Raw genomic sequence first — 211,525 nt, 5'->3', positions numbered from 1 at the left:
ATCAACAGGACAGCACTAAAGACATTTGTAGTGATATTCATTGCTTTACATAACCTCACAGTCTTAGTTACTCACAGTCTTAGCCCAGTAGCGTGAGTTTTCACAATTCTGTCGTATGAAAGTCTCTCCAAATTGTTTTTAATCACTCTCTACTTGACTTTTTCTGTGATTGCAGTATCCTTACTGAGATGTGAATTTGAACAAGGGAAAATGGTCCGTTTCCAGACTTCCATATAAAGGGGAAATGAATTTAAGACCTTGTCGTGAGTCAGTGGCAGCCTCTCTAAGCTGCATTACTGGTAAGGCCAAGAGAGATCATTACTCCAGCTTCAACCACTCCTCTCAGATTTAAACAATGGTATTCACAGGTATAGGAAGAGACATTAAGCTCTTTGAACAGCTATTTCTGTTCACTTCTGAAGAGTGTTAAATCAGGTGCAGTCATGCCTACTGGCTAGGTGGTATAACAACCACTTAGCCACACAAGCCATAGTTATCATCACACCTTCACATTGCATACTTCCTTGTAAAGGCACGAACAAATTTAATTCCGTTGCTCTTCTAAACCACACTAGTTAATAGAGTAATCTCATTCAGTATGAATTATTTTGTATTCAGTTGGACTCAAATTCATCTGCTTTTATAGGTTCTTTGTGACCTTCCCAAATCTTGTTGCCGCTTGTCAGGAACTTCTTCCATGAATGTAGTCCCCGTCAGCAGTTAGCACACTAAAATTTGCCGGCAGGTAAATTTGTTATGAATGCAGCCTTGTTAGGATGGCATCTGAGCTTGTGTCAAACTTATGTAGGCAGAATTACTCAGATACTTGAAGCTACTGATACTATTCCTGCATAAGGACCTTCGTGAAATGGGCCTCTATCACCAGTAAGGATGAGCAGCTGCTGAGCTGAAAAAAATGTAGACAAATCCTCTAGCATAAAAATCTGTTTTACATTTCCTACTCAATGTCTAACATTCAACTAATTCTACCTATACTGCATTCACACATTCCGATTTTAATTCCTGTTAAATATGGTGTCTGAAAACTCAGTCGGGATTAGTATGAAAGTATATGAAGCAAATATATTTGAGAAAGATATATTTAAAATTATAATGTTGTGCTTGAGAGTTTGTGATTACATTAAGCATGAAATCTGTGTGATTCATGATTATTCCTGCTATTTCTGATTTTTGCTTCAAATGGAATTGGACCAGTTGTGAATAATGTTACTGGATTATTCTGTTTCTTTAAAAAGGAAGTGGGAATTTTTGAGGGAGGTAGAGTGCTATCACTGTCATAGTATTTGAGGGCAGGCAGCTAAATTGCCTGAGAGATGCTCTTCCATAAATACAGTGTTCTTCAGGCACAAAGACTTGGGAAGGAAACAATTCCTTCTAATTAGGAAAGTAATTTTAAGCAGAAAAAGATGTAAAAGCTTAAGGACTATTCTTGTCAGAGAGAGATGCTTCTGAGAAGAATTAGGGCAATAGAGGATTATTGTTTTGTTAAGCCTTTGATTGAGATCTCAGACTTTCATCAGTTTCGTAGCAATGCAAGCAAGAGATCTAAGGCTCAAACACATCTCCAGAAAAGAGATCTTGGAGAAATAAAATAAAAAAAATATTAAAAACACTAAAACAACCAGACTAGGATTTAGCTATTGAGTATTTATGACTCCCAGTTGAGAGCCAAGAGGAAGTTTTTCTGTCATCACCCTGTTACTTTTAAAAACAGAGGGGGAAAAATTTGCTTTTGATTTCTCAAAAAAATGGTGTTAGTTATTTGAAAAATTCCAGACCAAAGCATGAAAGATCCTATAGAGGAAAATTCTAGAGTTGTTGTTCAGAGGCTGCCCTGAGTATAATCAAGATTAAAGCCTTTAATGAAGGCAAAGCTTACTTATCTGATCAGATCCTAGCATAATGGTCTAGCATGTGATATTATTGTGTATAAGTTATATAACTTTTTAAAAAGCGCATACTTTACCTTCGGCAGCACAAACAACAGTTTTAACCTGTTCATATCCTTGAAAAATGCAAACAGATTTGAAGAAAAAAGAAAAAAAAAAAAAGAAGAATATTTGCTAACAAAAGAAAATCGAACCTTTTTGTGACTTGGTTAAGATGAAAGCAAGACGGGAAACTAATAAAGAGGATCAGAGAACCTGGAAATACATGTTGACAGGCTTGTGCGCTGGCAGTTTAAAAATCACATACTATTAAGCATTAGCTTTCTGCTTAAGTGTTTGCCCACAAGATTGCCTTTCCCTAGTAAAGGCTAGGGATTACCCACAATTCAGTTGTGTTTGCAGGTTTTCTTTGAGTATGTGTGAGTACATCCTACCATTTATCAGCCACAATGCGCTGAGGTCACAAGTCCCCTGCCTCATTAAAAGACAGTGAGCCAATTGAAAAACAACTCCCTCCTCCCTTGGCGCATCTGAACATATGGTGCAGGAGCAGTATGCTTAATTTTGAAAAAGTCAGATCTGGGAAGAAGCTAAGCAGTTAGGCAAAAAGTAGGTAATAAAACATTGGGTATACAGAGTTACAGAGTTTTCCTGTTTTGACAGTGTAATTAGTGGACTACAGCTTAAAGCTGACACACTGAGAAATAAAGTTTAAAAAAATTCCAAACAAACAAAACCACCAACCAATCAAACAAACAAAACCAACAAAAAATCCCACAGCAGCATGACCCAACTTCAATGTGGAAATGTCTCAGAGCTTCACAAAATCATTAACTGAATACAGAGTGCTGGCATACTCAGCATACCATGATGTAGGAGCATTGTATCATTAGGATGTTTGTTACTGTCCGAATACCTAATGACAGAAGAGAAGGTGGTTGCTTGACTCCTTATATGTCTGATATAATGCAGACCTTACGAGTTTTGTTCAAAATAGCCCTCCAGAGACAACAGTGAAAACAGTATCTCTTGAGACAGCAATGGATAAGTTTTCATCAGCATTGAGGATGCAAATATTTGTTGCTTCTGTAGGCAAGTAAATGCTCGCTATTCTGTGGCACAATATATTTGGTCAAAATAAAATTACTTTATCTCCCCAACTGCCCCCCAAGTTGTCACATTCACTGCTGAATATTAAATGGATTCTGGTTAATCAGAAAACAGTAAAGTTAACCAACATGGAACACGACTTCATTGCCAAATAAAAGCACACTCTTCTAGTGCATCATGATATGGTCTCATACTGATATAAATAATGTAGTAGATTAGATAGCTGCACTCTTCTGTCTGTGTAATGCTACGAGTTCAAACTTTTGTATGAGGAAAAGGTGAAAAGAGAATGTTTAAACAGTCCTTAAAACTAACTTTCCTTTCTGTGTCAGATATAGAAGCTTTTTTTTTTTCTTTTTTTTTTAATAGACTAACGAGCTGGAATGAGGCTTTGGAAAGCTTTTCCTACCATAGTTGCACACTGAAAGTAAAATAAGCAACAAGAAAGTGTTTCTGTAATGGAAGAAAAAAGGGGAAAAAATAAAAAAGACAAGACAACATTTAGGTAGAATAAATGGAACAGATATTTCTATCTTTTTCTCCTTCACCAGCTGTACAGAGTGCTGGGATAAGAGAGTACCACATTCAGTTACTTCCTTCCACAACACAGCAAGAAGCAGAGTAGCCAATTTTTTTGTCCAGCTCCAGAAACAGATGTGGTTTGAATTTCTACACACATGGGCACAAGTGCATATGCAGACATACGTATATGTACCATGCTTATTTTCACGTGCTCACACTTGATTGAGAAGTTCCACCTGTAACTTTTTCAATCACCCACAGCCTGTAAGCAGTTCAAGCACAGCTCCAGAGCCAGGGTTATGCACTGTCACCAGGAGAAGGGCTGTGACAATGCATGATTAGTCCAAATCCCTGAGAAGAAGCAAGACAGCTGGGACTACTAAACCTGGCATCACTGGATTGTAGTGACAGAGTTGTGCACTGGCGTAGGGAGACACCTGGAAGCCATTTCCTGCTTGCGAAATGATCTCCCTCCCCCTTCCTTTCAAAGATAAATACATGCAATGTGGCTTTTGGCCACAATGAGGTTTTTTTTGTTTTGTAATGTCAGGAAGGTTTGCTTTAAAGGCACAAATCCAGGTCTTTCCTTACATACAAAACTTCAAAAGACCAGTTTTCCCTCTCTGATGCCTTTTTTTTTTTTCTTCCAATCTCTTCTGACTTCAAATTTTTCTAACTTCGAAAAAGCCTCTGCAATTTCGTCTTGAAACTGGCAAATGAACTTTAAGAGGCTAGAGGTGGTGAACGTACTGGCTTGAGCTTTCATGCTGCCAATGCCAAAGCCCCTGATTGTTGCTTTCTAGCTGTGCCTCACTAACATACAACAGGTTAATATTTCCACCCTACCCCACTCTTAAATACATGAAGTTTCCTTGGCTGTGCAAAGTAAGCACATATTTTGTCCATGAGCATGCCTTTGAGCAGTATCTCTTTTGTAAGTTTGGTTTCTCTTGAGCATTGTAATTCTTGCCAGGAGACATCTCCTGACTGTTTTTTTGTTTCTGGAAACATTTCATTTGGCAGGATAGTTGCTCTGTTTTAGCTATTGGGTAAGGTGTTTGTCCCCCTGAAATCAACAGGATCCACCAAATTCTAAGATGCCAGAATTTTTCACCTCTTATCTTTAAAACCACTCAAGATGAGAAGCATGCAATGCTTTGTCAGTTTGAAAATGCTTCAGCCTTTTCTTGATATTTTTCAATTAAACTGTTGGTCTCAGAAAACCTAATAGAAGAGGTGGAACAGGTTTATAATCAACCTCCAAATAATTCATTTTCCTTTTGTTAGAAGAAATCTCAGTTTTCACAACTGAAATCTAGAAATTTTTGAAAACTAATTAAAATTAAAAAAAAAAAAAAGCTGAATGTTAGGAGACCAGTAAAAAGGGTTTTGTGAAGTCTCATACAAAATGCCACTCATAAATATTTTTCAAGGTTTTGAGAAAGTTAATTTTTACCTAAAGGCATTTGTTTTAATGTTCAATTCATTAGTATTACATTATCATACTGTTGCAGTAGTTGTAAGATTTTAATTATTTATTTTCATCTCTTAAGCAGGGATCTGTAACAGCAAAATCTGAAAGGAAGCTTAGCCTCCAAGTCTTGCTGGGGAAGGTAGGACTTTATAGGAAAGTCACACTCTCCCTCTTCAGAAATATAAATGATAACATAAAGTATAAGTGGTCAGAATACTGCAAGGGCTGTTTCCTGCCAAGGGAGCCAAACACACTACATACTACAGCCAGCTTGGCCGAGGCCTCACCAGCCAGGGCCCTGTCCCACAATACCAGCACAAGAGAGCAGGGAAGGCTCAGTGGAGGGAGCAGGTGTTAATCAAAAGTCCAAATACCAGGGAAGTTTGAAGTGGCAAGACAGGTCCAACATCAAGGGGAGCAGGCAGCCTGCAGGTCAGGGTCAGCCCAGGAATCATCAGGCAGGACAAAAGCAGCAGCCAGAGGTGCGATGAAGCCGGGAAGCCAGCCCAGCTCATGATCTGATCAGCAGGAATCCACAGCCAAGCACAGGCACACATAAAACATGGCTCAAGTGGGGCCTGGAGGCAGGGCTGTGGGTGGAGGCCCCAGGTGAGGCTGGTCAGGGCCATTAAGTCCTATTGGTGCACTCAGCCCTTTACATAAGTTAGTAGAACATCCAACCTTGTATTTCTATGCATAAGCAAGAGAGGGGAGAATTATGATTGTGGTTTGACCTGTGCTACATTTTCTGACCCCTGAGTGCCTGATTTCTCAGTGATGATATTACACTAATGCTATGTCTACTCATAGTTTATATAAACACAGAGTATGTTAAACAACTGACTTATGATGTGTTACTTTTGTTTCCACTGAATTCTAGACCATCTGTGTATCAAAAAATTTTCAGTCTTGGAGAGAAAAGCTGATCTATTCAGTTGTTTCACTAAGTAGTTACAGATACTCCTAGAGTCTTCTTCTGTATTTGACATTTATATTTCATTCCTTTTTTCATTGCAGTTAAGCATCTGTTGGATCCCAAGTCTTGGTTGATACTACTATACTTTTGAAATGTCTCCTTTGCTCATCTTAACCCTTTAATATCCTCTATTTATGTGTTGTTCAAATTATGAAAATTAATACAAGCTTTTTTCCCAAGGCTTAGAGTTACTGTAGCACAGTTTCAGATTACCTGATTTCTGAGAAACATTTTGGTCCATATCTGTTGATAAGCAATGTTTTCTTTTTCATCTTTCCTAGCTAAGGTAATATATATTGCTATCTCATATTCTGGCAGACAGAGCAGGGTGTCAGCAGAATTGCAAGATACAATTATAACAGGCACTCTGTACTTTGAGTAACTCCTGATCAGTGTGTAAAGTGTCCACCTGGCTAACTGTATCCCCTTCTCTATAATTAACAAAATATAGGATTCTCCTGTTGGCAGAGAGGAGATTCAAAACATACCAACTTCACCAAGTTCTAATGAGGGAAATTCAGACAGAAAGGATCCATTGCGGTGCCTCACATAAAGGGATCTGATCCCAGCAGATGTTTCAGTAGTTACTGCAGCACAGTCTTTTGCTTCCCTAGTTTGGCCTGGCCGGGACTAGAAGCAAAAAGAGAAACAGTGGGTTTTGTTCCAGGTGAGAAGAGTGAATACGTAAGAAGTTAAGAGCACCTGTGCTGGGTCAAACCAAAAGCCCATCCAGCTCATTATCATATTTTGGACAGTGGTTAAGGGTGGGTGACTTGCAAGATGGAAATGCTTTTCAACTTTTCCTTGCAAAAATTATTTCCTCCACGCCTCTTCTTCAGAGAATGACAGTGGGCAGGACAACTGCATAAAAGCCAGTAATTCATGTTTTGTGCAAGATAAAAGAGACCCTGATCTTGTTGATATAACAGTGCTGTTGGCTTAAGTGCCAGTTATTTCTGCTGAGGATATTACCTAAAAATTTTACACAAAAAGAACAGTCTAAATTTAGACATTGTTCCAGTAACCCTATCAGACTTCATAATCTGTCTACTTTTGATGTCTTCTAGCAGACCACAGCACTGCTTTGTTTCTAGTCTGACACTTTGTTTTGATTTTAAAAACCTAATATGAATTAAAATAGCAGGTGCATAGCAACACCTCTTTAGAATGAGGAGTGTTTGATGCTACTAAGCATGTTTAGACAAGACTTTGCTGAGCCATGGCTTTCATCTATCCCCATACAATACGTATATGATAAAAAACAACCCTTTAGCTTCTGGCTAAAGGATTGTGAAAAGCATGTATAAAATATCAACACAAAAATTATAGATCAGTGAAGTTATGGGAAATCACTAGGAAAAGAGGGAAGATTCAGTGTGGTCACTTGAATAATATCACTGTAGCCTGTATTTTTAATAATAATGATATCAACATTGGAAAAGCTGGACATGGTCTGATGATAGACTGATGCATCTAAAAGGAACCAAATACTAAAGAGAAGGACTCCAGTACAACATAGAAATGAAAGAAAAATGTGAGCACAGACACAAGCATACTGCTATTCGCATCTAGTGGAAAACTGAAGGCTCTCTGAACGCAAGGGTTAATGAAGGGATTACAAGAATGAAGTCCAGGCAGCCAGTGGATTCAATTCCCCTAGATTGTTGGGACAACCAAAAGCTGCATATCTTTGTCTCTTGTAATTGCTTTGTTCATTACCCTCCTAAATCCCCAAAACAAACAAACAAGCAGCTAAACCCTCCCCTCACACAGACCTAGTCTTGCTATTACAAAGGTTCCGCTTGTAAAAACTGCTCTTGACTATTTCTGTGCTTTTAAACGTTTTATCCTCTTACCAGGTTGAAGGTCAACAGAACTCACAAAGAAATTATTGTAATTTGTTTCACTAGCAAAGTAGTACTTTACTGGAGACATATACTGTACCAGACTATTATAGTGAGTGCTTCATATTTAACCTGAGTCCAATTTAGAATTCTATAAAGACAGCTTGGTTGGACTTAATGATCTTAAGGGTCTTTTCCAAACGAAATGATTCTATGATTCTATTATGTATTTCTGCTACAACAGGTTCAATGTATCATCTGGTTTTTCTTCCAGCTTCTGGAGTAAACCCTACACAGTAAAAATTTCTCTCATATGTTATCAAATAGTGCAAATCTTTTTGCATTCTTCTCCAGAAGTTTAGCAGTGCATTTTTGTCTCCCAGGCCTGCTGTGTAACTTTTTTCCCTACTCCAAAGCCAGTAATTCACCAGTTGCCATCCTCATGAAGCCGCAGCTTTAGCTGAGGGAAAGTCAATAGGCTAAGTACCATTTAAGGCCTGGTAAGCTGCCTCTCACCCCACCTTTTCTTCATTTTACTCTTTTTTTTATATGATGCCTGAAGTGCAGCTACCCACCAGTACCAGCTACCAGCCATTTCAGAGATTAGTAGTCAAGCTCCTAATTTGTTCTTCAGTTTGTTCCCTTTTGCAGCCCTGTGACTCTGTGGTCCTCCCACAGAACCATTACAGTTAGACAAGGAAAGCAGACTGATGACCAGGACAGGAAGTGGAGCACAAGGAAAAAACTGTGTGAGTTTTAGTCACAGACCTCTTTCTGGAGAGGAAGTCCAGCATGGGAAGTTGTGCTGTACAGATTGGGTCCAGCAGTGCGGACATCTTGCTTATAGTGCCAAGACTGCAAATGGCAAGCTGTTGAACTACTGCATCAGCAGAAGTGTCCTAGGTCCTCTATGATGGAGAAATTTTCTGGAGATTAGTCAAATGTCTGGTGACTTCAATGCCTCTCAGAAAACCAGCTCAGTAAAGGAAGAAATGATTTAATGTCTAGAAATGGAGAAGGCAAGAGTGTTAATTATACTTGACAAAGTCTAATTCTACCACAAGAAGAATATAGAGAAGTGTTTCTGTTATTATCTTAACCAACACATAATGTAAATTCCGTGCATCACTGGAGTTTCCAGTCTTCTCATGGCTTCAGTACTTGAACAACATTTCACATCTCTCATTCTGAATCATCAGAGTCTGCACCTTCTAATAGAAAACACCAGCAAAATGGCAGATCTTAAAGAGAAATCCAACCCACGTGACAAATGAGAAGAATTTCTAGAAGTGGCTTATTAGTTTCTGTTTTTTAGATGTTGTTGGTCTCAGACATGACTTAGTGTTAGAAGTATAATTACATTCATTCTCAGCAAGGAAACAGAATTGCTTATGTGAACACTTCCCCCAGAGTTTTCTTCTTTGGCAATAAGATGTCTTGATTTAGTTTCCATTTGGATGAAACTGTTAACAGGCTGCATTTTGCACAAGTTTCTACTAATCTGGTAAATTTAGATGCACTGCATGCATGGTTTACATGTGTAAGCTTATGTATTTGAAGCCAGTGAGCTTAAACTGTGCAGCTTAATTAGAGGAATGAGCCTCAGGTTGCTTTGTTGAAACATTCTTTAATTGCTGGATTTTAGGATTATTGGATTAGAAGATTAGATGGGATGCCTGGAAATCTTAATTTGCAGCATCTATTATAGTAAGTAAGACTTCTAATGAATCAGAGTTACAATGTATCTATAAACCTCATAGTTTGTATAAGTTGCTGCAGTATTTGTTCAAAGACATTTTCCTGCTAGGACAGTAGGATACTAACTGTATTTTCTCTGACCTCCATTCTTTTCTAACACCTCTTTTAATTTTAAGGAACTTACTAACTTTTCTCCATGAGAATCAATTGCCAACTTTTATGTAGCCATGGGTGTTACAGTCACTCTGAGCACAGTCTGTGAATCACTAAGCTTCCTTATCCATATGTTCCTAAAGGAATCCTGCTATTGACCAGCCATTGCATGGCATTCACCTTGTAGTGTATGTTTATTACTTAACTATATTATGATCAGTAAGCATAGCTACATTTTTTTATGGTATTCTTGCCTTTACAAGACATACTCTGTTGTCAAAGTGTTTTGCTTTGATTAAACAGTGTCTCTGAGTCTCAAAGAACACGGTAGAATACAGGCTCTCTTTTTTTCTCAGTGCAATAGAAGATTAGAAACAAGTGCAGAGTCTTCACACAAAGCACATAGAAAGTTGTTCTGTCATTCTATCTTATCTCACTTCCAAGGGGATTTAGTACTTCACTCCTAAAAGTTTCTGTGATAAAGATTTCTTCAGCTGCTGGTGCTCTCCCTGCTTTGTCCGACATGTTGCATACTGCACATATAGGTGTGAAAAAAACAGGAGAGACTGTCTGTATGCTGTATATATGTGTGTGTATGAGTAGAGAAGTAATGCCACAATGATAGTTTGCAAAATAGTGAGGGAAACTTTGGGCTCTGGTTCAAATCCCTCTTAAGGACAATACTATGAAGTTTGACACATCAATATTGAGCAGAAATGTCTGGTGAATTCTGCTGGGGGTTCTCCACCTATAGGTTTAGAGTCCAGATGTTTCAAATGGGACAGTTAATGTAATAGTACTGTCTTGCTCTTTCCTGAGATGGTTTTGTAAGTATTAGGAAGATTACTTTAAATTAGTATATTAAAGAGTTTCAAAGTTGTTACTAATACTTTGTTATCGAGTTTTATGAAGCAAACAGAAGAGGACTTCTGTTCACAAGCAATGTGGAGAATGCTGTGCTAGCCCTATTCCCGCACTGTTAACAGAATTGTCATCAGCACTTCAAAGCACCATATTCCCGTGTCACTTAGTATTTGCACTGCTAAAATGACAGTATCCAAAATAAAAGCCAAAACACCGAAGTGTCCCAGTATGATAAAGATCATATCTGAACTATCTGAACAGAGAATCAATACAGGAAGGTATAAATAATATTTTTATTTTCTGGAGTTAAAAACCAAACTAACAATCAAAACAAAACCATCTTTTAAAATCAACTGGTATTTTTGTCACTGATTTCCACAAGAACAGAACTGTGGGGTTTGTGAGCTGACAGTCTTGTCAGGATTTAACATACCTGAATTAGCAGAATTATATGTAATCATAGCTTTCCTATTTTCAAATTGAAACTGTAGGAATAAAAAGATAACACTTTATAACTTTCTTCTTTGGTGACAGAGCTCTATCAGAAATAAATGTTTTCACTAAATTCCCACTAGTTCAAAAATTTGTGTCTGAAGTAGCACAGAATTCTCCAGCTTCCTTTAAAATAGTGATTTGTGTTTCTGTTTAACTCAGGCACTGCTACAAAATGGTTGTACTACTGGGTAGAATAAAATAAGGAAATAAATAGCTTAGCAGATGTTCAGTGGGATTGGGGGCCTTGAAATCAGGAGAAATCTCTGGCCTGTTCTGAATTGCTCTTACAGGTAAATATTATCCCCAAAGAGCATGATACCAACCACACATGATTTGCAGATCAGTAGAACCACTGCTAACTTTATGTCAATCAATCCTTTCTGTGTACCACTGGCCCTAAAAAGCCAGTTGGCTTTTTTGGCTTCTTTGTCTCTTACAAGATATACAAAATATAGTTCTAAAGGTTTTTGTATTCTTAGAGATTTACAGAAAGAAAGAAAATTGCAGAGGTTAGCGTGTGTGAATCCTGCCATTTAGATTATAGAAAGATTTTTGTAATCAAAAATATCCTTGCCAGAAACAGTTTCAGGTTTCTTTGGTATTTATAAATCCTTTGCTAAACAAAGTAAAAATGAATGATAAACAAAATCAAGTTTCCTTTCAGCCTGATGTTCTTACAGCTGCACTCCACTTCTAAGAGTAACCCTTAGCAATTAATTTAGAATGACACTGGCAAGCAGTCCCCACACTTTAATTAACATCTTTCTGACAAGCTCATAATCTTTCTAGTTAATAAAGTCTCCCTTAAATTAGTGTAACTCTGATTTCACTTACCATTGTAAGCAATCAGCATCAAATCTAGGGTACTTTACTGTACTTTCTCATTAAAAATGCTTTTAAAAAGAGAATTTACAGTTACATTTTACAGAGCAGAAACAGCACTTGATGAAGGTCACCCTCAATCCAGTGGCAGACCTAGGAAGAAAATGTAGGTTCCTGAATCCCCTTCTGTTGTTCAATTGATTAAGAAATGGTGCTGTCTCCTGTCTCAGTATCTTACAAGGAAAAGGTTAAATTCTGATTCCAAGTTACATAATTGATTCTTTTTCTTTATGCCAATGTCAAGATCTTAGAAAATTATAGTAAAATAATGTAACCATAATACAGAGAATTATTGTCTGTAAAAGTTACTTAAATAATAAGTATAGGACAACTTAGGGGTCAGCTTAAATTTGTGGTCTTAATGTATGTGTCTACTTTTGAAAAATTTTGACTTAAAATTCTCTGTCATTTTTACCCATATGTCTCAAATACAGAACCAATCTACATAAGGATGTTATCCAGCCCCATTATTGTGTCCTGTGGAATAGGAGATAATACTGTGAATTGGAAAAGATGCTGAGATAAAATCTTCTTTGACCTCTTGGTAAGTCAACAACTTTTATATAAATGTTCTGAAACGTGCTATACATGTGCCTGTTGCATATGTGTATTATGAGGAAAAAAAATCATTTACTCACTTGAACCCATTTTCTTACGTAGACACTGTAATAAGGCAATCTTTTATATGTAAGATCACCTCAACCTTTCTTTCTACTTTGCCTACAAAATAAACCAAGAGTTGCACAAGTTACTGTCAGTCTTTCAGTTTGATAGGCGTTTTTTCAATATTTAGAAAACTCCGACTATCAGAGTGTAAAGTCTTAAACTGATTACACCTACAAAGAAAGGAGATCTTATCGGTTTAAAGCTAATCAGTGGTTTGTATCTAACAGACAACTGTAAGAAATATCTGTCTAAGCACTGGATGACTCTACTGTAACTTACTCTCATGGGAGACTGAAGTAGGATTGTCTTTGAATGTAAGTTTTGCCAAGTGAGGATATAACAGTTTTAATTTGGTGACTGACCGGGATGGCTTGTTCTAATTTTTACTTTTCATGTAAGATGAAGAATGAGTTGAAAATGGGGTATGAAAAAAAAACAAGTTCCACTTCTTAGTCTCCTCCATCTTAAATAAATGTAAAAGCCTAATTTAAAAATCTGTCTCATTAACAAGAACTAAGATAATGGAGGTGGCTGAGAAAGGTCAGTGGTGCTATGAGACTTAATTGGGATCCCAAGACATCTGGCCGCCTCCAGAAGTCATGTGCAGTCTGTTTGTGCACTCCAAAGCTATTTGTCTAGGACATGTAACACTGAAAATAACATGTCCCAAACACCCTCTAGAACAGTAGTAGCAACAGGCATCAGCTTGTACCATGACTTTAGGATACTAACTTTGCACAAAGGAGTTATTTTAGTTTGCTTCTTTGTTCTTTGTCTTTTCTTCAGTCAACAGTGGGGGAAAAAAAACTAAAAAAATACATAAGACAGATACTAGCTAGTGAGGAAAAGTGCAAAAAATGTTTTCAATCAGCAGAGTATTCCTCAGCTGAATTTCTACAATTTTTCCTTAATTGCTTGCTGCTTATGTCAGTATCAGCCGAAGTGGAGGCCTTGGTGCTATGGCAATTCCTATGTTTCTGTGGCAATGATAATTCCATCCAGAAGCCACAAATTAGAAAATGGTTTCTTACAATGAAACACCAAATGAAACACAACATGATCTTCCTCCTTTCTCATGCATGTTAACTGTAAAAAGTTTCTTTGTCTGGAATGTGGCTCTGATTACATTTCTCTATCCAAAAATAAACATGGTGCAAAAGAAAAGGATATAGGGAGGGGGGAAAGCCTGTCAATGGGCCACCCTCAGGAAAACCTCACAAGATCTACTGTCTGTCTGTGCAAGCCAGGGAAGAGCTAAGGAAGTGATCCCAGCTTGGTGGTCTTATTTTTAATTAAAACAAATGAGGCACTTTCGGCTGCTGCAGATAAATATTTGATGAAAAGAGACAGGGACAGATGTCAAAAAACTGTAGTAAATAAAGAATAAGACCAGAAGAGCAAATGTTACAGCAGCATTTTATATACAAAAAAAAAAAAAAAAAAAAAAAAACAACCAAACCCCAAACCAACAAAAAACTAAGCCCCCTTACTTTACTGATTTCTGTCAAATATCTAATTTTATAAGATCATTCCAAAAGTGGGAAGACTATTTCTTCATATTTGTTTTGACAAAGCAGGATAAAAATACAAATGCATATAGATAAAGAAAACTTTTAAGGTAAATTTGTTATACATTATATGCTTATACAAAAGGGTTACTTGTTCGGCCATTGATGAGAGAGAAGACTTCAAAGTCATTTGTATACTTCCATGAGAGTTTATGTTGATTTTAGATTGACTAATAGAGTTTTGTTCCAAAATATATGTTAAGGATGTGCGGCGAGAAGGTGCCTGCCAGAATATAATAGAAACATCCATATTGCAATAATCTGTTGTAACATTCGTAAGTCATATCCTTTATGAATGGTTAATTTTAAAAGGTGAATGTGGTACCATTCAACCTTTTCCTGTAGTAGCAGTTTTATTTACGAGTACACTTGGATCTATCTTCAAACTTCACCTTTTTCTTAGTGGGGATTTACACAAGATGACCTCAAAGAGTCCCTTCCCACTTCAGTTACTCTATGACTTGATAGTATTGGGTCCAGATTTAGTTTACCTTTCAGCAAACTTATTTATACCAGTTTATGAAAAAAACTATTTAATGGAATTAACTTAAAAACAGACCATAAAAGAAAGCCGAGTAATGAAATAGAGGAAAAATCTCAGTAGCTGGCTCTTTCAAGATCCAGGTCTTCATTGTTAGCATTATATTGGTATTGCCTGCTACTTCAAGGTCTGATCTTGCCATTCCTGGGTAACTTGGATATTTCCATTGAGTCCAACATGCATTATGCATCTGAGTGTGAAAGAACTGATTTTATAAGTAGATCTTAAAAACTGTAGAGGGAGTGTGAACCACAGGAATTTAAATGGAAATAGAATGTGACAACAACATTTAAAAATAGCATGGTGATTCAGGACATCAGGAGCTGGATAAATTGGCATAATCCAAATTCCAAAAATATAAATACTAGAGTTATGAATGAATGGAGTTCTGAAACATATACCTGATTCTGAAGATGGTTAAGAAGAAAACTTAAAAAGCTGATTTACTGCAGTGTGTAAGGGTCTACATTTGGATACTACAGAGCTGTAGAATCCAACAATAGGCACAGGTAAAAGCAGAGCAACATCTGGTAACATAAACCAAAACTGAAACAAATTCAGATGAAAGATAAGGAACAAATTCTAAACACTGAGGAAAAGTAACCCTAGATTGCAGTGAACTTTCCATAATTGGAGGTAATTAAATCAATATAGAATTCTAATGACTATGTATTGGTTAAATTGAGAAGTATGGACCTCTTTAAAAACAACAGGAGGTACTTCTTAGCTTGCAAAAGGTCAAAATAAATTATCATAATTGTCTCTTCTGGCCACAGCACCTGTGAATTTGTAGTGTTCAGCGTAATGTTGTATCCCAAGCCTCTTGAGGTTTTATGAAGCTGACAAGAAACTCCTAGTACGTGGGTAACACAAAATACCTGCCCTTTCCAGTGTTGTGAATTTCAGACAAAAACATGGAGTGATAGTTTCAAGTGCAAAACAATCAGACAGGTAAATTTTAATTTGAGGATCCAACATAAAGAACTCAATAGCAACCTTGCTTGCCACAAATTTACTTGTGATCTGGTGGAACCAACCTGAACCCAACAAGCTCCCGGAGATAACAGTTTGTCAATAGCTCATTTCAAAGGCAGTGTGATAATTGGAAGCTGCCAGATATATCACATGAAAATCAAACTTGCAGCAAACAGCAAACTTTCAGATAAAGGCCTGAGCCTAGTTCCATTGAAGTCAATGACAAACCCCAGCAGCTTTCAATAGAAGTTGAGTGTGGCTCAAAGTGAAAAACAACTCCAAGAACAGTTATAATCAACTCAGTTCCCAGTTAGGGCAGAAAAAAAAATGTGAGAGGATTCTTTATGAGTGCTGCCTGGGTTGAGAATTCACAAAGAGTGAGTTGTAAGGGTCTCTGACACTGTGCACTTTAAGGGACCCCCTGCAGAAGCCAATAGCATTTGGCAAGGTCAGCTTGTCCGCAGCTGGCATGGCATTACCATGCCTAGCTGAGAACTTGCAAGGAACATGACAGCAGTTACCCTCTTTATTTAGCCTCAGGCTATCTACAGGCTGTCAACACAAGCTGCAGCCAAACTGTTGTACTGGAGTGTAAGCACGCAGAGTGTGGCCGATGAAGAGATAAATAAAATAAGGTGTGGGGGGGAGGGAGGGCAACAACTTTGCCTCTGTTTGCTAAACAAGTGTAAGGACTACAAAATGTACAATGCCAGATCTATGGCATGTCTACTGCAAGACATGAGAGAGGCAGGGAATTGATATATGTTGATATATATGCTTCCTCTGTATGTCTCTTGAAGCTGGCTGCAGCTAGAATGTTTTTCAGCCTCAGACCAAAAAGGTAATGACTACACTGGATTCACATGCACCAGTTGCAGATATGAACACTTGAAATACCTGTACACCAGTTCTATGCTATGTCCAAGCAGTATTGTCATTTATACAGGCAGAAAATGAGCAACTTTTCTAAGGAACTTCCCTTTTATTTTTCAGAGTGCAATGGAAACGGACAGAAGACATGTTTGGCGTTCCTAATCATCAGTGATGTGTTTTATAGAGATCCACTTCTGTAAAGACATCTATACTGGGTGACATACAAGCAAAGAGGAAAAAAACAATTTTTTTCCAATTCCTTGTTTAAAAGGTAAGAAGGCTCCATATAATAATCACTCCTTCCTCTCATTTACGGATGAAGGCAGACAGAAATGTAAAGACTCACCAAAGTTATTCCACACAGGATTTAAACTCAGAACTTCTGAATCCAATGACAGTGCCTCAACCACACAAACATTTTCTTCTCTGTATCTCCCCCCCTCCCCGTCTTAGGCCATGTGACCACTATTGGTGGAATGAAAAACAGGTGCAGATCGATAAACAGATGGGAGAGCAGTCCTGGCTGATCTCTGGAGGATAATACAGGGTTGTTTTCCAGCAAAGAGGATTCCGAAGAACCACAGAGGCAGCACCCCTGCCCTAAAACTGAAGCTGCTCTGCTTCACACTGAGTGTTATCTCCACCAGCCCAGTAAGTGGGGGTTTTGAGGCATGGTCTGTTGTCTGTCAGCAAAAGACACTGCCTTACTGACCTCTCAGACTTGCGATATTGACATCTCTGTTTTTCAGGCATGCCTATAAAGATCGTGGAAAGCTAATTGCAATTCCATTCTTTGCAGTAACTACAGCCAATGTTTCTAAGTTGCTGAAACATGAAATTTCTTCCCTTGAGTAGACAACTTTGGAATGTCTAACCTTCAAAAAATGCCATTAGTCATATGCAGAATCTTTCTCTGGGAAAATCACTAGTGGTATGGGACAAATCAGCCAGGTAAGATGAATAATATATTTGTTTTCAATGCATAAGGACAGATTTACTTTTGATTTCTAGTTCACAGGGAGCTGAAGGCTTATTCCACAATACGTGGTTAAACAAAGAACTTGGACTGCTTTCTCAGTGGGAGAGTGATGGTAGATAACTAACAGGGCAATTGCCCGGTCCTAAGCACAGGATGGAGCGCTAGGCTGCAAAGTACTTCTCTGCTTTGTGTGACCCCTGCATATGTCACCTGACACATCAGCCAAAAGTATTAGAACAGGCATGTCAATCCTCAGTTTCCATAGATCTGCAGTACACACATCAAACCTGAGGACAGCACGTACAGGAGGATGAGGTATGTTTCATCTTAGATACTACTGGTTTCAGCCTTCTTATAGGTCTCTTTTGCTTCTTCCAAAACTATTCTTTTAGTGCTGTGTCTGAGAGAGATTAGTTGTACTTGCTAAAGCTGCTTTTACAGCAAAAATGCCTGTCCACTTGTGCCAAGGAACTTGATTAAGACCTGACCATTTCCTTAGGCTCAAACTGGGTACGCAAAACCTGATTTGCAACAGTAGGCCAAAACCACACTGTTAACATACATGTGTTCTTCTCATGCTAAACTGTAGATCAAGTTGGTTGGGAAAATCTATCTTATCCCAATTTTAGTCAGGTTTTAAAGGAAAACATTATCTGCGGATGACACTAGTACAATTTAACAGCAAAGACCACCCAAGACACTGAGAATCTCATACTGCTTGGCTTCAGGTTCTCCGATTTGTTCTTCTCAGCTTCGTGCGTGTTCTTTGAGAGACAAGAAAGTCCATTTCCTTCATTTTGAACTTGGATTGCTCCTCCAGCTGAACATTCACAAAAGCAGCTGGTCCCAGAGGTGGAATGTTCCAAAACGCAATTTGGAGCCAAGGACGTACGTTACGGAGTCAGATGTGACACCACTTTATAGAGAACAGACAATGAATTTTGGATCTCATAAGTACCTTTACTCCCTGCAGACACGTTCCCTTCCCCCATTTTTTGGAAACATCTCAGTCTGTATTGGAAACAGAGGATGTAATTTATTTTTATCACCTTCCCTGTCAAACTGGCCAACTGCCACAGGGCTCTGCTTTCAGATGTAGCAAGACACAGGAGAATCACAATGAAAAACCATTCATTTCAGTGGCTCCTTCTCTGTTCCCTTATCTTATTTTGAGGCTACCTACTGTGCTATCTTATCACTCTTTCTAATCCTGCAAAATGTCTCTGCAACTTGACCCCTCTGCAGAAAGAGCTGACCTGCTTAGACCTCCCTGCTTCTCTAGTCCTGCTCCCTTCCTTCTCAGAGCAAGTTGCTCCTTCCTTCATTACTTTTGGACTCCTTTTCACTGCCTATCTTACCCCCTCACTCTTCCTTTTCCTAGCTCATTACATTGCATTACATTTCCTGGCTGAATGTACATTCAGCTGTGTGGCCTCCTTGGGGTATGCTTCATTTCTCACTGTCCGGCCTGCCCTTTGATGTCTGCTGAAGAAGGATACATCTTCTTTTGCCTCTCTTCACATGTGCCTATTAATTACTCTCTTCAGAGAGACTGTTTACTGACTATCACTCTGTTTACAGTTGAATACAGCTAAACATTTGGTCTTCACAGATCCCCCCTTCTACACCACCCACCCAGCTTCTTCCCAATTGTTGCAAAATAGATGTCCCCAAATCACTTTATAAAGTCACAGATGCAACGTACTTGCATTCCCACACCCAGCCTCCTGCTCTCAAACACTGTTTTTCTTCACTTACAGAGAAGTAAAGAAGGTATTTTTGTCTCCAGTTCTGCAGCAAAAAAAGAAGCAGTGATGCTTAACCATTTGACCTTTCTGTTGCACATATTCCTACCTTGGGTATTGTACAAACCCCAGAAAGATCCGTGAGCATCAGACTTCTGACCTGTGAAGAAATAATACAAACTAAGTATGAAGTATAGAAGTATTCCCACTGAAATAAGAAGGGCTATCTGTGCATAAACAGTACATTTGCCTTCATGGCATCAAGGGCCTTTGGACAGAGGGAATTAGAGTGCGGAGGGAATAAAAATTACTCTAGCAAATGTGTAGAAGAGAAGGATAATATGGTTATAATGCAGCAGTTCTGATCTAAGAAGAAAATTCCTCAGATGTCCTTCTCATTCCATATGGAGCTTTAAATATTACAAAATAATATGAAATAAATTTAAAACAAACGTGGGGTAAACAATGTTTTTTCCAATGAACAGATTTTTGTCAATCTTGCCTTAAAATAGTATTTATGAAAAGGAAGGAAGCACCTCAAATTGTTTAGGAATTGATTTATGACAAGGTGTATGAAGCTCATGGAGTGCAAGAATGAGCAGGAGAGAGTGACAGGAAGGCTGGCAGTAGGAGGGTCATGCACTTGCACAGTTCAGCAGTGGAACGACCTAAACACCCCAGACCATTTCGTTTCTGTTTTGGCACTGCACCTTTGTCTGTACAGTTCGAGATGGTTACGTTTCTCATGGGTCAGGTTGCCTGCTACTTTCCAATTTCAGCTCCTGTTTTTAGTGCCTGTTACTTTGCAGCTTTTAACCATTGGAACAAGTTTTCCAACCTGAGAATCTGGGCTGAAATCTTCTAAGATTTTTCAGCAGAAATAATCTAGCCTTTTTAATAATTTGATTAAGAACTGCTGGTTTGTGCATATTCCTTTTTTGTAACTGAGGAAGTTTACTGCCTGTAAATTCACTGCTCACAAATTAGAACGCTAACAGAGTCTGATACATGTTTGTAGGTCCTTGTGTCAGGAATGTTCCTTTCCACTGAAAACTGACTAAAAAAGCTACTGGTTTAATAAGCATATGTTCAGTATAGGCTTATTAGATTTGGGTTGAATGAGACTCCTCCCAGCCCTCAAGGTGAGCGTACCACTGCGTGCTGGAACTGAGGAAAAGCACTCGCGCTCTATTCTGTCCCTGTTGCTCCGTTCTGCGTGCTGAGGGGAGGGCCAGCTGCTGCTTTACCTAAATGAGGCTGCTCCAGCTCTGAGCCTGGAAGGAGCAGAAGCCAGCGTGCATCTGGTTGGAAGGAAAGAGAAAGACCAGACCTGGAGGTGTGAGCCTGAAGGGACAAATCCTCAGGGGTGGGCAAGTGGCCAGGCAAGAAATGGGGCAGGTAAGGGAGGCAGAAGTGTCTTTGATGCTGAGCTGTGGATGCAGAAGTGACCTAGCATTGTTGAATCTCACCAGCGTTCTTCATGCTCGAGCAGTAAACCTGCACCATGCTAATCATTCCATTAGTTAGTTGGCAGAGGTATGTACCTGGAAATAAAGAGTTCTAAGCTTGCTTATAACCAATACAATCTCAAGACCATATATCATGCAATGGAAACAGGAGGGTGTAGCAGGGCAGGGAAGAGGGAGAAAAAAGGTCCAGGAGGCCTGTGGAAGCATGTACAGACAGCTCAGTTTACACGGCCTTCCAGGTGAAAGGTCAACAGCTACAGAATCTGAGGAATTAACCAGCCTGTGGTTGTGGTTATTTTTCATCAGTTAATTTGGATCTGCAAAATAAGCCCCCCAGAAAAATGGATAGCAAAGTCTAGTAGACACATCATTTTTGGTTTAATTCACACTCTTCTCCCTGATACTGCTGATACTTCTGTAAATGCAGAATCTGTATTTATATTAAAAAAAACTTTATAATGAGAGCTTTATTAACACATTAATTATATTTCTATATAACAGGACCATGATGACCAGCTGGCTACAGATAATGACAGGCACTAATTTATATTGGGTTAGTACCTTCATAGTCTGCAGTCTGTCACTTTTTTTTCCTTTCCCATTTTTAGCATTCTTGCCCTCTTGTGCTTGAATTTTGTGATGCTCACATTTACTATTCTCACACACTAGGAAAGGAATGAACATTTTAAAAGCCTTATGTTTAATTATACTTTCAGCTGTTCATTAGTTACATAAACAAATTAAATGGACATTTAATTAAATGTTACCCTTTTAAAAGGGTAAACTGGAATCAGAACACATAGACTTAAAACCGATATTGCATGCATTTATCTTAAATAGTCAGGTAGGCTTAGGGATTAATGTACTTTAGCTGTTATGTTCATAATCAGATACATTAGCACTTATGTCTTTGTAGCGTACAGAAGATGAGTTAAGATGTGAGCTCTCTTCTGCTAGGTACTGTACAAACAGAGCTTAAAGTGTATCTGCAAGACTTCCTTTCTTTCTTTCTCACCTTGAACAGAAAATATTGTGATACCCTCTTCAGCTTTTGCAGGTGTGAACTGACCTTTATGATGACAGATATAAACATGATCCAAAAATTTCCCCTACCTCATTATTTTATATTTATAGATAGGATATTTCTCTCCTATAAGTGCAAGTTTTCAGTATTTTGAGATGAGAACTTCTAGCACATTGAGGTTGTAGTGTACGTCAATGAGGCTGATACATTAAATATCAAGCCCACAAATGCCCCAAAGAACTCATCTGACTTTGAAAGCAGCTATTTCAGTGGTCAGAGAAAAAGTCATTTTGGATTAGTCTGGAGCACCTAAGCTGGATATGCAGCAAACAATTGGCTATTTAGTGTTTTTCCAACAAACACACAAACTAGAGCTACTGATTAATTCTGCTTCTGTGATAAGCTAATGCTTCTGATACTGTGCATCTCTGCATGTTTATGCATGCTGGGGAGTAAAATGTGGAGCGATATTCAAGACGTTTCACTCTACAGATGAGTTTGTAACCTTGTGTTTGGAGAACTTATTTTTATAATGATTGCTACAGACACATTAACATTAATAAAATTTCTTTAGTTGTATTTGAATGTAAAAGACTAATCTACAATTCCACCATAAGTATATTTTTTTCCTTTTTTGCATCTTGGATAGAGAGGATGTGCATTTAATGCAACATCGTGTGTCAGAACTTCCATAAACATAAGAAACCACCTAATTTACTTGTATATAAATAAGTAATCTACCAAACTAGTATATCGGTCTGTTTTGGCATTTCCAGGAGTCTTCCTTAGCCATTACGATACAATGAAATAGGACAGAAAAAGACTCAGTACAAAACTAAGAAAGTAGCGCCAAACACCCGTGTTACCAAGTTGGCAAGACACTTGTGTTTGTTTTGTACAAGAATTCAGTGTTATGTCTGTTTACTTTGAATAATTTCCTCCTGGATTATTTTTTTAAAGAGCTGAATTGTTGAGTTTTCCAAAACAAATGTAACTTGGTATGTAATTCAGAGCTTTGACACAGAAAGCTCCAGCTATAGGATCTGCATAGGTTTCTCATGCTTTAGTTCTAAAGTCCAGGACTAGCGGAGGTCTACGTCTAACACAGACTTGATTTTGAGTTATTGTGAAGAGGATGAAGGGCTTCTGATCAGGAAGTATATGCAACCAAGACAGCAGTATAGTAAAGATGAAGAAGGGGAAAATGCCATTTTTCTCTCTCTGAAAGAAGTGACAAACTTGTAGTAGGCCTCATTCAGACAAGGGGAGAAGAGCAATGATAGAAGCTCAAAGGCTGGATTTAGAATTATTACTGGAGTATGTTAGAATTGAGAGTGTGTGCTGGGGAAGGTCAGCTCTTCCACAGCTACTACTCAAGAGATACTAAAAGACAGATAGATGGCTGACTCTCACTTCTCATGTTTGGCTAGACCACGTTAGAGATTTGCCTGTGGTAGGAGTGCTGGCATATTAGAAGAACTTGTCTATATATGCACACTGAAAGGTCTTTTATGATGTAAACTAGATCTCAACATATAATCCTTAGCCTAAGGTTGCAAAGGACATTTTCAAGAGTTGAACACTATGCAGGACACAGCAGCCATACTGACTGACATACATCACATTCAGGTAAATACCCTAAGTTCATATATATAGTATCTCTATTTGCTTTAGTCTCGGATGTGCTTTTCCTGAGGGCATTTATTTAGAGTTGAAAAAATTAAAGCTTCTACGGAGTCTGCTTGTTACTGGAGGTTTTTGGCTTCAATAGTTGTGGATTAGGAATTGCATGAAGGTTTCACCACTGTCTGTGTATGCCTTGGAGATGGTACACTTCCATTTTCTTCTGTTTGCATTTGCAGACAGAAAAACTGTAGAAAATGTGAAATTTTAATTCCAAACTTAACCTACAGACTTCCCCCCCCTTTCTTTTTCCATAGAACCTACATAGATGCATCAATCAATTCAGCAGTAACTCAGCACTGAACTTCAATGCGCAAAAGGGGCTTAGATCTTGGAAGCCTCTCTCAAGGAGAGGCAAGGTAAAGGGCCAAGGTGTAGCAGGAATACACTGCGGGATGAGCTCCTGCTCCTGCCGTGCTGCTGGCCTGTGCAGTCCCATCTCTAGGGGGCAGGCACTGCTCCCCCTCAGCTCGCTGGGCATTTCTGGGTTGGCTTCCTGTGGAGCAGCAGCAACACTCCTTGTACCTGCAACTTACGCTGTGTAGCTTGAGAATCTGTGTTAGGTTTTATTCACATAAAGGCGGAAGCTGTTTTTGCTGGTGTTTTTCAAACAACACATGACCTATGAGGAGAGAGAAATGTAAAAAACTCACTGATTTACCATGTTAAAAAAAGATGGCACATTTATTGCTACATAAATGTTATATACATAGTGTTTTCTGTTACATTGACAGAAATTTTTTTGAACTTCTTGCTGCTGGTTGGAAAGGTTTATCAGCAATACCTTGAAATTTGACACAGGGTACAAATCTGCAATAAACCAACAATGGAAACTGGAGAACAAGATGAGAAGCAATTCATCTCGGACAATTAGCTCTTACAATACTCCATAGGTACTACACGGTATGCTAGAACCCTACTATGGTCTTACAATGCTATTGTAAATTTCTGATATTAATGAACAGGTTATGGTAAATAACCCTACATTTTTACTACCTAATATAGTAAAATAAAGTAAGAAACTTTTTACTGAAAACTTTTTCGATTTCAAAAATCTAGAAAGAGTAATATTTAGAATTCAAGAAATTTTCTTACAAGATTATTGTATAAAAGACTAGCTACAGTGAAAAATAAGCCAAATGTTTTTTCTTTCTATTTTATGAAGGAAAGCTTCTGGGCATACTGCAAAGTCTAATATAGCCAAAAAGACAACAAGCTTAGAAGGAAAAGGCCAGGCAGTGGCACGTGATCACTTTCACACGTCATAAGCAACAAATTTGTTTAGCTGATAAACACTGAAATGAAGAACAAGGCCACAGATATAATCAGGTGTTATTTGATTATATATGCAAATTAAAGTAACAGAAATGAGTCCACTAATTCCACAAACTGTTTTGTTAGGAACCATCCAAAACATGAGCTTAAATTCATTAGTTTAACAATCCATCTTTTGTTCTTTCAAATTAAATGACTTCATAAAAATTACTGGTTTGTTCCTGTTTTGTGTGTGAACCAATTGCCAGTGATGAAAGATGTGCTATAGAAACAATCGCTCAGACAACCTTGGCTTAGGAAATTTCCTCCCATGGTCATTGCAGTGGAAGACACTTTCCATGGAAGTTCAAAGGGATTTTAACCATTTCAACACACCTGTGACAAAGGAATACTTACGGACACTGTTCTGGTGGAGAAACATTTAAAGGTTTAATGCTAATATGGCTTGGGAGGGGGGGCATTTGTTTGCATTTGATTCACGCTATTTTTTTCTCCACTGACAAGCCATACAAAAATGACAAGATAATTAATGTATACAGTAAGGAAAAATTGGTGACCATTGCTCTTATATTCCATTACATAAGTAAGCCCACCTTACTGGTGTTTATATCATCACACTACCTGCCACGGTGAATTTAGGATTTTAATATTCACCAAAATTACAGCCTGAAAAAAATCTCGTTTGTATTTTAATGCATTTTGTGCTTACGTACAGCTAACACTTTACATGTACTATATGTAGTACTTACTGCTCGGAAAACAAAGCAACTCTAACAAAGTAGATTCTCCCCACCCAATTTACACTTCACGTTACAAGCTTTACTATGAAGCCTAGAAGCCTAAAAAGGTTTTGTTTATAATTAGGAAAAAAAAAAGTTTGAGGAAAGTCTGAGGGAAAATAAAAATAACTTTTTAAATCCAAGAAACGTTATGGTCACAGTACTGCTGCTCCTGCCTGCAGCCTTTCTGAGGCCTCTTAGCGGCTGGCAGCGCGGAGCTCAGTGTGGAAGGGTAACTATGGCCATAACTGTTCAGGTTACCAGAGATCAAAAAGAACATAAAAAAAAGCTATACCAAGGAATAGTTTCCTATTGCATGGAAAACACTAGTCATATGGCAAAAGGAGAGGAAAGGACAACAAAAGACTTTTCCCTTCCTTTTTTAAGACACTAATAGGTATGCTGGGAATGCTACGGGTCGACGGTTGTCACTGCTTTGTTCTCTGAATGTGAACAGCTTTAGTAAATGCTGGCATCCAGCTGAAATTTTATCAGCTTTTAACATGTTAACTTTTCCCTTTATATGTAGACCTTTACAGTTCCATAACAATAAATAAAATTTGTAGTTACAATGCATTTGTCAATTCAGTTTAGGCACAAGGCAACTTCCACAATGAGTGGAGAGATCACAACAGTCTCTGATTGTGCAGAAGCGACACACTGCTTGCAACAGAATGATATGTTCAGAGTATGTCATGGGCTGAAATTCTGTCTGAAGATCTTGTATCTTCAATCCTGATGCAGGTGTTGACCAGTAGCTTTGATCATAAGATTGCATTTGGGTTTCTTGCTTCAAGTGTTTTCTCCTGTCAGGTTTGTGTCTTCATATAATGTTAGTTGTCTGTGTCCTTGTGAAGAAAGGTCACCTTCTGTGTATCCTACCAATAATTCTGGAATTCTGGAAAGAAATTTGGCAGAAGAGAGGGGTGGTAGGAAAATAACTGGTAAGAAGCATATCAACACTAAAGAACTAATTTTACCTCTATCTTAAGGCATTTTCAGTCAGCTAAGTGCAAGAGAGAATCACATTGAGGGGCCCTGAAATCCTCCTTCCCAGAGATACCTATATCGAGTACGGTCTATCAAATAGTTTATTCTCAGAAACATTCTCTGGATGTGAGAGAAAGAACAATCTACAAATGTCAGACCTTTGATTTGTGTTTGACTTTATTCTCTAGGCAAGGGATAGTTTCTAATTTAATTGCTACTGCTGCAGGTCTGCATTGCCATGCAGCTCAGGAGCCTGTACAGCCTTTCCATGTCTACATCACACTTCAGTCATCTTAGAGTTACTGCTATCAAAAAAGCAAAGATATAAGAAACCTTTTGAAAGGTGTTCATTGTATTAATATGGCAAGAACAGCAAATCAATAATTATCTGGCAATTTAGAAGTAGCCTATTGCTCTCGTATGGCATAAAACAAATTAAAGAAATTCAAAGCATCTTGTTTTCCTAAAAAGAACACCCATTTCTTTTATGAAGAAAGAAAAGCTACCTATAAGGGATGGGGAAAAAGTACTAGCTTGAATAAGGCTTAGCTTAAATGCCATTTTGCTGCTTTCTAAGGAACACCAGGAATAATAAACTTCCATGGGATATATTCTGGCAAGATACATGCCTTTTCCTTCAGCTAAAATGGAAGTGAAAGAGTCTATATATGCAACAACAACTCCGAATATAACATTTAGTAAGTTTGTGGATTAAGGGCATCAAGCCCAACCTCTTACTCTTTTTGAAAGCAGCAACAGTTCTACTGTTTTAAAAGACATCGAATACCCAAAATTTTTTCTTCTCAAAATCAAGTTTTTCCCAATTACTTAAAAAACCCAACCAACATCACATAAAAAACCCAGAAGTCTAGTGTTCCTGTAAGGCCTCCCCATCTGCGTGTTTTAAATGACCTATCACGTGTTGAATACACGGAGCTTTTGGAAACACTGATTTATCTTGTAAAGCTGAAAATGTTACTCTTAAAATATTAACTATCTTCACTAATACAGATTGTGAATTAAGGTAGTTGGCAGTCTCTGTCGGGCAAATGATACGAGTTAGAATGACTGGCCTTAAGCCAGGCAGCAAAGCTCTGAGATGAGAAGTCCCTCTGACTGTTTGTACCAGCACTAGGATTTTTAAACAAACTAATGTGATATTTAGACCATTTAAAGATGTATAATTCATTTCTATTGTGCTTGGCTCATCCAGCAAGCTGTTAACTATTCCTCTGATGCCATGCCAAGAAGGCCACCTGAGCCAAGAGATGGAGCCACTGGCAACAATGCAGGGAAATGACGGGACTTCAACAACAATTTCTTGGGGTTTTGTTTTATTATAAAACTACACAAATCTGTGTGCTTTTGCTTATGCTCAGAGATAACAAAGCACTGAGCAGCATAAGGAAGTTTGGTGCTAGTGGCAGCTCAGTAACTAAGAATAAATGTATTGAGATCTCCCAAATTTTAGCCAATAAAAGCAACGAGGGCCGAGAGACATACCTGGCTGGTGTTCACATATGACCCATAGGGTTGGTAGCTTCACTCAGGCCAGGGTGGCTTCCTGGGTGTGGTGTTGGCGGCTCTGCCGATACGGCAGAAACTTTTTCTTCTTCCCTTCTCTTAAGGCAGGCTGCTTTAGGGTTTAGGTTTCGTTCTGTAACAGAAAAATGATTCTTAACATCACATACACTGACAGCAAGGGGAATATCGGCACATTTAACTGCTGTAGTAAAAGTAACTATGCAGCTTCCCTCTTCTGACTACTTCTGTGCCTGTGTTACAATGCAAGTGTTTAAAGCTGCAAACAAGCACTACCGAAAATTCTACCAGGCATCCCCTAAACTGGTAATTAAAAAAACCCAACCAACCAACTTTGCCAGCTGCCTGCATACACCTTCAACAAACTATAAGAAAGTGCCTCTTTGTCACCAGGAATTGCTAAAGTGCAAAATGAGAACTGTCTGTAATTTACGACGTAATAAACCAGACATTTATGTGTTTTGTTGGTATGCTGAAGTCATACCAACCCTACTGACGTCACACTGGTTTTAGCAACACCACTGCTTCTTTCTTCACCTTAAGTATTATCCTGCTGTTAGAAGAGGGGAGGTAGAATACCCTAAGTCTATAGTTCTCTTCATAGCCTCAAGTCTCTGAAATCATCTTGTGCCCATCTTGCTTAAATCAAAAGACCATGATGACAGTCACACAGAGCAGAAGAGTTATTTTTTTTTTTAAAAAAAAGGTATTTCCTCTCACATTAAAGTCTACTTTTAAAAAGCCAGTTCTGCACTAGCTATCAAGATATTTCCACCAGTATGTTTCTGCTTCCCCAATGAGCTTCAACAGATGTAGATTTGGATCTAGTTTTCAACCAATGACACATCTGCAAAAAGTCAACTGCTTCTGTTCTTCCAAATGGCTTTTCATAAATCAAAACCCAAGAGATGTAGACTGCAACGGCCAGAGACAAAAGCTATACAGTATATTCTACCAGCGCACACTGAGCTTAATCAACATTTTGCGGTATTTTTCTTCTCTTGCACTGCGCAGGTGCCCCTCTAGTAACTGCAGTTTGTGAGCCCTGCACATTTTACAAGGGGTAGAACCTCGCTAATCTGACAGAAGTAATTTTGGACAGATTTGCTAATTCTGCTTTCACCCAAGGCACAATCAACAGCCTCCTACTGCATTTCCTAAGGATGAGTACTCCCCAAGAGCCTACTGGGAGAAAAACATGCTAACGTTAAACACGGCTTGCCTTGAAGTTTTAAAGATGATTTAATTATGTGGGAACTTTGAAAGGAAGTTAATTTACAGTGATTTAAGAAACGGAGATCAAAATGCCAGCCTACAGTCAGAGCTTAAAATCCAAAATGTTCATTTTGAATAGCACCAATCACAAAATGAGACGCTTCATTCCCGGCAGAAGGAGGACATGGTTTATGCAATTCTGTACCGCACTGGTGAGAGCTCCTCTGGGCACTCCTGTCACTCACTTCAGGAGCAGGTGCAAAGAAAAGAGGGCTGAGGTGAACCAGGGCACACAGGCACAGTGTGCTTGGGACGGGCTGGGCCTGCGCACACACACCCAGCAGGAGCCGAGATGCAAATGTGAGAAGGAAAAGCTCCTTTTGCACTGCCTGGAGAACAGGTCCCATTTAACTGTAAATACATTCAGATAAAGATTCCCGGAGACATAAGGTTTGGAAGCAACCTCAAACCAAGGCAAAACCACGGGGTTTTCTGTGCTTTACAGAATCCCCCAGAGCAGGGAGATGGACTTGATGGTTTTTAAACACTTAAAACCATGCTTGGTTCATGTTATTCTGACTTCTTCATATTATTCAACCTTATCTTCCAGATATCTTTTTCTAAAGAACTCCAACATTGTTACACAACAGCAAACACACTGTTAGTAACCTGTGCATCTAGTTGTGCAGACGTGAGGAGACCAACGCTGTTCCCTGAACGAAGGCCCCCTGCACACTGCCAGGGCACCGCAGGCGACTGACCTCTCACTTGCTGCTCCAGGCTGAGGATGACGGCCACGGCCTGGTGAAGAATAAGCAGTTTCGTCTGTGGTTTTTCACTCTTCAGATGAAGCTGACACATACGGCCAAGTTCTTTAAATGCCTCATTAATATCTCGTACACGCAAACGTTCTCTAGCGTTATTTGCCATTCTCCGCTCCTTTTCTCTTTCTATTTTCTGCTCGGGGTTTAAATCCTCATCTTCATTAGTACTGCTGCAAGAAATTATAAATAAAAGTATATTGAAATATCACTAGTATTTCAAACAAGTAATCCTGCTGCTGGTTCAAAATTTTCAGTTGTTAAAATTAAACCTTCTTCCCACTTAATTTACTTCCTTTAGATAACTAAGAAAGCATTGGATATCAGTGCTTAAGTATTCAAGGTAATTCTTGCTGTTCCTGCCTCTTCCTAAAAATCATTGTTAAATGGTTTCTGCCTGAAGAACGTCCACAGAATATCGCCAGCACACAGCAAGCGCCTGTGGGCAGAGCAGTGGCAACGCGCTGCCCCTGGAAGCAAAAGCTGCACCCAAAATGCCACTTAATTACTGACCAATGTTCCAATAGCTAAAAGAGAACTCAGCCATCTTGTCAGCTGAAGAGTACATCTTTTTCAACAAATAGTTTTGCTAGTTTCCAATAGATCAGCTTATATGAAAAGGCATTCAAGTAATTTTCAATCTTATGTGCTTATTGAAAAGTTTTAGTTCTGTTAAAGACCCTCCTAGCCGATTTCAGAATTACTTTGTGCTCTAATAGCCAGTGTAGAGCTAAAAAGTTATAATTAGAGCTCTGGCATGACTTAAAATGATTATATTAATTTGCATAGCCTTTATTTAAAATACAGGACTGTCCAATTAAGTCTAAAACTACAAAACCTCTGCTCTACTATAATGTTGTTAGACACATGTGATGGTAAAGACTCTGCTGCCTCTGGCTGTAAAATTCTGATTTTACTGTTATCTCAAATGTCAATGCTTGTGTCAGGCCTAGCAGGCAGATGCAGAAGCATTTAACCTGGTATCAGCTCCAGGTTTTTTGTCTGTGGCTTGGGAGGGGAAATGTTTACAAAAGATATTTACCCATCGTATTCAGCCCAGCCTGCTGCTCCCCATCACTACCGGCTCACATTTAGAAGCACAGCCCTGGCCCAGGTACAAAGCATCACAAATTCCCACCATCCTTACAACTATGCTGGGCAGGGCCCTATAAAACTGCTCCTAATCTGCACAGGCAGGTATTAGGTAAGGTACTAATGTAGGAGAATGCATACGTCAGGTGATTTTCCCAGAAAATACTTTATCTTATACTTAAATAGATATAAATAAACTGTCTATTTCAGCTGCCTATTTATACACACACTGAGGTAAGACAAAAGCCTTGAAAAAAATTCATCCAGCTGAAGGACAACACGCTACAGAGCTTCTCTAGGTCCTGTCAGCAACCCACCTTGTTCTGCCTCTTGATGAGACCTTGATATCCTTCTGGGAGGACTCATCATCTGATTTCATGTCATCCGATGAGGGGGGTTCATGTATATTTTCATCTTTCTCCTTATGTTCAGACTTGATTTCTGTTGGACCTATAGCCACAGACTGGCTCTGTAGGCCACCGGACAATGCTGCAAACAACCAGAGATCAGTGTGAGCATCACAGGGCGACACATTCAAGAGAATCTCAAGCAGGTACTGGGGATGGGAGGCCAGTGCTGAGCGGAAGTCTGGGAAGATACCAGGGGGAACTACACTCTGGCAACGGGAGCAAGAGAAATCCTGGGGACACTGCTGAACTTGGACACGTGTAACGGGTTGTAAAGGGATCGTATTTCATAGAGCAGCCTCACCTAAGAAAGACACTGCTAAAGACAAAAGGACATTTAGCAAAGTAAGGAAATTTGCACCTTGTGTCTGGGCTGCAAAATGAGGGGTAGAGCTGCACCAACACTGCGGCTTGGGCTTAGGCCAAATGTGCACCACACACCTCCCTAAATGCTGCAAGCATGCTAACGAATAAGCTCACTTCTGTTTTCTATAGCTCACTTCTTTGGGCTAAAAACTGAGGGAACTGTAAACACTTGTGTGGAACGACTTCCTTTGACTGGCCAGACTGAAATGTGGCCTCAGCTCGCGCCGCAGCCCCCACGGCCCTTTGGAAACGGCTGCGGTGCTGCAAACGGCATCGCGGCTCATGAGAACAGAAGAACGCGGCTGCGATGCGCAGTCGTCTGCTTAAACCGTACTGGGACGAGTCTGACGCCAGGATGCTCTCAAAATTATTGCAGGAATCCCTAACAGTGGTGTTTTATAGGAATTATCATTAACTTTTATTTCTCAACATTATCTATGTCCCTGGCCCCTGTGTTGATGCAAGTTTACCAAGATCGACAGCCTTGTTTGCTCTGGATTATTGCAGACCCTGTTTGGCGTTTAACACTGCCGGAAAGTTACCTCTGTAGCCTTCTTGTGTTTTATGATTCAGTTCTGTGCTCTGAGCAGACACTGTATTGGGAAGAACTGAATGGTTGCTGTTGAGGCTGACGCCTTCTTCCCGATGAGTCCCAACCTAAAGCAAAGCAAACATTTTTATTAAAGATATGATTCAAAGAAACAGTCCAAAAATAGAAGTTTAAAAGATTTAAAGTATTTGCTGGATTAGAGACTGGAGTTAAAGTTCCAGCTCAGTAAGGGAAAGATTTAGTTGCAAGATGCTGTTACACTAAACCACTTGACCACACCAGACCGCCTCAAGCTCTGTTCCAAGCAGCGACCAACACCTGTTTGGAATAACGCAGCAACCCAGCAAAAATTTCATTCCGTGTTTTCCCACAGAACACCACAGAATTTTCTCCTTGATTTATACCTGAGGGGCATAAGATTTTATTAACCTTTCATTGCTTTACACTAATACAACTGTCATCTCTAGCACTTATTTTGATCTTCAAAAGAAAATCATGGGGAATACTGGACTTCACGGCGTGTGACAGGTCTGTATAGTGCCCTGTGCTCATGCACGCACATACATACACACCTGTGTTTATAAACCCTATCAGTAACATCTCACTTCCTCACAACTGGATCTAATAAAAAAATATTATTTTACTCAATTCAATAATTCTCATTTTCCTCCTTTCGCAGCTAAATATTTAGTTTAGACCCATTACAGAATCTCATCACACAAAAATAACCCAGGCATCTAACTATTCTTACCACCGCTCTCAGTATTTTCTAGTCTACTTCTTAATAATCTATCACAATTCCATTTCTAAGCAGCGAGCACTGAGATGAAGAATCTTTAAAAAAATTCCAATTTTCCATAAACTTGAATTAATGATACTTATGTAAAATAGCGATGAGTGCACATATCTAGCTTGAAGGGGCGAATTTGTTAACAAACTGCTGCTCTGTACAGAATTACTGTTACCCACGCAAACCTTTGAAACAAGAAAAGGTAAAGATACACTGCCTGCATTTGAATGCTCTGCAATGCAAATAATTTAAAGCTTTTCATTCCTAAAGACACAATAGTCTTCTAAATATTTATAATATAGCCAACATAATACAATTAAACTGTTTAAAAACTGAACAAAGATGAGGGATTCTACTATTGGTATAGTTACAAAAATTGGCTACAGATGAAGCTTTTTATTGGAACAGTAGCAAACATGTCAACTAGAAGATTAAGCCTTTAATTAAATAGGTTTATTGCCTGGAGTTACACATGAGAACCACTGTTTTTCAATAAATCCTTCAATCCTAGTAAACTGCTGAGCTTTGAATCCCTCTAGAGTAATTAATGCAGCTTTTACCTTTCATGTCTTACTATGGGTTTTACCCAGAGAGAGATAAATACCCTTATGCAAGTTTATCCTTTGTTTAATATACACTCGCTCCTGTAAGCCAACACGCAGGAACAAGAAAGGAAAGGGGGGGAACCCCCGACAACCCACAACTCTTATTAGGTCATTCCGGGCTGCTATTTGTATCTATTGTTCTGCAGAAAATCCCCTCTTGTACACTGTGGAATATCCGTTGCTATTTGAAGTATATTTTATCTTCCTTTGTGTCTAACAGGCTTTGTTGGTGAGAAGTTCTACCACAGGCACAGCCACCTCGGCTCTTGCGAGCGTTGTGGATTTGCCGGGGCCTTTCAGTCTACAAGACAAAACTCTTCACAAAGGGAACGTGAAACTCATTCTCCACACTGCACTTCCAAAAACAAGCCCTTCCCTAATTCTGCCCCGCTGGTTGTGTGTTTTATTTGATTCTTCTGGTCATGCTTACTCCTGACACACGAGGGTGCTTTTATTCAAGCTACAGACTATTAATCACTTCAGGACCAGGTTTGTTCCAAAACCCACTTCTTAAAAAAGGCAAAAATTTCTTAAAGCTGTGTAAAAACGGAGCAGCTGCCAGAACCCTGGCGACTTCTAAACCTAGAACTAATCTAAAAGTGACAGATCAGCAAATCAGTTCTGATAAAGGTAGAAAACAGATTAGAAATAAAAACTAAGTTCAAGTCCATGTTCCAGTCCTTTGAAACAGGCTTAAAAATTCGAAGCATGTAATTTAGATTAACAAGATTTATACAGAAATCCTAAGAGCTAATACGTTACAACACTGACCACAACATGAATTTTTATCTCTGATCTACGATGTCCTAGAGAATCCAAAAAAGGCAAACAAAAAAAACCCCAAACCAGAAGACTTGCTGCAATTCATTGTATCCCACACTAAGGCCAGGAGCTCTGTTTCCTTTAAACACAACTTATCATCGGTGACTGGTTCAAGGGACCAAATTGGATCTTTAGTATCTTAAAACACTGAGCTCAGAAAACTTAGTTTGCTTTTCTTTCCCTCCACTCCCACTTCCCAGAGAAAGAGGCTCTCCCCATCTGCATTTCAATGGAGCACAACCTTGGGATTCCTTTTAGATCTTCTGAAAGGCATTTTACACCATCAGCTCTGGCGCCTTCGGAACAAACAAGCTTGTGACATGTTTTATTACTTTTATTTATAAGTAACTCTCTCTCAGCCAAATGCCTTCCCAGCGCCGAGGGCGGCGGGGCGGTGCGTGTCCAGCTCCGGGGCACAGACCTCCGTGCAGCCCCACAGCTTCTCCTCGGGCGCTCTCAGCTGCCGGGACACTCCACCCCGCGGGTGCTACGAACACTCCGCTATGAACACCCGTGAGACACCTGCAGCAAACCCGCGGGAGCGGCGCGGAACGCGCCCCGCGCCGGGCCCGCTTCACCCGCACCGCGCCGCGCAAACCCCTTTGTCCCCCGCCCGGGACACCCGCGGGGGCGGGGCGGGGCGCGCCTCATTTGCATACAGCTGGGCGCCCCGCCCCCCGGGCGCGGGCCCGCCCCGCCCCCGGCGCTCAGCACCGGCCGCCCCGGAGCCAGCGCCCCCGGCACCAGCCGGGAGACAAAGGGAGCGGCGGGGCCCGCGGCACCAAACTGCAGCGCCCACCGCACCGGCCGCGCGGGCTACGAAATCAGAGGGGCCATCCGCACGGACACCGGGGTTGTTTTGAAAACGTTCAGATCACTCACCTTTGTGTGTTTTCTCTACACAACGGCAATCTAATATTTATTCAGGATTCTCAGCAAATCAAAGTGATAAATCAGTAAATTCACAGTTTGAGGAGAACAGCAGTCCTGTATATAAGACTTGTTGTATGTAAGATGTTGTAATTTACCAGGTGAACTGCACTTATTTCTATACGTTTCATGAAAGGTTTGCACATAGGACAGTCTGCAGCCACACTCAGACTCAGAAGTTCACAAAAAATGAGTACAGAGCCTATTTCAGTTGATTTAAGTGACAACATTTGGGATCTGAAAACAGAAAACCAGTCAAATATTTTTGGCAACTAAATAAAAACTGGACAAAACGTGGCAAGCGCTGAGACGCCAGCGCAGGTGGGAGAGCGAGCGACCCGCGGGGCCGGGGCCGGGGCCAGGGCCAGGGCCAGCGCCGTCCCGCTAACGCTGCGGCTGCGGCTCACGCTGCAGCTTTGTTATGCGTTTTGAACTCTTTGCAATAAAAGCTTTTGAGAACTTGGGGATAAAAAAGTAATCAGTCTTTGTTCATATTTGCTATAGGACTTATCTAAGCATATTAAAAACACAGGCACGTTTCAAGCCATACTAGCCGGTCAATTTGGCAGTGGCCATTAACATCATTTTAACTAGGGCGAGCATAATTAAGACAATGAAAAGAGCTTTAGAAGCAAGAACTGTGCAGTGTGGGCAGCTCAAAGTCACTCGGTGGGAGCACAATCTCTGCAGAGAAAGGCGCTGACCGGCCGGGCTGGGAGCGGGAGCTCAGGCTGGTGCTGGCGCAGCAGCTTCACCGCGCAGGCACCGCCGGGCAGGTGGGGATCACCCGCTCGCTTTGGTTCCTGTTATACCTGCGAGAAACCCTGGGACTTAAGGATTGAGTTTCACCCTTAACTGAGTTTCCAGGCCTTTTATTTATTTATTTTTAATCAATTCAGGCTGTTCTTTTTTCCATTGTATTATAATGACAAATAAAAAGCAGCTTGAATAAGAACAAAAAGAGTATTACTTCTTAACTTTTCAATAATACATGAAATAAAATACAAATCAACTTCAAAGGCCACTTAGCAGATATTCGGTGAGTTTGAGATATTAAAAAATCTATTTGAGTAAGTCTAATGGCCAGCCCAGCTAAAAAGAAAACAAGACCATTTGGAGAGAGCAGGAAATGAAGTCAACTAGAGTTTTAAAATAAATCTGGCTCAAAAATTAAGCAAATGTTAAAATGAAACCATGTCTGGTTACACTAATTACATAAAAAGGAGTTAAATTACTCATTTCCTAGCTCCTTCTGCCAATATCATCTTCTTCAAGAGAAATTCAATTTATTTCTTTTCTATTTTTTTCCCCAAAGAACAGAAATGTTTGGTATAAAGATCCTGCTGCCCTTGACAAGGAAGTTTCATTTAGTGCTGAATCCCAGTGAACATTTCCTGACCAAAAACCCCTACGATCACGTTAAACAAAAACAGGCAAACAGCCTTATCAATGCTGACATTGCTCACTATGTTAGCCAATACTAATTATTTTCTCAAAATTGATCAGGGGTCCTCTAAAGTAAAGTATTTTTCATTTCTGAACAACATCTAGATCCTATAGTTCAGATTGTGTGTCAAATTCTCTGCTCTCCTGCACTTGGTATTTCCAGAAAAACAAATAGTAAGTAAGTACCATTTGAAATTAATTGATCATTGAATACTGTAAGATTTACAGCTCATCCTTGGGTTACTGCAACGCATCGTCACTACCAAAGCCCTCAGCTCCCACTGGAGCCAGATGTGCCAACCTCTGCCCTGTGCCTATTTCAGGACCCCAGCCTAAGCCACGCTGAGTTCCTGCAATCGCAAGCGATGTCAAAGGGCGCCCGGTGGGACCGGCCGGGCCGCGGCAGGACGCCTGCGGGGGGGCCAATTATTCTGATGTAACAAAATTAAGGTTAATCCAAGAAATTCTTTAGCTGACTCACTTTTCAAGCCAAAACTGACCTGCAGGCTCGTTTTCACCCACCAAGGATGACATATATAAGCAAATACTTTTTTCATTTTCCTGATCTAAGTTTAGTTCTAACAGACAGCAAGTATCCTGCGATCAAAACTGCAGATCAATCATTAGATGACAAATCAAGTCTATTCTACGTTTAAGTTTCACAACTACATTAAACTACAGCAGATCAAGGAACCTTCATTCATTTTGGAGAGAAATTTTCCACTGTCGCCGATTTTAATAAAAACTGAGTTGATCCAATATTTATCATAGCTTCGAGATTTTTGTGTACATTTTGGCACTATCTGGCTTGGCAGTATTGGAAAGCTCCCCAAGTCATCTAGAGAACAACACTGTCACTGCAACTTCAGTCACTCACTTGGCCCCACAACATTAAGACCTAGGAAAAAAGCTTTATTTTGTATGACTAAATTTCAGGCTGCCCCAGACCACTGTAAAACGTTCCCTTTAACCACATTCTTTAAATATGAAATATGAGGCAGTATTAAAAAAATTCTAAAGTATTTTTGCATCACTTCCTTCATTACTAAAAGTAACTGTGAACTTGTGTAGAAACCTGAAGCTGGATCTGCATTTGGAAAGCCCCCCTCCCCAAGAGCCCCCAGACACACGCAGCCTGTAGAAAGTAACCAGGTCTTTTTGATGTTTACTGCAGTGGTTCTGAAATTAATAAAAATGGATGTGTGACGTGCAAATGGGAGAGCCTGGAACTAATTCTGCTTTATAGAATACAAACCCTTCAGCAATTGGGGTACCTAATTATTTTGATGATAGGTGAAATTTTGCCTTGATCACACAGTGCCCAGCTGTGAATCTGTTTTATAACAGAAAATTTCACAGCGTGTAACTGGTCTTTAAAATTATGCTGTAAACATGCAAACACATGGCACCACTAAAATAAGCATGTTTTAAAAAGCACTTTTTCCTTTAAGCTCTTTTGAGAACAGAGGAATGAAAAGGAAGAAAAAGGGAAGTGAGCAGTGCTACAAATAGACTTCGTTTACTGGATAATGCTTTTAACATATTTCTGAGCTATGAAAAGCCTGACTAAATTTTTTCAGAACAGTCCACATTTTTGAAGGAACTAGAAGAGATGGACTGAATTATTTCACTCTTCTTGGGGATTAATGTAAAAGTTGTTTCCTCTTCATTGTTACTCGCACTACAGCTGTGCTCAAACTCCTTTTCATTTAGAAAAAAAGTTTAAATGTTGAGCCTGCGCACACTATGGTTCCACATTCCAACAGCTTCCTCCCAGTCCTCTGCCAGCATCTGCTATTGAAGACTAGTTCCAATTTACAATAAACAGCTTTTCCAGACCAGAACACTTGAAATTCAGTCCTTCTTGACTGCTTTTCCCATTCAATCTCCCTATTCACCATTTCAAGGAGAAAACTGTTCTGCCAATTATTACACATCTGGAAAAAATGCATGTATAAGCTGAAATGCTCTCAGCAGAAAGTTTCAGCTTTCTGCATATGGTCACAGCAGGATTTTATGGGCCACTGACCAGGCCAAAGTCTAAGTTTTCCCATCTTCCTCCTCCCCCTCATTTCTGCCACCCCCACCCCAACCCTCTAATTGGAAACCCATAGCAGGTGCAAGTTCTCTGCCATCTTTTCCTCTGCAAGAATCTCGAGCAGTTTCTCCCTGATTAATATTAATCTTACAGTCCAGTTTTAACTCCCTGGGCTCTACGATATTTTAAACACATCAGCTGTAATTGCTTTGCATAAATGTACACAAGTCTGAAAAATATCCTTACCATTGATGCTTGTCTGGTGGTTGTTACAAGGCTGGATGCTCCATAATTTGAGTTCAGGCTTCCAATTGGCCCATTGTGGGATGGTCCCAGTAAACTGTGTATGTCTCCGTGGCCACCGGAGAGGCTCGTTGAAGGCCCCACGGCGTGATTCCGTAGTACATGGATGGCGTCATCGAGTCTGTCCAGGCGATCCTCCATCCGAGACTGCTGTCGGGGTTAAGCGGGACAGGAACAGCCGTTACTCAGCACATCTGCAGCCTCATCCTACCGTAACAGCTTCTACCTCCGAGATATTAAAGATAGAAGGTGAAATGCGGTATCGAAAGACTTTGAGAGCACCTACCAGCACTACAAACAAACAGGAAAAAGAAGGTATCTGGAGATTTTGCTTGAGATAGCACTCATTCCACAAATAGGTGGCAGCTTTTGAAGTGAAGCTTATTATAAGGTTAATGTTACTTAGCTTCTATTACATGGCATGAACAAGAAAAAAGGAAGTGCTACAAAATAAGCCCTCTAACACAGGACAAGAAAGAATGATGAGAAAGTCGGCCTCACCACATTGGTAACAATTAAGAGAGGCAGAGGCTTTTTGAGAACCTGTATTACAAAAAAACGGGCCAAAACGTTACCATTTTCTAAAATGGATCTGTAAACAGACTAGATATTTCAGAAATAAAAGCGAGTTCTGTATGCTACTGCAGAAAAGTCTTTAAATTACTCTTCTTTAAAAAAGGACCAAAAAACCCCAAAGCAAAACCAATTCTGATGCTGCAGCTCTCTAGAAAATGAAATAGCAGAATGTCGGGAGTCAGAAGATGGGTCATACACTACACTACATTTTTAATGGGAAATCTGAAGGAAGCATTAATTGAAACACAAAAAGGCACCATCTAAAGTGAAATAGTACCTCACAGACATCCTTTAAGAAGGACATTGCATCTTGCAAATGCTCGTGAAGTTGCTGTTCAACTCGATTTTTCTGGCAAAGTCAAGACAGAACAGGAAGCAAAGCACAGGTTAAGATTAATTCAAAAAAGAGGTGAGGAAACAGCTGATGTGCATGTCAGCAATAAATTGTTAGTGAAGTTAATGCAACAGAGATCTGATTATATTAAGATAAGAAAAGGCCAATATTTAACACTGCAGTTAGGACTCTAAGATGTACATATCAATCATATTTAATTGCAAAAATACTGAAGAAAACTGATTTAACTTAAATTCATTCTTGTTAGACAGAAAAAATGAAATCACATCTGTGGAAACTAGAAATATTAACGGGTAATCAAAACCTTCCCACAATTTTTTCCCCTTCTTGATGCTGTATCAGGAATTTAAGAAAGAAGTCAGTAAATTAAATGCTCTGCTGAATATCCAAAAGAAGAAAATTTACAGTGCTGTAGATTATTTCCTATGTGTTTTTATGTAAAACGTTTCATTAATTAATAAATGAACATTCCCCAGTGACAAATAATAACTACAAATAAAAAATATTAATACTTCACTGACAGTGTAATGCGAACAGGCCCAAGAGACTATAGCACTGCGGGGAGAGAGGGGGAAGGACAAGCAAATGCGAAGGCATGAAGTCTTTATCTTTTCTCCAGACTGAACTTTAGATAAGAATTAGCTATGGATTTGTGAAAAGGTACCAGAATCTCATAACAGCGCTTTAGCACCAGCTGTCCTCAGCACAGAAGCCTGATGCCCGAGGAACAGATGGTGAAAGACACACCCTGCACGTCTTATATTGTTCCGCTGAACAGGCCATTTGTTAGCGAAGAATTCATTTGTAATGCTATCCTACTGTTCGCTTTAATGAGATGCAGGATTTACACAAAACCAAGCCTTCAACCCTGAAGTAAAAAGCACTGTGTTGCTTTCAACAGTTCTTACCAAGGAGTGCAGAGAGTTTTCATAGTTGGGAGATGAGGGGGCTTGTCCTCCACTCCTAGACCACTGACTGGCACCTGTCAAAATCGTCCAGGTTAACGCACAGATTTATGCAGCGTAAGTGGGAAGCAGAGACACAGTATTTCTCAACATAATTAAACCAACACATTCTGCACACAGGTAAGCTAACATGGGTACACAAAGGAGGACAAATTCCTTCATTCTGCCTTACTGAGGGATGATTTTGATATCCTGGCATCTGTTGGGTTAGACACATTATCAATGACAAAGCAGCAACATCCTCAAAGTGCTTCAACATCAAAAAAGTGGCCTAAACACACACGCACCGTATCTGAAATACCTCCCTTCTGCCAGCGTCACCGTAACAAGATTGCGGAATTCTTTCTTCCTCAGATTACGTTCAGTATATGTAGGTATATCTTTAATAGTGTTAAAATATACAACAAACATATTTAAAGAAATCAGACACTGAAACAAGGGTAACTGGACAACAATTCTTATGACACCTCTCTTCCAAGTAAGATCTAGGTTTTAAGTCTTCTAAAACCTTTCTTCATCTTGTCTAGTTCTACGCTGTATCATTTTAGATTATAATGCGTTCCAAGTTTAGAAGAGTAAAGACGAGTTATTCCCATTTGGTTTTTTTCAGATATATTTAAGGTAAACTGGCAGATAAAGAATCATTGACTATGCAAGAAATCGACAATTATATCCATATTACTTATATACTGCAAATTCAAATACATATCCATTCTAATGACATAAATACACCTAATTACTATGTAAAATTTAGAAATAATTAGATGTGAAATGCAATAACTAATAAAGCAGTACTTAAAAAAAAAAAGCCTGAAGTACTACAACATGTATTTTTCTCACCAACTAATAATGCATTTTTTATAAAGATACTACATGAATTCTATGTCCATTAGAGACAGCTTCCTTTCAGCCATACAAATGTAATAATAAAGCAATTACATTAATAAATTATGGACATACAATCCAAAGCAGCTCATTAAAGGAAGAGCCTGTGGGCTTGTTCCTTCAATAAGAGCCAGAGCTGTATGTCTGGAAAACTGGGAAAAGGTTTAATAACATTACAGAGCCTTTGTTCAGAGAGCTGCAAGTAGTTATCTTTTAAAGAAAGGGTTTTATTTAACAAAAAGAGTACAGCTTGCATAGCTATTAAAATACCTAAATATTTCCTTTCTAATTAAAAAAAACAATAAACCATTTCAAATTTCATAAAAGCCCAGAGCTGCCGTAACTGTGCTGCATTTCTCTTTAAAAATATAACGACATTACCGAGTAAGTTCATAATTACCAGTTCTCACTTCACACAGCTAGTCCGGGTCTGGGTCTGTAGTCTCCCTCCACATTATTCTCATTCCTGAATCTGGGAATAATGCTTGGAGTTCCACTTATTTTTGCAAAGAATTAATGCAACAACTTCAGAATATTTTGGCTCAGTGTAATGTTCTAATTTTGAGCTGGTCAAACCTCAATTTGTAGAGACAAGACCATATTCAAGGGCTTAACGAGCGCTCACTACTAACAGGACTGAGTGTACTACTTCCTACAGCAAAGCATCAGCTGAATATTAAGCAGAGAGGAACCGGTTACAGAAAAGTGGGGAGAGAAAACTCAACTCCTTCTCTCAGCCGAGCAACCCGACTGCAATCTGCAGTTTTTGATCACACCTCTGGTAACGCTCGTGCTCCTTCCGAGCGGTGCCTGCGCAGGTTGCCAGATGGCACCGATTCCCTGCTCGCCTCCTCCCGCTCCCCCTCCTCCAAGTTCGCGCATGAAATCCACCCATTATGTTAAAAAGCATCCTGGCACCACAAGCCCTGCAATTAACAACTGCAGCTTTTAGTGCAGCACCAACACAGCGGCATGAAAAAACAAATAAGCCAGGCAAGTGTCAGGATTTACAGGGGTCACCGGCAGTAATCACTGGAGTATTGTTCTTCCTCTCGGAGTCTCCCCAGCACTAATCCCCCGGCTGCCCGCCCAAGCACGCACCCGTACCGCGCTCAGCAGAGGCTGCTGCTGCATCCTCAGAACCCACCCAACCCCCTGAACCACGCTGATCCTGGAGGAGGATTCTTAAAATACCAGGGCTCCCGCCATTCGGATCTGTAGATAAACTTCACATACGTATACACAATCATTAGCACCAAGCTAAGCTCTGGGCTTGTTTATGTACAATTAGAAATTAAGTGAGGGCAGGGAGGATGAGACACACTATTGTCTCATGATACTTGGGGGTTTTCATCATGTTGTTCTCAAAGCTTTTACTTAATTTAATAAAAATATTTCCTTAGTCCTTATGCAGTAACAGAACAGCCAAACACGAGCTCATATACTAAGCGTCTCCTGAAGTGACTCTCTCTCAATGCTTTAAATGACAAATAGAGTGCTCCTACTGTAATTTACAATTAAAGGATAGGTAAATTATGACTTAGTTCTTTGTTTATTTAGCATTCGCACTATTCTATATTTAACTAACTGCCAACAAGGAAAATCACAATGAAGGCTAAAAGTCTCCAAAATATATTATTTTAGTATACATAAAACATTTGTTTTATCTGCAATAACTTTTTGGGTCAGGACAGAAAATGGCTACCAGGAGTATAAAATAGCAATAAATATACTAGTAACTACTTTACATTGTGCTTCACTGTGTTCTTAGTGACTCATCTGGGAATAAAGATAAAAGTCCAGATTCATAAATGAAGGTAATTAACTACTGGAGCAATTTACCAAAGGCTTGATAAATTCTGTATCACTGGAATTAAAGGAGGTGAGGTGGGAGGGTATAATTGTAAAGCAGATGCCAAGTTTGTGCCTGAGAAGGATTTCCACATCACTTGCTTGTATGTACTACTGTCTCAGCCATCAGAATCCAGGATAAAGAACACAAAGAGCAAATTCTGCAGAGTTTCACATTTGATATAGGTTTCAACAGACAAAGGCATCAACAGCAAAGAGAAAAGCCAAATTTTAGGGACTTGAAATTTGTATTTTAAAACTAGAAATTATCTGGCGCTTTCATGCTGTGCTGGTCTTGGCTGGGATAAAGTTAATTTTCTTTGTAACAGCAAGCATGGGGCTGTGTTTTGGATGTGTGGTGCAAACAGCCTTGCTAACACAGGGATGTTTTAGTTACTGCTGAGCAGGGCTCACACACAGTCAAGGCCTCCTCTGCTCCTCGGTCCCACCAGCCAGGGGGCTGGGGGTGCACTAACAGTTGGGAGGGGACACAGTGGGACCCCACAGCTGACCCCAACCGACCCCAGGGATATTCCACACCATCCGATGTCATGCTCAGCAACACAAATCTGGGGGAAGGAGGAGAAAGGGGGGACATTCGGAGTGATGGTGTTTGACTTCCCAAGTAATCGCTACATGTGATGGAGCCCGGCTGTCCTGGAGATGGCTGAACACCTGCCTGCCCATGGGAAGCGGTGAATGAATCCCTTGATTTGCTTTGCTTGTGTGAGCGGCTTTTGCTTTACCTATGAAACAGCCTTTATCTCACTTTTACTCTTTTGAGTCTCTCCCCCATCCCAGTGTGGGGAGGGAGCAAGTGTCCAGTAAACATGAGTGAAGTACAGATGATGGAAGTTTTTGAAGTGACACACTATATACAGATATGCATGTTCACACACATATACGAATGCATTTTACATGTAATAACTTTACTAATTTGTTCATCTAGATTACAAAAGTGTTCAGCTAAGCTCGTTCTGTACACCTTTCAATATAAGTTAATCATTTTATAAAAAGCAAAACACCCTTGCAAAAAAGTGACCAACAGCCAGAAGTCTGCAAGAATGTATTAATCAACAGAGAATGGGAGACCAGACTGCTGTATAAACGTTAAATAATTTAACAAATTGCACTATCGGAAAGAACAGGGTTAAAGTTACATCATCTTGCTTGTAATTCCAGTTCTTTGTTAAACAACAAATTTAAGTCAATGGAGCTTTCACAGTCCCCTCTATATGGAGAACAGCTGTTCAACTTTTACTAGACAGCTGAGGCCACAGTGTCTGCGAAAGCTGCACTACCCACTAATAGCTGCAGGCAGCTGCCCACAGCTCATCTCCACGCTGGAATGCTGCTCCCACAGCCACACTACAAACACACAAAGCACAGGTGACAGAGGTGGCTCCAATACAGCGCATTCAGTTTGAAAAATGCCAGAAATTCTTCTGCCATAGAATGAAAGCATTCATGAAAGATATGAATGAAAAGCTATCCTCTGTAAAAATTGGACAGTCTCATAGTCTACTATATTTTCATTAGAGGGAACACACATCTGCTGTGTTTGTCACTGAAAGCTGCTGCAGAGTTCTAACATATAGCTTTAAAAAAACCAAACAAATCGCTCTTATTTCTCTCCAACGGTACAGATCTTTATAGCTGTGATAGTATATGGTCATTCAATGTTTTCAAAGATTATTTTAATAAGCTAATTTTCAACGCCAGTTGCCAGGATTTAAGTGAATGCTCATGACAAAATATTTAACAATCTGGATTTATACATCTGGGTTTAGTACAATGGAAAAATAAACAAAATATAGAAGTAATTATGCAAGCAAGCTACTGCTGATTTCACTGTGATTCCAAACAGGATGTTTTCAAAACAACAAACAAGTTATTGACAAATGGCTGGGCCTGTACCTGTAAGAGGCGATGGTGATCCAACTGGTGTTGATGGATTCGATGGAAAACTACTGCTGGTATGATCAGGAGAATAAATCTACCAACAGACAAAAGAGATCGTGTATCAATAAACATCATAACACACAGTAAAAAATAGCTATTGGGAATCCCTTTAATCCTTTTAAGTGTCCCTCTTGGTGCTGGATTGATTAAAAAAATACACAACAATTTGATCCTTCAATCACAGCCCTGATTTATTACACTCAATGCTCTAAAATGTCCAGAGAACTTTCATTTTCCAGCCACTGTCAAAATAAGCACAGCCTGTATTTGATAGTGACACAAGTTCAAACCGATCTCCCCTTAGCAGCAGAAATTACAGCCTTTTTTACCATTGAAGGGGAGTGCTATATGCAAGAGTTAACAGTACACCGATAATTATAATAAACAAAACTTCAGGAAAACGCAGAGGAATAACTACTTCCCAAACTTCAGAGACAGAAAAGATTTTAGCACTCAACGTATGTTATCTTCTAAAAATTAATCCTTCACAAGAGAAAAATATCAAGAAAGCAGTCAGCTCTAGTTACTATTGGTACCTATTAAACAAAAACCATTTGAGATTTTGTTGCTCTTGCTATGTATTGCAGCACATACCATTTTTCTTCCTCCTCCTTACACCAATTGCTCCCATAAGATATTAAACCTCAACTTGCAACAATTCACTCCTTGCTATTAATCTAATTAAAAAGTATTGACGAACAACACAAGAAATAATGCTTAAAGCTTTAATTAAAACTTAAAATTTCAAGATTCTTGGAAAAACTCATTTTGTGAAGGGAACTGAATAGGTTTAGAGGCTGACTATGGACTTTAGAACGTATTTTCACAGGTCACCAATTCAAACCTGTTTTACTTGAGCAGAGACCAGGGTTTGTCAGTCATCAGATGGTGGTTGAACACCCTTCACCGGCAGTGTGCGGCGCCGGTGTCTGTCTCACACAGACAATATGCCATCTCAGCACTTACACTGACAATAAACTGGGACTTGGTAAAGCTGCCTACTCTGTTTTTTGAACGGACAAAACCAGGACCCCACAGACCACATGCTCCTTCCTGGCCTATCACACTTTTTCACTAGAAAAGCCCATCAGTTCCCTAATGGAAATACCTCCTCCTTTTCATACATGCTAGAAAGAAAATATATTTAAAAGAACAAGCCATCTCAGAGCATTGTAGGAAATTCATGCATTGTACACAAGTATCAAAATAAATCTTGGGTGTCTGTAGAGACACTGTAGAGAGTTCCAGACAGAGAAGATACTGAAAACTAAAATGATGTCAGAACAAAGGCCACGAAGTTTCCTTTGAAACTGGTTGTCTACCACCACTCTACCTGCTGGCTTTATTTGCTGTATTTTATAAGAGAGAAAACCTACGTTACACCAAAGCCCCAACTGAAAGACGAGGTCAGAATTGATTCTGCATGCAGTCCCTGGCCGCTGTGCTGTTAAATGACCAATGATGAACAACCCTGACACCTTCTGCCAGGCTTAAACGGTAACATGACTCATTTTACTGCAACAAATGAGGCTCCTCCTCCTATCAGTCATGGTCCATTCCAATCAGCGGGGTGCCAATATGCCAGGGTCTAATGAAAAGGCTCTTAGACAAAAGCTGCACAATTGAGAGCCTGCAGAGCCAAACCTCGGAGCTGTTAGTCCAATTTTTTAAACACTACAGTGTACATTTCAGTTAGGCTTTGTTATGTTAATGTTATTGAGTCTAAAGCAACAAAGAAACTTAATTCATGAATTACTTTTAGAAGTCAACTTCCCTACATTTTCTCTTCTTTTGTGAGCGGACCAGTGGCTATTTAACTACGAGACCGTACAAAGGCCTTTACCCTGGTTCTGAGGTAGGAATCAAAACATAAGTTATCACAAAGAGGTCTGATATAATCAACAAAGTTAAACAGTCCTCCTGTTTGATCTCCTCTAAATTAAAGACCAAGTGTTTTGATTTGGCATTAGGCAATGAAATAAACCAGATGTTTCTCCTGCCATATAACCCTCCATGGGCACAATCTTAAAGGGTTATTGTTTGGCAAATGTTCAGGGAAACACATTAGAAATGGCACGAATACCCAGATTTTCTATTCTTTCTATCTATACTAGTTCATTATCCAAACTAATGCATAATCCACAGGGCTTTGGGAACTTTGTGTAAATACTTTCATGTACAATTCTCTTTCTTGCCTACCCTGAGATTAAGACCACAATTATCCAGGCTTAAACCTAAAATAAAAGAACCTTTGCAAATGTATTATCTGGCCTTACATGTTTAATCACATACTATTCTGTATGGTCCTTAATACCTAAACTGAAGAACAAATGTCGTATCCTCTGATGTTTCGCACATGAAAGGCCTATTGTGAGATGTACATCAACAGAATTCTAGAACTAGAAATTCCTCTCAACAGTTGCAGTGCTAGCATTTAAAACCCAAGCAGAAAGGCATACAGCGTTGTCCTTGGTGGGGGGAGGAGGGAGAAGTCAAGACAATCGCAGTATTTAAATAAAACTTTGTTCAAACAGAAAAATATTGCTGTTTTACTGGCCATCGGAAGCAGCGTGCAGCAGCTTCACCTGCCGGAGAGCCGGCTCCCTCCTCCCCGCGCCCTGCGAGCGCGAGAAGGGTGCGCGGGGGAAGCAGATGGATGAGGCGAGGGATCTGAAGTGTGCAGACTATGGCATGCACTGATAGAGCAGATGGAATGCATCACCATCAGCTATGACAGAAATGATTTATGGAATGACCTGGCTGCTCCTGCCAAGCAACAACACGGGATGACAGAAACAAGTTTCTATGACAACCAGAGCCCACCCACCAGTTAGATTAAACATTTCTGCCCTGACTTCCACTCGCAATATATTTAGAGTTTTTCCTCAAAACATCAGCCTGGTTTTCTCAGCTATTGACTTGGGCAAAATTACCTGAATGGATGAGAAAATACTTTAAAAAAAAAAAAGCGTACTGGAAAACACACCAAGTCCCACAAAAGTCCAACTGGTCCGTGTGTCAGTCTTAACACCAGAAATTTTGGTCAGGCTGCGGAAGTGCAGACATCCCAGTACATCTGCGGAGTAGCGAACCCCCTGAAGTACGTAAGCACTGCTATTTCTAGGAGTCAAAATGATCCCAGTTCTTCTCCGACAGGTCTCAAACAGACAAAAAGAGTGTTAACTGCCCTCTGGACTCATGAATTGTTATCTACTTGCTGAATCCCCCAAACCAGCAGGGACAGCATTTTTCTCCTCAAAGCCAGTAGGTCAGAGTTCTCCTACCCAATATGGACATTACAGACATTATCAGATCTGGTAATCTTTTAACATATGACCCTCTGAGGGATGCAAGGGTAACAGGATCTGCACAATATACACATTTGCCTCCCCTGGTATGAGGCGAAGGATGCAGAAACCAACCCACGAACGGTCTTTCAGGGTTGCAAAGCAGTCATTTCTATCTTTTAAATCAGACTTAGTCTCCTTATTTGCTATGTACAAGAAATAAAAAGCGCTCCCTCAGGCACCACTCCTAACGCTGAAATTTCTGCTATACAGTATAAATTACTGTTTTATGAAAAAGTACATCTGACTGTATTAATGCAAAAACTAATTGGTGGATGAGCACATATGCAAACAGAGCTTTCAGCAGACTGAAAATAATTCCAACATTTTACATTATCTACATTATTCCAGCAAGAGTTAAGAGTTTAAACTTCATGCATATACAACATGTTAATGGCTGTTCCATAAATTACAGCTACACAACACAACATTCAAAACCACTGTTTTATAAGGCCACTGAGAAAACATTTTAGGCCTTGAGGCAGGATCTGCTCTAAGAGTAATGTTAAAAATATTTAACTAGAACACTACAGGAAAAAAAATCAAAACCTAAACTTTTTATGACTATCTTTTACTTTGTTTAAAAAACTTCCTAAACTATATCTTCCCTAAATCTTTGCATCACCTGAAGGAAAAAAAGGAAGTCAGAACAAATCATCTACGAATAAAAGCATTTTCCACTTGCTTTCTATAGGCATTCATCTAGTATATGATGTTGTATAATAGTACATCATTTTAGTGTCATACATGAAAACTCCTGATTTGATACTGTAAAATGAGTGAACACATAAATAATGGATGCAATGATCAAAACACATCTTTCAGATGTGAATATTCTAACTGCTACTTACAGATGCCAATGCCTTTCCAAGCGCATCACCTGTCTGTGAGCTTCCAGCACCATTTCCTCTGTTTCCTGTAATGTGGAAAGCAAACCCAACACTTATTTTTAAAGCTGAAATTTTATTTACTTTTATTATTTTATTCATCACGTACAGCTGAGCAGCCACTTTTAAAATGGATATTCTAAGGAAGCCAGTGTCAACAGAATCAGTTCTCATTATACTTAATAATTTAATTAAAACAATTAGATTTAAAATTAAGATGCTCTCCTCTTTGAAGTCAAACACAGTATCACCATGATAACCTAAAGACCAGCAAGTGAAAGCAGTTAGAAAAAAGACTGAAATTATTTTCTAGGATCACAGGGAAACTTCAATGGATTGTGAAAAGAAAATCAAAATCAGAAAATTATATTATTGGTAACAGTTTACAAATAAGATGCTATAAATAAGATGCATTTCATTAATTCTTGAAACCAAAGTCACTGAATAGTTCCTTGTGTGTCTCCTTGCTCCCCCAGCTCTAATTCCCTGTGTTGTACTCTCATCTTTATTGTACAAAATCCCTGAAAAGCTCTTATCCACCAAGCTGTCACCCCTGCTCTTAGCTGCATGTCAGCAGCTTTGCAAGCCCTTTTGCTCCATACGCCATCAAGCCAAGAGGAGGTCTGCAGCCCTGCCAATCGGAAACACAGAAAGGACCTGAATCCTCTGAAATATCTGCTTTACTGTAGAAGACAGACCCTTTAAAAGTGAATCTCCTTTCTCAAAACATTTTATTTAATATGAATGTAAGCCATTCACATCAGAAATCCAAATCCTGCAACACTCGTCGTTTCAAGTTTGTGGCAAATGTGGGTTTTCCAGCCTGAATTTCCCATTCTTAAAGATCTGAGTGCAAAACTTGTTCCTATATCAAAGGTAATGTACTCAGTCTAACTAAATTCTGCTTACTTAAAGCTAAGTGTAAATCATATCAAACCGACAGGGGGTGTCTACAAGCATTTAATTTCTATGGCTGTATCTTAAGATGTGCAAATACATGCAAGGAACAGACGATTAACCTGTATTTCCAGCTTTCTAGGTAAGCACAGAAAAAACTAAACCAGCCACCCTACTGGCTACTCCGTAATCTCTAAATCAGTTAAGAGAGGAATTTACGATGCAGTTTATCAAGCTCCCCAAAGAAACAGTCTTCCTTTCTCCTGCACAGTACTTTGGTGATACAGCAGCTCTGAAAACGGCAACACCAGAACTACCTATATGAACATGTACATATACTAAACAGGATAACTGCCGTGAAGTTAAACGGATACAGTCTCCTGAGCATAGGACTGGCTGTGAAAGCAAATAAACCAGTAAGTCTTAGGCTGACTGCAAAACCATTTGCCTCATCTCAGCCATAATGAGGACAGAAGTGTCACAGTGGTACAGTATCCCTGATCTATAAGCATCCCATAAATTAAATCTTACTAATTGCATGCATCATGCAGCCCTACATTTAATTTTCCTATAAAATTTTTTAAAAGTAGGAAGAACTTTTTACCCAGAATATTATCTGATCCATTGACGGGTGGAGTGTGCGAGGCAGCTACATAAGGTGAACTGCTGGTACTGCCGCGATGGAAGCTGGACATCGGAGGAAGACTGGCATTTATATCTGTAGGCGAGACCGAATGTGGGGGATAGCTCTAGAGAGAAGAAAAACAGACATAAGACATTAAGTAGTCTTTAAATAAATGTTGATATTTTAAGGTACCAAATATACAACACTCAGATCTTTATTAAAGAGACTCATCTATCCTCTGAAGAGACCACCATACAGCCACAGATTTTTTATTTATACAACAGACATAAATGAGAGGACACAGAAATCTAACACAGTAAGTTTTTGACTTCTGACAACAGGGTTTTTAAATGACACACACGAGCAGCAGACAAGAAATGAATTCTTGTCAGTCAGATCTCCGTATCCAAGTACAAATACAGTAACCTGTGCTGCACATCTTACCAAACGGTCGTGGGCGTGCAGGCTGCCGTAACTGCCAGACTGGGACATGTGGGAAGAGGAGCCTCCCAGCATCCCACCATAGCCAGGCTGGCTCATGCCATTGGATGAACTCCAGAGGTCAGAAGAATTGTGGGTCCCATCTTTTTTTGGTCGTTTTGTTGTTTTTTAATAAAACAGAAAACAAGAAAAATACATTCAAAAAAGAACAATACAGCGTTCTACTTTCATTTACAAAATACTCTTAAAATACAGAATTCAGCTATTCGGGCTAACATCAGCAGGGAAACTGACAAGTTTATGCTGTGTCTTCTATTTTCATGCCACCACACTATTGCTATATTTAAGAAATAAATATATATTAAAAAAAAACAGCAAAAAGAAGACACAAAAAACACCACCCCACTCCCCAATCAAAACCCAACAGAGGTTTTATAGCTGAAATCCAATCCAACCACAGCTGAGAAAATACCAAGTACTTCTGCTAATTACACAGACCTTCAGTAAGGCCAGATTTATATCAAGAGGGTTGATAAAAATTCCAAACTGAATGACACGATAAAAAAAGGGGGTGGAGGGGAGAGAAGTTTGGCTAAGTAGAGCTCATCATAAACATACAGTGCAAAACAGCTAATTATCTAAAATAAGCAATTTATAGTCTAAAAGACCTTAGTACCATAGAAATACAAAACCATTTCATAATAGCAGGTTTAAGTAACTGAAATGACTGACATAACTGAATGACATAAGGCTTAAACCCGTGTGTCAGTGCAATTTTCCTTCTGTAGCACAAACTGAAGCATTCTGTCAATTCCCATACCATGACTATGCTTTCAATATGCTCCAAAACCTCATCAGACTACAGTACGAGCTAATTGAATGACGTGAAGCCGAGTAAATGAATTCTGCTCTCGTTTTGCTCAATGCAAACCCCTTTCTTTTGGCATGCTGGAGATACAAGCATTTGAGAACTTAAGACTGTTAGCTGATATTGTACAGTCAAATTCCAGAACAGTCAAGAAGCCCTCACCTCATTTTTCTCTATCACTTCAGTGTGCTGCTCTGAAGCCTCTACAAATCAAAGGATGGGGGATTCTGTCCATCTGGCCTGGTGTATAATCCCCTTAAATTTCAGTCAGCAATTAATGTCATGAGAAAAACTTCAAATCAACAGACAGCTCCCTTCATCTCACTGTTTTAAAAGTATATAAAACTTAATCATAGGCTCTAGGACAATACGTTACCTTTATACTTCCTCATTCAGTGCAACACTGGCTGACCGCAGATTTCTGCCTAAAGGACACGTGACACCTACCCATATACTTCAAAGTCATTTTACCCACCTTGCATAAAGAAAGTGCTAGCAAACATACTGCTCGGTGGCTTGGGAGACGGGTAACTTGGAGATTCTCTGTTGAAATCATCAGAACTCGGGGATGGTGCATACACCTAAATATTGGAGAGCAATAAAAGCAGGTTAGTAATATTTGGGTGTCACTCATTAAAAAAAAAAAAAAAAACAACCCATAACAGCATACAGACACAGATAAAAAGCACAAATAAAAAAAGAACAGTGTAGCAAGCTGCAGCATTTGTTGCCCTTGTTTTATTTGCTTTTTAGCAAGTTGCCACAGTACAGAGGAACTTCAGCAGAATGATCCTAACAACACACTTTCTGGTGTGCCAACTCAGCCAGGTGGCCTGATAAAAGCCTGAATGCTGATTTTGCTTTCTGAGTGCATGGCTCGCACAGACTTGTTGCTCAAGATAAAAAAAAAAAAAAAAAAAAAAAAGAAGAGCAAGATAAAACAACTGGGCCCCAAACAAATTTTATTTTAAAACAACTGTATGCCTGTTTGAATATTTAATTAGCTGGCATCCCAACAATCAGAAAGAAAAAGAACATCCAGTGACAAATGGAAAGATTTTAATGCAACCATTGTATCACCCATTCAGAGACCTGCACGCCTTTGTACAGTCATCAAAAATAGATGTAATGCAAGTCCTGAAGAATAATCTTAAAACTGCCAACATCAAGGAAATTATTTTCGCGCTGGCCTAGCATTAAAGAAAACCAGCTTCATTCTTTTTCCAGTGTAACACCACATTAGAATGACCATTCTCAACTTGCAAACAACAAATTTTCTTAAGTTAAAAACTGTAAGAGCCAAATAAACACAATGATTAGAAGTCTTTTACTGCAGTGACTCTAAGAAGAAATATAAAGTATATTCAGGAATAAATAAGTCAAATCAATGAAGGCAGTATGCACAGACTCAAGGACTCTCCCATAACATTAGCTGCTACTTCATAGCAGTATTTTGGTCCATATACTGAATGTTGCAGTATGACTAGTGTATGTTAAAAATATTTTTTTTAAAGTGCAAATTTAACTAATATAGCAGCAAAGCATATGAAAAGGTAACACTGAAACCAGAGCATCCTTTTGCTACAAAATAAAATATGCAGTATTTTTATTTTTTAACCATTCACCTTACTTGTAAATGCATAAGGCTTCATAAACGCATATATTAAGAATAATTTTAAAACTTTAAAGCCTGCATAATGCAACTTACAAAGCGTACTATGCGCTAAAATTCAGCAGTTAATGTTTTTATCCCTTCCTCTGCAAACAGAGGCACTCGCACGTTTCTGCCACATTCACGGCTCCCCTGTCTTTTTGCGATGCTGTTTACCAAGCAAGAGAAGGGCCACAAAACCAAGCCGGCCAACAAAAAAGCCCAAGTTCGCACAAAGCGAGAGCCATTGTTCTTTGGGGCGACTGTTCTGACACGGATATTTAGCAAGTGAAGTGGGCAAGTCCCGCTCCATTTGCATCCATCCCACCAGCCCTCCTCCCTCTGCCCGACGCTGCGTCAGAGCAAATGGCCGGGCATGTGTCTGCAGACGCTGCCGCGCTGTCAGAGCCGCCATCCGCCGCTCCCGGGCCCCGCTCACACCACCCATTTCAGCAACATCTACCAAACTGCGCTACGACGGAACCAGGACACGGGCACAAGCGGTGAAGCCAGGCCACAGCGGCCCATACGAGCCGTGCAAGGCCAACGGCAGCAGGTCAAGAGACACCTGGTAAAAAGGGGTCCAGCGGAAAACTTGCAACTTCCGGCTGCATACTTGTTTTAACATTATTTTTTACATCAAAATATATATATATATATATATATTTTTTTTTTTTTGAGCACAGAAAGCCTTTTGAGGAGCTTTTGTTCAATATTTTACTTGCAAATTTTCAGTTTATGGAATAAATGTGCTTACCAAACCTGAGTGACAGAATGACAATACGTTATAAGCAATGTTAACAGTACATATGTATTTACTATATGCGATGAATGCACGTATATTCCATGCCTCAGACATATTTTAACAGAAATGTCACTCTGTCAAATGGTAAATACTTGCACTCATAAGACTGCAAACATATTAGGCAAAACTGGGCTTAATTTACAAGTTCTCTGTTGTGCGGAATAACGCGGCATATGCTATAGCTGATGGATAATCTATCACTGTCACAGGACAGCAGCGGAAACAAAGCTTTATGACATTTAGCACTGCCACAGAGATGTACACTGATTAATGCAGAATCACCTACAATGACGAATTATAGTTCTTTTAAACTGTAACGTTACCAATAAGATTTGTAAACACAAGCTCCAGTATGAAATTTTAACATTTTACATAATTGGGCGATTTATGAAAACTGATTAAACACTATAAGGGAAATTAAACGGAAAAAGTCCTACAAATGTATCATTTACAGATACACATGTACAAGCCATTAACATAATAAAAATGTTATGAATTATATTAATGTAAAAGAGGCCCTTCCAAACAGCTACATGAAAGTCCTAGCACAGACACATAACTTTATATAGTTTCTGCTTGTTTTGGTATCTTAACTATAGCTTGCAAAAACATAGCTGCGATGTTATGAAGCTGCACTTGCACCAGTCTAGATTTTTCAGATCAAAGGGTTCTTGCGGCAAAACACAACTGATGTGGTCTCAAAGACTTCATTAACTCCAGATGTGGGGAAATAGCCAGCCAATTCCACAAAAGGAGCAAGTCTCTTTTAGTTACAATCAGAACTACCCACAAATTAAAACCAGGCCTCTGATGTCATCTGATCACCTGCAGATGAGTGCCAGGCTTTTTTTCTGGTTAAAGACCTAATCATAATTTTTATGTTGCGTTGCTACAAACAAAATTTAAAAGCAAAAGAGAAAATTTATTAAGATTAACCTAACGTCCATGAGATGCAAAATACAAAGGTTTTAAATGACTTCTTTAAAGGATGAAATTCTATTTTTAGGTTGGGAAGACCAGCGTGTTGGCTCTGAACGCCCCGCACGCCCGGGGAGCCCATCCAGCAGAGCGGAGCCGCGCCGGCTGCGCTGCAGCTCCTGCTCCACGTCCCGGCTCAAGGGCTTTCTCTGCTGCAACAGCTGAGTAACGCAGTTATAAATATGACGTGGCTGCTCAAGGCGGCCTCTTTTAGCTATTAAACTGATAACAGTGACATCCAGGAGGCATCAAACCAGTTCTTCCTGGCTGACATTCCCACCAAGACACGGAATACTGTTAAAAGGTCAGTCTGTCTGCAGTCTCCTTGAAGAGGGTTGTCTCCAGCAGGTAGACACGAGCCCATCTTCTAATCCCCTGAAAGCACCGCGCCCCAAGGCATCGGATTTGTCTCCACCCTGACAAGCAAAACACTCTCCGATTATGAATGGGAAATTCCCTTCTGATAAATGCACGCCAAAACCATTTTTTTTAACATGGCTTATCAAGTGGATGACTCGACTTTTTTGGAGCTGTGCTGGAATATCCATCAACCCTAACGCTACAGCTTCTGAAGGGTCGATGGCCCCTGTGGAGGGAAGCAGGACAAATGAGTTGCAGAGGACACCAAGTCAGAGACCCGCGTCAGTCTCTTCCACACCCTGACCTGGTTTATGTCTCTCCAGAGGGAAAGGCACAGTGACAACCGAGACATTTTTTTGAGGGGTAGTGATGGGAGCTGACTTCAGAACAGAGCTGAGAAGATATTATCTGTACTACATCAGGTTTAAGCAAAAGAAAGGCATCACCCAGTTCTCAAATCTGCCCTTGTGATTAACATGCATAACGAACACTATCATGAAAGTTACCCAGACCTAATTTATCTAGAACACATCAGAAGATTACACAGTGTCCTTCTGTTTACTAACACAAGTGCCAATAACATGAACATTACTTTGAAGATCTGGGTTTACCAAATTTTATCCTAAGTGAAATTTCCAAGTCTCATTCTATAAATGCATTTAATAAACAACACCGAGAGTCCTCCTGTTGGCATACTTCCTCCTAGGCAACTTTCCTGTAATCTGTTTCGAATTCTTAAATATTTATCAATGTTTATATCAATGTTAAAATTAGATTAAAAAAAAAAAAATCAACAAAGGAACCAAACCTTACATCTGATAAGCTCATGCTGTCTCGAGACCAAGGAGCCCATCAAACACACTGTTTATGGAATCATTAATTCTGTTACTCATTTAAGCCTAGTTATTAACAATTCTTGGAAATTCATGAAAATGCTTATCAAGCTTCTGGAGACAGAGAATTTTCTGAAACCAGTAGAGATGGATAACCTATTCTGTAGCTTGTACACTCTAACTAGCCCATCTACATTCCATCAGCATCAGTCATGCACCAAGCAAGTGCACATTGATGAATGATTTGTACATGTGGCAAAATTTCACTGTGTATTATCTTCAGGTTCTGTGGCAAAAGCTCATTCTGCTGAAAGGCAGCTCTGGCAAAAGGAAACTTGTTTTCATGTTTATTATACTTCTAACACAATCACATGCTAAAACTTGAGGAATGTAGAACAGTAACTATGGTTTTCCATGTTCCTCTTTACAGCAAGACAGAATCTGTCAAAACAACAAAAAAAACCCACCTCCCCCAAATTTTTGTTTAGTTGATATTTAAGCAAGATGATAAAATGAAGACCCCTAGTATCCTCAATTATATTGTTTCCAATACAAGGTGTAAAGGCTCATATGTTCTAAAAACTCTTCTCACAACCCAGAATGAAAATAGAGCACTCCTTTAAGAGAACAGAGAGCATCAGTCTTGTCTGCAAACCCAACTATAATTTTTAAGGATGGTATAAACTTCAAACTCCTTGAAGTCACTAAACTACATCTCGAAAAAATGTTTTTGCAGTTTAGGCATGCCATACATGCCTATTTGGGTATTTCTGAAATGCAGAATCCCACTGCAATGATCCATAGCAGAAATATTTACTAGCTTCTTACCCATCAAATGACAATTTCCAAGACACATTAAAAGCAATAGGCCAACTCACCAAAAACCCCAAATTCAGTATATGGAAAATTTTTGGTCTGCTCTTATGACTTTATTCTTTTTTTTACTGTAGCATTATGCAGAGAGAAGAAGAAATAGAAGGTAAGGCATCAGGAACAACACCAGAAATACATATATGTATATAGTGCTTGAAGATTCTTTTTCTATTTTATTTGCTAAGCAAAGTCTCTTCCCCACACTCTTCAAACTACACTGTTACTAAACAATGCACACAACTAAGTCTTCAAAAATTCCTAATTAAATTTTTAAGAAAACAAAAATGGAAAAGTTTAAACTAATCAGCCTGTTTCTTAACCAGTTCCTCGTATTTCAGAAGGCTGCTCTGGCTGTGGTGGGAATCCCTGCCAGCAGCATCGACCACGGGAAGATGCAGCAGTACACAGAACACTGTCTCTTGCATTTGTTCATCTCTTCTCTGAATTCAGTACTACTCTCAGTTTCTCTATCTCCAGCACAGACTATTATATTTCTACAAACAGACTTCAAGACGCACGTGATCCTGAAAGCAAACACGCTGAGCAAACGGGGGTGTGTTACTCTTTGGTGCTCACATTTTGAGAAATATAGATCGGTCCAATACAGCACCTGATCCCCTCCGTAGCTGCTTTCATTTGCCCAAAGAAATGGACGTAACCTTCACTTTAAAGCATCAATAAAGCTTGCTGCAGACAAGCCACCCTTCTGGCAGGGGACCACCGCTCAGCAGATTGGCAGCTCAGCCCAGCGAGCGGAGCAGGGAAAACTCTCCTGGGCTGGGCCTTTGTAACTCGGGGTGTTTTACTGGGGTGGGGAGGGGAAGGAAAAGCGTGAGGAATGAGGGGGGAAATGCAGCCGACCAATGTTTCCTACCTCTCTTTATTCAATGTCCACAGCCGTGCACCCCTAGAGATTTTCCACATGATCTTATATTTGTCCTGACTTACAAATGTTAGCTTTGACCTTGCCTAAGTTGCTGTGGGCAGCATATGGTACGGAACAGCTTTAATTGTATTTTCCTCCCTGTATACTAACTGGCCCAATACTAATAAAAACAGAATTGAATCTTTCTCTGTAGCACTTGATTGCTCCAAAATTTACAAACTGAAAACATTTCACATTGATGTTAAAAGACTCAGCACATTATTTACTGCTTAGCAGCTACAGAAAGGTGTGCTGTCCTGTCACCAGAGCACCGGGCAGTATTATTGAAGTGTTTCTCTGTGCCGCAACTCAGAGCGATGGCTGCAAGACAGGCATTTTCTCCGCTAAAAATACGCAAATATACGCATGTATACTCATAACTGTGTGCATTTAGTCATCTACAGACACGTACCCATACACATCTGTACACGGATGCACGCACAGGGCCACATTTAGAACTAGCCTTTTACACTCTCCAAATTCTCAAGAAAATAAACAACACAAACCAAACACCAAACCCCAACACTTTATAAAAAAATCCCAGTATAAGCTAGCTTACACAAAAACAAATCACAAAGTACTACATATATACAAAATACCTATATATGGTGGGTTTTTTTCCCCTTTTTAAAACAGGCATTCTAGAAATCTACTGTGAAAAAAATGAGTAACTTCACCTTGCAAAAGGGCTCAATAAAATCCCAGACTATGCTGAGAAAAACAAATATTTATTCAATAATAAAAAATATTCATACACAGAGTGATATACCAAATTAACCCATATAATGCGCAGAATACAAGAATAATGTGTAATATATTCACGAATATATTCTCTTATGAAATAGCAGTCATAGGCAATATAAAATCAAATATAATCAATCTTGTTCCTTAAAATTATTTACCTTGGTGATAACTGACATATTACAATACTATATATATATATATATATAAAAGGAATTCTATAGTATATTTAGAAAATAAGCAATTTCTTTCTAAACTTGCAGGTGAACTGAAAATCTTTCAAGTCTATATTTTATTCTTTATGCAGAAACAAGATATTAAACTTGTATTACTTATATATTATTTTGGTGCTACTGCATGTAAGACAATTTACATGAAAAGGCCCTGCTGAATGAAGCAGTTTGCTTAATTGTTTGTTAAAAAAAATCAAAATGTTTAAAAAGTGTAATTTAAATTTGTGCTATTTTTTCTATCAGAACATTTTTGAAGGTTTTTTTAATGAGGGTTGGGTGCTTTCATTTTGGGGGTCTGCAGCATAGTTAATGAAAGAGAAGAAAAGGTAAAACTTAGAGGATAGATGCAATTTTAAACATTTATTTCACAAAGTTCTGTATTAAAATTTCCTAAGCCTTCCATAAACTGGGACTAATTTCTATAGAGCAACAGGTAAAGGACAAAAAAAAAAAAAAAAAAAAGAAATCAGGAAAAATGTGCCAGTTCAGTGCAAGTACTTTGTCTTCTTCATGAAACAGATTAAGGTTATTTTTTCTTTTTTATTTGGTGAGGCTTCTTGAAATATATATTTTTAAATAAAACCTATTACACATAATGTTAACATTTTACTCCTTAGCAAGGGATTTGCATTAAACCATTACTTTTCACTTTCATGTGACCCTCCTAAAACGTACAGAAATTATATAAATTGAACTTCTTCCATTAGTAAAGTCCCCTGACTTAATTTTAAAACTTTTAATTTACGTGCCAGCGCACAATGACCATCTATTGGGGTGCTTAGATACCTGCTTTTCAGCTTAACATTAAGCTTTCTTCTGGTTTACAAATTTAAGAAGTTGAACAAAACATATTTCATAAAAAGTTTAAAACACATGTTTTCTACGTATCATTTCCTGCTTGCTTTGTGTGTAAATAAATCAGATTTCATATACATCAGCAGGTACCACTGAATGTCAATATCCAAAATCTAAATAAATTCTCGAACTCAAACAATAAGGTACATACTATCAAATACTAATTGGCCAAACAATACAAACAAAACCAGCAAGACATCAAAATGAGTGTATGTACTGGTCTCTCATTATGGAAAGGTTCATACAAAGATTTGGCACAGTCACCAAGATGTGGGCTTCAAAAACTGTAACGCAAACCCCACCCCCCCAACTTCACAAATCCTCCTTCTGCGTATTTAAACTAGTAATTTAGTACAACTTGCAGAATTCCTAGGACAGAAAATGCTAAAAGATATTAAGATGTTAAAAAAAAAAATGCATAAAACCTTGGGCAACATGATATAGGATCATCATATGATTTGTCATCTATTTACTAACTCTTCGAGCTCATAAAGGTCACCTCTGACCCGTAACAGGCACATGCTATCAATTTTCAAGCCATGCTCTCCTACAGTACCAGCACTTCCATCTACTATATGCCTGGAAATACTTAATAAGATCAAAGCCTTTTTTCCTGCTACAAGAACAAAGAGAAATGTTGTAATAGAGTGATCTGTGCTCTAGAAAGAATAAAATCAAAACTCCACGCAAGTTATATTCCCTTTGCTTCAGGGGTATTGTATAGTTAATTTTACTTAAGTCTTATATATATCTTCACATAAAACTTCAAACAGATTGTTTTAGCCTAGGAGCAGAGATGAAAGAAAAATAATTTCATATTTGAAAGACAGCTGGCATTTATACCAAAGGAAATGAAATAGAGACCAAGCAATTTTACTCATTCCACTAACCTCTCCTCTAGTATCTTTTGTTGCTCAAGCAGCTCATACACAGTGTCTTTAATGAACATAAAGATCCATAGTTTAATTATCACTTAAAAAAAAAATCTTGGCAAAAAAGTTTACTAATGAAGGCAAAGCTCACACAGGCCCACGAGAATAGAAACAGCAGTAAAACAAACCAAACAGGAAAAAAAAAACCAATATCGCTATCTCCTGTTTTCCCATTTAACGTTATTTTTATAACGGAAGCCAAAACCACATAAAGAGACTGAAAAATATACACTGTTAAATTTACCGTTATATGCTAATTTTTACACATAAAAATCAGAACTGTTGTCATATGAGCTTATAACTTTTAAGTATCAACCACGAAACAGAAATATCCCATTCAATTTCCAGAAAGTTAACCTACAGAGAGGTGATTAGATTCTGACTTCCCCCCCCACAATGGTCGTAGCAATATTTTGATTATTTCAAAGTCCCACAAGTGAAACGAGCAGCTCTGGGCAGGACGCGGTCCCCGGCCGGCCCCGCTGGGGAAGGCCGCTCCGCAGGCTTTGGGAGAGCAGTGTACGGAACCCCACAAACCCCGCACCGCAGCGCGCAGCCCGCGGGCCGGGCGGGAGCGGCCCCGGCCCCTCCGGGAGCGCCGCCTGGCTGCGGGCTGCCGGACGCGGCCCTTCCGCACCCAACCGCGGACACTTTCCTCGGCCCCCGCTGCACAAGGCGGCCCGCGGGCTCCCGGGCAGTTTCTTTTAAATATCGCTGTTCCCCCGCTCGCTCCGGCACCGCCGGGAACGAACCGGCCGCCGCCCGGGAGGCGCCCCCGCCTCACAGGAGCCGCGCCGGGCTCGCGGGGGACACCCCCGCGCTGCCAACTTCTCTCGGCCCGGCGCTCCGCCGCCCCCGAACAAAGCCGGCCGCGCTTACCGTCTTCCCGTTGTAGTAGTACATGAGGGAGTTGCTGCCCACCCCGGGGACGGGGTACGCGCAGTACATGGCGCGGCTGGCGGCGGGCCGGGCTGCGCTGCGCCGCCTCTCGCCACCGCATCCACCCGCCCGCGCGCCGCCCGCGCACATGGAGCGCCCCAAAGGCGGCTTATGCAAAGCAGGACTGAACCATCTCCGGGCGGGCGCGGGGGTCGGGCCGCGCGCGGGCCCCCCCGCTCCTCCGCCTCTGCCCGCGCCCCGCCGGGCGGCACGGGGGGAGCAGCACGGGGGCGCGCAAACCGGGGCTGGCGCACCGGGAAACCGGCATGCCCGCCCGGGAAACCGCCCGCCACACGCCAACCGCGAATGGACGCGTCCGCAGCGAGTTAATCTCCTACTTTTTGGTGTAATTAAATTAGAGCACTTGTGGCGGTGGAGACGCTGCTCGGTGCGGCTCCAGCCCCGCGGCCATCTGCCTCTGCCCAGAGCTGCTTCCAACTTCGGCAAACGCCTCCCAAAGCCACGGGGAGCTGCCGGGCGCGAGTCCCACGGGAAAGCGGGAGCACCCCGGCAGCCGAACCCCCGGGCAGCCGAACCCCCCCCGGGGCCTGGCCCGGGCCCCAGCGCAGCGAGCAGGGCACAGGCTGCCTGCCCAACAGGGGGGCTGGGTGATGATACGGCCATAAAACAAAGACAACACACAACCGTGGTGCTTGGCTTTAAAAACAAAACAAAAACACAACAAAACACCACCACCACGGAACACGTCAATATTTTCCTCTGATGGAACCATCCAAAATCAGTCTTCAACATACAATATACCATTATGGTGCTTCAGAAACATGGGCCCTGGCTTCCTTTACATTGTGTAATACATTTTTGTATGAAAAAAGTAATTCTGTGCCCCTATAAGAGAAGGGACAGAGGAAGGGGGGAAACCCCAACAACCTTGGCACATTACAAAAACATGAATGATACAATACAGTAAATGGACTGTAACTTCTAGCACAAAAATCCCCCAGTGTTTGCATATTATCTATGCCTGGCAAGTCTTTTTGCTTCTTCAGTGAACAGCGACATTTTAACTAACGTTCACTCTTAATGAGGTGTACTTTTTTTTACTTTCTACATATGAACACAGCTGGTGAGTAACTGAGCTCCTGATAAGCCAGATACAGATTTTGATCCAGGAAAAAAAAAAAACTTAAAGCCAAACTGCATTTCTCCACCTCTAACTGCATCAGCTGCCAATGCTGTGAATTCTCCCTGCCTCCTCCTGACAAAAGCAGGAAAATACTTCAGGATAAGGAAAAAAAAAATGGGCAAAGTTCAAATCAGCAATTTACAGGGAAAGCAAGTCGCAGAAATTTGGTTCATTCTGCCAAGCAGCTTGTATGTCTGGGAAATCTGGACTACAAAGATCTTAGAGGGTGACAAATTGGCTGCAGTGGGATACTATTGTCAGATAAAAATCTCGGTGGATCTGTATATAACGTCTTATCTCAGGACATAACTACTGTAGTGTTTGTAAAATAGACAGAATATACACGTACTGACAAAAAATATTCACACCTCCAGCTTCAAATGCTTTTTCAGTTAACTCTTCCAATCAATCAGGATACTACTGTGCTCAGAGTACGTTGGCAAATACATCCTGACATTTCCACTGGCTTAAGAACACTTGCATTTGTACTGCAAATCAAACTACATCTGCAGAACTACAGGGTGTTTCATAAAGGTGGACCCAGTTTCACGTGCTAAGTTTCAAATTGGGTCCCTCTGTTTGAAACAACAGTATTTAGCTATGCAACTAAGCTAATGATACCTGAACTGAACTCCAATACAAAAGGCGCAGCAGCAGCTGCAAAAAAGAACATCACTGTACTTCAGACTATTAAACCACCAGGCCCGCAGAGTGACTTGCGGCTTCCTTCTTCCCCCAGGGACCACAAAGACCCGTTTCAGTCCCGGGAGAGTCGGTAAGCAGCTTTGATTTGCAGCTAACAATGCCATTCCTTAAAGCGTCTCACTAGCGTTCGGGACTCTACAGATGAGATATGCTAAAAGATCTGAAGATCTTTGCATGTGCTACTTCTCATAGTGCACTAGATTAAAATCACTAATTCAGACTAATGCACAACTTAGGAAAAAACCTTAACACTGGAAAAGGCGCTTTCAGCTTGCAAGATTTGAAGAAGTATGAGAATCCTTTCTGAAATAATTCAAGCACAAGCACACAAACTCTTAAATAATTAAAAATACTTTGAGTAACTGGAGTCAGTTCTTTGAAGTAAAGGCTATCAACCTAGTTGTAATTGCTACTGTATGTCCACTCACATGCTCAATTTTCAAAAGAGTTGTATTTGAGGTGAAGAGCATGATAAAGCCCCCTCTCAAATAATGAACATTTTCCACCTGTATTACACAAGCAACTGGAAAAATGTTAAAACATACAGCAGAAAATCCCCCTAACTTTACTATGTAGCCTTGGCAGAGGGGCTGCTTCGCATTTCAACTGCCCTAAATTTGCACAGAGCAATATATAGGTGATATTAACTGGTAATATTTTACTAACACAATTAACATTTATCAGTACAAGGAAATTATTGACATAATTCACCATCACATGGATAAGACAACAGCAACAATATGATCCATAAAACTGAGTAATGCCACTGCAAATGCTGTCTGTTTGTAGACAAACTAATTTAAAGACTGGTACCTCCATGGTGAGTCAATAAGTGAATTTGCTCCTGAGTTACTTCCCCACAAATCGAAAGGATGACAATTTCATTTTACAGAAAAAGGAATTAGTTGTCCTACCCTCAGTTACATCAGCAGGAATACAATTTTAGTGTACAAGACTTGAAATTTATCACTGTACCTGCTGTACATTTACTGTATGAAAACATTGTTTCTCACAGGACATTTGCTACATAGATTCACATCACAGGATCCAGCCATAATTCCACCAAGCATATAAAACTTTAACTCACATAAGTTTGCTTTCACCAGAATAGATGAAAAATAAACCTAAAATGGAAGAATTTGAAAGACTGCACAAAAAATTGTGATGCTGTTACCAGTAACTATTTGCAGAACTGCTACCAGACAACTATTCCAAAAGCTCCTGAAGTCTAAAGTAAGTTTTTGTTTTGTGGTTGCAATTTTTATAATCCCCATTTAAGCCAAGCAACAGCTGCTCTGAAATTTGTTTTCTTAAGAGAATCATGTTACAGTGAAATGAATCATAGCTGGATCAGCGATACTGTACTGGGTACAGTTGTTTGCTCCATTTTTCCTTGGTGACAAGTCAAGGGTTAATCTTATGACTCAGCCTGACAAAACAAGGCAGCTGGAGACAGGGCCAATTTTTTAAACTTGATTTCAGACAGACATGCCGTCAGCAGAGGAGCACTGAACTGACATGCACTTTGTAGCCCGAATTGTTTCCACTCATGACCCTGTACTGTGTGTCAAAAACAATAAACTGCCTGTTTCTAAAGTATGTAAAGAGATTATGAAAGCCAATGCAGAGTGAAATACTGACCTAATAATAAACCGAGCTACCTGTAGAAGAATGTTCTCAAAAATCGCTTTAACACTAAGAGATTTTATGAATGAACCACATGTTCTCCCTGAAAAGAAACTTCTATGTGAAATACATTTTTATACCACATGAAAGATAATTATGTAACTGTCTCAGACAAGGGCCATCCTCTGGTCAAACATATTCCACAACAAGACTGAAATATCAAAATACTTTTAAAAAGCTGTTGCTTTTTGTCACTGTTTTATTATTTTAAGTGGTTCTATTGAAACACAAGTAACAGCAAAACCTTTTACCATTATTTATATGCCACTAGAATTTTAAGTTCCTTTTCCACCAACAAAAGTAACTGTGATGTGTAAACCCCAGTATCACGAGTTACCTGGTGAAGAGCTGCCTTCTATCCTTCTGGAAAAAATGCTAACTTGGTAAAAACCCAAACCTGTTTTCAATGGGGAAACCAATTCTGTTGTTCTAACTATTTCAATTTAATTTCTTAGGAGCTAAGTTAACCTGCTATCTTTGTAACGAACGCAAAGGCAACTGCCCTAGACGTCTCCCCTTTCATCCCCACTCTGTCCAAGGCTGGAACTTATTATCAATTCCAACCATATTTGACAGAGGAACAGAAGTTCCACAAGTGATTAAATTCTTACCAGTTCTAAGAAAACTGGAACCTGAACACGGGAGACAGATCTCAACTGCTGCCCCACTGAAATAAAGGCAGAGAATGGGGAACAGAGGATAAAAGACAAATTCATAGAAAATTAACCCAATTCGGAACAACCTGCTACTAATTTAATTACACACAGAACTTTAAGCTGCTTCTCTTGCAATAATTCAGAACGACAACAACTGTAGAGCTCCAGTATAACTTATTTTAAACCCAAATATTTATAATGATTAACTAGAGCAAGGGCAGAGTTGTTTTGAGTTTTGTTTGTTTGGGGTTTGTTGTTTGTTTGTGTTTTTAATTGGAAACCACAGCTCGGTAGTTCCTCTTTCTGGCGTTTTCCAAATAATATTGAATTTCAGATGTTTAAGTTTTTACATAAATATTTTACTAGAATGGAATCGGGAAGAAAGTGCTATATATCACATTCTTCATAAACAAACACAAAACGATTTATTTGGGAAGGTTTTAAAACTTGTTCCAGAATCTTTCAAATACAACTTTGATAGGATATTACTCAAATTCAGAAAGTTTTGTAAATTTGCTGAAAATATTAAGCACTTAAGGTTTGAAAGCCTCTTTACAAACGGCTTAACTACCCATATCTGCATTAAAAAGGAAATAAACATGTTTATTATCCTGAGGTGATAAGTTATCCCATCAGAATCCAGATAGTCCCAAAATGTGATAAAAACCTACCCAATCTGAAAATGTGTACAGACCTTCAAAGAATTTTAAAACCTGAAATGAATTAGCAAGGCTGTGTTACTGAAACTTGCAGAAGACTACCCGAATTACAAATACTTTTACATCAACTCAATATGGCCAAGAAAATTTATTTGAAAAATTAAAAGTGATTAAGGGGTCCCTCTGCTGGTCCAACCTTAGTAGCATTTAACTTTTATTTCATTACTGAAGTTGAGCGTATTTTTCACTTTCTCCCCTCTCCAAACCAGGCAGCTCCACCTGCACTTGCGTGAGCTCCCTGTAGGTGGCTCCATAGTCAAAACCTGAGCCCAGCCTAATGTATCAATACACACACACACTGCTGAATTTATTAAACATTTCAGTGTCAGAGAAGCTTTAGAAGATCGCGCATCAAAATGCAGAGTGCTGGTTGTGCCTCAGCATACATTTCCTTGCATCTCCCCACTTCTTCTGTACTCCAGCTTGCTGCTCAGAAAAACTATTTTGCCAATGAAGCCAAGTGAGCTATCAAAAGCCAAAGTGCAATCCTTCTGTCATACGCAGTTCGGAATCCACCTACTACTTCCTTACAGAAAGAAAAAACGCTCACATCTAATCCTTGCTACCACTGCAAATGGTATGCAATCCCGTAACCAGATCTCCAAGACTGTACAACTTGCTTTAAGTCTTGACATCACAAGAAACTGTGGCACTAAAACAAGATAATTTAATTAAATTTCTCCACTTCAGTGTGCAAATACTTATCGTCAGCTGAAATTTCATTTAAAGATTACACAGGGCTTTAATTTTAGTACCATTCTTTTGAGAAAGCAAGCACTTGTGTCTTGCCGATTCCTGACAAACAGCACGGGCACAGGCAAAGCAGCCGGCCCAGAACGTGGGCTGAGCAAGTGACTGAAGGGACGTATCTCTGGTTAACAGCACACTCAAGTCCAGCAACACAACCCTGCTCACTGTTTTCGCAGCTGACTTCAGGTATTCTAAAAGCCTTCCCACCATAACCATGAGTATTTTATCAAGCAAAAGATATTAGAAAGAGCCTTCAAGAAAGCTTTTATCCTTATCTATTGTTATAAAACATCAACTAATTTATGGTAGTGGACACATTAATCTTTGAGGTACAGCAGAAGATGCAGCACTTCCATATAACTTCTCCCTAAATTACATGAGCTGCACTTCAGTCATGTTATTTTTTCAGGTATTTTTAGAACTATGTGCAAATGTAAGGTTCTTTTATGCAGATCTACACTCTAATTTAAGGGCATCTAATATGCTCAATATATTGTGAAAACTTCAAAAATGAAGTATATCCAATAAATACAAACACAGAAATAATTTGACATCATTATATATCCCTGATATATATATGGGATTTTCACAGAGAAGATCTCTCAGTTAAGCAGCCTCACAAGAGGACAGTTCATTTGGAAAAATGATCTGATTGCCATAAAAAGGTGCTATTAAGAGAGAGTTACTGAAGTGTTTCACCCTAATTCAGTAAGAACTCGATCTGAACTCTCACAGCAGGACTTTGCAATGGACTGCTTAGTTGTTTAATGACACCTAAACGTTCTCGTATAGCAAAGAGCAGGTGCGATGCTATAATCTGAGGTTACTGCTGTTTTCATAGAGATTTAAAATAAAGGCCATGTTGAAAAAAAAAAACCAAACAATAATCTAACCAGAAAACCAGGTCTTTTTCCTAATGAACATAAAATCTCAAAGAAACACTTTTACTTGTTTTGCAACATAATTTAGGGGTTGGATGTTTTCTATTTTTGTTCAAGGTCAGAGATGAACGTGTGCTTTAAAGAAGTATAGAGCAAGTCTCTATAAACTTTATCCTTTGAATCGTGTGACCGAAGAATGAGCATAAAGCAGAAGGGAAGATGGAAGACTGAGTCATAAGGAAGAAATGCCAAGTTCTGTGATACATTACCCATAAGGATTTACTTGCTTAGTTTCGTTATTTAACATTGCCTTCTAAAACACAGCACAGCATCAGACGCAAGGGTCAGGCCAGTTGCTGCTGCCTTTAGAGCGTTAGATACTAAAGATGAGAATGACAGTTGAACATATCACTTGACTGCGCAAGGCAATTCAGAACAACTCTGAACAAACTAAATGCTGCTTTTTACATTCTGACACCATTTCTGGCCAGTGGGAACAAATCTTACCAGAAAAGAGTCCCACTAGAAAGTCACTTAAACACAGCATCACAGTCAGTTAATCATCACACAAAACACCCACCCAGGATGCTCCAAAGTTTTCATTTAGAGCCACAGACTTCATAAAAGTATTCCAAGGATGTTGCTTTACACCAGGCTACTTCAATACATGTTGAACTTGCTAATATTGAGGGTAATTCTCTGCAAGTCCACTCAGCACAGTGAATGTTGTATTATTTTTAATACAATCTAAACATTAAAGTCTCAAAAACTAGGTTTCAGGTAAACAGAGGACTGGATCCTTTCCACGCCAGCATTTCAAATAATCTCCTTTCACCCTTCAGGAGGGAGGGAGGAAAGAGGGAGCAAAGAAAGGAGTAAGATCTATTATTTTTCTTTTCATACCACTGATATCTTTGAGACATCTCTTGAACTGCATTTCTCAAGCTCAGTCTTAAAAGACTAGCGTGAAAAGTGCCTTAAATGTCTGGGAGGTAGTTCTACGCATGCAAAGCAAGTTTTCTATAGCCTTGCTTCATAAAGAATTCTTGCAATATATTAGAACCAGTGAACTACATGCAAACTATAGAGGCGATGTATGAGGAACTCCTACATAATCAAGCTATAAATTGTCTTAAATATATTGAAAAACATAATGAGTTTCAATTTAGAATGAGCTCTCTGGCATTATAAAATATTCATTTAACAATCTATCATTAAATAAGTGGTAATCTGAAGCTTAATATTAACTGATAGTCTCAGGTACTGTGGAAAGTCTAGAATACTCAAAATAAGTTACTAGAAATGTCACTACACAGAAAACAATCAGATATTTATGCCTGTATCACAGCTGATTTTCTGACACAAAAATTAACAGACATTATGTATTTCAGGTTATTTTTCTGATATGAGACTAATTAAATGGCAGAAGAATGATGACAGATGTTCACGCTATTTTTTCTTAGAATTATGACCTCATGATAGCTACTGATTATGGTACTAATAAAGAATAGTTTAAATATTTTCTGACTACACATGTAAATCATACGTTTTTGCTCACAGCTCATCCACAATCAGAGGGAACTGCCCCGTCCATTTCCCAGTGAGCCCCCTCTTCTTGTCCTCCTCCTGCAGACCGAGCCGCTCTTTGAAATCCTGACACTCTGCTCTGCCCCTCCGCTTAGTTAGAACTGGTTTCTAGTCACATGATGTTATTGGTTTCTTGGCTTAAAGTAACTCCTCGAATCAGAAAAATTCTCAGAAATACAACAGTCTTGAATCTCTGAGGATAATTTAACTTGCTGAACAGTATTTCCCCCCTGATATAACACAAACAGCACATCATAATCTTTCTGTTCACTCAAGCATGGCTTGAGCTAATAGTGAGGAAAAAATAAACCACTCATTTTTTAGTTTCTGTCCTCCCCACGAGGCTTTAAATTTAGTAGTTGTAGTTCAACATGAACGCTTGCATGGCAACATTCAAAGTGTTTTGGGCACTGACTCACCACTTAGCAACATGACAGGAAAACTTAAAAATGCATTTGCCTGGTGCATTTAATTTTTACAGTAAAAGGATAAGTTCAGATGGAGTTGCATTCCAGAAAGTAACTAAACAACTCATTAGCACTTTTCTCTGTAACTATTTTTACTTTAGGCCCTGAGAAGAGCACATGAAGACAGATAAACCTCAAAACAAGTAATTTCAGAATATACCGTACAAATCCAAGAGAAAAAGAAACAAACTAGAGGAATATTTTTTAAATAATTTCTTGAAAGATTGTTATTAAATTACAGTTATCTAGGAAATCAAATTACTGTTGAGTATCTGTTGACATGGTAGCCCTATACTAACACAAAAACATCACAGAAAAGTCTTAGAAAATGAAAAATTAAAAAATACACGTTTGCAGACAACATTTACATAATTATCTACTCAATTTAAATTTCCTATGATATTCTCTGAAATTTAGTTTGTATCATCTTCTGAACACGTAATACCTCATATAACTTTTTTGTTTTTCTTCAAGGCTCTATTCAGCACTGAAAGCACTGAAATAGAGACAAACGGTACTTAACAATTGCAGCATCACAATCATTGATCCTTCACAGGAGCTGCACTTTATCGATACAAATAAAATCTATCAGCATTTTGTTGTCTCCACTCTTCTTCACAGAACAAGAATTAGATGAAAACCATTTGAAAAATACCGCTTCTTAAAATTAAAGCCTGGTAAGATATATGAGAGAAATTTTTCATTTGCTAAATATGATGCCTTTACCTGGCTGACACTACTAAATATTAAACATGTAATGTAAGCTTTATTACTCACATAGAATTACAGTAATAAATGACATGAAAATTGCACCGCTATGTGTTTTAGCTTCTCTGACATGTTAAATATATTTTTGTTAATCTAGCAGAAATCATCTGCTAGACTGTAAAGCCACCCTACATAACACGGAACTGTTAAAATGTAAATTGCCAAACTATTTTTAGCTGCTGCTGAAGGGGAAAAAAAGGGGGGGGTGGGAGGAGGGAAGGAAGAAGAAGAATATTCCTGGCCTCGGAAATAATGATTTGAGGCATTGTGTTCATTTTGTTTATCAAGCAGCTATTCAGCCTCTAGTGGGGCCCAAGTGCTTATGCAAGCGAAAGCTTTGAGGAGGGCGCGCAGCTGCAGGCCTGGCTCCCAGGTAGGCTGCAGGTTGCGGCACAGCTGCCCCGGCCCGCGCTCCGCTCCAGCTGGAGGCGGCTGAACGGCCCTGCAGATCCTGCAGATCCTGCAGAGCCCGGCCTGCGCCGGAGCACCCCGAGCTGGGGGGAGAAGGGGGACAGAGGGAGGAGAGAGCGGGGCAGACGCAAGGACTAGAAGACACCACCCGTACTTCAGACTTCATAGGAAATAAAAAGCTCGGGCCCATTTTGCTCCCGCTGTATTAGTGCTGCCTGTGCAGCGTGTTCCATTCAGGCTCCCCAGCTCCGAGTTATGACTCATCCGAGTGCACCTGCGCCCATGTGTTAAGCGCTGCCAAAGAAAAGCCCAACAGCCATTTCCACAACAAAGAGCGGGGCCCCCCCGCCTGCTCCGGGCAGGGAGCATCATCCTGCCCTCCTCTTCGCTGGGGATTTTTCACTGCACGCGGATGTTTAAATGCAATACATTTATAAACAATTTTCTTCCTTTTAAGAATAAAGCATGTTTAATACCACAAAACACCCCTATAGCATTAGATTATCACAGCCATTAATGATTTTTCCACCAAAACCCTTCCAACCTTTTTCATCAAAGCCCTTTATTCTCGAAGGATAAATTTTCAAGCAAAGAGGGATCAACAAACTAGTTGCTTGAAAGCTTTCCTGATGCTAGGCTGAAGTTAGGAAAGGCTTAATGAAGGCTTTAAAATCCACCAGGGCTTCACAATGAACATCTGACTCGGTGATTTATGCATATTAATAACCTCAGTCCTACTGAGGCAAGCTGAGCTGTACATGTCCTCCGAATCTTAATGTCTTCAGCTCCACTGGGATTATTACAAATGTAAATTTCTAAGATTCTCAGCTATTAATCTCTGTCTGTCCTCCTGTTCAGCAACATAATGACTAATTAAACATCAAAAGACCTGTACAGGAGATCTTCTTTGACAGCTCCTGGCCCAGCTCTCTTCCCAAGAGAGGAATTCAAATGACAGGGACAAGTGGGTAGGAGCATATGAGCAAGCTACAAATCACTGCTGTGAAATCTAACAATTCCACATCAAATGTCTGTTTAGCCCTCCAGAACCACTCCCAGCTCCCTAGCCTAGCTGCTCGAGTCCAGCAGATAGCCCAATGCTGAAGTTAAGTCATTCGTATGTGTCAGGGAAAGAGAGTGCAATCTGAGCCCAGTTTGTTTAGGATAAGTAAAATATGTAGTACTTACAGAAGAAGGCAAACCAGGGGGCACCTTTCTTACTTTCTTTGTCTGTAGAGGATCTGTATGCAGAAAAACATCATTTAATCAAGTATCTACCTTACAGATGAAAAAGAATAAATAGCTATGCTATTCAGTTCTTTCTTTCCATGATGGAATTCTTATTTTCCAATTACATGCATTTTTTATTCTGTCCCAATGAAATTTGTCTTTCACATCAATACAAGGAAGCGTTAAAACACGTAACATACTCATGTTCTTCTCTAAAATAAAGCTTTACTAAATAACTCCATCCAATACTTTCCATAAGGAAAGCAGCTATTCCTAAGCACACCAACACTGAAGAGTACACTGATGCCCTTACACACTTGCTAAGAAACAAAGTGAGATTTTGAGATACATAAGCAAGAAAATGGGACTTAGTAGCAGGAGCAATGCTTTCCCTTTTCGTACTTCAGAGTAAGAACAGAACAATCAAAAAGGAATTTATGACATGTTGAAGTATGACATACTCTTAAAACACTAACACGATGTAAATTTCTACAGCTTTTAGACTATACCAAGGTTGTAAATAAACAGCAAATCTAATGGCCTAGTTACTTTTCTTAAGTAATAAAGGCAATACAATGCAAATTTGCACTTGGAGGTATGATACCTGCTTCCTTCTACCAATAATTATTGTCACATCACAAAAGTACCCAGCAATTTAATTACCGAAGTCAAGAATCTGCACCAGTTTAGTCAGCTGCTAATAAAATTAACCTGAACACCATGCAAATTATAAGTTAGTGGATGTTCTGAAGATGAGTATCTGGCAAGATTACCAGTCCTACAGATGACCGATTGAATCATCAATTAAAATACAAAATTCGTATTCTTCTGTTTTAATCACAGTTTTATTATACCATATGACAAGATAGAGGTGAGAATATCTGCTGGATATCTTTACTCTGATCATTCCCCACAGCAGACATTTGAAAAGAAAAGGACTTCTGGAAGAGATATTGACACTGCACTCCAAGTGTCACCTGGAAGGGAACACTGCTTGGTTTCAATGAACTTTAGTAGCACATTTAGAGAGTTTGTTAAAATCCTGGTCAGGCAAGTACTTTTGGGGGATAAAACAGCCACAATTTGACTTTGCTTTAAATTCTTAGGCAGCAGTTTTGTAGCATTTAACCAGTAAATTTCAAAAATAATAATAATAAAAAAAATCAGACAAGCTTTCTCAAGCCATTGAAAAGAAGACTCAAGATAAAGGTGCGTTTCCTTTTCCTGGAATTTCTGGAAAAACATTTCCGTAAGTCTGTAACCATCACCCGCCGTGTCCCCAGTTACAGTCCCCCAGATTCAGCCATGACAAAGAGGAATGTCACACTGTTACTAGTTTAAACAGGTTTATACCCCTTGAGCTTCTCTTTCAAGGAAAAAAAATAAATAGGAACACTACTTTAATAACACTACACTTAGCTTGATTTTGTTGAGTTTAATAGTATCTGGAGCTTACCAAACTCTATGTAGTTTGCACAAGAAACTAAATCACATATTCAAGTATCTTATAGAAATCAGACAGTCTCCCCGAGGACTCTCCCTCCCTGACTGCTTCTACCCCAGCGGCACCCTCCGCCCAGCACCCACAGCCATGGTCTGACAGCCCCAGTACCCAAAACTGTCGCAGGTTACTATTATAGTCGTTTCTCACTAAAACCAATTCCATGGAGGCTAAAACTTAATGATGACAATAATTTAAAACCCCAACTGTTTTCTATTAAAGCTCAAACACCCTTCCAAGTGGCAACAATTTCACTGAACTCTGCTCAGACTGTTCCTGTTCTGAACGAGAGCTCAACAACTGCTGCATTCGATTCTTGCACTCTGAGGAACATGAGGACTTACAAAAATATTTGTAAAGAGGGACAAACCCAGATTAAACAGCGGATGTCTTGACAACAAGTAAAGTTAAACAATAATATTATTATAATTAAAGATTTTAAAACAATTTCAAGCATGTTCGGGACTATTTTAATGCCTACAGAGTTTGTAGTTCTAGTTAATACTAAAATTACTTCAAGAAACAATTTGCATTTGATGAAATCTTATTTTGGGTTAAGTATGGTTTACGTTATATGGTTCCAACAAACAAGATTCTATTATGGAATAGAAGTGCAATACAGAATGAAGGGCATTAAAACCCCAAATATATAGCCAGAGTAATCCTAATGACATAACATGCTAACATTGAAATATGGTAGCTTTTAAACTAGAATATCAGGTTACAGTCTCCCTTTTTATACCAAAAGCATTTTTTTAAACCTGCACACCCAATTATTTGCAGTATCCTTATAGCAGAAACGATGGAACAGCTGGCTCATTCTGGATTTCCTAATTCAGCAGACAGTCTTCAGAGCTATGAAATATTACCACTGACTATGACCAACTAGGAAAATTCCATTTATCTCTAAGTATCTCCAGAATAAAATATTAATACTGTCACAGGATTATAACAATTTTTAAGCAAGTTCCTGCCTGGCTATTTTGCAAGGTAGTTTGATTTTAGGATAAACTACTAGTCTCCAATTGCTAGGAAATTTCAAGGCATGTTGAAGCAATTACAATGAACTATATATTGCCCTGAATAAAGTTACTTTTAGCATATAAAAGGATAATTGTTTCCCCTTTATGTCTTTCCCCTACTAAATAATGGTAATGACCTCGAGGTCATGCATTTCCAGGAGTTAATGATGGCATGGGTTAAGGGCACTCAGCTGGTCATCAGCTCCTATCCATCTGTCATTATTGCTTTTGCAATTAAGGGTTTTATTGGAGTTTCTTGTTTGTTTTATAAGCAATGCTGACCAGTGTTGAATCCAAACTAGCATCTCAAAGAAAACATTACTAATTCTGGTTTATCTCTTACATAGCAGTTTGCTGTGATTTGAATTGCTCAGTACAGAGCAATCTCCAGTACATAAAATGAACTGTCAAACAAAATAATAAAGTCTGCAGAAATGCATCATGAACAAAGGTTTAAAAACTGTCTGTATTACTCACCAAGAGCTGGTGAATCATGAAGTGGTCTCCGGCGTTGATTTGTGCCAGAAAATGGGTAGTAGGGTGTTCCAGGTTTTCCCGAGGATGACAGCTGACCTGGACTTCCAAGCCCCATATCTGACCGAAGCAGACTAGACTGCAAAATGTACAGAGAAAAGTAAAGTTAAGCTCTATAATAACTCAGCTGTTAATATACCAGGCTAACAAACTACTAACCACACATAGGGCTCTTGGCATTTATAGTTTATTGAGCTTTCAGTTAAAGTCTTAGAGTTCAAAAAAAAAATGTTGACTTTTAAAGATTGGTATTCAGAGAATATACTATAGCATAAATCAGAAAAGCAGAGGAAGTTTGGCTGTGAGCCTTGGAAAACCATAACCGTTTTGGTTTAAAACATCTTAAAGAATCAATTTAGACTCAAATTCTAAACAAAAATCATAATACTTTGTTTAGTTTGCAATGTAACACCTCTTCATTACACAATATAAACATAATTGATAAAAGAGCTAAGAGTTTATAGTGTGACATTAGGTTTTAGCACATACTTAGAAATCTAGACTTATATTACATTGATAAAAACATGGAATAAATATCAAAAAAAAATCAAACAGACAAAAGAGAGAATAGATTAGATTAATGCACAAAACATAAAAATTATGACATTTTAAAACCTTCAAACTAACCATGTAGTTGAACCTTACCCTTTTTGTTCCCTTTTCATGCAGGAAATATAAAAACATTCTAACCACTTAACAAGTGCATTATATATTGTTTGGCCTCACGTTAGTTGGATTTCTTCTGTGAAACTAAATGAATATTGGTGATTTATGAGAACATAGTTTTTCCATGGTTGATACTATGCTTAGCTTTGCTTTAGTCTGAAAATACCCAGACTTGGAGTGAAACCCACAGAACTGCTTGTACAGAAAACATAATGCTACCAGGCAGTAAAAATGCATTTACTGCCACTTCACTCCTGGCTGCTGCATACAGCTTTCCTCACTCTGCAGCGGCCATTCTGTGTCACACACGGCTAAAGACACTTTGCTTTTAACATCTGCAAAATCAGACTGGTTTAAGGTCACCATGGAACCAGCAGCCTTCCGAAACAAGTGATTTGATTCTTCATACTGGGTCATTACGTAGTGCACTCTTCTCGTTTCAAGGGGGAAAGCACAGCTGCGGGATGGCAGGACCAAAGTTATGCTTTGCCAGCCTTCAAACTGCACCAACATTTCCTTTGTCAGGTGATGCTAAGGCAGGAACTGCTGACTGGATCAACTTTTATACCAAACCAAAACTGAGGTGCCACCTCGTTAAGGTTTCTCCTTCAGCCCCATTGCTCCCAAGCCAACTTTCCTCCTTCCCTCAAAGACGTGGCCCCGGGTCCCAGCGGCTGCTGCCAAACAGCAGGAGTCGCCTTCTCAGGCTGCGGCAGCCCAGCAGAGCCCATTGCTCCCGGCCCCCTCACCCTCCTCTAAGGCCCAAACACCCTCACTCATAAACAAATATATTTTTTGGATTACATTACATCATTCAAGCTGGTTCTTCCGCTGTGATGACTTGTGAAAGGTGATGCTAACTCACATGGCTCTCTCAGCAAGGTCCTAAATCCCTGCTAACTTGCAATGCACACGGATTAGCAGAAAATCCAGAGTTTATCTAAAATTACGGACTACACATAAAATAAGCAATAATGTCAAGTGTGTTTTTCCAGATAATTGGTTTGCATCATATCAGTATTGAAATTTGTATCTTTTACTTGTCTGATGACTAATTTGAGCATGAAAATGTTACATTTTTATTGGAAAGAGTGGGATGTGAAAGTCACCCTGTTACAAACTAAAGGAGGGCCCAGAAGTGTTAACTATTTCTTACAAATCTATCACACAGTTTGAAGAACAAAGTTAACAATGATGAAACACGTTAAGGCATAAAAATAAAGCTTCCCCCTCAACTCAATTTCTTCCTTCTTATTCTTACAATAAAACAGTCTTTAAATCAGAACTGTTAATATAAAACTCATATTGAAATGAGATACCCTTGTAAGGAGTGAGGTGATCTTTACACAAACTATACAGAAAACACAGGGGGACATAGAAAGCTGCTTGTAGATTTCAATATTTGCTAATTTTGCCTTTGACAAACAGTTAAGGGTTTATTGTTTTGCAGAAAACATGACGTTTACCAGAATTTCTGGCTGACATAATACAAGTCTGAATTTGGCAAAGGCGCTTTCTAAACATTTATTAGCGTTTTAGTGGTGAACGTCATGCAGGCAAACTGGCAATGTTCTGTGAAAAACAGTTCCCCAAACCAACACTGTCCAAGAGAAGAAGGGAAATGAGTTCTGCACTTAGCCCAGGACTTGACCTTCCGCCCAAGAATATCCAGGACTGAAGGGAAACTTCTTTACGCAGCACGTGGGGAAGGGGAGGAGGTATTGTGATACTTGTCGTTTCAAGCAGCCCAAGCTGGGTCCCCCTCACACAATCCCAGAACCACTGAGGCTTGGAGGGAACCTCTGGAGGTCGTCTGGTCCGGCCTCGGCTCACTCAGAGCAGCTGTCAAACACAATTACCAACTACTTCATGTTCACATTACAGACAACCTTCCCTGCTCCCCTCCAGCATCTCCTTCTGGTCACTGGCAGGGATTCTGGAAATACAATGGGATCCATACAGACACCTCCAAAAAAAGAGGCAGGAGAGTTCTTAGTTCCCCTCTTCCTCTGTTCTTTAAGGGCAGCGGTGAGATAATCAAAAAACAAACCAAATACCACCAAACAGTAAACACTCTTAAATTCACTTTTACCAAGCCATTCCAAAAGGCATGTGTCTATATCTTTTCCAAATCTAACCTCCAACCTTCACCTCATGATATTTGCCACTCTTACTTTTGTCATAAGCATTCCAGTTCTTGACACTTTCATCAGACCCCAAATTTCAAAGCATCACGTCTACTACATTACTTACATAGTAGCAGAAATATAGTAATGTAATACATGCCCAGTAAATCTCAAGCTGTGCACCATACTCCGAAAGAAGTTTTCTGATCTATATTGTGTTTGGGTAAGAATTTTTAATTAAACAAAGACAAGACCTTTCCCCACCCCTCTTCTACCATTTCCACAATCAAATGAAGCATCTGTTTAAAATTTTATAATTGTTCCTCAGTCTTCTAAAATATAAAAAAATAGATGTCATTAGTTCGGCTTATTGATTTTTCTGCCTGTCTGAACCAATTGAGAAGCAATATTGATTAGGACTGATCCTTTCCTAAGGGCATCTGATAAAGAAAGGAATACAAAAATACCACTGAGGATAGCAAAAAAAGCTTTGTATTATCAGCACCAAGCTTCTCCTGACTAAGTGCCTGGGGTCCCTGCACAGAGGCGGATCACTTACACACAGAGTTCGCAGCATTCTCCGCAGAGAACGTTCACGCTCACTCCAAACCTCATCTGCCAAGCATGGACCCAATTACTAAAGAATAATCAATGACTGGTTATTCTCCTGAACGCTTCTGAGTCCTGCCTGCATTATCTTTATATATAAATTATAAATTGCCTCTTTGGATTTTATAAGGCATATCTCCAGCTTCAAAATAAGCAAGATTTTATTTAAAGCAATATTTTACCTGATAAATGTGTATTTGAAAAACCAACCCCAAAAAATTATATATTTTTTTAAAAAAGGCTTTTATTACAATCAACTAAGAAGACAGCCAGTCTGATTCCAAAGAGAACAGAGGAAAGCAAGTCAACACGACTGCTTTACTTTTCAAATTTATCCCTTTCAGCAAAGCCAAGAAACAATTTTGGCAGCCCCAGGGGAAATGGCATGGCCTGACCCAACACCTAAGGGCTTTTACAACGGCCACTATCTAGACAAATGCTTTAAAGAGGTCCTTTTCCTAAAAAGTATTCTCATAAAAATGAAATGCAGGGGAGTCATCTATTCAAACATCGCCAGGGTGAGGGGGTTGAAAAGAAGCATATCTCCATATGGCGGTGTTTGTATTTATTCACCTTTGTCACAGAAAACAAGTAGCTTTGTATTGCAGCTGCACTTCCGTGCACACCAAGTTCGCTTCTGTTCAAACTCACCAGCTCATCAACCACACGCTTACATCTAAATGGTTTGCCTGAGATGAAACAAGCTCCTTACTCAACATATTTTAAAATGGTTTTAAAATTGATTGTTTCAATGAATTTGAGTATCAAATAAGAAAGACTTTGACTACTTTGGAAGTTTTCTTTTTTTCTTTAGAATCCTGAAGACACAATTTGATGCCAAAATACTGCTCTGCCTTCAATGAACTTCTAGGACACTGGCCAGCAGAATTTTAATATGTTGGTAAACACTTCTTTGATTTTCTTACTTTGATATAAAAAAAGAAATGAGGACAAGTAAAGGCCTACAGATGTCCTTATGCAATATTCCTTGCCGCTCTCTAACATTTATGCTACATGTAGATAGGAAAGCCAAACTATCCTGAAAAATACACAAACGTCTTTAACAAACACACTCTGTATGCTACACTACTGTATAAAAGGTTTTACCTTTTCAAAAACGTATTTGTTATAGGCAGTTAGGCTTGTGTTTCTTGGCCTAAATCTCATCCACGTTCATTTTTTAAATGCAAATGTATTAGCAAACACTTTAAGAACTCAGATTTTCTGGTGTAGCCATAGCCAAACTATGCAATAGTTCCATCCAAATACAACCGCGTGCCTCTATATTATTCATTATTTGCTATCAAAATATTAACATGGTTGAGAATAAAAGCATTAGCCCATTATATGCAACTGATTATGACAGGGCCAGCAGAATAAGGCAGAGCTGCTGCGGCAGTGAGATGAAATGCTTAGTTAAAAGTTGAGAGCTTGGATACATTATTTTGTAAAAGTAATATAACAGCACTCATGTCAGTCAAATCCCCCCATCATCCTGCCACACAGTTGCAGACAAACTCACTTTGCATTTCTCTATTTCTCAGAATTATGCAGAGCAGATAGTAACTACATTCCTTGCCTTACTATAAACTTGAAAGGTTGCACTGAGTAGAGCTAAGTTTCACATACATGCCCTTTTATTCATTGGGCCATTTGGATGACTTAAAGCATGTATATAACGAGTCTTAGTATTTCACATCTTGCCTTGTAGACGAACCTGATGATTTGCATGAGCTAGTTCAAAAGCATGTAACAAAATGGAGACACCTGCAAAATCCCCCAGCTAAGCTGTGTACATTGCTACAGTGATTCCAAAAGAAAACTTAGCACAAAATTAAAACCTTAACAAATAATTGCTCTGTGAGGTACTGGTACAGTACAGAGGTTTGGGCTGCAAAAAGACAATTCACCCGAGTTCCACGTCATGCAGTTCAAGCCAAAAATATAACCAAGATATCAAGTGCTGAATTTCACTTTACTCAAGTCTCCAATCTTTGGAAACTGTAGTGAATATGCACTCCAAAATATGAGCTGAATTTGGAAAAACACTGACACATGATGTAAATTCATTTTAAATTTAAATTCTGAAGATATGTTTGCAATTATCAGCATGTTGTTAAAGAATCCCATCCTGAGAATATCAAACAGTAATGTGAAATACAGTGTTACCATTTTGAGAACAAAGGGACCCTGAATGAGTAATCAATAGCAACTGGCAGAAAATGAGGCATTAATTATGATCCTCTCTAGTGTTTTGTCTCAAACAAGGTTTCATTAAATATATTGTGCTAACCTGTACATCTTCAAGCCATTACCAATAGATTTGATCAGATCCATTTTTGGTCTGTTTCAGGAGGAACATATCAGAATTTAAAAAACCAAAAACAACGAACAAACAACATCTAAAGTGTTATATGATAACTTGGATATTTTTTTGTGATCAATTTAAAGGAAATCAGGGGTTGCTAATAAAACATCTCAGGAGAGGATCCTCTAACAACATGCTGATAATTGCAAACATATTCCTCATTTTCAAAAAATACTCAGATCTTATAATCTCAATGTAGTCTCTTGAAAATTTAATTATCATCTCCTATACCTAAAGTATCATGCAGTTTTGAAAAGATAATGACAGTCATCCATCAACTGCATCCTGCCAGCGTAATCAGGCTAATCTAGCTCACTGGAGTAAAAACCAGCTACCTAGGGTACTAAATACTGAAGTGATGCAACATCATAAACAAATTAACAAACATTTAGTTTCACTGTCTTCCCAATTAATGTTAACACTGAAAAATACCGAGGTATCAGTATATTTTATTTTTACACCAAAGCTTTTCTGGATCACCATGAGCTGCTTATTTGATGTGTATACCTAAGCAAAATCTGCTAGTGTGGCTAATTCTGTTTATGTGTCAATACAATGAAACCGAGCACAGGGACAAAGGAAGGAGAAGAAAGAATTTTATTCAGAATTCCAGATATGGTTTTTTGAGCAGTGGGAGGAGTAAAGATTAAATGCAAAGGGAAGGAAACATTTTGTATTCCTTCTGCATCAAAATGGCTTTAAAACACCCGATTAAGACAAATATTTTGAATGAGTCTTTTCCTTCTCTTTTGCAACAGTGGCTTTCCTGCACTGATACCGCATATTGGCAAGACTACAAATTCTGCCTTAGCTTCTGAAAGCGGCACCCTGCTGATGTTGGTGTCCAATCCCTGAGGTTATGCTGGCTCAGCTTGTCTTCGCTCATCCCCCCGGGCAAGGTATTTTTGCGCTGACTGAATTCTAGGAAGGCATTACTAAGCATTGTGATTACAGGTCAGGCTCCCCTCCCTTTGCCTTTGAATCTTTTCGCTACATTATGAAAACAGTAATTTGAACAGCTTCTTTACCGTGATTATACAAAAGCAGAAGGTTTATGGAGAACTGCAAAATGTCAGAAGAGAAGCAGCTGAGGGGTTATTCATCTACGTTTTAATTTTTTGGTACCAGCCTTCCTGCTTTTCTCTACAATTACAAGCATGAGAAGTCACATTATAATAAAACATTTTATGCTGAATCTTATTTACAGAAGTCAGACTATAAAGGATATTATGAACCTCAAACTATCCTTGCATCTGTTTCTCCCTCTGCATCTTCAGCAAAATGATTTCCAAATATTTCAGACCATTAGTAGAGTGTTTCATGTATATGGTATGGAAGCTGTGCATCTCCTCTCCCACGCAGCCAAGAGAAAAATCTCACTCACTTTAAGCACCAAGTAAGAAAATGCATAACATAATGAGCGTTCAAAAACTATCATTAATGTAGCAACCAGATATTTGTTAGGACTTAACATGGAGGACCCACGTATTTTCACATATGATCAAGTGAAAGCCAAGTCCTGTACTAGGGTGCTAGTAAACACATAGATACGCCCATTGAATATCCTAGGCTACAATACCCTCCACTTAATAATTTTATCCTTCTCTCCCTGCTCTTTACAAATCAGTGCCACCAGAAGCGCTTGCATCTTGAAGAGCACTCCACAACATGACTTAAACCAATGGGCAGTTGGATGGTTTTGTTGCACGGAAGAGGAAGCAAAACGGCAAATCTGTCTTTCGCTCCTTTCCATCCACTATCTGCTCAAGCCAGTGTCTCTCCCAGCCCACCCCAGGCAGCAAACGCCAAGGAACAGGTTGCTTACACCACTCTTATCTCCCCCTTCCCAGTTCTACTCAGTGCCTGTATTCATCCTGAGAGCAGGAATCTGTGCAGATGCAAAGTCTGCGAAGGGACTTTATCTCCCTGTGAAGTAAAAGAGGAACGTAAAAGGGGGCTCAACATATTAGAGTACTTATAGATGAAAGGAATAAACACACCTAGAAAATCCAAAGGGCCATCTCATTCAAACAGACAGGTATGGCTGAGAGAACTGAGCTGATCTTTTCCCCTTCCTCCAGTTACACCATCCATTTGTAATTGAGAAGCACCCAGCTTTGAGGCAGTAAGATTAGCTGGAGACAAATAGTAATTGGCCCAAGAAATTGTATCTGTGCTCCATGGTGTAACATGCTTTTTGATTCCTTATGCAGCTATGTGTAAGATATCACATATATATTGATTCACAGGATATTCATTACCTTAAATACAATCAAACACAACCAAAAATCATAAGGAGGCAAGAAAATTTGCCAACCCTATAGAGTGTGAGAAAAAGAAGGGCAAAGACAAGTAACAGTTTGTCTGCTTAAGACATTCAAAATGCTCCCCTTTTATAAATAGCATCCCTCCCCCAACTCTAACTAATTCCTAACACCTGCTACCCGCTCCATTCGGGGGATGTCTTCCCTGATTAACTTCAGGTGGTCACCTCCAGCTCTGGAAAAAGAAATCTAGCCTGTGCACAGTACATTTTTACTTTCTAAAACAGTTCTGCAGGCTCCTTATCTGCTGAGAGACAGGAGATATTTCCCCAATAGCACAATAAGTAATTCACTTCTAATCAATCACAATCAAGAGAAAGTTAATATTGCTTGATTTTACTTGAGAAGTAAAATGGAGCAAAATAAACTCAAGTTTGGACGTTCCATCTGCCCTTAAACTATATATCCCTGTCCCCATCTCGTCCTTTTAAGACGGTATCAGCTGGCAGAATCCAGAGTCGCTGCTCCTGTTAACATTGTGTCAGCCTTTCCTTCAGAAGCCGCGTTTCTTAAAGATTGATAGCTCAGCTGTAAAAATCTGCTTTAGGGAGACACCTGATATCAAAGCTGTCAGAGGAGAGGAGATTAAAAAGAGAAAATTTACAAAAATAAAATCAGTTTGTCAGCTTTAAAGTTATACTGGTATTAAAAACCCCACACATACAAGCCTTACATTTTTTATACTTCCATAACTCAGTATTACTGGGATTTAAATAGACAATATGTTCTCCACTGTTTCTAAAACTATGTGAGGATGGAAGAAAAGCAACTAGTGCCACTACTTGTAGTCTTTCTAAGGCTCCACAGATAAGAAAGGTCCAGAATATCATGTATTTTTCTGTCTCATTGAAAAGATCCATCTAAAGCATCTTCAAACATACCACCAGAAACCCGCAGGAAGAGCTTTCTTGGTGCTGTTTAATAGATATGTTAAAAAAAAAGGAAAAGACCTTGTGGGTCCGTAGCTGATGCAATAGCTGACCTCTTTCATTAGCAAAGTAAATTCTAATTATTTTTTTTTTTTAAAACCACAAAATGGTAGCTCCTCTCTAGCACCTATGCATTTTTATAATTAGCATGTTTAAAGTATGCATAATTTTCCTTATTGTACAAAATTACATTGAAGTGTATATTCTTGAAGGGCTCTGAGATGCACTAGATGGTTTAGCCTGACGTCCTCCAGAGTTATCCACACTCTAGCATCCCTTTTGCCACAGTATTACTACTTCTACTGTCTGCCACTTGGGCGTGACCTAAATATGCCTATTTCCAACTATTCCTGAGACAAGCTATCTACATTTTTCTATTAATTTAAACCCTTTCATTAGTTTCCTATTTTGTTTTAAACCTTTTCAATAACACCACAATATCATAGGAACAGATGGCACATCCTCAACACAGAATAACTATCTAATTATTTCTCTCAAGGATGCCAAGTAGGGATAGAAGTCTTAGAGACAAGCAATAAAGAAGTTTCAGGATATGAACAGAATTCCTGCAGGAAGAAATTAAAACTGCAGAGATCTGAACGTGTGCGAGTGAGCTTCAACATGCAAACTGCAGACACACATCAGGCTGCACAAGAAGAAACTATGAAGTTCTCACTGGCCCTACAAAGAAACACCCAATATATTTGTTCTACACAGCTACCCATTACTTCATTCATCTTCCAGCAAGACATCCTGTATCAAAAATAGCGTGGTCAGCAGGACAAGGGCAGTGATCCTTCCCCTGTACTCTGCATTGGGGAGGCCACACCTGGAGTATTGTGTTCAGTTCTGGTAGCCCCTCAGTTCAGGAAAGACATTGAAGTGCTGGAGCGGGTCCAGAGAAGAGCAACAAGACTGGTGAAGGGACTTGAACACAAGCCCTATGGGGAGAGGCTGGGGGAGCTGGGCTTGTTTAGTCTGGAGAAGAGGAGGCTCAGAGGTGAGCTCAGCACTCTCTGGAACTACCTGAAGGGAAGTTATAGCCAGGTGGGGATTGGTCTCTTCTCCCAGGCATCAGCAATAGGACAAGGGGGCATGGGCTTCAACTCTGCCAGCAGAAATTTAGGCTGGATATTAGAAAGAAATTCTTTGCAGAGAGAGTGGTCAGGCATTGGAATGGCTGCCCAGGGAGGTGGTGGACTCGCCGTCCCTGGAGGTTTTTAAACTGAGATTGGACATGGCACTTAGTGCCATGATCTAGTCAATGGACTGGACTTGGACCAAGGGTTGGACTTGATGATCTCTGAGGGCTTTTCCAACCCGGTGGATTCTGTGATTGTGTGACATCTAGTGCTCACTATTCTGTGACACATAATGCCACAGTAAAGCGTGATAGTGGTGCTCTAGTACAGTGGCCCTTGCACTGAAGGAATGACTTGTTAAAAACATGGCCAAGCACCCACAGAGCAACCGCAGAGTTGTGCTGCTGTTTGGGGCTACACCTGCAGGTCGAGAAAGATTTGTTTGGAAGCTTCCATACACATTCAAAGAACAGCCATGTTTTAAAATGCAATGTGCTACAAATACCTTTTTCTTCTTTGACTCACACATTTAGTGACATCTCAGCTGTCAGATACCACTAAAACACTGCTCTATTCCACTACCGGCAGTCACTCATTTCTTTCAGTCCTGCCACGTCCAAGTTTTTTGTTCTTACAAAACATATTTCAAATTACATTTTTCATACTGTTCTTTGCTTTTCTATTTTTGCCGGTAAACCTCACTTCTGCTTCCCACACACATTTTTACACACTCTTACCTCCTCACATTTGCATTTTTGTCTGTATTCTTATTCTTCCAGCTGTTTAATGTTACCTGATGCTTTACTAAAAAAATCAAATCAGTTAATCCTCTCCATTTTACTATTTACACATCTTACAATTATATGGTTTATGAACAAATTAAAAACGCTTTTAGGTTGGTGCTATTCAGTTCTATTAATTTTGCTCTGTGCAGCAAGCTGGTATCTATGTCCTACTATGAATACTTGTCTTCACTCTTGCTTGCATATTCCTCACCACCTTACCAGTAATGCAAACAGCTTGCCATTTTTGCCTGTGCACAATATGAGCACAAGCTTCTATGTTTTCCCTACACAACTCAAATTTCTGGAGTTCTACCCTTATTACACTTCCTCAAGCTGTGAGATGAGCTGTTCGAGAGCACGTGCTCTGAGACACTTACTCTCACCAGCATCACAGGACAGTTCTTCACATTTGCGTTCAGCTCATACTTTAAAGTCTTTTTAAGTTTGAAATAGGCAAATTACTGACTATGCAAAGGCAAAGTAACATACACTTGCAAACATTTCTTTTGTCAAAGTGATCATCTGTTAAATTGCCCAAGAAATTGCTCATAAAGGCATTTTGTGTTCTTACAGTGTTAGTTGACTTAGATGTTTTGGGTTTTTTTTGCACAAAAATGAAACAAACTTTTCAGTTTATAAAGGATGTAACAGCTAATAAATATAGTTTTCACGCTTGTAAATTTGTTCTTTAATACATTACTGATTTTGCAGACAACAAGATGCAGCTTAGCCAGGTAAAGTTGTTTTTAAGTCAATAAACAAAGAAAGGTCACAAATTTTTGCTAAAAAGCCAACAGTATGAATTGCAGTTGCTCAATAGCTATCCAGTGTTAAGTTCTGTAATATTTTTCAGCACAAGTGAGGCATACACAGATCTGGCTTTCTCTGACTTGCACTCAGATGAGGAGAACGTTTCTATGTTGAATCGTCGCAAAGGTGGAAGATGGATGAGTTTGTCCCAACTTTAACAATCAGTGAGAAGTCAGCTATTTTTTTTATCCAAGGCACTACACAACTAACAGTATACATTCCAAGTAGTTTAAGAAACACCAAACGCGCTCTGAAAATGCACAAAGGTCACTACATCTGTCTTAATATCCCAGTGAAGTTTTTTTTTCCTGATAAAGAAGAAATCGGTAAATCCTGAAAAGTTGTCTGAAATTACGTTTTAATATGTTTACTTGAAGTATATTCCCATAAGGAGCACTAAGTGTGGTGCTAATGTGCATAAAATGTTACTGTCATACTGCAAAATTCAGGGTAATTTAATAATGCCTGATGTGCCTTACATCATGTTGCAATGATGCAATAATATGCTCCTAAATGAGTCACCTCGCATTAGCTTCAGAGCAACAGCAGAGCTGATGGCTATTGAAGGGAAAACGCTGTAGCAATATTACTGGAAACATTGATGGACCAGCTTTCTATTGGATTTTTTCTCTTAATCCAAAAAATAAAGATTCTGAAGCAGCCTTATTTATTGCCAATAGGCACAAAACTTATATCGTAATAGTACCAGAAATTAGTTTAAAATTCATCTGCCACTACTAAATAATATATATATAAAATACATAGCATATACATTCTTCATATTCTCTCTACGCAGCACTATTTCATACTGCCTGAAATATATAGTAGCATATGTATATATATCTCATGTACTGTACAGAGTAGTAGGTATTTTATGCAGTGTTATATATATAATTTTACATAGACCAAGAGAAATGTATTTAGTAAATATAATTTATAGCTCCTCACAGTACTCCTGTATTCTACAGATTTATCAAACTTTTAAAAAATTACTTTCATAACATTTAAAGTGTCTCATCATCATATAGAACATACAAATTAGTTAGAAAAATAAATTAAGATATGTGTCTTTATAGGAAGGAGGTTACACCCTAAGCAAAAACTAGTGAATGTATTTTTAGTTCTTGCCTAATCTCCACTACATTTAGCACTTGATTTTATCTCCTTTCTTGCACATAAGATAGTATGTGGACTTGAAATGATTATGAAGGCAGGGTAAATGTGTTATCTTCACATGTCAAAAAATCCATGATGTCTATTTTCTGTGCGTGATTATTTAGAATTAAACCAGAACATAAAGGGGACAGTCAGAAATCATTTACTATCTTCAGCGCGGTGATGGCAGCGGGCAGAGCCGGCCTCGGCCAGGCACAGGAGAACAGGCTGGGCTCCCCGAGCGGCCCCCGCACTGCTGCCAATTACCGGGGCGCTTCCCGGCTCATGGGGATACAGTCAGCTTCTGTGAAGACCCACAGAAACAATTAGAAGAATTAGTCTAACGGCTACACATTCATTGCACATTTATCTCAATTTCACTTTGAAAATAGTGCCGATTCCTGGCTTTCTTAGAGCTCAGACCTGTCAAAGCAATGTGCAGTGACAGCTGGGTACCTTTTTGATGATATTGGAAACGGGAGCCATTTATTCAATATCTGATGTCTAATCTCATTTCTTTTACATAAGCTACAGTTTTCAGTATTAAATTACACAAATGTAAAGAAAGCCCTTGTAATACAAGAATCTCTCTGAAAACTTAATCTCTATCTGATTTAACATTTGTGAAGAGATGTCCTTCCCAAATCTGCAATGACACAGCCAACACGAAGGGTGGACTCCCCCTCAAAAAAATCACAATCAACCCCTACTACTCCCATTCAAAGACACAAATAGAGACGTTGTGTCAAGCCCCATAGCATTGCATTTCATTCTGATAGCAAAGTGTAGTTTTTACATTTCTTCAAAAATCTGTCAATTCCTTGTCCAGGTAAAAGTTTTGACATTTATCTAAACCAGCTCTGCATAAGCCTTTATTTGTCATCTTACCCATCCACTTAGAGTCTATATACTCTGTGTAAAGATTGGAGAGAAAAAAAGGCAGTAAGAGTTGGAAGGATGCAGAACATAGTGAAGACCTATCAGAAGAAGAGTATGCAGTAAAGTACAAAGCCAAAAAAAGGAAGAGGATTCAGAATTTGATTGTGAAGAGCTAGACAAGCACAGGTTTTAATGTAGCACACAAACATACACCATTAACCTTGTTAACACTAAACCACATAAAAAAACACAGCGTAAGACAAATGCAACTACCTTACTCAACACTTATTTGAATGAATGGGCCCAGTGCAAGACACATACTCTAGGATGCTCCTTCTTTTTGGCTTGCTTGAAACACCTGATGGAATTAAACCCTGAAAGTATGCACTTCTTGTTTAGTAAAATATTCATCAATTAGCCATATTTACATTATTGTGACTAAATGTTATACCCGAATCCAATTCTTTTACCTAAGTTCCTTTGATTTTTAAGCTACGCTGAGAAATCAATCACACAAACTCCTACAGCCTGTAGGTAGCTGACAGTCCACACAAATCACTGATTAGATAATTTTTAGTGGTGGGTAAGAAGTGATAGTAAGAGTCTTAAGCATTTCGGTTTACAGCAATCTTGAACATTTTCATTCCATCCCTCTGTAAACTTAATAGGAGGTAAAAATTACACACCAACACCAAGTTAGTAATACCATTTACACTAATGACATATGGAAAGAAGTTTAGTAAGAGAAGAACAGATTAGAGAGTATTTGAAGAAGTATTTTCAGTTCATTTGTATCCAATAAAATACTGCAGAGACTGTCTCTTGCCATCTCTGCCATTTCGGAAACCTTAGTCTTTGAAAACTCATGATTTGGAGGGAGTGCAGAGATTGGGGTTGGTTGGTTTGTCTGTTTTTCCAGGGAGGAACAAAAGCAGTGGCTTGTAATTCCTCAACTATTTAAATTTCATTTTTTGGAAGAATATTGGAAGAAATAGACTGCAAATGCCAGATTGCAATGAAGAAGTGATATGGATTCAGCTGAAATAAACTACATAAAAACAACCTCATTTCCCCCTCAGCATAAGAGGTGTTTTAACAAGGCTTAACTACTTTCAGATTTCACAGACGAACTGAGGAACCAAGGACAACTAATAGTACTGCTGAATACAGAGCGTAGCTGTGTAAAAAACAGTAGCTAGGAGTTCATGATCAACACTGGGTGAATGTATTAATTGAGACTTTACAGGCATCTGTTTTGGACATCATTCAACCTCTTAATTAGTGACTGGAATGAAAAATGAAGGCCACATTTACTGAACTCACAAAGCAGATAACCCAGAAGCATCTACAAATGCAGTACAAGCCTGGAATTCAAAATTGTACTGACAAATTTAGAGAAGGTAGAAGCAATGTGTTAAGAAGTAAATACATTTTGGCATATGGAACCTGTAAAGTGAAAAATATAGGCTGAGGAATGACAAACTGGCCAGCATCACCACAAGAAGGTATAGGGAAATTTGAGACCATCACCAATCAAACCAGTATCACAGATTGCATACTGGTTATGAAAAAGGCACATGACATATGGCAAAAAATTAACAGTATTGTCAGAAAGATCCAGGAAGTTTCTTTTTGCCATAATGGTAAGGCCTTTTCAAGTGCATTTCAGTAACAGAAAAGAAAACCCAGTGTGGTCATGCAGTCTCCTCCGTCTCTAGAGGTTTGTAAGAACTGACTATACGAGCATCCGTCAGGAACAATGCAGCTGGTTCTTCATTTGGATTGTCAAAATGACCTCTCAAGATTTCTTTCAACCTTCTTTTCTACGATTGCTTTCAAACACTGTAGCTACAATGAGAGCTGTATTTCAGGCACTGCCATAGATTTATGAAAAATATAAAACAAAACAAAACCAAACCCCAAAAGATCCAGAAATCCCACCAGGTTCCAAGTTAGCAAATGGTTTCAAACACTCTCAGATTTAACTGATAAGACCAAACTGAAGTGCAAACTGTAACTTATCACATAAATTTGGATAAAATGAGGATTTAACTGAAAGTTAACGCTATGATAATTTTCTATTATCCTGAATATAAAACCAGAAAAATATATACCTACAAAAACATTTTCCCATATACTAACAACATTTAAGAAAGAAGAAACTATGGGAGAAGAAATAGTAGGAAGCATATCAGAGGAATAAACAGAATTAGAAGTGATGTTAAATAGAAACAAATATGTATAAGAGTCTGGCTTTAAAACAGCTACATGTAAAAAATTAATATTAAATGGTACTATATAAAAACAATTAGGAGACATAAAAGCATCTTCCTCAGTGAGAAGCCAAACAACAGAAATTACATTCATTACTGCAAAGCTAAACAGAATTTTATGCAAAGTTAACATAAACCCATTTTCCAATATAGAACATTAACTTAATGAAAGTAACATGGAAATTAATTTGCTCCCAAACTAATATCAAGTTTAAGTTATCATATTAAAATACGGTACATACAGAGTTATTTGAACAATACTAATAACATTAATACAATATTTTACTGTCTAAACTGGCAATAATGTGAAGTCCCTAACTTGAACTTAAAAAGCTATACTGCTTTTTTGTGAGAATGTTACTGAAAGCTCAGCAGTAGTTACAAGTAAGTCTTTGTTCACAGAATCCCAGAATGTCAGGGGTTGGAAGGGACCTGGAAAGCTCATCCAGTTCAATCCCCCCGCCGGAGCAGGAGCACCCAGATGAGGTTGCACAGGAAGGTGTCCAGGCGGGTTGGAATGTCTGCAGAGAAGGAGACTCCACAAGCGCCCTGGGCAGCCTGTTCCAGTGTCTGTCACCCTCACTGAGAAGTTGTTGCTTCTCAAATTTAAGTGGAACCTCTTGTGTTCCAGTTTGAACCTATTACCCCTTGTCCTACCATTGGTTGTCACAGAGAAGAGCCTGGCTCCATCCTCCTGACACTCACCCTTTATATATTTGTAAACATTAATGATGTCACCCCTCAGTCTCCTCCAAGCTAAAGAGACCCAGCTCACTCACATTTGTGTTGCAGAGAAGCAATAAAGGCTGTGAGAATAAGCCTTTCTTAATAGGGGAAGCAATATTAAGTCTGCATTGCCACATGGTGCTGCCCATTTACACTTTCCAAACTACTAGTTAAAAGACTCAAAACCAAACTCATATGCTAAGTTTTATCCCCTAGAAGAAGGATATTCCTGAACATATCAGTTCAAAGCAAATAGTCTACTTACAGTAAAATTAAAGAAAAAAATAATCCTCTTTGAGAAAACAACCATAACAAATTAATTTCTTAGAATTAAAAACATATTATTTAAATCTTTGTCAACAAAACCAGAGCGTAATCAAATGCTGATTATACTTCTTAAACTTTCAAACTTCCTGTACATTCAAAACAGACTTTTAAACAGTGATCAAGAGTATCCTTAATGTGTCTCATTAGAAATAATATGGAAGAAATCTTCACTCCACAATGAAGATTTAGAGACAAAAGAAGAAAGTTTTCTTAATTAGAAAAAACATAATCAAAACCACAAAATAACACAGTATTACACTGGATAACCCAATTTTTACAAATTGAAAGCCTAGTAACACCGTTTTTCTTAAAAAAATGCACATGATCTCCACTAGGAGACAAATTCTATGTGAAAAATCAGTATGACACACTAATCACGATATGCAGTCAGCACTGGTCTGCAGTTCTGTTTAAAAGACTTGGAGAGAGGAACAAATAACTACAAAGGGTAGGAAAACTCATTTCACAATTATTTGTAGGAAAGTTGTGATACTCACAACTGAAGCACATTGCCCAGTGCGCTCAGACTAGTAACAATCTCCCTTTTACTACAACATAGGACTTTATGTTCCTGAGCTACAGAAGCAGTTCCATGTGCACATGGCAAAAGTGCCTCCTCTAAGTGGGTGTATGTACATGAATACAAGGCGATTTGACCACACACAACCCAGAAAATTTGTTCTTCAAATTGTAGAACACATTCTTGTTTATGATGTTTGGTAGCCTCACATATTCAACTAACTTAACCTAAATTTTAGTTCAGATTATTACATTTGCTTTCAATCATCACTACACTTACTTGACAGCCTGGTAACCCCGTATCTCTGCCATACAAGGGAAACGGACCTCTATCGGAGGCTTTTCCTATAAAAGAAAGACATTTGAAATTAGGTTCTTTTAAAATCTGCAAGACATCTGCATCAGTTGTCCTTATATATGCAATTCAGAAAATCTGTCAGCATCACAGTAAATTTACAAAAATTAAGTTGCATTAGTAGAAGTAGGTTTCTATACATCTATGTTTAACACACTAAACCAGCACTACTGCAATAGATGACATACTCGCCTATTTCCATTTCTTATGTAACTGATCAGTAAAAAAAAAAACTACTGCAATTTTTATTGTTATAAAATATCACTTAAATAAAAAGGCAAAGGTCCATTTTCACTTCCATTATCAATGAGCAATAGGGACACATTTAGACATTTCTCCAACCTACATGAAATAACATATAGCTGGCATCATCTTGGGTGATGAATATACTAAGCAGTAAAATAAATCCAACAAAACCACATGAGAAGTGAACAAAAACTTCAGAAGAAAAACAGAACAAGAACACCTACACCAAACTTAAACCATGGCTGAATCATGCAGCTCTTGACACTCACCCCTTAAATCCTTAAAAATCCCTTCATTTCATGTACATTCCAATTGGGTACAAAACTCAAGCAACACAACTGGTCAAGAGAGACTCTTCTGCCCCACAAGCAATATTTGTCTGTAGGCAGCACACAGGATGGCTGCCCTCTGATATTGCTTGTGTCTCACGACCTCAGATCACAACGTATTTGTCAGTTCCAGAAAAACTACTCTGTGCTGTGTTTGTTGGTTATGCCACCAAACTGGCAGGTTTGTACGTTAAAACTCAGGGTGAAAGTTCTACAGTAGGGCTCAAAAGTTTATCAATAAACATGTAAAAAACAATCTTGAATAGAAGTCTCTGCTGAACAATGGCAAGAATCAGACAGTCATCAAGTATGTGCATAACAGAAAACACCATGTGCATACAACTGCCCTAATTATGACAGAGACTAAGAAATGCCCCATAACACCAATCCAAAGGTAAGCACTAACCAACCATGATACCTATCTATTTGAAAAGGAGTGTCATCTTACCCCACCAGGCATTCCCTTTCCTAAGCAATTCGTATGGCATCCAGTCCTCATAGGAAGAAAAAGCAGCCTTTCTGACACATTCCCATTTCAGTGCTAAATAGCTCCATGCTACTGCAATTGCACTTCTAGAAAGGGACTTCCTTTGCTTTTGCTGATTTTTTTATCTCTTTACCAAAAATCCCTAAACGTCATTCTGTAAGAGGAAAAACTAAAGTTTGCTTATTGTTCATTTTAAAAAGTACATGTTGTATAAGCAGAGAGGAAGAGGAAGTCTGACTCTCTTGGAACAACATCCCTGCCAGATTATAATCTTGATAACTGCAAGTAGCCTGGTCAACAATAGTTTGCTTGAAAAATGGCAGCTCTGCTGTAACAAAGGGAGGAAAAAAAGTTAACATTTTTCTGCTGAAGCAATTTGCCTCTCACAACTATCGGGCATGAAGCAAATAAAATACCTAGCATGCAAAATTATATGAAGTAGGATGAATCATGCTGTTCATATTAAACCAGACTCAGCATTTTCCTTCCAGAAAATGAGAATCTTATACTACATGATAAACAACTTTGACTGAAGTATGCAGTATTTCAGGCAAGCTTTAAAACAAATATTTGTACAAGAGTCAATTACAGAGGCTAGAAAAATTATGATGTAAATTATGGTTTGTGTAGCAAGCAAGAAATCGTCAGATAAGAATGCATAAAATCATGTCATTTAAATGTTATAATTTTAAAAGTTTGGCAGGTTCATACTAAAAGAAAAAAGCTGACTAGAACAGCCCAATCTATGGTATTAATCAATTTGGTTCTAAGAAATGACTGAGAAAAGTCAAGGCTGCCTGAGACGGTGCTGCCTAAATATTTATCAAGAATTAGAGCTGCAGGAAATGAACATTTAAGCTGTGTTCAAATGGCTAAGCTTTTCAACCCAGGGTTGGGAAAGTGACCTAGGATCAAGTTCAAGATGGTGTCTTTCATAGAGTCTCTAAACACATCTCCAGGGCAAGCACTGAGATATGCCTCTCAAACCTGCCATAGCATCCCGCTGTTAAAGGTACCCACTTTTAAACAACAACAATCAACAGGCACACACTCAGAAGCACACGCTGAGCCCACACTCACGTCCCATTCCCGGTTCTCTCGTGTACTGCGGAACCGCAGCCTGTTGCCGTTTGGCAGGACCGGAGCGCTGTGCTGCAGCACATCCTCCACCTGCGCACAGCGCGGGGCTGGCAGCGAGCAGGTGAGCTGGCCCGGACAAGAGGCAGCACTCCAGCAGCAGCCCCTGGAGCTTCACTGATACTACAGCAAGAAAGGTTTCCCAGCATCGTGCTCTCTGGCAGTATCGCAGCACGGTTTCACTAGCAACGCAACAGAAAAGTGAAAGAGCATTGACGACAAATCACCTGTTGTCATTTCATCACACTTCAGCTGCTCCAGTCTAGGCACTATGTTCACTATTGAAAGCCTTAAGCAAGCTTTCACAGATACTGTTTATGTATCCATAGAAAGAGAAAACACTTAGCAACTACTCCACGTAGTGACTCAAGTACTTGAAAGGTGGGTAATATCAAGTTTGAGAAGATGACACTTCCACACTGGTTTAACTGGTAGGTCTCATACGTAATGTCTTATCAATGTGTGGGCAGTCTCCGGCATCTACTGATGTTCAAACACACAGCCAGATATATCAAAGCAGAATCCCTTGGCTTCTTTTAGTTTATCAAATACTTTTCTTAATTATTCAGACTCTCTACAGATTGACGGAAGAGCATAAAATTGTGGAGGCTACTGTAAAAACCAGACCAGACTACCGGTGTTTATGAGCACGCAAACTTTAAAAATACAGTGACACTGAAAGCCAAAGCAGACCCTAACATGTCTTGCAGGTTTACTCCACCAGATTTGCTGTTGAGCATGTTATACCTGCCATCTGATCATATCCTCTCTACCCTCTCTCAAAAGGGTCTTGTTTCAGTGCTCACTACACAGATGGCAATAGTATCTTTTTTATTATAGCCGGCAATTCAGAAATATTGATGCTCAGCACTAAGGAGACATGAGGAAACTCACTACAGCACCTGACATGAACTGGAAGAAGGAGAGGGGTACGCAACAGCACTATTAAAAGACAAAAACCCTTACTGAACGTTTAAATTTGCACGGCCTTGTGTAAACGTGGCTGTAAGTTAGTGTGTAGACATACCAGCTGGGAAGGTAAAGTAATGCCCAACTGAAATTTATGTCATCCTCAGATCCTATATTTTTCCACAAAATACTTATGAGAATTAAAGCAACTTGGGCCAGTTTTCTCAACGCCAGCATCTCCCAGAGCTGCGCACTAGGGCTTCCTATACAAGGCTATTGTGAATCATCAGCTCCTTGAGCACCTTTTATCACAGGCCTCCTAACTCAAATGTTTCAAAAGTTGTATGCAGTCATTTTAGAAGCAAAATCTATGCCTTGCTTACAAAGAAAGTAGCATCATGGTAAACTGCTCTTCAGGTTACATATCCATGGCTCTATATCCCACAGTTTTGTCATCTAACCAGATTCAAACTAAAGCAATGGACATTTAAAAAATAGAGTTGTTTATATACAGGAATCTTCAATCTGCACAGATCAACTCACAAGGCATTCGAATCTTTTAATAATGTGGAATGAGTTTGTATTTTATTTTGTTTTAATAAGTTTCACGTGTTTTCATCAACAAAAACTTCAACGACCTCATCGCTACCTAACAGGTTTAAATCCCAAGGACTATGGAGTTAAAAGAAACTAAACCAACAAAATCTCACTCAGCATTTTGAACCACAAGTATTTCCTAACTTCATAAACTTAAAACCTTGACACATTCTGTACCAATTCAAACATTAATAGGCATTTAGTAAATAATTACCTTTCTCTTGCATTCGCTTGTCTAAATGTGATATGCTCACCACTTAATATAGCTTTTGAATACTGCACAAGGAATTGTATTCCATGATAAATCTATCTGTGTAACAGCTGTGCAGCCTAAATACTCTTAACACAGAATGAACTGAAACAGCAAGATGCAAAGTGATAGCGAGCTGAAAACAGCAGCACATTAACTTGGATGAGGACTACTTCAGAGAATGTGCTATAAATGCCTGCCAGTAGTAAACCAGCCTTTTCCCACTGCTCCTAGATAATGCTTGGTTTATAAGAGGATGATAGAACATAACTCTGCAAAAAATTACTTAAAGTCCCACAGAATTAACTCTTCACAGACTAAAGATCTTTCTATCTACTGCTAAGAACTTATTTGGTCGGCAATGTGGAAAGTACCGGGATTTTTTAATGGAGCAATGTTTATCATCCAGCATGAATACTACAGTGACCACAGCTGGCAGCTGCTCTGCTTGTCAGCCATGAAGTATGTCTGCCCCACTTGGACAGAGAATCATCTTTCAGTCCCTCTTCAAGGAGTTTTCATTGATAACACTGTTAACCCATCACAACTGACCTACCCAAAAGTCAGTTTTTAACAAAACCTTGTGGACAACTTTAAGGGTTGGTTGGTTGGTTGTTTTTTAAGTTATTAAACTGGTGTTGGTAGATGTGGCTAGAAATCAGTTTTCATACCGTGTTCTCCCCATCCACATCCAGTAACAAAGTTTCCAGCAACAAAATATGTGTCTCTGCTACCCACAGAAATAATACATTTGAATAGTTTTGCATATGCAGATCCAATCTAACAAGGAACAAGGTGCAAAAGCTATACTCACAGGCACATACGGATGATGCAAGGAAAACATTCGTCAAAGTAAATATTTTTTACAACTTTTAATATCAGTTTCCAACTTAGCACAAAGTAGAAAGAAAGTATGCAAAATGTGTAGAACAACATCCTTGCTGCCTCCAGTACAGGCTCGTTCTTTATTTTTTTAAAATTTTGTTGGTGTTAAAAATTCTTACTCAGTCTGGTGAAAAAATTTAAGTTAGATTAAAACACAAAGCCAGCCCTGCTCCTACGATTTGGTGTGCTGCCTTCTTCTGAGAGGCATGACCAGCTGACACACACAGCCCTAAAAGTTTTACTACATATCTAGACATTTCCCACAGCACCTGAGGAATCATTTCTTCCTCTTCTACTGCTACACAGCCCTAGTCAGTAATAGAGGCCATCACAGTTCTAATATGTCTTATGCCAACAATCTCATGTCTAATATTTTGAAAGTACATAATACATACGTATATACCACGAATACATAGAAGAAAATTGCACACCGTTTTCCTTATAATACTTGTGAGTAAAACTCATGGACAGGAAACAGAGATCTGAAGCAACACAACTTGAAGAAAGTGCTTAAAACAAATGACCTCCTGTCCTCTTCAGACCAGAGCAGCGCCCCTGGGCTGGGCAACAAGGCAGCGCCAGCGAGCGCAGCTGCCGGACTCGCACCCTCCTGCTCAGCCCAAGCCAAATTACTCACTCAGCTACAAACAATGAAGCAGCAACACAGGAAAATGCCAAGTGCAAGTGAGATTAGTGATGAACTACAGGACTCCTACAAAGGTGAGTGATTAGCAGGTCCCCAGACATAATCACTTTCCTAACCCAGCCTTTATCTCATCGCACACTCCATCTTGGTTCAGTCCCTTCTGACTGCAAGCAGCTTCCCAATCAATAACCCCTCAAGTCTCGCAAACTCATCCGCGCTGTCTTACCTTTTAGTAAAGCAGTCAAACCTACATCATTTTAATTGTCTGCAAACTCCTAATACAAATTTTGAACCTTAAGACTAATAACTAACTCACACATAACAAATCATGCTATTGGAAAAATTTGTAATACCGTAACAGAAGAAGAAATACAAACATTTAACCAGGAATGCCACGTCCAAGTGAGGACCCGCAATGCAGTCTGTACAGGTAATCATAAGAATGTTGGCCTATATGTTCTTGAAGAATGGATAAGGAAATGGCATGTACAGACTGTGACTAGTAGAAAAAAAATTGCATTATTTTAGATGGGGGGGCTGGGGGTGGGGGGGTGTGTCAAACTGTGACATCTTCTAAAACAAATTTACCCAGACAGAGAAGAAAAGGTTTAGCAAAGCTTGATTTTAATACCAAAGATTTGCCTCCTACTCCTTTCTTTGGTCAAAATTTTGAAAGATCATGATCCTACAGAACAACTCTAACAATCTACAAGAACTAAAATATTATGATTTTGAATGAGATCTATGGGATTTAAGTGTCCAGTCTCAGATCTGCCAGAAACCTGCTAGGATTCTCCATGCCATAAATTCTCATTTGGAAGGTAGCGTTATACTTCTATCCAGTCCAATTATTTACTTGTCTCTCTTGGAGCAAGAACTGTTTTTCATATCTAAATGATGCAAAACGTGGAAATTCTGAAGCTGGAATTACCTGGAATTCCCACTTTTAACTGCTCCAATTTAGGAACAATGCTTAAGGCAGCAAATGCTAAATTCTTGCTCTGTTGACATTTGGACGGGATCATCCAGAAAAAAAAAAAAATCATTGTGCTTTTCAAAGATTAGAAAAGTTCAGAAGTTCTTTTATACTTAGAGCTGTGTGGGCATTGCAGATGTCTTTAGCTGTAAGAATTCTACCGATTCAACTGACCAGGCAATAAATCTCAGCATACATCTTTAAAAGATGTTAAACACAGAAGTCAAGGGATTTCTCACAACTTCTTTAACGCAATATTTTAAAAAGAAATAATGTCAGTGTGTGAAGTGGTATTAAAGAACCTGCTTCCCAAAGACATGCTTTTGACACTTTCATACCATTGATTTGTACATACTTCTAAGAAAATATGGAATATTTTGTCAGTTTGCAGAGCGCTGCACAGATCTTGTGCTATAAAAACAATTTATTAATGTTCTTACATACTTCACATACACAGGAGGTAAGAGTGGACTGAATTCCACATTATATTTGGATTGACTCTGTGAACTTGTAATTTATATGCTCATGTCAAACGAACATTTCTGTTCCATAGTGGCTGATCCATGATGGCTCCTTCCTCAGTGCTATTCCTGTCCCTCCACTTCCCAGGCTTAAACCATGTGAAATAACAAATCTAATGTTCGCAAGGCTAAAAGGGACTGAAGTATCTGGCAGGAAGATGCACTTCAGTAACTGAAGGCAAGAAGAAAAGAGGGAGTACAAACCTCTTAAATGAACAAAGAACTTGTTTCTCCTCCTCCCCCAAGCCTATGTGGGCAAGTATTTGTGAACCAAATAATTTTTGAATAGTTGTTTAGTGTACTTAGTTTCCATCCTCCACTACATGTCCCCATGGCTAACCTTACCATAAATAATATTACTGCTCTATTAACCTGTTAATGTGTGCTATGCATAGACAGATTATCCAGTGGGAGAAACAGGCTAAAAATTACCACACTAAAAATTAACTCAGGATGAGGGAAATCAGGGATATACAATATCCAGAAGACAATAACCAAATTGAGTATGCACACGAATACACACACATACCACACAGGTGACAAAAAGGCATTTTATCCCATGCAGTTACCCACCTCACCTATCCACCTCCTGTATTTCTAGAGTATCCAAGTGTTTTCACTTTGTCTATTATAATATTTCTCCCTTTACCGTCTTCCTCAGCTCATCCCCAAGGGATTTAGTTAAAATTTTTAAGCAGCTAACAAAGTTGCTACTTACAACTAACTTGAAAAGCATCCTTTGCTCTCCTGGTGTGGAATTTGTCCCAGATCTAAGGACAAAAATTACTCATCTTCTATCAGTGACTTTAAACATCAAGTACATTCTTAAGTCTAAAGTCAAGAGGATTTTATAATTGGAAATGAATAGAGAATCCACACTTTACAACAAAATGCTACACCTGTTTCTGATTAAAAGATTATTTTGGTGACACTACTTGCTACAAATTGCTAAATTATATATATATGAAATTATATAAAATTTTTAGAAGTTGCTTATGTAGGCATCTACAGCTCTTCTCACCATCCAAGACCTATTCATTCTCATTAAACTTGAAAAGCCAGCTTTGTCAAAAGAGAAAGATTGTCCTCTCACCCTTTCTCTATATAAACACAGGTACCAACACAGCAACCATTTATAACCATCCTCCATAAGGCAACTGGCATACAACAGTTGCTGTACAAAAGTTGTGACAGCTCTTCTCTGGCTGAGTTGCATAACTTCCTCAAGCTTCACCCCTGGCAGACAATACAGGCGTCCCAAGAGCACAGAGACACAAGGCTGTAAATCAGGTATTCCCAGAGCGTGGGCTGCAGCCGGGCTGCTAGGCTAGGGGGAAACAAACCAAACCAACACAAACACACACACAAAACCCCAACCAACACAAAACAAAGAAAACCAAAGCCCAAATACCTATTAGATGCTAAAACAGATTTCAGAACAACACAAAACATGTTAAGTGAGTGTTTTCCCAATATTATTGCTTCAAGAGAACAATTTCTGCAGGCACCACAAAGTAACCAAATTATCTGTTAAAACAAGCGGGAAATTCTCACAAGACAGAGCCTGAAAGCAAAGCAGCCACCTCCTGTTTGGGGGCTGGAAACTCCTCGCTACTCACATGCACTATATGCAAGCACACCGAGCCAAAAGAAGACGAAACAAAAACCCCATAAAGAATAGTTAGACAGTCTAAATTAATACAAAGCACGTAAAATGCTAAGACCTTAAACAGGTGCTCTTATTTCAGTACAAAACCGGTATTTACAGTAAGGGACTTCAGAATGTCCAGAGATGGAAAGCAATCCTACCAAGCCGCAAAGCACTGACAGAACTGCACAAGAGAACAGCACGGTGTGGCAGAGGCAAACTGGCACCGGAGCTGCCCAGAGAGCCAACTGCTAACTATCTGCTGAAAGACACTCCAAAAATACAGATCTCCTAAACAAGGAAAACATGCACGTGTTTACTGTGGGAAGTGAGACAAGGGGCATTCTTGATAAGGAAAAAAAAGTCTTCAAAAGAGATCACAGCAGTCGTGGGAATGTGACTGAAGAAACATTAACAATAATATCACAGGTCCAGACACAGTCAAGGTGAATGTATATCTTGGATTTAAAAACATCAAGGAACATGGTGTGCCGTTCAATGAATTAAGGTTTTCTCTGCTTGGCTACCCATGCTGGCCAGAGGTATCACTGTGCTGCTTTTAATGACCTAGAGCAGATAAGGAAAACACTCCTCAGCATGTTAAGAACAACAGGAACACTCATGGCAATATTGGTATTTATTTTATATAAATGAGTAAATAAATAAATAAATAAAAGGGGGTTCTCTCAGATATAAACACTGGTTTTTACTTAGTCTCAGAATATTCAGGAAGTACAAGATCTCTGGAAGAAAATTCATTTTGTACAATATTTTAAAAAAGCAAACGGGATTACCCAAATAAATTATTTCTCGGATAGCAAATCATAAATAATGAAAAAACCAAAATGGAATTTTATTAATAAAGGATTAGGTAGTCAATGACTATGCTTGTCAACCTGAATTTGTGGGCAAGGAGTCTTTTTACACTAAGCTGGAAGAATACACTATCACTGCAGCTGATTTTTTTAAGGTATATGATAAAATATTTTGACCAAAAAAATTAATTACATTTAAATGAATAATTTAAAGGAACAATCTAAATATTGTTTTAAAATAACAATGCATTAAGGAAGTAAAAGCCAGGCACCAAAAGGTTTTAAAATGCAACTGTAAACAGACAGTCACCACTCAATATTTTTCAATGACACCAACATGACTCATACCTTGCCCCCAGATTTAGTCTCTTGGTTGTTTTTTAATTTTAAAATCATCAACTTGACAATCTAAATGTGTAACTGGAAATGCAGAGCTTGCTGGCAGATTGAAACAACTGAAGAGAGGTCACTGATGTGGAGCGCTCCGAGCGGCGTGCAAGGAAGCAAAATTCCCTTTTCCGTCAGCCAAGTGCAAGAAGATGCCTTCAGAACGGAGACACGGCCCCACAGCCCCCTGTTCTTTAACCACATTTATCCTGGGGAGGAGGGTGGTGGCTCTGGAAGATTTCCATGGGTCACCATTGTTCTGACCCTTCGTGCCCTGCAAGAGGCCCCGGGCTTTGCAAACCCACAGGGATCTCCCCAGGCACGGAACAGGAAAGCCCAAATGTCTGCCTTGGGGTTAGGAATGTGGTTACAGTACCTGAAAGTGTTGCAAAGTGAAAACCTTCCTTATAAGCCTAAACAGTATTAAAGAGTGAAAGTGAAAACCACGTGGGGTTTATTTCTTTTTATCTATTTTACTTGCTTGTACTTCAATTCCTTGCTCTAGAGAACGGGAACTGTGGAGCTTGCATATTATTATAGAAGCCTTTTATACATAAACTAGGATTAATTTCAAAGACACTTTCCCATTTCATATCTAGCCCTTATCTCTGCTGTAAGCTCTCAACTACACATTACTCCTTGATATTAAATAGTCATAAACACTTATAAAAAAGGCTTTTCTTGATCCTGCCCTCTCTTGATTTACTCATCCAAGTCTCAGCATCTCAAGCACTTATTTTACTTCTTACACATTTGATTTGCAACCTAAATTTGTTTTTACCAATCTCCTTGCATCTATAATTTTGTCTTTACCAACTATACAGCACGTATGGAACCTGTCCTGCTTAATGTCCTTACCAGTAGCCTGCAGGAGAAGACAGAGCACATCCTAAAAGAATTTGCAGAAGACCCCAATCTGGGAGATGCAGTTAGGATGCTTGAAGGCAGGACCCACCATTCAGAAGGATGCAGAGATGACTGAGGCCAACAGGAACCTCACATGTTTGCTCATGCATTAAAAACAAAACAAAACACCACCACCACACAAAAAACAACGAACACACACCACCACCACCACCAACAACAAACCCAAATCCAGCCCTGCACCACACACTCTTTATTCCAGATCATCTTTCCTCTTTGCCTGTGAAAGCACTCTCTCGGATATCCAGGCTCTGCAATTTTTGTCATGCTGTAAGAAACAGTAAACAATACTGAATGATGACCACAACTATTCTGCTTCGAGCAAACTATTTGAAGAAAGGTAATAAAAAGAATTAAGACTGCTATTGAAATGTCTGGACCTCTCCATTTTTAGATTAAAAACTGCACAGTTAAGTAAAACATCGAATCATCATAACAGTTCCATGCTACAGCTGTATCTTAAAACTCTCGCTACTTCTATGTTGATTTAATTCACATGTATATTCTAACGGAAAAACGAAGTAGTACTGAGGTGATTTAAACAGTTGCATTTTCAGGGTTATATTCACAAAGTCTATTTTAAGAACTGCTTTGGAAGCATCTGGTGTTTTATGCAGTGAACTGCTATTTTCCCAGATGAATAGAATATCCATTCTTTGGCTCACAGTTTCCACGACACTAAAAACAAAACATTCATCGGCACCAGCTCGGTGTTTGATGGTAAATGCAGCTGCAGCTCGCACCAGCTCGCCGTGTACCTCAGCCCCAGCACAGGCTCTGGATTTCCCCAACGCAATTTCACTGGTTTACAGACAAGCCCTTTCTTGCCAGACTCAAACATTTCAAACCCTGCTGGTGTTCTGTTTTGAAATGAGAAGTTATTCAATTCCGCAAGTAATGATACTAATGCGAAGTCTTTCAAATTACCGAACAAGACTTTGGTAACAGTAGCATTTGCCCCACAAAGAAATTTTTGGCCAAAGAATGTCAAACTTCGCTCCCTGTTACAATTCCAACCCACTTCCTTGAAGAAAAATATTATGAGGACCATTTTAAAACTGGTAAATGGAGAAAGTCATGTGGCAATTCAGAGACAGGGAACAGCATTCAGCTTTGGGTGCTGCTGCCTGTGCCAAAAGGAGCATTAAGGCACACACCTCTCCTCAGAATGAAAGATATCATGAGAAACAGTCTTCTGCTTTAGGAGAAGACACAAGACTCCTATTAGCTGACAATTTAATCCTGACCCTTATTAGGTAGCTTTTCATCTGTTTGGGAATCAGTTTAAGTACATAGCCACTCACCTTCCCACAGTGGTCCACACACCTTGACTTAAACACACTTCTCTGAGTTTAAAAGCCACATCGAAAACAGGACCTAAACAATACTGCACATTTATTAGAAGGATTTTTAGGCTGCAATTCAATAAAGCAACTAAGCACATATGTACTTACAAGTGTAAGAACTAAATTCAGTAGGGACTGTTCATAGAATTTAAACTACACATTAAGGGGCATATTGGTGGGCTGCAGACTGGTTAGAGAAATCTGACAAAGAAGGATGCATCATCTCAGTCTAAGTGTAGTTTTTAAGGAATTCAGTCAAAATTTCTGAAAATATTGAAAATGTAACAGGTCAATAATAAGCAATTTGCAACTTAAGTGAAGTGCTACTTTAAGCTAGAAACTGATTTCTTTAAATTGTACAGACTGAAATCCATTTCTGGTTTTGCAATAAAATTTAGTAACAGTATACCCTCTCCAAGCAAAGAAACGAAGTCCTGGCTCACAGCATGCACATATTTAAGGACAAGAATGGAGACAAGCATCCACATTCAATTACTGAAATATTACTAAAGTAACTTTCCAAGAAGAGTTGGAAACGGACGGGAGCCGGTCGCTCATTTCCAGCTCTCTCAGGGTGCCCCCGGAGCCCCTCCTGGCTCTGAGCCCCCCTGCCCAGCTGCTGCTGTGCTCAGAGCTCCCCCTCCTGTTGGCACGGGCTCCCATCACCCTGCACATGGAGCCACCCACACACACAGCAAGCAAACATCTATAGGCCTTCTAAGAAATATCTACATCACTACAAAAATGATCAGATGGGAATATAACCTAAAGGCATTTCCTTACACCAAAATGGAACAAGACTCCCCTTCCAACCAAGTGCCTTTAAAGTACAGCTCAATCAAGAAAAACATTAGTCCAAAGACCGCAGCAATACTTATTAATAAATCATTAGCAAAACAAAAATTAAAAAATTGCTCTCTGCACCCAAACCACTGACTTCAAGTTGAGATTCAGCAGACCCTCCAGGATCAAAGAGTGCTACAGCAGTTTACTGTCAGAGGCCACTGGAATTCACTTCCAAGCATTACTCTTAATAAATTTTTATTGATGGCCTTTCTACTGACAACCTACTGGACTTTTACAACATCCTTACACTAAGCCATTAACAAGACTGGATCATCGGTGTGCTCCCCACAGGCCACTACAGATTACAAGATCAGAAAAAAGTGAAGCCTGCATTTGTAGCTTTTCCAGGAGCTGAATAAAAACCACATACACACACACACAAAAGCAGCTTTCTTATTGCCAACACAGCATTTACACATTTGCGGAATACTAGTAATGGGAGCGTAATGTATGTTGCAGGTAGTCATCACTGTAACCTAGGAGAACATTCATGTTATTGTGCAAATATCATCCTGCAGAAGTTCCTTGGTGGGTCGGTAAATGCTGATACAGGACAAATGCTATCTTCAAAATTTCAATTTTATTAAGTGTTTGCTGAGGTTTTGACTCTTTATTTTCCTTCTGAAGCCAAAAAGGAGACAAGAAGTCCAGAAGCTGGTAGCAATAGTCAACTCCCCTTACAGTTCCTGGAAAGAATTTTCTTATCTACAGATTTAAGTTCTTCAAGTATATTGCAACACTGGTGCACATTTCCCTATCCTGGTGTTTCCCAAACAGCGGGCAATAAATCAGAGAGATCTGCCAGCTGCCTGGCATACTAGATATGACATCGTTCTTCCTCTGCTTCGAATACAGTGCAAGTTTTATTACAAATATTAATGATAAATCATGCGTTTTCCTAAGACTGTCCTTATGCAACTGCAGTGGCAAATAGGGGACGTCATAGTAAGAATACAAGCAACAATATCCTTAAGCCCATAGTAAATTTCCACCTGGCTGTGATTATCATACATACAGCCTGGTATGCAGAGGAAAGATGAATGAACCCAGAGAAGCTTTTTAAAGTGTAATTTGCAGCATGGAAACCTGAAAGAAACCCCATATCTGAAGCTAATACAGATTCTTCATTGCTCAATAGTTAGTGATATTTTTTTCAACCCCCTTCTCAAAAGCAGATTCTTTCTAGCTGTTTACTTTCTGAAACTTTGGATAATGATTACAGACACTAAATTGGGATGTCAGCCTATGAAGTCAGCAATGGGGGAGGGAAACTGGACAGACAAACAGTGTCTATTACAATCACAACCAGTATCCCTCTTCCCCAGCCATGAGCCATGTTCTTCTCCATCTGCTCCAGTACGTACCTCAAGAGCTAACAAACAAACAAACAAACAAAATCAAGGAATTCATACTCATGTGACAGTGGTTCAAATAAAAAGAAAATGACAGCAGCTGTTTGGAGTATGGAAAGTCAAGATTTCCAGAGTCTCAAAAAACCCCAGTGTTTTAAAAGAATCTCTGAAACTGATACCTGAAAGATGTCTGCTTTTCAAACAGCAAAGCACCCAGTTTTATTTGGGAGTGTAACTCAATCACAAGTGCACAGGAATGCCGAAGCCATCTCATGTAGCTCTGTTTAAAAGCCTAAATATGGATTTATGGCCCTGATCCTTCAAACAGCTACATACGTGCTTAACGGGATTATGCGTGCTTAAAGTCTCTTAGATGTAGAAGTATTTGTAAAATTAGGACTTACCTTGGGCACGCAGATCATTCAGTAGGGTGCATTAGATTTATACTGACTGCTGTTACACTCTAAGCCATTTGGACGCTTCCCATTGCATCAGGCAACCACAGAAGTAAACAAACTAAACTATTCCACCAGCATTTTGTTTCCTTTATTACAGAAAGCTTATAAGGGTTATTTTTTTTTCCTAAAAGAAAACACGGCACCATGAAAGCATTACCGAAGCACGAGAATGCTAACTATGTGGTCATTTTCCTTATGATAGATTTAAAAAATCATATAATTAAATAAAAATCAGAGATTTGTTTCAAATAGCTTTTTTCACACTATCCTAGAACATTATGTATTTCTAGAACTGGAGCTGTACTGAAATCTTCGGAAAAGTGAAACCACTTGGGATATTATTTGAACAACCTTGTATGTGTATGTAAGTAACACTTCACCTGTGCTTCAGTGTTTCCAAAACAGCTCAGCCACATATATACACAGTTGCACTGAGATTTTTCTTCCCCGAATAGGACCTGTTCTTTGTTTACTACTTTTTCATTCTTTTTTAAAAGTCTTTCCCCCCCCAATTACAGGCAGGAAATAAAAAGAAATGCAACTCTTTTATGTAAAGTAAATCCATCTGGATGTTTGCTGCATCCTATATTATAAACTTGTGATCCCCAACCAGAATGAGTTATAGTGAAGCTGCAGGCAAAATTGTCTCCATATACCACAATCCATTATCCCTGTCAAGTTAATGTTCCATGTTGAGCCATATGGCGTGGGTACACACTCAACAAAGGAAATTCCTTAAACTTGTTATAATCAGCACTTACAGTCATCCAAAAAAACTGACATAAACAGCTTTATTGTGTTTTGTGCATTTCAGTTGATATCCATGACAAAAAGAGGAAGCTTCAGGAAAAAAAAAGGAGGGGGACTAAAGTTGCAATAATAAAAAGGGAGGGGAGAGACAGAGAGAGACTGTACATTTCATAATTACACAACATTTTCCTTAGCAAGCAATTTTCAATTACAATAAAGCTCAAGCCTCCTGACACTGATACACTGTGCCAGAATACCAAGAAACAAACAAACAAAAAGCAGCAAAAAACCCCCTACATCAATACCTCATTTTCAATGCAAATAAGAAATCCTATAGTTTCAAAGTGTCTGACTCATGTAAAAGATTCTCAATTTAAAAAAAAAAAAAAAAAAGAATTTTTCATTTTTCTGACTTGGAGAGAAGATTTGCCTTCAGTTGTAGTATAATTACCAGAATATAACAGTCCTTCATTACCAATACAGTCATTTAAGTAAAATATCTTTCTATGCATTAAGTGTAGGTCACAGCTGAATTAAGGACTCCCAGAAGCCTCTGCTACCTGGCACAACCCATCACATCAAGCCTAAGTCAAGGTACAAGTAGAGCAGAACTTCATTCCAGCCCCCGCAGTGACAACAATAAAACGCTGCGAAAACACACTATCAAATACTGAACTCAGCATCAATTTCTGTTAATTACAGCCTTGTCAGCAACGTGATTATTCAAACAGCTCATGCAAATGTTAATGAGTCCTTATTTGCATATTTATTTTTTCCTTTGTTGAAATGTCATTGATTATTACATTCTACAATGATGAATGCTGCTGATGATGTGCTCTGATATGTAATTAGTCATTAAGTGGAATGAATAGATCAATTATGAAAAAGGAGTGAGATTAAGAAATATCAAACAAGACCGCCCAATGTAACTATAGAATTTTTTTTAAAGGAACTAAAATAATTTCTTGGCATTTAAAGTGCAACATCAGTAGTTTTCAATAAATAAACTACTACTTTTCTGAGGTTAAATAAGATCTTCCACATGCACTGCTACTTGGGTAATCTAATTACAATAGCAGAGCGCTTTTGTAAAAACAGTAAGAAATCTGCAGAGTAACACGTAAGTTTCGGGGTTTGGTTGTTGTATCCTGTCCCTCCCTCAGTTTTGTTAGAAAAGTTATAGAAGTCCCGAAGCTGCTCACGAGCACAGACGATCAGATCTCTGAGCAGAAATGAAAGCAGCACTTGCTGCGCTTGCAGCAGCCCCACTTTGTTCTCGAGGCAAAGGCAGCGCTGCCTTTTGCGACCGCCCGCTCCAGCGCCGGCCAGCGCTCGCCATTTGCAGATGAAGGGGAAATGGGAGAGAAGAGGAAGGAAGGAAAAAAACCCACCACACGCACACACACCACAACAACAACAAAAAAAATCACATTACTGCAGACCAGATGGGAACATTCCACATGACCAAACCAATCAATCACCTCGGTGGGGCGCAGGTGCAACACAGCCGTGTAGCAACACACCATTTCACAGTCTATCGGGCACAAACACATGGTCACCAATCAATGGCACCCCCAGGACCTGGGGGGGAGGCTCTCTCGAGCCTTACTGGTCCATGCCTGATGACTTCATAATCACACATCATTTCATTCACTGGAGGATACAAACCAGCATTCTAATAACCTTCCCCCGAAACCGGTCATGTTGTGCATATTAATAGAGTGCCGGGTAGAGCTGAACCACCAGCTCCGCGCTGCAGTCGGAGCAGAGCCTGCACCACGGAAACAACCTGAAGCAAAGAACTTCTGCCTGGGAAAGGATAGGCAGCTCAGACCCAGATCAATGGCAGCATTATTCGTTTTGCCAAAATAAACCGTGCACCACGCTCGCACCTTTCACAAAGCAACCCTTAAACAACAGCAAGCAAGCTGAAATGAAGGACAAAGTGGGATGAAAAAAAAAAAAATCAATGGAAGAATGTGCTTCTGTACTCGGTGATATGTTAGACAATATTCTGAAACAAACAGGCCCACCGGTAACAATTAAAAAAAACCCACAAAGTAAAAACTATTAAAACAAACAAACAAACCTATGTACTTGCAAATGCTCTCAGTGAAAGAAATTATTTCTTTTAAAGCAATAGCACATAGCAGGTTTAAACCAAGCAGATAAAAAATTATGCAACGTGATGTGATCATACCACACTGAGGCTTGAATCAGAGCACTTGCTGATTTTGACCACATTTTGCAAAATAGGCCAATTACAAATGTTACTTTATATTTGTGTTATTGATGACTTAGGAGCATAATAAACATAATGGACACAAGGGTATGGAGACATTTTGGCCAGAGCTTATCACACTATACTGTTAAGCATCTGCATTGTTAAAAAGATACTCAGGAAACAAACATGACAAGCCGCGCATATTCTCTTGACGTTATGTTATGCCTTGGGGCTAAAAGGCAAATGAGTTGCAACTGAAATGTAAAAGACTAAAACTATTAATATGCACTTTTCCTGTTTAGAATGCTCAAGTGCCCAGGGAGGTTAGGGCTCCACCACTTGGTATCAAAACAAAGAGCTTAGTTTGATTCTATGAGGAGCAGACACCTCTGAATTATACAGTTAAATCAGGCAAGTCTAACATCTACTGAACTGCCTTGGCTTTGCTTTCGGGCATAAATTGCCATGGGCTACTTGGAGAAGTAAGTATAGGAGGTACGATAACTAGAGTTGTTGGGCTGCACTCTGTAGCACTACATGTTGCTTTAGGTCAATGGCAATTCTTCCTTTGCCATTTGGGGGCTACACAAAGGGACTACAGCACAGCACACTCTAATTCATGAATACAAGCAGGGGAAAAAATAATGCCAGAAACAGAAAGCACTTTTTAAATAGTTAGAATCCAGATCATTTGGTGATTTGTACTGCTGCAGGCCCTTTTATCTTCTTTCCTTGGCTTCCTCCCTTCCCTGTCTCAAAGATGTCAGAAAAATGCACAAAAGCATTTGCATTTTGCTCTCAATTCAGAGCCTTGGTGTGATTCATCTTTTCACTGGGCCAAATTCAGAGTCCTGTAATCCAAACCCTCCCCACGACAAAAAGGTGGCAGACTTGGTGTAGTTAGAGGAGCACAGAAGAGTTAAAAACCAAACGTAATATCCAAGGAATATTCTCATCCTTTTGCAGAATGCTGTTGACCAGCAGCAGATGAGGAAGTGTTCTCCCTCACTAGAATACAAAAATCGTTAATCAATAAATCATTAAATTAAGGCCTGATGACCATTTCTATTCTGGGCACTTGCAGAATGCTGATTACTGTAGTATCTGGGGAATCTACAGTGTTAAAATCAGAATATCTTCTTTAATAAGATCAGGTTTTTAGATTAAATTCAGCTTTTTTTATTTTGAAAGCCCTTGAAAAGAAATGAAAAATGTCAAATAATGAATTAAGTACTAATATTAGTCACACTTCATATGCAACACGGGGCAAGCTGACGGCTATGCTGCGGACTTGACATCTCTTCAGAGGCAAAAAACGGCTGGCGACATTCACAATGGAAAGGGCTGTGAGGAGTTTGACAAAGAATCTCATCCAAAATGAAAAGGCCTCAATGAAGCTCATGCTTACCTGGAAACATTAAGCAGCAAGAGGGAGAGCAAGGGGACAGTCAGCACAAGTGTCCAGGCCAGGCTGGGCACCTCAGCTGCCCTCCCCGCGCTAAGATCCACCCGCAGGCAACCGGGACAGACACGGTCCAGACACCGAACCCCCTCTGCTCCTCAGACAACACAGAACCGCTCTTCTCATTGACTAAGGTAGGAAAGGAGCAGGGTTTTGCTTGCTTGTGACATAATTATACCTAAAAAAGCTAAGATGCAGAAATTGAGGGTTCAGCTCAACACGCGGAAACTAGAGCACCAAAGGGTAAGATTTATCAGAGAAGCTCCAAAAGAAAGGCTTTTCTAAGATGGCAAAACGTGTTGCTGCTTGTGAGCAAGAGGATTTCTGCAAGGACAGCATGAAATGCACCAGAGACAAATCTCAGTGAACTTCTGAACACAATTTTTTAAAACTGCATGGCACAGGTATCAGGGAAAACAATTGTTATATAAATTATATAGACTATAAAGACATCAGGAGAACAGTAGCAGATTTTAATCAGTTTGTTCAAATCAATGAACGAGCCATGACAACACTTACACAAATTTTAATCCATGAACAAAACAACACACAGCTCCTGAGACATTTTCTACATTTCTACAAAGAACTCTAGTGATAATTTGCTTATACTATGATTCTTACCCCTAAAATACAGAGAAGCCAAGTTATCCATAAAATATGTTTAATTCACAAGTATATAGTGTATAAATTAGTAAACTCTATCTTGTAAGATATAGCTTTGATTGATTCACTCACTAAAAATTACACAAGCACCACTGTTTGGAAAGAGGGAGCTACAAGTTAAGGAACCATTAAAAACAAACAAACAACTCGGCATGTCAGCGCATGGTAACTGGTTACAAGGTCAACCTGAAATTGATTTCTGCAAGACATATTCACAGTACCACAAATATAGAAAAAAATAGTATTTACAATAAAGAGAGGTAAAAAAGGGCTGGAACTTAGGACAGTTGACAGTGAAGATTGAAAGGGTTTTATGATTTCTTGAGTAAAAACGGTTAAATGAGGTGTAGTCAATGCAAGCAAAATATGTGTATTTGCTCAGTATTAAAAAAAAAAAAGCTTTATAAAATGATTTCAACAAATAAAAGTGCAAACTGAAAACATAGCTAAAATTAAGTCTGTACTTCCCCTGGTAAATGCAATTCTTTTAAGCATTCAAATCCAAAGAAAACCTGTGACACTACTAAGAATGTTCTTTAACTACTATAGAAACATCCAAACCCAGCTACAATAGAATACTTTGAAGTTTAGATAGAAATTATTGCTTAACTGGTCCATTTTATCTAATCATCTCCGCTGACGTTAGTCAGCTTTATCCAGGGTCAACAAAAACTATTCATTTTACGTTTTGCCTAACGGGATTCCTTATGATCAGCTGTTGGCATCAAGCAACAATGTCTCATTTCCATTCAGGCTTAGCAGCTGGATTCATTATAAAAAAAAAGGAATATTAAACCTTGAGCAGGAACAACTGGCTTTGACTTCAAAATAAGTGCTTTTACAACTAATCATGCTATACTTTCAGGTATTAAATAAAGTTTTCATTTCAATACAATTTTTTCAGACTACATACATTTAAGAATTTGCAGTAGCCGTCAAAGCTGCAAATGTAAGAAAGCCAACAAACCCCACATTTTTAATGAGAAATCAAAAAAATCAGGACAAGGAACAAGAATTTATCAGTGAAAGCCTCATTGCAAAGAAGAATTGGAATTACGTTGAGGCTGAGGAAGGTTTTTAAATTGTTTTTTTAAGGTACGAGCAATGTTCTGGGTTTTGTTTTTACAGTAGTTACTGAGTTGTTTTTAAGGAATTGGTATCGTTTATGTTCTCAACAAAAAGCAGGATTTTTAAGTTGCAACAGAGAGAATTTCTACGCTACTTTGAGCTATTCTATATTTAAAGGCCATTCGTGATATTATAACAAAAATATTTTTCACAAGATGGATAATTATCTTAAAAAAAAAAAAAAATCAATATCCTCAGGGAAAAAAAGAGTCTGTGGATTTTTTTTTTAATTTAGCTTTACCTTCCAAAACAGAAAAGAGATGAGCAGCTCTCCCAACTTATTTAAGCAAATATTTGAAAAGCATCAAAGTACAGAAAGGAGAAAGGCAGCGTAAGTTATAAAAGGTGTTTCTGTGTAAAAATCCAAGACATGAAATCTAGTCATGTAGTAATTCACAGCTCCACTTGCACCCTCTTTAAATCAGTGCAGAAGTCTGCTTGTGAAAACGGGTGGATTTTGTCGGGGAGGCAGCATGGGAGGCCAAGGGGCCACCTCCTCCAGCTCCACCTCCTCCCAACAACAGACCTTGGATGGGTGCGCAGGGAGCGCCGGGCTCTCCGATCACACGGGAACAGACTGTCAGAGACAGCCCAAAGCAAAAAGGCACAAAGGGTAAGAATAGAAATAATTCAGAATTAAGAAAAAAGAAAAGGAAGAAAGAAAACTCAAAATAAAATTTACTTGCTGTAGTTTGCCACTTCCTTGCCACAACAAAATGCATCTTGCCACACCAAAATGATTGATGCACATCGTTTCAGATCACTGAATTTGAAAACTGAACAACCAGATATGCTACAAATTTTGAACTAATTTAAAGAGCATGAATGCCATTAAATCCTAAAAACATTAAGATATACTTTTAAAATGTTCTCCATAGTGTGGTCCCCCAGGCTCCCCATAGCAAATTTATGGAGCCCTGAAAGGAGACAGCTGACCAGATATCTACTCAGTATCTTGAAAATTCAGGCTTTATTACCAGCTGCCACTAATCCTGTCTTACAGGCCAATACAACCAAAGAATGTATCCAAAGAGAGACACAATCAGGAAAGCTACGAAATTCATCACACACATTGTTTTATTAGCATTTAAAAAAAAAAAAAAGGAAAACAAAACAAACAAAAAACCAAACTAACCAACCAACCAAACAGGAACACACATTTTGGACAGTATCCTGCAGTTACAACCACTTGACATGATTCTTGTAACAAATTAGATTTCAAAAAAACAAAAAACAACCTTCAAACAAAAGAGTTTTAAAGTCATACAGTCGTTTCAGAGCCTAACTAGTTATCTTTGTGCCTTATTTCCGATTTTGGTCAGCGGTGTCCTCTGCATAGGTGTTTATACGATGTGACCCCTTTTGGCATTTACAAGTGGAAATAAAATGTGATAAAGTTTGGATTTACTACTTTCTAAAGTGGTCACAGCAAAGTAAGCTCAGATGGCTGATGAACACAACATCCATAGGGAGACAAAGCCACCCCAAAGGTTTTGTGGGCAGAAAATCTTTAGGCAAAGTGATTCATCATGTGTAGCAAGATGACTCTGACATGCAAAGATTCTTGCCTTGAGCAGCACGGTACATGCTACAAGGCATCAAGTGTGCTGAAAAGCATCCACACGCATCTCGGAAGATGTTTTAAATGACAAAATACTGGACATTAAAACGTGTATGTGAACTAGCTTTTTGCAAAGAAAAGCTCTGGCATGTCCTTACTCATGCTGTTGACCTAACATAAATAAGCAAATTTTTACTAATTTTGCATTCAAACTCACACTTTCAGGGTCCAACCAAAGGATATTTTCACATCTGGCTCCTATTCCTTCTTCCAATGTAACTAAGCCATAGCCTTGCAGGTTTGTTTAGAAGTTGGCCATCAATAAATTATTATTTTTCCACTTTAAAACATATTTTCCTATACTGGCTTTTATTATCCACTTATCCATTCACTACAGCTTCTAGCCCGTCTAACAGAGGATCACAGAATGCATTACTACAGCTCCATTGCAATATGAGAACGAACAGTTTTTACCTTCAAAATCTAGTGTGCGGTTCTCTGTCCTGTGAAGGGAACACTCACTGTACTACACTGCACCCTGTGCAGAATCTGCACTCAAACACCACTTAGCAGGTACCGGGTTTGAAAGTACAAATGTCTCGACAAGAAGCAAAAAGACCCACACTGGGATGGAATCCCACCAACAGCACTGGCCCGTAACAGGGGCACAGAGAAAGAACCATGAATAAACAGAGTGGATGCGAAGAATAATATGCTCTGAATTTCAACAGACAGATGTTACAGCCAAATAAGTACCGCGCTGTAAGCAACAATGGAGCACAAACAGATTTAAAACTTTATTTAAGATGAAGGAAACAAAAGTAATATACACAAGAGCAACACATCTGCACAAAAACACAAAAAAAAAAAGGCCTTTCTTAAAACAGTCAAAAAAGTCAACAGACCAAGGAAGACAGACCAGCCAGGTAGAGACAGGAAAAATCCCAGAGCGCAGCCGAGCGCGAGCCTGATGGAAGAGCTCAGGTGGAACAGCGTCCTGATCCAGATGGGTGCATTCGAGGGACAAAAATACAGGTTTAACTGCACAGCAAAACTACACTAAAATTATACTCTATAGATTTGAGGACAGATGATTCTGTTGATGATATTAGTGTAAATTAAAGTTTTCATTATTTTCTACCACTGATATTATGGCATTTTTTAAGGAAATAAATTGGACCAATGACACTAATTGTGTTGTGTTAACAAACAGGAAAGCAACAAAAAAATATATCAAGAAAATAGGAGAGATTGGGTAGAAGGGCATGTGACAACTTTAAAAACATAGCTTTCAGTTCAATAGCTGTGCTGAAATCGATTATCAAGGGAATGAAGATGCTTTAGAGCACACGTTAAAAGAAGGAAAAAAAAAAAGTTCCTGGGGCCTGGATAATATTTTCTCCTGATGAATCACTGCCTTTCCATTTGGTGATTTATTTCCCACAGGTTTACTGGCATTTGCACTGTGTCTCTATCAGACCAGGCTGTGTCTGTACTGGAGGAGGCACAGAACAGAAACTCTGAGTACAATCGACAGGGAAGCTCGCCTCCTTCGGATCACAGAATGTCAACCAGGCACTAAAGACCCAGTTAAAAGTTGGTATCTCGAGTTCAAGGCATTTGTGCTGTCAATTTTCTTCTATGTAGGTAAAATGAGACAAATCAATACAGAAAATCCCCTGTTTAAAAAATTGTTCTTTACCTTTAGTCTGTTCTAAATATACTACTAAAAGCCCATCGTTTATTGTGTATAAATAAGCAAACTATCCTACATAAAATGGTTACCAAGTGGAGAAACACACGAGCTGTTTTCTTCTGCCAACAAACGAGATTCCTTTTCCTAGTTCGCAACTGTGCCACTGAACCAATGAAAACCAGCCGTATTTCTCCTGCTCCAAAATACTGAAGGAACAAATTTATACTCAATTCATTTAACAGCTTTACAAATTTGTTGTTGGTTTGTTTTTTTTTTTTTACCATGTAAATTTTGAACCACATTTCTAGAAAGAGACATTTCTAATCTAATAGCAAAAAAATGAATGAAATAAAGAATATACACATATACTGGGCAAAAATATTCATTACAATTGTGCATGTGGCTTAGTGCCAGAGAGCTGTCAAACAAAGGAACAAAATCATACAGTTGTTTGGCACGCAAGGCTGAAATCGTTGTGAAACATGCACTGTTTATAAATTGTCATTGATGAATAAAAGCAGTGAACAAAAAAATTAAAGGAAATGCAGCCAAGTACCAGAAAGACAAGCCAATCACTGCTCCTCCTCCCACCACTCTCAGTAATCAAACAACACAAAATAACCCCCAAGCTCCCACTATGCTGGGCAAGAACGACACAGCGCGCGAGGTCAACTGCGCATCGCACCCACGAGTGACGACTTGAGATTGTGCTCCCGGAGCTTCACCCAACGTGCCCACACAAGTGACAGATTCAGACACCTGAGAATAAATGGCATGTGCTTTTCTTGGCTTTGTTATTTATGAAGTAATATTTTAAATACTAGCAGTATGAACGACATTTATCTTAATCTTAAAAAGATCAATCCTAGAGGATGTAAAAAAACCCAAACTTTCAGTGATGGTAAAATATATTAGCAGAACTTTTACCACAAAACACAAAGCTGCTGAAAAAATACCATCTCACCTATAATTCAGGAGAAAGACTGAATTCGCACCAGGTGGAGGGATAACATTTCTTTAACTTCAAACTAAGACAGAATTGTGTTCCAGAAAATAAGCAAGAGCTCAGTTTCTGATCTCACCTATCTGTACCAATTCCAGTATCTTTCAAACCCAAAGCTGTACAATAATGCAATACATTGATAAGGAAACAAAATCTGCTCCAAAATTAAAGACAAAATAACTTATAAACATGCCAAAAAATTTTCATTTCTTGACTGATATATAGAATGTTAAGGTGTGCTAAATGTTTTCTATAGTATAGCACACATATAATCTTCTGCAAACTCCCGTGAAGTTCAGGTGATGTGATCAGAAGATTCTCTACAATATTGCATATGGCAATGCAACTTTTGAGATAGGTAAGGCATATTGAAGAAATATGGTTCTGTAAAGAATTAATTTTTGTAAATCTCTATTCAGGCAGGTCAATCAGCCTGTAGTTTAAGTTGGAAAGTACTTCAAGACTCCAAATAAATATATAAATAAATTAAATCTTAGGTTGCAGCTTGTAATGCACTAGCAATACATGAAACAAATAAATGATGCCATAGGAAAGAAATGAAACCAGTCAGAAACAAGCGTTATTTATCACAGCAAAAAAAAAGGCAGAGTACACTTTGCTGGTACAATGCAGAAAATGTACTTAAAACTGCAGTACCCTGATAAAGAGCGCACAAGTACACGCTTCCCTATCTCTGCAGAACTTTTTTAAACATGATATGAAATTATTTATGATACAGTCATGCACTTAGGTATTCAATGCAGATCCCAGGGATCAGCCTTGAAGCTTACGAGCCTGTTAACAAGTCACACATGACTCTCAAGACTTCTGCTCTCTATGTTCCATTGTATAAGAGGAAAAAATTGCCAAATGTCTTATTTGTACTGCATTTGTGCCTAAAGTGCCAGGCTTATTTTAGAGCTCCCTATTACACTGAGAAGTGAACTACAATTTTGTTACAGTTCTTGTGACAATAGTACTGGTTTTGCACACGGTCTGTACAATCCCAATTGGAATTTACAAATTTTACATTTACAAATTACATATTTTAGTGCGCTTGGTTCCCAACTACCCTTAAGGCTTATGGCCAGACCTCAGCAGTTTTAGGAAAAACTGTCAGTCTCAATTTATTTCTATAGTAATTGCTGTGTTTCTTCCCGATTCCCATTTCAATGAAGCCTTTTTATTTCATCACTGAACTTAAGGCTACCACTTCCTTTAAAAGGAATCAGTAGCAGTAATCCCCAACCCCATCAGTTTATTTAATCCCGGATATAACACAGCATCACATAAAATGACGTATCAACTCCTATTTCATCTTCATATGGGGGACCTCTGTGTCTTCCAAAACCACCCCCAATCAAATAGCATCCTCCCTCCATCAAATGCCATTCTGGTGAAGCTTCGACAGGCAAAGATAACGAGGTTTCTTTTTCTCAAAGTGACCCTCCATCTGGATGCCTAAGAAATAATCCTGCAGAATTTTCAGCTGACTTCCCAATACACATATATACGTTAGAGTGACAGGAGCTGAACACCCATCTGAAAGGCACAGTGCTGTTAGCCTTCAGAAAGGCGTAAAGAGACAGCAACCGAGACCGCCTCACAAGTACAGCAAGATATTACCATCACTTAACAGGAGTGTGCAGAAGAGCAGACAAACTGCAACTCATCCTGTTAAAATCGTTCATGCACTTTTCAGAAACAAAACTGTGGTGCAATATTGAACTTAAGTGAAAGTGTCCAGACATTATTAGCAAAATCAAATTAAAAATTTTTGATGATACTTGTTTCATTAATTGGCTATACATAGGCTCAAGCATTGCACACCTACAGCAGCTTAGAACTCTAGGGAAAATGCAGTGACCACCCAGGCAACTCACAAAACCAATAGTATTAGAGGTCCAATGCCTTCATGCAATCTAAAACCTAAAATTACATCTTTAACAGGCTCACTCATTCCATTTCTGTTTCGCTTTCCCCATCAAGATGTCCGTGTATCCAAACAAGGTCAGGTTTCCAGCAGCAACAAACATTTGACTCACTAAAACCCAGTCTCTGAAGAAAACTATTTACGACTTCAAATCATATTAATGCAAATACTGTGATGCCCCAAATCACAAAAGCCACTTGTTTTGGCACAAGCAGTCTAGTTACAACATTTTGGTTGATCAGTTCAGAATTTAATCACTGGATACAGGCTGCTGCATTTATTAAAAACTGGACCGCTAGCAACTGACAGGCTACAGCTACACGCACACAAGAATTATAAAAAAAATTAATGGAATGAAATAGAGATTAAGTAAATGATTTTTATGCACCTGGCGATAAGCAAACATCTTTATTGCAAAACAAAGACAAGCCATGAAAAATTACAAAATTATCTTTTAATCACCAGTGAGCTTTCTCCTGTCTCCTATTTGAACAGGATAATAGTTATTATGTAGATCCCTGAGCAACTGCCTCATGGGGAAGTTACATCACCAGGATGGGCAAGAATCACCCCCTCCTCCCTTCTCCCTGGGAAGGAGCTTGGCGCCTTCAGACCGACTGAAATGTAAAATCCTACCGCTTCACCCAGCTGATCCCATCCACTGCAACACATCTACAAGTGCCCAGGGATGGCAGGAACCACAGGAGAGAAATATGCCCTTTCAGCATTTCATGCACTGATGAGCCTTGTAACAGATAAACATACCCTACAGCAGCTAAACTGACATGTTATAACAAAGAGGAAATGCAAGACTTAAAAATTTCATCAGATGACTATTTATTCCCCCTTTCAGAGGCAGAGTACACTGTGAATAAATCAACACTCAAATGTATCCGACTGCATTAACTAAAAACCAAGCTCTGCAGAACAAATGTTATCAGAACTAAAAATACCTCAAAGTTTAAAAGCCACAGACTGGCATGTTTAAATTCCCAGACTGGCAATTCGGAAGTACATGGTACGACCAAAATTCTGGGTTTAAGCATGAGACCTTTTTGAAGAAGGCAACATTTCATCTTCCTCCAACGCATTATAACAGTAGGAGCCATTTCTTTTTCCGATTAGCGCACAGTGCAAGCAACGCTCCTGCCCAGGGGCACCCAGATCTGTAATTCTGCTTGTGGGACATGCTGAGGATTTGCAGAGACTCTTACAAGTCTTGTGACAGCACCTGTGGCACTGGTAGTACCCAGTGAAAAGTATCAGTGGCTCTTCCTACTATGATGTTATATCATATTGTTCAATAACTTTTCAAGGACAGACTTCTTCACTTTCTTACTTGCCAGAAAGAAAACCTCTTTTTTTCCTCGAAGCACAGCACTGCAGACTAAGTCTGACAATGACTGCAACACTGATTTGGAGACAATAAAAATCTACTAAACTTGCACAGTACTACCCATACTCTTTAAGGATAAACTCCCAAAACACTCCGGCACACTCAAGTAGGGGGTGGCTGCCCAACAGGGAGGGGGACGGCCGACCCCATGTCCCTGCTCACCGGGGGCGCCGCGGGCAGGGAGCAGCAGCTGGGCCTACCTGGCAGAGCCCACCTGAGCCCCACCTGAGCGGGGTCGCTGGGCCCCTGCGCCGCAGCTGCGAACCAGGGCGAGATCAAAGTCTCAAGGGAGAGAGAGCACAAGCCGACACCTGCTCCAGCATAACGTTACAGAGGACACGAGCTCCCTGCTGCATTTGTAGAAAGCCTTGAGGTATTACTGTATTTAAAGAAACGTTAGGAAAGCTATTTGATTGAAATATTACTATAAACAGAAGGGAAAACTAAGCTTAACACACACTCTTGTGAGCAAAAACCCAAGGGTAAAAATGCCGTGCACTTAGCACTGTCACTAAATGACTGTGTAATTTAATTTCCCAGAAAGCCATTAGCTTTCACAAAAGGAAAATGAAGAGCAGACGAGAGCAATTCCTTGGTGTGAGTGGAATTTATTTATTTAATGTAATACCTGGGGGGAGCAGGGCGGGGAAGATAACCTGAAACTGTGTGAACCGATACAAAACATCTTAACTCTAGGAAGCTTCAGCCTGCAGATGGGTGGCTCTGCACCAGCAGTAACCAGCATGTCAGGTCCGAGATTTTATGGGTACGAGCGACCCGAAGCTGCCTCTGACCCGCACAGCGCAGCGCAGCCAGGGCCACAAGCATCCCAGAACAAAAGAACAACCTCATTGCCAGCATGAAAACAAAAGGGGGGGGATGTAGCTAAATTTATTTAAGGAGATTTTATAACTTGCTTCATATATGAATATATATGTATAATTACCTGGGAGAGAGGAAGAAACAATTGAAATTTAACTTAAAACATTACTCTGGGTTCGAAATTTTCATTAGAAACAATAAAATACTATAAAATTCACATTAGGCTTTTGGTCCATCTATAATATATAAAAAGCATCAATCAAGCAATTAAGCATAGTGACGTGCCCCAAAAGGAAAAACAAACATTCTTAGAAGGAAATTGAAATGTGGAACATCCATTTGCCAGATTAATTCTATGCAATGATTTGGGGGCAGGGAGGGGAAAATATATATATTTTTTTAACAAATAAGCCTATCTGAAGCAACGAAACATGAAACTTTATTGGTGTGAAGCAACAGCAATTCTTACTTTAGGAAAAGTAGCCATGATGTATTACCTAGAGATCAGTTGGGACGTTCGTATTTTCAGCTTCAATAATCAAAACAATAACTGATTTGATAAAAGGTAAACCTAATGCTGTGAAACTGCATGATGCCAGTTACCGTAAACTGAATTTCAAGGAACTTTTCCAGCATGGGAAGTTTACAAGCTATGGCTTGTGGTGGACACGTGTCTTAGAGCAGGAGACTCGTACGCCTACATATTGTAGCTGTGGGTGATCTTGTAGTTGCATCTTTTTTACTAAGAGAAGTTTTTTTCTGAACTCTTAGCCTACAGTAATGTTTGACAGATAATTATGCACTATGTGAAGCCTATCGGCTATCCTTTTAAAATTTTCTTTCAACTTACTGCCCTACCCCTGTAAAATGAGATGAACTGAAGCACTTGTCATAATCTTTATTGTGGCCCTATTTTGTAATTTTCTTCTTTTAACATTTTCCTCTTTCTTCCTAATGAATTCTCTGAAGGATTCAAAATATTCTGTCCCCAACATTCTCCAAGTTAACACTGATGTCGCTGCATATAAATTATTTCAGATCAATCTTGCCGTTAGTCATGTCTCTGGAGATCTCTTCCATTGTGATGCCTTTTTTATTCCATGTGTTCAATTAGTAATGACTACAGAAGGCAATTCAAGGAAATCTAACTATTATTTTGGACAAATACCAGGTCTGCCAACTCACTACTTGCATCTGCCCTCTCCTTTCCTAAAATGTAATTAAAACAAGATTCCTAGCAAAAAATACAATGGCATCATTCTTAACGTTTGCCATTTTAATAACTATTTACCCTTACTTGCTTCCTGCTGTTGCCTTCACCATCATAAAGTCATTTGATAACAAGATCTATCTCTCTGATTCCAAAATTCCTTTACTGAAGTGCTACTGAGGAAGACAACTAGCAGTTTTCCTGAAGATTAGTTAGATTAACTACAAAACAATTCAGATGCATGCTTCCTTTTAATTATCTTTTAAAGTTCAAAAGCCTCTCCTTTTACTGAGAACAACCTTTCCCAAATTAAGGTTTAAAAGGCTTACATAACTTGTTCAAGAACAATATCACTACTGGAAAGCTTACAGAGACTTCAGCTATTTACCACATTGCTTCAAAGATGCCCCTAATATTCATCTTAATGATGTCTTAGCTGCAGAGCAAACCTACTACGTTGGTTCTTTCACCTTTTTATTTCCATCAGGACAAGAATCAGGCTTACCCTTTATATTCACCGAACAAATAGTATACAGTATAATAAACTATATTTTGAGTAACAATCTGAATAATTTCTAGCTCTAGTTACTGTAACAGGCTTCTGCTCCCTCCCTCATAAATACTGACTGATGTGTTTTGACTTCCCTGCGTTGTCAGGTCCTCCATACTCTAAACGCTGGCCATAAGAAAATCTCATGGCCACACCTGGCATGAAGTGGGTTTGTTAGGAAGAGGAGCACCAAGATACTGTCTGAGGTGTGTTAAAACATCAACAGATTATATGAAATAAACTAGCAACTACACTTCTGCAGCTGGTCTACTAGAGTCGGTGAGCAGGTGAGGTCAGGAAGATGCAAATTATCTAAAATCCTCCATTCCCACATGTTCAATTCCTGGTTATGACAGTTTCCAGTTATCTTAGCTGAGAGGTCTTCAAACCCTGTGGCTAGCCCAGGAACATCCAAAACTCTAGATTCAACCCAATTAAAACTGTAAAGCAACTAGATACAAACAAACACACACACACACACACACACAATGAAGTATACCTGAAAGAAAACTTTGAAGAATGATATCTCTGCTTTAAGGGACTGATTTCAACATCGCAATCCAAGCACCACCTTTTCACTCACTACTGACTAAATATTTTAATGACTTTTTATCATGTACAAGCTTGTAGAACTGTATAATACACAAACAACAAACATGGAGCACAAAAGTTTTGCCTTTATCCTTTCTACCTCTTGTGGAAAGACAGACACACAAAAGAAATGAAGTCACCCACTTCAAATTTTCAAGGAGGACCAACAAAAAACCCCTTTAAGCTACACAGTATTTCAAAAAGATGGACCCAACTTCAAAGCAGCAGTGATTTCAAACTGGGTCCATCTTTTTGAAACAGCATGTATATTCAAGAAAGATCTGCTTGCTTTCTTCTTGGTCAGCACAAGTAGGAAAGCTCTGTAGAAGCAAGTCCAGGGAACAGCATAACAGAAGAGACAACACCACGTGCTTGATGGGCCCAGGCAAAAACTGACCTCCACTTGAGAGTGCAGAGAACTAAAAGGCAGCGTAATTACAGAGAAAAGAATCTCATATCCTTGTGAATAGTCTTCTAAAATGTAATTAAAACAGAAAGTGTTGAATAAGCAAAGATTATCAAGTCTAAATGGAGCTACAATACCACCAATATATCTTAGCCTGATTTTCTACGTATCTCTATGGATACTAACAGACTACATTGGTGCCAAGAGGATTCAGTGGTTTTACTTAAAATACAAGCAACAGCCCTTCTTTTTTTATACTACCAAATCAACAGGATAATTCTGGGATTCATTAGGGAAGAACACTAACCAATCCAACATAATAGCTTTACTTCCTCTGCAAAACACTTCAAAAAATATCTAAATGAATATGGAAATGCATATTTCTGTGGCAAATTGTTCATTATTGAATCATTATCAACTCTTGTTAGACAAAATTTCTCTCTTTTGCAATGTACAAGATCATTAAAATGTTTGAGAGCTCCATCATGAAAGACAGTGGCACTTTATAATCCACTATCTCTTCAGGCAAATATGCTTACGGCTGAACATAATACACAAAATAACAACATCCCCTTGACACACAATTCTTTCTTTTAATGGTACTCTTAAGTGTTGACAGCAATGCTGAAATATGTTGCTGCTCCCTCTTTTTTTTTTTTTCCCCAATAGCTTTTAACTATTTCAGAGATATATTTCAATCGTGAAAAAGTGTTGGGAAGGGATGTGTTTCTTAGCTGTTCAACACGGAAGCCCAGATACTCCATCGCTCCTACTAGCCTAGTGAGATATTTCCTGTAAACTCACATCATAGAATCACAGAATTATTTTGGCTGGAAGAGACCCTTGAGATCATCCTTAGCTTCCAGGTCCTTTTAACCTTTGAAGATCACAGAATAATCAATCAATGCATTAAATATCATCTACAGTAACTAACAAAATCAATGTTTTCATTCTGTTTATGGGAACATGTCCACAATTTGATATTAACTGTGAACAATTTTTTTGTCTAAAAACAACTTAAAAAGAAATCGATTATTCAATAATACGACAAAACCAAAACAAAACCTACACCACAACATAAACTGATACTGGTATTACACAGAAAACTATTACTCAATGTTTTTCTGTAGCTTTTATCATTCCTCTCTCCAGACTTTCAGCATCAAGATAAGCTGCAAAAATTAATGACGTGAAAGTATGATATATACAGAGCTGCATCCTATACTGTAGCATAAGTAAAATAAATACAATTTTTTGCTATGACAAGCCAAAACCCACAGGTGGAATACTTCTAAAGTCATACTTCTGTAGTTTTGAGGGGTACATTTCTTAGAGATATAGACTGAAAGCATCCAATAATTCTTTGCTGCATATAAAAGGAGAAGACATACTATTGCTCCAACCAACCAAAATCTGTAAGAACCGTTAGCCATAAAGCATTATAAAACTATTTGAGTTCACAGCTGCTTTGGGTGACTGACACATACACATCTTGCAATTCATTAATTCTCTCTCTACAAAATAATCTCAATGAAGGCACCTTCTCAATAGAATTATGTCATTAACACAGATCTATGGGTAACGGAATCACCCACTGATCTCCTAAATAAAACAAAAAAACTAAGAAAAGGTAGTTGCACCAGGTAATTTCTTCATATATTTAAAGGCATATATTGTTTAGAAATCAGACTGCTCCAAATAAAAGCATGAGCAAATAGTCTGCCTTTGGGAACACAGGTTATTTGAAAAAAAATAAAAAAAATAAAAAAAAAATCAAACTTTGCTATGTAGTTTCGCAAAATAAAAATAGTATCAGCTACAACGCCTAAAGCCATTCTATACATGCTACTGATCAAAACACTGCAGAAGCAACTGAAGTAATTTGTCTTCTTATTCTCTTGTATTAAAAAAGACAACATATTTGAAATGGTACTGGGGGAGGCTCTACTCTGCTTTACCAAAATAACTAAGGGAAACTACATTTTAGCTTTACTGTCTTCAAATATAAGTATTATTGACCAATTGACATATACTATCTCTAAACAAGGACTACAGAGACTGTATTTTTTAAAAATACATCTTTTTCAGGTTCATACCTGAAGGTTTAAATGAAACCCTGGTTTCAGCAGTAGCTGTGCTTTGTCTGCCTCTGTTTCAGAGGAAATTAAAGTAGTAAACAAAGACTGAGCAAAGTAGAAAGATTTCCAAAAGAAATTGCAGACCACCAGGATTTGGATTTAGGTAATCCACTTAGATTACCATGGCTATGTCTTAAAAGGACAATACTGAGATCACAAAATAGGTCATGTCTACGAGACACAGAATATATAAGTGAAACAATGTCAAATGTACAAATTTAGAAGAAACGTTCCAAGTCATCCTCAAGTTTAAGATACATCAAAAAATTTGTCCCAAGATCATGTATTGCAAAACAATAAATATTTTGAAATCAACATTTTATGCTCCAAACTGGAACAGGGAAGAGCTTCAAACAATGCCATCAATACATTAACATGTTTCAGGTGACACAAATGTGCAGGAAATGAAGAAAAAGCTTTCAATACCTAAGCCCACAACACAACACACATTTTGCTTGCTTGTCTTTCCAGTTCCAAAAGCAGAAAATGTTGGACACCCACAAGCCTGGAAAGCAGTAAGAACATTTGCCTGCAAAACGGGAGCTCACATCTATTTCTTAGAAGTGACAACACTTCTAACACAACAAATATAAAAGAAATTAGAAAATTAAAGATAAGAGGCAAGCCCTCAAATTATTAACTGAAGAAAAGCCTAAAGTAACTAGTTCAGGAATCAACAGTGCTAGAAAAAGAATATATATTTTTCTAAATGCACAAATTAAAAATTGCCATAGATGCCTTCTCAGAAAAAGTTAAGAAAAATTCAGCTTTAAAATAATTTAAAATTTACAAGAGAAATGTAAAAATCAAATAAAAATATATCAACTTTCTAGATCAACTTGAGAAAAATCTAGATGGTTCCTTCTTCTAAGAAGTCCTGGACAATGGCCTTTGAGGAATTTGCCCAACATAAAAAGATTTAAACAGGAAAGTCACTATTACTATAAGAAACAGAGCAACTTCCAGATGCTTGACATGTCAGGCCTAGACAAGGGAATGAAAAATGTCTCCTTCTGACCAAAGAGGCTTTGAGGGGATACTCGTAAAGAATTACCTACTTACCCATCAGATTTGAGTTCATGAAAGGTGTCGGGGACAATCCTTCATGGGGCCCTAATCGACTGTCATTCAAGTGATCACTGTAATGAGGACTGTCTGCAAAACCCTAGGGAAAAAAAGACCAGAGTATTAAACAGATTATTTGGCAGTCCTTCTAATTGAGTGTAATGACACTTTCCTAATTAAATGTGCAGAGTCACAATTGGTCATTAATCACAAAAGTTGGCTTTCGGGTCTCTCTCGCAGAAATCAGTCCCTGCCGCATTTTACTTACTCTCCCTCTTTTCTTTCTCCCCCAAAGAGAAACCACATAATTTCCTAATATGTTGTGTCCTCATGGACAATATTTCTAAAAACTGAACAGTACTGAGATGTTTTCATGTGTGAATCCTCTCAGTGTTAAGTTGCTAATCACTGGGACAGTAAAATTAGTCTGAAGAAGTTGAAGCTCTTTTTTTTTCCTAAGGTCTCTGTATTAATAAAACAACATAGTAAAAAGATCAGGAAGAGTCACTTACATTAGGAAAAAACGTTAGTGCAAATAAGAAGAAATTCAATTTCCCTTTGCAGCCTGCTATTAATGTTACAGATTAATAGGCATTTTGACACTATCACATTACTAAATAGCATAGCTCGCTGACCAAAGGTTTACTTCCCAATAGTGATTAAATAAACAATTTTGTCACCCAATTTGCAAACAAGCACTCAAACCAAAACGCTGGTTTGCACTTTTCTAGCATGAGTAGTATAGCCAACTTAGCAGGCTTGGAGTGTCCTTCTGCAGTCAGGAAACACTGGCTCATTGACAGCTGCACCAAAGGTAGAGAGACAGAAAACACAGACGTCCCAGGATGCACATATTATTTAATTACTTAAAATTATCTTTCGTACATTTCAAAATGCTTTCAGCTTTTTCATATAAAGGTATTTGTCATTCAGACTGATCAGATGTTCACTGAATCACTTATTCAGTACCAAAACATGACAGATCTGGCCCTCATAACTGCATGTCCTTTGTAGCCAAAGTTTTGAAAAACATTTTGTAAACCTTGTCTTACAATTCTCACTTACTCACTTCTCTAAGTCTGGTAGAGGTAGAGAGACACCTAAAGCTCAGGCCTCATTAAGGGAGGGGAGAAAATTGTTCACAGCTACCAGAAACCATCCCAAGTGCCCTGGGACTATAAAATCATCAATCACTGAACATTTATCACTTCTTCAGACCGCAGGCTCACATTCAAGACAACATTAATGGGGCTGAAACAGGCCTCCCTATCTGTGCAGGCGCGCTGTCAGTTCCACCAAAGGGCTGGTAACTGAGGGCTAAAGAACTGTCAAATCCCTGCCGCTGCTTACGGATGCATGTCACAACTCTTGCTGCTGTTCGGCTCTAACAGCAATCTTCTGGGAGTCCCAACTCCCAAATGAATCTTTGGCTGACTTTATCTACTTCAGAATCAGTGATACACATGTGATAGGCATTTGGAAACAATCTTAGTGACATTTACAACTTGGTTATGACCACAAGGGTCCCCTCTGGTAACCATGACCTAGCCCCGTCTGTCAGACAAGCAGCGTGGAGGAGCAGCTGCTGAGGAAACCGAGTGGCTCCTAGCTAAGGTCACCACATGTGGTTTATTTTCATGCTGAAATGAAACAAAAAAGAAATTAAATCTGCTGAATAAAGAAACAAAAAATTTGCAAATAGAGGGCCAAAAAAATAAAGCTCCTAATCAGGTAGCTTCCTACTCGGCTCTCTCCTTTTACTTGTTACCAGGTTTTTTTTAAAACCTTTTTTCCCCTAAGACAATACTTCAACTCTATTTTATTTTTAAAAGAAAAAACTAGGAAGGACACTATCAGCGATGAAGGGAATCCATATCTCGGATGTTCAGAAAGTGGTGCCCAGATGAGCCCCAGAAATGGCAATCTTCAAAAGATCTTTATTTACAACATAAATAATAAAACAACTGCAAATATAACAGGAATAAGACTCATTTCATATGTGGTTGCACATCATGGAACACCATCTACCCAATGCACAGGATTAATAATGCTCCCCCCCAAGGTAATATTAGGTAATATTGTATATTGCCCCCAGAAACAGAGGTACTGGAGAACTGGGTGGGTAGTTCACATAGAAAAGAATGTTCTTCCTTCTACTGTCAGAATTCCTTCAAATAATCCTTTACATCACACTCTTTCCATATGTCTGCCCAGTTTCCCACAATGTACTTCCACACAGTCACCACAGCACCAAAGTCATGTTTCTACACCACCAGACCAATCAGCTACTTTATCTACCTGAAAAATGCTCCAAGAAGTCCTTCACAACACTAAAGCCATTGAAAACAGAACATTCAATATAAGGTGGAAAATGTACTACAGCATATACAAGTTTTTTAAATAGATTTGTTTTTTCTGTACTTGAATTCAACTTCAAAATAAAATTGTCAGGTACTTCATTCTTTGCCATGCATGACAGATTTTACACTCGTGCAGAGCGTAACCTCCCTCAGCCTTCATCCACAGTGCACCTATGTAAAGAGGACTTAACTTGGCCACTATTCTTGACACCAGTTATTCAGAGTCTTAGCAATGAGTTATGGATTATCAGCTCAAGCAGCAGTTTTGTTTGCAATTAGAAACCCTCGGCTGATTCCCACATATAACTCACCCACACCAAATGAACACAAAATAAACACAAACGCATGCAGTTTTGATTTAACAAACTTCTTTTGCACTTCACAACAGCAAATTAACCAGAAGAGTTTTAAGGACAATGTTTTAAATTACGCAGTTATTTTAGAGCATTCTTCACATTTAAGCTGTACTTCAAATGAAATTGCATTCCTGATACCATTCCTTGCTTTTACATCTGTATCGTTAACTTACACAATAAACAGCATAAAGTTCTACTGAGAAGAGCTGTAATCAATCACAGACGAAAACTTCAAAAGCTTCCAATACCTTCTGAGAAGCCACTGGAAGCTTCTAGTCATACAATCAGGGCTTAAAAAGGGCTTAAAAAGCCCTGATTGTATGACTAGAAGCTTCCAGTGGCTTAAACAAAGGTGCATCCCACCTGTGTGACTGGAAACTCAGAACCATCTTGTGTGTTCCACCCTTACATAACTACTACAAAAGTAAGCTTTAGCCTACCCAGAGGAAGACAAAACTTTTCTTTCTGCACTGGTATGGCCCTAATAAAGCTTAATGGGGGCTAACTCTTCCCTTCTAGCAGTTTGTAATGTTGTCACTGTTCACTTTGCCATAGGCCTCTCCCTGGATTTCAGCCTCACTGCCTGTCTGTGATCACAAAGTCAGACACGTCTACAAATAAAAGTAACAAGTATTGTCTACTAATAATACCCATCATGAAATGCACTTGAAAGACTGCTGCTAATTAGCACTACAATTTAACTGAGTAGAAAAAGGTACTCTCGACATTGATTGCTCAGGTATTTTCAGGTATTTCTGTGGATTAGAGTGAAGTTCTCTAATAATTCTAATAAAATAAGTCCATCAATTAAACAAAACCAAACAAACAAACAACCCCCCCCCCACACACACAGTTTTCATTCCCACCTCTTTTGGCTCAGATGCCCAAAGTGCCCAAGGCTTTATCTGTATCAGGAGGATTTTCCATGCACAGGTAGACTAACACAGCTAAACTAATTAAAAATCTGAGACTATTTACAAAATCATAACTAGTAGTATACAGTACACCTGGAAATTATCTTAGACGATGTATTATTCTAGGAGACCTAGAGAAGGACATGGGAAAACACAGAGGAAACACTCCTTACTAGGTATGTTTATCCTGCCAAACCATAGGGTAGGCCCGACAAAATGAGTCTACGCCCCATTCTACAAAATAAAATGGTAATTAACCTCCTAAAACTCAATGTCTTTCAATAACAGTTAAAGTTCTGCCATGTTGGTTTAAGTCAATCACAAAATTCACCTAAGAACAAGCCAAAGTGCCTCCCTGGCTCCCTGCTCCTACCCCTTTGCCTTGCACTGGCTCCAGCGCTTCTGGAGGATTCATCCCCTCCATTTTGCTTCCACTTCAAAAGCATAAGCCCATTGCCCCTTAGTAAGTATTTCCTGAAGTCATCCCAGGATTTGTCCATACACAGGCAAAACTGTACTCCTGACCCTAATTCAAGTTGTGATTTGTTTTGTTTTTAAATAAGTGAAACATCCTATTTCCACTTCAGGGTAAAATTTGAAAAATAAAAGAGACACTGTAACTACACAGCACACAATTTTCCCACACATTTATTGATGTAATGGAACAACTTCTCCCTATATGGTTAACTACTCCACAGCATCCTATTTGCTGAAGTCCACTAAACCAGAGAAAATAAGCTTTTTTTCTTTGTTTCTCCTCCCTTCTCCACAAGCCCTCTCCTACACAAGTCCCTGGGAACAGACCAAAATCAGACTGAGTTGTGGCTCATAACCAAGCTGCCACATCAGTAAGTGGGTATTTGCATTTTAGCAACTTAGAATATAGCTCAATTATCGCCTTTAAACTTAATACATTAAAATTCCACTAACATGAAAGGTTGACTTCACAGTTTGACATGGCCACAGACCAAAAGATTAAATTTAGTAACGCTGCTTCTGATTGTTTGAGTTTTACAGTTTGGCTGACCTTAGCTAAGAAATATTAATTGTTCAAAACTCAGGAATACTAAGGTCCCTTCCAAGCTAAATTTGGCTGTAATCATATGAATCAGGCAACTGTCATCAAAATGACTAATGTGTAAATGAAGGACAGTGAATCTACTGCTGAAATCCACTTTATTTTGGATTATCTGCCTCTCCAAACTAATCTGAGAGTTCTAAAGACGAACAAGAGGGGAAAAAACACAGGGGGGAGGGGAGCAGGGGGAAAAAAAAAAAAATCAAGATGCAGAGACAGCAAGAGACAGATGGACAGAGCCAGAGAGACTGACTACACCAGGAACCTTGCGGTGGGTGAGTCACCGACTGAAGATTAGACAAGAGGCTCTGGGCAGCGGCCATTCCAAGGTGTCCTAGCTAATTTAAAAGATTATGGATTATGTGATCATGTATGTTTCCAGAAATAAACCACCATTTTGTTTTGGAAAGAGTCTTTCCAGTCACTGAATCTACATATTTGTCAATGGCTCTTGGAAGAAAGGCTCTAGAGCCAAAAAGCTGGCTGGGTCTATTGAATACACAGATCAGGAAGAATCTTGCAAAATGAAGGCAAGCTAAACACAAATCCAGAGAAGAGTACAGAGGAGGGTCCTCTTCCTTTTTGTCTTGAAGATCACCTGCACTATGATCATTTATCTTAAACGAAAACCAAGAAACATCACATTCTCATAGTTACAACTCCATTTAAATCATGAACAGTCTTGCAGCAAACTCTTAGGAACACTGTTGTTTCCAAACAGTGACCAAAATTCTTTTACAAAGTATTCACCTGAGAAGAACAGGGAAAGATGCAGCAAGACAACCAAATATATATGCTCCCGAGTATACTTCTGACAAGTACTAAAGAACCACAGAGACCCACACGGCTATATTTTAAGGATTGAGTCCAGCATTTTTCAATAAACTACTTCATACAATTTGAATTCCTTTTAGTCTGACAATACAGAACTTTGAATCAGCTCTACAAAAACAAAACAAGTTAAGCCTGAAAACTGACTTTCAAGTTACTTATACACAACAATTAGTTCATGTGTTGCAATTGCAACTACACTTGATCACGTTTTGTAACTCTGTGGACCAGAGAGATGCGCACAGGAACTTCTCCGTGAGGGAGCGGGGAATTATGGGATAAATCAGTTTCCGGCTGAACATAATTAATCAACCATGTATAAAGCTCCCATGCAACAACAACAAAAAAAACTAAAATAAATCTAGCCAACCGGCATTACTATCAAAAACCAAAATGAAAATCAGCTTTTTCAATAACCAAATGTTTTCTAACCCAACCAATAATAAATACATCCAGCAACCTGCTTTTCTGTGGTATAAGTGTACCAACATCCTCCGTAAGGACAACACGCAGGTCTGTCACACGTCATATAGAAAATTACCTTGACTTTCTAAACAGGGAAAAACAGCGGGTGGGGTAACGGAGCAGAAGGACAACAATGGGAGACACCCCCCACTCCTCCGACCATGATCACCCATGTTCCCACCAGTCGCCTGCTACAACCACAAGCTAAGAGACCGAGCTGAAGGCCCATCTGATGTGCCAGGAAACAAACTCTTCTCCCCTCCACAGGCTCTGTGTTTGCCACCTCCCAGACACTCAGCACGGGCAGCACTTCAACCCCATTGCGCTTTATTGGGCAAGAAACTTGTATAATACTTATTAAAGAGAGGAAAGAATGCCATTACCTGATGGAGATCACCCAGAACTGCTCCAGAAACAAAGAGCTGTACACTTTCTAGTTTTAATCCTGATTCCCTTTCGCTATCAGCAGGTTTCTACCTTTCACTACAATATCCTGAAGACAGAAATGTCGCTTTTTATATGTTACCCAGGTCACCTGCTAAATGGGGTGAAAAAAGCAGATATCACTACCTCGGATTTCAGGTAGTACTGGGAAAAGTCAAGAGAGCTTTCCCAAGTACCCTCCAAGTGTCACCAGAAGGTACCTGCTCTGTAACAGGGCTCTAAAACATCAGCTGCTTTTCCACATATCTAGTCAAAATAGACTAAAACTACGTGTGCAGGAAAGGAATATGAGAACAACTGAAAACATTATTTGTTTATTTATTTTAACCTGCTAGAGCTTTGGAAGGGGAAGGGTGACATAACACATCAAACAGGAATCTATTTTGAAATAGTCACCATTTTCTCCAGGTCTAAGTCCATTTCCAGGAAGTTAAACCAAATGGCCAATTATACCTCTCTAAACTCATCTGAGACAAATACCAACATGATATGTAACAGGACAATTCCCCGGCCACATGGAAAACTCATTTGTAAACAGATTCCAATGCTAATTTCAATATGATAGGGAGTTGCAAATAAAACAAAAAGCCAACCAAACAAAAAACCACAAATACATCTCCAATATAGCTCCTATGACTGGAAACAGATTTTTCTAGCTCTTATCTAAGCTATAAACCAGGAAACAAAACAAGTGTGGCCAACATACTACCAATAAATGCTTAAAGACAACACTTAAAGACAAAACCTAACTAAAGAATTCAGAGCTTAAATATCAGAATTTGCTTTGAAAAGTGCTGCCCATAAATCAAATGATAAAGTAAGCAGCATTTGAGAGAGTGTCCTGTGTACTGAATATGGGATATTTAATTTAGGCTTGATTTCACACTGAATCACCTGCTTACTTATAGAATACATCAGGAAAAGCAAATAATCAGAATAAGAACCACCAAACAACATCCCTCCCCCGCAAAAAAAAAAAAAAAAAAAAAAAAGGACAAAAAGGACACAAATACAACAGACTTGATAACACTTACTGTATTTCTGTGTCCCTCTTGTCTTGTTTTGCTATTTAACAGCTTCCTTTCTCGTTATGTACCTGAGATTAAGAGGTATAAAATACTATTTCAAAACCTGCTATTACTATTTTTGACTTCTTTTCAAATTAAAAGTACTACTGGGGGGAGAGGGGCAGAATAGTTTGGGCATGTAGTAATATAGTACTTCGGGTTCCAAGTCATGACTGAGTATTTTACATACTATCAAGGGCATAAGCTGTTGACTGATGCTACAAAACCATCTAAATCTCACGGTGGTATCTCAGTCTTTCCAAGCCTGGCCTCTAGTAGGTATTCCACAGAGTTATGGAAACGAAAATGGGGATAAACTGCATACTCAGTACTGAAGCTGGATTCTGTTAAATCAGGTCAAAATGTACACACACAGCTTTTGGTGCCATATACATGCTGGAAGATACTTAAACCACCCCCAGTGCAGATTTTGGAAGAAAAATACCTCAGTTAATTTATGCTAAATTTTTAACAGTTAAAATTATTATGTGTGTATATATAAAAAAGCTATCCTGCAAGGAAATGTCTTATGAAAAATATTTTTGGATTTGCTTGATTTGGAGGCAGCAATCTAACCAGATGAAAACCAAAGCTGCTCCTTTTATTGCAAAGACATGTTACAACGAAATTGAAACAACCAAAGAAAACCTCACAGAGCATTATTCTTTGTGAAATAAAAGCAACCATTAGCCACACTGTAATAAAAAAATATGGTAGAAAAAAAGTTTAATTAAAAGACAATGCTTATCCCCAAAAAAAGTAATTATACCAATTTGTTGCTAGGCTATAAGTATAAATCACAACTCTCAAAGTGGGAAAGCTAAAAAGTTCAGCAGCATCTCAAGAGGAAGACAAAACTTTCAAGTGCTATGGGACAATATGTTGTTGTGCAGCAGATGTGCTGCTTGGTTCAAGTGACTCAGAATTTGCTTCTAAGAGCTCAGAAGAGTGTGGCTTTCAAAAAGCATCTTCACAGTCCCCTGCAACATGCACTAAGATCCAGCTACTCTTCTAATGCAAGGGATCATGGACACGTGCAAAAATAGCTTTAGCTCTGTATCACTCAGATAGGAGAGGGACTTGCATACATTAGCCAGAAGATATTCACAGGAAAACCACCACTGTTGGACATATAGAAGTAAAAGCAAGATCAGAGAGCTGGAAGGAAAACAAGCACCACAAGAGTCAGAAAGTTTTGACCCAGTATTGCACATGGACTTCAGTGCCACCGTTCAAGACTGAGGCAGACCACCAGCACTCTGCAGAATTCCACTGACTTGCTAATTACCGTTCCTGAATCATTCCTCTAAAAAATAAAGCTTTCCTACTTTTTTCTTTTTTCCCCACAATAGATACATTCCAAATTATTCAATTATATAACAAAACATTCAGCCTATGCAAAGAGATTTTGCCCACTCATGTCTCAGTTTGTACCTTTTCACAAGTTTAAGATCATCACGGCCAATTCTTATACAAATACGCACTGCCCTTTCAGTGTTAGAAAACTATTGAACATCATTCACTAATCGAAAAACAAGGCTCTTGTATACGGTTTTCTCAAGCCTTCAAAGATTCTCAGCTGTCAACGTTAGGTCAAAACACCATTGAAATAAGAATATTTTAGCGTTTACTAAGGTACTATCAGAGACTCTTAAAATAAACTAAACTGCTATGGCATATAAGAGAAGGATATTTGTGACCTAGCTATTCATCAAAAGATTAAAATACATAAACACTCTGCCCCAAGCACAAGAATATACATCCAGTTTTCACAGTGAAATGACGCTACCAGTGTGTTTTCCCCACTTCCCCAAAAAACTGTATTCAGATCAACATTCTTCAACAATTCCATGAATAAATCAAAAAGAGTGGATGAACAAAGATATAGTAAAGTTTGCTGATAATAAAAATCATTTTTCAATCATCCTAACTGTTAGTGCAGAGTTGCAAAGCAATTTCTCCAGGAAATTTACAATAAAACAGCCAATAAAATTTTGTGTAAATAAATGCAATAAAAACATGTCAAAAAATAAGTCAATGTCATAACAATGTAGTAACTACTCTACAATGTAAGAAAAATATCTTCTTTTTCTACACAGTTTTTGATACAATATAGCTCCAGGGCTCAGTGACAGTCAACAAAGGCAAAACTTAGTAACAAGTAAGAAGGAAACAGAGAAAGCAAGGATCATTATATCATGCAGAAATTGATGCTATACCCTCACCTTGACCACCACATGCAGCCATAATCTCCCTGACTCTTAAATTATACAGAAAATGCAGAAAGAACTAAGCACAGATTAGGAGAAGTTACTATACAAGGAGAGGCCAATAGATTACAATTCTTCAATTTGATTGAGGAGAGACATACAAGTGGCATGTAAAATAATAATGTTTTGGGAAAAACAAAAGAATTATGAAGTCCATCAGTGACAACCAATCATTGCTATTCAGAACACAGGAACACGGTGGAAATCAGTTAAATCACTGGTCAGCACACTTAAGACAAAAACATTAATATTTTTGCCGCAAAACACTTGTAATTATTGCCAAAACTGTAACAAAAGCTAGAAAAATTCACAACTTGCAGAGAACGAGTCCACCAATAGCTATGAGAACAATGCCAGACAGGTTGGCTCCGTCCAGGACGTGTCCTAAGCCCCTAAGTGCGGAGCTTTGCCAGGGGAGTACAACAGTAAAAGTGGCAAAACATTTGCCCTATACTTATACTCTTCCCTTAAGCACCATTGCTGGACACAATCAGACCATCCATACTGACCTGAACAGACCTTCAGCAGCAGTTAGGAAAGGGCAGGAAAGGAAGATTTCCTTTGGCCAGTCTTCCACCATCTTACTTAATTAGCCTTTAACAAGTATGTACTTAACTATCACCAGATTCCAATTCTACTGAATTGGAAATTGCTTATCTTTATGTACCTTTGGAAATTCCAGCCAACAACCTAAATTCTTCAGTAATTTGGTCACTGTATTGTGACCTTTAAAGGAAAAGTCCAGGAGTAAGCTGCACGTAGATTTAAAAAAACCAACCAACCAACCAAACACCCCACACAAAACCAAAACCACACAACACACATAAAGTAAAAAGAATAAGTGATACCTCTTGAGGTTTCAACTTTTCTATGTCTGTGGAGAGGTCTGAGCTTTTTCCATGAAGACTACCATTTTCCTGCAAACAGGCAAGTAGTAAGAACAATTAGGACAACAATAAAATTAAATATTGAAACTATGGGAAAAATCACTGCATTTTGTAGTTAAACAGCACCGCAAAGACAATTGTAACTTATTTAAACTCTGTATGTTAATCACCACAAGGAATAACCTAGGAATTTTGAATGCAAAGTGCATCACCATATGATTATCTGATTAACCATATATATATGATTAGTATAGCCACACAGCAGAGGAATCACAAACTCAAATTCCAGTCAGGTCAGCTTAACTCATGAATTATTAAAATTCATCAACAACATTGTAAATGAGTTCCAAAATACCAAACACTATAAGAATATGAGTTACTTGAAGCTGCATAATAAGAATCCATTTCAAATGTAGAAAAGGCATCTAAAGGCTGGGCTTCACACACAATGTTTTAAAAGAATGCCCAATTTCTATGCTGCAAATGCGTACTTCCACAACCCATGGAGTTCTTCTATCTTTTTGTTACTATAACTTATTTACCGAGGATCAATGGAAAAATTAGGACTTCTAATGCTCTCTTCCAAAGTCAGAGGTTTTAATAATATCCAGTGAGCTGGATCTATCCACTTCACTCCAAAGCAAGAGAAAGCTGCAAAGGTGCGTGAGCTAACTCAGCTCTCTGGATTTTTAGGGAGTTGATATTCATACAAATTAAATAGAGTAGATGAAAGGGAATGTGATTTACTAAGCGGAAATTTTGCTTTTGACCATCGAGTTGGGTTTTTAAAGAGCAATGTTATTTTAGGATATAGATACTATCAGAAACCTTTAGCTCAACAAGCAGGACAGATGAAGCTCCAACGGGAACAGGAGGAAGGTATTTTAAAAGAGAAGCCTCTCTCCAACATCATGACATAGCACATACTATAGCTGGCTAATGGTAATGGAAAGGCAAGCATTCCCTATACTGCCAATAAATTGGCTCCTGGATAAGTAACATGACTTCTATTTTCATTTTCTGACCATGAGGTAAATAAAAAGCATGCTCATCATTCAAGTATACACTTATGTATGGTTTATCTTCATAAATTCTTAACCTATATATTTTTTAGTCTTTGAAATCTGAATCGCTATTGCGGCACATCAAAGTCATTAAAGTCTCTAAATGATGCTAATTTGTGTATTTAAAGGAGCTTACCCTTCGAAAACATCACCAAAGCATCTGCTGATTTTCACTATATATTCCTATAAACTTTCACTATGAATTACTATGTGGGAACCTTACCCTTGAAGATTCATATGAAGGACTTGGCTGACCACTTGTTCCCCAGGACGTGGCACCTGTTCGCTCATCCATACCTAGCAGTAAGAAGAAAAATACAGACATATAAGAAAAGATAGCAAAAGCATAATGTTCTCTGATGCAACCTGAAAGCAAATTATCTACTTCCATAGAATTAAAGGAAATTCATCTGCTTCTGTATACTTAAAGCAGTATTTCTAAACATTTAAGATGAACAGTTCCCCTGTTAATGAAGCTGACTACAAAGCAACCTACTCATTTGGACACCTGCAGCTGCCAAAAACAGGAGCATAAAAAGTCAAGAAGATTTGCCAATCTGCAGTGTCTGCCCTATCCCATCCATAAGAAATTATAATGAGTAACAAGATAAGCACAAAGATATTAGCCTGGCTTTTTGCACAGCCTGATTCATCCTGCATCTTAAGCACTGAACATTGCAGCAGGTACTGTGAAACGCATACTCGTTATCTACTCTTTGCCCTTATGTCTTGCTGGAGTATTGTAAAATGTGCGAAATTATTTCCCTTACTTGGTATTACATGCAAGATATTTTAGCATAAGGGGGGGAAAAGGCAAGACAGACTGGTTGTACTTCAATGGCTTAAAAAAAACCCACAGAGACTCATGGTGTCTGCCCTACTAAACAGGAATCTTTTTTAACTCTGTAACGGTTCTTTTAGAATCAGTTCCCTTTATGCAAATTCAGGCTACAGCTCAAAAGAGAAGAGGGAAGGAAAAAAATAGGGAGATCTTTAAAGTCGGTATCTACATACATATCTCATGTATTATCAAGTCAACAATTAGAAATACTGTTGCCAATGCTTTCTCCAACTGCTTTATATTCAAAGTTAATTAGTAAAATCATCCTTAAACCACATTCCAAAACAACTAATTGCAAAAGTACCTGAATTCCTATAGCAAATTCATTCATATAGGTTAAGGTTACTATTCTAGTAACTACATTCCTGATTATCTGTATCAAAGATTTATTTTTTTGTAACAGATGGAAGACTTCCATCTGGAATTGCAGGACTTCCATGCACTTTGACCTACAAAACACAACTCATTAGTTGCATGTCACCCAAATTTCTCTCATAAGGAGTTTTAAGTAGAGCATAAATTCTTTATGTGATTGTCCTGGTTTTGGCTGGGAGGGAGTTATTTTCTTCCTCATAGCTGATCTAGTGCTGTGTTTTGGATTTAGAGTGTGAATGATGTTGATAGTACACTGATGTTTCGGTTGTTGCCAAGCACTGTTTATACCAAGTCAAGGACTTTTCAGGGAGAAGGCTAGAGATGCACAAGAAGCTGGGAGGGGGCACAGCCAGGCCAGCTGACCAAAGGGATATTCCAGACCACCTGACATCACGCTCAGTATATCATTTTGGGAGAAGCAGCAGCAAGGGGGGACATTCAGAGCAATGGCGTTTGTCTTCCCAAGTAACTGTTAGGCGTGATGGAGCCCACTGTCCTGGAGATGGCTGAACACCTGCCTGCCCAGGGGAAGTCATGAACGAATCCCTTGTTTTGCTTTGCTTGTGTACACAGCTTTTGTTTTACCTATTAAACTGTCTTTACCTCAACACACAAGTTTTCCCACTTTTAGCTTTCCGATTCTCTCCCTCATCCCACTGGGGGAGAGTGAGCAAGCAGCTGTGTGGGGCTTAGTTGCCTGCTGGGGTTAAACCACAACAGTGATGTATATTTATTAAGCTTTTTAATATCATATTTTATAAATGTCACAATTTATAAATAAGAGCCGAGTGCAAGTTACTCCATACAATCATCCCCAAACCTTAACTTTATCTTGCAACTATAAATTTTCATGCATATATCTCATACTGGCCACACTACAAAATAAAACACAAGGAAATACTATAAATAACTACTTACGAAATAATAGCATTCTAGCAATTATTTCCTTAAGAAATGCGTTTTATGAAGCTAGAAAATACTTTTTTAACGAAGACAGCCTGCAGAAGTCATGTTAAACTTCGAGCACAGTACAACCACCCAGATAAAAACTATAGACACCTTTTGTGTACTGCAGGAAAGATCCTCAAGGCTGGAGAAAGCTCTTTGAAAATGCGAAACCACCACTATATCGAGCCAGCAGTTTGTGGAAGTTTGCTGCATTTTGCAGCTGACAGCATTGCTGTTTTATTGTAACTGGTCCAGGAGCTGAGTAAAAAGTCGTGGCTGGCACTGACAAAGGCAAAAGTAATCTTCTGGCACAACTGACTCTTTTCTGCCAGAAACAAAAGTGCTAGTAATCCAGTGATTATCATAACAAGTCTTCCGTTGCTCTAGTTTCAAAAGAGATGTAGTAGGAGGCGGGGGGCAAGAAAAGAAAAATATTTTACTGCAAGACAAAGTCAATGGGAAAGTCTAAGACACAGTACATTATAGCAACCCATTTAGGAAATATGTCAGTAGATAATGGATATGTGTACTGTTTAGATGCATGACCCCTACAGTAAAACATGTTACTCACTTAAAAATTTGAGTCAGTGGGACATAAGGACTTATGTTAAGGTTCTGCTAAATCAGCTCCAGAAACCACTAATTCATCACGGATGTGAAAGGGCGCAGGAAAGCTGTGCCAGCAGAGCACCGACACCGGCTGCGCAGGAGCGGCTGCCGCGGCTCCGTCTGCTTAACCAATGCAAAAAAGGGGGAAATTCAACAACTGCGTGTTATAAAGGTCTAATAACACAGACACAGGCAGAAGTATGATGAGGTTCTACCCCCACTTCCTTTTTTTAGTAGGCATTGAGGATGGAAAGTAATCGAAATGACTCATGAGTTGATTTCATAGTTCTCAATCGAAATGGGCTCCTTCTCCAGCAGACAGGCCACAGTGTAACTAGGGGTTAATTCGGCGAGCTTGATCTTTGTTGGAGCAGACTCAGCCACAGCCTGGGGCTGGTTTTGGCTCAGCCAGCACTGTCCCGGGGAGGACGGCAGGACGTCCCCTGCCCTCGGCCAGCACAGACGGGGCACAGCCCAGAGCCGGGACCCCAGCCAGGCCGTAGGAAGGGCCGAGCGCTCCTCACCCACCTCGGGAAGATCGGGCCAAACAGTCACGAGGACGCTTCCTGGCTTTATGCACTGGATTCTAAAAAGGTTTTGCTTAATGTCGCTTTTAAGATGGCGCTGTGAGCATTTCAAGCTCTTCTAGAAGAAAAGCTAAAGAAACCTGTTGCCTCATTGGTTCAACATATGTATTCATTCTAAAGGAACAGGTCCAAACATTCACCTAATAAAAAAAATTGGATCTTACAATCAAGTTGAAATGAAAGTTGTTGTTCTTGCTGGTATAAGACACAGACAACCATATTTAAAATTTATTTCAAGAGACAACAGCTCTAATGTTCATGTAAACAAGATAATATACTTTATAGGGTCACCATCTGCTATGATGTTGATCAAATAAATGATTTGACCGAAAAAATCACATTGTAGATTGTTACACTAGGTACTCAAGGTATGAGTTTCTATCTTTTATAACTTCTTTATCCAATTTTGTTTCAGAGTAATGATATTCCTTCAGATAAGATTCAACAACTGAAATCAATTGCAAAAATACTAGACCACAAACCATAACAGCGTTGATTGTATTTTGCATCTTAGACACCCAAACAAATCAAATTACCATTAGATCCTATATTGCAAAGGTCTACTGTGAAGTATGATACAAATCATTATCTAAAATTATATTTTAGGTCTAGACTTTCTAGTAAGAGGATGCAAAGAGAAATATTATTTGATGGAGAAATACTATTTCAATTAAAATTTTAAATTTCAATAGGTTAAGACTAGCTCTCAGCATCTTCTTGTTGATTCCAAATAGAAACATTTCTCATTTTATAGTACACTTAATATTTTTAATAACAGAGTAAAATAACTTAGATTCTAAAAAAAGTACTTGAAATTTGCAAGTCAGATAAACAAGTAAAGACAAGATATAGTTCCACACATTTATTACAGGGTGGAGGCATGGAGCATTCAAAACCAAAAGCAGCTTTGACAATACATGTCATGTGGTGGGCTTAAAATATACAAAGCTAAGGGCATTAATCAAATTGAGAAGAGAAATGAAACCAGGCAACCTACCAACAGTCTAACCACTTAAGTGCCATCGGCATAAATTCAGATGTAACATTCTAATATAGGTAAAAGACAAACCACTTTTATTTCAAACTATATAAATAGAGGGCTTTCTCTCCACCCGCCCCCAAAGGCAAGGCAAGGGGAAGTACCACACACACACACCAGATGAGAAACTTCGAATCTCAGTCCATACTGTTTCTTGGAGAATGTACTGACTGCCTTCCAGCATATGGATATTGATCTCCCCCATCTCTCTGCATCAAAAAGGAAAGATCCTCCCCAGCATCAGAACTGCTTTTAGAGGCACCGGTGGGAGCAGCAGAGCAGTATCCCTTTTTGTACCTTTTGCTTCAGAAGATGAATGGAAGTGCTATGGATATGTCACAGAAACACTGTCTTGAGTCAGAGGTGTCTGGTACAAACTCCGGACTCCTCAAATCCTTCAGAAAACTGCCCGAGAATTTTATTAAATTGCATGATGCTGCTCACTCAGTCCTCCCTGTATTGAACCACTGAGTCACAGATTGAACACATCCATTCTGGGGTTAACTATTCATTTCAATATCTTTGCCCACCTGCCCAGTGAGGTTTATAACCACAAGAGCTGAGGTTGTTAACCACCACCCTCCACTAGCAGACCTTTAAGGGAGCAATGAAGCCCTGCAGGGATTGAAGCCACCCCGAAGAGGCACCGCTTATCTCAATTATTACCCATAAAACACTAGCTTCCATTTGAATATTTTTCTTTGCAACCACCAGTTTGTAAGATCTGCCTGAAACATCAATAGTGATTATTAATAGCAGTAAATAAATCAATTTGCATTTTTGAAACATTGTTTATCCTGGAGAATCCCAGAGCACGATTGGCTGACATTGCAAAGAATAAACATTCGTTATGCCAGTTACTGTGGAAATTATGTTAAGAACTGGCAATACGTTATGCTAGACAAAATTAATTTCTATCCCCAGAATAAGCAAATCACAATTAAAACTTCAGTAGAACAAAATTATTCAAATAGGAGGAATGTACACAGCAAGTATAAAACTTGCCTGGGCAACAGCCAAAACATAGACCAAAATCAGGATTGACTGGTGTTAAAAATTAGTTGTAACCCAAAATGTATCAGCAAATAGAATTGTCTCTTTATGGAAAGCTGTTTAAAACCTACACTTCCATACAGAAAATGACTTGCAAGAACAGTATTTTCTTAGGTCAGAATACAATTTCGCAGTGCACAGTTGAACTTTTCTTAATACAACAAAATACTTACATTGTATAAAGTCAAAGGAAAATGGAAAAAATCATGCTCATTCAGGAAAATTGATGAAAAGCTTAAATATGTTTTAACAGTGTCTATTAACATCAAAAGTCAGTACCGGTAATACAGTTCCTGTATAACTATCAAATATGTTTTAGATTTGTCTCCACTCATTACCTAAATACAATTTGCTATTAAAAAAAAAAGGCAATTACTACTTTTAACTTAATTTCACAAACAATCCTATTCATTTCTTGTAATAAGGCCCATGTATTCCCTGAGAACAGCAACATTAAGTTATTAATTCCCGTAACAGCAGCAGCCTTACACATCAGAAGTTACCCACTTCTCCTTCCTCGTATTCTCTGCTTCCTAGACTCCAAATCACATCAACGCACTGAGTGACCTGGCATGACCTGGACACTTTGCATACAATACAACCTACTCGAAATAAAAGTGGAACTGGCATTTCCCACCCAAACTGTACTAAACCAGAAAACTGCAGATTGCTACACCCACCTTGCCAGAAAAATTACATCAAGTACAGTTCAAAGAGGAAAGCTTATTTATACCATATCTAATATGCTGTATGCAATATATTTGTTATTTGTGTAAGTTTATTCATACAGTTCAAGCATAAGTTAATGACCAAAAAATATAAGAATCAGCATTTAACCAAAGTTTTTTGGTTTTTTTTAAAAAAAAAATTTCCTTACAAACACACAGAGGTGCTCAGAGCACTATGCAGTAAAGCTATTCTTCACTCCTGAAAAAATATTTCCCTTTATTAATACGGGATTTAATGTTATTCTTCCATCCAATATAATGTTAAAATTCTAAAAGAAAAATTAAAATGCTCATCTTCACAGATTATGTCCTGTATATAAATAATATTTACATGTGTGCATACAGAGAGTGTATTTTGAAACCTCCTTGGTTCCAAAAGTGAATAAAGCAAACCAGCTTAGAGATCAAGCCTTTAGCAGGGATACAACCCAGAGCTTTTATTCACATGCAAACACACACACAGTTAAACTGCTATTAAATTGCATCTTATTCTCCTCTCTACACTGAACCATGAAGTATCAGACAGAATGCCTATAACAAGTCAGTCTCAGCCCTACAATATTCACTATCATAATAATCCATTCTACTGGCAAATTTTCCTGTGGTTACTTCAGTTATGACTCAACAGCTTTATATAACTGCACACTTTAAAATATACATGTATTTTTATATACACCTAAATCAAGACCAGTGTCACAAGACTGCACACACCAGACCAAAAATATTCAAATACAGCCTCAGTCAATAGCTACTGTTACCAACTGTATCACAAGAGTACAGGAAACTGCCAATTCAGGCACCACAACACAATACAATCCGAGTTATGCAGCGTGTAACTGAGATGCAAACTCTCATGGGCAGAGAACACACTCCAACTGTGACAGATGCTCTAACAATGTGTCTAAAAATGTTAAGAAAAAGTGCTTTCACTCTTTTACTGTATCACAAGGTGTCAAGCAAACTTTGACCCTCTTGAAAACAAACTCCAAGATCAACCTGGGGTCAGTATTTGTTCACGGTGTTAGTGATTGTCATGGATCTTTATATGTGTACAATTAAAATTATCCAGTTGCAGCAAATTAAAAGTACTTTGCTCATATTTAGAAGATCACCAATACATTAATTAACACAAAACCAGGACACCTTTTAAGGAAAAAGAGATCTCTGATGTACCAACCAGTTTAAGAAGAAAGAAGAAAGAAAAAAAGAACTGAAAAAACACATTTGTGAGAAAAAATAATCTATTTTGAATTTCTGAGTTCATGTAGGTGAACCAGAGAAATAAACGTATCAGACAAAAACCCAGCACCTTAGTGAGCCAGGATTTTGAACTTTAAATAAAATGGCAAGTATAGTATACAGTATAGCCAAGGAAATGCCAACACAATTCCACTCTATACACTTCCATGACTGGAAACAAAGATACATAGTCAAGATCACAGAAGTCTTAGTCTGGTCTTCAGAAGATCTAGATCAAGCTGTTTCCTAAAAGCATGTGGGAGAAAACCTATACTTTGCTAAGGTACATAGTATCTCTAGATCAGATTTTTGGCTATCCCACAGTACTGAAGTCTAAAATCCATTAACAGCAGCATGGCACCTCATATTAAAACAATAAACATGTTACATTTTTCATAAAACAAGCATGTGGAATACAAAGAAGTTTGAAAAGTTTTCAAATTTACCTCTAGACAGGCATATCATTAAAAAGAAGATTTCTTCTGATTACTTGTTCTAAAGAGCACATTGAACAGACTCACTCACAGGACTGAACTCTCATTACTGAACAAAGCAAAAGTTACACATCAAGGTCGCGTGTTCTCTTTGTAAGAGAATTCCGTCTCTTTCAATTCAGCTGGGGGAAAAGTGTCTATTATACGAACATGTCAACATTAAACATAATCTTTTAACTCTAAACCTGAAGTTTATCTGCTCAGTATTTAACCAGGGAAGAATGCAAGCACTGCACATCTGTTCATCTAAGCCAGAGATGTGGTAGGCTAGCTCTCAGTTACATGTGAAAAAGCAATAGAATAAATATAGCAGATGTTCTCTTAGGTAATTATTACAACCTGGTTCACTTATCTCTGTCCTCTTTTGCCAAAAACGAGAAAAAAAAACCTCCATGCTGCTTCATTTTCATTAAAGAAAGAAGCTTTTGCAAGGTTAGGGCTTCACAATCTGCCCTGCAGCACAATGAAGTGCCCTGCTGGTTTGTCCAGAGGAAAGATAACACCTCTTCCCTTGGTAAAAGAGACGCCTAGAGCAAAATGTGTTTTCTTCTATTATTTTAGGCATGAAGAAAAAAAAAATTAAAGTAAACTATCAAAAACTTCCAAGAAGCATCTCCACCTGCATTTACACAGTCAAGAATTTGAGCTGACGCAAGTCAGCCTTAGCCTGCACTATCACAGATTACTTTTTCCGTATGCATTTTGTCCTAACTAGTGCTCCATAAGCTGGCTGGAATGTAGTAAAGCTCTTGCCAGATGTTCTCCTTTTGCAGAGGCCCAAAACCAACAGTTCTCAATAATTCCATTAGTTCCAAAAGTCATGGCCAGAATCCAGTCTGAATAAACGATGGAGATCTGGCACAGCCTGTGCTGCCAGCAGGACCCTCAGACACCTTTAAAAAAATCCAACAAATCCAAACAAAGAATAAACCCCAAGAAATCTTTTTTTCCTCAACGTTGAGACATTTCTTACAACCACTTCTGTGACTGACAGAGATTCTATTTGTAAGAAAACGTGACATTCCCTGTCAAAGGAGAGAAATCTGTCTTTAGATTTCCCAGATATCATTATATCTGCCCAAATATCCAGCTCCGTGCCGCCCGGGCTGTTGGCTGCCCGCTGAGTCAGGCAGGCAGGCTGTGCATTGACAGCTCCCTTCGAGTGAGTGGCAGTAAATGGTGTGCCCACGATGCTGGAAAGCTGCTATGATAGTTCCATCTCCGACACCAATGAACAAGGTAGAAGGAAGATTGCCGCCTGATGTTAATGGGCCTTGTATTAATCCATAGCCACACTGCAGCAACTGAGATGGCTGAGGGAGCCCAGTTCAATCCCCAAAAAAGTTTGGGTTTGTTCATTAGCTGTTTCCACTCTTCCCCTTTATTTAAAGAACCATTGAACCAAGATGTCTCATCACAGGTCACTGAAGTAATAAGCTGCCTGACACCTGTATTCACTAGTTTCTTCCTTCATAAGCAAAAGGTATTACCTGACCTACTAATTTCTGCTGCACTTCGAGATCATCGGCACTTCAACATTCTTCTACTAGCACATCCATGATGTTACTGTTGATACACTGGAAAGGTTACCTTCCAACAACAAAGTTACACAGAGGATCAATAACACAGAAGTAACAGCTCTAGAGAAGTCAGGATTCCCTGTTCATATGCTGAAAAATAATTGTAACAGTTTAACATTGCTGGTTTAACAGAAACATCCAATTAGTCTGAAAAGAATGTAACTGTAAATGTATCACACAAAGAAACACACACACCCACACCCACCCACCCACCAACAACAGAAAAAAACACCTTTTCTATTCCAGAAAATAACTACTAAATCTGGCAGGATCTGGGTCTGGTGGAAATGAGTCCAGAAATATCTACATTTGCTAGCAAAGATGTCAAGATTTTTCCAGTTGTACTTCTTAACCAAAAAACACAACTTCTTTTTCCTGTTTGAAGACTTCACTTCTCTTCCCTCTATTTGTTCTGCTTGCTTTTCATTTAATACTCCATAGGCTGGTTAGACTGTGTAATGTTTCTCCTTGGCTTAAATCCTAAATATCACACTTTTTATAGAAATGTGAGTCTTCAATGCTCTTCTTGTAACAAGTGTTACATGAGCTAAAACACTCTTAATAAAATGCACTTAGAAACCATGCACACTTCAGGAGCAGAACTTTGATGGACAAGTTAGAAATGGAATTTATAGTCAAGTAACCCCATTTTAAACTGCCTTAATTCTCTAACAATACAGCTGGAACTGACATACCTGTTGCTGTTCAAGTGTACTCATGCCTTTGGTTTATTCTTTTTGTTTGGTTGGGTGTGTTTGTTTTGGGTTTTTTTTAATGAGTAAACAAAATTTGCTGCTGCTGCTTCTCAAAGTATGCTGGTAATGCAGTTCCAGAAGTTATAACTAGAAAATGCTGAAAGCCAATAAAATGCAGTGGGCAGTTTTTCTGTGGTAAAAGTACCCTCGCCTAGTAATTATCCTTCCTACAATAATAATAAAGTATTAAACACTTCCAAACATTGATTGAATAGTCTTTTGTCAAAAAGCAAGTAGCAATCAATAACTTATTTTTTTAAAATTCCTCCTCCCAGGACACTTTATAAGTCCCTCCTTCTACAAAGGTATCAAATAGCCTCACAACTTCATTCCTATAAAACTTACACCTTAAAATTAAGAACAGATTTCTATGGATATTTAATAAGAACACAGAGGCTAATGATTTTACACTAAAATTAGGACAAATATTGTAAGTGTACTATGACAGGTGAGTAAGAAAAAGCAGTGGAAGGGTAGTGAAGAGGAAGGGAGCCGCGCCGCGCAGCTCCCCGCAGGCCCCAGAGCCACCACACGAGCTGCAGCAGCACAGGCTGTCCCCATGCACAGGAGCCTTGCAACAGCAAGCGGCACTCACCAGCTCCTCACAAGGGATTCTGATGCAGGAACTACTGCCGGCCAACAGCTTATGAGTCAGGTTTTATGTACGCAAACGCAAGCCTGTCTTACTAAGAGCTCTGGGCTGGCTGCCACCCAAAAGAGGCCACCCCGCTCCCCTAATGTTGCCCTCTCCCCACTGCCCCGCTTTTACCTCTGGCTCCCTCACACTGGCACCAGTGTTCTGTAGGGTCCTGCAGTAAAGCAGTTCAGGAAGAAACTAGTAGAAAGCGGAACCATAAAAAAGCCCCTTGTTGGTTTCTGGCCAGGTTAGCTCACAGAAGCATTGTTGGCAGAGAAGAAGGGCAGAGCACGAGAACCGGACAAGGCCAAAGTCAGGGCTGCGGGAAGGGCAGGGAAGCCAGCCCAGCATTTCTCGAGTATTTGCCAGCTCTGAGAATGGCTGTATTTTAAAAACAGTCATATCCTGGGGGGAACAAAGAAAAGACATCCCTGTGTAGTAATGCATAAAATCCTGCAGCTTACTTTGGGACTACTGGACTTATTGGAACATTGATACTATGCTCGTGTGCTGGAAAAATAACTGAATAAATGCATGTTTTAATTACATTGAACACCAATAAGCTTAATAAAATCTGAAAAGTGACAAATCTGCTCAGTGTCGGGCTAGAAACAGGTTACCAGGAAGTTCAACACTGCCAGAACACTCACACACAAACTTTATTGTTCACTTGCTAGAATTTTGGCCAAAATTTAGAGGAAGAGTAAATTGCTTCAAAGTAAATGGCAACAAAACCCAAGAATTTTCCTTCCCTCTGTTTCTTCTGTAATTAAAAAGACAAAAAGAAAGAATCTTTATTTAAAAAAATTATGAATACACTTTGAATTTTAGCCAAAACAAGTCTTGGGTTCCATGTGCCAAATAAGTTGCTTCTATAAATTACTATAGCCCATTTTCTCTTTTGTATTTTAGAATCTTAAGCATTGCCAAAACAAACCAATTTGAACACATCGCCTCCCCAGGTGGTGACTTTAAATGCTGTTGGCCTTGAACCCTGCACTGGGTTCTCTTTATATTACTGATTTTAGCACTAGCAACAGCTTCCAGACTTTGCTTCAGTTTGTACTTTAGTTTTTCATTCTCCAATACAATGAAATTTGTAAAAGTGCCCAGCTTTGCTCAGCCAATAAAAAGAAAATGCTACAGTTCATAAGGATTATCAAATAATTTCAATAGAAGGAAGACCCTTCACGTTCTGTTAAATATGTAAAATAACAAAAACGAAAAAAGTTTCTGCTTTTTTGAAAGAGACAACCATGACTCAGTAGCTGAGAAAGAATTTCTTATATTCCAATCACAAAGAACATTATTACCCTTCAACATACTGTCACTTCGGTATTCTTCAGATGACACTTTGTGAAAGGGTAATAAGGTATCAAATGTCTCTTCGTATCCCAATTTATATGTGAAAGATCTACTGACAGGGGTTCAAAAGAAACTATCAGCCTTCCCTCCCAGATGTAAGAGAACATCGTGAAGATTCACACACATAATCAGGCAATTCAGAATCAACATCACACACAGCTCCACAACACACACTCACACGGACTAAAAATGCAGAGTCTATTCCTTTAGAAAAACTTGGCCAACAGACTTTTAAGAAAACTAAGAAATACCTGCAAATTGAAATGAATTCATAACTACACACTCTACACCTGAATCCAAACAAACGTGATATTCTCACATAACTGATAGGCTGTATTTGATGACTTCGTGTCCTTTTGTGCCCAATCCACAGATGCACGTGGGGTTCTCCTGGCAGCCAAACTAACACAAGTACTTGATTGAATTTTCACAAGTGATAGGAAAGCCCAGTGAACTAAACACATACACATTAAGGCACCTGCCAGGATGCATGTGAAAGAGACATAAAAGTTCAGGTACAAAGAGCTTCAGTAGCTCTGTTCAACTTCACTACACATATCTTAATACGCAAAGCTTATATTTATAAGGTCACTCAAAGGGAGTAAACATGCACATCACTCAGATATGTGTGTGCAATTTAGGCTTTTAAAAAAATTCTGTGTATATCACTGATTACAATATTAACTCTACATTTGAGAATATGGATTGCCATTAGGATTTTATTCCTTGCTTGGCTTTTCTTTCAAAAAAGCAAGAAATAAATCTGAAGCCACTTCCTTTTACATTTTCAAGTTCACTGCTGAATTTTTAAACATCAGGGGCATAACTTGCCTTGAGTAAGATATATATTAACCAATTATCAAGAAACCGTAACATTGTACAAGCTTCAGCCCCTAAGATCTCTTTAGCCAAGTTTTCATTTTCCTAAAGGACTCGGAATGTATCATTAACTTAATGCTGAATCTACTACGGGAGAAACAAGAGAGGAAAAAAAAAACAACACACACACCACACACAAACAAACAAAAAACTATGAAATATTACACTAAAAAGAAGGCAAAATAACTGACAAAAAAGCATGGAGAAACAATCTATACCTGCTTTTACTAAAAAAAGTTGAAAGCGAACAAAAACTTCACACATGGTGTGACGTCTTAAGATCTGTGAAGCCTCTAAGTTATCCAAAGACTAATTAGATTTTTAAGAAGTTTTTAAAATGTAATACTCTCTATTTGTACAGGATTTCAATTGAGTATATGTTCTTAACACTCTCATTGTAAAACCAGAATTCAGTGGTTTACAAGAGATTCTAAAAAATACAGATGGAGCTAAGCCACTTCATCTTATTTTCCATTAAGAAGGAAGTACATTTGAAGCCAAATTCTATACTCATTGCACTCAGTTAAATCCAGAGTAATGCCAGCTCTAATGCTAGTTACAGACATGTAATACAAGAATCTGATGTGGCGCCTGTATTGATCTAGTGTTGTACTTCACACTTTTTCTATTGAGAGCCAATTAAATCTCCTTCACACTCACATCCCTCATTCTAACACAAGGTTTACAAGATTTTTGTTAAATCATAAGTTTTCTGCTGAACAGAAAATAGAAAAAATATAGAAGGGAACATCTGTATTTCAAACAGGTCTATCAGACTTGACATTTGGCCTAAGAAAAACACTGACTACAATTACCACAATGTCCTTATTGTGTGCATGCCATCTTTTACACAAGAAAATCCACTCAAAGCCATTTTTAAAACAGCTCCAAGATTAGAAGTCTGTAACTGCAGCAATCTTAAGACTGCTAAGCTTCCAAACCACAGCCAGTTCATAGCAGGGCTGATCAGCTCAATCACAGCACCTGGTTAAGAGCAGCTGAGAGCTCCAAACTCGGTCTAAATCACATCAAGCAACCCAAAGCACAGGCAAAAGTACTTTACACTCAAAGCACCAAGGATACTAAAATAAAGGAGAGAGAACCTACAGAAGTTCGTGGGTTAACTAAAACCCTATGACACATGTTTCCACAGACAGTAATATTTCAACAATAACCCATTTAGAACAAGTCTAGAAATCCATTTCATGAACACTCTTAAACTATGGAATACTTTTATGTTTAATGTTCTGTCTAAACTTAGTGATGGCAAAAGTGGCTATAGCACCAAAAGAAGTTGGGGAGTGGGACGCAATATGCTATTGATGAGAGATAGGGGGAAATAAGACCCAGCTGCTCTGGCTGGGTTTTTACTAGCTCGCTCTTTGTCCCTTGATGTTGTCAGCCTCATTGGAAAGGAAAAATCTCTCTGAAGGCTTTGTTTTGTTTACTTTGCAAATGCAACAGAAGTAATTCAAGGCCATCAACAGTCTAAAAGAGAAGAATGAACCACCTGTAGAGGTCAGTATTCTAAAAGCATAACAGTAAAAATGTAGCAAAATAAGTCAAATTCTCTATTTAGGAGAAACATTATACTCTGTGTGTTGAATAATGATGTATCCTTCTCTGTCCTTTTAACAAATAGCACAGGAATAATTCTGCTCTGATTAATACAATGTGGAGGTAGATAAAAACAAACAAAATTCCTGAACTGGTTCATCACAGGAGTAATACTTGAATAAAACCAGCTTCCTATGGCAGAAAAGAGCCACCACTGGAATTAACTGTTTAATGAATTTAACGTCAAGAATTTCTATAGAGAATTGCCTAAGAAAACAAATACATAGATGGCACAGTCTACTTTCAAATGTACATTCAAAGCTTTCCATATTAAATCAGATGGTAAAATTGCTTCCCAGACCACAAGAGTTTTGCTCAACTCATATCATGAAACGTATATGTTATAGTAAAAGGTCTTTCTGGAAGACTGCAAAATACATGCTCAAATCAGTTCAAAAACTTAAAATACATCCTGAACAACAATTAAAATCTCTTTTACTAGGTAATGAAAATAGGTTAGATATAAATAACATATGTATTATTAATATGCTAAAGGGTGAAAAGGAGAATTCCAATCATCGCACCTTTTCTTTGAAAGTGAATGAGACACACACCAGACAAGATACCAGGTTTAATCAAGAGTTTCTGTTGATTTCAGCAGAAAACTAACATGGAAAACACCTGCTACATAATATCGCTGATTGGTTTCTTTTGGTTACAGGTAATACTTCTATGTTAATCCAGGAATTTCAGGTGCAGTTGTTCCTTGCGTGAAGAAGAGAGAAGCAACTTGATTTTAAGTTACAAAACTGAAAGGCTTGCAGTCTTTTACACACACACAAATCTAATGAGCCTCCAAAAAATAACATTAATGCCTAATTCATGTACAAAACTTTGGTTTGGAATTCAAAAGAGTTTTTAAAAAACAGGCAGTTAGGCATCAACACTATGAGGCAGGACAAAGTTACCATATCTACTTAAGCAAGTAGGACACAGAAACCATATTTTTGCTCTGAAATGGGTCAATATTAACAGACTAGATTTAAACAGAATTATGTTTCACCCTGGAGGGCTAACTCAGTGTTTTTCAAATACTTTAACCTCATTCTCTTATGTTTGTTTACCATTGTATTTCATCTTTAAGACATGCTACAGATGATTATTTATTTCCTGATTGCCAATCCTTCCCTCTGGGAAACCATTTTTCTCCAAAGTTCTCCAAGTTGCCATCCTCTTCAATCCACATCCAGCTACTGTATTTGGATCTAGCTGTCAGCTACACAAACAATTTCTCTCTGGACAGTCACTTACACGGCACAGGCTGGCAGCAATGGTCAACAGGTTGACCCAACAAAGCATTTGTTCGGGAACCTGCTCCTGCCAAGTCATAGTGGCTGTTTGAAATTTTTCACATTCAAAACAAGGAATCCATCTACTAATCCTGAACACTCACGTTACCCAACTATGCAGACAAAGCAAGCAAAAAGTTCTTCGAATAACATGACCTGTGAGACATCCCATCAGTAGAACTCTCTGCATCAAGGAGCTCTGTGCTCTTCAGCCTATTTAAGCAGCCAGAGGGTGAAGGAATTACTTGAAGGCATGATCAGAATATTAAATATCTCACACTGTCCAGATTCACAGTGAAGCTATCAAATAACAGTAACTACTTCAGAGCAAAACTTTTGTGCTGACTACCACCACTGGTGGTACTGATAACAGCAGCATCCTCAGCTTCACGCCACGCTCCACACTACTCCAAATTGTCTGCTGCAGTTTGGGAAAAGCACTGGTACAGCTGGCAAACATCATCACAGTGTACATACTGAGACAGTAGCACCTAATGCTGGGAAGCACTGAAGTACTCTGCCATTTCTGAGAGCTTTAAGTGGATTGGCATTTACTAAAAAACGTACTTGAAATCCTGTCTCTAAAAGGATGTCTTCTGTAAGTCTTCAACCAAAAAATACTTCCAAGTCACTGTGCTAGAAACACCGCAAACCTCAGACAGAAGGTACAATTTCCTTGTCAACAGATTGCCACTGCATACCCACATCTGTAACATGTGGTACCAAAAGTAGACAAGAAAAAAATATTGAAAGAAAATAAAAAAGTCAAAATGGTTCCACGGTCCATAAAATAATCATATATGTGTGTATTTAAAAACACACACACACAAAAACACCCTGAACTATCATCCAAATAAATCGCTACTTTCTTTAGTCATTCCAGTTCAAGAACCCAGGTTAAAACCAGAAAGAAAAAGCAAAAAGATCCCCAAATTCAGAAGTCATTTTAAGACTGCAAAAGTAGGGGTTTTTTTCTGTTGCAATTGCACAGAAAAAGTATAGATATATTAAAAACATGAGCCCAACAGAATTTCAGGAAATTTTATGTCCCTGGTGAGAAACTTGCAGAGTTAACCATGAAGATTCATCTTAGTGTAAAGTTACTAATTTCTCTGAGAATACTGTTGATTGCAACGAAGTGCCCATAGGAAAACTCCAAGGCTAGGTCTGTCTCAGCATTCCAAAAGAGTGAACCTGACCAAGCAGCTTCTTTACAGCAGTTAAACATCTATATATTGATACAAAAAGGTATATACTGCAGAAACCACTCAAAAATTGATGGTGTATCCTTTTCTAGAAAAGGCACTAGAAAAATTAACTCTTCTCAATAAAGCACAATATTGCAAATGTTCTACTGAATGATTGATTATAATATGTATACATGAAATACTATGGCAGCCTGTTGAAGAGGTGTAAAAATAAGGGAGATGAAAGAGCAGAGAGGAATTCTTCCAATGTTAGATGCCAGACAGCAACATCCCAACTTTTAAAAGGAGCCAGCCACAAGGAAAGTACAACTTCGTTTTTACTTCAAGTTTGACCTATTTGTGTCTGTGATGACTCATAGATAGAGGAATTTGAAATTTACTCCAGAAATAGTTTAATTAAAAAGGCACTACTTAAGGTTCAGCCACAGATGGAAACTCAGTAATTCTCTGTGCTGAACACTACACTCCATTACCACAGGTAAGTGTCTTCTGTTACAGATGTTCCACAAGCCTGAACATTTTCTCAAGCAATGTATTTTATATTCTCTACTGTCTGCATCAGAAAGGAAAACTTAAAGAAAGGAGATGGGTATGAGGACAGCCCCTCTGTCTGGAAGCAGTCTCTTGGAAAGCATCAGTGCCGTTGTTCATGACGGGGTCTTGGGTTTGGAGTTTCCCCTGCCCAGGTTAACGATGCCCCCGGCACTGGGCTGGGTCAGTCCAGTGTTTCACTGCCATTCATCTCTTTCCCTTGATCAACAGCACAAACTACTATACAGCTGGAAACCACAGCGAAACCCAAGTTTAGCCAGGTAGATAGATATCCATCTTGAGTTCAGTTTAGGTAACTGACACGCATATTTAAGGCAATCTGAACAAAACACTGGCCAGAATTTCAATAAAGACTTAAGGAAGAATCGTTAGATACTAGAAAGGTTTTACATTTCTTTTAATTAAACATACAAAATTTGATCACTTTCATATGCTATAGTCTGACATCACACTATCTGTTTTCATTCTCTCTTATCTAGTTAACCTATTATACAAACTGCAGTTTCATTCATGTGTACTAAGCCATCACTACCCTTTCTGTTCAGCTGGAAAGCAAATTTGACCGAGATTCCTAACTTGATTTAAAAGTCATGAAGTCCAAAACCAGGGCTGTTTTTAATATGTAGACTTCCATTTTATTTAATTAGCTATTCCACTCTATTTAATCCAGGACCAGTTACTTTCAGTTTCCTTTCATGATGCTTTTTTTTTTTTTTTTTAGATGCCTCAGCTCTCTTCCCTTTGCACTTTTCTATGGCACTAGCACATATGCAACCATTTGCTGAAACACTAACACTGCCAGCAGCAGTTTGGCTTTTATACGTTAAACCCACATCTCCAGCTTCCCGCTGTGCCACCTGCTAAGAGCTGCTGCTGCAATGGGTGCAGGAGTCAGTCTCCTCCTCCTCCTACCTGAGCAAGACTCCGCTCTTTGGGATGGCAAACAGGGAAGGTGGCCTACATTACTACCTTGAATAGATTTGGCTTTAAAAATAAAAGAACAACCCCCCTGCCTCCCATTACTAGAGCAGCCATTACTTGAATAGATTTAAATAAAAAGGACAAATCTCAATAGCAGGCTCCATTCTGCCATCCAGGTGCCAAAATAATATCCATTTTCCAACTTAAAGGGAGTTGATCATGTTGCAAAAGATCAGATAACATTAATACGCAACATCAGACTATTAATACCACAACCTCACAGAACAGAGAAAAGTATTTAAGCACGATATTGACTCTGTAAGATTTAAGATACCAGCACACATGCAACAGCCCATCCTTTAAGACACTGACATATTGATATTAAATGGCTGGATAATGGATGACGAAGGAGCAATGCCATAAATTAATTCTCAAAGTTGCTGAAAAAGAGAAAGAAGAAAAAAAAAAGAAAAAAAGCGAGAGCTCAGCATTCTAGAAGTATCCCCAGGGGAAAGCAGCAGCCGATCACGGCACACATTACCTCTGCCCCTTGTTCATCCATCTGCTGCACCCCAAGGAATGCCACCGGGGAAGCAAACATGTGGAGCACAGCTAATAACAGCAATTCTGTCCATATTAGAAACTAATTATCACCCTTCCTATCAGGATCAGTGCTTCCAGAATTATAAGCAATTTACCCTACTAAATGCAGTCTAGAATTTAACATTCAATAACTCAATAGCTTATTTTTTAAAAATGCTGATCTGGACCTGTGTATAATACAAATTATATTTCCTGTCCTTCCTATACAACCTGCTCTCCTGCATCTGATTTTTTTGGGGGGATGAAGAGAAAGGAACTCTGCTTAAACATGTGCATTTTAACTCTCAGCTCAAAACTGCACAATAGCTGTGATTAAGCCTATGTAAATCTAGGAAAAAAAAAAAAAAAAAAAAGACAAACATTGGTTTTGTATTGTATTAGCAATCTTCTGGAAATAACAGCATGAAATCTCATTGCTCCCTACCAAATATATTACTTTTCATTAGATACACAGACCATAAAACTACAAAATGAGAAAAAGCTGCAAATAGCATTTTATATACTGACCTTGCAAATAGAAAGTTTTTCCTTGGTCTGATTTCATTCTACCAAACTAAAAATTAACAACTTAGTGAATTGCTGAGATCCCTCTGCATTAGGCTGCTTTAAGTAATTATTTACTTCAAAATAATCAAGTCAACATTGTTTTGTTTTAATTAGCATCACCTATTGCACAAACGAGTGGTCCAAGCGTTCTGCAGCACAACCTAAAGGAACAGGGAACACCAAGGAACACCATACTGTGGGTGCCAAGACCTGAATAAAAAGCATCAGGTATGGATCAAAACAGTGCTTCTCTCCCAAGTATCTTAATTTCTATTTCTTTTCTATCCATCCACTCCCTGAGCCAGGTACTTCTTTAGCACTCACAACACCGAGTTTCACATCGCAGCCTTCCAAGACCAAAGTAGTCTCTTCCCAACTCCCTCCGAGCCCCTCCTGGTTCGCCAGCAGGTGCCACTTTTTTAAGAAAGACAAGGTCAACGCTCCCCTAAGGATCTGAGCAAAATGCCTCCTGGAGCGAGCAGTCTGGGATCCCAACTCGGTCTGCTCGCTTGAGACTGCACATGCTGGCTCAACGCCTCCGGGCAGCCATGTCAGGAACTGTTAAAGAAGGATTTACAGAAAAGTCTCAAGGATGTAAGTGAAAAGCATTCTAATGGAAATTACCAAACTACTTTGTCTGTACCTTTGAAGAACAGACACTGACATTACTGTATAAAACATCTTTAGATGGAAACGAAACATTAATTCAAAAGTAAACAGAACTTAGAGGCAGATGCCGAAGAACTGTAAATACAACACAGAGCACTACTTTTTGTACACAGCCAAATGTAATACCCGTATACATTTGAAGTACTTTGAAAGCTATCTTTCTTCTTCTTTGTTTTTTGTTTTTTAAATCAAGAATACTCAAGACTATATTTAGGATCAACTACACCCTTCAGCATGAAGGGATACAAAGAACAACCCTAACGTGAAACACCAGCAACTTGCCTTAATAAGATTACAGTACATTAAAAGGTGCTCATAAGCATTTTCTATAAATGAAATTTAAAGCCTGGTGACTACATACGAACCAGAAGACCAACCTAAGCTCATAAAGAAGATATTGTGACAAAGCTTAATACCTAAACACCAACAGAATGGTGTCTTTTTGATGCAACTGAAACTTTTACACAGATGATAAAAAAGCCATGTTCAAGTGACCAGTTTTAGGGTGGCAGTGCTTTAGCTCCCATGATTTAGTTATAAGGCAGATAATACCGAGTTTACCTAATAAATAATATTCTTCCTTCCTGCAAATCTCACTTCTCAAGATGACAGCATTTTTACAGTGCAATAGTACATGGGTAGAAAAGCCACATGTCAAGCACCCTTAAAGAAATCAGTACAAAACAGTTTACTTTTCTAGAATGCAATGAAAAAGGGCTCTTATGATCTTCTATGGGAAAAGCAAAGAGGCAGACTAAATAAATACCAAGAATTGTCTCCAGTAATTCATTAAGTTATGGCAGCAAAAAGAGGGGGAAAATCCAACCATTTGGAACATGTTTAACCCCGCGCCCACCACATACATACACAGCTGTTCTTATATCATCATCTGCATCCCTCCAGAAAATAAAACAAGCCCACAGAAGATAATCTAGACTAGTAATGACACCAATTTCCCAAAACAGATTTGTCAGCAGCAATGCGAAACAGCATATAGACTGTTCTACTGACATTCCACAAATACTACACCAGCTACCAGGAAGAAAATTAACTATCTTGGTCAAAACTAGGACATTACTTATCTCATTACTGCTAGCTAAATTCAGTAACTAAATTTACATTAATTGTACAACTCTACCTCAGCATAAAATAAACACTATGTTCCATAATATCTCAGCATGAATCCACCCTAGGCTTAGGGAAGAATAACAATTAAAAAAATAAAAAGCATAAAACATGAAAACCAGCATCATTTGACTTCACACCTGGTTACCTGTCCAATCAAAATATCAATTAAGTCAGCACCCATTAAGGTCTTTATTTCTCTAAATGACATCTCAAACCATAGAAAAGTTCCATTTTATTCTGTCCCCGATTCTTGCTGCCATGTCCAAAAAAAAAAAAAATCCTTTCTATAAACTGAAGTAGCTAAAAGGTTTTTTCTGTTTGTTCAATTATATTATTTTTTTTTATTTGAATTCATAAGACACACAGCCCTTCCAGTGGATGATAAACCTACAGCCAGGTATCCATTCCTTATAATTCTCATGATAAAAGCAGAGCTTCAAGTACCCTTCCTTTCTCAAAGATGATATTTTTTTCTTAAAAACTAGCAACTTGTCCCAGGCCACAATATAAAACCAAAGGGCAAACTTCAAAATCAACTTGTCACTCCTAGAAAGCACAGCTCTAACTACAGACATCTAGATATATACAGCTGGATCAGAAGTTGCACAAGGAAAAGGGGTTTTTTGTTGTTTTTTAATAATATGCAGCAACTTACTACATGTAAGTACCTTCAGTCAGCACTGGCAGGACAAAAGGGCAATCACAGTCACAACTGTAGGCACTTCCAGCAAGCCTCTATTTTGCAGTATCTACACTTCCATGACACGTCTTTCACTGCAGCACACACTGCGTTACCATGACATTTAAAGTTTTCCATTCCCAGCTCCAGCCACATTTTACAGAAAATAATTCTTATGGACATGTGATATTATTAAATTTTATTTGAAACAAATGAGCACAAAAGCCTTTCTAGGACTACTTTCTCTAACTCTAACGCTAAGGAGCACTGAGGGCAGTGCTAAGAAGAACCATCAAAATCCCCAAACAGAAAGGCCAAAGACAAAAAGGCCAAAATGTGTTATATCCAGCACAGATTAAAACAGAGCTCCAACTTGAAGAAGTATGTAAGAGGCAAATTTAGAAGGGTGTACCTACAAACAGAGGCAGCTGCCAGTCTCAGGCCACCCGCACGGCCAAAAAGCAGAAGACGAGCAAAGTAAAATCAGTCAGAAAAAAGCAAGTTTCTTAAATTATCAAGACAGATAAGGTATTTAAGAAGCTGTGATAAACTGGAATATATTTATGTAGAAACAGAAATACTAACACTAGATTATCTGACAGAGCTTAAGACAAAACCCCACAAAATTACTGTAGAAGTGACAAAGGTGAAAAAAACTAAAAAATATTACTAAATTAGCAAATGCTTACTGAAATTCCACATGTATTTAGATGTAACAATCTAAACACAAAGGCTAAAAATGTTTTGGATAAAGGAGAGATTCCTTTCCCTGAGAAATGAGATGAGGCCAGAACTGAAGACTCAGGAACGCGCGTTACAGCCTCGGCCCCTTTGCTGCCGCGGCAGAGCAGGATCAGGGAGGAAAGGCCGGTGGTATTTCAGTGCTCACAGAAGCTGGACACCAGACACCACTGGTGCTTTTGCACTTCAGTTTGTTCATTACTAACACAGAACACAACACAGTATCTCTCATATTTAAAAGCCTATTTCTAGCCCCATGAGAATGCAGAGCCTCAAAACACTACATTTGCCCCTGGTTCAGGGTCCCTGCAGAGAGTGCTGTACCTCCCAAGCACATTTGCAGTTGCACATTCCCAGAAATACACATGTGAGAAGCAACTTTTTAAAAGGGAAAAGATTTTACACTGCTCAAAGGTGATTGTGGCAATCTTCATTTGAGGCATTCTGGAAGAATACACATGTACAAAAACTGAATCAAAACATATTTCAGAGCACAGTCATTATTCTTAGTATTTATGTCCACACCACACTCCATGTATCATGCATTCTTTCCTTGTACACACACACAATATCACTTCTGCAAGATACAACTGTATCAAAAATCACAGCATCAGGAACAGCAATGACAGAGAAAGTTACTAAATTGTCCCTGGGCAGTTTTTCTATCAAGACATGTTAGAAAGATTAACTGAAAGTGAAAAACACAACACAAAACACAACATTCAGGACTTGGCATTCATTTGGTTCATACTGTATACATGCCTGGAGGAATCACATGCTCCTAGTAGCAGTTTGCTGTACTAATGACATGGATGAAACCAAGCCTAGGACAACACAAATGACCAAATACAATTTAAAAATTATTAAGCATCAGCTGAACATCCAGATAAATTCAAATCTACCCTGTGCGAAAGAAGTTAACTTTGCTAGTTTTCTTGCTACCTGATGGCAATTATATTAAAGTTTTAATTATGACATCAATATTTATTGTTATAAGCCACACCACTAGCAAACTGTTACAAAACCCAATGGCTCTTTAATAGGTCATCTTTATTTTTCCTTGGAATTGAGAAGTAAGTTCATATTAAAAAGAATTAATTCAGAAACTGAGAAGTATTCCACACCAAGGCCAGAACGAAGACATCCCCAAGTACCAGTAACAGAAACCTGGCCATGCACAGCAGTGGCACATGGGAATGGACGTGGCCACGTGCATGAAGAACGCCAAGGGCACCGTAGTACAGTTCTTTATTCCCCAGCTTCAAAGCTGAACACCACATTTACAAATGTTGATGCTCTTAAGCTTGAAGTTGTTGGATAACACAGTCCTGCCAAAAGAAATATGAAAGTTGCTTTCATATTCTGTGACGTCACCTCTTCAACACAAGTTGGAGAAGACTTCTATCTACAACAACAAAACAGTGAAGGATCAAACGCAATACCTTGCACAGCAAATAAAGTGGCAAGAATCCCTGAAGTTTCTTGCACATCAGGCACACGGAAAAGCAAATTACCTTCCCACACTAACAGTTTCAACCAGATCAATCTCCTGGGCTCACCTGGAAGATGCTTCTACCTCCTGATTTCCCCAGCTTTCTGCATCTCCCCAGACACTGGCTTCAGCGCAAACACCCTACTTCTAATAAAAGCTGCTGTGAGTTTAAAATAAGTACCTCAAATCACTTGAACTACAAAAAGATGAGAAAGGAGACGTGACTTCAAAAAAAGAACCTCACAACAGTATCATATTCAGAAGCCGCTGAAATGTAACCTACAAACTGAGGGGAACAGTTAGTTCATTTTCCTAGAAGAACGTTTAATTCCTTAAATTGCTTCACACTCTCTCCCCCTTCAGTGTACTCTAAAACATTGTTTCTGCTAATTATATCAGAAATTCTATCAGAAGTAAGAGGGAGCAAAGTTACAGGTTTTGGAACACTTGTTTTTATACTGACCTGGTTCATTTTACTGAGGTTTATAGCATGTAAAATAGCTCTTTTTTCTTTCCCAAAAGCTAGAACCAAATATAAAACAACAGTCATAACACGCTAGTTTGGCAGAATACACTAGTTTAAGTTCACATTACAATGATTGTTTAAGGGCCAAGGCATTGTTTTTCTCTTAAGGGATATTTACATACAATGTAGATTTTACTAGTCAAATGCAACTGAGACCAAAGCACACTGTTAGCATGTAATAAAGTATTTGTTTTCACTCCTCAGTACTTCTTAAACTTCCCCTCGCACACCAGAATTATGACAGAAGAATCATGTATTTCACAAAAGGCTCTATTTAATGGTATACAACTATTTTTATGACAGGAGAAACAAACAAGTTCAAAAGCACTTCAGGGGAAGGAAAAATTAACGTTCTGAAACTAAGTTCTTCTCCATCATTAGGTTAGATCAAATTTGTTTCATAACTTGAAAACACAGGCTGCCGTAGCACCATTAGCTTTTCCACCCCTGTTAAAGCACATGTTCTGTCTATGACATCCCAAAGAGTATTTATGAAGAATTCAGAATATAGACACAGTAGGAAATGCAGTCACATTTAACACAGCCTCATTTCTTGTTTCAGTCAGAGCAGGTTTTGTCAGAAACCCACTTGATTACTGCATCTTTTTAGACGACTTGTTACCATATCCATGATTATTAGATCATGGCCATAGGCTAGACACTGGTACATATATCCAGCTGTCAAAGTGAATTTAATCCATTAAACACAATGGATTGCTATGGACAGGGCTGTTTTCTGTTTATGTATCAGGAAATCTTTTTAGACTAGTAATTTTCTTCCTTGAAGAAATTTAGGCAAATATATTTATCTGCGCTTTCTTATTTGAATTAGATTCGAATAAAATTTACAGAAAAGAGAAGGATATGTAATCTGTGAAGGTGTGCTCAAACAGTTTCTAGAACATTGCTGTGAGTCCGAGACTGAAATTTGCATTTCCACATTTTTAAATAACAGAATTTACATTTTAAAAGATGTGCAGTTGATACAGTAAGAACTGAATCAAAAAAGAAAAACCAAAGAAGCTTTATCAATGTAAGCAAAAGATTGAATTAAACAAGCAGAGGCATAGAAATGACATGCAAAAGGAGGGAGTGGATATTGACACTGAAAATACATGCAAGCTAATTTAACTCTGCTTAGGTCATATGAAATTATTCCTATTAACCCATTCCCCAAACTGAGGAAGTTAAACACCACTGTCTCTTCTACACTGTGAACACCAGCCCTCATTTTACAGCAAGGCAGCTCCTCAAAGGACGCAGGGACTACGCAGCAAGAGGTGAACAGAGGTTTTGCATCTTAGCCATGTCCTTTGAAACTCAAGATGATCCTCTCTTCACTATGCAATAATACAATCTTGGCAAAAGCTATTAATGCCTGCTTTAGCTTATTTAAATTACAAAAATAACAGCACTAAGTATCAGGTAAGTAATAAGATCTCCTGGGAATTTGCTATTTCTAGTGAATTTCTAGTTACGAATTTTCATGAAAAAAGTCATTAAGACCAAAAAAAATAAAATCACATTTAGAGAATTCTGTATTTTGTTCATAATCCAGTATTCCATATCCCTATAATTTAGTGGATCTGATAAAACAGTAGCATAGATGGAAACAAAACCAGAGGATATTGAAAAGTATTGAATATATCTCAAGATGGAAGCTTGTTACTTGAATTATATGAGCTGCTCATTTCGTTTTGGAATCACTCATCCAAGTATAAAACTCTTTCAGAATTAGAATTTCAAAAGATAAATACCTAGCTGCTCATACTAAACTCATTTTAAATGTTATCTTTGCTAAGCCTGACAAAATCAGGCCACTATTAATACATACTTACATATTCAGAGCACAATGAGCTTATCTCAATGTATTTCAGTGAACCTATTGCCACAATCCCAAAAACAGTGCCCACTCAATCAGCATTCATTGACTCAAAGGCTAAAAGGACACATAAATGGAACTTTACTTGGAGCCATGAAAGGCTTTTATTCCCCAAACATGACTTGAAACCTACTGACAAAACTGTTGGAAGCAGCCTGGGTTATTAATGTTGCATTCGATCCCAAGGACAGCTTAGAGAGCTTCAGTACACATGTCCGCTGATGCAGCATTAAATTTGCTTAAAAAGGGAAAACAACCACAAGCAGACACCTTGCAGAGCCTTATTCCCCAGGTTCACACTGCCAGTGTAATCAATGCTGACCCCTCCTTGGGACAGGAGCTGGTCAGCATGCCAAGGTCACTTACACCACCACTTGTCTCCCCAGGTTAGACCCACACATGTAGAAACTGCAACTAACAAGTCCTGTCTAAACTGCTTAGAGCGGCAGCTCAGTAACGCTTCCCAAGGACCAGCTACAGCAGGCAGAAAGTTATTTTCAAGTACAAATAAAGCATTAATTATTTCATTCTTCCTTAACTTCACTCGGAAGGAGAAAATGAAGTTTTTGTTTAATTCTCAGGTACATCTACTATTTCAGAAAAAATGATAAACCTAAAGACTATGTTACATAAAAAGCTGCAAAGGTTGGAGCAAGCTATACAGGTAACTTAAAATTCTTCTCTTCTGGAGACTCTTTCAGTAATAAAGGAACTCTTAAATATGGAAATCCCAGTCCACGTGAAAAAACATGCTGGACAGTGTTAATCATATTAATTGTCTCCTGGAGACTTAGAGGAGTTTTCACTTTTTCTTTATATTCCTCAGTTTAAAAATTGTTTGATCTTTTTAAATAAGGAAAATAATAATCAACTCCATCCTCACAGCACTTGTAGAAATGGATGTTACTGCTGTCTAGAGTATCTGCACTATACAAGGTGCCTCTGAACTCTGACATTTCGTCTCGGGGAAGAAAACCTAAAAATGTATATACCTCATGGGACAGAAGACATTCACAGAGTTTTCTTAATTTGATAACAATGCCACACTCTGAGGAGGAAATATTTACACACAAAGATCTATCCATATTTGCTGAAAAAGGGATCCCACATAAGGTATATTTTCCAAATAAACAGGAAACTATACATCTTCACAAGTGATTTTCCCCCATTAGTGTCACATTTAAGGTTCTTCAACAGAAACAGTATGGGAGCAAGGCAACCATTTCACTTAGAAAAAAGGAAAATATGAAGTTGATAAGCATTACGAATAAAGCAGCATATTTTCACAACTGTTTTGCAGTAATCAAAATCATGGAGGAATCTCTCTAAAAATATATTTTCAAAATACTAAAATGGACAAGAACCATAGGAAACTATGAAAGTCATACAGAGCTTTTGCAATACATGCTACTTAGTTAAGACAACTCGGTCTATATATGCATTCAAGCTAAGTATGTTAAATAGAAGAATTGTTCACAGCATAAGATTTTTTAAAGCTGTAGCTTTATGGACAGGGGGTTCAACCAACAATTAGGTGTGAAAAAAAGAAAACCATGTATTTTAAAGAAATCTCTGCTTCCCGCTCTTTTCACTCCAGCTATGTGCTAATACTGACAAGGTACTTTCAGATCAATGCACCAAGCGCTTTAGGAGACGCAACAGCTCTGCCAAGAATCCTGCCTTTGAAAGGACTTCCATTGCTATGGCAACAGCATGTTCTCCAGTATCCAATTTGGAGACAACCTATGACACACACATGAGAGATGGCCCAACTCCGACTGATGCCTCACTGCAGCAGAAGCCACACTGTCATACGCATACCACATTTCACTTGCAGAAATATAAGGTACAAACCAGGTTTTTTTGATGACACTTCACAGGGCACTTAAGTTACCTACAAACAAACAGCTGCACCTAGGAGAAAAAAATGCCTTTCACTTTATAAAACAAATATAGGCTATTCAAAGGCCAAAAAGAATATAACCATTAGCATGGAACATAAATTGCATTACACAGCATCTCGCCTATGCAGGCATTTACCTCTTCTCCGATCCCAACTTCCCCTAACAGGATGGGGGAAAAGGAAAAAGGAAGTGTTGGTCCATAGTAAATAAGCAGATGATTGAACTCGTTACTCAGTACTCAGCAAGTATCTTGAAAATAAAGTGGGTTTAATGAGCATAACAGATATGCATAAATATAAACCTTGGTTTTACTTCATCATTCAAAAAAAAAGAAGTTCTCTTATAATGTTTCACCTTCCACACATAAATGCATTCACAAATTACAGTCTTGACACGTCTTGAAATTTAGTCTAACATATAGAGTTTTAAGTATCCATGCCATATATATCACTCTTAGAAGAGTTAATATACTACTACACAGGGACTAGCCAGTAATTCAAGCCATTAAAAAGGATAAGAAGGAAATCTCAGTTACATATCCGTTTCTGCACTTTTATTACATGACAGCTTTCAAAAAAGTCGATAAAAACCAGGCTCTTGTTCCTCACCCAAGTTCATTCACCCCAGATGGTCAGATATATCTTTCCTGTAACACAATGAGAAACGTAACAACGTGGTTGCATTCTTCACGTTCCTGGCAACCCTAAAATAGTTTAGTAACCTTTAATGTTACTTCTGATTGTACAGTACAGCGCTCACATACTGAGGACTAACAGAGTGGCAGAAAGTTTTTGTAAAGAATCACAACCTCCTTTAATACCTTGGCAGAAGAAAGAAGATTAACTTTTATACAAGTTGACTATTTCCCCCTTTAAAGGGGTTGACTTACAAAGAGGGAAAAATAAAAGGGCCTTTTGCTGATTCATGAAGGCCTGAAAGCCCATTAGAAGAGTGTGCTCTGGAGGGGACACAGTCTCCCAACCTTTAAAGCCTGTCCCTGCTTCTTTTTGAAGTACCGGGCACTATCCAGCTTGCTTTGCATGTAGTAATATTACACATTATTTTAATAATATTCCGAATTAATGAAATCAACAAATGAAAGGGGAAAAAAAGATGGGGGGTGGGGGCTGGTCTGTTTGGGGTTTTATTGGAGTTTGAGCTTTAAGAAGGTTTTTTGGTGTGTTTTGTTGTTGGTTTGGTTTTGAGTTGAGGAGCTTTCTAAGTTCAGCATCTTACAAGTGCTTGCAAGAAAAATATCTAATTCAGATGTCCTTGTCATAAGTAATATTGACAAAGTTCATGCTCCATTTTTTTGTGTGCTTATTACTGTCCTCTGGCAAGGGAATACGATATCAGAGATATTTTCAAGGTTACCAAAATAAAAGCATTACACAGAGCAGAGAACACATGGCAAACATTACATGCATTTATACACATAAAGTGGCAGAGAAGTGCATTTCTCTTCTAAAAATCAAATCAAGGGAAAAATTTCTGATTTACTGTACCATTCAACAACCTTGCATCTACGCATCACAAGTAGTAATCTCGCAAAGACATCCTACAAAACACACCCATGTGAACTCGGAGCAGTGAACACCGTGCATCGCTTTTAGAAACGTACAAAAGCTTTTCATTACTCCAAAACTCGGTCATCTTCATTAAATTAGCATCTCTTCATAAAAGCCTTGGCTTCATTTAGCATTCAGGAAGATGAAAGAGTAGCTACCCTCCTTATGGATTACTTCTCTATTACAAGAGAATGTTTTGCACGTCAAAAGCAAACATTAAAGGATTAAATGATATTGTCAGTTCTGTTCTTGTTTATTTGCAGTGGGCAGTGAAGAGAATTGCAAAGAAACAATCACTGATTATTTTAAGCTGTGTTCTTTTCAAGGATTATGACTCATGAAGTTGCTGCATAAAGAAACAGGAATGGGATAGGTGTCGCATTGAAAATCATCAAAACATCACCATATAAAAAATGTCCTACAAGCAAAGCTGTCTGGATAAATCATTTCACAGAGTAGCCACAATAGCTCTTGGGATAACACCAAGACAATGGTATCTTGCATTCAAATAAACAAAAACCAAAAATGTAAACAACAAATTCCATTATCCTACAGAAGACTAAAAATACTTTAGGATTTTTTGAAGCATATTTACCTCCAACAGCATCCTCTTAACACTAATACAACACAGTAGAAAATTAAAGAGATATTTGGTCACAAGGCATCCCTTCAGCATGCAAAATGCAAAATTCAATGACTTTACCATGGAATTATCTACATCTTATAGGCTCCAAACACGTTTTCCAACAGAACTAGAGAAAACAAGTTTGCAAAGTGATGGGGTTTTTTTAAATTACACTCTTCACATTTTTCTCACACATTATATGCTAATAGTACAAATCACACTCAGTAAGACTTACGTTTTGCTCAATTTTCTGTCTGGTTGCCTTCTTACTGACTCATCCAAGTAAAAAAACAGTTTATCTTGGACATTTAGATAGACGTTAAAAATGCAGATAGTACATACAAAAACCACCAATGTGCATTCAGTTTTTATTTTGGGTAAGGCTTGGAACCATTCGATACACTAAAGATTTTGTCTGTAAAATCTGAACACGGAAGAAGATGGGAGTACTATAAATCTATTCACTCTCCAAAGAGAGTGAATATATATGATACATATCATAATATAGCGATATATTGTGGTCGGTCATACTCTAAACATAATAAATACAAACACCAGGTAACACTACAGACCAAGTTCTTGCTTATATTGAATTAAGGGTAAACTTTGGTTTAAACTCAATTTCATTTAACATACAGAACATGCACGTTCATGGTCTGATATTCATTGGTATTTTACCCGCAAAATGTATACAACTAGAAATGACCCAATCTGGATTTTGTTTTACTGGGTATGTTTTTCTAACAATTAGTTCTGCCTGTCCATCTTTGTATTTAAAAAAGGGGAAAAAACACAGTCTAAAATGTAATTGTCACAAATCAGGGCTCAGAACACAGTTGTATATAAAACTCCAACCCAGACTAACTTAAGTTGCTCCATGTTAACACTGCTACACCTTCAGCAGCAGCAAGAACTCTGAAAGAGACAAGGCACAAACAGAACGCTTCCTGCAGCTTTGTCCATGCGAAATAAAGTTGAACAGCGAAAGTAAGTGGTTCAACCTATTGCTAGTACTCCACATAACTAACAACCTGACAAAGCCATGCAGATACCACCATTTCTGCAGCTACAACTGGTACAGGGAAAACAAGTCCACAATACCAAAAAGCAGACTTGAAAAGCATAACACAAATATCTCATGTGCTCATAAAAAACAATATAGGCAACCTCTGCACAACTTCAGGAGCAAGAAATCAGGTCGACTGCAATAAACAAGATTTACTTCAGGGAAAAAAAAACAAACACTATTAATTCAAAACTATCAGTTATACGTAAAAAATATCTACCTATTTTCCACTTAGCAATAAAGAGAAATTGTGTGTAATACCAGAGATGTACTTTTTACTCTCCTTTTTAAATGCAATTCTACAGCACATACAGTTTCTGAAGTTTGCTGTAGCACTAATATGGAAGCACACAACTCCCCTGGCCAGGGCAACCCTTACTTAGTTTCATGCTAAGGTTTTACTCGCGTTCCTAGAGAGCATTGCCCTCCTAACAGCGCTATAAGGTAAACCCTTTTTATCAAGTCTCTTCCTCTTCCAACCCCCATTCCAAGAACCTTTTTGAACACACCAGTAACATTTTTTTTTAATGTGATCAAGCAAGATTTTTCTGAATTATATTGGTAAGAACACAAAGTTTATTTCATTTAAAGCAATTTCAGCTCCTTCTTGGTGGGAGGGGTGGATGGGTTGGGAATCACATCTCTAGCATACAAGAATAATCTAACAAAGTCCTAAAGATTGATTGGGTACATTTTAGCCTGATTATCCAGTGAAGACAGTGAGATATTATTAAATATAACAAAAGCTGCTCTTTCTGATCATTCTTGGTATTCAGTTAACATCTTCACCAAAAAAGTATGTCCTTTATGTTTTTGAATGTTGTGTTTACAAGCACGGCTTTGTTTAACAAATGAAAAACACAAGGCATTCATTCAAGACATTAAAAAAAAAATGTATCATTATCTCATCTTAGACTCATCATAGAAAAAAAAAAAAAAACTTGCCCCTACAACCACTAACAAATAAAGGATTATAGTATTTTAAAAGTCCACAAGTACTTCCAAATCATCACGCTGAGGTCACAATAGAACTGAGCGCTTCTTGATTTTCATATTAATAAAAAACCCCAAAAATCAAAGGAGTGGCCATCACTACTTAAGACAGAAAAAAGCAGAGTTTAAAAATAAGTTTCCTGTCCTTTGAATGACAATTAAGCACTATATTATACTTTTTCCCCTTTTCTTACAATGCTTAATAACAAAAGAAATCATGAGGGTGTATACACAATTGAAAACTACTTATGAATATTCAATAACAATCTCCATCAAATAATTCACATGCAGAAGAAAACAGCGCCTTTCCTTATTTCTTTATTTACTATTTAAATTCAGTGACTGCCTCACATGAGAACATACAAAACTAATCAAGTTTTACTATCCATTTCTGAAAAAAATGCTAATACATTAAATTAGACAATGCCTCTAAAAAAAGCTTTTTAGAGAACATACTTTACTCAGTGAAGTCATTCATTGAAACTGACTTTTCAAATATTATAAACTCATATTTATTTTGAAGGCAATTTAAGATAGAACACTCATCTATTATATCACAGATATCATACCTGGCTCTATAGGTAACTTAAGAAATTGTACAGAGCTTCTAAAAATCCTCAATGCTATTCCCCAAAACCATAATCCTCCAACATTAGAGTACCAAAAAAAGAACTGCATCTCTGCAGTCAGGAGACATCAGCTCAGGAGACCTAGTAGACTATTCAAGTTTGTGCACACCTTTCAAGTTTAGAAATAGTCTCCACAAACTCCAATCTTACTCAGTGATATGGTATTATTAATATATTAGTGCCTTAAACATCCTTCTGTTCATAAGTTAATACACACAATTTTCAACCATGGAAAAATTACATTATACCTTTAGAAACTTCAAGAAAATACAGTTTACTAAGTGTATAGCAGATTAATATAAATCATGTAACAGTGTCTATATGCTCAAGTATGGATAAAGTAGAATTATCTGAGACAAACAGCTGTCACACCAACTTGATAGCAAAATGACTAAGGGGTTAAGTCATCTTTGTGTGACAGCTGGAAAGAAGCAGGGGGAAGGAAAACTTTGGCATGTATGGGTGAATAACCATAAAATTCCCTTGCCAGAGACCAAAAGAGACCACAAACAAATAAAACCAAAAAAACCCAAACCTTAGCAAAAGCTACAGACATAATAAAAGGTCTACAGTAATTAAGGGACTGAGTGCAAGCTCAGCTGCCATTAAAGGACACACAAAATACATAAGAATGTCATTTATACTTCTCATTAAAGAGAAGAAATTCCTGAAATCTTCATCTCACTTGGATTTGGACCATTTGAAGAGTAATCCATGGGTCTCCCCTACAAACAACTAGAGCAGAAAGAAACTACAGATACCTTTCTGCTTTCAAGCACAAGGCTTCTACAACTCTTCCCTAACAGCCTTCAGAAGAAGACGGAATTTAGCATCCCTCAGACCCAAGATGAAATACAAGGCTAACAGGTCCACTGGTTCACTGTTAATGGAACTAGAGGACAAATTAGATATTAAAAATAAAGATAATAAAAAAAGTCACACAGCTGCATGACCTAATGTTTGTTTTAACAGGCCACCCTAGATTTCTGGCATTTAATACACAATAAGCTTATCTTCTTTTGAACAGCAAACAAAACCACAGAGGATCACAACATTTTGGATGACAAAACCAGAAATACAGATCAAAATCCTGAAACACAGCTCTTCCACTTTTAAAAAAGATTTATTTAAAAGAGCCTGTCATGACCTACTACACTGTAGGACAAGACTAAGTGACTACATGATACCTCTCATCAACTCCTTAATTCAGGGATTAGGAGCAGGCACTAGGAATTTCCTATACCTCAATGGGAGACTGCACCAGAAACACACTCAGAGTGACATCAGAGAATTGATGCTTCTTAGGAATCACAGTTCTGACAAAAAAAATAAGAAAAAATAATGTATTTTGAAAGGTTAGGACCACTAACTTGTATACATAACAAGTCTCATCTTTCTGCAGTTTTCTCCAAGGCTGTGATTTGGCTGTCAGAGTGCCTCTTCAACCCTCGCTGTAGATTAAAGAACACAGCATTTAAAACAGTGTCCATCCAGTGCCCATCCCAAGATTTTTGTTGAGGTTTGTTTGATTTACGAGGAACTGCTGATGCAAAACTAAAAAGGAAATAAGAGTTTATGGGACTGACAAACACTACTCAAGTCAGGTTTTGCTAATTTTGGAAACGCTGCTTGGTAACTTAATAGACCTACTGCCATTGTGTCCATTCTCAAGGCACACGGCCCTAATTTAGGGACACTGAAGTTAATGGCAGGCTATCAACTTCAATGGTCCTGGCATCAAGCTCCTAATTACTGGCCTATCCCAATCCATCCCTTACAAGCCCAGTAGATTTGTAGACAGAAGTGGAAAGGGCTGCATCTTAAATTTGCATAAAAGGGGACCAAACTGATACAAACATATCTGAACAGATACATTCAGCAGTTGTTTTTCCACGTGGGTCTAGTATGAGGAATGTCTGGTTACACACGAGATTTGTGCCCAGTGCTGCCCACACACGTGTGTGCACTCATTTCTCATTGACTTCAGAAGAATCGTAAAGGCAAGAGAAGTGTTATATTTGGGCAACTTAGCTCTTGAACTGTAACTCTAACTCTAAACTCCTACTAGTTTGGGTTTTGTTAGACATCCACATTATCTTCAGCCTTTTCACTGATACCTCACATCTACACGTGCAGAGCCACATACAAAAATAATGCTATTGGTACAATGAGGAGGCTACAAAAATTGAAGACAGTAAGCCATGTAGGAAAATACTGTCTCATATATTCTTCTTTAACATCAAGAAGTTCTTTGCAATAGCAAAAGAAAAGGGTTTTATTTTAGAGTACCACACTCAAGATTTTAAAAGTTTCAATCACAGGAAAAACTGAAATTGAGATCAAACGTGCTGGGAACCATAGGAAAATTGTACCATTACTGCCTGTGGCAGGCACCTGAATATTGTGACTGCATTTTAATGGAGCTACTGTAATAAATAAAGGGCATTGGGCAAAATGGGTAACCATCCAAGTTTGTATTGGCGTACCTTTTGTTGTTTTGACAAACACAAAACAACGCAAAATTTCACTGTAAATCATAAGCACTGCTATTAACCATAGTAGCAACTCAGAAGATGTTAATTTAAAATAAAATCAGAAAAAAAAAAAAAAAAGCCAGATTAAAAAGCCTGACAGAGCATATCTCTGACCTTTGCCTGCTCCTTCTACAATTTCTAAGATAAAAATGGTTTTATCTTCACAAGTTGGTTTTGGCGGAGAAAAGAATGGGAAGTTCTGTTTTAAACAAAAGGTAATTACAACAGGTATGACAAGGAATATTTTGCAGCTTAACTCACTGACTTCCATGTCAGGTTACTTTTCCAGTATGTTTATTTTCACCGGTAGTCTGACCAAGTTATTTGACTTTATCAGCAGCTTACACGACTTACTGTCATAAGATACTACGATATATCAGATTAGTTCACTTATTTCATCTGCAGCTTTCGTTCATAACTGATTGACCTGTAGAAAGCAAGCCTGCCCCAACACCAGACTTTTGCTATCTTTTAATCAAAACACAATGTTCATATGTTAACCCATGACAGCATTTTCTTACAAATTATAGACGGTCATATTAGCTGTTTTATTTAAGCAACCAAGTTACACATATATTTTTACAGCATAATCAAGAGAAACATTGCAGAACTACACCAGGTCAAGCTTATAACATCAGAATTAATAACATATACCCTACTATTTCCAACATTTCACAAAGCCACACCTGAAAAACAGAACTCAATCATCTTTGAACATCAATTAGTTTGTCCTTTTAAACTGGGGGCCAGGGGGTGGCAAGGAAAAAGCATCATGAGCATTCCTTCCTTCTATATCAGGTTTCCCAGAAACATACAGTCTTAAGAGACACGCAGACAAGCAATTGACTACCACTTACATACTGGGGGCCACCAGGCTGCATCTCTAATCACTGATAGGTTGAGGGGAGGCAGGGAAGGTTTTTTCAGATTTAAGTTTAAGGTTTAAGTGGGGGGGGGGGGTCTATAATTACAAACAATAAACACATTCATATTCCAACTAAGAAAAGGAAAACGCTTTCCTGTAGTATGCTTGTAAAGACATCAGGAAAATAAAACAATTGAGTTTAATAAGAAAGATACTGAAGCAAGCTTCACCTCTGTAATTGCCATCAAAATCACAGTGTCTCTCTAAGAAGCAGCATCATTCTGCATTCAAAGGAAAAAATTTTAAAAGTAGTTTTTAAGAATCTATGTATACTGTGCTTTTTGGTACTGGATACCTCCTCCTTTCATGTTTCTCTTTAAAAAGCTGCCTATAGCAGCAAAAAAATGAAATAAAATTTCAAACATTGTACTAGAAGTTACAGAACACTTGAAATTAAAGCAAGATCACAATTAAATCAGAGTGCTAGAAACTAAATGTCTATAATTCATCACTGATCTTAAGACAGTCTTTCTACAACACTTAACACTGACTCAGAACACAACCAATAAAGAAGTTTGTCACATCTCACTCCTGCAGAGTAATCCCCCTAGGTCAAGGCTTAGGTCGTAACATTTTAAGAATTAGGACATATAATCCCACTAACCAGTAAATCTCTACAACTAGAAATGTTTTGAATTAAAACCCACAACTATACACCATTATCTTTTCCAAAAGTTTAAGTTTAGCTTGTTTGACAGCTGCAGTGTATTACTCATGATTGCTATCTATGTGATGATATACCATATTGGTAGAGAAATTCAAGGGGGCAATAACACTCTTTCTCCCAAAAAGCTAAGTATTCTGCCATTGTCTCTTTTTCTGAGCCATCCAAGGAAAGAAGGGGAAACATTACCTACAAATAGGGCAAGCTGCATCACCTAAGAATTATTCAAAAGCTAAACTAAAAATGAAAGCTTTATTGCTTAACAGAAAATTATTCTGCTCATGCAGGAAAAGCAAGGGGAAAGGGTGATTAGATGTTCAGGCTGTGCTCCACACAGCAAGTTTTAGCTGTCTGAATGTCTTTTAAAACAAGCTTTTGAGAAACAGCTGTCTTGAATATTTGTATTGTTTAAAAAAATTAACCATATTGTATACAAATTTGCTGTCTTACTATTGCAAATAAATTTAAAATTGATATACTTTCAGAGAGCAAGACAAAGCCAATTATATATCTTAGGAGAGAAAAGCTATAATGCTTCTTCAAGTATTTGGCAACGACAACATTTGCTGCATATTTTCATCAAATTAAATGTGAGAGATAGTCTCTGAAAAGTTTGCAAAATTATACAATTCAGAAGCTTTAAGGTGCTTTGAAAAACAAAAATTCAAAACCATCACTAAAATGCAAGGTGTCATCTGGGCTCTCAAAGCAACAGCTCTGACAATGTAAGAAGCAGCATTAGTGCACAACTTCAAACTACTACTTCACTCCTCTACTGGCATCCTAAAAATTTATTTTTCATTAACCTGAACTAAGAACACAAACATCACTTTGTTGTATTCATAAACAAAAACATCACTGTGTTCACAGAAAGTAAACATTAGTAAGAAAGAACAAAACACGTTATCAAAAAGTTACTTTAGTTTCTTCTTGTAAGTAGAAATAAACATAGCCTTTACAAGAATGATACAAAGTATCTGCTAAAAAACTACAATTATTTCCTTTTAAAGGCTTAGCTTAAAAGTCTCTGGAAACAGCTATTACGCAGCCCGCAATGGAAAGACATTGAAACCAAAAAACACACCTAACATTTACTTGCTTTTCATATGCACTGATGAAGACTCAACATGAGAGGATTATATTCGTTAAGACTCTGAGAAATACACAGTACTACAAAATAGTATTAGCCCTACATTTTCCTTAAGATCTGCATTTTCAAACATATCCTTGAGTCAGGAGCATTTCATTATTTGGCATTTTACTGAAGTGTTTCCTCCTTCCATACACAGGTTATGAAATACTTGAACTGAACAGGTAAGTTTGATTTTATGAACCAAACAAAAACAAATAAGCTATTCATCTTTAACATTAACAGATAAACAGACAGCTTGCACATCTGTATGACTGGAGATACTAACATTCTGCTGCACTGAGACAAGCAGTCTAAGGCACATAGAGAAAAACCATGGTTAAAGCTAACAAAATGTGTTACAGAGATCAAAACAGCACATCTCTAATTAATCTGAATGTTTTATGAGAATATGTAGAAATGAAAGATTACCATACTTTGAACACATGAAGACTACACTAAAACATCAAGACCTAGTTACTAAGTGAACTTTATGTATCTTGGCTGCATCCTACCTGATCCACTGAACTGGCTGCTTCCTAGCGTAGTTGGTCTGGTTTTCCCACTATTAACAGGTGGAGAAAACATCTGCAAAACAAGAAAAAAAAGTTGCGTGTAAATTAGTTTTGAAACTCTGTGCTAAATTAGTTATGTCAATTTAAATAAAAGTTAATAGGAAACAGATATTCTATTCATTTTTCTGCTAGGAAATAAAGAAAACATAAGATGCATGTTTAGATACATAAAAATCAATAAGCTGAAGTATTCCTTGCAATCTACTAATACGACTAAAATCTCCTTCCTATGTCAACACAAACAACTGAAAAGAAAAAATAAAAGGAGACCTACTACTACTATGGTAAATTAAAATAGTTATATATCTTAAGTTTTGCTACTCAATATATATTTCTTATTGATTTGTAAGTTTAAAGTCACTAGATAAAGTCGCTTTTGAGAGGCAGTAGTTTCCTATTATGTTTATAAATAAAGCACCTTTCTGAAATCTGTTAAAAGTATCACACAGAAAATATCTATAATTTTCTAGGCCAAAATCACTGTACAAACTATCAATGAATAACTCCTGTTACTTACAGGCATTAAGTTTTCTTTTAGTTTGTTTTTGTTTTTGTTTTTTTTTTAAAAAAAGCCAAATTACCAGTGCCACATGCCAGCTTAACAAATGTTAATTATTAGATTATGCCATCACTGGGTCAGCCTGATTTTAACCAGCTAAACCAATTGACCCAGCTGGTATTACAGTATTAAATCTGGAAGTCTAGACATTACATCAAAGTTCAGGTGTCCAACTTGGCTGGGACGGACCCAGCCGAGCCCTGCGTGCTGCTGCCCCTACTCCTCAGCTGGCTTTACCGCGCAGGAGTCACGGGAAGATCTCGGAGAACATCCTACCGCACTGAAATCCAGCAAGTCGCTCAGTTCCTTGTCGGTTCCTATAGCGGCCATCCTCTGCTGCTGGGAATTCATCTTCCTCCGCTCCTTGATCACGTCCTGGGGGACAGGGAGAGCGGCACGGGCAGCACCTCGCCGCGGGCTGGGACCGACCCCGGCTCGGGGAAAGCGGCCCCGGGCAGAAGGGCCGCCGGTCCCTGCACCCCTGAGGCGGGGTGGGGAATCCCCGGGGAGCCCCGCTTTACCGGCGGACTGACGGAACCAAACTAGCCAAGTCTGCTCAAGTTTGCTCAGGCTCCCTCTCCTCCCTCATTCCGCCTCCCCCCCGCCGCGCGCAGAGCACACACCCGCCGCGGCGGGGCCGCCACCGCCAGGAATTAGGTCCCCCCAGGCAAGCGAAAGCAAATAAACAGCCGCGGCCCGGCGAAGGCCGGAGAATTAGCGAGAGATTAAGTGACTCACTGTCTCGGCAACAATGGGGCTGACAAGCGGGGCTGGCCGCGGCTCAGCAGAGCCCCCTCCGCCGCGGCATTATGGGCGCTGCCGGCTCCCCTCCGCGCCCCGGGCCGCGGCTCGGGCTCGGGACCGGCGGGCCAGGACCGCCCCCGCGCACCGCACGCGCACACGGGGCCGGGCGCGCGCGCCGCCGCCGGGCTGGGGGTGCGGGGTGGAATGCGCGTGCGGCGGGGGGGCGTGCGCGCGCGGCGCTCGGGGGGAGCGGAAGGAGGGGCGGCGGGTCCGCGCCTTCCCTTGTGCCCGCCGGGCGCCGGGGGGAGCGGCGGGGGCGCTGCCGCAGCCCCGCTCCCCTCCAAGTTTCGGAGCCGCCGGGCGCGCCGGGGCCCGGCTACGGCTGCCGCGATCCTTTATGAGCGCTGGGAGCCGCGCGGCGCGGAACGCGCGCCCCGAACGCCGCCCGCGGGGACTCGCTCCTGCCCGGGGCCGGGAGCCGCAGCCCGCCCGGGGTCCGCGGCCCGCCCCGCCGCAGATCCCCGGCACACCGCGCCACTACACGGCTGGCCGGCCCCGGCTGCCGCCCCTCGGGCTTCTCAGCGGCGCCTTCTCTTCTTCCGCGGCCTCCCCGCAGCCCCCGCGGCGGCCCCCGAGCAGCCCCGCTCCCGCCCGGCCGCGCCGCCCTGCCCCTCGCCGCCGCCTCTGCCCCTGCGAGCGCCCGGCCGCCGCTTCTCTCCCCCCCACCGCTCTCCCAACTTCTCCCGGGCCCCCGCCGCCCGCACTTACCTGCTGCCCCCCGTACGCTCTGGTGACCAGGACCGGGCCGGCGGCGGCGGGCGGGCCGCGGGCTGGGTGGGAGGCGACGAGCCGAGCGCTCCCCCCCCCCGCTGGAAGGAACTTGTGGGTTTCCCTCAGGCAGACATTTTTTTGCTTACAGAGCCACAGCACCACGTTCACGGCTCCGGCTCCGTATCCCTCCGCGCCGAGCGCCGCCACGGCCTTAACCCTTGCCGCGCCGCTGCCGGCCGGGGGCGGGCGGGAACAGCCGCGGCGCTGGCGGCGGCCCCACGGGCACCCCTTGGAGCCGTCTCGGCACCCGCCTCACCTCAGGGCGCAGCGCCGGGACGCCCCAGCAGCTGCGGGATGGCAGCGGGGCCACTTGCACCGCCGCGCAGGAGGCCGGCGGGCGAGTGTCGGCGGCGCGGCGAGAAGCGGGAGCCGTCGGCCCCCGGCCCGCTCAGGGACACCGCAACGGGCACCCACTAAACACGCACCGCACGGGAACAGACCCGCCCCACCGCACTCCTGCTCAACCAAACCGCCAGCACAAACCTCGACATGTAGCACTGATATCAACGCACGTGCCCCAAAATGCTCTGAATCCACATACCCTAAAATGTGCCTAAATACTTTTCCCATATCAATATACAGTCTGTCTTTGCAAAATAAAGTTGCATATGAATTAAATCAAGGTTTCAGCATTCATTAGCAGCTTCCTCTTAAATACATATAATTAAAACTGTAACATGTCAAAGCACGAAGATATGTATGTTAATGCAAGAACACACATCCACGTAAACGCTGCAGTTCTCCCAGACGGGTGATGCTACAGGCGATTAAGCCCAATGATTGCCGCGCAGGAACAGGCACCAGCGTGCGAAGAGCCCGCGCCCTCACTTGGGTCCTGCCACTAATACAGACATCACTCTTCTGTGCTCCATCTCCTTCCCCATAAAACAGCCCTACCAGCCTGTCCTACTGCTGGGACGTTCATTTCACGTCTGGCAGCTGCTGGGGTACCCCGGCGTGTACGATTCTTCTCCCGACGCCTGGGGGGCGACCCCTTTGCCGCCCCCGCCCCGCGGCTGCCGAGCCTGCAGAGCCCCCAGGCGGCACCGACCCGCCACCGCTGGGCCCGGCCTGCTCCTTCCCGACCCTGCCCTCTGAGCGTGAGAATCGAAAAATAATAGTCTCTGCAGCTACTGGCATGTTATTATTTTGGAGCAAGGGGACTTACAGAACACAGGGGCAATGCAAAAGGATGGTGAAAACCCCGGAGAACCTAAAACGCTCCAGGGAGGCAGCGCCCAGTGCAGAGAGGCACGCTGTGGGGAGGCGCGCTCGCCCCTCACAGGCTGCTGCTTGGCAGCCCCCCACGTTTGGAGAGCAGCGGGCTGTACGGAGGGCTCTTTGGCCCCACGCCAGCCCCTTCCAACTCAACTCTTCCCACCCCCAGACCCCGACTGTGACATCTTCCGGTGGAAGGAGAGAGTGATAACAAACTTACCACCACCAGGCAAAGGCAAATTGGAGATTCTGGCACCTTAAAACATTCTTCTCCGTTTTTCTCCCATATATGCTGTGTACTGGATGATCATCTGGCCTTGTGATTCTATGAATATTCATATATTTGCCACTTAGAAATGCAAGAAGCAATTTGTATGAAAATATCAACACAATGACTTCCATTCTCTGTGCCTGTGAGGGACATAAATATGTACTTTTTCCCTTTGATGTATAAATAATACTTCTCTTTAGAAGAAAGCACCCAGTGACAGAGATCATTATACATTTCTTGAGTAATGACCTTTAACATATTTCAGTTACAAAGAAGTTCCCCTATTTAGATACCGTGAAAACATTGCTGTTTGTGTTGAAGTGTTACTTTTTAACCAGTACTGGTACCCAGTACCAGTTAGTACAGCGGCACACTGATCAGCATTGCTTAGGAACCTGACTAAATCTAAAAAAGGTGGAAGTAACAATGCTAACAATTATTTATTTGTACTGATGTGTTATCATATTAAAATTAAAACTTATTTTCCAACAAAATACTTTTAATTTGCCCTCTGGCCTAAGGTTTTAAGGTTCACATTTGTAGGCTTTTATTTGCAGCTAGAAACTCTTGAGTGGAAGATGTTATGTCCACATAATCCATGACACAGGGTTTAAAGATACAAAATACCCTAAGATATTCCATTTGGTCCATGACACATCACTTTCTCATGCAGTTGCTGGCAGTAAACATGGTCATTACCAAAAGTCACATCATAGTAGCCATTCTTCTGCATTACAACTCCATGGGCTGACTGTCCTCTGAAAATTTCATTTCCAGGCACCTGTAGAAAAATTACTAGAATGTACATGAAGTTTCCAGAAATTACGCCTGACAACTTAGCAAGTACCCAAGACCTCAGGGCAGGTTTTGCTTTGGCCCAAGATATGCTGTGAGTCTGGCCTAAAGGAGATTGCTCTGGGAAGCCAAAATTGTAATAAGAAATTTCAAAAGAAACTCGTGAACGCAGCTTGACTAAAACTGTTGTGGAAGATGAATAACTATCACCTCCTGTATTACAATAAAATTCTAAAAATATATTTAAACTAACATTTTCCATCTGTATCATCTGATACATTAGTGAGACCTGGAATCTTTAAGCTATTCAGTTTTTAAACCCTCTTAATGAAACACTGACCAGAATTAACATGTACACTCGAAACATCAAGGCATGATAATCTATGCCCATGCAGTATTGTCTTTCACCTGTTCTCAGAATCTACACAATCCCTTTCTTAAGCTGCTACTTATTTAGTATCCTTTCCTCTCTGCCACTCCCTATAAATTCTTCCTGCTCACTGCAACGATAGGACTTAAAAAATGCATTGCACATCCTTATCCTGTCAAGTCATAAACAGAAGATGAAACAGAAAACAGTGCGTTCAACATTCAAAAAACAAAACAAATAAACTCCCTGCTTTTGTCTCTTTAGAGATCTTGCTGAGAAAATATAAACATTTGAAACCATTTGAAGAGACAGGTATCTGAAACCTGGTTCAGTCAACTACAACAGTTTTCCATTTGCAACAAAGAAAAAAACTTCTAGTTTCATTCCTGCTTCAACCCCTGGTCACAGTTCGTTCCTTACACGTGCGAATGCAGCAAACATACTAAACAAATCATACAGAAATGAAAAACTTACAGCTTTGCTGTGACACAACAGTACTTTCCTTGTATATTACATAGAAGGCTGAAATGCTACTGTCTTCTGCAACTGTCACACAGTTTTTTCTTTCACTTCTTTAAAAATACAAGGTCTTCACTAACTAGGGATCAGATGGGTAGCACAGGAGCAATTCCTGAAAATGCCTTCCCTATCATATTTTCATCAGTGAACTTTCTATCAAGATAAATGAATTTAGTAGTCTTGTGGATAAATACCTTTTCCTTAAAGAAGCCTGAGGTCTGTCATGCAGTAGTGCAAGTAATAGGCAGGTAAACCCATGCACACAAAGCAATCAGTGAACTCCAGACTCTGACAGAGCATCCAGTACAACTGTAAATCTTTACAGTAACAGCCCTGACAGCTGATCTACCAACATCAATATGGTCAGCTACCAACCTGAGCAATCAGGGAATTGCTAGTTGCCAGATGGCGACAACAACATTCTTCCGCATGCTTCAACATGACCGTGAAAATGAAGAATTACATACAGGACATAAAAAAATTAAAAGGAATATAAAAACCAAATCACTTGAGCCCAGCCCCCAGCTCATACGCTGTTTCCACAGCCTTCATGAATTGCTTTCCACCCACTCCTTAAAGGAAAAATATTTGATAGAGCAGACAGCTGTTGTGCATTCAGGGATGTGAGAAAATGTATTCCGTATTACTATTTAATGTATCATGCCCACATGAACAAAATAATTAAGCTTGCATGTCTCCTTTTTGTTTGTTTATTCTTAAATTTACACACACGGAATTAATTCCCCATCACCACCCAAACTGTACGAGCTCCTAGGGTGTTCCCCGACAGAGCATTTGACCCAGGATGGAGTTGTCACTGGAATGGCTCCTTTAAATCAACACATATGTGCTCAGCCTGCATCCACAGGCAGCAATTTATCCATAATAAATGCTATTGCTCAGCAAATCTATAGCCCTGGAGAGAAGTCAGCAAACCTCCTTTCCTGCTCCACTTTTTTTTTCCCCAACAAATTCCCACCCTCACCTAAACCACTGAATCCTTTCTACTGCTTCCAGTACAGCCAGCAATACTCATTTGGAGTCAGCAATAAGGAGAACACAACCTCATTTCCTGCAGCTAGCACAAAGCAATTCCATTTTCTGACTGACTTGCTCCTCGGGTCACCTGGAATCTGACTCAAGCCAATAGAAAATTAGAAGATTTTTGTGTCATGCATGAAAGTTTTGGGTTAAACTCCTGGGGAGGCACCGTGTTCTTCCTACAGCTCTTCCTTCCAAAGCAAACTTTGGAGAAGTATCCTACAAATGAACTTACAGCTATATTCCTGTGACCAAGCCTCACGATTGCGCAGCGCTCGCTGTTATCGGTACAGCCCATCTTACAGATAACTGAATTTGCTGCCTCACTTGCTGCCTGCTATATTTACCTCGCAGTAATTACAATTACGTAACATATATATTATGTAACATATTCTACAATAGGAAAGATTTAGAACATTTGCAGGAGGCTACAATAGTGAAACCTCTCACCAAACAGCATTACTTATGAGGGGACCAGAGCGAGCACAAAGGTTGACTACTAGAAAGTCAAACCCCGTTTCTGTGGGGACGCTGATGGCTACACTTGGTTTAGTGCTGCTGCAAAATGCTCGCTAAGTACTTCTGGCTAAGCGGGAAACGGGTAAAGGCTTTAGCTCCCCGCAAGGGACAATCTTCACAGGAGAAATTATTACAAAAGCAGAAAGTTGACTTGGGGGAATAAGGAGAAAAAAACAACCAAACCAACCCCACAAAACACGACTACAAGGAGAAATCGCGGCGGGAGGGCCCCACGAGAGGCGGCCTCTCCCGTCCCCACTCCCGCCGCAAGCCCGGGCCCTGCCGCCGGCGGCACCGCAGACCCCAGCGCCAGCAACGCCGGACAGGTCACTGCGTGCGGCGGGGAAAGGGCCGCTGACAGGCACGGAAAGCTGCGGCCCCGCCGGCAGGTCCCTCGGGCAGGGCCTCCGCAGCTCCGCAGGGCCCCCCACCTCTGCTGCCCCCCCCGGGCGGGGCCCTGCGAGCAACGCGGCGGCGCCTCGGGGCGCGCAGAGCGCGGCACGCCCCCAGCACCGCCCCGGGCGCGCCGAGCTTCGCGGCTCCGGGCCGGCCGCCGCGCAGACGGACAGCGGGCTGAAGTTGGCCGTGCCCGCCCGACTTCCTCCCTGCCCCGTTCCGCGGTCCCGCGCGCACGGTCAACCCTCGGCGGGGCCGGCGGCGGGGCGGCCCCTCCACCCGCCGGCCGACAGCGGCCCCGCGCCCCGCCCGAAAGTTGTGCGGGGCTGAACAATGCGGCGAGGACTATTTGTCCTTCCGCCGCCCGCCTGTGACGGCGGGGGAAAGGGAGCGGGGGCGGAGGGGGTGGTGCGACCCGCCGCCGAGCGGGAGGGGCCGGGGGCCGCTCCTCGCCTCAGCTCCCGGGGCGGGGCGGCTGACCCCTCCCCGGGGCCGGTTATGAAAGCTGGAGGGAACGCAGCCCAGCCTTGTCCCACTGAGGCCCGGGGAGGAGGCCGGGAGCGGTTGTACTGCGCTGCGCTGGACCGTCCCGGGGCGCGCCGAGGGCCCGGAGCAGCGCCTGCCGTGTCCTGTCCCGGTCACCGCCGCCCCGCGCCTTCCGCTATGGGGCTGCCCGGGCGGCAGCACGGGAAATGGCTCGTCCCTGCGCGGGGGGAACGTCTGCTTTCCCGCATTCCCCGGTGCTGTCCTGCCGCCGCCTGGAGCAGCAAGCTCCGCTCCCCGTCCTCACCCCGCCCGGCTCCCCTCTCTCTGCCAGGAGTTAAACACGAGCATACGGTCTCCATGCGAGCGCGGCACAGCTCGTGGGCCATGTGTGCGCTGGAAAACTTCTCCCTGATTGTAGTTCCAGAAATGAACCTGAACTTTATCAGTGGTAAAGTAAACATTTTAAATCAAACAGTGACATTAAATTCACATAGGTTTGGGTGGTTTGGGTACTTACTTTGCTTAAGCCAACCTTTTAAAATTAAATAGAAACAATTAACAAGTTTAAGCTAAAAGCAAGCATAATGTTTTCTTGCTTTTACAGTACCTTGCTACCTAAAGAGACATGAGTAGTCACAAGAGATTTACACTTAATCTAAAAATACTGTCTTCAAAGGTGACTTTAAAAAATCAGTATCCTACGAAGCTTAATTCAAATAAACACCTAAACATGTTTTTAAGTACAGCATTAATCAAATCAAAAGCTATCCCTAGAGGAAAAAAAAAAAAAAAAGTTCTTCTTTTCAGTGTATCTCAACCTTTCTGCTCAGGAGCACCGGTTCTTTCTACAGGCAAACGAGACCTTGGCGCTGGAGCGCCAGCACTGCTCAAACTGCTGCTGCACCACTTCATTTGGACAAAACTCATCTATAACCCAGACGACACAGATTACAACAAAGAACCACTTAACTGAGTTTATAAAAGGGAGTTATTTTCAGTGAGAAAATACAAAGTTCTATGTTTCCTATGTAAACTATACGCCCGACATTACAAATTTTTGTCATTGATTGCATTATGCAGTTCAAAGTGAGCAGTTTTGAAACATCCCTAGGATAAGCATCAATGCTGAAAACAATTGGAGCAAAGCATCTTTCACCAAAGAGGTGTCTCACACTGAAAGACGTTGGCTAGATAGTCAGAATGGTCTTAACTTGCAGAGAGGATAGAGCATGAGTATCCCCATTTTTAGCCTGGTTTCCTAGGGACACTTGCAGACAACTCCATGGTGTCCACGTGGATGGGTGCATTTCCTTAATAAATCACAAACTTATTTGCTGATTTCAACCAAGGAAAATGACGAGATCACATTCACACACATTTAATGGGAGCAGGGATTCAAGCAGAAAAAAGGTGCACCTACTGAAGAAAAGACTAGTTGAGGTCAGTCCCTGTCAGCGACCAAAGAACAGGGGATGGTAACTTTAGATAGTTCCTCCTCTGGCAGAACAATTTCTGGTATTCTGCCTGTCACCAGGAGCTGGAACAGCAATCTGTTTTACACAGACATTTTGAACATTTCCCCATCTCCAGAGTTTCATAGGAGCCAGGAAATAATTGCTTTAATGCAATCAAAAGCCACATAACCCACAGATACTGATTTCCATTCTAAAATGGCTTGAGAGAATGTAACTGCAGTCTGAAGACAGTCATTCCTCAGCCAGTCCCAGAGATTCCAACCAAACACCAACTCTCTTCTTGGCACCAAAGGGAACAGGTTTTGTCCCTCAGACAGCTAATGAGCTCCACAAAATACACCTTGCTCCTCATAATTTGCCCTTATGTGGCTCTTAACACAATAAAATCTGAGGGAGTTGACCCAATTATTGAAGATAGTTGATTATCCAAGGACCAGAAAATCCTGGTTATCTGTCTCAGAGTGGAAAAAAGTGTCAGAAATAATGTGCTAGGATTACTGTGCATAGCGTATCACTATTTTGACCATAATGTGTTTCCATGACAGACATGCAAATATTCAAGGCCAGATGACTTCTCTTTAATGGCACGCATGCTTTTGATGAACTAGTTTGCAGTATCTCATCTGATCCTCACTTTTATCATTTGTAGATGAGACATCTTATGCATTCACATGGTTTTGACATTGTCACACGCAGCTATTTATTACAACTATATAACTTGCAGATCGTACAGAACAATAAGGATCCTATTTGAGTCCAACAGGAATTTTGAGAGTTTCGACTAAAACTAGAAACTAACATAGAAAATTATGTATGTTACACCATGTAGTAGTTAGTTCCATACAGGTCATAAGTCTACAGCTAAAGTACACTTCAAAGAAAGTTACTTTTTTAGGTTTTAGCTTTACTTTTTTTGTTTGTTTGTTTGAGAGAGGGGGGTTTACTTTCTAAACAGCATACTTCTGCTTTCAGTTCTTCTGTGCTTACACAGCACTAGTTATAACTTTCAGAGCATAAATCACAGGTAATCCTACCCTAGCTGCAGGTCCTGGAGAGCTGGCATGTGTCAAACAGAAGCTTCTGAATGAAATATGACCTTTAATCAAGTTTCAATGGCTTATAAGAACAGAGAACATATGAAAGGCCATGCTGCTCAGACCAAAGGTCCACCTAACCCAGTAGCCTATCTCAAAAATAATAATACAGTATGGTATCTATTCTTTCTAGTTTAATCTCTCATGTGCTCTCGATGAAGTGACTGTTCAGTGGGATTCTGGAGAGCAGAGATGGGTTTGGCCCTGTGCCCGTTCCTGGTATTGCATTGTTTCCAGAGTAATGAAAAAGAACAATCATCAGCCGGGACGTGACGCTCAGGGAGTACGTAAGAACCAGGCGTGAGCAGAGTCATCCTGTGTCTGGCATATTCTCCCTTTTGCCAATAAGAAAATTAGGAATTTCTCAAGCAAGAAGTTGCATTCGATTATTTTTCTTTATGGCTATTGAGGGCTTATCCTTAATTAATTTCTTTGGTGCATATTGAACTATTTTAACTACTCAGGAGCTGTACATGCAGAGATCATGAAAAATGAGTCAGCGAGTAATTAAATTCTTTAATACTATCCATGGGGCAAACACATTCCACAAGGGCAACTCTTTGAAAGTCAGTAAAGCAGATGCAAGTCTTGAGGGGGGAGAATTCTATTTGTTCTCCATCAAATACAGGTTGAATATACTGCCATTGAAAGCTGTAAGGGCCAAGACTGATTTCTGGTAAAATCCGAGAATTTAATCAGTCATTTTACATTCCCTATGTCACCTTATCTCTAATTGTAAAACTAAGGTTCTACAATACGGAACATACTGTGATTAGTCCAAGATTTCATGGTTCGTATGCTACTCTATGCAAGCTGTTACCTCTTGGTTGCTGGGCAGTCCAAGCAGAATGGTTAAAGGTCAGTCTCCTTCTGCATTTGCCTTAGTAGGACTCGGGGTCTTCTACCTAGATTCTTATTTTCATGAAACTTGTAGGGATTTAGTATCTTTGAGTCAAGTACCCTCTGTTAAATTTTATTTAAATTGGAAAATACATTTTAAAGTTATTGGAAAGACAGATAAACAGATGAACTGGTAGTGCAACTGCATAAACATATCCTCCATAAAGAAAAAAGAGAATAAAAGCAGTTATAAGCTATACTTGCCCTAATATTGTTCTGATTTAATTTGATGGATATGAAGCTATTGGCTTCAAAGGAGGACCAAAGTATAGCCTGTCTTGTGTCCCTTCAGTAATATTTCCAGCACAAATGTCACAGCCTGTCAAAAGAATTCATATTACATGTGGGAATTTTTCATTAAGTTCCATAAGAAAAAATGTTATTTCAAAGTCGATTTTTCTTTCTAACATTGTTCTGTGTTAAACCCCTCTTTTTCAAACTGCACAAAAAAATCCAAATTAGTTGTGTAGCTCAAGGCAATTCCAAAGTTTACATTCATTGTGGGTAGTGATTGAAGTAATGGTTATTAGAGACCTGAGCAGCTGCATTGCCATCAGAGTCCTGGCTCAGAGCTGAAAATGGAGGCGTTGCTGAGCCCAAGCTGAACTTCAGAACCTACTTTTATCTCTGGGAGGCAAGAATTATGCTACAGTTTGCAATTTTTTTTTTCAATGCCTGTTTAAGGTTTTTGAAAGGCTACTGTTGCATAAATAAATTTGAATACTGCCTTCCACACAATAGTTTTAAATATTACAATCCCTGTTCTTATTTTTACTGTTAAGAAAAATATTTTAGCGGCACAAATAGAAAACTTGCAACAGAATCTTGCCCTCCTGAACCAAGTTTTGGGTTTCTCCTCAGAGGAGCTATGACTTTTTCTCTGAGCTTTCAACTCTGCCAACAATCAAGTAACTTTGTATTGGTCGGTTTAATTTTCTTTATCTCAGTTGCCTCACATGTAAAATGAGAGTAGACAATAACTACTCTTAAAGGGTTGCCAAGAAGAACTAAACTATAAGATCTTCAAATGAAACACATAGTAAAAATGGTTTTAAGGAATTTAACATTTAAAACTATAAGTGGGTAATATTCTGCATACCTATATGACTGTATTTTCATTTTGGATTATAGAATAGCTGTACATAGAAAAAGTCTCAGGTAATTTATACAAGTTACCACTAGGGATATACTACCTTCATTAAAAAAAAAAAAAAACAACTAATCATGTTAATCTAAAAAACCCCTCTATTGCTATTTCATACACAAAGATTTAAAGAGACACTGTCCTACTACTTTTATTTTTTTTTTTCAAACTTTATGAGAAATATATTTAAAATTACTGTCTGTAGAGGTATTACTAGAATATATACATATGACCTGCATTTCCTAACAGCTGTAAAATACCTAAAAAAAAATCTTAAGGTTCTATTACCTGTGAAAGCAAGGATTTTCTATTTTTTTTTTTGTATGCAGAGACCATAAATTTAACTTTCTTCTTCTATGTGAAATTACACTCACCAAATTTCTGTGTTTCTCTGATCATGTTTTAAAACATTAATTTCAATAGGAAACAGTTTATATGATTAGACCTTCTACCTGATATTACAAAAACACTGTAAAACATGTTTTGCAACTCAGTATCAGTATAGCCATTACACTCTCCTTAAATCAAATAACAAAAGGGGAACTATTAGAATATCAGTTGAGACCTGCTTGGTGGGGAGAGGTGTTGTTTGTTGAGTATTTTTGGTTTTATGCTGCAGCTGTGTATTTGTATATTACATTTATAGCAGTTAAACTGGAATGGTAAAATAGTGTGAGGTACATATATCTAAAAATACAAAAGTTTTACTCCTTAGTATGTGAGACAGGGCAATTTCTTGGACAACTCCAGAGAAGCAGGAAAATGTCTTCACAATAAATTTTACAGCTATTGGGGCATTTGTAGCTTATAAAATAAGGCATTATAGATGTTTACCATGAGTTATTACTTATTTGCATTTCATACGTTCAGAACATATTTTTTACCCGTCCATTATAGGATACACAATACCCAAACAGGGCGGCTGAGGGTGAGGGGGGCAGAACTGTAATATCTAGCACAGCTGCAAGTCTGGGAAGAAGACCATAGAATAGCTAAAGCTTAACTTTGAAAAAGAAGTCTCCAGCTTTTCCATAGGAAAGGCTTTATTTTGATAAGAAAACAGTTTTAGGAAGTCTATAAGAGCTTTCTTGAGACAAGAAAAGTTCCCGTGGGATTGCTTTTCAGACCACCAGTTAATGTTAAACAGTGATACTTTGGTATGTAAGCAGCCGTAACTGCCAGGACACAAACCAAAACCAGAACTGTTACCTTGGCATCATGATATTCCTGAGACTGGTCTCATGACCTGCTCAGTACCATCTTGGTCTGACTTAGCTCTGCTGTACCCAGGATAGCTGGTAATGGCCACATCTCATTTGATGCGCTGACCTTCTGAGGTCCCTTCCAACATGAATTATCGTATGATCTTGTGATCCTGTGATTCTTCCTATTAGTTGGTTCAACATTTCTTTTAACCCCTCACACCAGCAGAGAAATTGTGCATGAAAAACTGCTGTAAGAACATAGAATTTTCTCAGAGAATGGAAGGATGATACCGCTGACCTACAGTCAGCCTTTAGAAAGGTTAGCAATGAAATAGCAGACAGTGCCTCACATGTAGAAAAAATCCAAACGATTTGTTTAGCATGATGTAAAGCCAAATTAAAACTAGGACAGAAAGCTTTTGGGGGAAAAGACACATGCTAAATAAAAGTGGCTGCTGCCACTGCCACCCTGCAGGGCATTACAAGATATCATGGAATCTGTCAATGTGATTTATTTTTATGAATTATTCCTATGGGCATGATGTATGTACTCTGTGAAGATTAAAAGGAGTTATTTCTTTAGAGATGCTACGTTAAGAATCACCATAATGTTATAGTTTAATTTTGTAAAATAAAATATCCCACTCATGAAACATAAACCAGAACAATTCACAAGGCTGAATACATATTTAAAAGTCAGTGAAGTCAGAAATGAAACAGATGAGATAACGAGCAAAAATATTTTCCAATTTTGAAGCAATATACTCAGTTACAATACTCCTGTATTGTAGTAGGATTTAATTCTCTTAACTAAATCTGTTAGCCCTTCAAGAACTTCTGAAGTGGTTTCCACTGTTGACCACTTTTTAAAAAGGTGTTACCACTCTCTCAATTGCCTGTAGAGACACCATTTTCAGAATAAACATAATGTGTGTTGATTAGGGTAGGCTCTTGATTCTTAGAGTCTTTCTGTCTTCACCATTAAATGCAGTTTTTTTGTGGCAGACCACTTATGCATGAGAATGTAACTGCACTTGTGCATTAGCTATATGCATATATAACTACATATATATTTATACATATGTATGTTAACTACAGCACAAGGTACCTGAGAAAGCATAAACATAAATTGTTAAAGCCATTACTTACCAAATCAAAATTTGTTTTTAACAGGTGTTCTAGGTACCTGAGTATTGATTTTCTTTAATATAGATTTAGTTATCATTAAATGAGCTTCCTAAAAACATCCATGGACACAAAACCAAGAGAATCAGGAAAACTGATTATGTCACATTCTAGAGGTAGCTGTAAGGCAATTTATCACTTATGAAAGGACTTCAAAAGCTTGTGAGCATTTGGGACACCATGTATCAGAAAAGAAGTCAAGTTTGTAAATGACTCACCAAACACTACAGGAGGAGGACAATTATCCTGGGTATCTTACAGAACAGTGATATATGCCCAAAGGCTCTTTCAAAGTAAGAAGTGAACTGGGCAGCAGAAAGCACAGCTAAATGTTTTCCTTTTTTCTCTACATGTATACTTTCTTTATATTGCTAATGGTAAAAAGATACTAACTTAGAACTCATGCCACAGAAGTCACATATTCTGTATCACAGCCCTAAGTGCAGTAATAAGGTCACTCAGTAATTGCTCTGACCAGTCTCACCTGAGATCTCCCCACACCTTTGATCAGGGACTCTATTTAAGCTCAGGTTGGGCGCTTCTCCTTAGCTATGTCTTAGGGGTTCCTGCTGCTGACTTTGTTCCTGGAATGCTGTAGAGCATCCCTTGATGCATCTTGGGCCCTGTCTTGCCTGAGTGAGGATCATTGGACTATTGATAGGATCTGTTACAATCTTATTTTCCTTGCCTGTCTTTGGTGGAACTGTGTCCTGTTGGTGAGTTTTTTGCCTTATCTGTACTGTTGTTCCCCCTTAGCTACCAGCTCAACTTCCCTTAGGGAGCAACCTGTTCTTTCTGTTCCCTGATACTGTGCTTAAACTGCATTCCTAAAGAGAGACATTGTGAAAAGACTTCCTGTAGTGTTTGTTAGAAAAATAGAAAGCTTGTAATTAAGTAACTGGAGTTTTCACTCATGGTTGATGGGTAAACTGCAGTGGGACTGATGGGCCTTCTCTGGGGTTGCAGTTTGGATGCAGTTCTGCAGGAACTCTGCTAGCTTTGGAGCCTGCCCAGAGCAGTGCAGAAGCACACACTATGTGATACCACCCAGGTAGTTACTGTTGTAATACATAGTGAAATATTACTTCTATAGAAGAGACAACTATTATAAAATAAACGTGTACGTTTATTGTAACATATTGGAATATAAGCAATGGGACAACTACTGGAAAACAATTACTGGAAGAAATGTGTTTTATGACTGAGACCCATCTTGGCCATTAACTGAGTCTTGACAATTATATTACTTTTCTGAGAGAATGGAACAAACATTGTGGCTTTTTATAAAACACAAAGCTCTCTTTCAACTTACCTTCCCCATCCATTGCTCAGTTTCAAATACTAAAACAAGTTTTAAACAGTTAAGTACCAATCAAATTTTTTGTATCCATATGAAGTGAGACTCACTGAGTCATTTATTAGTGAAGTGTTAGGAATGAGTAATAATTTTATGAGGTGCCATTTTTCTGTAGTATATTAAATGGGAGAGCATGTCAAACATATTGCCACTAAGGTTTATTGTTAAGACTGCCGAAAGCACTTTGTTCAAAACAATATTTGCTGTATTTCATATAGCTTGAAGTCTAAATTAAATGAGCTTCTTTGCTGCAGTCAACAGGAGAAAACTTTTTTCTCCCTGCCTCAATTCCCTGCCATGAGCAGCAATGATGTCAGCATTCGATTATGCTACAAACATTAGTGATGCTAATTGGCAACTACACCTTGAGCAACTGTGGAGTTTTTTGCTGCTATACCTTTATCCCTAATGCAAGATTGATGAATGATGATGCTACATAGTTGGCCCTTCTCTAATAGTCCAAATCTCAGTCTCTCATGTACTGTACGTTAAAGCAACTGCATTCTCTTCTACAGAATAAAAGGTTTAGATGTCTACCTGAATTTGTAGCTCATACCAGGTGCATAAGCTTTGCATTAGGCAAGTGAATGTTCTATTTCACATATGCATGGTTGTATATAGAATAAGTCACTTACTGAGGTGTTAATGGGAGGGGGGGTGGAAAATCACAGCAGCTAACATGGACATGAAAATGACTAATGGCTGTTGAGTTTCAGTTACTCAAATCTAGAAGGCTCTGTGAGGCTGTGTGTATCATTAAGATCCTACTGTATAATTCAAACTCTTTCATCTAGAGAATAGCCTAAATAGGCAGTACAAGGAGCCTCTAATTTATATAAGTGGTGATAATACTGTAAGGCATTCCTGTAGTTTTGACCTTCATGCTCTGAAGTATGCAAGGTTTGTAAAAGTGGTGTTACAACCATTACCTTTCCAGGATTAATTTGAAATTATATACTACCCAGATCACATTGAAAGATCACGAGGGTCTGTATATGAATATTATTGGCAACTGAAAATCAGCTACAATCTTATGTACGATTCTGCAGCCCTCCCCAATTGTGATTCATGAGAATCAATATAAGTTGTGCTTTCTGGAAAAGAGGACTTGATTCTAAATGTGGTGTATATTTCTGTAAGCCATAAAAATACTATGGAAGAAGAGGCCTAAGGCTAAAATAGCAGGTGTTCTTCAAGCTACAATTGAAATAAACTGGTGGCATTGCATGGGAGAAGCTTGTGCAGTATCTTCCTGAACTCTGATTTAAGCAAGCGTTTGCAGTCCTTATTTTCATTAAGGTTATCATTTTTTTTCCCAGTAAATTATATTTTAAAAAATCACTTATAATCAGGCCTTTTCATATTAGAGAAAAATCGCTGAGTCTCCTGACAGTTAGAAAAAATCTGTTAATTTATTGAATAGAAACAAGAGTAAATATAAAATTGCAGATCTTTTTAAAGTGTTTTGAGCAGTGCCTTTATTATTGCAAAGTCTGTCAGTTTTTTTAATGGCTCATATTTCAGAATCAGAACTATGGGTGGCATCAGGTGTCTAAGTTTTGCATTGTTTAAACCTGGCAGCTGTTTAATTTACCTTTGCATAATAAACTTATTGGAATAAAAATGGAAGTTTTCAATAAGTAGTCAGAGCAAGATCACTACATGCCACTTCAGCTGCGTTACACGGTTCCTCATAGTATTTCACTGAGTGCAGGTAACAATTTCAAAGGGACAGATTCTCTAGGTTTCTGAATTCTTTGTCTTCCTCAGCCAGTAAGGAATGATCAGCAATGGGGCTGACAGCAAGCATAAAATAGGTGAACCAGGATGGAACGGCTCAGCACCTATAACTGCTGATCTTAATGTGAGAAGTGACTACGGCACTCCAGAGTAGGGTGGTGAGGGTGACCCTAGTCCTCTGGGTCACTGCTAAGTAGGAAGGATTAGAGCATTCCCCAGGTTGTTGGCATCTGTTATTGCCAAAGCAGAACTACAACAGCAGATAATCTGTAGTGTTCTTCCAATTCCTCATGCCTCCCTACCTAGCAGAAATTTGCTACAGCAAAGAAAAGTAGCCATTTTAACAAGAACTCTTGGACTAAGAAGTGCCTTTGTCCTGGCTATGAGGAAGGTTACTAGCTGGGCTGATTGCCATCTTTCATGCTACTCTTCATCAGTTGTTGGATTACTAAATGCAATGCTAAGCAGAGGTCAGGTTGGTCAGCAGGAAAATTCTTCCAGTAATCATGACTGAAAGTTTACTCTATAATTTCTTACCTGTGTTTATGTAATTTTGGAGGTGATTATATTTTGAGGTGCTATTAAACAACTGCATTTCAAAAGGAACAGGAATGTATCTTTCCTTTAGATAAGCAGAAAACAGCCAGACTCTCTTTCAACAATGGTCAGTGAGAGGACAATAAGCAATGGGCACAAACTGAAACACATTACACATTATCTTTTCAGTAAAGCAAGCTCTTTTATCCATTTCCTTTCACAAGCTGCTGTTGCAACTCTTCCCCTTCATGAGTCTTGACAGCTGACTCCAGTTGATGGCCACACTCCCACTGACCATTGTAGAGTAACTGCCAAACCTGCCTTGTACTCTAAGACTGGTGCTCTCTGTAACTCCTCATTTCAGAATTTGTCCCCAATATGTATATAATTTCATTATGTGTATGTTATTGTGGAAATGACACATGTGTAAAGTGTGGAGAGAAAAATCTTTAGGAGTTACTGCACAGCAGAACTCCTTTGAGCAGCGTGGCTAAAACAGGTGAAAAGGACTATGTTTTAAAAGTGAACTTTACTACAAAAAGAGGAGGGAAGATGAGTTATATAGTAGAAAAAGTTCTTAAGAAAGTACAATGGTGTTGAATGTGTGGTGCAGGCCAGTTTTTGACTGGGGAAAGAACAGCTGTAATAGTTAAAACATCCAAGGTGTGGGCCCAGGAGCAGAGATTATTGGCAATAATTATTGTCTTTTGCAGACAATAGGAAGCAGGGTTTTGACTGGCCATCTGGTCTGCACTCCAGAGCTACAGCTGTGTTAGCCAGCTTACAGAGGAACTGCAGCTGTGTAATGAATATGTACAGCATAGGAGGGTGTGATATTTATGGCAAATATAAGAACTGATTAAAAGTAGGACTGGGCAAGCTTTAGGTTTAAGATGTCATTTCAAATCCTGTTATCTATGATTCAATGATGGGCATTTCCTTAAAATATTTAGAGACCTGAAATAAGAGATTTGATTCATAGCTTTGCTGTAGTGTGCATATATACAAATGCTGGGAATTACTATCTATATTTTCTGCCAAGCAGAATGATCAGAAGTCTTTGGTTTGATAGCTTTGTATCTAAGAATTAGGAATTTCTTTTAGATAGCTCAGAACTGTGAACACCACCTTGAGCACAATTCATTTTTTATTATTCATGCCAATGAATCAGACTTGGATTGTCTGGGTAGAACAACAGATTGTCATCACAAGACATCTTCACTGATGTAACTTGTTGGTATTTATAATTTAGTAGAAAAGATGTTGTTTTTTTTTAATGGGACTTTTTTACATTTACATAAATACCTGTACAGCAGGTGTTAAACACATTCTACCTACTGCCCCTTCTAAAGAGATGGTGAATAAATAATTTTAACTGTGTAAAGATATATCTTTCCCTCAAGGACATTATTTAGTTGCCACAGTTAAAACTATTTGTGATGGCCTATGTGCTGGCAGAGCAGTACTAACCTGCCCACCAGTTGCTAGTGAACAGGAGCAAACATGCAGTTGCCACAGCACACAGTATCACCAAGAAGTTAGCCTTTAACTGGGTGGAAATGGAATTGCCAGCAGGATTTCCTTATTTTTGCCTTGTAAAAGAAATGTACCTTGGATGGTAGGTACTGCCTTGGAAAAAATATTCAGCCAGAAGCTCTTGAATAGGGAATTAGTCACATTCCTGGTTACTTTTCCTGTGCCCAGGACACTTTGTGATAAGCACAGACAAATGTGAAAAGCTTTGATAGTAAATCTTGAGATAACATCCATCTGAAGAGTTGGTGTCCCTGGTGCATGAAGGCAAAGTGTTATTTTCTAGTATTCCTTAAAACACTCAAAGCAAATGGGTATTATTCTGCCTGTGAAGACATTCTCAGAAATCTAATTCTATTAAGTGCTACTGCCTATAAGAGAATTAACACCCTATGACTTCAAGCAGCATTCGTTCTCAGTGAAAAAAAAAATGGGCCACGGTTAATCCTTAGATAAAAGGGTGGAGGTAAGTAGCTGGCATTTGTTTCTAATTTGCGTTTATCTTATTTCATTGCAGATTCTAATTCATCTCTTCCAAATGAAAATGGAACATTTCATTTGCTAATCTTTTATATTAATGTGGTCAATATAATTGGAGCTGAAGTGAGCTGTTTGCCAGACTATCTAACTCCTGCCAAGAAAAACTTGGGTGTCATTTTAGAAAAATGCATGGGTGGAGGAGGAGGAGATCATGACCATCTGTCTATGCATCAAAGGCTAAATCATTATAGGAGAAAAATAACTTCTCTGTATTTGCCAGCCATGTTCCCCTTTAAAGTAAGTTCAGTTAGGAACTTTTGAAGATAAACATTTTCTAAATTTTCCTGTGGGCTCAAACATTTATTGGAAGGAAGTTGTCAAAAAATGGTAAGGACAAAACTGCACAATTTGGAAGTGAATGAGATAGGAGGATAACATTAGAGGAAAAGTATATAGTCTTCTTGGAATCTTCCCAAATGCTTTCTGTTGCATCTCTTAACAGTTCCAGAATCTAACAAGTGTACAGAAAAAGCACATAGTCTCTTAATTGTCCTGCAGACAAATTACACACTTTCCATGCCAGACTTCTTAACATTTAACAAAGGGACTAAGAGCATTTGAGAGCCATGACAGTAAGTAAGCACCTGGACCTATAAAAGCCTTGGAACTTCTGTTGTCAGTCAGGATAATAGTCCAAAAAGTAAACATTCTGCAAAAAAAAAATGCATAGACAGAGGGGCATTATCTGCAGTATGGCTAATACTTTACCTTTTTTAATTTAATGCACTGCAAACTTAAAATTTTGGCATCATGCTCAAATCCATCATAAGGAGTGAAATGATGAATGTCTCTGAAAGGCCATCAGTCCTTCAAACCAGGAGTTGCTACTGCAGGAGTGTTGTGGGCTCTTTTATCACTAGTCACTGTCACATAAAGGTCTCTATGATGAGAGTGAGATGACAACAAATTGAAAATGCCAGTAACTGTGGGAGTTCTGTTTAGACTGCCACTTCCAGCACTGCTACTGTTCTGGTTGAGTCTGCTATAGTAACTGCTTTACTTCCCTTAAGTCCCACCTTCTAGCACACTCTCATCAAAATATCTGCATTTTGTAGGGTATGACATCTAAGTCCAGACATTGTTACTTAAAAATATTGCTCTGGCTTCTCTAGGCAGGAATCCTTCATAGTGTCAGTCTTCAAAGGAAAGATTTACAGTTCTTATCAGGAGTATGGGGCTTTCCTTTGTATTGAGATTCTGAATTCTCTCCTTTGAAGATAAGAAAACCCTGCTATCGCAGACTTTATCTGAATACGAATGGGTTGCTGGATTTGATAAACTGTTTAGGACTACTAGGATCAAATCCTACATATGTGCACATTAAGAGTTCACAAGGTGAATTAATTTCACCTCTGTATGCTTGCTAGTCCTAATTCCTATATTTACTGATAATAAGTGGTAAAATTTTAAAACATAATTTAAAAAATCTGGGTTTTTTTGTAGTTAAACTTCATGTTCTGCTCCAACATTTTAAAAAAATTTACAGGCAGATCAAGGTGTGAGTTTTGGAAAAATCATGTATTGCTCATTTTTAATAAATGCAAAACCAAGCACAAGTGATTTTTTTAATATGCAATCAAATGTCAATAGCATGTTTTATGTACTTGAAATGGAACAAAGACTTTCATTTGCAGTACATTCTGAACAGAGAGCCACAATATTCCACCACATCTGGAATCTTTGAAGATATATATATGTGTGTGTATATATATATATATATAAAATAAGTTTCTTTCTAACTACAAAGTATTACCTCAGCCTCAGGTAATAAAATGCCATCATGAAGATAAATGGAAAAATATAACTGCCTAACTAAGATTTTTAAGAGGGATTGACAATTCAGAAAAACTAGGCTTTTACATTATTGAAGTTGAATGATATCTTGAAAAATAAATTCTGCAAGTTCTCGATAAAATCAGAATTAGTTCATGGCAATAATATGGCTGATTTAGCTAAAATGTTTGTACGCATCAGACTTCTTGCTTGCATTGTATGTTAATGATCTTTTTAAGCCTTTAGTCTTTAAGTTAATAGTGCAACAGGATTTGTGTACTTAAAAAAAATCAAAGGTTAAAAGAGTGAAACATGGTAATTAAGCACTCCTGTAGCACTTGCAGAAACCTGGTGGTAAAAATGAATTTGTTTCATTATAATGAAAAGTGTGTGTCTCTCTCTATAGATACACTGTTTCACAACATTCTCCTAAGGTCTTTTTTTTAAAAAAAAGAAAAAGTAGCTCCCTCTCTGCCCTGCTGCTGTGCCGCAGTCCACGTGGTCAACAAATAGTTGACCGTGAATAGTAAAACTTACTGTCTGAGCTGAATAATAGGATATCCTGTAAAGCAGGAGCATTGGAAATCTGCATGGAGGATTGAATTGGAAAATTGCCAGAAGTTCAAGGGCCACATCTATTTTGCATAAAATGGAGCAGATGGTAGCTGACTTAATCTTTGATACCATGGTACAGTCCACAGAGATTATAAACCCCAGCATGAAACACTCCATTTCTGTCTTGCATTGAGCAGGTGAAAGGAAGATATGATGTATCTTGCAGATATTTTGAAACACCTACTTAGAAAACAGGCTCTATGCTGTATTAGTTTCTCATCTAGGTTTTTCTAGCAAGAGTTCTGTTTTTAGCACCTATGACTAATAGCATATAGTTGATTAATAACTACAACTAATCTGCAGTTTCTTGGCCATATTATTGGAACTTTGCCTATGCTAGCCCAGAGATTTACTGAATTTCTTAGGAAGTTTTTTTGCTATGTTACACATGCATTTCTAAATCTTCTGTCATTATGTTTGATCTATCTGATGCCATTCATAGGAATAACCAGATCAACCAATAGATCAAATGCTGGGAGTCAGTATTTGAAATTCTTACACTACTCAAAAAGCTTGTGAGGCCTTAACATATTGTTAAGGAGAGGAAGTCTTAGATTGTCCTTGAGGACCATCACCTAATAGCTATTTAACATGCCATGAGCATCTAAGATAATCAGCCTTTTTGCTTGAGAGTGTAAGAGATTTAGAGCCTAATTCAGCAAGTCTTAAATTTAAAAATAGTTCTTCTCATATAAAGCAAAGCAAGTAAACAGGTAAAAAATACTCTAAATAGAAATCTTAATATGTGCATCAAAATTCTAGGAAATCCATATCCGTCTACATATGCACATTAAGGAAACACGGGATAGAAAAATGTGTTATGGCTCGTACTGAATTGGTCACTACTTGTAGATAACTGAGCTGCTCTATATCAGATTAACATTGGGTATCATTTGTGATTTGATATAAAGGACCTTAACTAGTTTTAGTTCTATTGCTAAAGTTCAGATGCAAAATACTCATCTGAAAATACTGGTATTCCAGATTGAAGGATAAAGTCTGAAGTCAAAAGAAGTGCAGTATAATTTTGTCCACTGTCCACAACTTGTTCATACAGTGTAAAATTCATTGGATATCTGGTAATAAAAATTATTTTGTCTCTTGGAAATACATGTTTTCTGTAATAAGATTCAAAATATAGGTGCAAGAATATTCCTAAACTTCTGGAATATCCAGTGACTAAACTGTACTGTATTATATTTTACTTTATCTGCTTTGTAGATACCTACAAAGGCATATATGGGCTATGACCTGGTTTTGTTGCAACTACTTTGTAAGAATATATTTCAGATTTGATTAGCAATAACTGATCTGTTAGGAAAAAGGAGTTACAGTGTGTAATTGCTAGTGCTCCTATAGCTGTTTCCTTCAAAAAGAAAAATAAACAATGGTTTGTCATCCAAAGTTATAACCAGTATTATTCAATGCTTCTGAAGCCCAGCCTTAGCCTATCTGCTTTGCTTTGATTCAGGTGCACAGAGCAAACAAATCTGTGTAGCTTAAATGGTGAGAGTTCATGGGCATTCCCATATGGCTTTCATATCCTGCTCCCCTTCTCTCCTGTAAGCGCTGCTGAGCAGTGGACAAAGCTTCGTAGCTCTGTATTGCTTCTAGGAATCTCTGGCTAAATGCTGAAAAACTGAGAGCTGAGGGAAGCTCAAACACATTATTTGTTGGATCCTGCTGGGGCTGTAGTGCTCACTGTTGGTACTTTCCAATTTGTCATGAATAGTTCCAATCTCACGATGTGGTAACAGCTACAGAGCTGTAGTTGTATCAGTTGCTTCAACTGGAACAACATTAGAGCTGCTATCATTTGTGTCAAGGTCTGACTAAGGGGCACCACTGCAAACTAACACGCAACTACTAAGGTTTCCCAATTCTGATGAAAAGTTCCCTGAGGCTGTATAAGCAGTAATATTTCAATTTTATAGATGAGAGAACACTAGAGAAATAAAATTATTTCTTTCAATATTACAGACAGTTTAGTAATCAGCATTTTCTGCTCCTGTCCTAATACTGCAATAGGAAAACAAAAAGCAAGGGGGTTGGGATTTAGAATGATTGCAGCTGCATCTTTTCTCTCCCTTTGAGGATTTTGTTTTCAAGCAATGGCTTCATCTCACAGCTTTTAATGCTTGATTAGTCATTTTCATCAGCATGGAGTTGTTCTGATTTGTTACTTCTATGCTTTGATTATGAAATATGACAGAATTCTAAATATTTAATGGGAAAGGGATTATTAGCAATGTGCCCTTGTTGCACGCTGTTTTGTTTATTCTCTTTAGTATCATAAAATATACAACGTACCTGTAGAAAAGAGAACTTAGCAGAGCATACAGATGGAATTGAATTCCTGAAGCAGTCATAGGTCTGCAAGTGTTACTCTCAAGATCTCAATACAGTCTTTTTTAGATTATTATACATGAACACTAGTGAAAAAAAGTCTTTATCTTCTTTTTAATACAGTAGGTCCATGTATTATTCAAAGATACACTGATATAAAATGATCGGTTTGGTTACATCGTAAAATTGAAAAGACCGTTTAGGTTTTGGTTGGTGGTCACCAACATACAGTAAGTTTATGATTTAATATTTTACTGTATGGGAGATTTTTCTTGCAGATTACAACACCCCTTAGAGTATTCTGGGTTCTTTGCTCACCATTTTAAACACATTTTTCTGCCAAAGGTGTATAGACAAATATTATAACTTGAAATGGAATAGTACAAAGCATTATGGTTTAAGATGCTGAGAATCATGTAGTGAGATCTTCTGTTCATGTGTTAAGCCACTGAATGAAGATTATAATACCTGTCCGTCAGTGCAAGAACACGAGAGTAAAAAGCCTCCTATACTATTCACTTAGCACTGGTGGTTTTGAAAAGAGAATCCACAGTGTAAGCAAAACATGGATTTTATTTTGTTAGTCTGTTTACAAGGTGATGGAAGGAAAAAACACAAGTACTTCATGGCTCTTAAGGTAAGCTTTTCCCACTGAAAGAGCTAATTCTAGGTTGGTAGTATATTTGCAATGGTTGATGTTAAAATTTTATTGTCCACTTCAAAAACACAGCAAATCAGCGTGGGATTTTGATATAAGCAAGATATAATAATAGAACAGCAGCCCAAAACATTCACCGCTCTTCGAGAGATAGATATGTAGAGAAAAGCCTGCAGTGTACTTAGGGTTGTGTTATAGACCAAGCTCTACCAATGTTAAAGCAGCTCTGGAAAGGGGAAGATCATGACAAAGTCAGGTTTTCTTTATAGAACAGCTGGTGGGACCAACAAAGTTACTCATATGACAGAGAAATAAATTAGCAGCTGCCATAAGTTAGGTTATGGTTGGACTTGATGATCCTGAGGGTCTCTTCCAACTAAGATGATTCTATGATAGAGGTAGACTGCATTAAGAGAAAGTAAAATTTATTACGTACTGCTCAGGAAGAACATGAAATGAAGTTATTAGTGAGTTACTGGAGCAAAGTTCAATACTTGTTTCATCTCGTGTGGTAGAAGCAAGAGTACTGCCTAATCAACAATAAACTACCCACCATTTCTGCTGCCAGTTGTTCTCAGCTCCACCGAAGGTCATGTCAGTGGCAGGGTGTCAGTCACTGGTTCCTACAGTCTTGATTGCTCTGTAAATCACAACAGCCCATCTGGGGTGGCTGCTGCTGCAGAAGCTGATTCTCAACTCACTGTATCTTCTCTCACCCCTGTTTTTCTCTGTCACAGACCAGCTATCTGCTGTGCTCTAGCTTCCATTCAGCCATCTCTTTTTCTTCTTGATCACTTTTCTTTTTGATCACTGCAGATATAAGGCACATCAAGGGTCTTCTTAAAGTTTTTTTTCCTCATTAACTGAGGCCCTTCTTCCTCACTTTGTTCTTCAGCCTTGTTTTGAGGTAGTGTCTACCTGACAGCTATACAGCCAGGACAGCATCTAAGCCTTCCACTAGTGGAAAAAAAGATGACTTGTTTTAAAGAGTATTCCTTAAAATTCTCATAATATATACTTTCTCAATAAACCTTATAAAAAAGTCCAAGTGTAATCAGAAACCAAGCATAATGTTTACATTGGAGAGGTTGTTTCCTTGGAAAGGGTGAAAGAATTTAAGTATTTCTCAAATTGTGAGAATGAAGTCTAAGATCTTGTTTTTCACAAAAACATGGAAATCAGGTGCAGGGTGTTCTTAGCATTGATTGTAACTACTGGGAATTAGGAAATGGAATTAAGTTGCAATATGCTACATATGGATGATTGACTTATTTTTTCTTTTCATCAGTCCTGAAGTAGTTATCCAGAAAGAATACTACATATTTTTTCTACTATGAAAGAATTCTGAAGATGCTTTGGGGTAGTTCATAAAAGAAAACCATAATTCAAGACTGATGTCATCAGAACTATTGCTGTTCTGATTCTGCCTTAATTTCTAGTTGCTTAATTTAGTCACTTCACTCCTCTTCAGGCAGGATTTTAATTTATAGCATCTGATATTTTCTTGCTATCCTCCAAAATTCAGATCTGGAGGAAAAATTAGGTTGCTGATTTAGCAAAATAAAGACTTCTATAGTAAGTCTCCTCTAATAAGAGCACAAATACATTTTGTTATCATGTGACTCTTAAACTTGCAGGTACCAGGAATATAAATTTTAATTTGTGAATGTATAGAACTGTAATTTTTCTAACTCTGTATTGGGAAACCAGACATAGGCAAACAGTCTGTCTCTCTGCCTGGAAAATGTTCCAGTCAGGAGCTCTAGGGCAGGGGTGTCAAACTCACTTTCACTGGGGGCCACATCAGCCTCACAGCTGCCTTCAAAGGGCCAAATGTAATTTTAGGACTGTATAAATGTAGGGGTAGTTACCTGGTGAAAATGAGTTTGACACCCCTGCTTTAGGGTAAGGAGATGCCTAACCATGGAGGGTTAGGCTTAGAACAGTTTTCAATCATGTCAAGATAATATTTTTTTTTTTAAATACTCACATACTCTTTTATTGTCAAGTCTAGGTTTTTATTACTCCTACACAATACTTCACTTTAGATATTTTTTTAATTGCTGAGAGGGAAGCTATTAAAATATAAATTATTATTAATCTCAATACTTTTTCCTTTCAACCTTTTTTTTCAGCCTTGAATACATCTCAAAGCTATGTAACTGCAATAGAACTGTTCCACTCTTCAGCCAAACCCCCAGATTCTTATTTCCTCAAAGTCACTTTTTACATTTGCTCCCCTTTCTAGCTTCCAGTTTTTCTATAAAAATAAGCGGGACTGCATTCTAGCAAAATAGGATTTCTATAGTTTTAACCAGTGAACTTAAAAAGAACATAATCCTATTCTGCTGAGAGCTGTGTTCAGTCAATCAAAGCATTACCAGTGTACACACCCCAGAACTAAAATCACAACTGGAAAAGGAATGCAAGTATTTCTCTTTTACCTTATCCTTGATTTTTATTTTTTTTTTTTTCCCCTGTCTGGACACACATACATGCACTTTCACTGCTGTAATCTATTTCATTTCCAGAACATTTTCCACAATGCCTGAAAAGTACAACATTATTAAGATCCTGATCAGTGCCACAGATATAACTGACACCATTACTGTTTCTGTAAATGTTGTCTTACATTAATATTCAGCTTTAAACCCCAAAATAACTGACCAGTGCAAAAGGGTATCTACAGCTGATCAGTTCACCATCATGGTTTTCAAAGTATTCACGTGGAAACTGTAAAAATGCCCAAGAGAATTGATCCTATCCCAAGGAGCTGGCAAAGGTCCCACTCCTGACAGTGGATCCACATGGAAGCAAGTCTTGTCCAACACACATCCTTCTGTGTAATTCCCTTTATTTATAGCAAATATTTCTGATGTCAAGTTTCTGCATTTTCTGTAATATTATTTAGTAAGTTTAGCTGTCTAATTTGCAATGCTAATCAAGATTTTACAATAATGTTAGTCATCTATATGTTCAGTGCTACCACTTTAAAAGTAAAATTCTTGAGTAGAAACACAACCAAATCAGCAAATATCTGAGGACAGACAATGCAGAAACCTTTCTAACTTAAATGCATTTTGTTTTAATAATTTCTACTGCAGCAAATTAAAAGTAAATATTTTTTAAAATCCAATCAGCACAATATCAGCTTTATATATGGTGAGGAAGCTACATTCTCTTAAGGGACACAAGAATATCTGGTTTGGACTCTGGAAGTATTTTGCTTTAAATATTTCTGATGTTTAAAAGGATAAGTTTATCAGGTGGATAAATTTTCTTCCTCTTCAAAATAATGCCAAATTGAAAATACTCTGAATTAGATGACGGTATGATTCCATGGGAGTAGGATCTCTTCCCCTATTATAGAGCATTAAGTGGTTAACAATGTGAATGAACGTGGCTGCTTCTGCAAATTGTTTTCAATTAGCTGTTGAAATAGAAAACTCATCTGAGAAAGTGCTCTAAAATTATATCACAAGTTTCCCAAGTGAGTACTTTGCTACTGAACTAAAAGAGCAGGCCTGTAGCTTAAGCCACTAGTGACTGTTTATAATTACTGTCTAATTTGTCACAGGTGTACTTTTTTACATATTTTATCAGGGTATTGGCATTTTATAGCCAGCTCAGATTTTGTCAAACTGAAAGTTGCAGTTTGGGTACACAGAGGACATATGGATAGAAGCAAGGTGTGTTGTTGTATTTTTAAGTCAATTTCACTTGATTAACTTCACAAAGATTATTTTATTTAAAAATTAACCTTTTGTCAAAGCTGGTAGTGTAAGTT

At 38.9% G+C, this 211,525-nt stretch overlaps 1 protein-coding gene across 8 annotated transcripts; it reads right to left on the bottom strand.

The window, feature by feature from the left end:
• Positions 1-24,116: 24,116 nt before the first annotated feature.
• Positions 24,117-184,128, bottom strand: TCF12 (transcription factor 12). 8 transcript variants are annotated; one of them, XM_082060687.1, is made up of 22 exons: positions 183,959-184,128; positions 182,723-182,821; positions 181,828-181,900; positions 142,517-142,590; positions 141,191-141,259; positions 130,555-130,657; positions 95,126-95,190; positions 77,211-77,346; positions 74,169-74,221; positions 53,557-53,662; positions 52,217-52,356; positions 51,752-51,896; positions 50,215-50,279; positions 45,972-46,050; positions 41,262-41,335; positions 40,276-40,347; positions 39,366-39,572; positions 32,481-32,595; positions 31,483-31,654; positions 30,014-30,243; positions 27,999-28,152; positions 24,117-26,403 (listed from the first exon to the last, which is right to left on the bottom strand). In XM_082060687.1, exons 2-21 carry the CDS (start codon positions 182,795-182,797, stop codon positions 28,010-28,012), a joined length of 2,196 nt encoding a protein of 731 aa, XP_081916813.1. In that variant the 5' UTR covers positions 182,798-182,821; positions 183,959-184,128; the 3' UTR covers positions 24,117-26,403; positions 27,999-28,009. The 8 variants fall into 8 exon arrangements, with proteins under 8 accessions (XP_081916813.1, XP_081916811.1, XP_081916812.1 ...); XM_082060685.1 differs by having other exon boundaries at positions 30,014-30,246; positions 183,959-184,121; XM_082060686.1 differs by lacking the exon at positions 183,959-184,128 and adding an exon at positions 183,185-183,321 and having other exon boundaries at positions 30,014-30,246.
• Between the last annotated feature and the right edge of the window lie 27,397 nt (positions 184,129-211,525).

The sequence above is a fragment of the Streptopelia decaocto genome, assembly GCF_964273445.1.
Source record: "Streptopelia decaocto genome assembly, chromosome: 9".
In the NCBI taxonomy this organism is placed as follows: domain Eukaryota; kingdom Metazoa; phylum Chordata; class Aves; order Columbiformes; family Columbidae; genus Streptopelia; species Streptopelia decaocto.
This window is presented reverse-complemented; position numbering and strand designations above follow the sequence as displayed.

Bases quoted from the DNA above. Each gene is read 5' to 3' on its own strand.
- TCF12 (XM_082060685.1), bottom strand. From the start codon at position 182,797: ATGAATTCCCAGCAGCAGAGGATGGCCGCTATAGGAACCGACAAGGAA. The intron at 181,901-182,722 runs GTAGGATGTTCT...CTTGTTTTGCAG, and splicing joins ACTTGCTGGATTTCAGTGCG to ATGTTTTCTCCACCTGTTAA. The intron at 41,336-45,971 runs GTACAGGCCCAG...CGATTTTGACAG, and splicing joins ATCACCATCGCCTCTTACAG to GTGCCAGTCAGTGGTCTAGG.